General features: G+C 41.8%; 35 protein-coding genes, 7 long non-coding RNA genes and 1 pseudogene across 63 annotated transcripts; 22 read left to right on the top strand and 21 right to left on the bottom strand.

Annotated features, from left to right (window-relative positions):
- Positions 1–12,819: 12,819 nt before the first annotated feature.
- LOC130699422 (uncharacterized) lies at positions 12,820–13,341 on the bottom strand. Of its 2 annotated transcripts, none has more exons than XR_009003440.2 (3): positions 13,196–13,341; positions 13,052–13,139; positions 12,820–12,976 (listed from the first exon to the last, which is right to left on the bottom strand). It is a non-coding gene; the product is annotated as an uncharacterized LOC130699422 (long non-coding RNA). The 2 variants fall into 2 exon arrangements; XR_009003439.2 differs by having other exon boundaries at positions 13,033–13,139.
- A 1,374-nt stretch (positions 13,342–14,715) lies between these two features.
- On the bottom strand, positions 14,716–18,453 carry LOC130699421 (uncharacterized). Its single transcript, XR_009003438.2, has 11 exons — positions 18,317–18,453; positions 17,431–17,557; positions 16,807–17,308; positions 16,694–16,744; positions 16,540–16,625; positions 16,375–16,479; positions 16,203–16,309; positions 15,588–15,864; positions 15,360–15,500; positions 15,247–15,294; positions 14,716–15,181 (listed from the first exon to the last, which is right to left on the bottom strand). It is a non-coding gene; the product is annotated as an uncharacterized LOC130699421 (long non-coding RNA).
- LOC130699419 (aromatic-L-amino-acid decarboxylase-like) lies at positions 17,838–20,405 on the top strand. The gene is made up of 11 exons (XM_057521766.2): positions 17,838–18,010; positions 18,369–18,489; positions 18,592–18,705; positions 18,766–18,885; positions 18,940–19,069; positions 19,142–19,290; positions 19,351–19,465; positions 19,532–19,649; positions 19,705–19,795; positions 19,860–20,060; positions 20,143–20,405. The coding sequence occupies exons 1-11, from the start codon at positions 17,931–17,933 to the stop codon at positions 20,344–20,346; spliced, it is 1,443 nt and encodes a 480-aa protein (XP_057377749.1). The 5' UTR covers positions 17,838–17,930; the 3' UTR covers positions 20,347–20,405.
- A 63-nt stretch (positions 20,406–20,468) lies between these two features.
- On the bottom strand, positions 20,469–22,902 carry LOC130699420 (uncharacterized). 4 transcript variants are annotated; one of them, XR_009421480.1, is made up of 9 exons: positions 22,828–22,902; positions 22,629–22,722; positions 22,241–22,392; positions 21,956–22,040; positions 21,568–21,738; positions 21,114–21,217; positions 21,012–21,056; positions 20,825–20,944; positions 20,469–20,750 (listed from the first exon to the last, which is right to left on the bottom strand). It is a non-coding gene; the product is annotated as an uncharacterized LOC130699420 (long non-coding RNA). The 4 variants fall into 4 exon arrangements; XR_009003437.2 differs by having other exon boundaries at positions 20,825–21,056; XR_009421479.1 differs by having other exon boundaries at positions 21,012–21,217.
- A 194-nt stretch (positions 22,903–23,096) lies between these two features.
- LOC130699412 (ileal sodium/bile acid cotransporter-like) lies at positions 23,097–25,479 on the bottom strand. Of its 2 annotated transcripts, XM_057521759.2 has the most exons (6): positions 25,319–25,478; positions 24,469–25,252; positions 24,270–24,405; positions 24,036–24,207; positions 23,744–23,964; positions 23,097–23,637 (listed from the first exon to the last, which is right to left on the bottom strand). In XM_057521759.2, exons 2-6 carry the CDS (start codon positions 25,020–25,022, stop codon positions 23,203–23,205), a joined length of 1,518 nt encoding a protein of 505 aa, XP_057377742.1. In that variant the 5' UTR covers positions 25,023–25,252; positions 25,319–25,478; the 3' UTR covers positions 23,097–23,202. The 2 variants fall into 2 exon arrangements, with proteins under 2 accessions (XP_057377742.1, XP_059352158.1); XM_059496175.1 differs by having other exon boundaries at positions 24,469–25,479.
- Positions 25,480–26,295: 816 nt separating this feature from the next.
- LOC130699413 (serine/threonine-protein kinase Nek5-like) lies at positions 26,296–28,016 on the top strand. Its single transcript, XM_057521760.2, has 2 exons — positions 26,296–27,802; positions 27,865–28,016. The coding sequence occupies exons 1-2, from the start codon at positions 26,515–26,517 to the stop codon at positions 28,014–28,016; spliced, it is 1,440 nt and encodes a 479-aa protein (XP_057377743.1). The 5' UTR covers positions 26,296–26,514.
- Positions 28,017–28,046: 30 nt separating this feature from the next.
- On the bottom strand, positions 28,047–29,301 carry LOC130699415 (ubiquitin-conjugating enzyme E2 variant 2-like). Its single transcript, XM_057521761.2, has 4 exons — positions 29,223–29,301; positions 28,747–28,895; positions 28,556–28,681; positions 28,047–28,486 (listed from the first exon to the last, which is right to left on the bottom strand). The coding sequence occupies exons 1-4, from the start codon at positions 29,248–29,250 to the stop codon at positions 28,346–28,348; spliced, it is 444 nt and encodes a 147-aa protein (XP_057377744.1). The 5' UTR covers positions 29,251–29,301; the 3' UTR covers positions 28,047–28,345.
- Positions 29,302–29,404: 103 nt separating this feature from the next.
- Positions 29,405–31,997, bottom strand: LOC130699411 (diacylglycerol O-acyltransferase 1-like). Its single transcript, XM_057521757.2, has 11 exons — positions 31,768–31,997; positions 31,547–31,675; positions 31,326–31,423; positions 31,197–31,249; positions 31,026–31,134; positions 30,829–30,966; positions 30,487–30,743; positions 30,376–30,420; positions 30,136–30,314; positions 29,919–30,069; positions 29,405–29,849 (listed from the first exon to the last, which is right to left on the bottom strand). The coding sequence occupies exons 1-11, from the start codon at positions 31,995–31,997 to the stop codon at positions 29,670–29,672; spliced, it is 1,569 nt and encodes a 522-aa protein (XP_057377740.1). The 3' UTR covers positions 29,405–29,669.
- Positions 31,082–32,774, top strand: LOC132088174 (uncharacterized). Of its 2 annotated transcripts, none has more exons than XR_009421471.1 (2): positions 31,082–31,224; positions 31,336–32,774. It is a non-coding gene; the product is annotated as an uncharacterized LOC132088174 (long non-coding RNA). The 2 variants fall into 2 exon arrangements; XR_009421472.1 differs by having other exon boundaries at positions 31,128–31,277.
- Positions 32,712–36,235, bottom strand: LOC130699441 (zinc finger protein OZF-like). 2 transcript variants are annotated; one of them, XM_057521783.1, is made up of 7 exons: positions 35,736–36,235; positions 34,628–34,881; positions 34,391–34,559; positions 34,191–34,325; positions 33,857–34,138; positions 33,622–33,788; positions 32,712–33,564 (listed from the first exon to the last, which is right to left on the bottom strand). In XM_057521783.1, exons 1-7 carry the CDS (start codon positions 35,853–35,855, stop codon positions 33,027–33,029), a joined length of 1,665 nt encoding a protein of 554 aa, XP_057377766.1. In that variant the 5' UTR covers positions 35,856–36,235; the 3' UTR covers positions 32,712–33,026. The 2 variants fall into 2 exon arrangements, with proteins under 2 accessions (XP_057377766.1, XP_059352301.1); XM_059496318.1 differs by having other exon boundaries at positions 34,628–34,977; positions 35,736–35,851.
- Positions 36,236–36,375: 140 nt separating this feature from the next.
- On the bottom strand, positions 36,376–38,822 carry LOC130699410 (threonylcarbamoyladenosine tRNA methylthiotransferase-like). The gene is made up of 9 exons (XM_057521756.1): positions 38,423–38,822; positions 38,294–38,365; positions 38,106–38,234; positions 37,942–38,043; positions 37,491–37,885; positions 37,282–37,427; positions 37,022–37,202; positions 36,813–36,959; positions 36,376–36,738 (listed from the first exon to the last, which is right to left on the bottom strand). Exons 1-9 carry the CDS (start codon positions 38,658–38,660, stop codon positions 36,466–36,468), a joined length of 1,683 nt encoding a protein of 560 aa, XP_057377739.1. The 5' UTR covers positions 38,661–38,822; the 3' UTR covers positions 36,376–36,465.
- Positions 38,823–39,221: 399 nt separating this feature from the next.
- LOC130699440 (uncharacterized) lies at positions 39,222–44,460 on the bottom strand (annotated as a pseudogene).
- A 1,009-nt stretch (positions 44,461–45,469) lies between these two features.
- Positions 45,470–47,542, top strand: LOC130699222 (probable tRNA(His) guanylyltransferase). Of its 4 annotated transcripts, none has more exons than XM_059496150.1 (5): positions 45,470–45,489; positions 46,499–46,605; positions 46,683–46,863; positions 46,925–47,198; positions 47,262–47,542. In XM_059496150.1, the coding sequence occupies exons 1-5, from the start codon at positions 45,485–45,487 to the stop codon at positions 47,505–47,507; spliced, it is 813 nt and encodes a 270-aa protein (XP_059352133.1). In that variant the 5' UTR covers positions 45,470–45,484; the 3' UTR covers positions 47,508–47,542. The 4 variants fall into 4 exon arrangements, with proteins under 4 accessions (XP_059352133.1, XP_057377507.1, XP_057377506.1 ...); XM_057521524.2 differs by lacking the exon at positions 45,470–45,489 and adding an exon at positions 45,910–46,034; XM_057521523.2 differs by lacking the exon at positions 45,470–45,489 and adding an exon at positions 46,213–46,399.
- Positions 47,531–49,272, bottom strand: LOC130699236 (V-type proton ATPase subunit d 1-like). Its single transcript, XM_057521544.2, is given in 7 exon segments — positions 47,531–47,894; positions 47,896–47,913; positions 47,988–48,065; positions 48,129–48,305; positions 48,382–48,718; positions 48,787–48,958; positions 49,024–49,272. Coding segments are annotated over 7 exon segments (1,047 nt in total). The 5' UTR covers positions 49,145–49,272; the 3' UTR covers positions 47,531–47,750.
- Positions 49,273–50,219: 947 nt separating this feature from the next.
- Positions 50,220–52,221, top strand: LOC130699217 (adenosylhomocysteinase-like). Its single transcript, XM_057521518.1, has 8 exons — positions 50,220–50,376; positions 50,440–50,630; positions 50,695–50,847; positions 50,914–51,022; positions 51,088–51,167; positions 51,224–51,637; positions 51,712–51,906; positions 51,966–52,221. The coding sequence occupies exons 1-8, from the start codon at positions 50,352–50,354 to the stop codon at positions 52,095–52,097; spliced, it is 1,299 nt and encodes a 432-aa protein (XP_057377501.1). The 5' UTR covers positions 50,220–50,351; the 3' UTR covers positions 52,098–52,221.
- A 95-nt stretch (positions 52,222–52,316) lies between these two features.
- Positions 52,317–52,991, top strand: LOC130699231 (FK506-binding protein 2-like). Its single transcript, XM_057521538.2, has 3 exons — positions 52,317–52,534; positions 52,592–52,755; positions 52,821–52,991. The coding sequence occupies exons 1-3, from the start codon at positions 52,359–52,361 to the stop codon at positions 52,868–52,870; spliced, it is 390 nt and encodes a 129-aa protein (XP_057377521.1). The 5' UTR covers positions 52,317–52,358; the 3' UTR covers positions 52,871–52,991.
- Positions 52,555–53,227, bottom strand: LOC130699238 (uncharacterized). Its single transcript, XR_009421402.1, has 2 exons — positions 53,017–53,227; positions 52,555–52,958 (listed from the first exon to the last, which is right to left on the bottom strand). It is a non-coding gene; the product is annotated as an uncharacterized LOC130699238 (long non-coding RNA).
- Positions 53,228–53,322: 95 nt separating this feature from the next.
- LOC130699210 (chitooligosaccharidolytic beta-N-acetylglucosaminidase-like) lies at positions 53,323–55,681 on the top strand. The gene is given in 6 exon segments (XM_057521505.2): positions 53,323–53,477; positions 53,546–53,768; positions 53,830–54,146; positions 54,148–55,171; positions 55,230–55,354; positions 55,443–55,681. Coding segments are annotated over 6 exon segments (1,863 nt in total). The 5' UTR covers positions 53,323–53,382; the 3' UTR covers positions 55,522–55,681.
- Positions 55,682–55,786: 105 nt separating this feature from the next.
- Positions 55,787–57,132, bottom strand: LOC130699227 (putative hydroxypyruvate isomerase). Its single transcript, XM_057521528.2, has 6 exons — positions 56,899–57,132; positions 56,770–56,818; positions 56,595–56,706; positions 56,347–56,525; positions 56,151–56,270; positions 55,787–56,075 (listed from the first exon to the last, which is right to left on the bottom strand). The coding sequence occupies exons 1-6, from the start codon at positions 57,046–57,048 to the stop codon at positions 55,888–55,890; spliced, it is 798 nt and encodes a 265-aa protein (XP_057377511.1). The 5' UTR covers positions 57,049–57,132; the 3' UTR covers positions 55,787–55,887.
- Positions 57,133–58,414: 1,282 nt separating this feature from the next.
- Positions 58,415–61,958, top strand: LOC130699207 (transient receptor potential channel pyrexia-like). Its single transcript, XM_057521501.2, has 2 exons — positions 58,415–60,801; positions 60,869–61,958. Exons 1-2 carry the CDS (start codon positions 58,491–58,493, stop codon positions 61,777–61,779), a joined length of 3,222 nt encoding a protein of 1,073 aa, XP_057377484.1. The 5' UTR covers positions 58,415–58,490; the 3' UTR covers positions 61,780–61,958.
- A 593-nt stretch (positions 61,959–62,551) lies between these two features.
- Positions 62,552–64,020, top strand: LOC130699221 (dehydrogenase/reductase SDR family member on chromosome X-like). The gene is given in 7 exon segments (XM_059496149.1): positions 62,552–62,754; positions 62,820–62,927; positions 62,988–63,161; positions 63,224–63,434; positions 63,493–63,694; positions 63,750–63,769; positions 63,771–64,020. Coding segments are annotated over 7 exon segments (1,026 nt in total). The 5' UTR covers positions 62,552–62,612; the 3' UTR covers positions 63,940–64,020.
- A 3-nt stretch (positions 64,021–64,023) lies between these two features.
- Positions 64,024–65,470, bottom strand: LOC130699224 (large ribosomal subunit protein uL18-like). Its single transcript, XM_057521526.2, has 5 exons — positions 65,333–65,470; positions 64,999–65,184; positions 64,797–64,931; positions 64,351–64,731; positions 64,024–64,294 (listed from the first exon to the last, which is right to left on the bottom strand). The coding sequence occupies exons 1-5, from the start codon at positions 65,333–65,335 to the stop codon at positions 64,094–64,096; spliced, it is 906 nt and encodes a 301-aa protein (XP_057377509.1). The 5' UTR covers positions 65,336–65,470; the 3' UTR covers positions 64,024–64,093.
- Positions 65,471–65,767: 297 nt separating this feature from the next.
- LOC130699212 (fatty acid amide hydrolase 1-like) lies at positions 65,768–68,820 on the top strand. The gene is made up of 14 exons (XM_057521507.2): positions 65,768–65,936; positions 65,997–66,197; positions 66,255–66,311; positions 66,380–66,612; positions 66,674–66,792; positions 66,855–66,942; positions 67,015–67,055; positions 67,128–67,258; positions 67,324–67,544; positions 67,620–67,662; positions 67,723–67,810; positions 67,888–68,061; positions 68,133–68,278; positions 68,347–68,820. Exons 1-14 carry the CDS (start codon positions 65,823–65,825, stop codon positions 68,458–68,460), a joined length of 1,770 nt encoding a protein of 589 aa, XP_057377490.1. The 5' UTR covers positions 65,768–65,822; the 3' UTR covers positions 68,461–68,820.
- On the bottom strand, positions 67,025–68,003 carry LOC130699239 (uncharacterized). Its single transcript, XR_009003394.2, has 3 exons — positions 67,869–68,003; positions 67,332–67,802; positions 67,025–67,245 (listed from the first exon to the last, which is right to left on the bottom strand). It is a non-coding gene; the product is annotated as an uncharacterized LOC130699239 (long non-coding RNA).
- Positions 68,821–69,760: 940 nt separating the features above from the next.
- On the top strand, positions 69,761–72,738 carry LOC130699209 (SET and MYND domain-containing protein 4-like). Its single transcript, XM_057521504.2, has 8 exons — positions 69,761–69,938; positions 70,106–70,370; positions 70,431–70,980; positions 71,263–71,360; positions 71,421–71,808; positions 71,868–71,931; positions 71,995–72,038; positions 72,114–72,738. Exons 1-8 carry the CDS (start codon positions 69,846–69,848, stop codon positions 72,676–72,678), a joined length of 2,067 nt encoding a protein of 688 aa, XP_057377487.1. The 5' UTR covers positions 69,761–69,845; the 3' UTR covers positions 72,679–72,738.
- On the bottom strand, positions 72,676–75,573 carry LOC130699439 (formimidoyltransferase-cyclodeaminase-like). The gene is made up of 10 exons (XM_057521782.1): positions 75,379–75,573; positions 75,189–75,275; positions 74,978–75,074; positions 74,477–74,529; positions 74,253–74,420; positions 73,698–74,194; positions 73,498–73,639; positions 73,270–73,431; positions 73,035–73,199; positions 72,676–72,971 (listed from the first exon to the last, which is right to left on the bottom strand). Exons 1-10 carry the CDS (start codon positions 75,571–75,573, stop codon positions 72,783–72,785), a joined length of 1,755 nt encoding a protein of 584 aa, XP_057377765.1. The 3' UTR covers positions 72,676–72,782.
- Positions 75,574–77,087: 1,514 nt separating this feature from the next.
- LOC130699233 (basement membrane-specific heparan sulfate proteoglycan core protein-like) lies at positions 77,088–120,726 on the top strand. Its single transcript, XM_057521540.2, has 60 exons — positions 77,088–77,231; positions 77,640–78,153; positions 87,284–87,725; positions 87,824–87,986; positions 88,076–88,239; positions 88,305–88,454; positions 89,200–89,505; positions 90,121–90,234; positions 92,788–92,901; positions 93,228–93,374; positions 93,667–93,786; positions 94,181–94,291; positions 96,038–96,253; positions 97,752–97,883; positions 98,281–98,388; positions 99,355–99,486; positions 99,645–99,752; positions 100,371–100,478; positions 100,550–100,666; positions 100,877–100,993; positions 101,632–101,691; positions 101,883–102,110; positions 102,243–102,359; positions 102,527–102,664; positions 102,743–102,874; positions 102,934–103,050; positions 103,119–103,357; positions 103,426–104,238; positions 104,301–104,373; positions 104,547–104,672; positions 104,767–104,886; positions 105,031–105,141; positions 105,412–105,531; positions 105,752–105,868; positions 105,952–106,068; positions 106,257–106,370; positions 106,581–106,642; positions 106,969–107,109; positions 107,183–107,323; positions 107,393–107,736; positions 107,812–108,220; positions 108,295–108,615; positions 108,677–109,259; positions 109,703–110,035; positions 110,515–110,835; positions 111,175–111,314; positions 111,380–111,506; positions 111,580–113,046; positions 113,404–113,567; positions 113,645–113,741; positions 114,196–114,468; positions 115,340–115,489; positions 116,836–117,004; positions 117,106–117,203; positions 117,446–117,609; positions 117,684–118,627; positions 118,698–119,404; positions 119,540–119,740; positions 119,837–120,200; positions 120,384–120,726. Exons 2-60 carry the CDS (start codon positions 78,076–78,078, stop codon positions 120,709–120,711), a joined length of 13,737 nt encoding a protein of 4,578 aa, XP_057377523.1. The 5' UTR covers positions 77,088–77,231; positions 77,640–78,075; the 3' UTR covers positions 120,712–120,726.
- A 5,543-nt stretch (positions 120,727–126,269) lies between these two features.
- On the bottom strand, positions 126,270–132,736 carry LOC130699213 (PDF receptor-like). The gene is made up of 10 exons (XM_059496000.1): positions 132,422–132,736; positions 130,282–130,451; positions 130,016–130,138; positions 129,279–129,493; positions 128,851–128,954; positions 128,474–128,663; positions 128,085–128,305; positions 127,852–128,007; positions 127,538–127,721; positions 126,270–127,365 (listed from the first exon to the last, which is right to left on the bottom strand). Exons 2-10 carry the CDS (start codon positions 130,328–130,330, stop codon positions 127,042–127,044), a joined length of 1,566 nt encoding a protein of 521 aa, XP_059351983.1. The 5' UTR covers positions 130,331–130,451; positions 132,422–132,736; the 3' UTR covers positions 126,270–127,041.
- A 10,166-nt stretch (positions 132,737–142,902) lies between these two features.
- Positions 142,903–146,261, top strand: LOC130699237 (plasmolipin-like). Of its 2 annotated transcripts, none has more exons than XM_057521545.2 (5): positions 142,903–143,056; positions 143,984–144,156; positions 144,236–144,409; positions 144,515–144,613; positions 144,730–146,261. In XM_057521545.2, the coding sequence occupies exons 2-5, from the start codon at positions 144,025–144,027 to the stop codon at positions 144,868–144,870; spliced, it is 546 nt and encodes a 181-aa protein (XP_057377528.1). In that variant the 5' UTR covers positions 142,903–143,056; positions 143,984–144,024; the 3' UTR covers positions 144,871–146,261. The 2 variants fall into 2 exon arrangements, with proteins under 2 accessions (XP_057377528.1, XP_059352324.1); XM_059496341.1 differs by having other exon boundaries at positions 142,904–143,056; positions 143,987–144,156.
- Positions 146,262–146,339: 78 nt separating this feature from the next.
- LOC130699438 (protein eyes shut-like) lies at positions 146,340–157,954 on the bottom strand. The gene is made up of 10 exons (XM_059496339.1): positions 157,725–157,954; positions 157,471–157,622; positions 157,134–157,394; positions 156,949–157,062; positions 156,562–156,805; positions 155,415–156,480; positions 154,999–155,342; positions 154,717–154,936; positions 154,318–154,654; positions 146,340–147,082 (listed from the first exon to the last, which is right to left on the bottom strand). The coding sequence occupies exons 1-10, from the start codon at positions 157,952–157,954 to the stop codon at positions 146,340–146,342; spliced, it is 3,711 nt and encodes a 1,236-aa protein (XP_059352322.1).
- On the top strand, positions 148,600–153,207 carry LOC130699229 (uncharacterized). Of its 5 annotated transcripts, none has more exons than XM_057521534.2 (7): positions 148,737–149,055; positions 150,422–150,635; positions 151,176–151,329; positions 151,395–151,565; positions 151,637–151,735; positions 151,894–152,031; positions 152,972–153,206. In XM_057521534.2, exons 3-6 carry the CDS (start codon positions 151,195–151,197, stop codon positions 152,029–152,031), a joined length of 543 nt encoding a protein of 180 aa, XP_057377517.1. In that variant the 5' UTR covers positions 148,737–149,055; positions 150,422–150,635; positions 151,176–151,194; the 3' UTR covers positions 152,972–153,206. The 5 variants fall into 5 exon arrangements, 4 of the variants coding, with proteins under 4 accessions (XP_057377518.1, XP_057377517.1, XP_057377515.1 ...); XR_009003392.2 differs by having other exon boundaries at positions 148,738–149,055; positions 151,894–152,478; positions 152,972–153,207; XM_057521532.2 differs by having other exon boundaries at positions 148,738–149,055; positions 151,894–153,022.
- Positions 157,955–158,873: 919 nt separating the features above from the next.
- LOC132088183 (neugrin-like) lies at positions 158,874–160,452 on the top strand. Its single transcript, XM_059496340.1, has 2 exons — positions 158,874–160,191; positions 160,259–160,452. Exons 1-2 carry the CDS (start codon positions 158,968–158,970, stop codon positions 160,382–160,384), a joined length of 1,350 nt encoding a protein of 449 aa, XP_059352323.1. The 5' UTR covers positions 158,874–158,967; the 3' UTR covers positions 160,385–160,452.
- Positions 160,453–160,472: 20 nt separating this feature from the next.
- LOC130699215 (uncharacterized) lies at positions 160,473–162,278 on the top strand. Of its 2 annotated transcripts, none has more exons than XM_057521516.2 (3): positions 160,473–160,632; positions 161,341–161,421; positions 161,504–162,278. In XM_057521516.2, exons 1-3 carry the CDS (start codon positions 160,546–160,548, stop codon positions 162,149–162,151), a joined length of 816 nt encoding a protein of 271 aa, XP_057377499.1. In that variant the 5' UTR covers positions 160,473–160,545; the 3' UTR covers positions 162,152–162,278. The 2 variants fall into 2 exon arrangements, with proteins under 2 accessions (XP_057377499.1, XP_057377500.1); XM_057521517.2 differs by having other exon boundaries at positions 160,479–160,632; positions 161,344–161,421; positions 161,504–162,277.
- A 406-nt stretch (positions 162,279–162,684) lies between these two features.
- On the top strand, positions 162,685–164,375 carry LOC130699230 (uncharacterized). Of its 2 annotated transcripts, XM_057521537.1 has the most exons (7): positions 162,685–162,781; positions 162,835–162,906; positions 162,965–163,104; positions 163,175–163,358; positions 163,421–163,766; positions 163,838–163,924; positions 163,993–164,375. In XM_057521537.1, exons 1-5 carry the CDS (start codon positions 162,754–162,756, stop codon positions 163,471–163,473), a joined length of 477 nt encoding a protein of 158 aa, XP_057377520.1. In that variant the 5' UTR covers positions 162,685–162,753; the 3' UTR covers positions 163,474–163,766; positions 163,838–163,924; positions 163,993–164,375. The 2 variants fall into 2 exon arrangements, with proteins under 2 accessions (XP_057377520.1, XP_057377519.1); XM_057521536.1 differs by having other exon boundaries at positions 163,838–164,375.
- Positions 164,376–165,826: 1,451 nt separating this feature from the next.
- On the bottom strand, positions 165,827–167,215 carry LOC130699240 (uncharacterized). Its single transcript, XR_009003395.1, has 4 exons — positions 167,076–167,215; positions 166,822–167,005; positions 166,414–166,759; positions 165,827–166,345 (listed from the first exon to the last, which is right to left on the bottom strand). It is a non-coding gene; the product is annotated as an uncharacterized LOC130699240 (long non-coding RNA).
- Positions 167,216–168,403: 1,188 nt separating this feature from the next.
- LOC130699228 (ankyrin repeat domain-containing protein 40-like) lies at positions 168,404–169,825 on the bottom strand. Of its 2 annotated transcripts, XM_057521530.2 has the most exons (5): positions 169,628–169,825; positions 169,260–169,564; positions 168,981–169,189; positions 168,792–168,911; positions 168,404–168,728 (listed from the first exon to the last, which is right to left on the bottom strand). In XM_057521530.2, the coding sequence occupies exons 1-4, from the start codon at positions 169,750–169,752 to the stop codon at positions 168,801–168,803; spliced, it is 750 nt and encodes a 249-aa protein (XP_057377513.1). In that variant the 5' UTR covers positions 169,753–169,825; the 3' UTR covers positions 168,404–168,728; positions 168,792–168,800. The 2 variants fall into 2 exon arrangements, with proteins under 2 accessions (XP_057377513.1, XP_057377512.1); XM_057521529.2 differs by having other exon boundaries at positions 168,404–168,911.
- An 847-nt stretch (positions 169,826–170,672) lies between these two features.
- LOC130699218 (solute carrier family 35 member F6-like) lies at positions 170,673–172,694 on the top strand. Its single transcript, XM_057521519.2, has 6 exons — positions 170,673–171,003; positions 171,078–171,225; positions 171,294–171,450; positions 171,512–171,955; positions 172,020–172,174; positions 172,239–172,694. The coding sequence occupies exons 1-6, from the start codon at positions 170,927–170,929 to the stop codon at positions 172,401–172,403; spliced, it is 1,146 nt and encodes a 381-aa protein (XP_057377502.1). The 5' UTR covers positions 170,673–170,926; the 3' UTR covers positions 172,404–172,694.
- Positions 172,502–192,995, bottom strand: LOC130699206 (DNA-directed RNA polymerase, mitochondrial-like). Its single transcript, XM_057521499.2, has 13 exons — positions 192,982–192,995; positions 177,098–177,180; positions 176,032–177,031; positions 175,239–175,974; positions 174,801–175,173; positions 174,600–174,726; positions 174,293–174,524; positions 173,976–174,224; positions 173,750–173,909; positions 173,446–173,674; positions 173,217–173,388; positions 173,056–173,147; positions 172,502–172,999 (listed from the first exon to the last, which is right to left on the bottom strand). The coding sequence occupies exons 2-13, from the start codon at positions 177,150–177,152 to the stop codon at positions 172,867–172,869; spliced, it is 3,558 nt and encodes a 1,185-aa protein (XP_057377482.1). The 5' UTR covers positions 177,153–177,180; positions 192,982–192,995; the 3' UTR covers positions 172,502–172,866.
- On the bottom strand, positions 177,403–184,092 carry LOC130699235 (uncharacterized). Its single transcript, XM_057521542.2, has 20 exons — positions 182,662–184,092; positions 182,514–182,590; positions 182,291–182,436; positions 182,062–182,227; positions 181,738–181,998; positions 181,455–181,676; positions 181,276–181,370; positions 181,149–181,204; positions 180,923–181,085; positions 180,026–180,186; positions 179,714–179,946; positions 179,492–179,634; positions 179,276–179,429; positions 179,099–179,210; positions 178,821–179,040; positions 178,434–178,759; positions 178,238–178,368; positions 177,952–178,177; positions 177,702–177,892; positions 177,403–177,642 (listed from the first exon to the last, which is right to left on the bottom strand). The coding sequence occupies exons 1-20, from the start codon at positions 183,977–183,979 to the stop codon at positions 177,445–177,447; spliced, it is 4,599 nt and encodes a 1,532-aa protein (XP_057377525.1). The 5' UTR covers positions 183,980–184,092; the 3' UTR covers positions 177,403–177,444.
- Positions 184,408–188,387, top strand: LOC130699211 (fatty acid amide hydrolase 1-like). 2 transcript variants are annotated; one of them, XR_009421376.1, is made up of 15 exons: positions 184,408–184,748; positions 184,814–185,002; positions 185,095–185,151; positions 185,217–185,449; positions 185,523–185,641; positions 185,703–185,790; positions 185,856–185,896; positions 185,964–186,094; positions 186,155–186,375; positions 186,445–186,484; positions 186,555–186,642; positions 186,704–186,877; positions 186,945–187,087; positions 187,154–187,737; positions 188,373–188,387. XR_009421376.1 is itself a non-coding variant. In XM_057521506.2 (14 exons), exons 1-14 carry the CDS (start codon positions 184,566–184,568, stop codon positions 187,277–187,279), a joined length of 1,833 nt encoding a protein of 610 aa, XP_057377489.1. In that variant the 5' UTR covers positions 184,408–184,565; the 3' UTR covers positions 187,280–188,104. The 2 variants fall into 2 exon arrangements, 1 of the variants encoding a protein (XP_057377489.1); XM_057521506.2 differs by lacking the exon at positions 188,373–188,387 and having other exon boundaries at positions 187,154–188,104.
- On the top strand, positions 189,323–208,129 carry LOC130699208 (MAM and LDL-receptor class A domain-containing protein 1-like). Of its 3 annotated transcripts, none has more exons than XM_057521502.2 (10): positions 189,323–189,678; positions 189,748–189,936; positions 190,815–190,982; positions 191,390–191,566; positions 192,641–192,793; positions 203,268–203,404; positions 203,577–203,703; positions 203,999–204,184; positions 205,727–206,392; positions 207,365–208,129. In XM_057521502.2, exons 1-10 carry the CDS (start codon positions 189,591–189,593, stop codon positions 207,751–207,753), a joined length of 2,280 nt encoding a protein of 759 aa, XP_057377485.2. In that variant the 5' UTR covers positions 189,323–189,590; the 3' UTR covers positions 207,754–208,129. The 3 variants fall into 3 exon arrangements, with proteins under 3 accessions (XP_057377485.2, XP_059352030.1, XP_057377486.2); XM_059496047.1 differs by having other exon boundaries at positions 189,330–189,678; positions 204,002–204,184; positions 207,365–208,118; XM_057521503.2 differs by lacking the exon at positions 205,727–206,392 and having other exon boundaries at positions 189,346–189,678; positions 207,365–208,109.
- Positions 208,130–214,795: 6,666 nt separating this feature from the next.
- Positions 214,796–216,565, top strand: LOC130699226 (uncharacterized). Its single transcript, XM_057521527.2, has 7 exons — positions 214,796–215,025; positions 215,161–215,246; positions 215,346–215,384; positions 215,450–215,591; positions 215,654–215,828; positions 215,965–216,180; positions 216,286–216,565. Exons 1-7 carry the CDS (start codon positions 214,932–214,934, stop codon positions 216,386–216,388), a joined length of 855 nt encoding a protein of 284 aa, XP_057377510.1. The 5' UTR covers positions 214,796–214,931; the 3' UTR covers positions 216,389–216,565.
- A 2,465-nt stretch (positions 216,566–219,030) lies between these two features.
- LOC130699234 (uncharacterized) lies at positions 219,031–242,424 on the top strand. Its single transcript, XM_057521541.2, has 13 exons — positions 219,031–220,340; positions 230,805–230,942; positions 231,158–231,325; positions 234,843–235,217; positions 235,350–235,936; positions 236,009–236,372; positions 236,467–236,650; positions 236,885–237,036; positions 238,512–238,745; positions 239,106–239,196; positions 239,314–239,401; positions 239,806–240,210; positions 240,720–242,424. Exons 1-13 carry the CDS (start codon positions 219,972–219,974, stop codon positions 242,221–242,223), a joined length of 4,659 nt encoding a protein of 1,552 aa, XP_057377524.1. The 5' UTR covers positions 219,031–219,971; the 3' UTR covers positions 242,224–242,424.
- The last annotated feature ends 4,066 nt before the right edge of the window (positions 242,425–246,490 follow it).

Consider the following 246,490-nt stretch of genomic DNA (forward strand, 5'->3'; position numbering starts at 1 on the left):
AGAACCTCGGGCATTCACAAAAAAGGAGGGGGAGGAAGAAAAAAGAATCTAGAAGATCAGTAGCTCCTACACCTGCACGCGGTGCACAAGTGTAGATTTTTTTCTTGCAATCCACGTCTAATTATTCTTAGAATTTTCGCACGTGCTTTTAGCTTTCGCAAATTGTAGATTCATCAATTGCGCACTGCATCAGCACATGGTGTAGCATCTGCACTGGTTTTGTTTAGTTGGGTAGTACGTTAAGTCTCGATTAAATAGAGAAACATAGATTAAGTTAAGGATAAGTAGGTCTAAAGCTAATTTAAGGGTTAGGCCAGTGTAAGTTAGGCGTAAGTGTAGTCCACCTCAATTCGTTACTTTAGCACAACATTATCTCAGCCATTTTCTTTCACTGTTTTATGCAATTGTGTACCATGTGTGATTTTTTAAATTAATGGTGTATACCTAGGTGGGCTATATTACTGAAGAGGACTGGTGAACAGTGAGAGTCACTGCCAAGATCCTAGCCCAAAATTGCAAGGTATTTAAAACATTTGAAGTGTCTTACCATGTTCTATGTATTACTCTATGTATAGGAGGGCTAGCAACATCACCAAGGAGGATTACTGGACCTCGAGGATTGCTGGTGAAGTTGCCAAAGATTGTCAAGTATTACCTTAACAATCATATTTATTGCCAAGGTCTGCAAGTTATTAATTTAAAAAATTTCAAGTATTAATTGATGTTTTCGTTTTTATGTATGTAGGTGGTCAACGATATTAACGAAGAAGTAACCCTGGACAACGAGGGTCGACGCCAGTCATCAAGATCATTGCCAAGCATTTGTCAGGTGTTTACCTCAAACTTTTAAATACCTAAACGTATTAGCTTTTTGTCATTTTAGGAGGGTCTTTAGCACCACCAAAGATGGCCGCTGGGCGTACCATTATTTACTGCCAATGTCTTCAAGGTATAAATTTTAAGTTTCAGATATGAATTGATGTTTCCTTGATATACATATTGATGGATCCACGACAGAGGGGAACAGTGAACAACGTGTGTGTGCCACCAAAAGAATCGCCAAGGCCTGAAAAGTAATAATCTTTAAAGTTTTAGTATATAACCGTGTGTTTTTGTGTGTATTTAAGTGGGCTGACAGCACAAATGAGGGAGATTGCTGTATTCCGAGGATCGTTGATGGGTATTTCGGAATTATCGTCAATGATGTCAAGTTATTCATATTCAAAATCTATATATGTTATTTGTGACTGTTGTTTTTTTTTGTTTTTTTTTTCAATTTATATATGGGATATCCATTACACTACCGAAGAGGACCACTGGACAATGAGGGGAATTAAGTGAAGTTTACTTACCAGAATGTTCAGGAGGCACCAGAAATTGTTATCAGGTTTAGTGTATTAACTTTAAAATTTTTAAGTGTTAATTGATTTCATTTATGTATGTGTTTTTTTGTATTGCATATAAGTGGGCTTATGACATAACCGAGGAAAATCAATGGACAATCAGAATTATCGCCAACCATTACAGGGTATTAACCTTAAAATATCTATTGTTTAATCATGTGTTTTTTTGTATGTATTTAATCGGCTACAGCGGAGAGATACCTGGCACTGTAGATGTTCTGCCCAGTACTTCAAGCCCACAAGAAGGGGGGGGGGGAAATAGCAGATAAAATGGGTGAGTATTGCTAAATCATAATACTATTATCATAATACATTTAAAACTATTATTTGTGTGTTCAATCAGGCTCCCTGTCATACCTTTTCCCTACCACTATTTTCCATTGAAGTACTGTGGGGTATGGTTTTAACTTTAATGAGCACGTAAATTCACTACGCCTTTGCACTGTGGTTCTTTTACTGCTTTTGTTAGATATAATGCACTGGTTAGGGTTGTTTGTATTTAATTTACATAGTCCTTCTTTAGTCGGTATCACACTATGGTTATTACCCCACCATGTCACCACCCAACCATATAAACAACCCGCTCAACAAAACCCGACCCGATCGAAGCGGGGCTGTGAAGTTGACAAGTCCTTCTTTGACCAATTCGATGTTTTGCAACGCTGTATCAAATGTCTGCAAAAGTGCATATGAAGTTTAGTCTTCTATGAGCAGACAGTTTGTAAGAAAACCAGAAATACCGATGAATATTTGATAATTTCATATTGGCGAAGTTATATTTGGTATTTAATCAGATTTGATAATTTTAAAATCTTGAGGACGGGTAGCGATAGCGGGGGATTATAGTTCATTATGGCGACGACATCACTCCAACCAGAAAGTCTTCACCACAGAATAGAATTTAAACGAAGTTATAGAAATTCTCCTTGATTTTGAAAAACAGACTAGACCTGTGAGTTGAATTTCTGTATCTTTTTGCATCTTGCTTGATCTTATGCTTCGCTTACAGGTAGAAATTATTTCAGCAAGGTGCATCTCGGAACAATTGCACAGATCAGTTATGAAACTGGCTTGTTGTATACCATGACCAAACCCTACAGCCTTGTGGCGTTCAATGGATGGTTGTCCACCTTGACAATTTAGTTGAGGGAACAGAAGAATTTCATTTCAATTTGGTGTGTAGAAGAACTTACTCTGTAAGAAAATCATTGATTTGATTTTTTAAACCTTTTTTTTTTATATACATATAAATAGGTTGGGTGTTACCTCGATTATGGCTCATCAGTGCCAATTTAAGCAGGTATTGATTTCTAGGTTAAAGAGGATATAGCATTATTTAAAGATATTTATTCGGGTTTATAACTTTCAGGGTTTTAGCCATAGGGTAGCAACCTGATGTTTGTGGTTTAAGTGGCTGAGGAATTGTAGGTATTTATATTATATGGCAGGCTTTATAGTACATTTGTGTTGGTAAATGGTCCTGTTATATTTTTTCTATTTGTTTCAGGTGGCTATGTAGCAATTCTGAATGTAGTTTGAGGATTGTTATATCTGATAACACAAATGAGAGGCATTAATCTTCGTAAACTTGGCTGAACAATGCAAATTAGATTGCATTGAATCTGGAATTCAGCTTCGCGGAAAGGCATAAGTTATAGGATACGTATATTTATTTCTAAAAATATTTGGAAATAGTATGTATTAATGTGATGCTTTTTTTACAGTTTAATCAGAATAACAAAGTTATCCAATGAACTGTGCATTGGAATGTGTAGGAATGAGATATTGTACTATGGATTCAAAGAAATGGTAAGTGAAGAAAAGGAAAACTAAAACCAGTAGCTGAGAAAGATAATAATTCAAGTTGAATTAGAAGATAGACAATGAAGTATGTTTCAAGTATGCAATGGATTTTTTGATGATGCTTGAAAGAGGTAAAAAAGAAAATAATGGAATGAATAAGGGAAATTTATTAACCTATGATATTAGCAGATTGATAAATCTGGTGATGGTTAAGATATTTTACTTGTGATTAGTAAAATGTACAAGCTGACATTAAAAAACTGTATAATTAGTAATAACTTGTATAATTGTATAATATATTAGCCATAAAATTTGCCACGATGATTGTTTACAACAAATGAGCAGGTTGTCAATATAATAGACTTAAAAATCTGTATGTAATTCACCAATTATGTAAATGGTATAAAACCAGTATTTAAAAAAAGGGGTCTAATGTAATCTGGTTGTAAAAGTGACATGAATTTGTGGGAAGTTTGTAGTAAGATTTTTCATTGCATAACTCTAAAAATCATATTTTAATATCAATAAACAAATTAAACTTTTCTTGCAAAAACTATCTGCCATTAAACATTCCTTTGTGAACTTTAACAACTGAATTTCATTCAAAACTTTGTTTTTTTTCGTTTTAGTTTTTCACTTAGTGATATTTCCCTCGTTAAATTTTTAGTATATATTTTACGTGTTACTGATGGCAACGCTGTTCTTACGTTTGAAGAGCGAGGATGTATTTTTTAATGACGATTTTATTGTGATTTAACACCGTGTAGATTAGAAGAACCGATTTATAATTAATTTCTGTATTTTCAGTACTTGAGAAACATTGACACAACCATTTGACATTTACACATTTTATTATAATTCAAACACACATACAATCTACTCACTACACACAACATACATATACACTTTAACACCAATGCAATTTTGAGTAACTATGTGGTATCGAACCCTAACTTTCGGTGTATCCCTAATCTTCGGTGTACCTTTCCGATGCTCAACCGTTGAGCTACAGTCACTTACGATTTCAATGTTTTATACCTTGAGTCAACGCACGAACATATTGTATAGTTAATATTTTAATCTTGCTATACTATTGGTCAGTCTGACCAGCTATTGCTTATGTAACATGGCATATCTGTAGAGGGTCCGGCTACGATGTCGGAAGACAGAGGTTCAAATACAGTGAAGGGTAAAATTATCAAATGATGATTGAAACTGAAAATAAAAATTTTTATAATTCTACTGCCACTCAAATATTTGAAAATGTGTAAAAGATGACGTTTCGCTATACCATTGGTTGGTCTGATCATACAATTCACAAGTGTTATAGCTTGTGTGTAGAGAACCCGGCTACGGTAACAGAAGACTTGGTTTCAAATCTTATGAAATGTTAAAATAATCTGCAACCATGCAATACATATATTTATGTTTATTATATTGTATATATTGAAAATGTGTAATAGGTTGTCTAAAAATCACTTCCAAAAATTGTTGTCGGCAGAATGTAACTCATGGCTCAATGGTAGAGCATCGGCTTCGTAAGTCAAATGATTAGGGATCGATCCCCAAAAGAGTTCAACCATAAAATAAACGATTCAAATGAGCAAATTATACGATAAGCGAGGTTTCTAAAATTACTATTGTTATGCAACAATCGCATAACAAGCCATGATATTAAATGAAATTAATAAAATACATTGCTCAAGATTTCTAACATTCATTAATAATCATCACTCTAGAAAGAAGATAATGGCTACGGTAAAAATCCGTTGTAAATTTCTATCAATAAAGAGAAACATTATATTTACTATACTACGGTTAAAACCCGTTTTAAACTATAAAAATTTCTATGTACTCAATAAAGAGTAACATATCATATTTATTGGAATTTTTTAAATTTTCGAGATTAACTTTTTGTAAAATATCCGTTCGCGTGCTTCGCACGAAGTTACCCAACTCGACTGGCTCCGTGGAATCGTGACACCTGGGAAGGTAGGAGGCCTGTGGAATCGGAAACCTGACCTGGGAATCGAACCAGTAACCTTCGTGTTGGGAAGCGGACGCTTTGCGTTTCCGGCATCTGCCCCCCTATATCCCCCCAGTGGGATCAGGTTTTTTATTGACTTGCACGCACTGTTACGTTATGTAAATGGTAAACACTTAAACTTTCCTGAAGTGTCACAAGTATCTCAATGGTAGAGCATCGACATAGTTATATGGGATTTGAACCCACGCAATTCAGCTATGTTCGCTGTGCAGAAAGGAAAATTTTTAATAGCCTTTGCATTTAGAATGCTGCATATATATCGCAATATTTGATGAAATTCCGAACATCATGATGGTTTCTACATTTGGGATTGTTGCATCTGTTGCATTTTTATAAACCTTTGAATATACTATATTGTATATTTTGTTCATATGAATCATTTATTTTATGATTGAACTCTTTTAGGGATAGATCCCTATTCATTTGACTTACGAAGCCAATGCTCTACCATTGAGCCATGAGTTACATTCCACCGACTATCATTTTTGAAAGTATTCTTTGGACTTCCTATTACACATATTCAATAAATACAACATAATACACATAAAATTATTTAATGCATGTTTGCCGATAGCTTTGTACGATAGCAGTGTGTACGATTCGAAACCCAGTCTTCTGGTACCGTAGTCGGACTTTCTACACACAAGCTATAGCACTTGTGGATTGTATGGTCAGATTAACCAATGGTATAGCGAATCATCATCCTTTACATATTTTTAAAAACTTAAGTGACAGTAAATAAACGAGATAATTTTCGATTCTTATGTTTGATAATTTTACCCATTACCGGATTTGAACCTCTGGCTTCTAACATCGTAGCCGGACCATCTACAGATATGCCATGATATATTTACAAATACTGGTCAGACTGACCAATAGTATATTAAGATTTAAATATTAACTAGACAATATTGTCGTGCGTTGACTCAAGGTATAAAACTTTGAAATCGTAAGTGACTATAGCTCAATAGTTAAGCATCGGCAAGCTACGCCGAAGTTGAGGGTTCGATACCACATAATTGCTGAATTGATTAGTTATAAAAGTATAGGTATGTGTTAAATTGTGTATAATGTCAATTATGTGTGTATGTTTGAGTTATAATAAAATGTGTCAATGTCAAACGATTGTATATCCCAGTTACTGAAAATAAAGAAAATTAAACAAATTAACATAATTCGCTTCTTCTAATCTACACAATGTTAAATCACAAATAATCAAATATAATCGGTATTAAATTAATGCATACAATTCTTTCACTCATCAAACGCGAGCACAAGGTAGACACCAGAACAAATAAACACTAAAAAAAATTAAGCGAAGAAAAAAACAACAAAGCGAAATAATAATTCATCTTTTGCTCAAGACAGTGTGGATGCAAGACAAAGTCTTATTCGTAGCAAGATAAGCTCAATCTGTTTACTGATATTAGACCAATACAGTATGACAGAGTTTTAGGATGTAAAGCCCTACTACAAACGTTGCTATAGATTCACGTCACTTCTACAACCAAGGTTGAATTTGAATGAATGAATTTGTAAAACATATATCATTTATACTTGTTTGCTTAACAGCGGAGTGTTCAAATATGTTAACCAGTGTTCCATTTTTTTATTATCATTTAAATAACTTAAATCTCTTTTTACCTACGACTTTTGAATCAATAACTGTTATTATACCACAACATATGTACAACAGTCACCGATTTTTAATCAAATATCAATATTATCAATACCATCCACCCTAATCATTAGAAGTGCTTTATATTTTACATAGATTATTTATATTATTAGGCGGTATTATTTCTTTTCTGTGGGGTAACGTATTAAATGAAACCCAATCGGAAAGAAATATTTTATAATCTACAATTCTTAATAATCTTTTTCATATATCTTTTTTCGCTACGCCTTAATTTTTAATTTATGACAATAGGGCTGACTTTCCTACATACATATCACCAGTTGATTTAACAAATATGTTATTCTAGTCAGTTTGTAAGAAAAAAACGAACATATCTAGGTTGTATACGAAAACTACATGAACTTGCATATATACATGTTCTCTGAATCACTACACTGACATGTCAAGTGATAATCTACAGTGTAGATTATTCTGCCATATCTTCGGTTCACTTACAGCCTTCAGTATATTCTAAAACAATCAAACGTGAATTAAATGCCAAATAAAGAATCGTTAACATGAAATTTGAAATATGTAACAGTATCCTTGATTTGCTTAACTGTATACACTCCGAAAAAACTGAGGTAAAAACTCGAAGTAAAATGGGAGAAACAATTGATGCTGCAGCACGCATACCCCCGTATGGTAATCCAGATTTACAGCCTGTTTATATTGCTCAATCTTGTCTTCAAGCCTAGCCTGTAAGATAATAGTCGGTAGGATAACACTTGAATTTGTTATTAAATATGTAATATCTGCAAAATGTGACGTGTTTTGACACCATCAAATTTCATCGGCTTATTAAAGCGGGTTGAACCGATCGACCGGGTAAATTATGCCATTCCATTTTCCAGAAATGTCCACATTTTAAACAAAACAGAAAAAATCAAATCATTACATGTACAAAACAAAACATTAGTGTTAATTAAAATACACCGACCCATTATCAACCGTTATACCAATGTTAGCTGTACTACATAATCTAAATACAACCATCCCTACCCGGTGCATACAATCTAACTAAAGCAGTAAAAGAACCACGTGGCAAAGGTGTAGTGAAAGTGCGTGCCGGTGCAAGGTGAAACCATAACCCAATAGCCAGAATATATTAGTTGGGAAAAAGCAATTGCAGGATACCAGACAAAACATACAGATAACAGTTTAAACATGAAATAAATGACAATTTAGCAATACTTAACTGAATCATCGACCAATTTTTTCACACAGCTAGTATACTCCAGTCTCGAATCTCCTCTATAACATTCTAAAACAAACAAACAAAAAATAACATTAAATATTTGAAATTACATGTCTAATACATAAGAATACTTGGCGATCAGCCCAACGGTACACGTCATTGTCCAATGATCCTTTGTGTTGCTATTACCCCTTCTAAAAAAACACAAACAAAACAAAAAAAACACGTCTTACCATGAATTTCTTAGGTTGGTACCTTACATTCCTTCGTCATTTTTCTGGAAACTCTAACGATGAAATAACATTGTAAAAAAAAATTAAACAAATGATGTTTTGGCAATACTTATCCATTTCATCGTCCATTATTCAACCCTCCTAGTGGGCTTCCATCTCGGGACTAGATGATCATCTTCAATGTGCAACATCTCCCCTCTTTTGCTTTCTAGATACATAAGATAGAAACAGCAAACACAGCATTAAATACTTGAAATTTTAAGGTCAATACCGTAAAATGCTTGGTAATAACCCTTATTTCCCAATCACCCTCCTCGGTAGTATCGCAAGATCACCGACATACATTTAAAAAACAATGACAGCCCAACAATGCAAAATTTTAGAATTAATACCCAAGACCAATGTCCATTTTTGGTAACTCCAGATACAATCCTCAATTTCCAACAATCTTCCTCAATGGTGCTATTACCTCTTCTGTATACAAAAAAAAAAAAAGAAAAAAATTCGATTAAAATATGCATAAACCTAAAATTATTAAATTGCATTAAATCTTAAAAGGTTGATACCTTGCAAACCTTAGCAATAATCCTGGTGTAGATTTTAGCAATAAATCTGATGTCACAGCAACGATCCTAGTCACTCACCCGTCTTCAGTGGTATAGTCTCCCTCAATATATAAAAAAAAAAAACGTGTTCACAAAAATTGTTAAGGTAAATACCTTACCTTGCAAATTCTTGGCGCTGTTCTAGTTGTTTCGTTGGCGATCTGCGACGTCCAACATATTCACCCCGCTCCTGAATGAGCGAACAAAACAGAAAAAAATACGCTTAAATAATTTGAATTAACATGCAATAATTACAATCAAATTTAATTACAAGTTCCTGAAAACAAAAAATAGATTCGTTATGTATCAATAGGGAGGATGTTGGGATTTGTGGAGCATTGGCAAGATGTGTGAACAGGTAATAACATGGAATTGCTTGGAAATGTTTCGCGAACGAACACTACAGGTAAATGAAGGAAAATGGCCGAGGTAGTGCTGTGCAACCAGAACGAGTGAGATGCAATACACCTTACTTAAAGTAGCGCTAGTCTTAACTTAATCTTACATTGACTTATCCTTACCATAATCTAGGTATATCTATTGCATCTAAACTTATCGTACTACCCAACTTAACACAATTCATCAACTGAACAAAACCAGTGCAGAGACTAAACCAGATACTGATGCGTTGTTAGTGCGTAATTAATGAATCGACTAGATACGAAACCAAAACAGATTGGGGACGAGAACCAAGTGCACGTGCGAAAGTTCTGTGAATCACTACACCGGGATTGCAGGCAAGAAATCTACACTTGTTCATGGCGTGGTGGTAAACGAAGTACTGAGCCACTTCCTTTTTATTTGTCTTCCTTTTCTTCTTTTTGTGAATTGCCCGAGGTTATTCAACTGTTTTAGGCCCTTGGAAACACATTAGGTCAATCGAGGGGGAATGGCCACAACCTCTTGCTTACCTGGAAATAAAAATATGTCCTTTGACCTGTCGACCTTCAGAATTAGGTTCCTCCACCCTACATTTTTCTTTCGGGAAGGCAATAACGTGGCACGTGTCTGCGAGTATTTAAGGCGGTAGCCAACGCTGAAACTTCACATTCGGACAAGGATCGTCCTATGTAACTGAGCTGCTACAACTACATCATGGTCGGACATCAGGTATATTAATTTCTCTTGAACTTCTTTGTTGTTATAAATAGTTGAAGTATTTTCATTGTATGTTCGTTACCTTGAGTAGAAAACGTGATTCGTAAATTGTGTCATTATACATTATTAGCATAATTTCTTTACACTTATACCGGTAGTGTCTGCGTTCTAAGTTCCACGTAAGTGTAACAGAAGGTACTTCACGTTCTATGGGAGAGCTGATAACATGAAAGAAAATTAATAGTTGAATTTAAATGAATTGTTAATAATTCAATACTTGTTCATGGTATGAGATGAAAATAATGGCAAAGAATAATGCAATAGTGGAATGTGGAAGAATGATATTTCCACACATTTATAATCCTTCTTAATGGCCATCTGCCATGTAGACGAGAAAATGAGGGCAAAGCACCACAATGTCTTGCTCACAACTTGTAATGTTCTGTAAATTCTAGAAGAAAAAATACAAAACCTTTGCATGAAAAGAATGACTTTTTATAATTTCTTCATCACATACCATTCATTTTGTAATTTGAAAGGAGTTTCAGATATTAAATATCCTCAAATTAAAGTTTCTGATGGTGATGAATGTTATCAATATTTTCTTGGCGAAACATTCATTCAAATATTACTGTACCATGGCTGCCTCAAATGTCCAATAGATAAATGTTTAACAAAACATACAATTACCTAGAAATAAGTATCTTTGTCCACGACCAGGCAGATGTTCTGTCACTACAATTCCATTGAAAGACTCCCAATGAGCAATCAAATGTGTTTGTAACTCTGGTGACCAACAATACAAACAATAAATCTAGATAAATAAAATAAATATAAGTTATACAGAAAAATAATTAAAATATAATTACCCAAAAATAATTTTCAGATAAAACTAGACAATAACTGTTTTCACAAACAGGATAGTGTCCAATCAGTTAACAACATTGCAATATTTCCTGCTAAATACTTATTAAAAGTGCAATATTTCCTGTCAACTTCAAGATTTATAATAATAACAATGGAAAGGTCTCCACCTACATTTCGATCAAATCCTGTTGGAAGATTGGGCATCTATAATAACATGAAGAAAACTATAAATCTTGATGTTAATTGTTTCTAGTTAGGAATTTAAAACAGACCTGTGTTTCCGAAATAATGTTATGCTAAGCCAAATTATTCTGAGCACTGAAAAACAATGATAGATGAAAAACTCCTGCAAAAATGTGTTTGTAATTCTGGTCAGCCTGTAATAAAAGATAACAATTTAATTATAATAATACAATTAATTATAGAATTGAATATATATAATATAAATAAAACTAGACATAGCTAGCCAAATGTCCTACCATTACAATTCCAATATTTCATATTCCAGCTACATTAAGCGGGTCAAAAGACAATTTATAATAAAAATGGAAAGGTATTGTATAAAAGAATGACTCTCCTGCTCTGCAACCACCATTCTCTACACATCCGTAGAACTATCTAAAAACAAAAAAAAATATCTCTTGAAAATGACATGGGGAAGTTTTAATATAACACAGAACAAAACAGTTACCTATATAGTTTCTTCACAGTCAACGCTTACTCCAAAAATTGTCTCCACCTCTATATTACGATCAGATCATGTTGAAAGACTGGACATCTATAATGACATGGAGGGAAAAAAAACATTGACTATTGAACGGAAAATTATGTAAGTTAGATACAAATGCTTTGTGTTTACTTACCAGTCCCTTTCTACAAAGATGAATTTAGGCTTTGAAAGGTTATTTCAAACTGCTACTTAAGGAAAACCATCCAACTCTTGATCACCAAATAAATCCAAGTTTCCCTGTGCCCTAGAAAATTTCTCGTGTTTAATTGGAATGAAAATGCAATTCTATATAAATCTCCTACCACATTGGAAATGACTTTTTTCCATCAAGTTGGTGCCAACGTCAGTTCTTTAAATATAGCATATCAAACAAAACCTGGAAACACAGCAGAACTTTTCAATAAGCTATTAATGACGTTTTCTGCCCTACTTGTTTCTGTCATGGACTGTGGGGTCCATCATTACATCAGCAACAATCTTTTCTCAGTGCTCAGAACCTGCAAATGTTGTGGGTGAAAATGTTTTTATTAAAAATAATTTTAAAAATAGTCGAAACACAAAGCATTCCTGAACGATTTTCCTAACTAAGTAAACCGCTGAAATAAGAATGATATTACCACACATTTATAGTCCTTCATAATGGCCATCTGGCATGGAGATGAGAGAATGATGGCAAAGACACCACAATGTCTTGTTCACAACTTGTGATATTCCCTAAAATTTAGCAAGAAACAAACAATGACTCAGCATGAAAAGAATTACTTCTTAATAATGTACCATTCATTTTGTAATTTGAAAAGGAGTTTCAAATATCATAGGTTTTCTCAAATTAAAGTTTCTGGTGGAACAATGTTTTTGTTAGAATTAGAATCAATGACTTTGGTTAACAATGTTTTCTTGACGAAACATTCACTCAAGTATTACTTTACCAATTCTGACTGATGTATCCAATATTTAGCCCGTAAGATGCACACCACATGTTTCACACACGACAATGAACTAGCAAATGGCGATTGATGGCTGTTTACAAAACTCAACCAACGTTGCAACACATTTCAAAATGTACGGCGAATTCAATTTAAGACACAACTTTTTAGTTTTCTTCCGCGCAGGAAGATACTATGCAAAAACCAAATTAAAACAAGGAGATGGCTGGTTGTCTTTCGGGTTTACAGTGGTAAGTTTTGTATTGTTGGGTTACATAGGGAATGTTGCTGTAGTCATAACAAACAATCAAAGTTGTTTGACAGATTGGATGGGAAAATGGAAAAGATGTGTCCCTAGCTTACCCCACCAACCAGTAGTGTCACGTCACTGCAAATACAGAGAAGAAAATTCAAAAGTTATTTAAAATTGAATACACATTTTACCATCGGAATGATATTGCACCACATAGCTCTAGGAGATATTTGTTCTACGAAAAAATTTTCCCACTGTAGAGTAGATCTTGACTTAAACGTAACGCGAATGCCATCACCTAAAATTACAAAACTTAGATTACATGCCAGCATAACAAAAATGCTGTAAGCTTACATGTGGTAAACATTGAATTTATACTGACAGACGACCCACCAAACAGTATAGTCATCTATTGGTAAGAAATCAAGTTTGACTTCACTCAAAAGCTCTCGGTATTCAAGAAGTTAGGCTTAAAAATAAACCCGACAAAATAAGATCGACAAAATAATTCCGGCTTTTCTCAACCTAATGTAGACGCACCAGCACGATGAACAATGAATTTATACTGACAGACGACCCATCAAACAGTATAGCCATCTAGTGGTAAGGTATCCAGTTATATTTCACTCAACGGCTCCCGATGTTCAAGAAGTTAGGGCTTGAAAATAAGCCCGACAAAATAAATAAGCCCGACACCGTGGGGAATGTATTGCTTCTTCTTATGTAAAACACTGAACAAGTGTGAATAATGAAAATAACATTGAATAACTTTGATGTGTCATGCTAGCGCTGTAGCGTACTGGCGCGCCAGTAGTTTTTAAATTCGGTGTATTTCCAAAACGGTTGATGTTATGAAAAAAATAGCAATTTTCTCGGAATCAGCATTCGATTATGAGTATATTCTGTCATTTTCAAGCAATTCCAACGATGGTCAATTTTTGACGGTTTTGGAGACAATTTTCCCACGGTCATTTTCTTCGTTTTTCTCTATTTTGTTAAGTCCAATATCAAAACAAAGCCGATACTCGTGATCAGCGTTAAATTTCGCATCGGAATAATGTATTTTAAACTAAATTAAGCAAGGTTTACGAAAATTGATATCTTTTACGCGTGAACCTTATGGCATTTGAAGTATTAAATACTGAAACCCAATGTAGAAAACTGAATATCGTAGCACTAGGTGGCTATAGTGTTTGGGGGACCGTCAGCGGAAGAAATTCATGATACAAAGTTGTTACTCATATTTTATTCGACGTTTAATACTGTTAAATACTATTATTGGTGCTAACATACAATTTAACGTACAAATGTTGGGGATATGTTTTAGAGCATTTTCCGCTACGCATGCATGTTTCTTAACCGAGTCTAAAATAGTTCAACTGAATGTTGTACCAATAGATGGCGATACTGTTTGCGGCCACTTTCTGATAAAAATTCTTGAATTTTTATTGTTAATTTTTCGCGTAATTAAAATATAACGATATCATTCCAATAGTATATTTATCTTTTGGCTATCATTTTAATTCTAAATAAAATGGTAGTCAGTTTATTGACATGCATTCTTTAAGGTGTTAATACTAAACGAAAATCTGCTGGGTTACAAGGGCAATAATAGCAAATACTGCGTTGATTGAACCTAGGGTAATAAGAAGATTTAGCTATATATATTTATGTGTTAAATAAGTTAACTACCAACTTTTCATATAAATTAATGAAAAACAGGTAACCTCAATATGTTTAACTTACCAACATTTGATTAGTTTACAACACAACTTACATCTATGCTGCTATTACTATAATTTAATTATACTTTTACCTACACATATTGTATGGTTTTTTAATTATACTTTTACCTGCACATATTGTATGGTTTTTTTGATTAAATTTCGCGATACTTACACACATTTACCTATTGCACACAACAAACATGTGGTAGATTCCTCCTTCCCCAACTCACCTTTAGCCTACAAAAGTCAGGAACTTTACTAAGTTGACTCAACTTCCTATTCGAAACTTACCCCCATGCAAGTTAGGATTGATTAGCACAACCTACCCCAATCTATCTAACAAATTAATTTCAAATTTACATCATACTACCCTCCACCACCCCCTCAACACTCATCTCTATGTAATTTTTACTAGAACTTAAATGCTAATAACTCCACACATTTACAAATAAAAGCAAATATGAAAACAGATATGAAGTAACATAAAACAAAATCACTGAGAAACGTGCTCAACCATCTTGTTGCGGGAACACAATCCGGAATTGGAAGCGTAAGAGGTAACCCATTGACCTGCAAATGTATTATCCCACGTCACTGTTTCAGGAATCAGGCCCTGAAATGGAAATGATGCTTAATTCAACTTACTTGATCATCATTGACATTTATCGAAATGTTTACCTGTTAACTCCTCCATACTTTTTAAAAAGTCATGTCGAATTTTATTGCCTATTTAGAACAAGTCAAGAAGAACATTATTGGAATTTTTGTTTCGATGAATTTCAAATTGTTACCCTTTGGATAAGTGGTTCAAATCATCTATGTAAACTAGTTGTTAGAGATTTCATGGCATACAGGTTAGGTGACCTGGACTTGCTACACTGTTCATATCCGTAGGCCTACTGAGGAAACTGTAGCATTCTGCATTTCTTTTCCTATAATAATTTCTTAATGTTAGTTAAAATTTTCTGTACAATTGAAAGATTTCTGAAGCTGGCAAAATAAAGTTTATACAATCTGACCGTTGTATGAGATCAAATACTCAAGGTGAGTGGCTAACAGCCAGTTGAACAGCTCACCAGTTTCCGCTGATTGGCAGTAACAATCATCACACTTTCTTTGCAAAAAAAAAAAAAACTTTATTAATCGTCAACCAAGTAGTTAAAATTAATCATTTTTCCTGTTGACATTAAACCACTTCTCATGTGTTTCCAACAGAAGATAGTGGCATAAAAAATTATGGGGAAAACAATCTTGTCATGGAAGATTTCTTTCCTCGACTGGCAAACGGTCAAGTACCTGTGATATTTGTGATTTTTGTTAGTTTTAATATATGTGCCATATGTTATGATGCTCGCCACTTGCAAGCTCTGCATAAGCAAATGGACCTGTATTGAGAAATTTCTTGTTCCTTCAAAGTGGTCCAACTTTGAAGGAACAAGAAATTTCTCAATACATCCTTGTTTATGAAGAAAACATCTAATCAAACTAAACCAAAGCAAAGAGTTGTTAATAATTAATAGCGAAGCAATTGGGGAAAAGCACCCATAAAAAAAAAAATGAATCACCCCTAAACAAGAGGCAGTGCATCAGAAATTTAAGAGTAATGTGAAAATAACAAAATATGAATTAGTTACAATATGAGTGCAAATCCTCTGATGTTTGGTCCAACTTCTCTCTGGCAGAATGCATCACAATAGAGTTTGGCATAGAACGACTCCACCTTTTCGGTTTCTTCGTTGATCTGGCAACAAACGCAAACGTATTAATGATCGGGAATGTCTTCGAGTTATTTGTCATTCTACTCACGTCTTCCCTCATTCTTCAGTAACAGTTTATTACACGTGTCCGAAACAGGGCGAGGTCGGTCCGAATAGCAAGGAGATAGAAAAGTGATTGTCGGTCTGGTTATCCCTTTAATAGATTTAAAAAAAAATAGAATTACAAACAAGATATATTTCTTTACACTGGTACTTGACAACTTCTTGGCGGCCATCTCATTTCATTGGCGATGATGCTTCACGCGTGAAGTTCCTCTCGTCGTAGTAACAATTGCCCGTCTGAAATGCATATCGAGAAAATGAAATTTTAAAAAAATTAATAACGAACAATTACAAATTAAATTTACCGCTAAAAACAAAAATCAATGACAACAATCCCTACATCAGGACACCATCGCCTACATCAAAATGAAATGTGAATCACACTGAAACAAATGAAATGTAAATTGAAAAAGAATACCTTGGTCCTACCGCCGATTGGCTTTTGATGTCCCGTCTGTGTCAATCTGTTTATCCGAATGAAATTCATAATAATCGTGTCGACTGTCGCAATTGTTTTCCAATTAATAGACCCAAGTGATTTTATCTCTTCGTACATTTTTAGCCGTGCCTATTTTACTCGATTTGTAATTTAAAAAAAAAATCGATGGAACAGAAAATGAGTCAAAGAGAATAATAGTTTCCATACGAAGAGACACGTTCGTCGAAAATCCGCTCTTCGCTCGTTACATCTCTTTTGTATAGGACAATTTGTCTTTTATTGGAATGGTTGCTCACTCAACTGAGATTATTGCGGATGTGCTGGAACGTCGATAGAGCCACTTTCAACCCAGATGATTCGTTTCGCCTCTCACGAATGACGACAGCGAAGAATGAAAAGGAGGAAAGAATAGCAATTAGACGGTTGTCACGCAGGCAACGTAGATCGCGCAGATGCTGCAACTTGTTCTTAAAGATTGCAACTGAAAAAAAAAAAACCAAAACACAAATGAAAAACAAAGAAACTTTTATGTTGAATCATTACGAGATTGCATCTAAGTTTCGGCACTCTTTATAATACGGAAAGGGAATAAAAAAGAAATACCATCGGATATCCTGTTGAATGTCAATTTCGTCAGTGTAATGGATGAGGCTCTTGCCTCTTCTTTGAAATGCCCGATTCTCTATCGCGCTATTTGTTTAGCCATCACGGTGCACTCAAGATCCGATCCCTGAAAATACAAAAAAAACGTTGAATTAATGATCGTTGCCCCCCCCCGGCATTTGAAAGCTTTTTCAGAAAATTGAATCCATCGATCTCGCTTTGATTATTCCATACCGCTCAGCATTCGCTAATGCAATCCATTGAGCTGAACTGTAATTTCATCAATTTTGATTGTATTCTTAACATAACAGTGGCCGTTCCTGCACTACATTTCCCATCGTAATGTACAGGCATGCGCGCAGCCGTCCCTCTCAACTAACGCGTATAAAAGCCCACACTCCTCGTTACTGTTCTTCTCAGTTCTTTTTCTTGGACGACAAGCAACGCGCGCTTCTGTTTGATTTGCATTCTAAATAAGTAGTGTTTTTGTTCATTCAAAGATGAACGCGCAACAATTTCGAGCTGCCGCCCACGAAATGATCGACTTTATCATCGACTATCTGGAAAACATACGTAGCAGGTTTGTAACATTTTCCAGCTAGTCTGGCGCGTTGATATACGCATTTTTCGTTCAAAGTAGAAGAATTCTGATCCTCTTTCGTGAGCTCCACATTTCCCAAGGGAAGCTGTTGCGAGTGTTATCAACTCGAGCCGCAAACCGAGGGAAATGTCAGCTTCTCCCCCATCCCTTTCATCATCTTCTTTGGCCTTTTGCGTAAAGTAATAAGACTGTCTGATTCATCGTCCAATTAAGTTGGGATCTCGTCTTGACTGAATTATTACCAAGCTTATCGTGCAACTAATGAAGTGGAGAAAATAATATTACATTGGGTTTTTCCTCCTCGTCGTATGGCTTATTTCGTTGATGAAAAATGTAGGCGTGTTCTACCAACAGTTCAGCCTGGTTACATACGGGAAATGATTCCTGAAGCTGCTCCGGAACGCGGGGAGCCGTGGCAGGCCATTTTCCAGGACATTGAACGCATCATTATGCCTGGAGTAATTATATTTAAAAATTCATCTGTTTAATCAAAATTGAATTTACACACGTTTCAATGCAAAATGCAGATATTAAAAGCAAAAAACCTTACTTGCCTTTAGGTTACGCATTGGCATTCTCCTCATTTTCACGCTTATTTCCCGACGGGAAACTCTTGGCCGGCTATTCTGGCTGACATGTTGAGCGACGCTATCGGCTGCATTGGTTTTTCATGGGTAATTATGACCATTTGCAAATCTGTTATTTAATGTTATCGACGGTTATAATATATAAAGATTGCGAGTCCTGCTTGCACTGACCTGGAAGTAGTCATGATGGATTGGCTGGGACAATTATTAGGTTTACCCTCTCAGTTCCTTGCTTGTTCCGGGGGTACAGGAGGTGGGGTAATTCAGGTATGCAATTCACTTTTTCTAGCCAAATGCCATTTCACCTCATTATAAATGTAGGGAACAGCAAGTGAAGCTACACTTGTAGCTCTCTTGGCGGCCAAATCCAAAGCCATTAAACGTTTGAAGTTAATGGACTCAAACATCGATGAAAGCCAAATCGTTGGTAATCTGTTGGCCTATTCGTCAGGTAAGTCTTTCAATGCAACAAATTATTTAAAGAAGGTATACTTAGCATGTAACTTTCATTAACATATTCCAGACCAGTCTCATTCGTCGGTAGAAAGGGCTGGTATTCTGGCCGGCGTTCGTGTTCGTCTTCTTCAGACTGACGAATTTTTCAGTCTGCGGGGAGAAACTCTCAAATTGGCCATGGAAGAAGACAGAGCCAAAGGATTCATCCCTTTTTTCGTAAAATACAAGCAGCCTGATTAGCATCATCAAGCCAATAAATAGTTATGCAATATTTAGGTTACCGCAACTTTGGGTACCACTCCTTCCTGCGCTTTCGATGACCTTTCCGAGATTGGATCCGTTTGCCAAGAGTTCCAGAACATTTGGCTCCACGTTGACGCCGCATACGCTGGTAACATTGTGACAACTTCCTAGCACATAGAAAAGAAATAATCATACAAGAACTGATTCAAAATAGGCTCAGCATTCATTTGTGACGAATATCGTCATTATTTAAACGGCCTTGAAATGGCTGACTCTTTCAACTTTAATCCACACAAATGGCTATTAATCAATTTCGACTGTTCCGCCATGTGGTAAGGAGAAGTTAAAAAAATAATAATAAAACTTTAATACATTTTTTGTTGACAGGTTGAAAAATGCCAATGACGTGGTGGATGCTTTCAACGTGGACCCTTTGTACCTGAAACATGATCGACAGGGACAAGCCCCAGATTACAGGGTAGTCATTACATGCACTTTACTAAAGATGACAACAAACTTTACACTTACACGGTATCGAACAGCATTGGCAGATCCCCCTTGGCAGACGATTCCGTTCATTGAAGCTCTGGTTCGTCATGCGCTCTTACGGGGCAGAGGGCCTGCGGGGTCACATCCGCCAGCAGATTCAGCTGGCTAATGAATTCCACCAACTCGTTGCTAAAGATGACCGTTTCGAAATTCCTGTACCACCTGCCATGGGCCTTGTTTGCTTCCGTATGAAGGTATTATAACTCCTCCCCCTTTTTTTTTTTAACGAATGAACCTTATGAAAAATTATATCATAAAAATGTTGAATTTAAAAAGGGAGAAAACAGTCGGAACGAGGCACTACTGAAAAGAATTAACGACTCTGGACGCATACACATGGTACCGGCCAAACTTCGTGGACAATTTGTTCTCCGCTTAGCTGTCTGCTCTCGTTACACTGAATCACGCGATATCGTTTATGCTTGGCAAGAGGTCAGCAGTCAAGCCGACAATCTCATGGGCCAGCCAGAATTGCTGTAACATTCATGACCATTTTTAAATGTTATTTGATGTTTTTTTTTCCTGTTTTGCTTATAATATATGTATACAGCAACCTTCAAAAACAAAATTAAATTAAGTTTTGGACGCCATTTAAACTGCTTTCGAACTGTTCATTAGAAGAAAATTTAGGTCGAATTGAAAATATTAATAAAATAAAATGGAAAAGCACAGCAACGCATACATGAAACAAGTGATTACCTTCAAGCTGTGAAATCACTGCCAGGAAAATTTTTACAGACGTTCGTCATCAACTTCATACCATTTTTCACCACCAAATATTTCTTTCTATCAACCAGCGTTACATGATAATGAACAGTATCTCATCTTTTCAAAATACTTAGGAATTTTCACATCCCTTACAGCTTTGCTATGCTGAGACTTTCCTGGTATACAATCCATTAACTATTTGCATATTATTGAAGTAATCATAAATGTTTCAAGCAATATACTGGGTTACCACTGAAATACTATGGAGGTCTCCACACTCGAGGATTCTTCGTTGACGATGCCCGCATTATGTTAGGTGTGCAAATCTTAGCGAACTATAAAACAGTTTCTTCCCTACTAGTTTTACGATCTTCCTAACCATAACGTAAAAGCCAATCCTCTGGAAATTTTCTCTGTAGCACACTTTTATAACTCACCAAATAGGTGGTATTCTCCAGTGACATTTCTTAACACTTATATTCCTTGAGAAGAAAGTTGAAAAATTACATTTACATTCAGAAATATTGCAAAACATTTACAAATTGCCAGACTAGACTTGATCCTTCCATCTCGTAGAAAATGAGGAAGCAGACAGAATATTTCCACTGTTGCTACTTCTTGGATCTTTGCAGACGGTACGGATCTGCAATTACAACGGATAATTATAATTTCATCAAGATGCACAAAAAAACTAGGCGATTTCACTACTGTTCAAAATAAAAACATAACAATAGATCATAATGGAAAATTTTAATTGCAATGAATTGCAAACCATCCAAATCTGTAAACACTATGACGGAACAGTTTCATATTAAAATTATCTTAATTTAGTCATGTAAGAGTTTCTTGATACACGTAAACCAAATAGCAGTCTACATGCTAACGTGCCCACTCGATATAATTTCACCTCTTATAATTCCCCCATTTCCAATGAGAAATAGCGGATTAGTTAGAGGTTACGAGAAACTAGTACTAAACATTTAGGTATAATACCTCTTTGGTCAAAACCATGAAGGATGTTTTTGAACTCATTTTGATATTTCACTGATCACAGAAGACTGTTCATTCACGAATAGTATTCTGGCCAAGCAATGGAATAGTCTGAGGATCACATAATGCAATCAAAGCCCCATAATGTGATGGACTTTCCAAACAGGACATCACCTAAGGAAGAAACATGACAATGTAGTTAACATCCAACAGATTCTTGAAAACCCTAAGCATAACTGAAAGAGTATCTTGATACACACAGCTGAAATGCCAGTCTATGTGCTAACGTGCCCACTCAATATAATTTCACCTCTAGTACTACCACTATTTCCATAGGGAAATAGCTGATTAGTTAAGAGGTCAAAAGAAAAATTCAATAAAGATTCAATACCTGTTTCATCCAAATCAGCATACACCAAAAAATTCAGAAAACCTCAGTCACAAGAGGTGATGTCCTTCATTAGATAAGATGTCACCTGTAGCAGAACAAAATTTTATTACTTTCCAACAGATTTCAGAGTGCAACACATACAGAAAGCTGAAACACAATTCCATTCATGCTAACTTTAAATTGATTCACTTCTAATAATTTTACTTTGTTTTCCAAGATAAAAGCTGATACATAGAGGTAGAAGAAAACTAACTCTAGACAAATTCAATATTAGAAAAAACTGACCTTTTCAAACTATTGGTTTGAATACAACACCAGACGCAGATTAAATTTACAAGCCACTTATTGGTAGCATTTCAAATTGGGCTGTCGGACTCATTTACTGCTCCCACAAACAGGTTTCTTGCTGCCATATTTGGTGAATTTTCGAGGCATCTCTAAAATGAAATTAGAAAATGAGCTTACTGCTGTCCAACAGATTAAAAAGAAAAAATGTTAATATAACTGGAAGAGTATCTTGATACACATAGCTGAACTGCCAGCTACATGCTAACGTGCCCACTCAATATAATTTCACCTTTCATAACTCCAACATTCCACAAAGAAATGACAGATTAATGCAAGGATGTAAGCAAAAGTAGGAATAAATTTGGGCTATACATAAGTGACGTACTTAGTTTAAGAAAATTTCCATCGTGGTTACAGTCCATTTTCCCGAGTACAGAATGTTTCGTAATAACGGCACCATTTCAATCACTTTGTTTAAGCTGTAATAATGCGAGAACAAATGAATTTTTTTTTATTTTGCAAAAATCTTAATATTGATTATAAAATGCCTTGACCACTTTTCGATCTCGCTACTAATATTTTACCAGAATAATGGCGACTACTGTACCACGTGTGGAAGACGTGGTTGAAGTGGACGAAAAGATACAAATCGAAAGCCATCGACAGCTCTCGTCGATAGCATTGACATCTGGCGGTTAAAAATTTTTTACGGTTAATTTTAGCAAACAGTTAAATTACGAATGTCAATTAATTTTTACATTTTTGTTTAATGTGAAAAAGTAAAGGGGTATTCAAGTGTTGAACACCTATGATTAGTTTTATTTTTGTATTTAATTGAACAAAATAAAATATATATTATAACAATGCGGCATCAGTGTATTGCGTCTTAGAATCACAATGTGACGAACACGTAGAGTACAGGTTTTGGTTATTTTTATTTACAATTCAAAATGGTTAGATTAAAGTGGATTGACGACTGTAGTGTCATGGTCAGCACAATATCCTTTGTTACGATACCCACTGGAACTTATTGTTTCTATTTCCTCCTTTACTTTCTCTTTTTCCGTACAGTTTTTCTGATAGCACTTGTACGAAAAGTTAATACCTAAGAAAATGAACAAAATGGAAGTCGTCATGATGATCTGGGCAATGGCTGGTAGAGCAGCAATATCGCTGTATGGCGTCGGAAGTGTTGTCTTCAGTAGGACGAAAGCGATATTAGCATTTTGCATAGCTGTTTCTAAGGAAACAGCTATAATCTGGGGACGATTGAGGCGCGTAATCCAGGCGAAAATGGCGCCAAATAGGAAACCTGACACTGTTACTGCCAGCCCTGCTGCCAGTAAGATCCAGTCCATAAGAATGAAGATGTGCGACATACTGTAGAAGCCCAACTATGAAGAAAATCGACATAAAAAAAAAAAATGGTTTGTTGATTAACATTCCGATCGTCATCAATCTCACTCTGTTTAGCACGGCTTTACAGTTTTGCAGACTTACCGCGAAGATGAAAATGATAAAGAAAATCGAGAATTTTTTGAGAATTTTGCCAGTAAGAAATTCGGCAAGTGGCAATTTGAAGCGACGAATTAAAATTCCTATTCCTAACGGGAATGTCAACAGAATTAAAGAAATGGCCATGTTGACATAAGGCACTTGAACGGACGAGCCTTCCGGTAAAAAAAATCCAGACAGCAACCACAACCACAATGGCATCATTCCTAATAATTTAAATACATCAAGACAGGTCTCTAATTGAAAAATCCAAATTGAAACCGAAATTTTGACTGACCCATGGCGGCGAGGGATGAAACAAACGTCATGGTGATGCTGAGATTGACATCACCATCTAGAAGCAACGTCCAGAAATTAGAGGCTATGCCACCAGGGCAAACTCCAATCACCAACAGTCCGAAACCCATGAGGGAGTCCGGTATTATCAGCATGGCTACACCAAATGCAACCTTGAGTGAAACAAGAATGACCTGTCAGATGAAGTCATTCCACAAGATGCAGTCAAACTCACCAGTGGCATAAAGGTAAATTGAGAAATGAATCCAACTATTACTCCAACTGGACGGATAATACTTTGCTTCACGATGGCCATGTCAAGTGCGCAACCCATGTTTATCAAGTTGAGCGCCGCCATGATAACCATGATTCTGCGAAATTGAAATGTGTTACCATTGGACAGATGAAACTCATTGAACAAAAATCTTTTTTACATGGTGAAAACGGTATCCAGCGTATCACTGGCTCGTACCACTGTCACTAAATAGCCAGAGAGAACAGGAACAGACTCGAAAGCAATAGTATCATTTCGTTGGAGGGGCTTGGCTGGTAAGATGTCCAGGACAAAGTCGAGGCTGACATAGCCAATGACTTGTCCAGTGATTTCGAGGGTTTTGCTGCTGACATTAGCGTCCACAATGTCGTCCCATTCGAACTCGATTTCCTGTTTCTTACTGAATGCCACTGTCTGACGATTGGACATCAAGACTTTCACGACGAACCGGAAAGCTTGCGGTGATGTAACGTATTTCGGGGATGAATCACCGTGTTCTCCGTTATACGTCAAAGTTAAATTGATAGTATACGGAGACCTTTCGGTGATCCTTTCGAGCTTTGGAGGATCAGCGACCAGTTGCCATGGGCTAGTTTCAATGCTGGACAACGTTTGATTGTTTTGACCATTGACTGTAAACGTAATGAGGGCTAGAATAAGAAAGGAGCAACACGTCGCACTTGAAGAACTCGCAGACCACATTATGCACAACATAACCAGAACACAGTCACTGAACTACTACACGCTGGAAAGAAAAGCAGAAAGCTACCGTCCAAATAACTAACAGTAACAATACGCGTACAGGATGAGGGGAGAATGTGTGGCTAGTTGGCCGACTTTTTTTGTATTATTTATTTTCTCATTGTTATGCTCACGCGAATCCTAAAACTTTTGTACTTGAATTTCGTAAGCGAAAAGAGCGGAACTGCCAAATAAGCGGTATCCTGTTGAAATAACAAAGAACGATATTTTTTGCATTTCCGCAGATTAAAATGAATGGGCCAACTCACCTGCACGACACCTGTATCCTCCAGTTTCTTCTATGTCACTGCCGCATGCAAACCTGAACAATGAACACCGATGCCCCTCAGCTCTTTTGAATTCAACACTTTGCTTAAGGCGTCGAGTTGTTCTTACGTACACGATGTGAAAGTTGCACTGGTGAAAGTCTTGTATACTTTCTCTTTTCTCCCTCTCTCGAAAGACGTTCTTTGGAACTCGTATGATGACTTAAAAAACTGGCTTGGACTTGGGTGATGGCAACAGACACCTTTGTTTTAAAAGAACTAGCGAGCTAAATGCAATAACAACTGTGGATTGGGAACACTTCCGATGGGAAATCCACAACTGATGCATTCAAGCCGAGATTTAAAACTGACAGGTACGAGACAACTGGGATGAATTGCAAGGTGAAATAACCTGCTCTCAAGGCAATAGCCTCTAGCGGATCCCATTGACAAACATGTTTTCATCATTTTGCAACAGATGTTGGTTTCTTGGCTGAAATTATGGCAATTAACCGAACGATGCATTGAACTTGAAATCCAAGAACTTCCGTAAATCAAATGAGGTAAGCCTCTAGTCAATTATTTTCGATTTTTTTGTCTCGGTCGTTCGCATCGCCAACAACAGGACGCGGGAACCCCCAGCGGCAGCGGTCGGGAACCAGTTGCTCTAATGGGAGTCGACATGAACTAAAAAAGAATATACAGAATAGAGAGTTCAACGGTGGATAAACAAACTAGCAAAATGACGTCACTAAAGAAAGCCTTTTAAACAACCCCAAATTTCTCCGCATCAATTTCATGAGCATGAACCTAAAAATCTTGAGTACCACAGCAGCGAGAAATTGTTTGTTCCATTATTGGAATGTCAATATCATCATGTCATTATTTAAAAAAAAAAAGAAAACGATCAACATGTCTTCAAGACTGCCTCTTGTGGCCATTCAAGTTAATGAATCAGCATTAGCGGCAATGGGGCAGTAGACGATGGTCGATCTACATTCTCAAATGCTTGGAGAAAGAGGCTGAGCAATGAAATGAATAGCAAGTATTTTGTTGAACGAAAAAAACTGGGCAAACTAGTGACACCAATATCTTCGAATAAAAAAAAGGAAACTTGCTGGTTGTCTTGGTGACGCACGCGTCTAAAACAAAACAAACGAGAAATCACACAACTAAGAGGAAGCAAGAAGATAACCAAAATGGCGTTGAACTACATTAAGGAAAGAGTGCTAGGACGTGGATCTTTTGGAACTGTTTACTTGATTAAGATGAAGACGACGGACACGCACGGCTTCAGAGTGGATGGCGCCCGTGACTTCAAAACAGAACATGGAGCCGCAAGTTACGTGCTGAAAGAAATCTGCATTCGCGACGAAAAACAACGTGAGGCTGCCCGTCAAGAGGGCAGACTCTTGTCTCAGTTAAATCACGTCAACATCATTCGTTATTTTGACTCTTTCGAATCGCCCATCACGGGCAATTTGTGCCTCGTGATGGAATATTGTCCCGGTGGCGATGTTGCAGCTGTCATTCGCCAACGACGAGGTGTTCCGTTCCCCGAACAACAAATTCTTAGTTGGTTTCAGCAACTCGTTTCAGCTTTAGATTACCTTCACAAGCGAAAAATTCTGCACAGGGACATAAAAACGGGCAACATATTCGTCACGGCCAATCTTTTGGTGCTCAAACTTGGCGATTTTGGTGTGGCCAAAGTGCTAGAACGAACGGGACAAATGGCTCGAACGTGCGTCGGGACGCCCGGATACTTGTCGCCCGAGATTTGCGGCAATCGCCAATACAACAGCAAGAGCGATATCTGGAGTTTGGGATGCGTCCTGTATCAGTTAATGACGTTGCGGCCACCTTTCACGGGACGTAACATGAATCAGCTGTTGATTGCCATAGTACGGGGTCACTTCCCTCCAATGCCGGCTCGTTACAGCTACGAGCTACGTCAAACTGTAGCGACCATGTTGAGAAAGAATCCCGAGGAACGGCCGTCAGCTGAAGCACTTCTCCGGAAACGCCTGTTTTCAAGCAAACAAGCACATCAATCGTCGACAAAACGAAAAGTCAGCTCCTCTCCGTCGAACCGCAAAGGTTTACTTTCTGTCTATGCCAACCCATTACTGTCACGACCTGCCAAATCAACATTTGTCAAGGGCAAGAACCAAACAGTCAAGACCAAAAAGGATCCTCGAAGACGGTGGAATCCTCCAACGCAAACGTTAATCGGGGCCCTCAGTTCACTTACCGTGACAGATGAGGCAACCTTCATCCTAAATGACTCTTCACGATGGTCCCTCGACCATCTATCCGAGAACACTTACGAAGAATCCGATGAGTCACAGCGTTCCGTCGATTCTGATATTGTTGGCAATCAACAGACTACCATAATGAGGGAAACTGACGAAAGTCCATTTCACCGACTGGAACGATGGATCGTCTCTCTGGAAGCAGTGCATGGGGTCGCGTTACTCAAGGATGGTAGGTGTCACTTTGTTCATTGATTTTCACGCTGGGGCGTAACCTTTTCTTCTTCTCTCTAGTTAGTAGCCGCCTGGCAAATGCAGCAGTGACAGCGGTGGAAGACGTCGTACGAGATCGCCTATTTAACAAAGTTTCTTCGTCTTCCGTCAACGAGCTAGTGGATTTCTTCGTTTTCCAGCGCCGACTTTACCTCAACGACCACAGCTTTTAGCGTTAGACGTTTTCTTGAGAACTGCAAAAACAGGAGGGATATTTTTTATTTCATGACCTAACTGACTTGAGTTGACAGACCCAGCACTGGATTTCCCCTCCCATCAAGCAAGAAATCAACAAAAAAATTCAAATAGGAATGAGAGAGGAGAAATACCAAACTGAAAGATTCAAGTTACTGTTTCTGAGTCGATTTCTTTAGCGAATGGACATCAAAGGCCACATCAAACAAAAAAAGACAGGTCTCTGTCCCTTTCCATCAAAGACCCTTTTCTGTATGACTGCTCGTGCTTTCAACAAAAAGGACAAAAAAAGTGGAACGAATTAATCTTAAAAGTTGGTTCCCTCTGGTGGCTGGGGCAGCTTCATGTTCTCTTTCAAAGTCATCATTCGTCTTAATTCCTGCAGTACTGTTTTGATCGTGTAGTTACGCTGCCACTTAATCAAGATGCTGACCATCCTTTTGTCAACCTACCAGAAATGTATAATAAATTGAATTTTTGCCTAATAATGTCACCGTTTGTTTTCATTATTCCATACCATTCCTGTTGTGTTGTGCACACCATTCATATTGATCCGAGTGGTAAATCTGACCAGTGGACATTCTTCAGGGTATTTCATACCACACTCAATTTTCAAGCTGTACATGCGGTTTTCAAATGCAGTCTACAAAAAAAATTACACACTTTTTTTTTTTTAAAGAAAATTAAGCATCAAAAAGAGAAACTTACTCGAGGGGGGCCAATGATCATGCCAGTCCAGTGAGACAGGGTCATATCACTGTCATCTTCCAAACCCCAACTGATAGTTCCATCACCGACTCCTTTCTGACCTTGCTCAAGCTCTTCTAAAAGTCGAAAATTTCGTGGCACCACCACATCTGCGGAAAGATGAAAGAAGTGCCAGTTAGTAAAGGTAAAATGTAAATCAAGCAAAATGAAGAAAAAATAAGTATGCAACTAGCATATAAACAACACTAGCGCATTTCGACACTCTTTTGACAGAACTGACAGTATATGAGACGTAAAGCAAAACAAGTCATCGGCCTCAAAGCCGATACGACTTTTGCCAAATATTGGACACTTTAACTTATTTGCCAATTAACTCAAAAGAAGCAAGCATATTTGTTTCGTTAATTTGGAGTACAATTTTAACTAGTAACCAAACTTAAGCTATTTAAAATGAAATTTATGGCAGTAAAAAATACCCGCTGATCCTACTCCTGTGGTTGCCATCTTGAAATGACAATTTTTAGTCCGCCGAGTTGCCAAATTGCTTTTCCAAAGCCAAACGATGCAAACTAGCAAACTATTTTATGCGACATTTTACGGATATAATTGTAAACACTAATGGTTTATGTTGAAAAAGAAAAATATTTCGTAATAATAATTGCAAGGAAATCCATAGTTCATTTATTGGACAACAAGGTGAAATTAAGAACAAGAACCCCAAGGCGAATCACAAGTATTTGAGTACACTATTTGACATAACAACAACAGAGGGATTTCAAAGTGCGGAATGACAGAGGAAGATTCCTTTCCCAAAACAAAACAAATGGGAGAATGAGTCAGTCAAGAACAATGGTTTTAGACCAGCAAATATAACTAGTAATAAAAAAATCACCATAGCACCATAAATGAAGAATGTTTGCAATTTACCGCATTCGACTGAATTGTTCCATAAGGTCTTTTCCAAAATGAGTAATAACATAGTCGTGGTAATACATCATGATGCAGAGCGGTTGACCGAGAATGAGTGACATCCACACCAAAACATTACCTAGACGCTGACCAGCTTTTTTTTCCACAAACTGAGACAAAGCGGACAGTGGTATCTTTTGTATAAAGAAATAAGAAAAAAGGTGTGTTTATCTCAGTCAGAATAGATTTAAAGACATTAATACCTGCATCATCATTCCGCAAAAAGCCCACAAATTGAACATTCGTAAAGGAACGCTGACCAGATACTCGTGGAAAAACGCGCTGAGGAAGAAGACGGATACTGAACTGAGGGTTTTGCCATAACCTCTTTCAATCAGCGGCATGTACAAATGCCTTAAGTATTATAAAAAATTTAGCTTGTATTCAAAAGTCGATGGCTAACGCACGAAATTGCAATACCTGACAGCCCAACGATGAATTGGCATATTCCACGAGCGCCAAAACACATCAATGTTTGTTGCGTTCCACCAGTCTCCATAAAAATCACGGTCGGCGAACCTGAGAACTTCACCCAACATATTGAAATAGGAATGGAAGCAGAGATAAAACCAGACCAGCCACAGTAGATGATTTGGAATCTGTTGAATAAGAAAATTATTATTAAGATTACGCGTTTACCATTCAAATGGATATCATTACCGCTAATTTCAACAATCTTTCTGTTGCTGGTATGGGCTCCATTTTCTGCACGATAAAAAACGAATGAAAATTAAGGCTACCTAACTAATGCTACAAACTAAAATATCATACCGAAAATGTCTGAAGCGAATTTTTGACGCTGGGAATAATCCATTGCTGAAAAAGACCGAGGACGACTTGCATTCCGAGAAATACTTCAATCGCACGCTTAATCAAGAAGCGTTTGCGAATGCGTGAAGTACGCGGAAAATTGAGTTCGTAACATAACGTCGGGACCACCATGAAAAAGTACAGGTCACGGACGCTCAAATTGTTTGGATAGGACACCATTTCGTCCACGGCTTTCCCATTGTCAATATCAACAGGATCTAAAAATACAGTCAACAATGAACTTGTTTCGAGTGATAACCGGTTTCCCATGATAATAAGTTGGCAAGGGGCCAGGAGACGTACACGGGTGAGCAACGGAAAATGCTCTGCGACGGTGTTGACTTTTGCTTCTGACGAGGCGACACCAATAGTTTACGTGAACGTAAGACCACAGTTTCAGGAATGTGATGGTGTAAACAGTGCAAAGCAGTGTGAGTCCAACTGGAATTAAATTCATTTTTGAATATGACATTATAGCCCAATTAAATATAACTAATTACCAAGGCCAAATTTATCTTTGAGTGTCCAACTGGAAATGACTGGGATCAATATTATCAAAAACAAATTGCAGGCGTGAAGCAGCAAGGCTTGATTCCATACAATTCGTTCCTGGATGGTGGAATAATTTCGAAAACAGTTTCAATTACTTTACCACATAATAATTCAAATACCTTGACCAACAGCTTTTCAACCCACAATGTAAATAATATATGGACATTTATATCTGGAAACAAAGAAAAGATCAGCAATAAGTAGTTGAACATTTAAAATTTTTATAAATAAAAAAAAAAACCACTTGCATATAAAAAGAAAGACTGAGGGATTCTCGATGCTGAATTCGGCAGTACCACCGTTGAGGACAATTAACCACTGGAAAGGATCGATACGGATTCCATACCTATGATGGTGTTCAGTGTTGAGAATAACTTGTTAGTTGTTATTTTGACAAGCAAAGTTGCAACAACAAAAAAATGATAAAAAGTAATCATAATTTTTAAAAATTAATAACATGCTCATTTACTTGAGTAAATTTTCCAATGAGAGTCTGAGTCCCCCCATCAGCAGCAGCAGGAAACCCCAGTTGACAAGTCCTGTAAAGTCACGAAACTCAGAAGACCATGAGAATAATGAATCTCTAGGCCTATGACACCTACATACAACATAAAAAATTTAGCACCAATAGATAAAATAAAGGTGAGTATTCTAATTCGCAACAAAAAAAATTTATTAAATTTCTTTTACGGTTTATCTGGTTGTGATTTCCTGACTTTTTCAGCTTCTTTTGTGATTTCTTCTGCCCTAGCTACAGATTTGGTTCTTCTCAATCTTAAATTTTGCTTTCGGCTATCCTCGAAAAGGTATGTGACAGTCTTTTTGCCATCTACGTCATCTGTTGAAACACTTGTTATTGTTGTTGTTGATGTCGGTTCTGAGGGCAACATTCTGACTTCTCCCTCACTTGGAGGTAGCATTTTGTTTTTGGACCTGTTTGCCAACAGAACACATATTTGGGCATAAATTCAAGTTGAACTGTTGCTAAATATTACAAGGTTAAAAATTTAAAACATGACACTCACTTGTGTGTCTAGAAGAAGAGAATAAAGGTGACGTAATAACGCTGATAATGTGAAAATCGTTCGCCAGCGAAGTGGACGTGTTATTGGAGAATTTCGACGAACAGCAATAAATGCCTTTTAATTTTGAGACGACGTTATAGAATGACTAATCTTTTTTGAGATCAATAAGTTGTTGACTCGTCTCCTCGCCGATCCATGGAACTAGAAAGATAATATCGGTATGTAAATAGTAAACAACGGGTCGTCTTCAGGATAACTTCTCCAGGGTCGACAACTTTATTTCGATAACATTTGCTGATTCTTCAAAACTTGGGATTGGGATAGGAAGAACTGTGTTAATATAGGTTAAATGTTTCAGAATGTGAAAGAATGAATGTGTTAGAATTTTAAAATGTTTTGAACGTACAAGTTTTGACAAACATTGAGTTTCTGTGCTTTAAAAAGGAAGTTAAAAATAACGGTTCAAGTAGTATAACTCGTCATCTTTCTTTTGATAAGATATTATGTTATCCTACCCTGTGTTTTCTTGTTGTTGAAACAAAAATGTGTTTTTGGTTTGCGGTCGTCGATGGCTTTGGTTTATAGCAATCTTCGTCTAAATAGTGATAATGACTCTGCACAATATGACTGTATTTTGAACAACAAAGACAATTAAATCACATAAATACAAGATAGCGAGCAGTTTGGTATTGGCACAGATAACTCCAATAAACACAATGGCACATGTAATGATCTGATATGAGGGTGCACATCCTTTTCTCTCATTCGACATTTGCACGCGTGTTCAATGGAGACGATACGTCATGATAATGGAAATGCCTGCTTTGGACAGACGGCAGATAAAAGAAAATTTAATACGCAACAGAACAGATGATTAAATAACCAATAAAAACAAAGAGTCAAATGGGAGGGATATTGATTTCTTTACGACGTGAGTTCTTCAAGAATTTCTTCAACCGTCTTATTTTCTTTTCGAAAATGATCCATATATTCACGTGGTATGGTCCAATCAAGAAGGATTTCAATGTTTCCCTTAAGCAGAGACCTGGTGTCTAGTTCTGCTGTGTCGACGGGTTTGCGACCGGAACTCTCGATCGATTTCACCAAGACGATGTCGATCAATTTGGATCCGTAGCCGAGACGGCGGAGTCGATTGGGCGTCGAGATGCGTTTGAGGAGAATGGCCAATAGCATGCGCATCCGTTCCAGCGACATGAGCTGCCCGTTTTGAACGTTTTGCAATTCGATTTTCGTGCCGTTCGGTAGTTCGACCAATTGCGTCTTGTTGTTGGCTGGTTGCTCGTCGTTCGACTCGTTGTTGACAGAGATAGCGTCGTCGTTGTCGACTTCCTCCTGATCCTCTTGATCTTCCTGATTTTGTTTGGCATTGTGCGAGGCCGTGTGCAGCGTCAACTCGTTCTTGGTTTGGAAGAATTGATTGCACGGCAGACAGACGTACGGTCTAAAGAAATAATGAAAAATTAAAACCAGTTGGCTGAACATATTTCCAAAGAATTACCGATCTTGCTTGTGGATGCAACGCATGTGTTTTTTGAGGTGCGGCAGCTGGAGGAAAGAGGAAGAGCAGAGTTGACACTGGAAAGGCTTTTCACCCGTGTGCAGTCGAATGTGCAACTTGAGTGCCGTCGAGTGCGAAAATGCTTGTTTGCATATTTTACATTTGTACTGTAATATATTTTAAAAAATGATTGATTACATTTGGAGAAATTCATACGCCATCTATCAAAACTAACCGGCCGCTCTCCGGTGTGCGTCCGCATGTGGACTTTGAGCTGAGAACGCTGAGCGAAACAGTGGCCGCATGTTTCACAGCCGAACGGCTTCTCGTCCGTGTGGGTGCGCAAATGCTGGAGGAAATGGCCTTTGAAAGAGCGCTGGCACACTGGACACTGGAAGGGTTTCATGCCGCCATGGTAACAGCTTAGGTGTTTGCGTAGGCCGTCGGAACGGGCGAATGCTTTACCGCAAACTGGACACGGGTAATTCCTTTCGCCCGTGTGTCGCCTCAAATGCATCTGAATAATACTTGGCTTTAAATGAGTTTTTACTTAATGGAAGTGGACGTACTTTGAGATTGGTAGAGCAGGTGAAACGCTGATCGCACTGGTCGCACTGATACGGCCTTTCGCCGGTGTGAGTCCGTTCGTGTTGCAAAAGTTGACCGCCCCTCGCAAATTTTTTCCCGCAATGACTGCACGCGTACTAAAAAAATGATTGGATACGAATTTTAAAATGTTGAATAGCAATTTATAATAAATAAGAATTACGGGTTTCTCGCCGGAATGGACTCGCAGGTGAACGATGAGTCGCTGTTTGACGGGGAACGCTTTGCCGCAAATTTCGCAGCAAAAAGGCTTGAGTCCAGTGTGACGGGCCAAATGGGCCTTGAAAGTGCCCACCTGAGTGAAGGCCTGTTGGCAAACATCGCACTTGAACCTGTTGGTACCAAATAGAGATTTTTTTAAAAACAAGAACTCTGAAATTGGAATAAAAAAGGGAAATACGGTCGTTCGCCGGTATGGATGCGGATGTGTTTTTGCAGGTCGGATTTGGCACCAAAACTTTTGTGGCACGTGGGGCAAACGTGTTTCTTTTTGCTCATTTTTTTCGTTCCGGCTGTTGATTCGTCGTCCAATTCTTCCTCACTGGACACCACGTCTTCTTCATCTTCGTCTTCCTCGTCCTCCTCATCTTCCTCAACGTCTTCTTCGGGCGAATTTGGCCTTTTCTGTTGTTGCACTGTGCGGTTCCGCAACCGCTTTGTTGATGCCATAATGAAATGGTTAGTCGGCTTTTTTCCCTAGTCTATTTTAGACTTATGGTCCCGGAATCCCGAAAAAAATAGAACCACCGGCTACAACCACCACCAACCACCAGAAGAGGAAGAAAAATATAAAAAACAAAGTTTAGAGAGAATTTAGCTGCCACCGAAAAATTAATTCCGTTTTTCAATGAACCAACAAAAAAAAAAAGAACAACGAAAGGTAAAAGATTGAGTAGAACAGGTTAGAGATGTAATGGATTTAATCAGAATAGGAAATGAGCCAAACGTCTAATTAAGGATGAAGTGAAGAACCGAAACGAGTCAAAGAGATGTCGATGGGAGCCGCAGCCGCCAACCACCAACGAAATGCCCAAAGTGAAAAAAATAAAAAGAACTGAACGAACCGATCGACTTGCAGGACACAAAAGTGGGCGAGTGATGTGAAAAATATGAATCCCCCCCACACCGCCTTTCTGACCAAACGAAACACAGCGAGGAAGGGAAGCGAGTGTTGAATTTCGCTCGTACAGTAAACGACGGTGCCACAACACCACATGTGCGTTCGTTTCCCCTTCCCCACTCATCCACCCGCCCAATAAGATTAGGGAGGTATAGCGGGAGGGGCGAGTTCGTATCTGGAGCACAGTGCTCCTACACACACACACACACCAGAGAAGGAATATTCTGATAACAGCCACAGACAGATGCAGCCAACAAACATGCAGACAAATACACAGAAATCTTTAGTTTGAAATAAAAACATTTCCTTCTTTTAGTTTGAGGAAATGCTTTTGTGCCATGTTTAAACAATCTTCTACGTAAAAACGAAATAATTGTTTCAGACTTACACGGTGAGTGGTCGAATGGGGTGGAGATCCGCGGAGATGTGAACGTGCGGTTGACGAGCGACGGCGATGAACGACGGCGGCCATGAAACCAGCCACGGCGTCTGCGCGTTTACACCGCATTTCCCTCCTACACACACACACACACGCCACCTCCCTCCCCCCTTCTCCAGACCCCACTCGACTCTCTTTGCGAGAGAAAAAAAAAACGGGGGAACAGAATGTGACGCCAAGCGCTTATGCGCATGAGCTTCCTTTCGTTAACATCGTACATTCGGAATTCAAAAAAAAAATGGGGGGAAAAAAGTATTGTTTAAAAATAGGTCTACTAAATATCCGGGGACCATTCACCATTGTTTTTTTTTTTGTAATTTCAACTCTCTTTTTTTTTTAAATTTGGCTAAATATCCTCTAACGGGGGTGGGTGGGGTCTTATCTCAAGTACAGTAATACAATCTATAACGGTAACCGTTGCAACCATGGACCAAGAGGAAGTCCCCGTGTAAAAAAAAAGCGTCTGCGAGATAAGATTAAGCCCCGTTTCTTCTTTTCTTATTTGTTAAAGAAAGAAATTATCAATAGGGCAAAGAACCATTGTGGCAAGGTCAAAAGAGACTTGAACGCCACAGCGCTGTACAAATAATAGTGAGAATGAATTTTGTATGGGATAGCCAAACCAATAAAATTATTATAAGATCCAACAAAGTGAATGCTTTGTCTTTTCTCCGCATATTTACCGACGTCCGTACATAATCCAGGCTAACCTTAGGCCGACAAGGGCTGTGAGTCCCACCAACGGCCACAGTGGGCTAATCAAGTGGCTGGATGGCGAATCACGAGGGCTTTCAGTTGCCAGTCCGGATATTTGACCTTTTTCAAGAGCTTCTGGCACGTCGGGACGTTTGGGACTAGTCAGTGGTTCGCTCATGAGTGAAAATTTGCTTGCTGAAATGATGCGAACATCCACCATTTTGCCCATGTAGTCAGGATTCATTGGTACCAGCACCTTGTCAAGAAGTATTATTAACAAAATTGATTTAATAACATGAAATAAAATTTAAGTCTTCCCGAATTTCGTACCTGGACGTAATCTTTGTTGTGACCGACGTAGTAATTCTTGTCGTGAGATATGTCAGTTACCAAGACCGATTGCCGTTGACCGACTTGACTATCGTACGGCTGATACGATTTGAACAATTCACTCAGTCTTTTGGTTCGATTTTTTACCTGGACAGGGAGAAAAAAACAAGTTCATTTGCCATTAGATTCATTTTTTAAAGAGCACAGACCTGTTTGGTGGGGACACGTTCCATGCGATAGGCGGGCGTGCCTTGCCGTGGAAAGAATTGATTAATGAATAAACTTGGAAAACGATATTTAGAACACAGTTCCATCGTTAAATCAAAATCTTGTTCAGTCTCGGTCGGAAAACCACAAATGATGTCCGTGGCGATCGATATGCCTGGCACGCTGTAAATTTGAATGCGTTCGTTCGTTAAAATCTTATCATCAAAATCAAAAAAAAGAATTAAAAACAAATAACTCGTACCGATCACGAAGAAAATTCACCACTCTCTCAAAGTCCGCTACGCAATATTCTCGTTTCATGTCAGACAAAACTGCATCGCTTCCGGACTGAACAGGTAAATGAAGGAAGGCATAAACTCGAGAGTGATTGAGGATCTCGGCAATCGCCTACGTAGATAGTTACAAAGTCAGCACAACAATGCAATCACGATTTTAACAGAAATCTTTTACCTCGAGATGCTCGAGGATGTAAGGAGGATTGGTCATGCCTAATCGGAGCATGCATCCATCTGGAATGACTTGGACGAGTTGCCTGAGTAATTCGGGTAACGACGTGCCAATATCTCTTCCGTACGCCCCTGTGTCTTCGGATGTCAACCAGATCTCGCAAACGCCTTCTTGGAAGGATTGTACCGCTCGGGCAACAATTTCTTCCGGTGGGTAGCTACCCAGCTCTCCTCGCGCATGTTTCGTCTTGCAGTAAGTGCACTGATTGAGGCAACCCGTATTAATTGGGATGATTTCGATTAAAGGATTCTTGCGAATTTTCGGTAACAGCAACGATGCTCCTCCGGTTTTCTTCTTTTCAGCGTCCTTCTTCGTGCCCAAAAGACGCACAGAATGTCCTGAGAAGTGAACCTTTGCGATTTTTGAATCAAGAACAACATACAAGTGAATTTACCTTTCAGAGTTTCCTCTACAACTTCGACCACCCTGTCTATTTGCTGAACGCCGATGATGCTCAACCCTTGCAAATAATTTGATTTTGGTTGTCCCTGTGGAACTAACATGGAAAATTCATGTTATCCGAAAGATGTAGGGGGACTCTTAATTATTATCACTCACCACATCCAGCTACTACAACTGGTGTGCCTCTAGCTCTCCCATCGTCAATCTCATTTTTGAAATGATCTTCAGCTGGCGTTTTGACAGTACAGGAGTTGAGAAGCCACAAATCTGCTTCATATTTCGCATCTAGTGGTGCAAGCTCTCATGTTAATCCTTCAATGCGTAACGAAGAAAAAGTTGTTTACCTGTCAGCAAATAGCCATAGGCTGCAAGTTGGCCTGCCATATACTCAGAATCAGAACTATTATGTGCACACCCTGGAATGAAATAAAAACATCAAAACATGTTTTATTTTCCTATTCTGTTAACCATACCCCAGGTTTTCATCCAGATTTTTTGGGTTCCAGGAATAATGCTTCCATTTTTCTCGGATGGCTGATTAATCTGGTTTACTTTTGCTGGATCTTTGCAGCTGGGAACTTTCTTGACTCGTTTACCAACTGCATTAGACCTGGCTATAGATCTTTCTAATCCTGTCAAGTCTCCTTCTCCTACAATATCTTCGATATCGTCCAATGAATCATCATCGCAGACCGACATTTTTAAATTCATACGCAATCCCTGCGGTTATGACAACGCGTCGTGATATGGGAAAGAACGTCTGTCGGGCTTACCCTGTTGTACTAAGTAAAACAATTACAGCTCAAGAACTAAATCCTAAAGATCTTGGCGGCAAATAAATCAAGATCGTTTGGAACAAGAACATTCGTGCTTGTTGTTAGTTCTTAAAAAGTGATGTAGCAGACTGCTTTCCACGTGCCTGACAACCACCGAGTTTTTTGCGAAGCCTCTTCTGATCTAAATAGCTCATATGCCACATCAAGGTTTCGGGGCGGGGATTACGGGGTGTTCAATATTTCCCCCGAAGATTCAATGGGATTTCAACCAGGGCCAGGAAAGGACAACAAACGATGGTTGGCGATCAGGTTATGCACCGCAATTAGACAAACCGCTCGGGCAAAAAAAATCAAACAAACCGTAACCCGTCAGTAAAAAACGATCGCATCAACCCGGGGCCGAGCCCCATATTTTAGCCAATAAAAATGCAGACAACAGGGTTAAGATTCTAGGTGCTCTCAGTTCGATGTATTTGCAAATTCTGTTTAATAATTTTTTTTTAATTCTACCTGGAATTCTGATCTGGGTGGGACAGCATTCCAAATCGAATAGTGAGAAAATTGAAATGTGTCCCATTATTTTTTTTCCAGAACTTCAGTTCAATTGCATATAAAAAGGGTAGGGAATATTAAGGTACAATTTTTAAAGTTTGAGTTTCGCCAACCATAGGTAAACTTTGTGGCGGAATGAAGACAAAAAATCATACTGATACAAAGACGACAGTATTAAGATAGAAAAAAGAAATGTTGCAAAAGAAGAAAAAGACAAAAAAACTGAAAAGAAGAACAAAAAGAAAATGACACACAGTTATGAAAAAAAAACGAACAATATTAAACTATTTGTCTAATCAGAATAATTGACTTCTTAATAATTGACACAAAACACATTCCCTGAGATGGAGATCATAGATACACACGTGATTTTCCTTTATTTGTTTTCATGACAAAGTTGAAACTGATTTGAGCACGACTGCACACTAGCACGTTTCTGATTAACACAGCTCTCGTATTGATCAGCTAGTCCCGTTGCCGCTTTGCGGAGTATCCAGCACACCTGTCTCTTGTTTGATCCAATCGCCTTGAAATTCAGACTCTTCAGACGACGCCAAATCGACTTCTTGTATCGTTCGGCGTAGCCTCGAGTCAAACCTGGGATCCATTTTATCGCCATTGGTTGTGGTGGAGGCGACGTGGTGCCAGTTGCGATCTACCGCAGCCAATGGCCGATCGCGTTCGTTGGTCAAACTCAAGAAGGCAGCCTCCTTGGCCAGCCGGTAATCATCGGGGTTCTGGTCGGCGGGTTTCTTCACGACTGACCCTCCTACGCGGTTGTAGTAATGATGATGGTGATGGTGCTGTATCGTGGTGATGGACGGCGTTGATTTGCGCTGCTGTGGCTGTGCGGGTGAGGATTGCAGCGCAAGGACGGAGGGTGACGCCATGAGGAGACGTTGATCGGCCGAGTAAACCGTGGTTCGTATAGGCGGGAACTCGTCGGGCGAAACTGGAAGGAAGCCAGTGGTCGTTTTGAGCGTTTCCGGCGACACGATGGCCGATTTGACCGATGGATCGTGTAGACTCAAATTCAAAGGTTCGTTGGCAACGTGTTGTCGATGTTGCGGTTTTTGTTGTTGCCTCTGATGTTGTTCTGGTTGTTCCTCTGGCTGACGTTGTTGCATTCCCTCTTGTTGCCGAAGTTGCTGTTGCTGAAATCGCAAAGCGGATGAAGTACGGATGCCATCGGTCGGAGATTCGGGCTGAGCTGTGTCGTACGGCTGCAGGCAAGCGTTGCATTGAGTGGCACCGGTGCTGGCATCAATTAATCGGGTACAGTCGAACGACCGATAGCGATAATCCGGAAAAGTGAAATAATTCCGGCTAAGCATTCCCTCTTCCTGTTTTTAAACATAATTAATAATGGATTATAATGATATGCAAATTAGATCTTACCAATGCATCTTTGGGTCTGAAATTTTCAATTTCTTTGATGTAGATGCCACGTCCGTGGCACACGGTGACGCCACCGTTGAGTAAATTGAGAATGGGTTTGACAACCTCCGGATCGATTCCACCGCAGGTGAGCGAGCGGAAAGATCCGCTGCGCATGCAGTGGCCCAGTACTTCGAACCAATAAGACAAATGTTGATTAACGAGTAGCCTCATCAAGTGCGTGCAATAGCCAAACGACGGGACTCGGAAGGTGGCAAACGACGGTGGTTTGATTTCTAGCCAAATGTCGCCACGATCGTCCGCGTATTCCAAACAAGACAAACCGTACGATCGCACCATGGTCAGCAAAACACCGAATAATCCTGTTTTTAATGATGAAGATTGTTTTTAAAAAAATGAGGTGGGAAAAATATGATGAATTTGAATATATTTACCTGGCGGGAGAGGTTCGAGTCCCGGTACGGATGTGCTGGCCAATTCTTTCCTTTTGGTTGGGTTGGATGTTGCAACAACAATAACAGACAACAGTTGTTTGGTATTTTTATTGTGGTTAGTTGGAGATAAACAGAAATGAGCGACAACATCCATAAATGAAAGAGAAAGAAAAAAAAAAAAGAAAAAATGGAAATAAATAAGAGTGAAAATAACACGTCACTCATCAAAGTTCATTATGAATTTATTCATACAGTAATAGAAAATCCTTTTTCAAGTGATTAAAATTGAGATCGCTTTTGACACGATTTCGTAATCGTCGTTAAAGTCAACTAGTGGGGGGAATCCATAAAGGAATAGGTGTATGCACCTATTCATCACCATTGGCCAGAAATTCTTTGGCAAAGATCCAGCAAAAAAAAAAATAAAAAATAAAAAGGGAGGAAAAAGTTCGGGTAAAGAAAAAGGTTTCCCCCCGTCAATGAGTTGACCAGGTCTGTAGACTCATGTACGTGTTTCTGTTCAAGAAAAAAAATGGAACGTGTCAGATCAAGATTGACCGTTGGGCCCATCATCAAGATTGTAATTGGGTTTAGGGATGTCGCCGCTGTTCATCGCAGTTGTCTCGAAACACCATCATCCGGACTGCGTTACAACGACAGGCCAATCAGATGAAAGAAAATAATCGAAAAAAAAAAAACGGAAGGCACATTACTAACAACCCCTATTCTATTTGGGTCCCCTAATCACCTGTTCTTTGGCTATTCCCACTCTCATTTTGCCTTTCGATTTCTTAAAGAAGAAAAAATAGAAGATGGACTCACTCTGCCTTGGTCGGTTGTTGTTGGTTCTCCAAGGCGGCAGCAGCGGCGGCGGCAGCGGCAGCTCGAGTCGAAACCAACACGGAACGTCTTTGCGGTTGTTCCACCACGATGCCTCCTCCTGTTCCTCGTACCGTCCGGCCGTCTTGAATAATCGATCGTGAAGTTTCCAGAGGTTGTTGTTGAAATGCGGTCGTAGTTTGGACGAGCGACACCTGAAACACGCTGCTCGTGGCCTACGAACGTAAAAATCATTTAATTTAAATCCAATTAGGACATTGCATGAAAAGGTACCGGTTGGTGAAAGGTGGGCGAAGTGAGATGAGCGCTACCACCGGCCATTGGGCGGGTGTCTCTTGGAAAGGGATCCATGGCACGGGATCCATTGTTGCCTCGATGATGACTACTGACGGGTGACTGATGATGGTGACTAGGCCGGTGGGTAGGACTGTAGACCTCAGTCGGGGAAAAGGCCAGGCTGTTGCTGCTGCTGGACGAATGATGTTGCATACGCTCGTAAGGATCGGCATAACTGGCACGTTGATGATGATGGAAATCATCCATCGAAGAAGACGAATGCGCTGCGTGGAAGGCTGAAGGGCTTACAGGTGGGTGGTGAGCGGATGCTCCCGCACTTGCGGATGCATCTGCGAAATTGGTCATGAGGGAAAAGCTTTTGCCCAGTTCCGTCTCGGGATGTTGTGGCATCGGCAGATGAGGGCGCTGATGCTGCGGATAAACAATCTAAAAAGAAAATTGTACCAATCAAAATGCATTTAAATTTGAATGATATAGCTAATATACATCTCTCTCATCTTCTTCTTCCTCGTCTTCGGCTTCTTCTTCCTCCTCATCGCGTCGGTAATAGCCGGCGGAATGAACCGGATATCCAAATGGTTCTAGCGGTGGGGGTGGCAGCAATTGTCCGGCGGAAGAAGACTGCGACGGCTCATTTACCGGATGGTGCGAAACGTACGAGGGTCCACCGGAAGATGAAGCGACCGCTGCCGACACGGAGGCATACCCCGCAGGATGAGGCTCTGGGGTTGATGAACCCGCACCAACTGCCGAAGATGATCCACTTTTGCGATCGGACGTCCCTTTTGATTGCGGGCCCTTCACAAAATCATAGAAAAACACGGGGAGAAAATGAAAATTCCTTGCGGCTGGGGTTCGAAAAGAGAAACTTGACAGGTGAACGTGACCATTAAGCTGTTGTTCTCTACGACAGGTAAAAACGAAGATGGGGGAAAAACACATTGGGGTAGGACTTGTTTCCCACACCATTTTAGTAATCAATAGACCATGTGAAAATTGTTCTAATGGGCATAGAGGGGAGGATATTCATGTCTACAATCGAAAGGTTCAGCCGAATACAACCGGCCAAAACAACAATTTCTTATCTCTCGACCTACTTGTCGTTCGTTCCTGACCTGACAATCCAAAAAGCATAGTGGCCTAGGTCCGAAAAAACGATGGGTAGTGCCAGTTTGGTCTCGTTAAAAAAAAAAAATGTACGTGCTGCTGCTCTCTTTATTTTCCTCCAAAAGCGGAAAGGAAAACGCCCCACAGCAACAGGCCATCGATTTACACGGGCCTGTGCCCTACATTCTTATTGGAAAGGTCACATGAGGTCGTACGGGGGGAGAAAGAAAGAGGCCATCTTCACAACTGATCAGCACCACGCACGCAAACACTTGGAAAAGAAAAATACTCACGATGTTGTGAAGTCGCCGGAAACTGTCGAGCCATCCGTTGGAAGCGGCAAAATTAGGAATATTCAAACCACGGGCGATGGATCTGGCTTCCCGCTGGAGCATCGGTCCAGTGACCCTGATGCCGAGATCCCTTTGTCCATTGTACCAGTCCCAAACGAGCCGGTTCGTTTCCTCGTTGCCCGTCCGCCTCGAGCGTCTCTTGCGCGAACTGATGTGCGGATTCGACTCGGCCTGTTTCTCGTCCCACTCGCGCAGGTACGACTCGCGTTGGCCCAAAATGTTGAGGATCTGCGTCTTACCACAGCCGAATTGGACGGCCAATTGGCGCATACTTTTACCGCATGTTCGGGCCTGAATGACCTGAATCCGTTCAGCAAAACTTAATTCTTGGCGTTTATTCCTGGCCGCTGGCGTCGTCGTTCCGGCAGTTGCTCCCGTCGTTGTCGTTCCCGTCGTGGCTGTTGTGGCCGACCCGGACGATCCAGCTCCTTTGGCCGACGACGTCGAGGAAGGCGTCGATGTGGTTGTGGATGCCCCACCAGGTGAGTGCTGCTGTTGCTTTTGCTGAGACGACGTCGAAGGTAATGGAGGCGTCACTGATCCACTCATGATGACATCTTGATGATGATGATGATCGTGATGATGTTTCGGTTGTTGTTGTTGCGAAGACGAAGAAGTGGACGAAGATGTGGGCAATTCTTGTTGAATAATTTGGGTGACGGCGGGTACCACAGGTGGTCCAACTAACGGAGGAGATGCAGCCCCAGACGGACTGCAAGATCCTCCTTGATGTGATGTCATGGCGCAGAGAGTTGAATAACAATTTTATTCACAACCTAAATAAACGATTAGTTGTTTTGTTTGGTTTTCGAGTCAAATGACACGCGAGATGATCAATGCGGCCACTACGAACTGCGACGTGAAAGACACAGGCCAATGAAGAAATAGAGAGAGAGACGTAGTAAGACGTAATAATTCATGTAATTTTTTAAATCAACTAATGCCGACGAAATCCTGATGGGATAGTTGCCCTTATGGTCAGAGAGAGGGCAGGACTGACATGTGAATTCAAAGACGACCGAACAACGACTGGCAAAGAGTTCTATTGGAAATGATGACCTTTATGAAGGAGGGAGAAGGAGAGACAATTGAGGGCGTCCGTAAAAAAGGGAATCGGTGGTCAGTTTTTTCTTGCCAAATATCAAGAGAGGTCAAATGGGGAGAAACAGAGGTCACTAGTTTGGCATACTACGCTACTAAAAGAAGAAGAAAACAACCAAATAACAAGAGCCTCTTCAAAACCGAGATAGAAAAGGCAAAACCTTTGTGAAAGGTCCTGAAAACAATGCTAATAAAATAAATGTGTGCAAAAAGAAAAGCTTTTTCTGAATGTCACTCGAAATTGAAACTTGGAAAGAGGAAAACCAAAATTCGAAATGATTTGATATTACCTGGCAATGCCCCGCGGTGCTGTGAATATTTTTCTGCAACCGAGACCGGTCCAGACGAGTCTGCTACGAGTTTGGCGGTCACATCAATCCGTCGACTGGGACAATGCGACGTGATGACGAGGCATTCAATTGCGCCACCGAACAGACCAACTGAACAAAAATTCCATACGTCATCTGCTGCTGTATGGCACCACATTACACGTACAACTTCCCGGTTTGACGAGATTGACAAAACGTAGCAAACATCGAAAAAAACGAAAAGGCTCACGACGAAAGACACTCGACTTGCATTAATTAAACAACCGTCAATTAGTTCTAGAAGAATCTCTCACTTCCGTCTATGCTGCTGCCGCACACGACTCCTCTATCTAATCTGTGAGACAAACCATGAGGTGATTATTGCCTTTTGAATAAAGACATGCCTTACTGACCCGACCACCCTACTCTGCCCACCTTTTTTTCTTCTTTTTTTTTTTTTTTTGAGACGGGACGAGTACGTCTGGACGCCCTACCTCACTACCGATCTGGCCAGACAGACGGAGACAAATAGAATAAATTCGATACCGCGCGTGCTACCCACTACCACTAGTCACAAAACTGCTTTAAACTGGCTTGCAAAGGGGAATGGGACAGCGACTGTACCACCGGCGGGAAAGGATGGGGAAGGTAGCAGCAGGTAGCGACACTCGAGGCAAAAAAAAAAAAAAAAAAAACCAGACTGGCTAGCTGTTGTGTACTTGTCGTACGATACGGTCTGGAGGCCGGATTTTCCCCAACCCTTTAGCTTTTTTCCTCATCCAATCACCTGCCATTCGCCTCTTTCTTCTTTTACTTACGTAAACCAGACCATTCATAAGGATTATGCAACCGAAAAACGTGAGGTTTTTGTATCGACCGGCCTTCCGTCTCAAGGCCATTCCAGTAAAACAGCCACCAGGTAAGGTGTTACGTCACAACATTGTCGGGATGCCTGTTTCTTCACTGATACCATAGGGGATATGCTTTTGATTCACATGGGGACAAATTATATACACTTAACATAACGTAAAACTTGCTGGAGTTTAACTGTTATGTCACCGCAAAGAAACGTGGCAGCCTTGTCCAAACGTTTGTCAACTAGTTCGTCTGCTTGTAAAAATGGTGTCGATCTTGCATTCTATTATTTCTCTTTAAATCGTTTCTGTTAAATATTAACCACGGCTAATATCCCCCTGACGATTCATTTCTTTCGAACTCAATGTTGATTCGATGCTCGGCCCCAAGGACTTTGACAATTTACCATTCCACAGCTGCTTTCCTTAGGTTGAAAAGTTCCAAGAAGTCATCCTCCCCAATAGTTTCGGGTTTCACGTGCAGTGTCTCCTGTATGACCTCATTAATATTTCATTTTCCATTAATCAGGTCAAATATTTGGAAAAAGGAATTCCACTCTTCAACAGCAATGGCCAAAAGCAAATTCGAGTATGTGAGGCTTTTTGAAGCTGACGATCGCTGTTTACCCAACACATGTGGGTGGTATACATTTTTTATTTCATTTTTCTACAATTTTTTGTAACATACTATGTTACACAAAGTATTTAACCAGGGATTGCTGTCAGAGTTGATGGAAAAGGATTCCACAAGTTTTCTACAGAGCATGACTATGAGAAGCCCAATGACATCAAAGGTCTATCCCTGATGAACAGGGCAGCAACATCGGTAATGGAAGAGTTCAAAGATATATGTTTGGCCTATGGCCAGAGTGATGAATACAGCTTTGTCTTTAGGTATGTTGCCATTATTTCCTTTCCTTATGTAGAATTTGTCATCACTGCTATTGTTTCGTAGGAAGGAGACTCAAGCCTACAGTAGAAGAAGTGCAAAACTCTCGACCAATGTGTGCAGCCTCTTTACTTCGGCTTTTGTATATTACTGGAATGAATATTTTCCTACTAGTAAACCGCGTTATCCACCCGTTTTTGACGGCAGAACCGTACTTTACCCTTCAAACAAAAATATCAGAGATTATCTCAGTTGGAGGCAGGCAGATTGCCACATCAATAATCTCTACAATACAACGTTCTGGGCCTTAATTCTCAAAGGAGGTTTAACACCCACTGAGGTATCTTCGTTGCGTAATATGGATTGATATGTAAAAACATTTAATCTCATTTGATTTTGCAAGGCTGAAAACAAACTCAAAGGAACTCTTTCGGGGGAGAAAAATGAGATTCTGTTTTCTCAATTTGCCATCAACTATAATAGCGAGTCAGAAATGCTACGCAAAGGTACCGTTCTGGTCCGTCGGAAAGTTCTGGTAGCCTTACCGAATGGTGAGACACGGGAAAAATCTCAAATTGTTCAGGAACATGTTGACATTATCGGTGATGAGTTTTGGAATACAAATTCACATTTGCTGACCGTAACATAATGAAAAAATGGCCAATACAAAGAAATTTGAATTAACATTTATTTACACACCGAATAAATCTACAGCCACAGAGACGAATTACCATAATGTTAAAAAGCAACCAATAAAGGGGAGTGTATAGAAAGCTATATAATCTGATTTCAACGACAGGACAATGGTAATATGAGAAGCTATTGAACGTGGAAGAAAAAATCTTAAACAAAAGGTTCATTGGTTTAGATGGCTTGTTGGTGCATTTGTAATTTAGAAGATAGGAATGTAGTTATCGATCTTGGCGCGGTGTTTCTGAGCAACACATTCAGATATCCAAACAATGTTGCGACACTCTTGCTCCTTGAGCTTCAAATAAGAGTAAAATACACCAAAGTGGAACTGCTGCATGAAACCCGTTCATGTTCAATTTAACCTGGAAATTATGGATTAATTGATGAATGACAACTAGAAAAGAAAATTGCGGTAAAAAATGAACCAAAAACTTACTTCATATTCAAAGAACTTATCCTCGAGAGTTTTTTCACCGGGATTATTACCAGAACCATCAAAAAGCTCCTTGTACTCCTGTAATAAAAATTTTTGTCCAAGTTCATATAATATCTTCACAATCCATTTATCTCCAATTACCGCATAGTATTCGGCAATGCCACGAACTTGCTCGAAATCGTCAGCACGCGCTAAAGCAGCAAGACCATCGGGATGAAGCCTACCACAAGTAGGGTACAGCTTAACTCGATCGTCCTTGGAAAGCTCCGTACCAAAAGAGTTGATGGTGATGATCAAAGCGCGGCGATCGGCTTCAAACTGTAAATAACAAAATTAAAGAATTAAGGAAACTGACAGGAATTTTTCATACGATTAAAACCCGGAAAAGACTCACAGCAAGAATTTCACACATGACTTCAGCAGTGGTGCCACCCAGCTTTTGACAATATTGGTAGAATGACTCTAGATAAGCTTTGTACAGAGTGTTGCGGATGATTTCAATGTTCATCTCATCCAAATCCTGCTCACTGATACAATCCACAAAGAATGGAGCCAATGGAGTGTCCACCAGCACAGCATTGTAGAGCTCAGCTGGAGTTGAAGCAACATGGATAGCTTCCATTTGCTCAAAACTGCCCAATGGGTGACATTTGCTGATCAGCTCGGTAATGGGTCGATGATGAAGGGTCCCCGTAATCAAGAGAATGATGTTGTCTATCATATAGCTGTACCTATGTTCTTACACAAAGCAAAAGTAAAATAATGAACCGAGCAATAACTCAACACTTTTGTTTCCTACGTAATGTAATCCAAAAAGGTGGCAAGAGGTTCAACAGCATGATTCCTCATGTGCTGAAACTCAATGACAAGTTTTTCTCTCAAACGATCGTCAATAACAGAAACTGCCAATGGACTAGGTTCATTGGCCAAGAATTGTCCATAATCAGTACTCTGCAAATGTAGCTTCAAATCTTTCAAGGGGACAAAAATAAACTTTTTATGAAAAAAAAACACACATTAAATATTGAAAACATACCATCAAGTGTTTCACATTGCACCAAGTTAAGATAATCAGTCTGTTTCAAGACTCCATTCTTAAAACCCCGGCAAAGTCCCTCCAAGTAACCATTGTCGATGTTAAACTCTTGAAATCTCATTTTCCACTTAAAGATGTTCTGGTGACGTGTATGACTAAGTAAAAGCTAAAGAGAAAATAATCAAAAGAATTAACCCGGATAAGGACTTTTGATCACAAGGGATGGAGACAGACAGACACAATCACATGACACATGAACAGGGTTGTCATCAAAACGCAATTGGTTATAGATATTTATAAAGAACAAATATAGTTGTTTCTTTTTTCCGGGTTGAAATATGGTATTCGAGGAAATGTGTAGTTAATAACATTTGGTGTATTTCTAAATTAAATAAATTGAACACTGCTCAAAATTGTATACATCGCTCAACGTTGCTGAGCTGGTATGTGTCTTCAGTTTTTAGGCGGTACTTTTGAATTTGTGGTACTCGGAATCAGCCCTCGATTCTCTTCACAAAAGCGGGATGAGTATATTTTATGTTATTCTTTTATCAGAGATTTTGTAACTTAAAAAATAGCGTTTATTAAATAGGCAATTTTCCATTTCTGGTGCAGAGTGTCAATAGCCATGCACCCTTCGTTTCAGGTTTATATAAACTACATGGGTGTCATCTTTAGCTTAATAAAAAATAAATAAAAAAACAGAAAAAACAGGATAAATCATGGCTTATTTTTGTTGCTATTTTGTTGAAATGTTATGCAATCAGAACATGGAATCAGTAGCTTAGCTTATTAGGTACACGCAATTGATAGTCGACAACATATTTTCTTCTAAACAATCAACAAGATGTTAATAGTCTTTCCTTAGAGTACTGAAAGTTAAAGTTCAGCATCACTACAGTGATCCCCCGGCTAGTCTAGTATCGTACTCATTCGTATATTTTTTACGTCGTAAGAAATTAAGAAGCAAGTCAGTAAACTAGCAAGCACAGGCTTCCTATCATAGAATTTTCTTAGCAGAAGGTAATAGGGAAAAAAATGGAAATTAGCATATAAGCTTACGATGTATCACTTACCACCATTATTTTCTAATGAATCGTTAAGGTTAACATCAAGTTGATTTTATATAGCAGAGGGGACACGTGTATCACGATCAAAATTGTATTTTTCTCCTTAAAGGGGCGTGTCAATTAATTCGTCGATAGATGGCGTGACGCAGAAAAATACTTATATAAACTGCTGTTGACCACGTTAACGGTCTCTTTCAACTTCCAACCATCGTGCAAGTATTTGTTAGCTAAGTCCCGTGTCCCGAAAAAAGTCGCATCATGAGCAAACCAGCGTACAAAGTTGGCAAGTGAAATGTATATTAATAAAAATACCAAGTTCCTATACTTACAAAGTTTTGGTTAACAGCTGACATCTCTTTGGCCGAGTTTGGTCGCAAAGAAATCATCCTCGCCGAAAATGAAATGCCAGGATTGATGGCCATTCGCAAGAAGTATGGTCCTTCGAAGCCGCTAAAAGATGCGCGTATCGCGGGCTGCCTTCACATGACTGTTCAGACTGCTGTTCTCATGGAAACCCTCATTGAACTTGGTGCTAAGGTATTTTAATCTTTGAAATTCTTGTGGATGGGTGGCAATTGGATAGTATTTGTATGGTTTTCAGGTAACATGGTCAAGCTGCAATATCTTCAGTACACAAGACCATGCAGCTGCTGCAATGGCTGCAGCTGGGATCCCAGTCTATGCCTGGAAAGGTGAGACTGATGAGGAATACATCTGGTGTGTAGAACAGACCATCTTTTTTCCCGATGGACAGGTAATGAAAACAAAGCTTTTAAATTCTTTACCTTGTAGAACATTATTTTACGTAAATATTCAATAGCCATTGAACATGATCCTGGATGATGGTGGTGATCTTACCAACTTGGTGCACGACAAATATCCCCAACTGTTGGATGGCATCAAGGGCATCTCTGAAGAAACCACAACTGGTTTGTCTCATTCTTTTACCCAGTATTACATTCATTTCTCAAATGTTTGTTATTTCTATATGCAGGAGTTCTCAACTTGTACAAGAGGGTCAAGAATGGAACATTGAAAGTGCCAACATTCAATGTCAATGACTCTGTCACAAAGGTAAGATTTGTTAAAGTTGCATAATCAATCAAATTCATACTTAACCATACAAACAGAGCAAATTCGACAACTTGTACGGATGCCGCGAATCTCTTACTGATGGTATCAAGCGAGCCACCGATGTTATGATTGCTGGAAAGACCTGCGTCGTTGCTGGTTATGGTGATGTCGGCAAAGGATCTGCCCAGTCACTGAGGGCTTTCGGTGCTCGCGTTCTGATCACCGAAGTCGATCCCATCAACGCACTCCAAGCGTCGATGGAGGGATACGAAGTGGTTACCATGGATGAAGCTGCCTCCAAAGCGCAAATTTTCGTCACTGCCACAGGTTGCAAGAATATCATCCGCGCTCAGCACTTCACCGCCATGAGAGACGATGCCATCGTCTGCAACATTGGACACTTTGACTGCGAAATCGATGTCAAATGGCTGGAGGCCAACGCTGTGGAGAAGATCACTGTCAAGCCACAGGTTAATCCGTCATGACCCTGAGATATCTCGATATGGTACTAAAATGCATCTTTCTTTGCTCTTGAACATTTTAGGTTGATCGTTACCGTTTAGCCAACGGCAACCACATCATCCTTCTGGCTGAAGGAAGGTTGGTTAACCTTGGCTGTGCCATGGGCCATCCTTCTTTCGTCATGAGCTGCTCGTTCTCGAATCAGACTCTAGCCCAGATTGAACTATGGACTAAGCCTGGCCAGTATCCCGTTGGAGTGCACATCCTCCCCAAGAAGGTAAAATATGTTCATTTAAATTACCGTCATACATTTGTTTGATTTACCTTTGTTTACAGTTGGACGAAGAAGTCGCCGCTCTGCACTTGGAGAAACTTGGCGTCAAACTAACTGTTTTAGAGGAGGACCAGGCCAGTTACTTGGGCATCCACCATGAGGGTCCTTACAAGCCGGATCACTACCGATATTAAAGCAAATTTAAATCGTTGTTTTAATTAAACAAACCCCTTGTTTTTCTGTTAATTTTTTACGGTTCTCAGCTCGATCTGTTCCGTATATTACCGCGCGTCAAATATACAAACCAGTTTCTTTCGATCACTTTGTCTAAGGTAGTGCCGGAGGCGTTTTCCTCTAGTGGTGGCCTTCATGCGCGTAGTTCCTTGTTCGAAAGTTCAGTTCGTTGTCCGCTCTCAAGTGGTTCACTTGTAAAGCTACACTCGTCTTAACATACAATGAAGGTAGTCTTTGTTCTAGTGGCTTGCATTGTCGGGCTAATTGAGGCTCAGAATGGTTTGAAAGTGGACGTTGTTTCTCTGCCAAGCAACTGCCAGCAAAAATCGCAAAATGGCGACTTTCTCTCGATGCACTACACCGGAACTCTTACTGATGGCAAAAAATTCGACTCAAGGTAACATTGAGAAAATCAAATTTCAAGCAGTCTAATTTATTTTTGTACCGTCAACAGCTTCGACAGGAACCAACCATTCCGCTTCCGCCTTGGTGCAGGTCAGGTGATTAAAGGCTGGGATCTGGGTCTAACTGATATGTGTCCAGGTGAAAAACGCAAGTTAACGATCCCGAGTTCGTTAGGTTATGGCCAGAGAGGAGCTGGTAACGTCATCCCTGGAGGTACCTATTTCTACAATGCCATAAAAATAGTTTGCGTTACAATAATACCTTATCTGTTCAAACAGGCGCCACTTTATTGTTTGATGTCGAACTTGTCAGCATCAGCAATTCATAAAATAACTTGGCTACGTGTTCCAGCCGATATGAGAGGCGATAAATTGGGGCAGTTTTGACGATTCTCGCATCTTGCTGTGATCATAAACCTAAAATGAAATAAACACACTTTATCGTGTCAATTATCACGTACATTTACGGTTGTACCTAATTCTATTAAAAGACAAGTCGACATCGCATGGGTATGTGGTATTCCCCTTTCTGATCCACGCCGCTGATTAGAGTGCATAAGTGTTGCAAGGCTCAGTTGAGTAATGTGTCCTGATAAAGGAGTCCAAACGTTTTCTTGTGCTCTACTAAAACGACTGGACATTCAGAGAGTAGGCCAGTTGACAGGAACGACGTGCCAGGTATTGGTTACCTACAAAGGTAAGAAAAGTACATCAAATGAATTGTTACATGTTCTACCTTTAAACAAATTGGTACAAAAGTGTATAGACAATTTTAATGCCAATACGATGAGGATCTGAGGCACCATTTTACAAAAACTATTTACATTTAAAGATTAAAACCATGTCGGATTCATCTCGACGAATCTACAGCCTCTTGCAGTTTCTTTTTGTTTTCAACGCTCTTTGGCTTGTGAGCGCCCAGAGCAGCTTTTTTGAGTACGTTTTCAGCTTTATTTACATATCATAGTAAAATTGATGTAAATGTTGGTATCCTATAACAACAGGATATCATCACCTTGGGTTTGGGTGTGCAAAGAAAGCAAATGTGTACGAACAAGGGCATCAGAAACAACACAAGGCCAATCCAATGCCGTTTGTAAATTGACTTGTTACGAATCGGCAACGTTATGGCCATTGCCGACTGTTAAACCAATTTTGTCGAACGATGTTACACCCTTTTTCGCCAGCAATGTTCGAATCACTAAGCTAGCATCTAATTCATCCAAGGTATTTGATTCCATTTTGATTAATAGTAAAAAAAACTAACATTCTTACCTTAATTTTTAAGACGGACGACATGTTACGAGAAGCTGTTGCCATTTTTACGAATTACATCCAGCAAATGGAAAGCAATGGACTTGGAGATTCAACACGCGATTGTGTGATATCCGCCAACACGTGCAAAACGGCGTCAAACGTCGCAGCTCAACATTTACTGAACGTCGAAGTCATCGTCACGCAAAACACGGTTCAGTTGGCTTTAGACACTGACGAATCATACACGTTGGATGTCAAAACACAGGACAAGGTTACAACAGCTTACATAGTAGCAGAAACTTACTTTGGCGCTCGTCACGCGATGGAAACGTTGAGCCAACTCATCACGAATGCAAAATGCACATGTTGAAGATTCGCCCGTTTTCGCTCATCGCGGTTTCAGCATCGACACAGCACGTAATTATGTTGAAATTTCCTTGCTCAAGCGAATCATTGATGGTCTCTCGTACAACAAACTCAATGTCCTCCATTGGCATATAACTGATTCCAATTCGTTTCCATTCGTCTCCTCTCGAGAGCCATTAATGGCCATTTACGGAGCTCATTCTGCCCGTCAGGTCTATCGACCTGCCGATATCCAAGAATTAGTGCATTACGCTCAAGTGCGTGGAGTCAAAATTATTCCCGAAGTGGATGCACCAAGTCACGTCGGTGCCGGATGGGACTGGGGTCCGCTCTATGGTATGGGTGATTTGCTTTTGTGTTTCGACATTCAGCCGTGGGATGTTTACTGTTATCAGCCGCCGTGCGGTTTCTTCAATCCAATCAACGACAAAGTGTACACCGTCTTGGGAAACATTTACAAAGACATGGCAGATTTGTTCCAGAACGACATGTTTCACATGGGAGGCGACGAAGTCAAAATGAAGTGCTGGAATGAAACGGAAAGCATTACTCAATGGTTGGCTGACAAAGGATGGGATAAAGAACCTGATCCTCTATTGAAGTTATGGAGCTACTATCAAAATCAGTCGCTGGCAAAGCTTGATGAAGCTTACGGAAACACGCAACCCATCATCTTGTGGAACAGCGATTTGACGGCGAAGGGTCACGGAACTTCCTACCTAGACAGAAATCGTTACATTATTCAATTCTGGGACAGATGGAACGATACAACTTTGAGAAATTTATATGAAGATGGTTTTAAATTGATTATAAGCAATTACGACGCACTATATCTGGATTGTGGATTCTCTGGTTGGGTGGGTGAAGCATTGAACAATTGGTGTGCCCCCTATATTGGTTGGAAAAAGATTTACGAAAATAGTCCTAAAACCATGATTGAAAACTTTGGCCTAGAATACAAGAAGGACCAATTTGTGGGGGGGGAAGCAGCTTTATGGGCTGAACAGGTACTACTGTTTTCCTTTTGCAACCACTGAAAGTAATGACCATTATGCATGAAAACAGTCTAAAGGGCTAGCGTTGGAAGGAAAAATATGGCCCCGCTTATCTGCATTAGCTGAACGTCTTTGGACAGACCCAGAAACTGGATGGAGGCTAGCTGAGACCCGTTTGCACATCCAGCGTGAAAGGTGAGCTTCCTATGTTTGGTTATTTAGCACCACAATTAACCTACTCAAATCAAATCTTACATCACACTAACATCTAAAACTAATGCAGAATGGTGGACAGAGGCATTACAGCCGATCCATTGCAACCGGAATGGTGTATGCAAAACGACGATAGTTGCTTTCTCTGATAAGCTCGTGTGCTTGAGAATGAACATTTTCAACTAATTGATTGATCCTATTGTTAGCTTTATCAGAGATAAAACATAGTTACCTCACACGAATCCACACTCGATGTAAAACATTAGTGAACGTACCAACGTTAATACAAACGAGTTGCAAAAATTCAAATATCATTTTCGTCTGCTGACGTTTTTAAATTTCCCAGTGGAGGCAACCCTTCGCCATCTATCCGCAGTCACGAGCAACGAATAAAACATGGAACATGTTACGATATAATTATAAACCTTTCCGTATAATTTTTAATTCTCGAAAAAACATGTAAAAACCCCCTATAAATTCTAAATGGTCATGAATCACGACTCATTGCTGAATTATCACATCGAGTATCCCCACTCACGTATCCATCCAATGCTGTCGGAGCTGGCTTTCGTAGGTTTGTATTCCAGTCCAATGTAGCCATCATAACCAAGATCTTCCAACAATTTCAAAATATAGCGGTAATTGACCTCTCCTTCGCTATCTGGAGAATCACGATGTGGTGCTTGTGCAATTTGAATATGGGCTGCAACAGATTTCAACATCACGAGTCTCAGTTTCATAATTCGATAACTACCATAATAACACAGTTTAAAATTACCAGTGTACGGTAGTAGTTCCTTGATCCGGTTGGTCAAGTTGCCTTCGAGCAATTGTAAGTGAAAAATGTCTAACTGAAGTTTCAGCGAATCGCTGTTGATTTCTCTGACCAATTGGAAAGCTTTAGAAAGAGGACAAATAAATCAGGTTCCTCTTATAAAGAAACTTATGAAGCAACTGTTGAATATGAAACACACCTTTACTGAAGGAATTCATGAAGTAGTTGGGAATAACCGCATCAGAAATTGGTTCAATTAGACCAACCAGACCTCTTTCCTGAAAAGTTCTCGCGGCATACTCTAAATTGTCTCTGTAAACATCGTCCATTGCCGTATCCACAATGCCGGCGAACTTCTTTCCGGCCATAATATGGATTCTAGAATTACCCCAAAATTATTTCCCTAATATTTTTCTGCTGTTAAAACTGAATAGGTTTATAAATTACTTGTTGCAATTTAATGCGGTTGCGTATTCTATGGATTTGTCGAGACTTTCTCTGAACTCGTTCTGCCTTCCAGACATGATGGCAAGCCCCAATTCGCCAAGTTCTGTGTCACCTGCGTACACCAACCATTACTGCGTTAAAACTTTTAATTGTTTTAATGAGTTGTTGATGTTACCGGGATAGGCGTTGATTAGAATCTGGTCCACGTTAGCAGCCGATTTCGCCTTGAAAAGAGGAACAGTACAACGTGAATCACAACAATAACAAGCGAGTGAAAGGATTTAAGTGGCGATTAGTCTGTTACCTTGACTACATCTTCGACGGCATATTGGTATGGGAAAGTGCACTCAACAGCTTTGAAACCGGCTTGCGAAGCTAGTTGATACCTCTCCAGCAAATTGTCTGTCTTTTCTGTAAACATCAACGACAAGTTGGCACAGAATTTCAGAACCATTTCTATGTCTGAACTGTTGGGACAAGGTAAATTGTTTTTTGGTAACTCGTACTGATGGCTAGCAACGACTACGAAATTTAGTCGTTTCAGATGTTATTATCTCCGAGCTCTTCTGGCTATCCTTGACAAGGCCCACTTATATGATCGCTTTTAGACTAAGAGAAGGGCTCTAGCGTTGAATTACGGAAGCATTTTTTTGGCTACAAGTTCAACATTGCAGTATTGAAGCAAAATTGTGAATAATAATAGCGTTGTAGTTTTAAAACTTCATATGGAAACATGCAGGTTCCTTTTTAAAGTAACATAGAGTCAACTTACTTGTAAAACAATAGAGTTTTGAATCCCTTGCTGGACAGATGGCGTACTAAGACAGGTCGAATTTTGAGATTTGACACCAAGTAGAAAACGAATCAAAGTTTCTTAAAACCAAATAAGATTCGTCGTTTTGGCTCCAAAACTTTTCCTGTAAGCCTGCGTAAATGGTTTTTGAAAAACTATGACATTATGACACATGAAAACTTCAACATATAGTCACATTCAAGCTTCAGTGATCTGTGTCAAGAATAACCTGTAACCTACAGTCATGAAAATTTTAGAAAAACATCGCCATCGCAATGAAATAAGAGTTTCAGGTTTATGGGAAGGTCCCCCGTATTGACCTTGAAACAAAGGTCTCGTGAAATTATGCAAATGGATTGTACTCAGGTAAGAAAATCTTATTCTAGAAATGGAACGCCTGCCAAGACTTGGTAGAGAAATGTTTTTGAAGGACAACAAGATGAACGTAGCCGGGAGCCTACGAATACCTTACACGTTTCGTTGTCCATAATAAAAAGTCACATAAAATACGCTTGCCACAGACGGGAAAAAAAAATGAAAATAATACCAACACGCAAGGTAACGCAAAGAGCATGGCCAAGTTTGTGCTAGACAGATGCTGAAATTGTTCACAATGACACATTACCCCACCCTCACTCGTTATCGACGTTGCATTTGAAAACTAGCACACATGTAAACATGGGAAATTCCCGAACATAATTCTCTTTGGTCTTTCACTGCCATCGACAGTGAACCACTTGTTGAAAGTATTTGAAATATAAGGAAAGGGTGAATATCAACAGGGAAAAATGTTGATAGAATGTTTGCAACATATAAATGGCGTTCACGTTTTGCAGTCCACTTTCACTATTGCAGACACGGACAACCCTAAACATTTGGCGTTTAACCAACGAGACTACAGTGCCAAACGTAGAAAGTGAAAGGAAATGAGAGAATCGGGAAAGAGCCTCAAGGCATTCACTAAATTCCGGTTTTCCATACAGGCCAAAAGTTCAGGTGTCTTAACATTCGTGTGCCGACGTTCCAGTCGGTTAGTCGCATGGAAGGCAGTGCAAATGTTTACCTAAGTATTTCCGAATCGCTGTAAACATTCGGTGAAGAAAATGTTATCAATTCGAAAATTGAGCAAAAAAGATCCGGCCGGACAAGTAGAATCTGGTGATTACAGCAACGATGCGTTCATCAAGGATGAGGGACCACCTACTGGCGATAACGAACGTGAAATTGAAAATTATCGACGATCGACTATCAAGAAAACGAGTAGCAACATCTACGGTGCGTTTCAGTTTCGCGAATCTAGCGAAGACGATGATAAGGAGGTCAATCAACGCTCGAGCCTCCGTAAAGGCAAAAATCAACCTTACCACCGTCAGCATTGCGCAAAGCGAAAATTCAAAGATGGCCACCGTCACAAGCATAGAAAGTCATCAAAGACGAAAAAAAAGGCAGAAGATGACGAAATGGAAAATCAGACGGGCCACCGGTTGAAAAGAGCGTTTAGCATTTCTAGTGAATCAAATACGAGTCATACGGAATTGCAAGGCATCGACCACAAGGAGAATTTCACGTCCATGCCTTGGCACAACGGATGTTCCATTTGGTTGCAGCAAATGTTGGCAGCGGCCATTGAAGATATGATCAACACCAAAGAGGCCTCAGTCATTCGTCTTTCAAAAACCTTTTCCGATGATTTAGCCGACGAATCTGTGTGGCACGCAATGCCCGTTGAATGTCGAGACATTGGCATTTTAGTGGCCGCCTTAAAAGGCAATGTCGTCATGTTGAGGTGTTTCCTTGCGCTTGGAGGTGATGCCAATGCGACAGATATGGTGGGACGATCTGCTCTTCATTATGCAGCCAGTTCGTCCAGCGCCGACGCTGCCCTCTGTCTTGAAATCTTAATCGAACACGGTGCCATCGTCGATACATGGGATTTGAACGGTGAAGCGACTCCGTTGATTTGCGCATCTGCTTCTGGGCGTATAGAACTGGTGGAAGTGTTGTTAAAAGCCGGAGCAAACGTCAATGCTGGACTGTCCGACTCGAAAAACTTGGATGGTACCACCCCATTGGTGTGGGCCGTACGGGCCCGCAGTTTGGTTTGTGCCACCCGACTCATTGAGGCCGGTGCTGCTGTTAACAGCATCCAGGTGTACAGTGAATCGCCGATTCACGTGGCTGCTGTTCAGGGTGACGTTAATTGTTTGAAATTGCTGCTGGACAACCACGCAGATGTGCGTGTCCTGTATGGAGCTGAACGGCGAAATCCACTTCATTTGGCAGCTTTCGAAGGCAATGTCGATTGCATACGTATGCTCTTGCACGCCAGTAAAGCGCAAGTGAATGCAAAAGATTCTTTGGGTCGGACACCTTTACATTTGGCAGCGCTTTCCCAATCGGTGGATTCCGTGGAAGAATTGCTGGACAATGGAGCGGAAATTGACATATGCGACGAGATGCAAGAGACGCCGCTTCACAGTGCCGTTGTCAAAACTCGTCAATCCATCGATGTAGTCAAATTGCTCATTTTGAAGGGAGCCGATGTCAATGCCAAAGATCAATTTGGACAAACACCTCTTCATATAGCGGCTTTCAACGAAAATTCAAAATTAGCTACGTTGTTGATCCATTCAGGCGCCGATTTGTCGGCTAAAAATCGCGGGAAAATGTCAGCGTTGGCGTCGGTTGTTCGACGAGTTCCAGATGCGTTGTCGGCCATTCCGCGTACATTTGATTCAGCCATACAAATAGTGGACAATGATCCAGCCGATCCAGATTGCCAACTGCGATTAGACTTGAGGGTCTTGGTGCCTGCTGGCAATCAAAAACAGGTGGGCGAAATGGGTTTACTGACTGCGTTAATTGCGGCCGAACAGCGTCACATACTCCAGCATCCCGTCATCGGGGCTTTCCTTCATTTAAAATGGATGAAAATTCGCAGCATTTTTATCGGCTCGCTTATCTTCCAATTCTTTTACGTTCTCTTTCTGACACTCATCATTCATTCGATTTTCGTGGTAGACGTTAATGCCCCACAGGCCAATTCAACTCACCTTAATGTTTCACTGGCCAATTTAACTGACGTTAATGATAAACTGGCTAAAAATGCAACTGAACAGTTTAAGTCTTGGCCAGAATCGTGGAATGCAGCGCTATGGTGGCTGACGGTCGTTGTTGGTTCGGCAACCGGTTGCAAAGAAATTTTCCAGCTGTACTGCAATCCAAATGAGTACATCAGAGATCCAGAGAACTACGGGCAAATTATATCTGTCGTCGGAATGGTTCTTTCGCTTCTCATGCCTCATCCAGACCACACGCCACAGGGCGATGGAAGTGACTGGCAGCATCACTTGGCCGCCATTGTTGTTGTCGTAGCCTGGATTAATTTGATGATGCACGTCGGGCGATTCCCAGGTAAATTTTTAAAAATTAATTATTAACATTAAAATAATTATTACCGTTCTTTGGTGATGTGTTACAGTGTTCGGTCTGTACGTGCAAATGTTTACCACCGTTGCACAAAACATTGGTAAATTGTTGGTGGCTTACGTGAGTCTCATTGTTGGCTTCGCGATGGGATTCGCCGTATTGTTTCCAAAATCACAACCTTTTTCACATATGCCTTATGCACTCGTTACGGCATTTGTCATGATGGCTGGTGAATCAGATTACAGCAAAATATTTTATGAAGCCGAAGAGGGTATCAAGTACAGTGGTACTACTCACCTTGTTTTCCTGGTTTTTATTCTCTTGATTTCCGTCGTTTTGATGAATTTAATCGTCGGTTTGGCTGTTTCCGACATTCAAGGACTTCAAAAATCTGCACGCTTAGATCGACTTGTCAGGTTAACGAAACAGATTGCACGCATGGAAAGTTTCATTTTCTTCCCATGGCCCATTCATTTCTCCAGCCTGTGGTCTAAATTTCCTAAACGTGAATCCATTCGGCGACATGTGCTGGTTGTGTCACCAAAAACAAAAAGAAATTACAATTTCAGACCAAACGACCCACGTGACCATCACTTTCCAGCCGATATTAAAGAGAGTCTGTTGAAAATTGTTGTTCAGAGAGTTGCCAAAAAGAAAAAAGGCACACTGACGTCCAACGTCCCCATCATGCGAACAGTGACGACACAAAAGATGGATGACATCAACGAAGAACTCTACAACGCGGTGCTAAATCGAGTTGAAGAACTCTTTCACAATTACATGTCACAAATTGTTGTGATGAACACCAACATTGAAGAGCAACTCACCCGAATGGCCACTCGACCCACGTGGTCATCGACTCGATCGTGGCAGCAACGACCGTCTTGTGATTGCTCCATGATTCACGAAGAGTCCTTTATTCGAAAGAGAGCGTATTCAATCACTGCTGAATCACTGGCATAATCGCAGTTCGGTGCCATCAATTATCATTTGCTGCTCAACAAATATTAATTACTTGAAGTGAAAAGGGTTTCATGTGAATAACTTAAAATTCAATTCATAAAATAACGCTTGTATTATAACCATAAACTTGCCTAAGGAACGAAGAATCATGCGTGATCGAATCCACGTAGAATTCAAAAGATGGAGAATTGCAATTTGGGGTAAATGAAATGGAGTCAAAGTGTGAACAACGTGACTTTGCAAAACAAATGCCTTCAGGTCTGCACAGCAAATGATCACACTGACCTCTCTGTTCAAACAAGAAAATTAATCGATGTAAAGTTACAGTGAGGTATCGATTTCTTAGCTCGAATCCACGATTGTTAAATTGGAGGAATTTCGTCTGCAATACAATTTGTTCCAAAGCGTATCTAAATTTTCTGAATTTTCATATTATTATTTATAAATCCAAACATCGATCACAAAATAACATCAAAGTTGTTTCTTACAAACGAATAATCATCCTTACTAACAGCAATCTGATTGTTTAGCAATGATACCTTTTGAAATTTGCGACGCATATTGGTCGTTTTATGGCACTAAACCACTAGCACCGGATCCTGCGGGTAGTCATCTTTTTAAATGTTAGTGCTCGCGGGTCAGACAGAATAAACATCTTTAACACTAGCGCCCTCCTGGTATCAGAGGAGGAATACGTGCGACCGGAAGAAAATACCTTCAGGCTTCGTCCATTGTTTCCCGTTATTGTCAAAAACACCTGTAGGAGCAGAGGCGATGGTTTCTGCCTGTTTGTTTAATGTTGGGTGTCATTCGTTTTCTGTATCATCTCCAATATGTTCGTGCGTCTTCAAAGCCTCGTGATGATGGATACGATTAGATACGTTTGTTTTCAACTTTTTCTAACGATCAAAATGTCTTTCCTCAGTTTTAAGCATTTTTTCGAAGAAGCCTGCAGAACAGTGAAACCAATTAATGGTAAACAATCTAAATTTATGTTTGTTTGTTTTTTAGTATTAGTTTTCTTTCAATTTGGCCAACAGATCCTGTCAAGCGCCAGGGTGAATACGCCGTCATCACAGGAGGAAACCGAGGCATAGGTTTTTACACTCTTCATGGTTTGCTGACTTCAGGCATGAAAGTTATTGCAGGTACCATTCTTTGAGACCTTAAATGTCTAAATTGACAACAACATATGATGAAACATGCAGGCTGTAGAGATGGAAAGAGCAAGCAACAATTGTTTGATCAACTTAAAGAAACTGGCATGCCAACCGATTCAGTGGAATGGATAAATCTCGACTTATCTTCCCTGGATTCTGTCAGGAATTTTGCAAAGATTGTTCTCGACAAAAACATTCCCATCAGTTTACTCATAAATAACGGTATTTACTTTTCTCCATTTCTTCTTAACCACGAATAACAATGGCATTTCCATTTCCAATAGCCGCCATCATGTTCACGCCATATGCCTTGACAAAAGACGGTTTTGAACAGCAGTTTGCTGTGAATTACCTTGCACATTTTCTCTTGACTCATCTTTTGTTACCACGATTAATTGAAGCAGGCGAAAAGAACCAAAAACCTTCACGAATCGTCAATGTCTCGTCAGATTCGTCTTTTCTTGGGTATTTGGCGCTCGACGATCTCCAAGCCAAGTAGGGTTGTCTAACATAAAAATGTCGTCTGCCATCAGCTGATCTCACTTCTCTCTAGATCTTTTTACAACAAATTCTGTGCCTATGCTCAATCTAAACTGGCACAAGTCCTGTTTACTGAAATGCTTGATACTCAGTTGATTCAAAGTAATCATCCTGTAAAAACTTATGCTCTTCATCCTGGTGTTATAAGATCCAACTGGTATAACGATGCCTGGCATTTAAGAATCTCAATCCTACTCGTCGGTTTTTTATTTAAGGTAATTTGGTCTATTATAATTTTGGTGTTTACGTGATTTAATTTCATTTACGTAGACTGAACGTGAAGGGGCACTGAGTCTTGTATACCGCCCTATCGTCTGAATTAGAAAATTCAAGTGGTGTTTTCCTGACAGACTGCAAAATTACAAAACCTCCATCAGCTCTAGTATGTCCTACTATGAGGGTGAAACTGTGGGATGCAACATGCCATCTGCTCAATATCAAACAATTCGGAAAATATTAGTTTAACTTTAATATAATGCTTTTTTTGTTCAACATTGTTTACGCAAACCTCTTTGAAATACTTCAAGTAAAGATATCTAAACGGTTCATGGCTACAATCCATCGGTGTAATAGATCGTAAAGCACAGAGAAACAGTCGAACAAAATCAAAAGTTTTATTCGTCGGCTTCGCCAGAAGCTTCCAGCTTGGCAAGGAATTCCTTCTTCTTGGCGGCGACACGAGCCTTGCGCTCTTCCAATGTGAGCTTCTTGGCGTTCCAGCGCTTCTTCTTGATCTTGGATGGGTCCTTTGATGACTTTTGTCTATCGGGATCGGCGCGGATGGCTTCGTGGCATTTCTTGTACATCGTTTCGACCTATAGAGAATCAGAAGTTTAACTTAGGATGACTGTTCTCAAACTTCAGCACGTACGGTGTCGGGGACGATGCCGTGCTTGATGAACTGAGAGAACTGCTTTTTGTAGGCCTCTTCATCTTCATCCATCAGCTGGCGCATGTAGTCGGCAACGTGCAAGCCCATGATGTGCTTGCGGTGGACTTCGGCGTTGAAATCCTTGGATTCAGCGTCGTAGCCGGGGAAGCGCTTGGTGCTGTGGGGAACATCAATGCCACCATCGACGGCACCCTTCATGGCACCGAAGATGCGAGCGCCGGTGGTAGTGCGGGCCAAACCAACATCGAGGAAAGCGCGGAAGGCGCCTGGTCCATCATCAACATCTTCAACGTTGAAGACTCCTCCTGTAACTTCAGTGCAACCTTGGTAGATGGTATCAAATTTAAATTTTTTCAAAAGCTGAAAAGCAACAATAGACAATAAGATGCAGGTTGCCATTATCTTTTCACTTGAACGTGACTTACTCTCCTGGCAAGCAAAAGTCCAGTACAGTATGCTGCGGCATAGTTAGTCAACCCAACCTTGACGCCAAAGTGGGGAAGCTCATGACTGTAAGCAGCGCAAACAATCACATCTCCCTCAATTCGGGCATACGCTATCTGTGAAAAAATGATGGACACGGTATGTGAAATAACTGTCATTGCCAAACATAAATAAAAATTTTACCTGACAACAGATGTCCTTGTTAGTGAAACGAACAATCATGCGGTACTTGGGAGTGTTGTACTTGTTCTTGTCCTGTACAACGAGACGGCGACGAGCATAGTAGTCGGTCTTTCCCTCACGACGCCTGCGGAACTTAACTTGGAACCGCTTGAAGTAGGCTTTGTTCTTCACAACTTTAATAAATCCCTGCGATTAACGTAAAAACTATTCAATCGGCATTTCAACAAAAACGAATCTAACTTTATCTACGATACACGACAACATCCACCTCAAACCAGCTAATATAGTACATCAGATAAAGAGAATCTACGAAGTTTGAAAATATAAAACTTACCATGTTGGAGATTAATTAAATAGCTTCGGTTTAAGGGCGAAAAATTGCCGAACCTGCAATGGCTTCGACTCGACAGCGAGGCCGGACTGAATGAGAAAGAATTACTCGCCAGATGGCTGAAGTCACATACGACGTCTGACAGTGTTGCCCTTTCGACTGAAAATATATTTATTCCATCTTATTCTGTAGAAATTGTAAAAATTTTTACATCTTGAATTCAAATTGTATAATTAAAACGACAAATTTTTATTCATAAATTGACCTTCGAAAATTAATTTTTTGTCGATTTTAGTAGTTTTTGATCTCTTTATTAGGTTAGCTCGTTGTCCATTACTCAGCTATCAGCTGTTCACTGAAGTTTTTTCTGTCATTGGTGCCAGAAAATTTGAAAGTTGCAAAAAACCATATTGCGCCTAGGCCTAGCATAGTTTTCTTGTTTATTTTGCCGTTTGTTTGGTTTCCATCTCATCGGTTGCCCAAGAAATTATTCATGCAGTTTGATTATAGTGCAAAATGGCTATGGGAATCAAATATGATCTTGATGTTGGTTGGACTAGCTATAATTTACCTAACTTTTACAGTGATGGCATACTCAAAAAAGAGGGTATGTAGGTGACAAAATTACATGTTTTGTATGTAAAGTATATATTTTGTTTTATCACAGCGACTTATGAAGCAAAAAATTAGTTTCAAACTAGCTCAAGTGAAAAAAAATTTAGCCAAATTAGAAGAGAAACTTGACAATGAAAATTCAGTTGTTGCCAAACGCAAACAAATAGTCGAGTTTCCCATAGAAGAATTGCTGAAAAAGCTTCAGGCTGGAGAACTGAATTGTGTTGAAGTGCTGGAAGCATATCAGGCTAAGGTAGTTGTAATACCAACTTTTGTAATTTTGCATACCTAATTATCATTATAATTTTAGGCTCTAGATGTGACAAAAGAATTGAATTGCGTGACAGAGTTCATTGCAGAAGCTGAGGTCTTGTAACTCAATACCACTATGGTACAACAGGGGCTTTTTTTTTAACCTTGTTAATTTTCATGCAGGAATGGGCTAGAGAATTGGATGCCAATGCTACAGCCACAGGAAAAAGAAAACCACTTCATGGTCTTCCATTTAGCGTCAAAGATAACGTCAGCATTGTTGGTTACGACTGCACCGCTGGAATTTCAAAATTTATAAACCAATCTGCCATCGAAGATGCTGCCCTGGTTTCTGCAATCAGAAGCCTCGGTGCAATACCATTCTGCAGAACGAACGTCCCCCAAACTTTGTTGAGGTAGTAACAATAAAGTGATATGTCATTCGTGCCATGTATCTTAAAGAACTTCTTTTGACAGCTTTGGATGCAGCAATCCGATATGGGGTTCCACAAAAAATCCCTGGTGTAAAGATCGGACGCCGGGAGGCTCCTCTGGTGGAGAAGCTACTTTGGTTGCAGCAGGAGGTTCTCTGCTTGGTATGGTTTTCTGCACTTCATCTTGATATCGCTCTTTATCTTAATATAGTAAATATCTGTAGGAATCGGTAGTGATATTGGTGGAAGTGTTCGCATCCCAGCGGCTTTTTGTGGAGTTTTTTCCATCAAGCCTACTAGTTTAAGACTAAGGTATGAATGATATTGCTGTTGTTTACATTGGTATGCAAGAATGAGAATTTACCGTATTCATTTATCATTTAGCTACAAAGGATTCAGGAAATCTGCCGTTGGTTGTATTGGAAGTAAGTGTAATCCATTGTTATTTCATTAGAAATGCATATCGCAATATTGAAAAAATATGTAATTTTGGTCAGTTCCTTCTGTACCTGGAATATTGGCACGAGATTCGAAAACTGTGATTTTACTCTGCAAACTACTGCTTGAGGATGGTTACATCCAAAGACAATTTGATCTCGATCTGCTACCAATACCCTGGAACGAACAAGTAAAAAAGTATTTATTTACTATACATGATGAATAGAAGTCTAATTATGTTTTTAAAAAACATAGATGTTTACTGTTTCGAGTAAGCTGCGAATAGGTTATTACGAAGAATGTGACTACTTCCCCTGCACGCCTGGCGTCCGTCGCGCCATCAGGATAGCTAAGGAAAAATTGGAGGCGTTAGGGCATGAATTGATTCCGTTTATGCCACCGCGAGTTGACTATGTTATAAGTTCAGTCATTAGCATGTTTTACGCTGATCAAGGAAGATACGTTTTGGAAGCACTGTAAGTCCAACATCCACGTGTTGATCAAACTCATTTGATTGTCGTTGGTACTAAACTAATCGTCTTCTTCTTTAGGTCAGTTGATGATATCGATCCGTTACTCGCCTTACAAATTAAAGTAAATCTAATTAATAAGTTATGATTTTCATTTTTTCTGAAATCCGTAGTTTGTTGCCAGATTGCACTGAAGCTACCGCATCCTGTGAAACAAATGATCCGACCGTTACTTTCTTTGATCGCCCCTCGTCTCGAACCCTGCTTCATGGGTACAAGCAATTCTGTTTTAAGTTACAAAAAAAAAAAAATAACAGTATAGAGATATACTTTTGGTAAATGACAATAGCTGCTGCGGGCCACCAATATCGACATTCCTACCAATTGTGGCAGGGTGTTTTGAAGCAAAGCGAGTATAAAGCGAATTTCCTCTCCATTTGGCGAAATTTGAACTTGGATATCTGCATCGGCCCATGCTTTGCTTGTCCAGCTCCATTAGCCAGAGACACGGGCCGGCTTTCACGTAAATAGCTTACCGTAAAATAATATTTACCACTCGAGGAATAATTCAATCGTGTTTTTCTCAACTGTTAGCCGCTTTTGCATATGCTTGTCTTTACAACTTTTTGGATCTTCCTGCTGGCATCGTACCCGTCACAAAAGAAACGGAACAAGACCAAAAGATGCTGTTAAATGGTGGCTACGATTTTAGAGACTTGGTCTGCAAACTGGTGAAAAAGGTGAAACCAGCCAATTGCCTGAGTATCTCTGTAATTGTAAACGTTTGTGTTTTACTTTTGAATATTAGACTACCCAAGGGGCTACCGGTTTGCCAATACCAGTGCAAGTCATTGGACTTCCGTATCAAGAAGAAGTTGTACTTCGTGCAATGAACATTCTCGAGTCCGCCATTCAAAATTAAATTGTCTTCCCAAATTTATTCCGGGCATCAATTGTCGCATTTTACCGTCCACATATTGCACAACAAAACCCATATTCTTTCTTGTTACTCAAAAATATTTGATTTGTTCCAGTTTAGTGAAATGCATTAAAACCAGAGAGACTTGACAGAAATTTTAGCTGGGGAAAAGTAGTTTGCCATCAATGCACTAGATGGCCTTTACGTTATTAAAATCCAAGTTATCTAACCCAACCATAACTATATCGCTCCTTGCTCATAGAAATATTTTGGCCAACCTGTTGTTTTGTTTTTCGTAAGGGATCGTAATTTTAATTACATAGCAACGTCTTATTTAGTACTAAATACATGAAAAACAATGTCTGCGCGTTTGGTTTTGTTTGCATGGCATTGAGCTATGGTCCACAGGTTTTTTTTTAAAGGCAGATTAGATTGTACGAGTGAGTTCAAAAATCAACGGTTTTATTGATTCAAGAAAAAGCAAATCATGTATCACCGTGAATCGGCAGTAGTTTTGCATTTTAACCAACCCAGACGATTTTCTATGTATAAGTTCAATAATGCTATAGGTTGAAAATGAATCAAGTTACCAACAGGAAGGACAAAAAGACAAGAAAAAAGTTACGAAGAACCATCAGGTGTGTCTGGCCGCGCCCGAAAAGAAATAACGAGAACAAAACGACGAGTTGTAACTGGAGCAAATAATCAGGGAACATGTAGCCATTCAGTGACTTTCAAAGAATTTCTTTTTTGTTTAGATAAACGACCGAATAAATACAGCGGCGATATGCATCTTTAAAATACATTTTAGAAAACATGTTTTATTATCCTTTAACGTTTTCGGCATTTGAATTGTTGTCCATGTAAAACCCGTTTTTTTTTTCTTTCCCATCTGCATAATGATGGCGGACCCGGCCTATTTTTAATTGGGTTCAATTTGGTACGAATTTCCCATGTTCTTTATCAGATGAATCGAATCAAAATAAATCGTCTGCTGCCTACGTTGCCGTTTCAGCTCGTCCTTCGTACAGAATGTTAATATGTCTTTGGAATAACATTTAGCCAAACCATATTTTAAAGTCTCTTTGGATGATGTTGTGCCTGAAAAGATATCAGGGCAACTGTCGAGTGTCGCATTTCGTTTTACGTTAAATAAAAATAGAGACGTAGAGAGGACAACACAGGAAGAGAAAAAGGGGGAGAAAGAAAAGGGCAAAATGGAGGTCTCGTGCAGGGTAAACTATTTTTAACTTGTGATGGAGACGACGTGAAGCTGAAGATTACTTTAGCAGTTGGACGAAAGAAAGTTTTGCCAACGACGTGTGCTTTCCACGTCTCCTCTCTTTTTATTCCAATTTACATATTGAATTTGGATCCAAAAGCTCAATATGGATGAAATTGATGGACTTGGTCAGCTCACTGATTTCCGTCGCCTTTGCAGTGATCTCACGTTGCAGACGAAAAAGGAAGGATTCTTTAAGGTAATTGCAATAATCTCGAAATGTGTTTGAAGGATTAGACTTTTTATGAAGGCCGATAAGTTCCAACATGAACTACAAAATCAAATTAAGCACGTGGTTTGACCTGATTCACGTGTGGATCTAATAAAAGTTAATAACGTTGGCAATAAACCACATGGCTTTCACAGGATTACTTGGCGTCCATTGTTGATCAAGTGAGCGAGGAAGAATTTCAAGAATTCAGCAAACAACAAACGGATTATGATCGCATTCGCTATTGCTGGACCCTCCCGGCGTTACACAAAACGATGAAGAGCTTCCGGCCTTCTTATCGTGGCAAATCGGCCGATGAGTCAGCCAAACGACGTGAGCAAGGCAACGAAGCTTTTAGAGAAAAAGATTATCGCAAAGCCTTGGTCATGTACAATCAGAGCATCGCCTACGCCCCATACAGTAAATTCAATTATTTTAAAATTGCAATTTAAAACAACGCTGATTTCATTTAAAATATAGGTTCGCTGTTGGAGAAGACGACATTGGCCTTGGCCTTGGCTAATCGTTCAGCTGTTTTGGTCCATTTGAAAGAATACCAACTGGCTGTTCGCGACATCCAACTGTCCCTGCAATCCAACTACCCCGAAAAGCAGCGTTACAAACTCTACGACCGAATGGGCTTCTGCCATCAACAGATGGGCGAGACGGCCAAAGCTCGTGTGGCTTACACGGTGGCGTTAGATTGTCTTGCAGAGAGCGATTTGGAGTTGCACGCGTTGGAAAATTGGCGTCAGACGATCGAAAAGAGCCGATCAAAATTGCCATCGAGCAGCAATCCGTCAAACAAGGCAACGATGACGAACGAGCTGCCGGAATTGTTGGGTGGGGCCCATCCTACCATTGCGAACGCATCACGGAATTTATCTTTGAAAATGGACGACAACTGCGGCCGTTATTACGTGGCAGCTGACGATATCAAACCGGGTCAGACGTTGGTGTGCGAGAAACCGTACGCTGCGTGTCTCCTTCCTGGAAAATTTACAAGTCATTGTCATCACTGTTTCGTTCGGTAACAAGTGGAACACGAAAGAGGTTAATGGAAATATGATGAATGTAAAGTAATACGATGAAAAAAGCGAGGTCAAGCGTGCCATTGAATATCTTGATAACGTCGATGGGGAGAAACAATGAGGAAACGATGAAGGGAAATTCCAATGATTTATGCCTCTGAATTCACGGGCAGATCTTTTTATTTCCTCTCCGTATAAACCGTTCATCATTGCTTTTTATAGCAATTTCTTTGATTATTATTATTAATTTGGTTTTTGTTTTTTTCTGTTTTTTTTTTCAGATTGATTGCTCCGTTGGGATGCATGACGTGTCGTGGCGTCTTCTATTGCAGCGTCGAATGCAGAGATGAGGCCGGCTCCACTTACCACCAATACGAATGTATATCTTCCAATGTTCATTATCAGATGCGTGATAAATAATTACAATCTCCTTATAAAGGTGGGATCGTGGATATTTTGACAGCGTCTGGCTCTTCCATCCTCTCGTGGATTGCCTTGAGGATTTTGACAAAAGGCAAATTGGAAGACTTCCTCGCAGCGCGTCAGCAACTGGAGAAGGGGAGGCTTGTCCAGCAAGCAGACAATTACAGTTGCATCTATCATCTTGCCACGTTGTCTCATCTGCGTTCAGACAAGGATTTTTTCGATCGTACTTTTATGGCTTTGTTCCTGTTCCAGTGTCTGAGAGCCTCTGGATTTCTACAGACACGCCATCGCTACGAAGAAGACGCACTCAACATCACCGACGATGAAATTTACATAGCTTCTTTGCTTCTGCGTCACTTGCAGCTTTTACAGTTCAACGCGCACGAAATTCATGAATTTGTGTAAGCTGCTTATTTTCTCTCGAATTTCGTTTTCATCTTTTAACCGGTTTTCTACGAAGGCAACTGAACGAGAAGAATATGCGGAGCACCAAGACCGTCTACATCGGCGTGGGCATTTATCCGGTATATGAACATTTTCGTTCTTTTATCAGTTAAACAGGTTTAACGCATTTCATTCGATTATAGACGGTCGCCTTTTTTAATCATAGCTGTCGACCGGATGTGGCAAGGTCTACGTGATTTTTTTTATTTACAAAGAAAAAAAAAACGACCCATGACTTCACATCCTTTATTTCGACATGCAGGTATTTTCTGGGCACGGCTATGGTTATCACTTCATCACGTTCCATTCGTCGTGGTCAAATGGTTGCCGAAAATTACGGGCCCATTTTTACTCACAAACATCTGGCCGATCGACAGCAAAGTCTTTTAGGAAGGTATTGGTTTCAATGCAAATGTCCTGCTTGCGAAAACGATTGGCCCGTCTACGATGGCATGCCCGACATGGAATCTGTCTTGATTTGCTGTCCCTTATGCCGAGGACCTGTTCAATCCGTCAATTCGTCTTACGCTCGTTGCACAAAGTGCAAGAAACAATCGCTGTGGGAAGCCATTCGACGGCCTGTAGACGAAATCTCTTCGCTCTACCAGACGGGCATGCGGATCATGGACTCGGGCCAGGTGGATAAAGCCGTCCAGGTCCTTAGTTTATACATTGAAATGATGGAGACGTTAGTGGATGATTTGCCCATCCGCGAACTGTTTCTAGCGCAAGAAGCCCTTCGTCTGTGTCTCGGCACCTATGGCACGAAGTACGTGGCAACGTCGCATCTCTCGTTCAAAGCAGCTGGGGCCAATCTAAACGTGTAATTCGACAATGATTTTGTATTGCGTGTCGACATGTTGATCCCATACACTAGACAACTTCTACCCCATACTGTTTTGATGAGTTAATACATACAGACATAATACATTTATTGGGTCCTCTCGTCCAAAATGTCCAACACCTGTCGACATTGAGCGCGGGCCGTTTCAGCAATTCGATCGATCGCTTGACGTGTTTCCGTCTTGTACGTTTCGTCCTTTAAATGGGCGTTTGACAAGTTAATGATGACGTTGTCTCTGGCCGATTGGACGGCAGTTTTCAAGCAACGCGCTGCCACCTGGTCAAAATAAAACGCGTTAATCAAATCTTGGCTTATTTATTTTTAAAGCTGGACGCATACCTGTAAATCAGACTTGCAATTGATGTTGCCAACGGCTGCCATTTCAACGAGCGTTTGCCAGACACCGTCGACATGTTTGGCTAAATGAAGAGGAACGTCTATGGCTTGGCGCAATCCAGCTTCCATGGCCGCTTCCCGTCCATCCGTTGACAGTTTCATTGCCATCTGTTGATTTATACCCCAGCGGGCAATTAGAATGAATGATGATTAAAAAGGGCTGTATAGGTAGACAAACCATGTAGTCGTTGAAAGCGTCCGTATCGGCGTCGATCATTGGGATCGAGTTAATCATGGCGTCGTGCAACGTCGGCAATAAACGACGAATGGTTGAATCGACAATTTCAAATTGCCGTTTGCCATAAGTCATTTGGCCCACCATCGTAGACAAGCCGCAACCCTAAACGTCAGATGATGAAAAAAAAAAAAACAGCACGACAAATGATTTTTAAATGGATTTCTTTACTAATGCAGCGAGAAGCGCCGCGACGGAGCCTCCGCCGGGAGCAGAAGTCCTGGCTCCGACGCTCAAAATGAATTTCTCGACAGAGAGACGGGCAAGAGGACCGACATTGGTGACATTCAGACGATATTCGATAATCCTCTCCCTGTTGATATTCGTGATTAACTCACTGAAGAAATGTAATATAAAGCTTTTAATATTACTTTGGGTGGAAGGGATGGAGTGCCCCCAGGCCGAGCCGGTCAATGGCCAATCGAACCTTTTGCTCTTCTTCCAACAGCATCAATTTCTCTTTTCCGATGTAGTAGTCGGCCGCTTGCAAGATGGCCTTGAGGGGTACGAGCCCGACAATCTCCGATCCGGTGATGGCCACGTTCAGCTGCTGGGCGTCCTTGCGTGCCTCCTCGTAGGCCGTGTGGATGGGCGTCACATCGTGATCCGTCAAGTTGAGCGAGATTTGAGCGATCTGAGCCTCGTCCAGCCACCAGCCGATGCCCTGGACGGCCTTGAGTCGGCCCGGCTCATTAGCGCCTCTTCCTTGTTCCCGCAGATTCAAAGCGATCCGATGCGCCTGCTCCTTCGTCCCCAAAACGTTGACGTTGAAGGCGATGAGAAATTTCCGGACGCCCGTGGCCGTGGCGCCCCATCGCGGCACGAATTCAGACGGACCGAAATCCGGCTTCCATTCTTCCTTGTTGATCTGTTTCTCGTTTAAATATTCAACTGATTGTCAAGGCTTTTTAAATGAAAACATTTACCTTGTCTTTGATGGCTTCGTATTCACCGGCCCTGATTTGCGGTAAGGTGATGCGATGGGCCCCCTTTTCCGCAGCCATTCCGTACAGGTAGACGGGCAGTGAGAGTTCATCGGCCAGTCGACGTCCAAATTCTTTGGCGCATTGAATACAATCGTCTACATCGACGCCCTGTCATTCATGGCTCTATTAGTGCATGTGTGTTGCATTTTGTGACATGTTCTTACCTGAACGGGGATGAAAGGACAGACGTCGAGTGCTCCCATACGTGGATGTTCACCTGTTATTTTTTTTTTTTCAAATATTTTAACTACATTTTCATGAGAAAACGTTGCCTTTTTGATGAGTTTGAAACGATCAAAAAGGCTATATTTCTTGGCGAGGAAAGAAACTCATTTCTAAGGTAGCTGCTTTGAAAGAAGAGATGGTGAAAGGTCTCTATATACGGTGGGCATTCGTCACGAGTGACAGGCTCATTTATCAGCCCATTCCATCTTTTTTTTTTTTTTTTTTCCCTTTTTCGACATCCTTCACGTCCTACGTGTCTTTTTCTTTTAATACGTTACAATCTTTATTAGTCTTTATTCTTTCTTTCCCAAAACAAACACGTTGATCGGAAGTCGCTTTTCAAAGAAGAAAAAGCCACAAAATCTACTGTGAAAAACGACTTACAAGAGAGCCCCGAAACGTTTAAACCAAAGGGGGAAAACGTTTAGTTGAGAAAATACCTTTGTGGCGAGCCATGTCGATGAGTTGATAAGCGACACGACTAGCAGCCAAAGCCGCTTCGACCACATCAGATGGCGAACCGACAAACGTATAAACCTGTGTGTGTGTGTGTATCCCATTTCATCAGTTGAAAAATAAATAAATAGGTAATCAATATAAAGAATTTAGAAAAAAAAAAAAAAAAGAATGCATAGAGTCAAATAATATTACGGTGCGGTTTGTTGAAGTGCCCGGATCGACGTCGAGTAGTGTGACGTTGGCTGTGGCTCGAATAGCAGACGATATGGCTTCGATAATCTCCATTAAAGGAAAAAAAAAAAAACAAAAAAACAAACAAAAATAATAAAACTTCAAATATTTTCAAATAGAGAAACAGCAGTGAGATTTGATGCCAACTAACCTGCGGGTCACGACCTTCAGAAAAGTTTGGTACGCATTCGACGATTTTGGACATTTTGACTTGGGTTCCCAGCGAGACACACGAGACACTAGGCGAATCAAAAGATGTCGACAACGAGACTAGGATCGAGTCAGCATCGAAATGCAACCGACTACGACGTAAGCAACAACTGGACTGTCGCCGTTCCGAAAACATTGGTGTTTTTGTTCGCCATTCTTCCTTCGACTTTCTCTCCTTTTCTACTCTGTTTGTATGGCGAAAAAGGGAAGACGAATTCCCACTAAAGACAACTAAATGACCTTCAAGTTTAATGGCCGCCCTAAGGCCTTGTTTTGCACCCAGCCCTGTTGAACTTTTTCACGTGGCATCCTTTCTCTCCCGTTCCTATAGACAATGGTGGCAACATCAAACAATAGAGTTTCTCTTTTTCTACCAAGTAACAAACACGACTTGTTAAAAATCGAACGTAAAATGTTGCAATTTAGGCCGGTCGAACGTCGTCGACCTTTCGTTTTTGATTTCTTTTTTTGTGTTGCCAGATCAAGGCGATAGGTGGCGAAACTGTTTCTGTTTGATTTGTTTGTTTTTCTGTCTTTTTATTTTTCCCTTTTCAAGCCAAAAAACAAGAAAACGGAAGGCAAAGAAAAAGAAACTCAAAAAAAAAAGAAAAAAAGAAAAAAAGAAAAAAGTTTGGGCTATCGATGATAAACTGACGACGATGTGGAAGACGATGTAATTCCATCCGTCAGGTTTTTCCCGATGGTGCGCGCCAATTGCAAAGACTCAACAAATCACACGACCCCTGTCACGATTCCCCCAATCGTCCACAGTTCATTTTTTTTTTCCCGCCCTTCTTCTTCTTCAACAATTTCGAGGAATTTGCACACGTTATTTTATTCGCCTTTTTTTTTTTTTTTCCTCCTCATATCATTTGCCTGTGCGAAAAAAACATGTTGGTTGGGTTACGCAAAATGTCAAACGAAAATGATAATTGAATCAAAGACGTTTTTGAGCTGCTTTGTTTCCCGAATTTGCACAAGGAGGAGAGAGAACAAAAGGACCGGAAGTGACGATAAGAAAAAGTGGGCGCGCGCGTACGTGTGACGATTGCGTTTTTCGAAACCCTGTTTGTTCTCGCGACAAGTTCTTGTACCCGTCCTCCTCCATTTACATGTTGGTCCACCACAACAAACAAAACAAAGAAAGAAAGGCTGACGCGGTGTCCATTTTCGCGCGCAAAAAAGCGTGCCAAAACGGGTTTGGAGAAAGAACGAAAAAAAAAAAAACAGCTCATTTAAATATGAAAGACAAATCAAAGTCGAATCAGATTGGGCGCTCTTCACCCGTCTATTTGCATAGAAATGAAGCGCCCGTTTTTCGATAGCTCCTCCCCCACCCAGCCGACACTTGCATTTCGAACACGAAGGCAGTTGTTGGAGAGAGAGAGAGAGAGAGAGAGAGAGAGAGGAACGTCGTCATCGAAATGTTGCCTCACTGATTATCAGCTGTGGGTTGTTGCGCGGCGGCCAGTCCGGGCGTGTTTTCTCTCTTGCCTTCGTGTGTTGCTGAAGCCATTCGTTTGAAGCCTCCTGTGGGGTTGGCCTCCTCATTCGCCCTTGTTGTATGTGTGTCAGGAGGAGTGGAATAGGGGGGGGGGGGAGAGAGACAGTGTTAGCTCGAGACTTGCCAGTCTGTTGGCCACTTCAGTCGTTCGCCTCACTTGGTTGCGTGAGGATTCGACGATCCACCGGTCGCCATCTTTTCGTTTTTTTTTTCATTGTCCACGACCTTTTTTTGCTCGTTTTAACTTTTTTTGTTCTCTCTTCAGTTCAGGCTGAAAGCGAACACCACCGGTGAGAATCATAATTTCGCTTGTTTTTTTTTTTTTTGTTGCCATTTTTATAACAAATTTTTGGAGGGATGATGATGATGATGAACCGGCTTTGAGAAAGAAAGGGCTAGATAACACGTGCCTCGACCACTTGTTGGTTTTCGACTGTGAACGATCCCGATTCCATTATCCATTTTGAAAAAGAAAAAAAAGAATGTATTTTCTCCATTTATTCCAAACCGGTTGTCATATCTCCAAAAGACGAAAGAAAATGGAGGGAAAATAATGCTCTCCATTTTTTCTTGATTCATTTTTTTTTTTTTTTAGGGGGGTTGTTTTTTGTTTTATTTGTGTTTTGGGTTGTTGGTTTGAAGAGAAAAAAAAAACAAAACAACAACTGATTACATGATTTGTTGCCTTTCCTAAACAGGTTCGTTGTTGAAGCCACCGGACAGGCGCCCATCTCTCGCCTGAGAGATTTTTCTCTTTTTTCCCAAATCGAAACAAGAAAAAAAAAAAAAAAAAGACAATAACAGATCGAGAGAGCCGAGTGTCGTGTGCCCTGTGTGATTTTTCTGTGTTTTGTGTCTCTTGCGTGCCGGTGTCCGTGTGTGTGTGTGTGTGTGTGTGAGTGTCCAAGTGATTGATTGTCGGTGACACCTGAGCTCTCCCTTTTCGAAAAGAAAAGAGGAAAAGAATCTTTTTAACTCTGAGACTAAAAACCTCGTTGACATCGACTGTGCCCCCAAAGTTGTGCGAATTTCGGCAGTGATTGCCGTCGTGGTGCTAATCAAGAAGCAGACGACTCTTGGGCTCGCCATTCCACGTTGTGTCTGTCTCGCACGTGGACCGCAACTCTCTCCGTCATGAAGAAATCTGTTGCTCCCCTCATCGTCCTGGGCCTTTTGCTCGTCATGGCGCTCATCGACGCCTCGCATCCACAGGTAATTTCATCTTTTTTTAAATTTATTTATTTGCTGGCCATTCTCGTGTGTGTGGTCGGTCATTTATTGCGGGTTGTGCATCGCTGATGGATGATTGAGACAACGTCTCATCTCCACTAGCGAAACTGGTTTCCTTTTTTTTTTTTTTTTCTGCTTCGATGACCTCATTGACTTGGTTTGAATTGATTGTGGCACATTGATTCGCGTCAGTCAGACTGGCGTCTCGACTAGCTCTATTGGTTAAGAAACGGTAGCCAGAGGCGAGCAACAAGTCGACAAACTTTTGATAACAAGTCAAAGATAGGTAGGATAGAAGAAAACAAAAAACGAGTAGTTTAAATTGCATTATGCATGTGGACCCCCGCCATATTTGGTCATGTGTCGGGGTTGTTCGACTCTCTCTCTGTTGAGTCTGTGTGTGTGTGTGTGTGTGTGTGTGTGTGTGTGTGTGTGTCTGTGTCTGATGCCATCAACCTTCATCTTTTTCTTTCATTTTCCCAGTTTTTATCCGTTTATTCCACCTACGTCTTTGAATTGACTTGCGGTGTTGCACTGGTGGCTAGAAAGCCGTTGAGTCACACACAGCCTCTGATTTTCAAGGGGTTCCATCGAAAACATCATTTTTTGTTGTTGTTGTTGAAACACTGGGTTTGGCTGTCGATGGCGTGAAGGCAACTGTTCAATCACGTCAAGGGCGGGTTTAAAAAAAAAAAAAAGGGCGATGAAGGAGCAATACTTTCTTATACTTCCTGATGATGTTTTGGAATTGAAGTTGAATGATGATTTGTCGTTGAAGGGATAAAACATGGTTATGTGACGAAGGAAATGATTCACATCGGAAGCCATATTCGTGGCCTCTTTTATTTTCAGATGCCTTATCATTTTTTTTTTTTTTATCAGCTTCATCTTTTTTTTTTTTATTTTTGAAATGTATGTGCAGAGATAGGGGACAAGAATGTCTGCGTGCACGGCACGGCGCTAAAGCTATTTGGTGAGCGTGACTGAACGCCACCAGTTTTCGAGTCGCCGTAATTGCACAACAATTCGGACATGGACGAATTTCAAAAGAATCGTAGGTAAACAAGGGCCGATGGAATGCAGACCAACGACAACAACGTATTATTTATACTCGTGCCGCTCCTCGATGTTGTTGCCTACCAGAATAGATGACAGTCGTTCTGATTGTCGTCGGGACGAGATGGGGCGTGGTCGGGACTCGGCTACATTGCGGATCAGTAGACCAAGCGCCAAGTTTGAATTTTTAATTCTTGGAGGGATTGCAAGTTGAGACTAAATTGTAATAAAAACGAGAGACTGTTAAAAAAGGCCTGTATGAAGGGAACCCTGGAGGCCATGTTTGTTCGTTTTCATTCAAACATGGATAGCCAATGAGGCACCACTGTTGAACGATTGTATGTTTCTACCGTCTCGATAGAATTAAGAAAATTGCAGAAATTATTTCTAATTTCCTTTTTTTATTTTTTTTTACGGCGTTTTTGAAATGCGTTACTCAGACGTGTGGGGTTGTTTTTTTTTGTTTTTTGAAACGGCCATAACTAACAACAATCGGGAACGCCCCTCGGCTCTGTATCCCTTTGAATTTCAAACAAACGAAAAAAAAAAAAAAAAACCGTGCAGACTTTTCCACCGTTGGCTACAGCCGGTGAAACGCCAGTGTCGGATAACATTTGGTTTTTTGTTTTGATTGGGGTGGGTATAAATCAAGACGTCTGACGAAATTCAAAAGAGGCGTCTGAGATGCCGAGGACTGGCCAATGTTTTTTAGCTTTGGGTGTTTTGGTTTGCGATGTTTCAAGTAGCGTGCCGAATGGCAGACAAAGGGGCCGGTTGGCTGTTCCATGTGTTTGCAATAAAAAATGGGGATTATTTGATTTGCACGGAGATAGGACGAGCAGAGAGACTTGCACACAGTCTGTTGGATTCACAGAGGGCGTCTGTTGCCGACCTCTTCTAATTTCGGAAGGGATGACGTCATTTTTCGTTCTTTTGTCTGCGTTTCTTGTGCGATTCTGGCGCGACGGCCAACGATTCGTCATGCGATCAACAGCCAACTGTTTTCTTCTTTTTCGTGAACAATTTTCAGTTTCATTTGCGGCAAAGGCAGACTGAAAACGAAGACATACGGAGGTGAAAATACGAGCCTTCCTGTCACTGTGAGAAGCTGCAGCTGGTCGTCATCTTTGATGGGTTGACAATGTGCAATTGGCATATCGGCTTAGACATTCGACCATGTCGACAGGAAACGGATATTTCTCGTTTTTCACCTTTTCAAATCGTTTCGTGTCCTATACGAAAAGGAAGATAGCATACCTTTGATCGTTTGCTCGTCTATTTAAACGTACTTTGGAACCGTTTACTGATTACGTTCATCGTTTCCAGGTGGTCGCATTTTCAGCCTAACGTGCGTTCAATAATGAGCCAGGCAATTTTCCTGTTTTTTTTCTTTGGCATTCCGTCCAGCAGCTGTTTCACCCAATTCTTTTAAAAGGAAGAAAACAAAAACATTTCTGCCCCTATTTTTGAATTTCACGATGACGTTGTCGTTGTGTTGATTAATAAAAAAAGAGAAATATTTTTGGTTCCTTTTGGAAATAAAATGTGGCGGCCGCGTCTTTGCCCCCTAATCCTGAACGCAGTCAATCTCGTGCGGACGGAATCTATAACGTCGACAGACCAAAGACACAAGGAGGGCATAATCAACAGGAGCGGCGTCGTCTATTTTCAGCCTCGGCTCCTGCTCTCTTTTCTTTTACCAAGAGACCAGTTTGAACTCGATGGCCAAGATTCCTTTTCAATTTTGACAGACGGTCGTCGTTTTCACATTTTTTTTTCCTTTTCCATTCAGATTTTTTTATGTTTTTTTTTTTCAAAAGGATGTGAGTAAATCAGGCCTTGTATGATGTAATCCTGTTAAACATTTCCAAAGCCAATTCGATTGGCGCTGCATTTGAAATAGTACCCCCCCCCCCAAAAAAAAAAAATCAGTTTGATATCAAAGTCTGGGGGAATTTGAGGTCGAAAAAGAACATGGCAGCTGTTTTATTTTTGTTTAAAGAAAAGATCGTTGGTACTGCGGAAGGAGGTTGGCCGTCGCTATTTTCAGACTCCAATGCGCTTTCCACACGTTTCCTCCCGTTTTTTTTTTTTTTCCCTTGAAGACACGGCTAATGTTGAATCCTTATGACTTTATGCTTGTTGAGATTTTGCTTTTAGTACAGTAGAAGTACAGAAGAAACGGTGAAAATGGCTCGAGTTCTTTGCTGAGGTGACGAAAAAAAAAAACAAAAAAAACCAGGGGGCGACCGTAGCTAATTGCGTTCGGTTAGGCGGTTCATCTGTTTTCTTATTTGATGCCTTGCTTCGGCATAACGAGAAACTCGTTTTTCTCCTTTATTTTGGTAGACTGTACGGCACGAACTGGCGCGACGGGAAAAGAAAATATCGAATGTCTTGCCGTGTCAAACGATTGGAATGCAACTCTATTGGAAATTGGATTTGCCAAGACGACATGGTTGTATAGGTTCGAATACAAGTGCAACAATGTAAACGCCATTTCTAGGGATTCGCATTGCGACTTTCGACTTTTTTTTTTTTTTTTTTTTTTTTTTTTTTTGAGGGGGGTGGGAATTTGTTTTCCTTTTCTAAATGGTTTGGGGAAGACGGTTCAAACTAATTTATGAATAGATAAAAGAGCAATTAGCTATGGCCCATGTTTGCTCAGGACAACGCCCATCTGGCGGCACTTGAAAAGACCAGGCCCCTCTTCATCATTTTTTTTTTTAAACTAAAGAATGTTGAAGAAAATCAACTTTGAAGATGTTTCTTCCTATGCAAAATTCGTACTTATTTAAAAGTGGCACATAAAAAAAACAAAAAACAAGTGGGATCCCGAATTTTTTTTAGTGAGGGCGAGCAAAGGCGTGACTTGATTATTCATACAGTCTATCCGGCGCTTTTAAAAGATTCTCCTACAGTCTTTTTTTTTTTTAAATGGGATGACTTGAAAATAGGGGGACGGCACATTGTATTTTTTTTTTTTTTCCTGTTGGTTTGCGCGCGTGCTCACGCTGACATCCGATTCATTTCCATGTGATTTACACAGTCGCCCCGCGAAACGTTCCGGGACTGGGAAATGAGAGGGTAGGGCATTTAAAAGATAAGAAGAAAAGAACAATTTATTTCTTGTTCACCTGTGCCGACCGGGGATGGGCTCACCTTCAAACGAGGCTCGTGATAGTATTCCAACATTCTCCGCCTCAGGGTCACACACGTCCATTTTTTTTTTTTTTTCGTGTGTATTATCAAGAAATAGAGATAAAAATGGACGGAATAATAAAAGGTGTATGAATGCCAGGAGCGGAACACCATCTTTTTTAAATAGTTTCTCGTATGACGCTGTAGATGCAAATGATGTTGTTTTCGTGTATATAAGGAGAGGTAAAAAAAAAAAAAAAAAAAAAATGACGTTGGACCGCCTGGGTCTTACAAAAAGGGAAAAAAAAAATAAAATAAAACACTTAAAGAGAGACGACAAAAAAACATTTTTCTCGTTTTCTCTTTGTGGTAGGAAAGATTGCGAAACGTCGGAGGACAATAGAAAACTTGTTGATTCTGTTTAAACATTTTTCAGAGGCTACCAGGAATCAGTTTTTAGGCAATCCTTGAAACAAGAGAGAGAGAGCTCAAAAAACTTGATTTGCATACTCACATTTTTAAAGAAAGAGGATAAACAAAGTGTTGTTTTTTTTGTGTTCGAGGAACGATCCGTAAAGAGGAAAACAAAAAAAATTCTGCTTTCTCTCGCCATTGCCGCTAAAAACATTTTTACTGTACTTTTCAAAAGCAATTTCGACATTCTATTTACACACGTTGTTGAATGACATTCGTCATGAACGCCATTTTCGAATGCTATTCATTCATTATTCATCACATCGTCATGGACGCATATATACAGTGTACAAATATTTTTCCCCCCCCCTCATGTTCCAAAACTTGTTGCTGGGTGATCCCGTCCGTATATGCATGCCAGATATCGTGCGGGTTTTCGTGACAAATGACGTACACAGCCTCGGGTTTCACGTTGTTGATGTCGTTCATCATCACGGTATTTTCACGTCTTTTTTTTTTTTTCGCTCTCGTCGCATTCGATGCCTTAAAAGGATCGACTCGTTTCCTTCCATCGTCTCTGCACGCCGCTGGTACGCGGCCTAACCGGCGATTGCAAGTGACGCATTAGTAAGGACATCACGTCATTTTGCCCTCATCGTTTCATTTTTCTTTTTTAAGAAGAAGGTCATGTACCGAGATGAGCGTCGCTTTGCATTTTGAATTGACCTGGACGTTGTATATATATTTTTTTTTGAATGATTGTAAATGCCGTATCACAAGTGTCTTCCCACAGCCAGTGACTTTGTGTACGTGTCGTTATCTTTTCTTTTTCGATAGTTTTTGAAACTTTCGTCGTTCCAAGTCGACTTTCTTATCTCGAACCAAAAAAGAAATTTCTGATGGCGGCAGACGACGTCATCATCCAACCATTTTTCTTCCTTGAAACAAATCAAAAGAAAAAGCGCTAATCAAACAATAAAAAGACTTTTGAAAATTAGCACTCCGCAAAAGGCCATCATTTTTGGAGAGAGAGAAAAAAAAAAAAAATGTCGACTCATTTCATAAACGGCTAAACGTGTCCTACGATTGATTGTTAATGGCGTTTTATTCCCTTTCTGATTGTGTTCGTGTCCACCCTTTTTTAATTGCGCCTTTTTTGTTTGTTTTCGTATCAGATTCCCTTTCGACTAAAACACTCAAAAGACAATCCCTTTAAAACAAGAATTTTTAAAAATATTTTTTACTTTATCACAACATCATCGCCACTTATTTCTTGTCCTTAAAAAAAAAGCTGTTTGTAACGACATAAAACGGGCGGGTTCGACCATCTTTTTCAATGGGCAAAACGTTCGTTGAGACCTTACACCACCCAGTTGGCTTTATTTGCCCACCCGACGTTATCGCCCTTCTTATTTAGGGACTGGTCAGTCGGCCTCTTGTCACAGCGTTTTCTATATTTTATTTTATTTTATTTTTTTCAAAAAATACGACAACCCATAGACCAGCATTTTTTTAGTCGGCATAATGGCGCCTTCTTTTCCTAAAAAAAAATAATAATAATAAAAAAAAAGAAAAAAAGCTTCGAGTTTGGACCCCTCCTGTGGCGCTGGCCGGTGTAATAACACACGGCTGGTTAAGGTTTATGTACGTATCGGAGTATCGTATTGATGACGAAGCAATGGCCGGCCAAAAAAGCACACACAGTGCAACACACACACACACAGATCTTTTGCCTGAAAGAAGAGAGAGGCCGACAAATAGGTATAGACTTACGTCATTCCTTTTTTTTTTTTTAAATCCTTCCTCTTCTACAATATTTTTTTTTTTTGTGTGCGGTGGAAAAAAAAATAAAAAACGATGAAACGGCCGTGCTACACGACACGTATCCCGTTAGGTGTATACTGTTTCGTGTTCTATAGGAGCCAACCAACCAGCATCACACAAATCAAACTCTTCTTTTGACCCTCTTCTTTACTTTAACTTATGCGTCATGTCCCTTTTTTTTTTTTTATTTCGATTTTAAAGAATAGGCTAGTAGTATATTAGCTTCAACGTGAATGGGGGGGTTGTGCGGATGACGTCCAGCAATCAAAAGAAACATCTGGTCCGACCTGACCGGATAGTTTCGTTCCACTTGAGCAGGAAGTTGACACAATCTACAAAAGCCATACCTTTTTATATGCAGGAAGGTGATTCTACTCTATTCCTTTGAGTTTATTCAGAAACATCGTGGTTGGGGTGCAGTTTTTGTTATCGGTCTATTCTTTAAAAACGACTGTGGTGGTCCATTGCCCAGTTTCATGTCAGGCGCGGTCGCTAGATGGCGTTGCTCACCGGTCGCCTACATTTTTCAAGACGGCACTTTTTTTTTTTTCGATAAACAAAGTGAATAGCCGTCGACATTTGTTTGTCTGGCGAATGCAATTTGAATGTGCGTGTCAACTGCAAACACACACACACACACACACACACACAGAGTTTTATTGACCAACGTACTCTTCTTTTGCATAGCAGCTCTTACGTCCGACACTTTGCACTGGATGCGAATCATATGTGCGACAAACGTTTCAAGTGCCGTCTTCTTTTCTTTCCTCTTCCCCATCTTATTTGAAAATGGCTTTTTAGTTCTCAGCACTTGGTGAGCAGTTGTACAAGTGGAGGGCACTTGAGTATGTAAACAAAGACTTTTCTTGGCCAGCTTTTTCAATTTCGATTCTTATAGTTTGCACACAGTGGCAACTCGTAATAAAAAATTTTTTTTTTTTTTTTTTTTTATTAAATGCGTTTTGAACGTGATATTAACGACAATTCAATTTCATTGGTCACTTTGGTGTTGCCCGCCCGCATTGAAAACCAAATGTTGTCCGTCTCTCTTTTCTTTTTGGCTTTGTTGACTTGTGTGTTGTTTGTCTCGGTCGTTCCAACTGGCCCGTACAACCAAGTCACAGCGTCAATATTGACCCTTTTCTCTTTTCCCTCTGTCCGGAGGTGCAACGCCTAAGGGCCGCCCCTTTCTTTGTTCAATGACCAGATTTGAAGTAACCCTGAAAAAAGTCGCATCCGATGAGCAAATCTCTTTTTTGGTTTGATTTTTGATCACGTTGTTGGCGCCCAATTTCGAGGTTGGATGGTCTGACATTTAAAACAAAACAAAACAAAAAAAAGTTGGCATCGAGTCCAATAGACTCCACCCTCTTGTTCGTGACGTCGATGAGTGGGCGAGAAAGGAAGTCATGCCCTTTTTTCCTAAAAAAAAAAAAAAATGCTCTATTAAAACAAGAACTTTATCCGGATCTATTAAACAGTTGTAGTGCAAATCTCTAATTTCAATGGAAGCGCTTTATGATTGGACGTCAAGTGCGAACGGAACCTTTTTGCATAGCTGCTTGTAAATTCACGATGCGTGTGAGCTTGAAAATAGGAGCGGAATCATTGAAAAATGCACCGAGAAAATTTGCTATTTTGAATCAATGAATAAAATTCTGTCGAGGAGATAATGCGCTCAACACTCGAAACGCCTCATGTATATTTTTCTTTTTATTGGCTCCTTGTTCGACGCATATTCCCTCATCATTTTGTTTTTATTTTTTCTTGGCCATTGCGCGTCACTTTGATGGATCGGCTCCATTCGTCGCCAACGCTTTTTTTTTTTTTCTCTCTCCACTCGAGTCGTGTAGCGATGCGAAATCTTTTGGAATAAGTCAAGTCAATAAATAGTCGAATGCGCGTTTTTGATGACTGAATTGAAGGAGGGGGGGGGGGAAACGTTTCTGTGTGTGTGTGTTGATCTAATAGGCGCATGTTTGGGCCATTTGTGTTATCGTGGCGAAAAGACTTGGCCTCTCGAGATGCTCTGCCATTGCTAAATAGATACGGCCAGCCGAGAGAGGAGTGGGCGATAAAAGCAGATGCAATGAAGAAAATGGATGAAAAACGAAAAGAAAAGCAAAAGGCAATTGCGTGAAATGTTTCTCAGCTGAGAGTTTGCAGACACGAGTTCCAGCATTTTTTTTGTTTGTTTTTTTTTTTTTTTCTTTCTTCCGCCATCCTTTTTCTAGACTCCCATATAAAGTACAAGTCCTGACGTGGCTCCTTCCTCTTCCTTTGCCTCTTTACGATCGATATCTTGCAACTCTTTTTCTTCATCTCCTCCCGGCGTATCGGTCCATCTTCCACCGAGAACGGAACCTTAAAAAAAAATGGCTGCGTAGTCGAGTTCGTAGAAAAAAGCCAAACACAGACTAGCATAAAAAAAAAAAGAAAAAAAAAAGGGAAGTGAGACGTCGAGGATGGCAAAAAAAAAAAAAAAAAAAGAAAAGAAAGATTGAAGATGTTGGCCCGCGCTCTTGGCCGGCTACCAAAAGCGAGCGGATCAACAATCGAGACATAGTTGACTAGCATGTAAAACAACGTTGTAGTACACGGTCGTTCTCTCTTTTGTTTGGCACACCGACATGTTTTTAATTGACGTGGAACTAATGAAAAGACGTTTCGTTTACAGGACGATAGCGACTTGGTTTTCGATGAAGACATTTTATCAGATGCTGGAACGTCTTCGCTGGTGGCCAACAGGCGCGTGAAACGTGAACCTCCGCCGTCGTTGGAGGAACGAGGACACGGACGACATCGTCAGTCGGGCAATGGCAGCAAATTGGCGGCCAAAGGCCTTTGGACTGGCCATCACAAGACGAAGAAATCGCACCACGAAGAAGACCAGATGAAGAAACATCATGGCGGCCATCACGTCCTGAAGGCTGGCAAAAATAAAATGGAGCGCGCCGAACCGGCCAAGAAGAAGCACACGAAACGAAACAGCAAAGTCAAACCGATGGCTGTGGAAATTCTGGCCGATGACGAAGATATGCTGGCCGATGGATCGGGCTCAGGAAGTGGCCCGGTTGTTCCTCCACCTCAAAGTGGTAGCACAACTCCCGGCACTCGCAGTAAGTTTCATTTTTTTGCTGTTTTTTTTTGGATTCTGAAAACAAAAAACAAAAACAAATCAAATGAATTGATGATTAATGCCATTGCATAAATGCAGAGGTGTATCGATGCTCGTTGCTCATTCAAGAGCCTTACAACGAAGAGTTGGGCGATCGATTCAGCGATGATTTCACTGATGTGTCTGAACGTTTCAATACGGCCATTGAACAAATTTATCAAACCGTGCCCGGTACTCAGACGGCCACCGTTCAAACATTCGAGTAAGTCTTCCTATTTTATTTTATTTTTTTTTTTTTTTTTTTTTTTTTAAATTTAAAATTTAACTAATAAATATTGAACAAATTGAAAGGCGGACGAGCCAATTGTCGCTAACGAAAGTCAACTTTGACGTTGAATCGCAAGATTTCGACGAAGAGAAGATAATCGAAGAGACGCTGCGTTCGGCCATCCGAAACGGCCAAGTTGGTTCATTTTTCGTGGAAAGCGAAGGATTCACGTTCCGGCCCGTCACTGGTAATCCCGACTCTTATTTGTTTTTGTTTTTTTTAATAACCGGCCAATGTTGTTGATTGATCTAGGGCCGTCGATTAGTCCCATAGATCCCGAAGATCCCGAACTTACGGAAGATTGTGACGTTCCATGTAAATCGGGTGGCGAATGCGTTCGTTTAGATCAGCGTTGTGACGGCACCGAAGATTGCCAAGACGGATCGGATGAGGATGGATGCGGTAAGTCATTTTCTTCATCTTTTGTTTTTTTTTCAAATTTTTTTTTTTTTTTTTGTTTGATGTGTTTTTAGATATCGATAAAAAAAAAAAAACGGACAATGGTGGGCGTTGGAATGGCTCTTTTTTTGTTGTTGTTGTTTTTGGAAGAGTAATATCTCTTCATCATTCCTTCATCGTCCTCCTCCCATTCGAACCTTTTCTTGTTGTATCTTTTGAATTTGTTTATTTTTATTTTTTTTTTTTGGGGGGGGGAAGGCTGGTTTGATTGTAATCATCTCGAGTTTCATCACTCAACGATGGTCCGTAGACGTGATCATAAACAACACGTCAGGATGAAAATGGAAAAGGCTGAAGGGATGAACATAAAAGAAATAGGGGGGAATGCAGCCATTTCGTAGAACGCGCATGGTCCCCTCGAAAAAAAGAAAGAAAAAAAAGAAAACGAAAGAAAATTTGGGTTTTATCTCAAGCCTCTCGATAATGTAATGAAAAAGAAAAAAAAAAGATGGACAGGCGATTTGTTAGTGTTGACAGAGAGGAACACCCGTCCCGGCTTGTTTCAATACACTTAACAAGAGCAACACGATCCAGCTGGGCCCACAATGGGCAGGACATCCGCACCTTTTTTCTTTTTCTTTTTTTTTTTGAAATGCCTTTTGAAATGTGTTCATCTTTTCGATGCAATTAGTTAGTGAATGTTGCAACTAATTGGAACACAACGTTGTTTTTTTTTTAATTGAAACAGGGCCGCTATCTCAACCCGGCCAACCTGAGCCAGAAGAATTGGATTGCCGCGGTGACATCAAATCGAAATGCCGAGGATTGAACAATCAATTCTATTGCGAGGAACATCAATGCGATGGAATTGTCAAATGTCCAGAAGGCGACGACGAAGAGAATTGTCCCATTTTAGTGACGAGCACCAGCCCTCCGGCTCCACCTCCCACAGCAGCCCCAACCACTCCCACAACAACAACAACAACAACAACAACAACAACAACGACATTGGCCCCAACAACAACGACAACTACAGAGGCTCCCCTGCCAACTGGTAATTCGAAAATTAAAATTTTTTTTCCATTTCTTTTTTTTTTTTTTTAAGATGAAAGAGAAAGTTATGAATAATTCTGAATGAAATAATACGTTTAAAGAGTTGTCAAATGCAAGTAAGGAAATGGTGTACGTGGGTGTGAAACCGGACGCACCTTTTTTGTTTTCAAAAAGAGAATGGGCCAATGATGCCATCATCTCAACGTGGATAGACGACATTTTTGCGCTCACGAATATTTCCGTTTCCTTTTTGGACTGCACTGTGTGCGCAAATGACTCATAGGTCAAGCAGAGATAAAGAAAAAGAAAGAAAGAAAGAAAGGGTAGTGTGTGTGCTGGACAACAACGACTGGGGACGATGGGGTTGGTCAAATGAATGATCGAGTCCTCGCCGATGGCAGATGGAATTTGTTTACATCAGCCGATTTCCGTTTGAGAGGGTCAACGTAATCATTTGTATGAAACGATGATGGATGACTTTGTTTCGTTATCGTATCATGTCCGGCTCATATTTTTTTTTTTTTTTTGATAGAAACGACTTTTTAATAGCTGATTGATTAGCACGTCCCGTTTCCTCGTGTTTGTAATGTTTTCTCTTTTGCGCATTGACACAAAGGTTGCCCTCAGGACCAGTTCAGCTGCGATGGCCGATGCCTGCCCTTCACCGTCTTTTGTGATGGCCGTGCCGATTGTTTGGATGGAGGGGATGAAAGCGATTGCCCCGTCATTGGTAAGTCTCTCGATTTTCGTTTTTTATTGGTCCTGATTGAAATGTGTGGAAAAAACATTGACGACAAAGCGGCTGCCAAAGTGAGAATGTAACGTCATCTGGCGGTGCGTCTGAGTCGCTCTGTCTCGTCACCTGATGCCCGTCGTTGACGTCAGTCATTTCCATGGAAATTAGACATCCGCTTTTCCCCTTTTTGATTGCCCTTTTGTTTCCTCGGTGCCATAGACGCCGGTCAAAGGTCTTTTCCAATGTTTCCATTTTTGTTTTTTCTTTTGTTTTTTTTTTTTACCTGCCGAAATTAGAAATTTTTTTTTGGGGGGGCTGGCAACAAGTTCACGTTCTAAATGTGGGTCGGTGCCTCATCCCTGAACGAAAAACTTTTGACAAAAGATTCCACGGACGAGCCAAATGTCACGAAGACACGAAATGTGTGGAATGCGCACCGCAATGAGTCGGCGAAATGAAGACGCAAACGCATAAAGGGCGTCTTCCCACCGTTCGTGCGCTCTCACCTCACACACACACACACCGTTGAAAAAAGAAAAGAAAATGGGTTGTGTGTGTACGTACGTAGGGTTTCTCTACACACGTTGTAGGGTCTTTTTTTTTTCTCTAGTGATTCGTAACGTGGTTGATGATGTTGTCCCACTGGCTGCAACTGAGAAATCGTCAGGCAGTTTAACTCTTTTCTCTTATTATTTGCCCAAGGATTTCAAGTCGCTGTTGCCAACGCTCTTTTCTTCTATATTCTTTTTCTTTTTTCCTTTTTTTCTTTTATACGTGTGACGTACAAAGGCTTCGGATGTCATCATCCAGCCGGAAAAGAAAAACGCAAAAGAGTTAGACAGAAAAATAAAGGAACATGAAATAAAGGACAAATATATATAAAAAAAAGAAAAAAGAAAGAAATCTCAGCGTGAAGAAGCTCGTTGTAATGGAGCACAACGGGGACAAGTGTCTAATAAATATTCGATGCAATCGACTATGGATACTGGTCGAAATGAAGTAGCAGTTGATGCATAGGCGATGCGCAGCAGCAAAAGAAGTTGTTGCCTTGCCGAAATCAAAGAAGGAAGAAGAAGAAGAAGAAAAAAAAAGGGCGGGTTGGTGCTCGGCTGCGTTCATCAATCCACTCATCAGTCCGACTCTGACCGTCTCCAGCTCCGGTTTGCTCCCCTCTTCTTCTTCTTCTTCCTCCTCCTCTATCGTGTCGATTCACAATTTCGTTCGGCTCGTACACAAAAGCTAAAGGTGTTAAGGCATCCGATCGTGTCTGACCTCAATCTCAGTCGTGTGTAGTGAATTGTGCCGCCCCTTAAAAACTTATCGCTGTAAAATCAAAATTGTGCACCCCTTTCGCTGTAGACTTTCGTTCGATTGCCGTTGTGCACGGGCAAACGAATAAAAACAAAGGGGATGATGTATTATTGAATGATGATTTCCCTGTTGGTGGTTGAACGCTAGACCGCAAGCAACGGCAAGGATCCCCCTCCTCGGGGCAGAAAAAAAAGGAGGGACGCAAAACGTTCAACAAAAGGAAGCGCATACAACGCTGTTGTTGTTGTTGTTGGTTCGTAATGGGACGCAATTGAGGCCCCCCCAGTGCGTTAGCCAACAACAATTTGGCCCCTAGTTTTCCTTCGTTTCCCTTTTACTCTTGCGCTTATGATTCGTGATTGTTCGTGATCGGCCTTTCGTCAGCCAATCAACTTTTCTTTCTTTGTTTATGCTCGGCACAGAAACATGGGAATCACGCGTGATCCGGCCTAATCTTTGGCGTCAGTTGCGTTTTTTTTTTTTCGTTTTTTTTCAGCGGCTTTTCATCGTTCCATCGGTCGTGGCTTTATCATCCGACTCTCGAGAAAAATTATCACGAATTTTTTGTTTTTGTTTTGTTTCAAAGCGTTGCATTTTGCTGTTGCAGTCAGTTTTGGTAGGGGAGCGGTTGAACTCGTCGTTTTTTTTTTGTTTTTAGCCTCTGCGTTCCGCATCCATTTACATTTCTGATCGGATTCGGTTTGAACGAGACGCGGACGGGCGAGAAATTTAATTCCGCGCTCGCCACTGCTCTTGAACTGCAGCCGTGCGTTTCTTGTTTGTTGTGATCCAATCCAACAAAATTCTCCCCCACCCCATTTGTTTTTTGTTTTTTTGTGGTGGCCCAGTTTTTGTGCACGTCGGCTGACTTGACTGAATTATTATTAAAACGGACGTGCAGTCAGTTGGTCCATTCTCGTGTCGTTTCTTCACATTTCCAAAACGTTCAATTAAACAAAAAGAAGAAAGAGAATTTTTTTGCGTTTGGTGGACACGATGAAAACGGCATTTGGCTCGTTTGCCTTGTGCGTGATTGTGGTGGTGACGTTGTCGTCGGCCGTTCTGGCTCAGAAAGGTCGCAAAAATGGCCGCAATGCCAAGCTAATTGGAGGTAGTATATTTTATTTTTGTTTTGTTTGTACACTCAACTTGTTGTTCGTGTGTGTTTGCAAAGGCGGTATTTTATGGCCCGGCGCTACAGCGTTATCTTATTTTGTTTTGTCTAAATCCCCGTAGAATGCCAAAGTGGCGAGTTCAAGTGTCGAAACAACCAATGCATCTCCAACGATCAGGTGTGCGACAAGTACGCCGACTGTCCCGATAAAGAAGACGAAGAAAACTGTTCATTTGGTAAGTCACCATTTGCATTTGATGCGGACTGCCTGCGGAAACTGACGTTGCTAAGCAAAGACGCTTTATGTCTCTTATCTTATTTCTGGCCATACACACACACACACTCACACACACGCTCGAAAACAAAAACAAAACAATAAAAAAAGAAAAAGGGCGGCCAGAAATAAGAGCGTGTCCGTTGTTTGACTCGTGATGTTGCTTGTTTGTCTACTGTCGTTGGAATTAACACCTTCCTTAAAACAATAAATAAAACCTCCCCTACCCGAAAAAAAAACAAAACAAACAAAACAAATGATGGCATGGCTCCTGCATCCAAAATTCAGAACCGCCACCTACACCGGCGGTTTGCCAAGGCTTTCAATGTGCTGATGGAACGACGTGCCTGAGTGATGCCTCGCTGCTGTGCGATAGCCGGGCCGATTGCCCCGATTTTTCCGACGAGTTGAATTGCCCTCAACCACCAGCTCCAGGTACGTTTCTGTTGTGTGTGTGTGTACATGTTTTTTTGTGTGGCCGCAGCTTTTTAAAAAAAAAAAACGGCTGGAACGGGTGAGTTTATTTTTGCCCGTTTTCGTTTGTAAACTGAATGTGGATGAGCTGCTAAACTCGTCCTTTTTTGGCTGTGCATTCGAGGAAGACAAACAGAAGCTTGTGCATGAATTGCATTGTAATTAAAAACTAAACTAAAATTTCATGGTTTTAATGATGGATTGAATTTGATGTGATGGAGCAGAAATGACGTCAACGTTTGTATTTTTTCAGGACCCGAGCCGTGCCAGGCCGGCGAGTTTCAGTGCAAGAGGGACAAGACTTGCATCGCCATCGCTCTGCGCTGCGATGGAAGAGACGACTGTCGGGATGGTAGCGACGAAATTGGATGTCGTAAGTGACAATTCATTTTCTTGTTTGTTTTTTTTTTAAATTGTTGTTGTTTAAAAAAAAAAAAAAAAAAAATGATGTGCCCTTTCCGCCATGTCTGTCCCGCTACCAACCCACAAAGAAATGGGACATGTGTGTGCAGAGAATCACGATGGTTAACAACATGCCTAGTAGCGTCATCATTTAATCACGTTGCATTTTCCATTGATATTCTTCATTTGACAAATAATAATTGCAAGTTCATGAGAGCGTAGATTAATCACGAAGCAAAATCTCGTGTTTGTCAAATTGCTTGGGCAAATTGCATTTCTGTAAGCGTTAGCGAATGGAACCAGCGGCCATCTTGACGCTAACGCGATTTTCTTTCGATATCTAAAACGTTATTTTGTCGATGCAGTGTGCAACAAGAACCAATGGCAATGCGATTTCGGCTCGTGCATCGACGGTCAACTGCGATGCGATGGCAAAGTGGACTGCCCAACGGACCAGTCGGACGAGGCCAACTGCCGTAAGTCGCACGCCTTTCAAATCTCTTTGCTGGCATGAAAATTGCGTCTCTGATCTTAACGTTGGCATCCAATCTAAAACGGCCTCATTTTTGCTTTTATTATTTTGCATGCTTCCCCCCTTTGAATCCAATGGCTTTTACACTAACGAAAATGGCGATAAACCCTTGACGTGGCCTGTTGAAATGTGCCAGCAGCTTCGCTGTGCCCGAGCAATCAATTCAAATGTTTGTCGTCTGGCCGGCCGGTGCTGGTGGCCGGTGGCTTCACCACCAAAGCCCAATGCATTCCACTGTGGCAAAAATGCGATTCGATCGCCGATTGCGCCGACGGTTCCGACGAATTGGATTGCGGTACATCGCCTCTCTCTTTATCTGATATAACTCTGGTGGCTTTGCCTTCCTTGCAACTTATGAATTTTAATTCTTGCTTGAAAAAAATTGATGGCCTGACTGCTTAACCCAACGGGCTTTCGTCATTGACTACACGCATGACGTTGCTGCAACGCCGACCGACCGTCAAACTCGACAACGAACAAAAACGATGTAGACAGAGACTGCCCCGACAATCTGTTTCATTGCGGTAACGGCCTTTGCTTGCCCGTCTCGGCCCGATGCAATATGGTCATCGAGTGTCCCAACGCGGCAGACGAGTACCTCTGTCAGGGTATTTTTTTTTTCAAGCATCGCTTTTTTTTCATCTTCGTTTGCGTCTGCCTAATGGCGTCGACGACGTCCCTCCGCTTCGACGAACTTGGGGCCATTTTTGCATTTGGTGATGGTTGGCTTAGTTGATGTTTTCAGTTTTTTTTTTAGCTTTGCCGATCGACTTTATCGTGAGTGAACTCATTTATTCCGCCCCGCTATAAAACTATAAAACGGGTAGGGGGATAGAGCTAAAAGGATAGGGTCAGGTAATGATGACGCATTGTGATGGGATTTTGAGCTCGCATAAGACGAAAAAAAAAAAAAAAAAGGGAGGAGTCTGTTCAAGTCTGGGGACGGCAGTGGGGGAGAAAAGTGATGCCGTTCTGGATCCGATTTCGAATGTACACGTAGCGCCCGTTGTTCGTTCTATCGGAAAAATCTTGACCTGAATTTCTTGCCATGCGGGGGGGTTCAGTCACGCTGTAATCGTTTGGGCTTTATATTACAGTTTTCTTTCCCTCCCCCACCCTACGTCATGTAGAAGGCAGGAGAAGGGCCCATCAAAACTATAAAGAAAGCGGATGCATCTGACGGCTTTTTTTGATCGTCTTAATCAATTTGGTCGCGTCCTTTTTTTTTCTTTTTTTCTTTTTTTTTGTTGTTGTTGTTGTTGTTGAGGCCGTTGATGAAGTTCCCTTTCTTCATCAAGTTTCAAATTTCATTTCTGATTATCGATAGAATTTTTTGGTCAAACTCGTTTCTTTTTTAAAAAGGCTCTTTACGACGTAAATTTTGATTTAGCCGAGCAAACGTTTAATCAGGAATTTTTCAAAACAGTCACATCTCATTTCCTATAGGTGATGATTGCATTTAGAAAAAAAAAAATGGGGGGGGGGGGGGGGGGAATGCTTTCTTTCTGTACGGTGGAGGTTGACGATGGTCTCTTGTTTTGAATGGCGCCGGTTTCTTTGGTGTGTGTTGTGTCGTCGACCTAACAGCTTCGTTTGTCTCTCACGTTCGTCTTTTTGTAATTTCTACGTCATGTCTCTTGTGTGTGTGTGTCTGTGTGTTTTGGTTGAAACCAAAAATGCGGGCCGACAGTAGCGACGGAACGGACGACGACGCCTTCGAATGTGACGCCGACCGAAGCGGCTCCACCGTCTGCGCCGACAGTCGATGAATCTACAGGAGCAGGTTCATCGACCGGCGTTTGTCGTTCGGATGAATTCCAGTGCGACGATCGGTCGTGTGTCGGCAAAGATTTCCGTTGCGACGGCTACCCCGATTGCAGCGACGCCAGCGACGAAGATAATTGCAGTACGTTTTTTTTTGTTTTTTTTGTTTTTTCCCCTCTCTCCCCTCCGCTCGTCCTCTTTCACATTTTTTTTTTTTTTTTTTTTGTTCATCCCCAAATATCGGTCTACTTGGCATCGCCGTCGACATCCAAAAGTCTTACCGTTCATTTGGAAACCGTCGAATGACTTGGGTTTTTTCAATGGGCAACTCGAATTTCGCTGATGGACAGACTGCAGGCATTTTGCCTCTCTATGTTTTGCATTGGGAAAATACCCCATGTATCCGTTTTTTTGGGGGGGTAGGGAATCATGTTTGCCCATTCAGCACAGTCGTCCGATTTCCCTACACTCGAATCGCTTAGCTGAGGGAGCGCTGAGCCCATGCATACGAAAAGCACAACTGAATGTAGCAGATGACCGTACACTTAAACGCACAAGGCGTTGTGTTTTGAAAACAAATTGCAGCCGCGTTCTAGCAGCTGCGCATGTATAATAAAGAATAACATACGTTGAAGGAGTAGTAGTAGTGGGGGGGGGGGGGAGGTTGTTTTTGCTAAGTGACTCTTCGCCTACACTCTGGCGCATTGAACTCGAATCAAAAAGCTGCGAAATTCATTAGGTCGTCGTCCACTTGGACGGGCTTTTTCCCATATTGGCTGCGAAGAAAAGTCGAAGATGGTTGGCACTTGGCTAACGTAAAGCCGGATTTTTTTTTTTTATTCCATCCTACTCCATACATGTTATTGTATAAATTTTTCCTTCTTCTTTGAGATGCGCCACGTTCTTTTTTTTTTTTTTTTTTTTTTTTCTCTATTGCGTTCGATGACCTGGAACGAAATAGAGACACTCTCTCGATCGATTTTTTTTTTTTCCTTTTTTTTTTTTTTTGGTGAGGAGAGGAGGGAAGACGAAGGGTGAGGAGGGGCGGGATGTTTCCAAATGAAAGTTATTGCAGACATTGGGGGCTATATGACGTCTGAATTCGGAGCACGGAAAGCTTTTGCCTATCGGTGTGTGTTTTGGAAGAAAGCCAATCGGCGCCGGAACTCTTCATCTTTTGTTTCTTGTTCTTTGTTTGACTCTCGAAAAATCAAATGTTAATTTTGACGTCGATCCAGTGGATGTCGCCATTGACGTAGGACACAATCGGTTTGCCAACATCAAACGAAAATGCGAGCGATCAGGACGATAACGAACGTGTTAGTCTGTCGAAGAAAAGGACCCGAGTTGTATGACTTGCACCACTCGACTCTAGTGTGCACTTGACAGCTGATTTCGTTTTAGAATTGCTTCCTTTTTTTTCTTTTTTTTTTTTTTTCTATTTACGAGGTGGGTCATTTAGCTGCTCGTGTCGTGTCCCTCGTTGTGCCATTTTTGCTTTACGTGTCTGCTCAGTTTCTATTTTTTTGTGTGTCTATGTGTTGCTTTCACGATTTTTTGCTTTTCATGTCATCGCCTGCCTTCGCTTCAATGGTGACAAAAAATATAAAAAAAAAACAAAAAAAAAAAAACAAATGAAGGTGAGACGCCACCATGTCCGTGGACGAACCCGTTCCGCTGCGGCGACGGCTCCTGCATCGACGCCAACAGTCAACGATGCAACGGAGTGGCCGAGTGCGCCGACTCGTCCGACGAACTCGACTGCGCTTTTCGTAAGACATTGCTTTTTTTTTTTTTGATTTCATTATTATTTTCATATGTGTTTTTATTATTTTTTTTATGTGTGTGTGTGTGTGTGTGTGTTTATCTTTGGTATTGACTAGATGTGGGTTTTTGCTTTGGTTGACGTCCGTCCCTTTTTTATTGGTTGAGACGAAATGATTGGTCGTCGATCGATTGGCAAAAATGGACGCATTCCGTTGACGCTGATTCGATTGTTGATCATTGCATTTTGTCTTTCTCTCCATTTGTGTTTTGATCTTTATTCGTCCGACAATCGCCATCCATATGTACTTCTATACTCACTTGTTTTTTTTTTTTATTGATTTCATTTGGATCGAATGATTGTTTGATGGTGACTTTTGGACCGGCCAAAAAAAAAAATAATAGAATGCCCTAGCAATGAGTTCCGCTGCTCGGACGGAACGTGCATCGACATCCGGCGAAAGTGCGATGGCTACCCCGACTGCCGCGACCGAGCGGACGAGGCCAACTGCAGTAAGTGCATCCTTCTCTGCGCTTTTTTTTTTTTTCACTTGCTTTACTTTATCCACTTGGAAAGTAAAAAGGGAAAAAACAAAAAGAAAAAAATGGTGGCATGTCATCGTCTAACGGTTTAGTCCCCGACCAATGCCAAGATGAAGTAGCTCGTCACTCACAAACTCAATGGCAACTATGCGTGGCCAGAGTTCCAGACAGAGACTCGCAAGAAAAGATCTTTTTTTTCTTTTTTTTTTTTTTTTGCCCCTTCTCACACCGTTGGGTTGGGCTGCAGCAGTATACAACAATCTCGTAAATCAATCATATCTTTTTCAACAGAAAATATTCATTTCCTTTATCTTTATTTTTTATTTTTATTTTTTTTGGCGCATCTCGTTGAGTAGAGACGCAGCTTTTACGTTGATTGCGAGGACGGGTGGGGCTTGCACGGCCAGCAATACATTGGCCTTGTTGTCGTCTTTCTTGCCTTTATTATGCGACATTCTTTTCCATTGCAGATGTCTCATCAAAAGCAATCGTTACTACCTTCTCTCTTTTTTTTTCAAGGGGCACATTTTCTTGGCTTTCCGCACACGTACAGTTCATCTTTTTTTTAGATCAAAATGGGGCTTTTCTTTTTTTTTTGTTTGATTGTTTCCGATTCAGAGCCAAATAGGATTAACGTTTCACGCTAGAATTGTTTCAAGAAAGAGGGGCTATCATTCGATCAGCTTCGTACAAGCCGATTTCTATTCAAATCCAATCTAGAAAAAGGAAAGACACTGGGGGAAAGGGGGCAGCGATCGTATAAATTTGATAACGAGTATGAAATCGTTTCATAATCTTGATCATCTCGCGCTGATTTCTATATTTCTTGTGACGCTTGCTTGTTTCGCTTGTGTAAATCTTTTGTTTGTTTTCTCTTCTGTTTTTTTTTTTTTTTTTTTTGCTATTTTTTTTTTTTTTTTTCGTTTGTCCGTGCAGCTTCTTGTATGGCCGATCAGTTCCACTGCTCGTCCAGTGGTTTCTGTATCCCGTCCAATCAAAAATGCGATGGCATCGTCGACTGTCCGGATCGCGAAGATGAAGTCGGTTGTGCCACACCTCCCCCTCCAGGTTTTTTTCTTTTATTTCTTTGGTTGCCTCTTTTTCATTTTCAAGCCCTTTTTTTTTTTGTTTGTTTGTTTGTTTTGCTTTCATTGTTGCATTTGTCGGATGCAAGTGGAACACTTAATTTAATTTCTATTTTTTTTTTTTTTTTTTTCCCGCAACAGTTTGCACCGAGTATCAGTTCAGATGCAGAGACGGGACGTGCTTGGATTCCCGACGGCGTTGCGACGCTCGTTACGATTGCCCGGACGAATCCGATGAAGAAGATTGCGGTAAGTCTCTTGTACTTTTATTACACCACGAGCCCAGCTTTATTAATTTTGAAAAAACAAACTAACATTTGAGGCTTGAATACGGTAATCAGTTGGATCGAGTGACGTGTATTGACATGAAAATTGACTAACGTTGAGGTTCGTGTTTGATGAATGCTGAAATAATACAAAACAGTCTCGTCTTCGTCGTTACTAGAAGGCACGGATGGCAAGCGTTGCCGGCCCAACGAGTTCGCTTGCGATCTGGCCCGCTGCATCGAGCCGGCCATGCGATGCGATAATTTCTACGATTGCATCGATCTCACAGACGAGATGAATTGCACCGGTTCGAAATCTAATCATCGCATCTCAAAAGCAATTCGTTAGACTTGCCTTGTCTAGTTAAGCACCTGCTTGTTGTTGACGATGCCACTCCCGTAAAGACTAGTCCCGCCATCTGGTGGATTCTACGTGTCAAAGTAGATGTTTTTATTTGATTTGATTTTTTATTTGATTTTTTTTTTTGGAATGGTTTTCAGTAGTTAGTAGATCGCCAGCACGTTCCGTTTGGTCCATACTTGAAGAATTCCCTTAGAAAATGAATGATTTTTTTTTTTTTTTTGGTTTGCTTTCAATTAGAATGCCGGACGGATCAGTTCCGTTGCAACAGCGGCCAATGCATCGAAGGTTCCAGACGATGCGATCGGACCGTCGACTGCCCCGACCGGAGCGACGAAAGCGATTGCGGCAAGTATTTCCTATGCTCACCAGTTTCTTTTGACCAGTTCTCAATCATTTTGCGCCTTCAAAAATGTCAGGTGTTCAATGCAAAAACGGCGAATTCAGGTGCGCCAGCGGCAATCAGTGCGTGCCCTACAGTTTGGTGTGCGACGGCAGTCGAGACTGTCAAGACTTTTCCGACGAGGTCGAATGCCGTAAGTTTCATTTTCGCAATCACTTCCATCATCCGTTCATCTCGTTCATGACCTGTACAAAAAGATCTAGTCTGATTTCAATAAGCTTAAAATGAATCAATTAGAAAAGTAAGATGATTTGGCCGGTTAAAAAACAACGTTGTCAAATGAGTTGGTAAGATGTTAAGACTCAAACCCCGTCTTGTAATATGAAACGAAAACAAAATGAAGAATGGACCAAGTGTCCGGAGGGTGAGTTCTCGTGCGAGAACGGTCCGTGCATCCCGATGGAGCGCCGCTGTGACGGCCAAATCGACTGCCCAGAATCCAGCGACGAATTCGACTGTCGTAAGTTTGCTCATCGACGCTATCAACCAACAACAACATTCAAACTAAGCCTCTGAAAACAAAGGAACCATTTTTTTTTTTTTTTTTTTTTTTGGTTTTTGCCTCGTGTGCGTGTTTATGTGTGTGTGTGTGTGTGCAGTCAAGAGAAAAAAGACAAATAACAGCGTCATGCCCATCTCTAGACATAACTCATTCCTCGTGTTTGCTGCTCCCCTTCTCCTTCGTCCTTGTCTTGCCCCGTTGTTCCACTCTGATGTTCTTCTTCTTCTTATTTGTCCACCATTTTGGCTTCATCGATCTCTCGGCATTTCTTTGCCAACTTGTGAAGAAAGACACGCCTCTCTCTCTCTATGTGATGTATCAAAACGCTAGAACTCGTGTACGTAACATCGACTACCATTAAGGATACGCTAGGGCATTTTGGCAATCTCGTGCGGCTGTGATTCCATCCGTGATCGACAACTCTACATGTCTAGAACATTAGTTTCTGCTGTCGCACTAACTTGAATGTTGACTACCATCATCATCAATTCTCCTCACGCATTAAAAAAAAAAAAAAAAAAAAAAACTAAACATAAGAATAATTAGGACGTGCCATTCATTTTTAAATTTTCATTTGATTTCCGTTTCATTGGCAGCATCCAAAAACGACGAGCTGAATTTGAAAACTTACCCGGCCGATCAGACCATTCTGCAAGGTAAGAACTTAAAAATTGAATTGGAAAATGCGATATTTTATTCATTCCATTTACACGCTGCCTAACCATTCAAATGAAGGCATCATTGGTAAGTATGCCCTTCGTGTTTATTTAACCCGCTTTCACGTAGAAATCGATTCAATCCTGTTATGAATGAAACTCACCATGAAATGCGAAACCGTTTGCATTAGGTCGTGAGGTGGTGTTCCAGTGCCGAGATGAAGGGCCAGCACGAGCGCCAGTTCGATGGACCCGCGGAAGCGGTATGGCTCTGCCTCCCTCCACTCGCGACGTCAACGGACGTCTGGAAATGCCCAACATTCAACCCGAGCATACTGGAACGTACATTTGCGAGGCCATCGGCTATCCGGCCACAACTCCCGGAGCCCGCGTCTCCGTCTATCTCAAAGTGGAAGCATGTAAGAACATTTAAAAAAAAATCAGCCCATCTTTTCTCGTGTCGCCCAAACAAAAACAAAAAAAGATACTAACATGAAAAATGCATCACCCATTTTCACGCAATTTCACACACTAATAATTCAAATAAAAAGCTGCTCGTGGATCGGCTCGCAATCGGTCGGGAATTCAAAATTCCCGGCTCGACTTCCCCTTCGTCAACTCAAAGTTCCAGTCGGATGTCGATCGTTTCCTTTTCCCGTCCGATCACGGTAAAACTTGAAACGCACGCCAAAAGTGTGTGTGGCCGCCGACATGCATGATCGGCGTTTGATGTTTTGTTTGTTTGTTTTTTTTGTTCGGTTGTTTTATTCTAAACGCATGCGATAGATCATTTGCTAGAAAAATCTCCTAACTCTCCCTCAATTGAAATGGACAGTTGCCGAACCGACAACACGTCCGCCAACGGCTTGCGGAGTCAACGAGGCCACTTGCACGAATGGTGAATGCATCCCGAAGAATGCCGTTTGCGATGGAGATTTTGACTGTTCCGACCAGTCGGACGAAATGCGATGCAGTAAGCAACTCTATTTATTTTCAATTGCTCTTTTTAAATTCTAATACGCATTTTTTTTTTTTTTTTCGTATTGCAAAGGTTTGTTGGGCTGTCAGCCGAACGAATACCAATGCGCCAACAAGCGATGCGTCTTGAAGAACTGGCGATGCGACGGCGACGATGATTGCGGAGATAATTCAGACGAACTTTATTGCAAACCAAGTCCACCAGGTTCTTTAAAAAGAAGCTATTTTAAAATGATATCCATGTTTAAATGTGATTGAATTCAGGATCCGCGTGCCGTCACGACGAGTTCCAGTGCCAATCGCAGAACCAGTGCATCCCGCGCTCTTTCCACTGCGACATGGAACTCGACTGTCAGGATCGCAGTGACGAAATCGGCTGCTGTAAGTCTCTTTTGCACTTGACATTCGACTTGATTCATCCATCAAATTGATTCATTTCCACGCGGCAGCCAAACCGACGATCCTGATCCCGCCGCCTCCGATGGTCATGATCAATTTGGGCACGACGATCGTTATCAATTGCACGGCCGTCGGTGTTCCCACTCCGGAAGTCGTTTGGCGTCTCAACTGGGGTCACGTCCCCTCCAAGTGCACGATGACGTCAGAATCGGGTTTCGGCGTCCTCACTTGCACCGACGCCCAAATCATCGATCAGGGCGCCTACAGCTGCGAAGCCATCAACGCCAAGGTAACTCATTTCCATTGACTCTTGTTTCATTTCGTTCTGAAAAACGATTGGCTTTACAAATCAAAAAGGGATCGACGTTCGCCGTGCCGGACTGCATCGTCGTCGTCAAACCGGCCGCCGATCTCTGCATCGATGAGGAATTCAACTCGGCCGCCGTTTCGCCGGCCGATTGCGTCCCGTGCTTCTGTTTCGACCACACCAAAGAGTGCAGTTCCAGCTCGCTTTACGTCTCGCAATTGCCTCCGCCGACCGACCAGTTCCAGCTGATCACGCTCCGCACCGACACGATCCGCTCGTCGTCGAGCGCTCGCCTCTTCTCCTCCAGAGACGCTGGCGCTTCCGGCGCTGCCAATCGGGTCTACCTCCGCTCACCCAACGCCAACGACGGCATCCAGGCCTATAGACGCGATTTCAATTCCAGGAGCGAAGTGGCCTATTTCAATCTGCCGCCTTCCCACCGCGGATATCAGCTCCTCTCTTACGGCGGCCAAATCAAATACCGTCTGACCTATCGCGGTTCCGGTTCCGCCGTCCGCTCACCGGATGTCATTTTGCGAGGCAACGGCATCACCCTGTTCCACGAGAGCCGAGTCCGTCTCGAGGCCAACCAGCCGGCCGAAGTGTCTGTTCGCTTCCTGCCGGAAGAGTGGACCAAGGGACCGGATTCGCGCGAGCCGGCCAGACGCGAAGATCTGATGATGGTCCTCCAATCGATTGAATATTTCCTCATCCGCGCTTCGTATGTGGAGAGCAGCGTATTAGACACGACCATCACCAACATCCGCATGGACACGGCCATTGAACAAGACTACAATCAGGGACAGGCCGTCTTGGTGGAAGAATGTCGTTGCCCACGCGGCTACATCGGCCTATCTTGCGACGTAACATCTTTTTTTTTAAACGATAATCGATGGTTGATTGAATTTATTTGTAATTTTTTTAGTCTTGCGCCCCTGGATTTGTACGTGAGGAAACCAGTTCCGGCCGTTATTTGGGCCGCTGTCTTCCGGAAACATGTAAGTTTTCATTTTTTTTTTTATTTTCTAAAATGATTAATGGCATTGTTATTTTCCGGTAATTCAACACACACGGGGACGGGTCAATTTCACACACACAATTATGTTTTGTTTTTTTTTTGCACTCGCATGGCATTTGGCTCTTTGACCTCAACTGCTTTTTTGGCTACTAGTTTGCGATTCGACTTACCAATGGACTTGTCCTAGCGACGGCACCTGCGTCGACGTCAGGCGACGTTGTGACGGTCGTTTGGATTGTAGCGACAGTAGCGATGAAATCAATTGTCCACCACCTCGACGTACTTTTTTTTTTTTTTTCCCTTACGTACCTTCATTTCCTTGCTCAAAATTTGCATGCTAATTAACGACTAATATTGCACGACCGTGTCACAGCATGCGATCCTAATTACGAATGGACGTGTTACGATGGCAGTTGCATCGACGTCAGGCGGCACTGCGACGGCCGTTTCGATTGCCGTGATCGCAGTGACGAATTCGATTGCCCAATGCAAAGTAAGTTTCATTTTCTATTTCAATTTTGGGCATTGTGCATGGCGAAATGAACCTTAACAGCATGGCCAAGTAGTTTTGCTAACCCCTTTTTGATTGACTAACTGCATGCCGCACGTTGGGCTTGGCCTTTTTTGAAAATTCTAGTGTGCGATCCGACAAGCCAATGGCAATGCGACGAGCGATGCATCGATGCGAGCAAACGTTGCAATGGCTACCGCGACTGCTACGATTACACGGACGAGCTCAACTGTCAAGGTTTTTATCCATAGGCCGTAGTAAATGGTTCCTTTTGTGGTTAAAAGTCTCTTGCTTTTCCCGTAGGTATTTGGATTCTGTAGGGGCTAGGGTAGTTGGATCGATCATTTATTTATCTATTCGTCTATGTTTTTGATCCTTTTTCTTTTGGCTGGTGCTAATGTTGGCTTTTGCATGATGTCGTTGGTGATTGCGTCCCTTGGTGACATGGTGGCATAACAAAACAAAAAAACAAAACACACACGAAACTGAACATTGCGATTGACAAAGGCTGCGATGCCAAATGGGAATGGCGTTGCGCCAACAGCCAATGCATCAACAGTACTAGATACTGCGACGGTAACGTCGACTGCCCCGACGGCACCGACGAAGTCTACTGCCCCATCCAAGGTCTCTACCTCGACCCTCTTTACATTTCAGTAGATTTCATTCAGCCTCTGAAGTTCAGCCTCTAAAGTTCAGCCTCTGAAGTTCAGCTTCTGAAGTTCAGCCTCTGAAGTTCAACCTCTGAAGTTCAGCATCGCTTTCTCACCTGCTTTATTTCTTATTTATCCCAATCACTTTTTCTTTTTTTTTCCGATTTGAAAACGCACTGGATCGCATCGTAAAGGATGCGACCTGGCCACCAGGTTCCAATGCGCCAGTGGCGAATTGTGCTTGGACAAATCGCTTCGATGCGATGGCCATTTCGACTGCAAAGACCACAGCGACGAGTGCAATTGTCCAGGTTTGTTCCAGTAGACTCTCCCTCCCCCCGTTTTAATTTTCTTAAATAACGAACACAAGAGACGTTTGCATGGATGATTGAAGGATGCGAATCGGATCGCCACTTCCGTTGTGCCGATGGCACGTGCGTCCATCTATCGGAGCGTTGCGACGGTCGCGTCGATTGCCGAGACGCCACCGACGAAATCGGTTGCACTTATAGTAAGTTTGATTGCACCTGCATGTCCGCACTCTTTTGTTTTCACCTCCTTTTCATTTCACTTTCTTTTGGCCGGTACGGCTTGCATGACTTACTGTCTCTTTCTCTTCTCCTCTACTCACTTTCTTGCTGCTCTTGCCTTCTCCACTTTCAATTCCTTTGCTGCGTGCGCATGATCTAACATGAAAAGCGTGCGATCCTCACACTCACTGGACTTGTGCCGATGGTAGTTGCATAGGCGTACGTCTCTTTAACGACGGTCATAAAGATTGCCTCGATGGCAGTGACGAGTTCAGTTTCAGAGGTAAGTTTTACATTCTTATCGGCTTGTTTTTTGGGGGGTTTTTTTTTGGAAATGGCTCTGGTTTGGTAAAGGGGACACTCACGGCTACACGGCACACTACGCACAACAACACGACACACAACGATATTTTCATTTTTGAAAGAAACACGTGGATCCTAGGAAAAAGAGCGTTTTATTTTTATTAATTCAATTTGATTGCAACCAACGCAGCTCAATGCAACCTGGCCGGAATCGTCAACGGATCGTCTACCACCAGCGGATGCATCTGCAAGGTAATTGTCCAACATCAAAACATTTTTAAATTTAAAAAAAAAAAAAGGATGAAAGTGTCTCGTCTTGCGATGTTGTTTCTATATACGTATCAAATGTCTTATTTCTAATGCTATGCAATCGCTGCGGATGATCAAACAAACTGGTAGGTTTAAGTGTCAACCGTATTTACGTATTTGACGCAGTTTCATTTGATGAAATTGTAAAAACGCAAAGCAAGTAGTTCGAACACATCACACTCGCTAAAATTGTTTCAGTAGATTCGCAATTGATCTTTGAAAAAAAAACAAAAAAAACAACTCACGTTCTAATTTTGGATGTTGCGCAGGATTTGGTCACCGGCCCGCGATGCGACCAATGCAAACCCAACACGTTCACGTTGAACGCCGACAATCAGGACGGATGCATCAACTGTTTCTGTATGGGCATCACCAAAACTTGCTCGGCCTCTAATTGGTACCGTCAACAGGTCATTTGAAATTTCTTAATAACCTGAGCCTGTGTTTCTCGTATTCATTTCAATTTGTTGACGTTATTTTTAGATAAGAACCGTCTTCACGACAGACATCCAAGGGTTCGGTCTGACTGATAAGAGCAGACGTGAAAACATTGTCGAACGTGTCACTGTCAATTCAGTCAGTCGTGAAATCGTTTACCGTGATTTCAACAGGCTGTCCAATGAGGTATACATAATTCAGATAGCCGGACATTTTTCACCATTCATTTAACGATTCATTGGACGACATTCATAGGTGCATTACTGGAAAGTACCGTCCAAGTTCATTGGCGATAAAGTGACATCTTACGGCGGCTTCCTTAACTACACGGTGCGTTACGTCCCGCAACCGGGCGGCCGCAGCTCTCCCAACAACGCTCCAGACGTGGACATGAAAGGAAACAACATTCGATTGTTGCACTACCGCCGAGATCCAGTCGAAGCATCGAGATCTGTCGCCATCTCTGTGCCCATAACTGAACAATATTGGCAACGCGAAGATGGACGTCCAGCCGATCGTGAACATTTGCTGATGGTGCTGGCCGATTTGGATTCCATCCTGATTAAAGCCACCTACACCACCCGCACCTCTGAAGCCTCGTAAGATTTTTATGTTTTAAATCAAACATTTCCATATGATTGGAATCGTTTTTTTTTTTTTTAACATTTCCAAAGGCTCTCTGAAGTGTCGATGGACATTGCCGAAGAAAGAAACACTGGACAGACTCGGGCTTACGCCGTCGAGCAGTGTTCCTGCCCGCGAGGCTACAAGGGTCTCTCGTGCGAGGATTGCGACGCTGGATACACTCGCTCTGTCCAGGGAGTTTATTTGGGTCTTTGCGAGCCGTGCAACTGCAACGGCCACTCTAACGAATGCGATTCAGACACTGGCGTGTGCGTCAACTGTCGCGATCACACGACCGGTGAAGAATGCGAACTTTGCGAAGCCGGGTACACTGGCGATGCCACATTAGGCACTTCGAACGATTGCCGTCCGGATGGAGGTCGTCCACCGACTTGTTCTTGCGATCCGCGCGGTTCGCTCCGCCCCGATTGCGCCGACGGCCGTTCTTGTGCTTGCAAGGTATGAATTCAGCTCTGAAATGAAACCAGTGCACATGCATAAATTTAAAACGATAAAATAATTGAATTGAATAGGCCAATTGCGAAGGACCTCGTTGCGATCGCTGCCGTGAAGGATCGTTTGGTCTGATGGAACAGAATCCGCTAGGATGTTTGAATTGTTTCTGCTCGGGCGTGGCACGCGAATGCAATTCGGCCAAACTTTACCGCTCGCAGGTGACGGTGCAAATAACCGACAATCAGCACGGATTCATCCTGAGCGAGCGCAACGGAGTCTCAGTCCCTAATTTGAGGATCAACATTGATCAAAACGAAATCAGCTACACGTTCTCTTCGACACCGGCCAGATCGCCGAAACTCTACTGGTCTTTGCCAGCAGAATTTACTGGCAACAAGGTACAGCTCTTCGTTCATTGCCTTCCATCAATTAGGAGACTAACGAGAAAATGAATTCCAGGTGACGTCTTACGGCGGTCAAATTTCCATCACGCAACGGTACGACGAGCGTCAAGGCGCTGTGGGTCAGCGTTTCACCGACAGTGACGTCATTTTGACGAGCGGACGAACCTCTTTGGCTTTTATCAACCCGAATCAAATCCGACCCGGCCAGACGGTGACGTACACGGTCCCTCTGAGAGAGACGGGCGGATGGCGGCGACTCGACACGGGATTGGCCGTCACGCGCGAAGACATGATGCGCGTCCTGTCCGATCTTCAGACCATCGAAGTCAGGGCCACGTACAGCTACAGCATGGCTTACGCCAGCATCAGCAACGTTGTCATGGATACGGCCGTGCCGACCAACAACGGCCAAGAGCAGCCGCGCGATGTCGAAGAATGTCGCTGCCCGGAGGGCCACGTTGGAACGTCGTGCGAGCAATGCGCGCCGGGATATTATCGCGACCGATCGTCTGGACTGACGGGCCAATGCCGCCGCTGTCCGTGCAACAGCAACGAGGAGAATTGCGTCCAGCAGTCGGACAATCGTGTCGTTTGTAACTGCCGTCGAGGATTCAGCGGCCGCAATTGCGAAATCCAAGGTAAAGCGAGACACGTTTTCTTTTTTTTCCGTTTCGACTGGCCAGATTTATTTCTTAGTAGTGGACATTTGTCCGTCAAGCATGATGTATAATATTTTTTTTTTTTTTTTTTTTTTCTTCTATGACTATCGGTTATGGGTTTTTCTGACTTTTTTTGCCGCTATCGACAGCAATTTCATTTTCTCATAATGTTTTTTATTGATAAGAATCGAATTCATTTTGGTTGGGTTGTTCCAGTTTTTTGGTACACTTTGTTAGGGATGTTGTTCGGGTAGGGAGGGGAGCGCATGAATTTGCCAGTACGAGTAGGCTAGTGCATGTTTTTGTTGTTTATTTCTCACCCATTCTTGTGTGCCTCCTCTTTCAAATGCGCCCACTTTGCAATGCGGCGAACAAAAACAAAAACGAAAAAAAAAAACAAAAAAAACCCCAAAAAACATCAGGTGGAATACGAATGGAACTGGTTCCAATGAGAGCGCAAGCGACGGCCGGACAAGTGGTCAATTTCGTCTGCGCCTATTTCAGCATGGAACGGCTCGAAATCGATATCCAGCCCATTGGCCACAATCACGTTGATGGCAAAATGCTTCCAGCGTCGGTCAGCAAGGCGTTTATGGTCGGCAAGCCGGTCAGTGACGTGCTCAATCACTTCCCTTGGGGCCACCGACGCTCATTGTCCCTCCTCATCGACGCCAGCCATCGCCAAGTCAAATGCCGCGTCACCAACACCGAAGGCCTAGTCCTCGGCGAACTGACGGCTCTGATCCAGCCAGCAGGTTGCCTGTCCAATCACGAAACAAACCACACGAAAAGAAAACGTGTTTTTTTTTTTTTTTCTTCTTCTATTTTCATTGTCGCAAAAAAAAAAAAAAAAAAAAAAAAACACAAAACAAACAAACAAAAAATCCACAAACGAAACCGTCCGTCGTTCCATTTTCGTCCGTCGCAAACCGACAACGTTGCGCTTGATTTTTTCATCTCCGTCCCATGTTGTCGCTTCTCGTTTCACGAACACACGTACACGCCGATGAAACTTGAATTCTTAACACGTTAACACGGCTTGGCATCAGTGTGCAATGTGCTTGTCCGTTTGTGTCTTTACTGTGTACGTGTCCGTCTTTTGGCTTGATTCGTTTTTTGTTTTTGTTTTTTTTTCAAACTGAATGTTCGTGTCACGTTTGAGAGGAAAACTAGTTGTAACCGTCTAGCGTGAACACGTGCTCATTTTCGTCCTGATTTTCTGACCCGGTTTTAGATGCCGATCAACAACGGCCCGTGGCCCCACCAGCTCCGGCCAGCCCGACCATCGTGCTGACCGTGACCGACCCGAGAATTCAAATCGCCGAAGTCGGATCGACGGTCCGCTTCCGTTGCAGTGGGCAATCGTTAGTCGGCCGGCAAGTGCTTCTTCGCTGGGCCAAGGAAGGCGGTTCGCTTCCGGCCGGTCGCGCTCAAGATGACCGTCGTGGTGTTCTCATCATCACCGACATCCGCCATACCGACTCGGGCACTTATGTCTGCAGCGGCCAGGACGGCATCAGCGTCGTCACCGAGACGGTCGTCCTCAACGTCGGAGGTTGGTTGTTCCGTGACGTTTTCAAATGATGTTCGTCTTCTCCCTTCTCATCTGGGTGTCCTTTTTTCTGTTGCCTTTAAATTCTGATGTTTGATTGATTTACCTTTTTGTGTGTGGCACGACAGCTTTCTTTATGGATGTTGGCACAATGACAGGTACATCCTCCACGTTCCACACGCGCCTCTCTTTTGACGCTCTTTCTTTTTTCCGTGGATTTCGTTTTGAATTCGATGTTTCTTTCATCATTTTTATGTTACTCTTTTGAAAATTGTACGAAAAAAAAGAAAAAAAAAGTCCAGTATTTAATAGTGTTTTGTTTGATTGTTGGTGGAACGTTAGGTCAAAGTCCGAGCCCGCCGCTGGTCTCTGTTGAGCCACGCTACGTCGAGGCGCAGCTTGGACAGAGCATCGACGTGCGCTGCACAGCCCAAGGCTTCCCTGCGCCCAGCATTCAGTGGCTGTCTGCCCGCGAAATTCTCGTACGTTTTCAACGAAACAAGTCGCTATTGCAAATCTGCATCACGTGTCGTTTCGTTCCACGCAGGTCCCGACGACCGACGGAGTGCTCAAAATCGCCTCGGTTCGCAAATCGGACGAAGGAGAGTATACCTGCACTGCTAGCAATCCTTCCGGAACCAGCACCGGACGAGTCAACATTTACGTTCGATCAGGTCCGGTTTTTAGGCATTTAAATTAGCACGAAATTAGAGATAAATGAATAATAATAATTTTTAAAAAATGCAGAACCTGCGCCACAACCGGAAGAGAATCCCGTCCAAGTGGTGATTGCCCCTACGGACACGACAGCCCGTCGCGGCGAAACGATCCGCCTGGTGTGCCGCGCTGAAGTCGTTGGTGATCGGGTCGTCCCCGTCATCCGTTGGACCCGATCGGAGGGTCCCCTACCCGCCAATGCCGGCCAATCGGCTGGCGTCTTGACCATCCCGAGCGCCTCGCCGTCCGATTCCGGCATTTACGTCTGCACCGTCACCACCGTTTCGGGCTACAAGCAGCAATCGCAGGCCCGCGTCACCGTTTTGGCCTACAGAGGTCCGCCCACTGTCCGTATCGAGCCAGACAGACAAACCATCTCCCAGGGCACTTCGGCCGAGCTCAGGTGTCTCGCCGTTGGTGATCCGTCACCCACCGTCCGCTGGACCAAGGTCGGAGAGGGATTTACCAATAACATCCTGGTCACCGGGCCAGTACTCCGCATCGTTAACGCCATGGTCAGCGATCGAGGAATGTATATTTGCACGGCCGAGAATCCCGGCGGAGTTGCCCAGGCGTCCGCCATCGTCGAAGTCGAACGGCGAGAGCCTCCGGCCGTCGAACTCTACCCGCAGACGAAACAGACAGTGGTGCAAGGAGGAAGCGCTCTCTTCCAGTGCAGAGTCACGGCCGGCATCCCGACGCCCCGCGCCAGATGGGCCCGCGTCGACGGCCGACCTCTGCCCAATAACGTCGAAGAGCTGGACGGAGGCGTCATCCGGTTCAACCGCGTCACTGGCAACGAACAGGGCCAGTACGTTTGCACGGCCGAGAACGACGCCGGAAGCATCACGGGAGTGGCCACTTTGACGATCCAGTCGATTCCCGTCGTCACCATCAGTCCCAACGCCAACAACGGACCCATCCGCGTCAAAGAAGGCCAGCGCTTGAGGCTGGAATGCCGCGCTCAGGGAGATCCGGCGCCGTCCGTCTCGTGGAGACGACTCCGCACCGGATTCCTCTTTGACGCCATCGACGCCAAGGAGACGCAGCAGATCGCTGTATACGACATTACCCGCGTCGGACAATCGGACGAGGGCACTTACTCTTGCACGGGCCGCAACGACGCCGGATTGACGGAAGAGCGCATCCAGATCGTCGTCGAAGCCTCGAGCGGACGCGGTGACATCGAAGAGAATGAAATCGAAACGGACGGTAGCAGCAACACGGGTGGCGGCAACATCATCGGCGACGATTTCTTCCGTGTCCCCGTCGGCGGAACGGCCGAAATGCGCTGCGTCCTCACCGGATCGCAGCAAGGAATCTACTTGGATTGGGTGCGCAGCGACGGAGGAATGCTCCCAGCCGACAAGGAGATTCGCGACGGTGTTCTCTACATCCGCAACGTCCAACCGGACGCGGCCGGAGTCTATTCGTGCGTCGGCATCAGCTCGCAAGGCACACAGATTTTTAGCGCCGACAGACGCCTAGAAGTCGTTGGTAAGTTTTGTTTTGTTTTGTTTTGTTTTGTTGTTGTTTTTCAAGAGTAGTGTGATATTTCATGTTGGTTATTTGTGTGTTTTGACGCTTTTCCATTGGTGGACAATAGGAGATCCTTGTGATCTCCTTAATAGAGGTAAAAAAAAAAAAAATCAATTTTGAATTTAGGATTAATTTGTTTTATTGACATTATAATGATGTGCTTTTATGTTTAAATGCCTTGCCATCAGCTCGGAAGTGTGAGTATTATTCCGTCATTTTTGATCGATTATTTATTAGCTTTAATTCATGCATTTTTCTTGTATAATTACATGAATTGTTTTTGTTTTTGTTTTTGTTTTCGTTTTTCAAAATTAGCTCCTCCACGCCTTCGATTGGAACCTCAACGTCAAGTGGTCCGACCGGGTGATCAGGTGGACATCCGCTGCGAAGCTTCCGGCGATCAACCCATTACCATCAACTGGATCAAAATGGATGGCGTTCTCCCGCCAGCCGTCCTCGTCAACAACGGCCAATTACAGGTATTCCTCATTTGTTTTTGTTTTTTTGTTTTTTTTTTTGTTTTTTTTGCACATTTTCATATTTATCATTGGCGTAGTTCCGAGGCATCGCCGTCTCCGATGCGGGTCGTTACGTGTGCGCGGCCCGCAACTCTGTCGGCCAAGCCGAGGCCGTGGCTGAAGTCATCGTCAACGGTAAGCGATACATTCATTTCTTTGAACACGAAGGTCTTATTTAAAAAAAAAAAAAAGAAAATCCGAGTCTGAAGAATTTCAATGCATTGCCTTAAAATCTGAATTTGTTCTCAATTCTGCTAACCGGGAATGGACAGCTACTGCTCCGATTCTGCCGCGTCCTGATTGGATGTGGGAGTTTCGCGAGCAGCCACCTCGCAGAGGTTACACACATTTTCAATTTTGCGTTTTTTTTTTGTTGTTTTTTTCGATGTGGTGGATACAAATCGGCGCATGTCTTCATTTCATTTCTTTCATGTTGCGCTTTCAATGTTAGTTTTACATCGGTTGATTATTATTTATGCATGACGTTTGGCCCTATCTGGAACACCTTGATTGGTTCATTGAAAATGAAAACAAAATGGCGAAAAAAACAAAAACAAAAACAACAACAACAACAAAAAACAAAAAACAGAGGATCGAGTGGTGAGCGGGACGACTGGAGGCCAGCGCCAGACGGACGTCTACATCGGTAGCACGGTGGAGTTGAGCTGCAATTTAGCAGCTGGAACGACTGGCCGCATCCAATGGAGCCGCGATCGAGGCCTCTTGCCTCCGACCGCCTTCAAGACGGCCGAAAACAAACTGGAACTGACGAACGTGCAGCCGAGCGACGCTGGACGTTACCTGTGCGAAGTGACTGGACGACAGGGCACGTCATCCGAATACGTTCTTCTCAATGTCAAAAGTAAGCCACCGTCCAACTGGGCACGTAGGGCGCAGTACCAGGAAGCCGTAGGCCGGCCTGCCGAGGCCCGTAGAGGGCGTCCGTCGCGCAAAATGAAATGATCACTGCCAAAAAAAAAAAAAACAAAACAAAAAAAAAAACATAACCCACGAGAAAACATATGAAAAAATCTAATCTAACTTTCTATTGCCCCCTCCCTATTCATTAATAAGTGCCTAACTGCCCCACCCAACCCCACAGCTCCTTATACCTTTTGACCTTTTTAGATGCCATTGTTTTTAGAATTTAATTTGAGGTTTTACAGAGAGTCGACGACGTCGTGGAACGTGTTTTTTTTTGTTTTTTTTTTTCACCTTTTGATTTCCAGCTTTTATGAAAAAGAAAAAAAAACCCCAATTTTTTCGAACCTTTCTGGCTGTCTCAAAAAAAACAAAAAACAAACAGACAACGCGGTGTCGAGTTGAAAGACGGCCAGACGTATCCCCCCCATTTCCCCACCTTCCTTTGATTGTTGTTTTCATTTTTTGGCTCGCAGACATTTTGTACGATCAGCAAACAATTTGATTCTTTTGCAGCCATTCTCTTCTTCTTCTTTTCTTTTATTCTTTTATTATTTTTTTTTTCTTCTTCAATTAACATATTTCGATTGACCATCGTCTTCTACGCCGTTCCAAAAACAAAACACACCTAACAAAAACAGACTCGAACGGTGAATTACTTTCTCTCTCTTTCTCTCTTTTCCATTTTCTCTATTTCAAAAAAAAAAAAAACCAAAAATAAGAAACCCAAAGTTTTTCGTTGTCTTTGTTGCACGATTGCACATGGAATTCTAAAACAAAAACCGTTTGATCATTGACCTATGTGTGTCTAGCGGACAAAGCGTCGTGCGCCCATAGCGAGTTCCAATGCAAGGACGGCCAGTGCCTCAAGAATTCGACGCGTTGTAACAACGTAATCGATTGCAAAGACAAGTCGGACGAGTTCAACTGTTTTAAAGGATACAGATCTCGCAAGATACGCGGTTCGTTATACGAGTCTCTCTCAAACTCTCCCCCCGTCCCAAATCGCAGCTCACATTCAAATTAATCCAACACGCAGACAAAAAAAAAAAAAAGCTTTCCTTTTGCTGGGACAAAAAACATTTCATAAACAAACTGCAAACAGCAGCCCCATCCCTCAAATTATGTCGCAGTGTTTCGTCCACGTCCTTTCTCTCTACTTTTTTTTTTTTTTTTTTTTTTTTTTTCAAAATCTTTTTCTTATTTCTGGCGGGATTCAACTAGCAATTTCAATTGCCTTTTATTTTTCCCTTCTTCTGCTGCCGCAATCATTATTGGCTCTAGGTGTATTGTGATCGCGTCGTGTCCAGCCGTCCCCCACAACAAACTTTACTTCTGGCCAAATTGCAAAAAAAAACAAAAAAACGAAGGGGATAACGTCTAAATTAATCGTACAGTCTTGACACATACACGCACACCTCACCGTGAACGAGGCTGGTGTGCGCGCAACAGGATGTCGAGCTTTCATTTTTCATATTCACCAACGGGGGAAATGGGACGCTCTGATCCATTGTGTTTGCAGGTGGCAAAAAGTAGATGCTGCGTGTCTACCTGTGTAGACCGATCGGAACTCCCTCCCGTAAAAAAACAAACAAAACAAAAAAAAAAAACAAAGCAAAGGACCCTCCCTGAAGGTTATATTTGCATCCTTTGGAACAGACACAGCGCTAGGCATTTCTTATATCTTTTGACACCAGTTTGCAACCAGCTGATTGGAATGTTTGCCTTTTGGTTTACAAGCAAAATGAGCAAATAGCTTTCTGAGGCTTTGATTGGCTTCGTCTTGTGCTCTCGTGTCCTCGTCGTGTTTTGTCCTACGTTTGATTCTTCCAGTGACGTTGTTTAGTGAACAATGATTTGGGCTTTGTTTGTTTTGTTTTTTTTTTTCCCCCCCCCCCCTTTTTTTTTTTTTTTATGATATACCGTCGTGTCGTCTTTTTGTGTTTGTCTTTTGCTTTTTTTTTTGGAATGGGTCAGTGTTTTGTTTCTAGTGTCTGAGCGGGAGCATGAGCTTCGTGGAATGATCGAAAACGTAATCCATTTGGGAGCTTGATTTGTTGGTTTGGCAGTTGCATCGTATTCGATGTGATTGTGTCGCTTTTTTATTCAATTTATTTGGGGGGATTTTTAAATGTTTATGACAAATTTATTTTCTTCGGTGTCTGATTCATTTTCTTTTTTTTTTTTTTTTTTTTTTTTGTTTTGTCATTTTTTTTTCTCTCTCTCTCTCTTTCTCCATCTCTTTCTCTCGCTTGTCTCTCGATTTTGTGTGCCCGTCTTTCGGTTGGCCGCTTTGGTACATGTGCAGGAGCGCCCACGTTGGCCGTCAGTCTCACGCCCAACAAAGAGTCGGTGCGTCGCGGCGACAACTTAGAAGTGCGCTGCCAAGTGACTGGCGATCCTTCGGCCCTGGTCTCTTGGCGTCGCATCGGTGGCTCCCTCTCGCGCAACGTCCAAGTGCTCGGCAACCTGCTCAGGTAAGTTATAGCATTCACCTCATGCTATACGTGGTGATGCAATAGCCGCTTTTATTTTATTTGATTTATTTATTTAATTTTTTTTTTTTTTCGTTTTGCAGAGTGACGGATGTCAAACCGGAGAATGGCGGCGTGTATCGCTGTCAGGTGCTCAGCACGGCCGGCACGTTCGAGGAGAATTACGTCCTCTCTATAGAAAGTACGTTTTGAACTGTTGAATTGTCTTGTTGTTGAACTCTAATCGTGTCATGTGTCTCTCTTCCTTTAATCGTACCTTGCTTTTCTTAAAAAACAAAAAACAAAACAAAATATGGATGTTTATCACCGCGGTAAGTCCACCGACGGCTATTTTGTCTCTTTAATGGCAAACGAAACTTGAGTGTGTGATTTTACTGATTCTAAACTGAAAATCTGTTGTTTTCTTCTCCCGTTTGAAAATAGCCGATAATGAAATGCCACACAATGACGATGTCGCAGTGGAAACGCGCACCGTGTCCGTCCAGTCGGCCGTCATGATGGAATGCCGCACGGATTTACGCCAACCCGTCAAATACACGTGGTCGCGTCAAGGAGGCATCCTTCCCAAATCCGCCAGAGTCGAAGGCGTAAATAAGATTGATTAATTTTAAAAATGATCTGACCCATTTAAAAAAAAAAATGAAAAATTTTGTATGGAAAGTCGAAGTTATCGATCCCGGAAGTGAGGGCAGAAGATGCCGGAACGTACGTCTGCACGGCCCGCAATACCGAAGAGACGATGGACATCCCCACGGTTCTCGTGGTGACTGGCGTCGTGCCTTACTTTGCCCAGGCGCCGCTCTCCTACATGCAGATGCCGACGCTGCCCAACGCCTACATGGAATTCGACATTGAAATCTCCTTCAAACCCGAGTCGCCCGACGGCCTCATCCTCTACAACGGACAGCAGGCGGGCGGAAGCGGCGACTTTATCTCCTTCGGCCTCAACAACGGATTCCCCGAGTTCCGTTTCGACGTCGGTGCCGGTCCGGCCATCATCAAGTCGGACAAACCGCTGGACATGGGCAAATGGCACACGGTGAAACTGGCCCGCAACCGTAAAAACGGCACCATGACCGTTGACGATGACGGAACATTCCACGGATCGGTCAGCGGCCGCTTCCTCGGACTGGACCTCATCGAGCCGCTCTACATCGGTGGCGTTCCCAACATCCGCTCCATCCACAAACTGGCCGGTTTCTCCCGCGGTTTCGTCGGCTGCATCGGCCGTCTAGTCGTCGGATCCTCTGCCCACGAGCTGGTCCGCGACGCCACCAACAGTCGCGGCATTACCACCTGCGAAACTTGCGCTCTCAATCCGTGCGAGAACGGCGGCGTCTGCCAAGAAGCCTACACCGAGCAGGGCTACTCTTGCATCTGCCCGTCTGGATTCTCCGGATTGAACTGCGACAAAATCGGCGAAACTTGCTACCCAGGTGCGTGCGGTACGGGTCGCTGCGTCAACATGGCCGGCGGATTCGACTGTCTCTGTCCGCTCGGCAGATCGGGCATGAATTGTGAAAAGGAGATTGTCATCTACGAGCCGGCCTTCTCAGAAGGCTCTTTTGTCGCGTATCCGACTCCGCCAAAGAACGCGCTCAGAAAGTATTTCAATTTCATTTGCAAATTTTTAAAATTTGATCAGTTGGCCCTAAAAAATGATTGGTGTTTTTAGAATGCGCATGTCGATGCGGATCAAGCCGAGGCAAATTCGAGACTCGTTGCTGGCCTATTGCGCTCAAACGGAAGAGGGACAGGGCGATTTTTCGTCGCTGGCCATCAAAGACAAGCGAGTCGAGTTTCGATTTGATTCCGGATCGGGCCCGGCCATTTTGAGGAGCGATCGCGAAATACGAGCCGGCGAATGGGTTCAAATTACGGCCGATCGCAGCTTCCGAGACGGCGTCTTGTTCGTCAACGACGGGTCAGAGGTGCGCGGCAAATCGCCCGGCTCGACGCGCGGACTCAACCTCAACACTCGCCTCTTTGTCGGCGGGTGGGATCGCCAACACGTCCGCCTCAGCCCCGGTGTCAACGTGACGAGCTCCTTTGATGGCTGTCTGTCGCAGTTTGAAGTCCAAGGAATGGAACTGGATCTGGTGAATTCCGTCATCGATTCGGCGAACGTCGAGGATTGCGGCGGAGCTAGCGCCTGCGAGCGCAAACCTTGTTTCAATGGCGGCCTGTGCACAGAGACGGGCTCCACCTTGACTGATTACACCTGTCAGTGCGAGGAAGGTTTCAGCGGAAGGAACTGCGAAATTGAGGCCGACTTGTGCCAGGTGATCCGTCCCTGTCAGAATGGCGGCAGCTGCATCGGTACTTACAACGCTTATAAATGCAACTGTCCCATGGGATTCGGCGGAAGCAATTGCGAACGCAGTAAGTTTATAACCCAATCTCTATCCCTATCCATTTTGGTTTGTTTTGTTTTTTGTTTTTTGTTTTTTTTCTTTCAAAATAATAATCAATATCATTTTTGAAAAAAAAAAAAAAAAAAAAAAAAAAAAAAAAAAGACGTGGATGTAGCCGAAGAGGCTTTCTTCCAGGGCGATAGTTACGTCGAGATTGACAAAGCTCTTTTCCCGCACACGTCGTCCAACACGGTCGAAACGATCACGGTCGAGTTCTCGACGTTGGAACCCAATGGCATTCTCATGTGGCACGGACAAAAACCCGAAACGAATAGCCGCGGCCAAGACTTTGTCGCTCTAACAGGTAAAATGTGCCAATTCAAATTCCAAAAAGAGAAAAAAAAAAAAAAAATAAATAAATAACATTGGTTTCATGAATAAAAATCTACCGATGATGTAGTGCTGGATGGCCGATTAGAGTTTAGCTACGAATTGGGATCGGGCCCTGTTCAAATCATCACGCCCGTCCGAGTGGATGACGGTAAACGGCACCGCGTCGTAGCTCGTCGCACGGGTCGTGACGGAACTCTGGAGCTGGACGGAGTCATCCAAGAGAACGGGCGCAGTCCAGAAGGACCTCATCAAGTCCTAAACACCAAAGGCAACATCTACGTCGGAGGTTTACCCAATGCCGAAGCCATGACGACCGGTCGTTACATCCACGGCCTGAAAGGCTGCATCCATCACTTGGAGATCCAAGATTCAGGAGTCATCAATTTCCAACGGGCGGCCCTTTCGGCCATCAACGTCGTCCCTTGCTCAAGGTATTTTCCGCCTTCTTCTTCTTTTTCAGTCTTTTTTTTTTTTTTCCCTCGACGTCGCTGTTGATAAATGCAGTAGCCATTACAATCTGTATCTGCTCTCTTGTTCTTTTTTCGCCCCCAATCACGCTGCTTTTCGGGACACGCACACACTGACGTACGGTAAAATGGTTGGGGTGAGTATAGACGCATGTCGATGATGCCCTCCTCTTTAGTTCTCAGTCGAGGCGGAGCTCATTCGAATTCCACTCTAGTCGAAACGGGCAACGAGCATCATCAAAGTTATTACACGGCCCATTCAGACGAATCGGGCCGACATTCGAAACATTACAAAGCGGGCGTGGGTAGTAAAGGAGGAGGCAAAATTCAAACGGTCAACAACGGCCAACGCGACGTGCTGAGACCGAAATCTCGAACAGCCGCATCGTCGTCTCCTTTGGCAGCCGGACGCTCGTCTTTCTATCGAATAGCTTTGTCCGTTGTTGTTGTTTGCCAGTTTTTCATTTTCGTTTGATTTGGCCATTTTTTTTTTTTTGGGTTGGAAACCTTTCGCAAAGACTTGACTTGGTTTCATGTTCCGCAGCGCGTCATTTATTATTTAAACGATGCGATACAATTCAATGTCTATGTTATTCATGGCCCTGCTTTTTTGCTCCGTCCTTCCACGACGGTTCTATTGATCTTTCCACATCTACACTCGACTGGAGCGCAAAAACAACGGCCAATGCTCTACCTGTTTGATGCGATGCGGCCGGAACTTAAGTAACCGAGTTCACGTAGGTCTCGAGTGCCACATTTTGGCGTCCGGCCGTCATATATTTCAATGGCGTTCGATCGATTGACGAGAACCATCTAGAAACGAAAATTGCATTTCAAATCCTCTTTGGAAAACTGTGCAACTTTTGCTCTGTTGTTTCTAGATTTTGTTTTGTTTTGTTTTTTTCATTTCGATTGGTCGATTGATTTGCTTCGTTTTAAATGATGTGTTTTTACGTTTGTCTCATTTTTTATTTTTCTCCGTTTCTTATTTGAATCGAATGCAGTGAAGAGTTGAAATTGCTGATGGAAGACGACGCTGATGACGACTACGAACCGCCTGCCAATTAGTCCCTCAATTACTCTTCCACACCGATGAAACGAAGAGCTTCTCGTAGTTTTCAAAAAATATAGCATTACATATGGTACAGTTTGCGTGAGAAAAAAAAAAAAAAAGGGACGTATCACTCGATTCCTGTTGGTTTTCATTGTGTTTCCGACATGATAAATTGCATTATTCATGAGCCGAGCATTCAAAGTGGTGTGTCAACAGAATCGAAAAAAAAAAAAAAAAACGAGTACGTCGTCCGTCATCTTTATTGGCAAGCAAAACTGTTGATGTGGGAACCTACGAGACAGAACTTCAAAAGATGGGAAAGGAAGAGGCCGTTGACAGCCCTGTGATAAGAGGCGCAGCGAGGAGATTGCTTTCAAATGTTTTACACAACTAACAAATGAAAAACAAAAAAAAAAAAAAAAAATTTATATATTAAATTTCCCCATCTTCTTTTTTTCCGCTCTGTGGACAATTTCATTTGGTGTAATGCCCACTTCCTTTTTCTCCGTCACTGCCATTTTGTTCGCCCCTTTTTCAATTTCTTTTAACGATTTTTGATTGCTGTTTTTCCTGCATTTTTTTTTTTTTTTTGTTCATTTCCGATGACCCGCGACAAAGACATTCTGACTAGCTCACCGACACTTTCAAAAATTTCAATTGTTTTTTAGATCAATATGTTTCACTTCCTCTCCGCCTTCCTTCTGCGACTTCATTATGCATGCATCTTGTTGTATCAACTTTTACCAAAATGTTTCGTTTATTTTTCATTTTTTCCTCTTCAAAAAATATGGGTGGAAGTTGCGACGCTGCATAGCTTACGTATATTGCTCGCTCTACATAGACTGCTCTATTATTCATAACTACAGGCATTACTAATAATAGTCCCGAGCTACACTACACACACCAGATGTATATGCACAATAGATCAATGCTGCTTATGAGAAACAAAGATATTTAGAAAAAAGAAAAAAAAACAAAGATTCAATAAAAAAAAATAATAATAAATCCAACTCATTAGACACTAGCAGCTGTTTGAGTAAAGTTGTTTTTTTTTTGTTTTTTTTTTTTTTTTTTTTTCATTATTATTCAGTCAGAAAAATGCTGATAACAAGGTAATTGCTCCAAGCGAAAAGAGAAACCTGATTGCGATGTAGCCAGTGCCTTTTTTTTTTTTCAATTTTGTTCGTTTTTGGTCAGCATTGCAAGTCAAATGATTGCGACACAGTGCTGAGCAAAAGAGTCGGATCGTTTGTTGAAAACGTCATCAAGTCTGTTACAAAGCAATCAGATGAACAGAGTTATTTTAGCAACAGGACAATCTATCCCGAGACGGCCGCCCCATCCGTTTGGTGCTACTACCACATTCTTGTAGTGTTATCCATCTCATTGTTCATCACAAGTCGGGCAGGAAATATTTCGGCTTCATAGTTTGTTCTAAATGTTTAAACAAACAAAAAAAAAAACTGCAACTTTGTTGGTCGAGTTCCAGAACACGCGCCTCAACATGCACACACACGTAGACACATCGCCATTGAACTGATACGCGCAGACAGAACCGCTATGTAGTCGCGTCTTTTTAAGTTTTTTTTTGATTATATTCCTCTTTGTATTGTCGTGGGAATTGCTGTTTGTAACCCTAACCCCTATATCTGTCTCTCTTTCCCCATACTTTTCTGTTTTTTTTTTGTTTTTTTTTAGCTCAGTTTTGGTATTCTGTCAATGTCTTTCTCATCTATTAATAACCAAGGCATTGCTAATGGCTGCTATTACCTATGTAGATGACCTATCTCTAATATAATTGTAATGTGGACTGGGTAGCTAACTTGACTTGAGCTTATTATACAATCTATACTTTATATTATGTAACGTGAACCCAGTTTTGTGCCAACCATCCGTTAACAACGTTTTTATCAATACACAATACGCGTTCTTCCTTACAATTGTTGTCAAATTAGTTTTATGTCACCATTTGTTTTCTTATTTGTTTTTTTATTCCTGGAAAAATAACTAGAAAAAAAATAACAAAAATAGAAAATATTTAATTGATAAAAAACAAAAGAAAACAGAATTGGCATCTCAATATAAATTTGGCAATGTTGACTTGTTGCTAGGGAATTTTTCTTTGCAAGTGTTCACAGTTTGAAGAGTTGAAGTGGATTGATTGCTGATTCTCACAATGCCAGGTCGAGTCAGGTGGAAAAGACGTTTGTTTCATATAAAAAATGGATCAGTTGACACGTGGTCAACGGTGTAGTCGTTCTACGTGACTGAGACTAATGCCATATAGCTGGCTTGATTGCATTTGGCCAGACTAGTAAAGAAAAAAAAATGTGTCTTTCATCAAAGTCAATAACTGAGAATGACGTGCTCTTGGCAGTCGCCTGCCTCTCGTGAAACTGATGAACTGGACCACACACGCCACTCGGGACGATTTCAGGTTTCCCATATTTGGATTCATCCATGTATGTCATTCAATTGCAACAGCTTTTTTATGTACTGTTGAAGTTCACAATGCTAATTTACTGTCATTTCTATTTCAAGGGCCAACAGGATGTCAATCTGCCTCAAGAAAGGCACAGCCTTCACACTTCAAGACATCCTCGTTTCAGCACTCACCATTCTTGCCATGGCTGAAGTTCACCAAGTAAGCTCATTCCACCTTGTTTGGCATGCACAAACTGTAACAATGGGTATGCAGAGCACCAACTGGATTTTCTTATTTCACTTGATATGATAAAGGCTTGTCCTCCCCCAAAGGGCACCAACTTGCTCAGCTCTCAGGTGCTCACTTCCACATGTAGATTAGACAGTATAGAGACTAGAGTTTGTTGAATTTTAAGGCTTTTGCTCAGTGCAGTTTATGAATTGTGTGTAGACGTGCACGTGGTTTGCTACACGAAATCAATTTCTCATTTTTTTTTTCTCACTGTTTGCCGAGATCAGCCATTTTTCTACTTTTTTGATGATTGAATACCGTTGGCCAATTGTTTGTTGTCAGGAAAGCACCAAACAAGAGCTCATCTTTATCGTACTCTTTTACCCCACAATGTCCTAAATAAAATTCCAAAAATTGTTGGGGCGCCGAGTTTCTTCCCAACGGGTTTTTGAGCCAATCTAAGCCACTTTTTATGACTCGCACACAACGTGCAGTCCAATGAGAAACGCAAATTGCAACTGGGTGCTAGAATTTTTGTCTTCATTTGATTACGATGGCCTGTTGATTTGTTTTGGTCTTGTTAATTGCAGCCTTGAAGACGTGGCAAATAACTCACGTTCCGAGTGTCGTCGTCGACCTAAAGTTCAGCAATGCGTTCGTCTATCCCGAATTAGTCTTTGGGGCTTTTGGTACCTCGCCAACGTGGCCCAACATTCAGCGGCATTTGTTTTTCGCCCTTCCTTTTTTTTTTTTTTTCTCTTTCGTTTTTTTTGCCATTTGCGTGTAGTCGTTGCGCAATGCAAAGTTGCGATTGTTACAACAGCAAACGTCCTTCTTCACATTTGTTTTTTGGCATGTTGTTAACGATCTGCGACGACTTAGTGAGCAACAGTTCAGTCGATAGCCCATTAAGCTTTTATTTTTCAAGTTTATTTTTATTTTCTTGGCTGTCCTAATGGCAAGGTTTTCACATGTTGTCTTACGGAAATAGTTCATGACACGCCTAGTAACGTTAGCTATTGAAGCGACGCTCCATTTGGCATTGCAACATTTCGACGTTGTTTCGTCTTCCAGGCGGATCATCTCTGTGAATGTTTGGTACCATCATTCGTCCCTCTTAAACGTACAGCTGTTTGGTTTTTGACGCGGGTGAATCATTGGGCGAGCTGTGGCAGCTTCGATTCGAGCGGAACAAATGGGGTTGGATCGATGATTTACATGTTCGTCCTAGTCTCTTTTTTTTTTTTTTTTTTTGCTTTCACCTTTGACATTTAGGCGCTTTTATCAACCCGTGGGCGGCCTCAACATGCCGATGTCTTTGAAGTTGAGAGTATCGGGGCGGCAGCACTCATCTTAAATGAAACAGGTTGCAAAAGTAGACGATGGCGTATTCAGTTTGCCCTTTCATGGTGAACGGGGGGGGGGGGGGGGCCATTTGTGAACTTTTGTCGCAGCCTCTTGTTTCTTTTCGGAAATCTCATTTTGATATTTGCCATTTCTCTCTACTTGAGTTTTAACTCGATTATTGATGTGGCCCGTCATTTACAGTCGAACGCTCACCGACAGATTGACTTGCTACTTTTATCCACTTGTCCTTGTTCATTTTTTTTTTGCCTCGAGGATAAATAATAAGAATAGTAGTAAGTAAAACATTGCCAAATGCATTTTGAAACGTTCACATTTACCTCAAAATATCGGTGCCGCAGACTACTCACCTTTTCATTCCTTTTTTTTTTCTCGCTCTTGATTTATGCATCGATCCTTTTAAAGCTTATTTGACATTTTGGAATTGTTCGGTCGTGCACCGCCCAATTCGCGTGTGATGAATTCAAAACTGATTTTTTAAATTAAGCCCCTATGTTGTTTCTTGTGAATTTTGAGTCGAGAGGACAATGGATCTCGTGCTGCGCCCATCATCCGTTGTCGGCTGACGGACGCAAATTGGTTCTCTGAAACTCGAGATTTTTGGGTTCATTCTAATCGAGTGGGAAGCTTCTTTTTGGCTCTTGTTGCGGGCAAACTCTTTTTCTTGTGAACGAGTTTCCTCTTGATTTCTCTACAATTTCCCCGTTGGGTATCATCACAAGCTTAATATTTATTATTACTATTATTTTTTTTTTTTTTACTTGCTTTTTGTTTGTTTCTCTGATGGAGAAATGAGAAACTTGTTTTTTAGCGCCCGTTTGTTTTTCTTTAGCGTGGAACAAGCGACTCATTTGTTGGCAAGGCACAATGAACTGATGAACCGCTGGGTCATTGCCATGCCATCAAAAAATGGAACTGAGAACATGCGGAGGCGGCACGAAGCGTCAGTGAGGGTGGAACGTATAACGTCTATTTGTCCGATAGATATACATCATAGATATTATATATTCATGCGGCGTCATCATGTAGTACACGTAACATTGTTGATGGGCGGGTAGACACAGAGATGGTGACATCCAATAATTGAAAGACCAACAAAATGAATCATATGGCGACACACATCAAACAGAAAGAGGATTAAATTTTTTTTAAATGTTTTGTAATGTGATGAACGGCTGGTCACATTTTATATTTAACCGTATGGCTGGCGGGCTGGACACGCGTTGTTCACGTCCATGGAACAAGGAGGGGAGGGGGAGAAATGGGGCGCGCGTGCTGCTAGACGGCCATCGGCTGCATTTGCATGAGCCGTGACACATAATAATGATCTCGGGTCATATTATGTCGTTTGACGTTGATCGAATAGGAATTTCGTGGAAGGTTTGGGAAGTGATAGACGGCGGTCTGTTCTTCGTACGATGCGATCGTCCAAACGTGAGCACACACATGCATAAAAGAAAACGGAATTAAATTGATGTGTCAACATTTGCGTATAGAAGCCGGTTCATAAACGTGAATGTTCGAATATTCATAACCAGTTAAAAAACAAGAAAGAAAACTGCGCGTGCCAAAGGTACGTAAACGTGTGTGTGTTTGTTTATTGATGTGGTTTGGCCGTTTAGGTGGGTGGTACGAGAGAGAGAGAGAGAGAGAGAGAGAGAGAGAGAGAGAGAGAGAGAGAGAGAGAGAGAGAGAGAGAGAGAGAGAGAGAGAGAGAGAGAGAGTCTCGTTTAGACTAGCGTAGTGGCCATCATTTTGTTAATGGGCTCTAGACTGTTGTCGTGGTGCTGTTGAGCAGCCAGACAGGACGAAGAAAACGAGGCCCTTAGAAGGTGACGCGGATGTTTTTCAAAAGACGAGGCCGGCTGCAATTGTTGCAGTTGTTGCTGGTCGTCGAGTACGGTGCGCACCTCGCGTTCCACTTCCACTTGAGTGGACGGATTGGCAAATTGACTCATGAGACGCGTCGATCCAGTACCGAAACCCCAAAAGGAAGTGCCTATTTGACGGTCCGTCAGGTAGTTGCGCATTTTCTTCGCTAAAGTGGAGCGCACCTTTGCGTTTCAAGAGAAGAAAAATTTTAAAAAAACTGGCGCACCATTTCGAGTGACGTCAAATCGCATTAGATGAGGCCGACACGCGTCACTTGATGCGCGTCGGCCGCTCTTACGAAAAGTGCCACACGGGGTGATGGAGTTGGCGATAAAGAGGGTGAGAGTGACGTACCTCGCCGTTGAGGAAGCAGTAGAGCAACGCGACAAAGAAACCCTGGAACGAAGAGAGAAAGTGAGAAGTGTAGCACCAGAGAGCGAATTCAGCCGTCGATCGATGCAACGGGGCCTTGATCATCACCAAAGCGTTGGTGATGCCCAGCAGCGGCAACAGCACCATGGCCGCTTTGACGGCTTTCCTAATGTTTTTTTTTTTTTTTTTTTTTTTTTTTTATCAACGTCGAGAACGAAAGACGATAAGAGACGGATGCGCCTTTGCTCCAGTTCATTGCAACTGAATTGCGACAAAAGAAATGGGAGAGACGATACCTTAATTGTTCGGCTTCGCTGCATTGACTGTTGCGAAGTTTAGTGACGAGCACGCGCAGGATATTGAGCAGGTAGAGCAAGTTGATGAAAATGATGGTGAGCCGTGGTCCTTCTAGGATCCAGTAGAGTGGCGTCAGATTGTAGCCCAACCAGCAACTACGTGCATGGAAACATAACACTCTTTTTCTTTTTCTTTTTTGCTTTTTTATTTGAATGTTTTAATTTTAATTTACGCTGAAGTTGTCTGATGAGTGGCGGTGAATGCTGCCCAGATGGCCGTCAAAATAACGGGGATGCCCCAACCAAGTACGAGGTAGAGTTTGTGATACGTGTCCGGCCGGAAAACCATCACCGTGATGAGATTGTGCAGGAATAGGCCCTCGATAAACATCCAGACGAACATGGTGGTGCGGGCGTATTCGAGGACGATGTAAAACCATTCGCACAAGATCGGCTTTTCGTTTTTTTTTTTTTTTTTGTTTTTTTCCGGTTCCAACATTCGAAAATTTGCATATCAAAATTTAAGAAAAAAAAAAAAAAAAAAAAAAAGGGAGGGAGAGGGGAACGTGAATGAATTTTTTTTGTTGTAAATGTTCTAATGGGATGTAGAAAAAATCATTACGGTTTCGTGAATGCCTCCAGCGCCGAGTGCTACTATGCTGGAATCGATGAGCGTTTGACGGCCGCCGCCCACCTGCAGCCCAGAGACGAAGACGGCTTGATCCATGTAAAGAGTCATGCGGATGATGACCTGGATGCCGATGGCGGCAAACAGGTTCTTGTGAATGCGAGTCCGGTGATTTTGTAAACTCCTTAAAAATTTTGTTGAGTTTTGGGTCGTTGTTGTTTGTACGGTTTTTGTTTTGTCCAGCCAGATGGATGATTCGATGGGTCCGTTTGTGCATTGCCAGCACGTCGTAGTAATCAAGGGAAAAGGAGAGCGTGGAATTTGAGAGATAAAGGACTCATTTGTTGATGAAGAAAGAAAAAGAATCTCACCTGAAGTAGGTGAAAATGAAGAGGGAAATCATCAAGGAGATGAGCGATATGGTCAGTCCAGTCAATTCCATAATCCTTGTCATTTGAGCCACCATCAGTTTGTCCTACGTTCGCCACCAGACAGGACGTGACATTTTAATATTCGCACACATAGTTTGCAAGGATAGACGTTCCCATTGATTTGATTTTCATTGTGTCCCGCGTTTCTGGTTGAAATCAGATGCAACGAGAAATCAAATCGATGCGACGTGCACAATTTCGTGACTGTAGACAAACAACAACAGCCTGTTGATTTCTACAGACTTTCTCTTACTCTTTTCCCCTACATTTGAACACACACCGACGTACAATGTCGAGGCCATTGTTTTTTTTTTTTTTTTTTTTTCCCACAATTAAATGCCGCGCTGAACAATGAAAGTATCAATCACCTCTGCGTCTTGTTGGCTGCCGCTGTCCAACGTGTTCATCAGGTCTCGTATTTCAGGTAGAAAACACTGACTGTAGTTGGTCCAACCTTGTTGTTGCTGGTGATTGGTCATGTCGTGATCATCGAGTAGGGCCACGGCCGCCGCCTCGTTGCCATCCGTCGTTGGTGGCGGACCTTCCCAAAGACCCGAATCCAGGCACCGTCTTTCCGCCCATTCTAACGTATTTGTTTTTTATTCAATTTTGATTTTTAAATGATCGCACGAGTTTTACCGCAAGTCACTTAACAGCACGGCTACATCAAAATATATATACATTATTTTTTAAATCCATGTTTTTATTGCGAACGGCTGGCTATAGTGTACACGCTCTATCGTTGCCGTGTATAGCGCCCTAATCAATTTCTTCTGTGTAGCTGATGCGATTGAAGTGCTGCTGCTGCTGTACAACCCGTAAGGGTCTTAGATACCCTTTGGGAAATCTTTGTTGTTTTTTTTTTTTTTTATTTTTACTATCGTTCCACCTCTTTTTGTCCGTCCCTGTATGTAGAAAGCATTTTCCGCCACGTACAAACGGACGACTGCATCATACGTTGATGCACTTTTTTTTTTTTTTTTCCCGCTTTTTAAAGAGGATAGAACTTGTACTCGCACATGCAGCTCAACAAAATAATTGCAGTTGATTCCTCGTTCAAAAGAAAAAAAGGGAAGAGGGAAAGAAAGAAAAAAAAAATACGTACGAGTCGGATCGATGCCTTTGAGCGGCGGGCACGGCAAGTGGACTATGTGGCCGGGTCTGGTAGGTGGCCAGCACAAGAGCTGGTCCCACGTGAAACGGCAGAAAATCTCCAATTGGTTCGTGTCTGCCGTTCGTGTAAAGCCGTTCGGCCAAATGAGAAATGTATTTATTTTTCGAATTTAATTTGAAACGACCTTTTATTTATTTATTTTTTTTTTTGATTCACTTTGCGATTGCGTCATACGCAGGTAGGCAAGAGGGGCTTACCTTCTAAGGTGCGTTGAGCTTCCTGGTATAATTGGCGACATTGTTCCATGATGAAATGATGCGGATGTGGCGCGTTGCTACGGGCAACAACAACGCACGGCAAAAGCGTATTGAAAAAGATGGGCCTAACAAGGGGTGATGAACCGTGTCGAGTTTCAACAGCCGTTGATCTGTGAACAAAGAATTGCACGTAAGAATAAGATGCAAAGTTTTAACACAACGTAATAGGGGGGGGGGAGGCAGGAGGGTGATGGGGTGCGAGCGACGAATGATGATGATGACGTAATGGCAATATAACAAGAGAGAGAACATGTTTGAGAACGGAAGAGATTTGATTTGAAACGTGATGTCGTGCCGCAGGTGTTGCGTGCAGACGCGCTGATGAATCACGAGAAAACAAGCAAAAATGCGAAATGCTATGCGTCTATTGGCCGGTGTTGCATTACCAGACGAGATCTGCCCTTATCATTCACGTCGAAAACGGCCAGTGCTTTTCGGTTTTCTAGAGAGAGCGACACGATGATTGAGATTGTTTGGTTTTTTTTTGGCCGAGGTAAGAAGCGGAAGGGTTTGGCCGCGTGCAACGTTTACTCACAGTTGGCGTCAGCTGATGAGATGCACACCCTATCAAACAAACACGTCAAGACGGCGGACGAAACTGATCTAGCGTTGCGTTATGAGCCTCCCCTTGTCTCTACAGAGAGCAGACCGATCTGAAATGGCCCCCTTTTTTTTTTTAGCTATTCATTTCTAATGTGAAAGCCCTGCAAGCAGACAGCGTGGCCTCATCTGAATTCGAGCTGAACGCTACGAGTAAATCCAGCCTTCATTCTTGCGCATCGCTACTCCTCGTCGTCGTCGTCGTAATCCTTTTATGTTGAACGAGCCGCTTGGCTGCTCGTCTTCTATCGCGGCTCAGCATCAAACAACTCATCACCTTACTGTGCAACAGACACATTTTTTTTTCTTCGTCTTTTATTCCCTGAATAGACGCGCCCTCCCCGTCGAGAAAAAGAAAAAGGCAAACACAAAGTAGAATGCTTCTATGTTTTGCTTCACCTTTTGACGTGGTGTTTGTTTGCTTTGCTTAGACGTGTAGGCCTACATCCGCGATTGTTTGCCGCTCTACCAGACACAGTCTGTCCTCTGTACGTTTTCGCAGTTTGCTCACGTTTGCACAGGAAAAATGAACTTTTCTTTTTGTTTGTTGGTTTTTGTTGGTTTTTTGTCTTTTTTTGCTGCAAAACGCAGAGTGGACTGTTTTACGGCCGTTTGTCAATCAGAGCCAATGTGCGTGGGGGGGGGGGGGGGGGGGAAGCAAGTGCCGTGGTGGCCCAGTCTTTTGCGTCGACATCAAATGGAGTGGACTCGAAACGCTGTCAAAGATGTCGTAAAAATATGAATGTACTACAGTATATAGACGAGGCGGTGGTGTAAGCCACAAGAGGGCAGTTGGACACGACGCAAGAAGAAGGGTGCGCAACGTGTTTTTTCTTTTTTATTTGTTTTCTCGATGGCTGAAGGCGAGTGGCCACGGCCAGTGGCTGCGTCCGTTCTCCTCCTATCGGTTAACTGCAGACGTGTGTGTGTGTGTGTAGTAGCGAGGCCGCTAAATAATTCTAATTCAATGGACCGCATGGCGAGAAAATCCATCATCTCTTCAGGGGCTATATACACGGTGGAAACAACTACTCGTTTCGCCAGCCAAAATCATTTCTTTTTTTTTTTTTGTTTGTTTTCTTTTTTTTTCCTCCTTTTTTTTTTTTTCATTTTCTGGTCTGGCCACAAACAATTGGAACGAAAAAGCTCTGCCGGCTGTGATCACGTAGTACAGTACGTGCCGGTAACCATCTCGCCTACTTGCTATAGCGCGATGCCAGACGGACACCCCCTTGCCCCTGCGCTCTCATTAGAAATAGATGAACTTTGCTAGAAATGTCACGCCCTTCTCCTTTAAAAAAAAAAAAATTATTTATTGATCTATTTGACGTTTTTCGTTTTCTTGAAATACGAGCGGGCATCCGACGCGCACGAAAGAATTTTGCGAAAACGGGACGGCGAGCGTGGTGGCCCTCAATTGCGTTAGCCGTGCGAACAGGTTGCAGGTTCACTCAAAACTGAACAAAAACAAAGCACTCACTTTAGTGTGCGTGAAACAGTCGACGGCGTCTTTAGCCGCTTTTCTTCGATGCTTTTTGAGATGCGGTCGAAAGCGTTTGCGTCATGATTGAGCGCATCGAACGAGCGCAAAACGATAGTTTACAGTGGCAAAATGTGTGGCGTTTGTCTTCTCGTTGTGTCCGCCGACAGAGTGTGAACGTGAAAGGTGTAAGCGTCGTCGGTTGCGATGCACATCACTCGCTTAGCGAAAATGAAGAGGACAGCTGCGAGCAAAGTGGAACGTTCTTCATGTCGGAAGGCGCAAGTGTTGCCAACGTCGAGTCAGTTCGGCACTCTGGCGCGTACTAAAAACGAGATATTGCCGCCGCTTCAAAGCTTCTTTTTCGATTTGGCTCCCTCTCGCCTCTTTCCTTTTCCTGCCGTTGGGCTTCGTCGTCGTCGTCCTCGTCGTCGTCGTCCAGCTCGCCAGCCTCAACAGCTCGACACGCACGCACCGTTTCTCCGAACCCGTTGCTCATTTTTATAGAGGCACGCATTTTTCTTTTTTCATTTTCAAAAATGAAACAAGAAAAGGGAGGAAAAAAGAAAAGAAAAAGCGACAACAAACGTGTACGCGTGGCGCATGCTCTGCTTAAATGTCCGCCCACTCTCTTCCTCTTCCCTACTCTCTCTCTCTCTCTCTCTCTCTCTCTCTCTCTCTCTCTCTCTCTCTCTCTCTCTCTCTCTCTCTCTCTCTCTCTCTCTCTCTCTCTCTCTCTCTCTCTCTCTCTCTCTCTCTCTCTCTCTCTCTCTCTCTCTCTCTCTCTCTCTCTCTCTCTCTCTCTCTCTCTCTCTCTCTCTCTCTCTCTCTTCTCTCTTTTCGTTTAGCATACTCTCAGAAAATTTAAAAAAGAAAGGAAAAACTTGTATCATTTCCATAGTGGCAAGGTCCTTACGCTTGCACCCTCCTCCTCTTTTTTTTTTTTTTTTTTTTTTTTTTTTTTTTGAAACTTACTCGTTACACCTGTTTGAAATCGTCTTTTCATGTCGAGTCGTGAGGTCGTCTTCTTTATGGATGGGCTTTTTCTTTAAAGAAAAAGGAAGCACCGCTATTGAAATTAGAGACGTAATCATACCTACCGACAGTATCTCTTGACTCTCATCTTCTTTTTTCTTTTTTTTTTTCTAAACTTCAAAATTCGGAGGAGCATTTCGGTTTTGACCCGAAAAGGGAATTCGTCTTTGGATAACATATTGGAGATAGCGTTTTCGGCGGCGACTATTGGATTACATTCTAATGACTATACGCGTGTCATTTGTTATTGGAGCTCGTTTTGTCGTTGCTGCTGATCTCGCTGGCCTTGCCTCGCGACCGGATTCGCTTGCGTCACCAATGAGTGACAAGTCCCCTCAACCGGTTTCCATTCCCAATCACGCATTTGATTTGATTAATTTTTTTTTTTTTTTTTTTTTGAAGTAACATTTTTCAAATATTGGCGTGCAGTTTTGCCACGCTTGATCGCTTCGATTGGCAACAAGAAAACAAAAAAAAAAAAAAAGAGTGCGAAAGCGTGTTCTTTTTTTGGCGTGTGTGTTGTCGAGGAATTCGCAGCACGTGACTTGCGGTGCGCCATACACCACGCACCGACCGCTGCTTCAATGTATTTATGTACCGCACGTTACGAGTCAACTCTTCTCGCTGCGTGTTCTTTGAGAAACGAGGCCAATTATACATCCAATAGCGCCCGCTCTCCGTCGCAAAGAAGGCGTCAAAGCAGCAACAAGCAATCGAGTTTTATTGGGTGGAATCGTTGCCATAAGAAGCTCAATCAGTTGTACGAAGAGTTGGCCTGCTTAGCAGTTGTTTTCGGCGAGAACTCGAGTGTTGATTCGCCCTTTGTTAGTACGCCTGTGTGTACAGCACGTCAAACAAGCCGAGACGTGTGGAAATCGGAGAGAAAGGACCTAAAAAATTGGCTCTACTTTTTTTTTTTTTTTTTTTTTTTTTTTTTTTTTTTCCGTGTGTGTGTCTACTAGAGATTTGATTTCGTTTTATTCGATTTGTTTTGTTTGTTTTTTTATTTTGCGAAGAAATTGTTGATTTAGCCCGACGGCTCTGATAGGCAAAAGCGCATCACGCGCGACCGACTTTTGCTGATGAAGAGTCAGGCGCTTTTTTTTATTTTATTTTATTTTATTTTATTTTTTTTTTTTTTTTATTTTTTATTTGGGTTGTACAGTACGTACGGATGTGTAGACAATATGTAGCCTCTACTTACTTGGCTCGTGTAGGCCTTTTTATTGACTGCCAAACGACAGGGAATGTTAAGCAACTGTGAGCTGAATAAACATGACACGTCTCGTCACGTCTCCTAGTGATGTTCATCACAGATTGCCAGGTCCTCTTTCACGCACTCTATGTGTTTACAGCTCTCGCTTAAGCGCTCTGCTTCTTTTGAGCAAGGCAACAGCAGAAGCTTTCTTTTTTGTCTGCCTCCTCTTTCATTCCATCGATCGGTTTTCTCTTCACTTTGTTGTCTATTTCGGGGATGATTGTGTTACTTGAACAGGTCGACATTTTATAATGTAGTCGTTCTGCTTGTCGGGCATCAGCCAGTTAAACAAACCCACTACATATTTTATGTTGTTTGAAATATTCATCGACGTTGATCGTGCTTTGCTCCGTCGGATCAATTGAATGTGCATACATTAAATGACTTTAAGTTGATTGTCATCCAGATTTCTTGTAGAGTCTCTCTAAGAGAGACAAACGTAGATGCTGCGAGTGCCTTGGCCACACCTATCGACGAGGTGCTTTATTACTATTTTTATGGATTGATTGATTATCGCACTTTCAGTCGACTGACGGCGAATGCGACACGCGATACGCAAGGTGTTGCGTCACGATGCCAATGCGGCCAATCACGTTGACGCTTATTTGGCTCGCACTCAAGAAATAGAAGCGAAAAGACAAGGGGGCTTCTCTTACAGTGTTTCTTTTGTTTTTTGTTTTTTTATCGTTGCAACATCGGTTTGATTGAATAAGAGAGATAATCATCACCGTGGCAACTAAATAGACCTCTTGTTTATGTTTTTATGTTCGTATAGCTGGAATGGGCTCGCTCAATTCATAATCAAATAGATGGCCAGCTGTTTGGTAATTCGTATTTACGCCTGGAGGACACACCCAACAAAACACAAGATTCATTTCATCCGCATTCGAGACGCTTCTCTTTTCTTTTTCTTGCACTTTCACTAAAAGAAAAAGGCAAAAGAAGTTGTTTTTCGTCACATTTATTTCCTGTCGCCTTTGAATTTCATACGAAAACGCGCGTCTGTACTTCTAGGCGATCGTCCAACCAGCGGCCGTATTTTTCGTCAACGTCGTTTATACTCGCAGTCTCATATAACATATGAAAATGCCATCGTCGTTCGGGAAGCGACCCAACGTACCTAACTCGCAATCCACCACCCAAAGAAATAATAATAATAATAAAAAAAAAAAAAAAAGAAAAAAAGGGCCATGAATTGAAATGGGCCTGTTCATTGTCTGTATATTGCCAAGTTGTTGAAATGATTCACAAGTTTTCGCTCTGTCGGCTGGAACGGGCCCACGTGTACGCCTGTCGCACTCCCGATGCATTATTCGGTATACGATGTGCATTACTTATCCTACATGGCTCATCCGCTGTCTAAACATATTTGTCTATCCCTACTTCGTTGTACTCGCCTTTATTTTTTATTTATTTATTTTTTTTTTATTTCTCGCATGTGCCTTGCAATTCGAGTGAAAAATGGACCGGGTCTTAAACTGATTACGCCCTTCTCACTTGATGGTCACTCACGAACGAAATCGTGATTTATTCTCGTCAAATAAACGCCGTCGCAGTTGTAACAACGTTGGCCATGATCGTCGTTGCCTTTTGGGCCGATTTTTATTAGAACGAAGAAAACGATGATTTACAGATGCGATTCGTTTTTGGCAGGCGAAATCGTTGAAAAAAAAAAAAAAGTTGCGCACCAATTCCAGCCATCAACACGACGCAGTTTTCGCCCGTCGTATACGAATCTGTCCGCATTAAACAATTGTGCTGTTTATTTGATCTTTTCCTACCAACCTCCGTTTTTTTTTTGAAGCGGATGGCTCAAACTTTTTGGCCAGGACGCCTTCGTTTGTCATTTCTCCGTCGTTGAAAGAAGAAAAAGTTTGCCAAGAAACGGCTGAAATGTAAGCGAGAACGAGTTGGAAATCGAAAGACGTAGCGACGAAAATGAGGACAGAAAAGGCCGGCCAGAACGTGCCCAAAGTCAATTGATGATTTATGGAATGATGAAATAACAAATTGGAATAAGAAATCGACGTAAGGAAGGAGATTTTTTGCTAAATATTTCCTTGGTTTTGGAGTCACTTGCAGCTGATGGCAAAGTTCTTTTTATCTTTTCATGCCGAGCTTTAGGTAAATGCATTATGAGGTGGCTGACTCACTGCATTACGCCATAGGGTTTAACAAGAGACGCTTGACATATGGCTAATGATCTTGTTTCAAGTATTGACGTTGCGAGCTCGCGAACAGGTCGTTGTCTTACCACTTACTTGCATATAACGTAGTTGGCTCCAACCAACCCTCCTTGATACGACACCGGATGCTGCTGCTGGATGGCTCTTCACTCGATAAGCCAATCCGCTCTCATTTCACGGCCAAAGTCTTCCGTCACGTTTCGGTTTTGGCTTTAACGAGCTCACTGTTCCACGTAAGTGTAAGAGAGCCGTCTTTCATTATTTCTTATCCTCTCCGCAAACGTTGCATCCGCTGTCGGAAGTGGATAACGCGCGATGAACGACTCATAAAAAAAAAAAAAAGACGTGATCCCCGCCATGCGCTAAATCGACGTGATGCCAACATCCTTTTTTTTTTTTTTTTTTTCTTTTCCGCACAATTCAAGGCCCACATCTAATGGCTTTGTTCTTTTTTTGTGTGTGTTTTGCTTTGCCAATTTGTTTTTATCGAATTGCTTTTGGCTCGGTCGATCGAATCGCGAGAACGACGATGGTTGTCGGCTAGCCTTGCAATGCGCATCCCGTTTGTCTACCCACTGATTCGTGTGCCGGTGAACTCTCCGCACTGCTCTAGTGTTGTCGAGTGTCGAATGATATCATCAAGAGTGATGAACCCAACTCCCCCCCCCCTCTCCCCCCCCCCCAAATGTTGTCTTTCTTTTTCGATGGCTTTATTTATTTATTTCAATTTTTTTTTTTTTCTTTGTTCATTTATCTTGGATGAAGCGCTAGAACTGAGGCGGGCAAATGCGATAGGCCAAAGAATGGGATCGATATACAGTATTTAACAACGTGATTGGCAATCACCGATTCCTTTTCTTCTTCTTTGTTTTCCGACTAGACCTACTGCAAATGTTGTGTTACGTTGGCGGTTACGAGTGGCCCAGATTTATAGGGGGGTAGGTCGAATAGCAGCTGTCAATCGTCACTAACCAGCGCGTTCCCTATCCCGGCCTGTGTTTGCTTAACCATCCGATAGAAGTTTTGTCTGCGCGTTCACCAGATGTGCACAAGAGACCTGTCTGTGCTGTGCTAGAAATCATCGGACTAAATCTATAAATGGACCATCTTCCAGTTTTTTTCCCTTTTTTTTTTTTCTTTTCGTAAAGTCAGACGGGAGATAAAAAGAAAAATATCGACCCATCGCGCTATAATAGCAACGAGTCTCGAACCACTGGCAATTCACCGACCATCCCGATTGAGATAAGAAAAAAAAAAAAGACAGAAAGAAATGGGTGGAGAATGGTATACATGCCACGAAAGCAAACAGACTCTCCATCGACTGTTCACGTCTGTGTGTAAACGAGGCTAAACGGAACAGAGGCAACAAACTGTGTGGTGCAACATGCCAAACTCTACGGGGCGCAGTTCCTGTCAGCCGCTTCCAAACCGTCGCTTTTCTTTTTTGTTTTTGTTTTCTCAGACTGAATAATTTGACGATGATGGGAAGAGATGTCATTAGAGAATTTCAACAAGTGTCACGTTGGTGGTTTTGAACCTAGTCGTTTCACGCCATTGTCAAGCCGATAATGAGACGCGAACGCGTCAAACAATTATCACCGCCTTTACATTGTTAGTCTGATGGCTAGTACAAAAATCATTGCTTAACGTTTCAAATTGTTTAAACATTCGATACTATTCAAGTGGCAAAATGAAATTAAAGTCGTTAGGGCCGTCATCGAGTGGCTCCTTGTCACTTCTTTCGTTCGCAAATGATTTGTGCAGACGTCTGTTCGTGTTCGCCCTATGGTTGTACATTTGTTATTTTCCCTGTTGGCCCGTGTAGGAAGGCGATGACGTACTTGTTCTGATTTTTTTTTTTTCTTTTTCTTTTTCTTTTTTTGGCTTTTATTTTATTTGGAAATTGACCGTTTTAGCGCCTAGGGCCGCGTCCGCAATGCACCGCATCGCCAGCGAAACAAATCAGCACGGAAACTTGTCACGGCATACCTATGCCATGAACTACGGGACGTGCGCAATTTTGCGAGTCTACGTTTGAGCTTTGCTCACGAAACGAGTGAAAAACATTGAGCACGAAAAACCTGCGATATTAAAAACAGAAAACAAAAACGCGTGAGAAATGACGACAGCTAATTATAGATTCTCAAGATGTACGGCGTGTATACACTCTAAGACTAGTTGTTATGTAAGAAGTGGGGTCGTGCCATTATGAAGAACGACGTCTTGTTCATTTTCGTTCTCTTCAATGAGGTTAGTCATGCCCCGTCTACCGGCCGGGCAAACCCACACATGCGATACGCCGATGTGCCGTTTCGTGGCCGCTGAAACGAGAGCATGTTTTCGGCAACAGCGCTCACCGTAGCAAAAAGGATCCACCAACAAAAAGGCTAAAGTCGTTTACGTATAGAAAGCTCTGTAGGCGTCTTCTGAATATTTAGACGCAGCCCAGACAATTCGCATTTTTCTTTTTTCTTTTTTTTTTTTTTTTTTCCCTCGAAATATCCGGGGCTGGCTCGAGAGTCGAACGTGATGCGCATCCGGCACCGATACGAAGAAAATATTCGTTTTATTTTTTTTTTGTTATTCTGTGATGTTGAGCGGCTCACGTTGTAGCTGAATGCAAAACACAGAACAGCAGCTGAAACGAACGTCTATTGTTATTCTATGGGTTTTTCCTTCCGTTTTTTTTTTTCTGTTCCGTTTTTCATCTTTCTCAACAAACTATCACAAAGCCATCGTCTACAGTACTTGACTTCCACTTTGCTCTTTTATTTTTTATTTTTATTTTTTTTTTTACACGTGCCTATAAATAGCGTTTGTATGAAGTAGGCTGATTGTGTCTACTGTCTTTATACTCTTGTTTTTTTTGTTTTTTTCAAACTCGTCTAGGCGATATATGACGCCGTAGAACGTCTAGCACATCGTTTAGAAATCAAATGAAAGTCTGCGTTTGTTATTTGCGAGTTTCATCTCGACGCGCAACCGGGTATGGAGTTGGTCGTCTAAATCGCACGATGACAATGGCGAAAGATGTAAATAAGCGTCGAGATGTGGTTGTTGTGACATCAGCCATTCTCTCGTCTTGTGATTGTTGCAGCAATAGCTTCTCGTCTCTAGTGTCTCTAGTGTCCTATGTGTGTTTCTTAATAGCAATAGATTGCGTTGTGCGTACCAAGTGGTTGCAGGGCGCAATGGAGGCGCGGCCGGGCCGTCACGCACACGCCCATACATTAGTCCGTTCGTCTCGCTTTTTTTTTTCTTCTTCTTCTTCTTTCACGACTTGCTTTATTGGTTTCGGTATAAGCAGTTAACGTTAATGTTTTTCCTGTTTGCTTTTGTATTCGGACGAAAAGCCGCTGTCTGCAACGTCTAGACGCTCGGACAATAATAACGAAAAGCCCCTATGTCAATAAAGCCTTTTTTACTCTCCTTTTTTTGTCTGTTTTTTTGCTGGCCTGTGCGTAAAAAAGCAAACAAGATAAAAGAGAATCAAGTAGAGAGACGAATATTAAATTCAATCGAGTAACAAAACAAATAAAGAGTGGCAATTCGCTCAAAAGGATCAACATTCATGTGGCTCTTGTCTATATACCCATTTCTCTAGTAGTTCCTTTGATTTCGATGATGGAGTTGCTTGCCCCGCAAACAAAACCCGGAAAAAAACAGTTCACATTTTTTTGGGGGGGGGGTCTTTTCCGCTTTTCTAGATGAATCCATTTATTTTGTTTGTTTTTATTATTATTTTTTTTTTTTATTGGATGATATGAATTCCAGAAGGAGGAAAAAGTATAGTTGATTGTTCGTATATGTGTGTGTGTAGGTCCTTTCATTTCTTTTTTGCCTTTTTACTATGATTGTTGTTTGCAGTATATTTGATGGATCGCATTCGTCGAATTGAAGAACGAAAAATAGATGAAAACGGCTGGTGAATGTTTACTGGATGATGGCGAACCGTATTATTGTTATGTTGATCGTCAAAAATTGAAGAAAAAAAAACTAAACTAAGTAACAATTGGAATAACGAGGCCCGCCAGCGTTAGACGCAAAGCAAACAGATCGATCTTGGTCGTCAGGGTACGCCGCCATCGTCGTCCATTTTCTGCGCAGCGCATTCGCGCCAGATGTTGTAGCGAAACGGATGCCCGAACCAACGAAACGTTTAAAAAGAAAAAAAAAACTTAGAAAATGGCGAAAGACAAAGATAAAAAAAAAAACAAAAAAACTGATTAATAAACAGAAAAGCCAATATTAAAATTTTATAATATCGAACCTAAAAATGACGAATGGGGAACGAAGATGAAACGGCATCAAATGGCGACAGTGTTTTTCCCCCCTTTTGATTTGATTTGATCCTTTTTCTTTGCCAGAATTCGATAAGCTTAATCGTATTGCAGCTGCAAAACATATTAAAATGTTGATCTGTTGCAAGCGGAACAGATCAATAAACAACCTTTATATTCGTTCAAAAATATGGACGAATTCGAAATCTAAAAAAAAAAAAAAAAAAAAAATGATATTCGACTTATGGTGAAGACGTTCAACGAATACGGACGAGTGATCTTTTTTAAGAAACCTTTCTTCATACTGTGCATCGTAAGATCGCACGGGAAGCGTGTCGGGTCCATAAGGAAATTGGGATTATAATCTCGGTTGTCATCACCAAATAGGATCGCCATTTCATTCTGCGGCTTTCATGGCAGGCCGTCATACGGAAACGATGGGCGGGGGAGAAACAAAGTGGTGAACATTAGAACGTGACAGTGCCGCTAACGTGACAACCTTTTTACTCAATACTCGTCGCCACTGCCTGTCCAAGAAAGCAATGATCTACTAGGACCCTCATATCGCACTCGATACGTTAAGGGGGACGTCCAAAAGAAAAATGAAAATCAATAGCTAAAAAAAATGATTGGCGCGCTGATCGTGAGCCTTTGGAAAGTGAACGCGACGCAAACAAAATTCGATCGCCTTGTCTGGTAGCCGTCAAGCGTCATGATGAGATGAACGTAATCGACTTTTGTGACGAACGATTGCCGTCACTAGCGACGGCATATTCAAGTCGATGACACGATCAACAGGTAGCCCATCGAGGCATTCATCCAACCTCACTTCTTTGTTAGCCCTCTCTTTAACTTTAATGTTTTTTTTGCCATTTGATGTGCTTTAGGGGCAAATCTCTCAGAATTCTATGGCTGATGTTGGATCGCCCGAAATGACCCATTTTCGCAAATGCTCGCCTGAAATAGGAAAAAAAAAAAAAGAAAAATGAAGGAACAAGTCGATGGTGAGTTGCTGGAGCAATTCTGGGAAGTCCGATTTCAAACCATGCGGTAGTATTCCGATAGCTAATAATACGAGTGCAAATAGTGGTTCAACTTTGTCGTACGCCAAGTTGCCTCCCCATAGCTCGACTGGGCCAGTATTTGCTTTTCAGTTTGACGGCGGTTTCGACAGTTTGTTTTCCAATCGCTTAGTTGCGCAGCGGTTTGATGTTCGTCGCCGCAATGTACACAGTCGTCAATTTTATACACGCCTTTTTTTTTTTTCCACGGAAATCGCCTTGAGGGACACCTATAGAGAAAACACAGCTGTTGTTTACCATCAAACGTAGTCGGTGCTGTCAATGGCCAAATCAATTGAGACGAACAAATATAGATTTAGTGGTCTAACGAAGTTTTTTGGGATTGATCCGTTCGAACTATCCCATTTACTGTATTTGCTGTTGTGCATTTCTAGTTGGGCGGCGGCTCAAATCCAATGGCGGCAATGTATGTCAACTGATTTATTGGTCGTTAAATTTTTATATGCGTGGCATTCCAACATTCTAACACGGGAAGTTATTGTTCTTGCTTGTCACGCATATTCTGGTTTCCAAATGAACATTTTGAATGTACGATGGGCAATGACTTTTTGAATCAATCGGTAGATGGCGTTCAAATCGTGTCCTGCGCAGTCGACGTTTTTTTGCCGTTCCTCTTCTCATTTACCATCACTCCTGCCTCTGCTCCCCCACACCGAGAAAACAGACTACGTTGACGGTTGCATATTGTTCGGATTACTCTCTCGATAGGCCAAAATATTTGGAGTTGCATTGTAAAACAAAGAAGAAGTTAGTGATTTTGTGTGTTTCGCCAAGTGCCACGTCGAATTGTTAAGGTAATTGTTGGTCGTTTCACGTTTCCATATTCCACATTTCTTGCCAAAATCCTTATGATGCTCGTTGGGCATTTGTTGAACTGATACGGTTGGCTGAAGCTCGTGACATGGCCACGTCGTCCTGGCTGTCTCCGCTTAAGCCCAAACGGTTTTTTTTTTTCAATCGATTGTCGTAGAACGCTTAGATGTAACGGTAATGAACAACTGCAAGTGAAGCCTTGTGACAATTGAAGTAAGACTACTAAATGCCAACATTTTCTCTCTTTCCCTCTTTCTGGCTTTGGTTAGTGTCACTCTGGATGAATAAGTAATGGTGATGGTAATAGCTGCTACTAGCTAGCAAAAAGTCTGTGTACTCAATGATCTGACAATGGCTTGTGATGGACGATTGGGCGTCTCACGACATTTGATTCACCCCTTTCGTTTTCTTGTCGGACAGTGGCGTTTGCCAGAACTTGGCAAAGGACACCCAATCGATAAAAACTTGCTCTGGTTCCATCGTCATCCTTCTATCGTTTATTTCTTTTCGTCTCGGCCGTTCGTTTCCACCATATTTGATGCAAAAAGTGCAGCCGAATCTCCTTCTTTTTCTAATTCACTGAAAAGCGATGACGTACCAAACTCATTTCGTCTGCCCGTTGCCCTCCCCCTTGTCAGACAATGAAATGATGTGGTTGAGCTCATCGTTATTTTCACCTTTCTTTTTTTTTTCAACGTTCCTTTAAGGTTTGGCAATAATTTGACCACAAATGAAAGGAAAGAACATTGGGAGGGGGAAAGACTATTAATAACGAGGTCCGGAAATGGGAATCTCGTGCCACGTGCTTAGTTAAAAGTCTCGCATTTAATTTGAACCTCTTGGATTTCTTTCATGTTCTCGATGGTGATTTTCAATTGGCAACTTGACGGGCCAATGTCACACGACAGCAGCTGAATCTTTGAGAGAGCATTCAGAAAAGGAATTTAAGATGGCTGAAACGGGATTTCCTGGAACCTACTCGACGACGACCGTCACGACGGCCACAACAGTCACTACCAACATCCGTTTCGACCCGTCCTACGTCCGGACCATCCCGGGCATGCTGAAAATCGCCGCCATGGTATTTCTCCTCCGTTTTTTTTTTTTTTTTTTTTTTTTGCTATTTTGCTGAACACGATTAACCGTGATTTGAATTAAAGGTTCTCAACATTTTGGGCTTCATTTGCATTATGGTGTCGGAAGTGAATTACCACTCGCGAGCCAACTGGTTCAACTTTTGCGCCATGGGCGGATTCTGGATAACCGGCATCCTGTTGGCGTTCTATTTGTTTCACGTCATCGAAAAACTTTACTTTATCCCCTGGATCATGGTGGTGAGTAGCTCATCATCTGCGCCTGTATTATTTTTTTTTCTTTCCTTAAATTCTATTTTGATGATGTTTTAATAATCCCCGAAACGTGCAAACTCGGCGTAACAGGAGATGGGTTACTGTGGCCTGTGGTGTTTCTTCATGCTGACTGCTTCGGCTGCTTGCGCTGCCCAAGGCAGCCTCTTTGAAGCTTGGGCTGCTGCTTCCGTGAGTGTTCCACCTTTTCTTTTTTCTTCTTCATTTTTTAAATGAAATTACTCTTAATTTTTTTAATGATTGTATTTCATTCTGAATATTTGTGTCTTGGTTATAATGATGCGCAGTTCTTCGGCTTCATTGCCATGATTATCTACGGAGTGGATGCTTTCTTCAAGTTCAAAGCCTGGCGTGCTGGAGAAATCGCTCAGGGTGAACAAGTCAGGAGCGTGCAAAAGAGCGAAACCATCGGCACTCCTGCCTATTAAGTGTGTTCTTCGTTTTTTTTTTTTTTATTTTGAGCCACACCAACGTCACACAGCGAATTACAGCCCAGCCCGTCAACCCCCTCGCCTCCTTTTTCCTGTTGTATGCAAATTCACTGCTAGCCAAGGATGCAACATAACCTGTTTGTTTTTTCTCTTCTTCCTACGTATCATAGCTGCCACCACATCGTTTTTGGGACATTTTTTTTGTTTTCACCCAAAATGTTTAACAGATTCCGATCCCACCCCTGCCATCGTTCTAGCAGCTTGTTGACCACTCAACATGTGTTCCACTTAGCCACTAGTGCGTATCGAACATATGCCCGATTTTTTTTTTTTAATATTCGTGCGTGTGTTTTCTGGTATATGTGCGTGCGAATGTCTTTTTTTTTTTCACGTGCGTGTGTGTTTTCAAATTTCCTCCCAGCAGCAATTGGCACCACTAATGTACCTCGCCTTTTTACAGAGAAAAAGCTAGTGATCGGAATTTTAGTCTCTCGTGTTTAGGGTATGTTGTTTGCTTTTGCGTTTTTGGGGCGAGTGTGAGTCTAAACGAAAGTCCACCATTTTTCTCTTTCCTCTCAGACTGCGGATTCGTTCATTTCTGTAGTCAAAACATGACTCCCCTTTTTCTCCTTTTAATGTCTGAATATCCAGTAAATATCCTCCATCATTGGAGGAGGTAAAATTAGCTTTAAAGCTTCCACTAACCATCCGAATATTATTTAATGACTTCCTTTTTCATAGTATTCGGATGGCAATTCTGTGAAATGCTTTCATCGTTTCATGGTTTTTTGTTGTTGTTGTTCTTTGAGGAAACTTGTCGAACCTCGTTTTCATTTCCCCCTTTTTTTTCATGATATTCGCTTGTGTTGTATTCCTTCGTTTCTTCACCACTACCATCCAAATCGTATGATCTCATCCAACTCTACCTACCTGTGTGTATCTGTATGTTGTTTTGTAGGCTGGGAGTCTTGCGTGCCTCCATTCGCAGGACTGAGAAGCTAGAAAACGGAAGATTCTCATCATCACCGGTGGTTCATCGCAGCTTTAAAGTAGTTCAATAACATCCCCGGAAATGTTTGAAAAAAACCCGTTCAAGTATTATGTGGGAAAGAAATTCAAAGGGGTTCCCTCTGATAGCAGCCACTACCATTTTCGACGTTTTGGTTTGTCCTTTTTTTCGTTTGTTTTGTTTTTTAAAAATGATTTCCTTTTGATATCCTCTGTGTGTGAGTGTGTGCGTATCTGCGCAATGGTTGTAGAAAGCGTTCTCGGGGTGGACGAGACAACGTGCAAAAAGAACATAGAAAAAATGTAAAACAAAAACGAGACATTGTATTACTACAATCGTCGAATTGGAGGAATACACTCCCCACCCCCCACACCATCAATGTGGTCTCTATCGTTTTGAAAACAGTCTCCAGTCCAAATGTGGCAGCCAAAAATTCTTTTCATGCATTTTTCAGTCATCAACAAACGTCGTCTGCAAAGGTTTCCTCCACATCGTTGCTGCCCAACGACGTGACATTTTCGCCGCTATTCTTGGACATGCGCAATCGACACGACGGAATGGAGCACTGACGGACGCCTCGGCCCGATGGAACAACCGGTAGCCAGTGGTTGATCGTGTTGTGATGATCGAATTCCTGTTCGCGGTCGGCGAATTCACGCGAGCGGAACACCAAGTCGTAGATGCATCCAAGGAAGCCGGAGTGCAACGGTAGGTCGGACGGCAGTCGCGTATGGTTGAACGAAGAGTGGCCGCCCACAAAGGGACTGGGATGGGCGTTGAGGACAGACATGAGTCCGGGCGATCTGCCCGTCACCGTTGGCTGATTGTTCACCTGAAGCCAAGCGACGCGCCCTCGCATTCCGACGTGGACCGAATGGTCGCCCATCGTAGAGACGGAGACTGGACGGGCCGTAAAGATCCGTCTGGCACCCGAACCTAAATCCCAAATCAGCGCCCCGTGTCCGCAAATGAAACTAACGGCCAGAAAGTCCCTTTTGTCTTCGATTCCAGCTAGCGTGACTTGATCTGCATTGATTGGCTGGCCAATGAAGAGGAGAAGGGCAACTTGGCGGGCGTCGTCCGTGACGAAACTGAATTTCAGTTCAAAGTGGTCGCGGATGAAAGGCGGCGGAGTCAGACTCAGGTAAGACGAATGACCCATGAACGTGCCATCGAATTGAGGGCGGGTCACGTTCACCGCTGTTTTCAAAACAATTGAAACCAGCATTTATCTGTTTTATATTTATTTATACATTTCTATTCTAACACGAATATTAAATTTTAAAATGACTAACCAATTTGACGAGGAGGGATGGACGCGCAGAAACAGTGAGTGGATCGGCGGGCAGAGAGTGGGCCGACAGGCAGCGAGTGGGCCAACGGGCAGCGAGTGGGCCAACGGGCAGCAAGTGGGCCGACGGGCAGCGAGTGGGCTGACGGGCAAAGAAAGGATCAAGGGGCTATAACAGCGGGCTTCTTAGCGGACAGAAGCAAAAAGCGGGTGGACGACAACTATATCGGGCATTTTGACAGGCAGAGTGTGGCTTGACGGGCAGAAAGTGGGTTGAAGGGCAGAGAGGGAGTCGACGGGCAACTTCAGCTGGGTTCTTGGCGGTTAAAGATAGTGAGGGTATAGACGGGCAGAAACAGTGAGTGGGTCGGCGGGCAACAACAGTGAGTTTTTTTACGGACAGAGACTTTACGAAGGAAGACGGGCAGAGGCAACAAGTGGGTGAACGGGCAATTATAGCGGGCGTTTTAACGGGCAGAAACTGAACAAAATGACGGGCAAACGCAAAAAAAGGTAGATGTGCCTCTACAGCAGGCGTTTTGGCGGGTAGAGAATGGGTTGACGGGCCGAAAGTGGTTTTACGGACAGAAAGCGGGTTGACGGGCAGAGAGTGGTTTTACGGGTAGAGAATGGGTTGACCGGCACAGAGTAGTTTGACGGGCAGAATGGGAGTCCACGGGCAACTTCAGCTGGGTTCTTGGCGGGCAGAGAAAGTGAGGGGATGGACGGGCAGAAACCGTGAGTGGGTCGGCGGAAAAGAAAGGGGAATTCCTGATTTGTAAAAAACAATTTACTGGGTATAAACTGCGGGTACAAACCGTCAAACCGCGGTTCAATCTGTTTGAAAGAACGGCAAACCGAACCGCACCGGTTTGTCCTTTTAAAAAAAAACCGCGCGGGTCGGCAAAATCGTGCCCGATCGTCGCGGGGCCGAGCCCTACTTGGGATTTTATTTTGTTTACATAGGGACTAGTAACGTTGGGCCCGTCCAGGGCCGGGGTATAGGTGGCGCTAGCGTTTCCTTACGCTATTTCTAAGAAAAACGTTCCACTCCATTTTTTCACCCGTCTACTTTTAATTCTTTTCACAATCAAGAGTTCCCCTTTCGTGCCCGTCGACCCACTCAATGTTTCTGCCCGTCCATCCCGTTACTTTTTCTACCCGTCAAGAAAACAGCTGAAGTTGCCCGTGGACTCCCACTCTGCCCGTCAAACTACTCTGTGCCCGCCAAACCACTTTCTGCCAGCCAACCAACCCACTCCGTGCCAGTCAACCCACACTCTGCCCGTCAACTCACATTCTGCCCGCAAAAATGCCTGCTGTAGGGGCACATCTACCTTTTTTGCATTTGCCCACCTTTTCGTCAAAGTCTCCGCCCGTCAAAACCCCCGCTATAGTTGTCCGTCCACTCACTTTTTGCTTCTGCCCGCTAAGAAGCCCGCTGTTATTGCCCGTCGAGCCTCTCTCTGCCCGTCGACCCTCTCTCTGCCCGTCGGCCGTTAGGGGGTCCATAATCTGACTAACGCAATCTAACGTCCCCAATCTGGCAACCTTCTAGGCCTCGCTTTTTGTCGAACAATGATGTCTTTATCTATAACGGGAAGTGTCGAGTGCGTGTACTGGTTGGTTGTGTGATATTTTTGCAATCGAATGCTTTTGGTCGCATTTTAAAACAGACAAGAAAAAAGTGATTCCGTGTTTTTGCTTAACTATCACTCGAATCATTGCTGGCCGTTTAGTGACTTCCATATTCCACTTTCCTTGCCAACATTGCAAAAGCCGTTATGATGCTCGCCAAGCCATCTTTGAGTGGCAGTGAAACGGCTGGCTGCAGGTCGTCACATAGCCATGCCTTCCTGGTTGCCTTCCCTAAGCTCATATGGTAATCCGTTTTACCCAAACAAAAAAAAAAATTTCGCCGTTTTTTTTTCTTTTTTACACCTACCGCCATATACCGGTCAGATTCTAACTAAGTCTTTAAATACAACTTTACATATTCTAGCCAAGTAAATATATAATTTTTTTAATTAATAACTTTATTTGATTAACATATAACTATACAGTAATTATTTTGTTATATTCTACTTGCCTAACTTAATTATTATTACTATTAACTGTTAACTTTTCATTTTGAACTGCATTTTGCAGCAATGATAATAATAGCAATGATTGCTTGTTTTAGGTATAAATAATATTTTTGAGTAATATAAAGTCGTTATTGTTTGTTGCGGTGTGAAAATAATACACAATAATGACTTTATATTACTTAGACCGTTCTAATAACAATTAGAATGATTGCTTGGGTATAAATAATATATTTGAGTAATGTGAAGTCGTTTTTGGCTGTTGCGGTGTGAAAATAATACACAATAACAAATTTTTATTACTCAAATATATTATGTATACCTAAAACACGCAATCATTCTAATTGTTATTAGAATTACATTCATTATACTTGCTGCAGTACAAAATGAAAAGTAAATAGTTAATAGTAATAAGAATTAAGTTAAGTAAGTAGAATATAACAAAATAATTATTGTGTAGTTATATTTTAATAAAAATATAGTTATTAGTTAAAAAATTATGTTTATATGGCTTGAATGCGTACAGTTGTATTTAGAAAATTAAATAGGAATCTGGCCGCTAGATGATGCTGTAAACAGCAAATCATTGGTATTTTTTGGGGGGATAAAACGGATTGTTATCGTGTGGTCCTGGCACAGTGGCTTTCGCCATTCCTTCGTAGTTAGTTATCTCATGTTCGATTCCCACCAACCCCAATAAACCTTCCCTTCCTTAAAAATATCATCTCAAAAACAAGAAAAACAATAATCACTCGTGCGTAAGGGATTGCTAGGCAACCGGTGAAGCTGGTGCACATCCACCAGTCGCACTTAAAGCTATCAACATCAGACCTGCCGTAATCGCGATTGCGATTTCGATTAAAATTTTAATCGGCGATCAAATTATTTTAAAATATTCGAAATCGGCGATTAAAGTGGAAAAAAATTAATTTTTAATCGCGATTATTTTTCGATTATTTAGCGACATCTATGAACGGTAGATGAGACTATATGAAAGTCTACTCATTTTTGTAGCAGACGCTTTTTTTAAAATTTTCACTTGTTTCAATTTTTCAATTAAAACAATGGCAAGTTATTTTCTTACTGCTAGATGGCGGACAAAAATAATCGAAAAAACAATACAATCGATAAGAAATTTAATCGCCGATCAAATTTTTTCAACAGACGAATGATCGCCGATCATTTTTTTGCGATTATCGACGGCTACCGATAATCGCTCAAGAAATATAATCGGACGGAAAATCTGATCAACATCAACGGATTGCCATAAGAAGACTGTTTTTTTGGAGGGGTAAAACGGATTGCCAGAAGAGGACTGTTTTTTGGTGTGGGTAAAACGGATTGCCATAATTTCCTCAATTGTCATTCCAATTCTTGGGTAAGTGCTGGTCATTTCATGTTTCCATATTCCACTTTTCTTACCAAAATTGAAAACAATTTTATATTCTGGCCAAGCCGTTGTGGAGCAATATTGAAACAGTTGGCTGCAGATCGTCACATAGCCATGCCTTCCTGGTTGCCTTCCCTAAGCCCAAACATTTCTTTTTCTTTTTTTTTTCAATCGATTGTCGTGAAACGCTTAGATGTAGCAATAACGAACAACTGCAAAGTGAGGCTTTTTGGTAAATCAGTAAGACTACTAAGTGCCAACATTCTCTGCCTCCACCTTTCTGGTTTTGGTTAGGGACATTCGGGTGGATGCGTAAACGATGAAGAGTAATAGGCTCCCATTTTAGTTGACCATAGTAATAGCTGCTACCAGCTTACGAAATCCAAGTCTACATTCTCCTAATTCTGTGCCAAGTCAAAACTCCATTTCTTTCTAACCTGTTTGATTTCTTCTTTCATGTTCTCGTTGGTGATTTTCAAATGACAACTTGACGGGTCAATGTTACACAACAACAAATGAAACTTCAAGAGAGCAGCAGAAAAGGAAGATGCCTGAAGTAGAATTGCCTGGAACCAACTTGACGGAAACCGTCCCACAGCCGGCCACAGAAGTCAACCCTAATATCAACATTGATCCACCCTACGTTAACACCTTTCCTGGCCAGCTGAACATAGCCAACATGGTATTTTTACATTTCTCCTCCTTTTGACTCGGCATGGTTAACTATGATTTCAATGTCGATTAAAGGTTTTCAACATTTTGGGATTCGTCTGCATTATGGTATCGGAAGTGAATGGGCAACCAATAGCCTACTGGTTCATTATTTGCGCCATGGGAGGATTCGGGATCACTGCCATCCTGTTGGCGCTTCACTTTTTTAACGTCATCAAGAGGAATTCCATTCCGTGGACCAAGCTGGTTAGTAGCTTAGCATCTTTATTATATTTTGGTGATGTTTTAGTAATCCCACACGTGCAAACTCGTAACAGGAGATGTTTTACTGTGGCCTGTGGTGTTTCTCCATGCTGACTGCTTCGGCTGCCTGCGCTGCCCAAGGCAGCCGCGTTGAAGCTTGGGCTGCTGCTTCCGTGAGTGTTCCACCTTTTCTGTTCTTTTTTTTTTCTTCTTTATTTTATTTATTTTGTTTTTTTTTGTTTCCTAAATGGAATTAATCCAATTTTTTAAATGACTGTATTCAGTCATTTATACGTTTTAAAATTAATTTCTTTATTATAATGATGCGCAGTTCTTTGGCCTCCTTTCCGTGTTTACCTACGGAGTGGATGCTTCCTCCAAGTTCAAAGCTCTGCGTGCTAAAGAAATGGCTCAAGCTGGACAATTCGAGGACGTGCCAGTAATAGTAGTCCATACTACTCGGCAATAGGTGTGTCTTTAATTTGTTTTGTTTTGAACCACACCAACGTCACAGCGGATACAGTTCAGTCCGTCAACCCCCGCGCTTCTCTTTTCTCGTCGTATGCAAAATGACTTTTTTTTTTCTCTTCTTCCCACGTGCCATAGCTGTCAACACATCGTTTTGGGAACTTTTGTCCGCTTTTTTATCATGCAAAATGTTTACCAGATACCTTTTTGATCCCACCCCTGCCATGGTTCTAGCAGCTGGTTGACCACTCAACATGTGTTGCACTTAGCCACCAGTGCGTTTCGAACATTTGCTCAATTTTTTGTTTTTTGTACCGTGCGTGTGTTTTCTGGTATGTGTGCGTGTGTCTTTTCAAACTCCGTCCCAGCAATAAGCCGCACCACTGATGTACCTCTCCTTTTTACAGAGAAAAAGCTTGTGATCTGTATTTTAGTCTCTCATGTTTAGGTATGTTGTTTGCTTTTGCGTTTTTGCCGAGTGTGAACCTAAACGAAAGTCCACCATTTTGTCTCTTTTGTCAAACTTCCGATTTGTTCATTTATGGAGTCAAAACATGGCTCGATCGGCCAAAAACGTTTTGCCCTTTTAATGTGTGAATCTACAGTAAAAATCCTCCATCATTGGAGGAGGTAAAATGAGCTTTAAAGCTTCCACCAACCGTCCGAATATTATTTAATGGCCTCCTTTTTCATAGTATTCGTATTGCAATTTGGTGAAAGGCTTTCATGGTTTTTCATGGTTTCTTTGTTGTTGTTCGTCGAGGAAACTTGTCAAACCCCGTGTTCGTTTTCCCAATTCTGTACCTGATATTCGTTCGTGTTCATTTCCCTCCTTTAAAAAAAATGGATCAAGTTGTATTCTTTCGTTTTTTCACTACTACCATCCAACTCGTATGATCTCATCCAACGCTACCTATGTATATCTCTATGTTGTTTTGTAGGCTGGGAGCCTTGCAGGCCTTCTTTCCCAGGAACAAGAACGTGAATAACGAAGATTCGTCATGGTGGAATCTTCCATCCTCTAATTATTAGAGGATATCCTTTAATTATCCAACTCTTTTCCGAAGCTTTTGTTTTGGTTTTTTTTTTATATTATCACAGCTACCATATCGTTCTAAACATATCTATGTTATTATTTTGGATTCTATCGTGTTTTAAGTTGACTTGTAAGTATGTTAAATGGTCCTAATAACGAAATAACACACTTTCCAGCATATTATGCAAACTCTTTTTTTTTTGCCAGGTGATTCAATCATTTTTTTTTTCCATTGCCTCTTTGTATTTGTTGGTGTGTGCGCACGCTCGCAATTTTTTCTAGGTAGTTTCTCGAGGTGGACACGACAACGAGCTCCCCACGCCCACCAATGTCATCTCCATTGTTTTGAAAACATTTCGAATCCAAATGTTCATTTGGCAGCCAAAAATTCTATTCATGTATTTTTCAGTCATCAACAAACGTCGTCTGCGAAGGTTTCCTCGACATCGTTGCTGCCCAGCGACGTGACATTATCGCCGCTATTCTTGGACATGCGCAATCGACAAGACGGAATGGAGCACTGACGGACGCCTCGGCCCGATTGAACAACCGGTAGCCAGTGGTTGATCGTGTTGTGGTGATCGAATTCCTGATCGCGGTCGGCGAATTCACGCGAGCGGAAGACCAAGTCGTAGATGCATCCACGGAATCCGGAATGCAGCGGCAAATCGGACGGCAGCTGCGAGTGGTTGAAAGACGAATGGCCGCCCACAAAGAGATTGGGATGGGCGTTGAGGACGGATTGGAGACCGGGCGATCGGCCAGTGACTGTTGGCTGATTGTTCACCTGAAGCCAAGCGACACGCCCTCGCATTCCGACGTGGACCGAATGGCCGCCCATCGTAGAGACGGAGACTGGACGGGCCGTGAAGATCCGTCTGGCACCTGAACCTAAATCCCAAGTCAGCGCCACGTGACCGCGAATGAAACTAACGGCCAGAAAGTCCCTTTTCTCTTCGATTCCAGCTAGCGTGACTTGATCTGCATTGATTGGCTGGCCAATGAAGAGGAGAAGGGCAACTTGGCGGGCGTCGTCCGTGACGAAACTGAATTTCAGTTCAAAGTGGTCGCGGATGAAAGGCGGCGGCTCCAGGCTCAGATACGACGAGTGGCCCATGAGCGTGCCGTCGAACTGGGGCCTCGTCACGTTCACGGCTGTTTTCAAAACAATTGAAACCAGCATTATCTGTTTCATATTTATTTTTACATTTCTATTTCTAACGCGAATATTAAATTTAAAAGATGACTAACCAATTTCACATAGGGATCCGATACGGCCGTAGCTGCAAACGCAAATCATTTGGTCGGTTGGACTCATTAAACAGGTGCTGTTGACTTGGCACGGATTGCAAGGGCACTGGCGGATCTCGCACTGATCGCCCACCCAACCCATCGGGCAAATGCAACCGCCACCACTTTCATCGAACTGCTGATCGCCATCGCGTTGCGCATTGCTGTCGAAATTCGCGCGGCATATTCCGCCGTTTAGGCATCGCAATCCGCCACAATTGGCTCGACGATCGGGACACTCGTCCAGGGCTTTGCCTTGAACCGCGTCTGCGATCATATCCAGCCGTTGGCCGTCAACCTGGTACGAGCAGTTATTATCATTTTAAAAAGGAAAATGATTGATTGAATTTTTAAAATTACCTCCAGGCTATAGGCACATCCGACAATGCCGGGCAAGAAGACGAGCTCGGCTGGTGTTGGCACTCCATACGGCCGCCCGCCTATGTGAAGTCTGCCGGGCCAGGTAAAATGCTCATCGTCGGCCAATCTCTGCTCACCGTTCATGGAGTATGAATTATTCAATTTAACAGAGCCCATGCAAAAACTGCTGGACAAATTTCGATCTTCCACTTTGAGAAATCTAAGGTAATACGAAAATAGTTAAGCAATTGGCTTTGGTTATTGACATAAATTGTAAATGACCTCATAAAAATGGCGTGTATATCTCCATCGCTGACGTTATATTTGGTTTCCACCAGTGTCATTTGCTGGCGACCGCAAGATAAACGGAATTTGAGGGCCCCTCTCTCGACGTAAACGGCCAGGTAGACGTGAGCATCGATGCTGTGGATGTAGGCGATCAAACCCAAAGGTGCCATCGTGCTGAACTCGAGCCGTGCTTCCAGTACTTGCTGGTGGTTTTGATCGTCGGCTTGCGTGCGATCTGCTACGGCATAACTTAGGTACGAATTGCCGTGAAATTGCGGTACTTTCAATTTCCTGTCCGTTTCGCAGCGACGGCCTTCGTTCCTCCACGAACAACGGCACTAAAATCCGGAATCTCCTTTAATATAATTCACATTTTTTTATAAATAAAGTTTGTTGTTCTTGCTAGATACCTGCCACCCTTCGGCGGTCATGACGCACGTTCCTCCGTTCATGCAAATATTGCTGTCGCACGAATTGGCTGGGACTTCGCCCGGCAATAAACTCGGATCCATCAGCGGAGGTTCAACAGCCATCGCTTTCACCGTTGTCGTCGTCTGTTTACTGATGTCAACAAGTTCACGGGGGACGGTCGTCAGTGTCAACGATAGATCTATCGGTAAAGACGATTCCGATTCTGGAGTGTTGTCTCCCGCATGTTGGAACGGATGATTATCTAATTCGAGGCTGTCATTTGTTGTGATCTCCGTTTCGTATTCTGTAGCGACGTGATCAGCTTCCGGAGGTCGTCCGTTTGTAGACGGGTGAACCGTTGTTGCGCCACCAGATGTCGCGTCTTCCGTGTGCCTGTCGTTGCCGAGCGTGAATAAAGTATTTGCGGCGATGGTTACTACGGTGCTGGAGGAAATTTCGTGACCAAATCGAGTGGAATGGGAGATGACGGTGGTCGGTACCGTTGCAGAAGAAGGGACGGGAGTAATTGTTGTGCTACTCTTCGATTCACGTTCACCCTCGTTCATCTCCGGCTTTATCGTCGATTCCGGAAGGAACGGAACAAATGTCCCCATAGAAGACTGAACGGTCGTTTTGAACTTGGTGGCCGTTTGATGCGTCATTGTGTCCGTCACTACCGTAGTGGTCTCTAATCCATCGGTCGACATGGTCGTTGACGTTTCATCGGATACTGTTGTCGGCAATGTCAAGTCTTGAACCATTGATCCGTTCATGGACATTGTAGACTCTTCAGACATGCCCATAGTCGTCCAGATGGTGTTTTCAATCTCCCGCGAAAGGTGAGTTGTAGTGGTCCATTCCGGTGTCGTTGGATCACCATCGATTGGATCCGATTCCAGTTCCGGCGTCGACAGTAAACTCGGTAGAGTCGTCGGATCTTGGACGGACGTCATCGTTGTCACCGTCGATCGTTGAGAGGTAACAGCTGTCGAGACAGTCGATATTGTTGTTTCGTGTAGTTCGTTTCCAATTTGATTATTGGACGATTGACAGCGTGGTCCCGTCCTGTGAAATCAATGAACCCGTTATTGCCATTGTGGCGAAGAGGAGAACGACATTAGTGTTGCACGTTATGTGTCAATTTACCAAAGTGGTGGGCAGGAGCACGAATAGCCGTCCACCTGGTCGATACATTGGCCACCGTTGAGACATTTGGTCCCTGGCAGAAGGCACTCGTTATATTGGTTCTCGCAATGCACTCCGTGGAAATCGGGACGGCAGTAGCAGGAAGTTTGGCCGTCATCGCCATCCAGCCAGCAGATGCCCTGGTGGCCGCAAAGGCCGTCGTCGCATCGCTCCAGGGCCGTCTCGCAATTACGACCGGTAAAACCTTTTTGTTTGAGTTTTGATCGACCCGTTAATGCATTGTCAAAAGAACGATCGAAAGTTTGTTTGGTTATTGAAATATTCTAGGGGTTGACACACGCTTGGAACTATACTAGTTAATGTACTGGGCCTATGCGTACGACGTACCGTGCGAGCATGCGCAATCGTAACTTCCAATCAGATCGATGCAACGGCCGCCGTTCTTGCACGGATTGCTGCAGCATTCGTCCACGTCCGTCTCGCAATGTTTCCCCGTCCAACCTAATTTTTGTTTAAATTCATGGATAATATAATTGAGGCTGATGAAGCACTCGTATTGCAATTGTTAGAACCTTCCGGGCAGAGGCAATAATAGGCCAAACCGGGGCCTTCGACGCATCGGCCACCGTGACGGCAAGTGGGTGGTAGGAAGAGGTCGCGACTGCTCGTATTACTGTGGTGATGGCGACAGACGGAGACATCCACTTGACAAAAAGCGCCTTCGTAGCCGGGCAGACAGCGGCAACGGTATCCGTTGTCGCCGTCTTGGCACGTCGCCCCGTTCTGGCACGGATCCGATTGGCATTCGTCGATATTCACTTGGCAGTCGTCGCCTTTGTTTAAAAAAAAAAAAAAAAACATTTTTCTTTTACAGTAATTTTTTTTAAATTAGGGGACTAAAGAACTCACCGGTGTAACCTGGGAGACAAAGGCAATGATATCGTCCAACATCATCGACGCAGGTGCCTCCATTTTTGCACGGACCATTCCAGCATTCATTCCAATCTGTTTGACATTGATAGCCGGTATACCCGTCCTCGCAGAAACACGAATAACTCGAACTGCATTTTTAATTTTGTAAGCGCATCAACAAAAAGAATTCAGCACGAGAGGTACGGTTTTTTTTTTTTTGTTTTTTTTTTTTGAGATTTTGAAAGACTTACTTGTTTATGTGATCAATGCAGAGCCCGTGAAAGCAGGGATCCGACTGGCACGCCAAAACATCATTAAGCAGTGCTGCTGCACCTGACGGAGGCGGATGATGTAGCTCTACTTCTTTCATCAATTCCGCATCGATGATGTTGTTTCCTAAACCATAATTGGCAGCAGACGGTGAGGCCATGAAAAAGGCCATGAATCCGATGGTAACAAAACAGCTGTGAAGTCCGACCATGACAAAGGATGCACGTTTCGTTGCCGACAAACGCAAGCAGTTGCTATTAGACTTTATCTATAGTTCTGCTTGTAATCCCGCAGCTGAACGAGCTTCACGTCGAACGCCGTGTCTTAACTCGTCTTCGTCCGTGTAGAGACAGACAACATGGCTAAGACGACACCTGAACTTTTAGCTTTTCACCCCTCCCTCTCCTTCTCCATATACATAGGCAAGAGGGTTGTGCTTAAGAGGAGGGATGGAAAAAATGGTGGAGGAGAAAGGAACTGGCCACGGTCGACGTCGTCGTGTTATGGAAAAAGACCGCGGGAATCGCCGGACGAAGCTAGGGAAGGAGGGGGCATTCGGCTCATTCTATAAACCTAACTGGTGGTACTCGTGGAGCGTTTCCATGGAGACTCCGGCTGTTGATATACACAAACAGCTAGAATGAAAAAAAAAAATGAAAAGTCGAGTCACGCATGCATAACCTGCACGATGTCGGAGACGACGAATAACATCATATGACAGCTGCTAGTTTTCTCGAATTCCGCCGTCCATTGCGTTCCCAAACGATTTTACAGGAGGGTGTGTCAAATTAGGGAAAAAGAAAACAAAAGTACATGCTGCTATTTCCATTTAATGATAACCATCAGTAAACATAAACGTTACCTTTAGACATGCAGAAACTTATTTATTTTTAGATTTTTTTGTTTGGTTACATTCTTTACAATATGATGCCAGATTGATTTTTTGAGCGTACCGTTACACATTTAAAGCAAAGTTGCTTTCCATAATTTAAAATAGCACGGATACGAAATTTTCTGGCGCCACCTTCGTCACGTAACATTCTCCTTCTTTATTGTATTGATTTGACAACGCTGTTCTATTATTTGGTATGTCAACGCTATTAGATTTTCGTCTGCTATACAGCCGGTAGTAGGTAGTTTGACACGCTCTCTTGTTTGTGCACCTCACGTGTAATATTACAAACGATCGTTTATTTCCCAGTTGCAGAAAATATAAATTACGATATGTGGAAAACCATTACTCGTTTGGCCCAGATTCGGAGCCTATCGACATTTAGTCATAATTTCGCCACTCACAAAGGATTGCCTTATTCAGATGTCGAGTTCGTTCAAAAGAAACAAAGATACAAACAAACTGAGGATTTTGGACGTCCAGAAAAGAGAGATTTTAGAAATAGAAGATCCAGCTATCAAGATCGCAATGGAAATAGTGTGTACTCTGAAAGTAGACACAATAGTTTTGACAACATAGATGATAACAGCTGGGAAGAAGGTGCTGAGAATAACAACAGGTATTCAAACAAACAAGAATCTCACACATCTGTATATAGAAATCAAGAAAAAGGACAATATGGAGAACCTAGAGAAAAGAGAAATGCTAACCTATCCAAAATTGGTGTTCCAGGAAAATGGAAAGTTGGTGCTGGTTTTGTCAAAGAAGCTGACAGGCTGCGTGAAATACAGGATAGATGTAACGGAAACTTCAAGAAGATGGCTAACTTCACAGTCAAGAGAGATCCCGGCATTAGAAGACAGGCCAAGATGCTTGAGGAATTTTCAGACCCAAACATAGTTCTAAGGGAGGAAGAGCTTGATGGTGAAGTAGATGTTGTAAAGTTTGATAAAGTGTATGATAAGTATCAGCAAGACAAACATGACCTAAAAGAACTCAACAAACTAAGGATTGTCAAGCAAAAGTATTTTAAAGATACTCCAGAAGAAAAGACACTTACGTGGTCAGATAAAGAACACATTCGATTCTTACACAACAGCGATCCACAACAGTGGACCATTGAGATGATTGCGGAACACTTTCGTATTGAACCACATGTAGCGAAAGCAGTTGCTAGCGCCAAATGGATTCCGAAGAAATCCAAATTGCAGGAAGAAATTTCATCAAACTCTAATGAAATCTACCCTTCAGTTTATGGGAAAAGGGAGCAGCAAACTACGGAACGTCAATCGTTCGGGGACAAGGAAACAGTGACGTGGCAGGAAGTGGCAAAAGACATGGGGGTAAGAGGTGATGTCGTAAATAGAAACGAATCGAAATCCAAACCAGCCAGTGTTGAATTAGAAGACGCTGGGGTCGACAAAGATTTAGTTCTTCAATATCTTTCCCATGGATCACCTTCTAAATGGGCTTCTCGAAAGCCTAACCAAATGAATGTAAAATTTGACGACGCCGAAGAAGTTAGACAGGTTACTGGAAAACAAATTGCTTCTCAGGTATTTTAATTCTTCTGTAAAATAAAAAAATGAATTATCGTTAATAACATTGTCATTTGAATTCTAGGAACATCAAGAAACCAAACAAAACAGAGAAGATGGTGAAAATATAGGTGATGTCTACCAAAAAGGCGATGGATTCTATACGTCTGAAGGAGAACTGCTTTACCGGGTTCCCAATTTATCCAAATAGCACCAATTTTTGTAATAAAATAAAATAAATTTTTATTTGAAATTCGAAGTAAATAAATCGATTCCTAGGGCATGTTCTTTGTGCAGACATCCAATTCGCAGCATGTAGTCATAGCAGTGCCTGGTAGGTGGCGTTTTTGTTTCATATTTCTCTTTGCAACCATGGCTGAAGATGCACAACGCCGAGTAGAGTCAGCTCTTTCCAGTTTTGTCGATGAAATCGAAAAATCCAACCTCAGAAAAATGCAGGTATATTATATTATCATCTATCCGGTTCTTTGACGCGTCCTGAAATTATCTTTTACCAGCGTACGATGCATCTGTGCGCGGCAGAGTGTTGTTCTGATAGCACGGCCTCCATGAACAGTGTCCATGCTTGTGTCGAACGCTGCACTCGCGATGTAAATGTTGCCCAAAATTTTGTGCAAAATGAGATGGGGCAGTTCCAGGAACGCCTCCAACGTGGCGTGCTTCTATGTCAGGATAAAATCAAGGAAAAAATTGGCCCATCACCAAGTGATGGGGACATGAAACGTTACAGAGCTGAGTTCGAAAGCTGTGCTATTGATTGTGTAAACCACCACATCAACCAACTCCCCAGCTTGATGCAGAAAATCAAGAAAGGGCTTGACCAACCTTGATTCCTTAGCTCATGTCAATCAATAGTTTAACTCAATTGTTAGCGAAATGTAATGCTGCCTCTATTTGTATGACTATCGTCAATTCAGTCTATTTTTCAAGAAGTTTGCAGATAGTTCCTGAAATAAGTTGTCAAATTTCTTGTTACAGGCATGTCAGAATGCCAAAGCATAGAATTCACAGGATTTTAATGATCATCAAAATATTGTGATTCTTGACTAAAGAAATACAGGCCAACACCACACAACACCTCTTTACCTTTGATTTGATCTGTTCTGCCAACGATACATGGAAATTAATGTTTGTAACATTTTATAGCAGAGTTCGTCTTGGAAAACGGGACTTGTTTCTGATTCGTGTCTGAACCAAAAAGAATTTGTGGCGCCTACGGAGAATCAGGTGAATCGACATTACAAATATCAAAGAAATATACTAACGTAAATTCTTGTTTTAATCTATACACTTTTTCTCGTTTTTTAAGGAAAGACGAATTGCACTTGTCGATTTGTCATCCAGTATAGACATCAATCACATTGTTGAAGAAGATGGTGTGAAAAGGTTAGCCTACTTTTATGTCTACGCCACAAAACTGCAGTCTTTGGCTTCTGCTGGCAGGAATAGCATGGGATTGGCTTCAGGTTTTCTCGATCTGAAACCTCTAATGCATTGGAGTGTTGTCGTAAAATTCGAGTCGCCTGAATCCATTTACACGTTGGACGCTGACACATCGGGTGGTCTAACAGGTGCAAAATATGTCGTTAAGGTAAAACGCCAATATCCTGAAAAAGTGCAACGCATAATAGAAGTTGGATCAATAATAATCTCCCCGCAAGAATTAATTCAACGCGCCCGGATATTATACCTTAATGAGGGCATGTACGACTTCATTTTTGCCAATTGTCAATCTTGGGCACACAAATTCTGTTGTGAGATTTCGCCGGATTTTGCTGCCAATCTGCCTGTTACAATTGGTGACTGCACGACGATAGCCGCAACTATTGGCGTGGGTGTTCTTTCCTTGGGTGCCGCCGGTATAGGTATTGGATGGGCCCTTTGTAAAATGCTCCAGGATCGTCAATCGAAACTGCCTTCATCGATGAACGAAGAAGAAGAAAATGATGACATTTAAACAATTTGCTTTTAAGTAGCCGACTTGTGCGCAGTCGATGTTACTTTAAACATACTTTACCCTGTCGAAAAAGTATTATCCCTTCCTCAAGAACGCTTCGTCCAATTATTCGTATTAGATTAAATAATTTATCTATCTTTGTCTTCGTTTAAAAAGTCAGATATGAAGTATGAACAAAACTTATGTATTTTTATTTGGCTCTATTAGTTAAACCATAATAAATAAAATTTGGGAACTAACAATACTTATTTTCCTTTTTTCAAAAAAATGACTGGTTTAACATGAAAACCAATACCGGAATCGAAATCGGCGGTCAATTTTGATAATATCGTGTGATTTTTGTCAAAATCCAAGAGATAGCGTTTTCGGCCGATTTTGACAAAAGTGAGAAGTATGGCAATCCGTTTTACATAAAAAAAAAAAAAAAAAATAGCGGAAAAAAAATAAAAAATCGCACTTTTTTCTTTTTTTCCGACACGTAGCCATCTAACGCTCAGACTCATTACTACTGGCGTAGGCAATTTCAGTCCATTGGATGCCATTCGCAGTTAGTTCAGTAGCGTGGATGGAGAATAACGCGTGGCTGGAGGAACAATTGAAAAATGGATAAGATAATACAACAAAAGGATGGTAAGTATCAACATTATTATATTGGTTTTCAATTATTAATTATTGTTTATTAGATCAAATTATGGACCTGCAGGCTCAATTATTGCAACAGCACAAAATATTAGATAACAGCAAAGCTAAGGATGGTAAGGCCTAATACATAATGATTCTATTTATTTGCTTTTATTCATTTGTGTTTTGTAGCTCAAAGTTTGAGTCTACAAGCTCAGCTAGGGAAAAAGAACAAATTGGAACGGAACAGTTTCCAAACAGTGAAGGAGGTTTTTCCAAACTCAAACCTAACTGAACATGAGGATGAATTGGCATTAGGCAAACACAGTCAGGTACCTAAATTTTTCAAATAAGAATTCAAAATAAGTATAGAATTATAACAAACAATTATTTATTGTTTAGTTATTCAGTCTACCACCTGACAGTGTGTTAAATTTAAATTCTGTTAGTGCTGCACAAAAAGAATCGTTAGTAATAATCCCATGCAGTGAAGGAAGTGAACAATTGTGGGACCGTATTTGGGCCGAAAATGGGTGTGGTACGGAAACCAAGATATGGCACAAGTTCAACATGAAACATGGATTAGGTACTTTTCGGTTTTATGTCTATTGAAAAAGTATTTTTAATGCTATTATTTTGCATTCACAGAATTTAATGGGGGATCAAATCAAGTCTGGAAGTGTTACAGGATGGAAGAGTGAGCCTACAGATGAAAAAATACTGAGAGTGCATTACCATTAAGGTATGAGGTAAAGTAATAGAGTATGCACATTGTCTAATGAGAAGTACCATCTTGTGTTAATAAATCCAGTACAACAGCAATCCTTTATAGTTCTGTCACAGCTAGAAACCTCAAATAATTCTGCTTCTCTGTCTAAAGAACAACTTGTCCTTTACGTTCAGAGTGTTGGGGAAACTGGGTACTTAAATGGCCCTAAAGATGTTTTAATTTTGCTGCCATTGCAGAGATGAACATCATACATGGACTCTTTAGGTATGAAAGGATTTTTCTTCAAATAATTTTGAATTTAAGACGAAGAATTTCTCCTTCTTTTTGCCAACCAGGTCTAATCTACCAAAAAAAATTTTATCCAATAGGAAAGGATTTTCATGTACTGGGAACACAACTATCAACAATGCAACATTGTACAGGTGCTAGTTTATCATTCAAGAGCCTTATACAATGATGTTAATCTGCAATTTGTATGTCCTTCCCCAAGCTTCCACCAGAAGTTGAATCTATGAGTCATGTAAGTTACATGATCAACAGTTGATATGTTTAACGGTGTTGTTTTTCTTTTCTCAATATAGGTTAATAGTAACATTGGATCTGAAAAAATTCTTGGTTGGGGCAAGACACTGAATAAATTGTATTGATTGGATGGATGACATGACATTTCTATACTTAATTCGGATTCCCCAGACGGTATTTGATATTAAAAAAATTGAAGTGCATATCTGGGCTCCCTTCTTTTCTGAAGCCCCGTTTCCCCTTGACTCGTAATAAGCCCGTAGGGGGTCATGCCCCTACTGTACGGTATATATAAAAACAACATATACCGAGGTTTGGAGGGCTCTGGCCGGAAAGGGGACGTGGGGTGCCGCTTAGTCCGATGATGTGTTCACGGAGGGCGATGTGGCTACCCACAAATCCGAACTAAAGGTTAATCGCTCCTGTAAAAATGTTCCAAATCTTCAGCTCTTCTTCCGGCTTCTCTTAGCCAATCACCGGGTAATCTCCCCGGTGGGTCAACAAGGCAGTGTCTCCCCCTGCCTGGGTTGACGGCAACTTTTGAAAGGGCTATTGTGCCTTTTTAAAGTTGCAAAAATAATTGTAATGTGCAGAGAATTGTCAATAAATTTTTTTTTATAAAATTATTTTGCAAATTGTTTCTTTCACTGTCTGTTTTCACACATTATATTTATCATCTTGTTTTTATTTAGCTTTCTCAATTCTCGTTTATTGTTTATGCCACGTTGAATGGTATTGTTTCGTTTATAGTTTATCTGTAAGCATTCAATTATTATCCAGGGATCGAACCCTAGATGTTCGGCATTCCGCGCCGATGCTTTACCAATGAGCCATGAATCATGTGATGTCAAGTTTTGAATTCATGAACTTAGACAAGGAACAACGTGTAATACCTTGATATTATCTGAAGTAATTTTGTATTTGTATATTGTTTTCCTGGCATGGGAATCGATCCTCAGACATTCAGTGTGCAACGCCGATGCTCTAACATTGAGCCACGAGATATATCTAAATTTTTTATTATCGCCTATCATGTGTTATCGTCTAGGATGTTTATGCAGTCTTTCACAACTATATGTTTATCTTTGTATTTATTTTATGATGTCCATAGCTCTGTGGTAGAGCATTCAGCTGCGATAACTGCTACCCAGGGTTCAAACCTTACTAGATGTATAAAAATCTACATCTAAATGGAGAAAATAAAATTGCAGTATTGCATTTCAGTTTTATTCAAAGTGTAAATGCAAGTCCGCAAGTGACTAGAAAAAAGCCAACTTGACATCACATGATTCATGGCTCATTGGTAAAGCATCGGCGCGGAATGCCGAACATCTAGGGTTCGATCCCTGGATAATAATTGAATGCTTACAGATAAACTATGCTTACAGGAAACAATGCTTACCATTCAACGTGGCATAAACAATAAACGAGAATTGAGAAAGCTAAATAAAAACAAGATGATAAATATAATGTGTGAAAACAGACAGTGAAAGAAACAATTTGCAAAATAATTTTATAAAAAAAAATTTATTGACAATTCTCTGCACATTACAATTATTTTTGCAACTTTAAAAAGGCACAATAGCCCTTTCAAAAGTTGCCGTCAACCCAGGCAGGGGGAGACACTGCCTTGTTGACCCACCGGGGAGATTACCCGGTGATTGGCTAAGAGAAGCCGGAAGAAGAGCTGAAGATTTGGAACATTTTTACAGGAGCGATTAACCTTTAGTTCGGATTTGTGGGTAGCCACATCGCCCTCCGTGAACACATCATCGGACTAAGCGGCACCCCACGTCCCCTTTCCGGCCAGAGCCCTCCAAACCTCGGTATATGTTGTTTTTATATATACCGTACAGTAGGGGCATGACCCCCTACGGGCTTATTACGAGTCAAGGGGAAACGGGGCTTCAGAAAAGAAGGGAGCCCAGATATGCACTTCAATTTTTTTAATATCAAATACCGTCTGGGGAATCCGAATTAAGTATAGAAATGTCATGTCATCCATCCAATCAATACAATTTATTCAGTGTCTTGCCCCAACCAAGAATTTTTTCAGATCCAATGTTACTATTAACCTATATTGAGAAAAGAAAAACAACACCGTTAAACATATCAACTGTTGATCATGTAACTTACATGACTCATAGATTCAACTTCTGGTGGAAGCTTGGGGAAGGACATACAAATTGCAGATTAACATCATTGTATAAGGCTCTTGAATGATAAACTAGCACCTGTACAATGTTGCATTGTTGATAGTTGTGTTCCCAGTACATGAAAATCCTTTCCTATTGGATAAAATTTTTTTTGGTAGATTAGACCTGGTTGGCAAAAAGGAGAAATTCTTCGTCATAAATTCAAAATTATTTGAAGAAAAATCCTTTCATACCTATAGAGTCCATGTATGATGTTCATCTCTGCAATGGCAGCAAAATTAAAACATCTTTAGGGCCATTTAAGTACCCAGTTTCCCCAACACTCTGAACGTAAAGGACAAGTTGTTCTTTAGACAGAGAAGCAGAATTATTTGAGGTTTCTAGCTGTGACAGAACTATAAAGGATTGCTGTTGTACTGGATTTATTAACACAAGATGGTACTTCTCATTAGACAATGTGCATACTCTATTACTTTACCTCATACCTTAATGGCAATGCACTCTCAGTATTTTTTCATCTGTAGGCTCACTCTTCCATTCTGTAACACTTCCAGACTTGATTTGATCCCCCATTAAATTCTGTGAATGCAAAATAATAGCATTAAAAATACTTTTTCAATAAACATAAAACCGAAAAGTACCTAATCCATGTTTCATGTTGAACTTGTGCCATATCTTGGTTTCCGTACCACACCCATTTTCGGCCCAAATACGGTCCCACAATTGTTCACTTCCTTCACTGCATGGGATTATTACTAACGATTCTTTTTGTGCAGCACTAACAGAATTTAAATTTAACACACTGTCAGGTGGTAGACTGAATAACTAAACAATAAATAATTGTTTGTTAAAATTCCATACTTATTTTGAATTCTTATTTGAAAAATTTAGGTACCTGACTGTGTTTGCCTAATGCCAATTCATCCTCATGTTCAGTTAGGTTTGAGTTTGGAAAAACCTCCTTCACTGTTTGGAAACTGTTCCGTTCCAATTTGTTCTTTTTCCCTAGCTGAGCTTGTAGACTCAAACTTTGAGCTACAAAACACAAATGAATAAAAGCAAATAAATAGAATCATTATGTATTAGGCCTTACCATCCTTAGCTTTGCTGTTATCTAATATTTTGTGCTGTTGCAATAATTGAGCCTGCAGCCATAATTTGATCTAATAAACAATAATTAATAATTCAAAACAAATATAATAATGTTTATACTTACCATCCTTTTGTTGTATTATCTTATCCATTTTTCAATTGTTCCTCCAGCCACGCGTTATTCTCCATCCACGCTACTGAACTAACTGCGAATGGCATCCAATGGACTGAAATTGCCTACGCCAGTAATAACGAGTCTGAGCGGTAGATGGCTACGTGTCGGAAAAAAAGAAAAAAGTGTGATTTTTTTTTTTTTTTGAAATTTTTTTTTTTTTTGTATGTAAAACGGATTGCCATAGGCTATCCACTTTATCATTTTTGGCTAAATTCTAGATTTCGCGAAAAATACATGATTTCGATGCATAATTGAACGGGAATCACGAATATGTGGGTGGTTTTTTTTCGTTGGGCTAACAGTTTTGGAATTAACCGTGAAAAACGGTGAAGTATGGTCTAAAAAATAAGCCCGACAAAATCTATAAGCCCGAATTTAAAGATAAATTACAATTTTATTAAAAAACGGTTAACTTAACAAGAAAACAAATGATTTTTCCTAATCAGCGTTAAATTCTGGTTATACTGTGTGATTTTCATCGCATTCTGAGAGATTTCGATTTTTTCAGATTTTGACAAAAGTGAGAAGCCCTTCCCATTTTTTCAATTTTAGCCAAATGTAAAATTTTGCTTAAAAATGTTAAAATACATGATTTCGATTCAGAATTGAATGCTAATCATGGAAATCAATTTTATTTTTCAATGGGCCTTATTATTTTTTAAAATAAACGAAAAAAAACAAATAAAATTTAGGCTTTTATATCCCTTTTTGTTTTTTTGAAAACGTCTGATTTCATGAGGAAAGCAATCAAGGAATCGAAATAAGCGTTGTTTGTGCAGTGAACAGATGTGATTTAGATTCGAAATGGCCAATTATAGCTCTGAGGCACCGCCCTGCATAGATTTTTGAATTCTAAACTTGGATTTACAACATTTTTTATTCCAGGATTTTTTAGTAATTCAATTAGCAATACAAAATACCTAATACAACATAAATTTTTACATGTGAAGTATTAAAATTTAGCCAACATGCATTATTTCGTAGCAGAAACCAATATTAGGTGTACACTGGTTTTTTTGTTAACTCTTCATCTCTGGCTCTTGCAAATTAGAAAGTATTCAACATGGTCGTCTAAAATATTATTTAAATAAAAAATCAAGCGTGCGAGGACATTACCATACCACCTTACAACATAATGAATTGTACGAAACGTTGCGGGAAGTTGATTACGAATACGTGCAAGGAATCAGAATCATCGTAAATTAGTATAATTTAGGAATGAATCATAATTGGGATAGAACGAGTGAGATTTTGGTCAAACATTATCTGCCCACAGAAGTTCTATATCAAAATAAGAAGTAAAATTCTAATTAACAACTAACTGCTTTTAGAACAATATGGTACCTTCTAGAATTAGTAAAGGATAGTTTGATTTTGATTCTTCAAAGCTGGTCCAACAATATTTGGGGAGTCAGATTCAATGGTAAACTTTGGCTTACTACCAACCAGAACAACTTCAATTTCCTAAAATAGACAACACAAATATTTAAATATTTCATTAACATATTTGCGAATGAATTAAATTATTGTTACCTCAAAATCTTTTAACCTCTGTATATCCCTATCTTTTCTTAGTCTTGTATTTGGCAATTTACGCAGCCTTTCAACATATTTTGAATTCAGGCCAAGTTCAGAACAACAAACAATCAAGAACTGTTGATAATTTAATTCAGATCTCTCAATTTCCACTTCAATGAAGTCTGTATCAGTTGAGTAAGCTATGCGAAGCTTAAACACTAATTCTATTTCAATTATACAAAGACAATCTAACAATTTATTTACATAAACAAAACTACATAGTTACTATTATACCTTTTTGTTTGCCTACATCACTCCCATTTGGCAAAGTCATAGATAACTTTGTTTGTTCGTGGGTATCTACTTTGTAACCAGTGTTTGATTGTGCTAGGTAATGAGGAGTTATGGTATTCTGTTCTGCTTCTTCTGTCTTGGTCTTCATCAGTGGAGAACCAAGGAGATTTAAAATAGCTGGACTTGTGGATAAATCTGCTGGGGTTTCCTTTGCAAAACTCTCTAAATTTTTCTCAGCTCCATTTGTTAGTAAGCAATGAGCAACATCAAGCTGATTTCTCTTCGCAGCCCAGTGCAATGCTGTCCTGAATTTTGTATTGAAGAATTAGATTAAACCTATAAATGATAAAAAGAAAAAAATTTCATACCAGCCATTGATGCTATGCTGAGAGTTAATATTTACACCTTTTTTAAGTAATGTTTTTACAGCTTCTAGATCTCCATAACAGGCGGCTTCACGTAATTTTTCTTCATCCAGTTTTGCTGATTCCATAATTTGTTGTTTTTTTTTTGAAAAGGCAGAAAAAAACAAGACAAATTTCCCAATAGGATTCTTCGGAAGTGTCGATTATCGATATAAGTATCGAAAACACGACTCAAACCAATGCGATATATCACATCGAAATATCCACATGTTACCGATATTTCGCAACGCCATCTACCAGTAAAAAGGAACAATGTTTTTCTATCGCCGATCCCATCGGCGATCAATCTCAAATGATCGGATTGGCAATAAATATTTTATTGTAATCGGGATCGTAATCAATTTTCGATTGCAGTCGCAGCAAGTCTGTGTATAGTTTTCCCAGCCCAACAGTTTGACGGAAAATGTTAACAACTTGGTATTCTACAAGAAATTACACGTTATGCTCAAAATTAAACGCTGATTTCAGGAAAATATATTTTTTTTTTCGTGAAAGCAGTTGTTTTTTAAATATATTGAATATTGGCCAATAGCATAATTGCGCTGTACCTGGTGCGCCAACTCTCATTACCGTTTTTTCCGTTTTTTAGAAAGCGACACACACCTACCCATCTGTCACTGGATATATCGATCATCTAGACAAAATCCCTATAAGGAAAATTAGGATACATCTGAGAATAGGCTGGAATTGTTTTGAGGAGTTTTTGGAACACTCACCGTTCTAATACATATCAACCTTTCGCGTGTATGCCATCCAGCTTCTTGTTTAGAAACGCAAGTGGCACTACCCAAGGTCCACAACACCGTCTTCCGGGACACTTGCACAGTACACGGTGCTACACAGTTTTTATTCTGAAACCTTTTGGCTATCAAGAACCTTGTGAATAGTCTAGTTATTCATTAGTTATTCACTCTGCAGAAACGTTCCGTTGATTTTTTGTTTTTTTCTTAACTTCTTACATCCACCATTGGCCATGAAAATTGTGTTCGACTATACGTAGATGGCAATAGTGTTTGTAAATGGGCGTTTTGTTTGGCACATGACAGCATCGACTGAAAATAAATCTACATAGTGGTTTTCGAGGTTAGTGGTTACTGGAGTATCCGTGGTGAAGGACGTAAAGGAAGTGGAAAACAATACTTCAGTCGCATTGACACAGTGAGAAATTTGCTTACGGAAGCGTTATAATTCACCGGTGAGTGCGCATTGTTGAAGCATAAATATCCGTTTTGCAGAAAAAACATGGCATGGACAACGTACCAACTTTCGTTGGCTGTCTTAATGGTTGTCACTGGCTCCATCAACACCCTCTCAACAAAGTAAGATGAGACAATTCTGAGTCATTCTCCAGTTTTTATGCTAACACCATCCATCCTATCAAATGCCATTCTAGATGGGCTGATAAACTTGAGTCAGAAAACAGTGCTGGCGAGGTACAACCATTCAACCATCCCTTTTTGCAGGCATGCACTATGTTTATTGGAGAATCACTCTGTCTGTTAGTGTTTACCATATCACATTTTGCAAAAAAGAGGAAGCAGGTATTTTATGTCTATAGTTCTATTTTGGAATTTTTGATGATTAATTCTATTTCTATTTTTTCTTTAAGTCTCGGTCAAATGAACTGGCTGCTGTTGTGGACAATCCTGTCTGCAGTTTCAATCCTCTTATTTTCTTTCCTCCTGCTATGCTTGATATGCTTGCAACATCTACCATGTATGTTGGTCTCAATTTGACATATGCATCATCATTCCAAATGCTGAGAGGTATTGAAATTTGGTTCTCGTAATGTAAATAAATCCTTCAAGAATTATTTTATTAATTTAGGAGCTGTGATTATTTTCACGGGACTGCTTTCCACAGCTTTCTTAGGTCGTCTTTTGAAGGGACGCGAATGGCTTGGTATGCTAACTGTCATCATGGGACTGAGTGTGGTGGGCGCGTCCGACTTTATCTTTGGATCCGGTGGTAGTAACAACTCTCTTAACAGCATCATCACAGGGGATTTGCTGATCGTCATGGCGCAGATTGTTACTGCCAGCCAAATGGTCTGGGAAGAGAAATTTGTTACCAAACACAATGTACCAGCCTTGCAAGCCGTCGGATGGGAGGGTATTTTCGGTTTCGTCACTTTGAGCCTCTTGCTGATACCAATGTACTTCCTCCGTGTCGGACCTCCGTTTAGTTCTAATCCTCGAATGGTACTTGAAGATGCTTTGGATGGATTTACTCAGATGAGAAATAATCCCATGATTATTCTCGCCATGTCAGGTATTAAGGATATTGTTCAGCCAACGGATTTTTCTAACATTGATTTTTGTTTGTATGCAATCAGGCACTGTTATAAGCATCGCATTTTTTAACTTCGCTGGTGTCAGCGTCACGAAGGAGTTATCAGCAACCACTCGTATGGTCTTGGATTCGGTACGGACACTTGTCATCTGGAGTGTGAGTTTACTGCTACAATGGCAACAGTTTTATTGGCCACAGGTATGAGAATTCATTTAGGTAATGCGATAAGAAAAATCTCATTTCTGTGCTTTGGTTTTGCTAGATTATCGGTTTCGCTTTACTGGTAACGGGTATGGGCGTGTACAACAACATTATCAACGCCTCGGTGTGCAAGTGCCGCCGCGAGTCAGATTCGGAGCCACTTTTAGGGGTAAATGAAGATCAATCCATCAACGATGAAGAAGGAAGACCAAGTGTTATCCACTAGCCTCACCACATTTCTTCACCATATGATGTTTTTCTTATCATTTTCTCAATTGATAGCGTTCTACCTTCTCAATATTTTTTTATGACGGAAAACTAGCAATCGTTTCGTTAATTAGTGCAGTCTCGGTCAGCAAAATTTATTCCGTATTTTAAAAATGATTTCAAGCAATGTTAGCTTGTGTTTCTGTTGACTCATTGATGTCTTGAAACGATCAGATTCTCTTTCGTCAGTCTTTCATTGAAAGGGTGGGTCTTCCTTGATGAAAATCAACAATAGATTAACTTGTATAGACGGTCCATTATCTTATTAACATTCTACTGTGTAAAATGAAATATTTACCAATTAGCACGTAGGGTTTATTGTAGGAAAGACTAGAGATTACTAACTATGCACATCGTACAACCTTTCCAACTCATGAAAGGCACATACCAACTCATGTTGCGATGTTTAAGTTCTCTCTATTTTATGAGAAAAAGTAAACTGATTCCAAAACGAGTCGCAAATCAAACACACCGCGTCGAGGCACTTCACTCAAGATTTGATTTAGTCTGTGTCGGGCAAGACCTTTAGGCGATTCTTCTTCAGCGATATCGTTACTATAATAGTATGAATTTTGGTTAATTAACAAAGGTTTAATAAAAACAAACAATACCTTGCTCTACTGGCAAACTGTGAGACCATAAATTTTGATAAATCTTCCAAGATGGGTTGAGAGTGAAGTGAGACGAACTGTTGTCGACAAATCTGAAAGACAAATGGGCGAAACATTAAAACTGATATTTGATGCAAAGAAATATTTAATTAAGTAATTACCTTGTTCATTTCGTTCACCGTACAAGGGTGGGTCCAGAAGCAATCGTGAATGGAAGCAAAAGTGATACCTTTCCTTTGACAGTGTAAAGCTGTCAGCATCATGTGGCTCGAATCCAACGAGTGAATAAAGTTCGGAGGAAAAGCGTTACGTTGTTTCATCACATTAGGCCGGCTATTGGGAAAATGTTTTAGATACCAAATTCTTAAAAATTCTAACAACCAGAATTACCTAGTTTCATCATAAGGATTTTTGTTGTAAGGTTGCACGACGGGCAATCCAACTGGTGTAATCCATTCAACGTTTTCTCCAGCGACGGTTGAAATTAATTTTGCACTTTCCGTGAACCAATCTTGAATTTCTTTTGCGGACGTGAACATCTCCTGCAGACTCTGAAAAGTTTTATCAGCCAAATAAGAAGCTCCAACATTGACCTGTTCTGGTGATAATCCTGGAAGTTCTGCTTAGCAAAATCATTAAAAAAATTTCAAGATTACTAGATATTTCCAAAGTTACTAAACAATACAAATCTAACCTTTCAATTGTTTAGCTATCTGTAATCGGGCACCGTAACGTGTAACACCATACACCGTCGTCATAACGGTTTGTTTTATGACCTTCCTACTGATTTGGCCGGCAAGAAGCTGAGCAATTTCGACATTATTGGTAGCATCTTTCGCACGCTCTCGCTCTACCTACATTGAAGAAAATTAAAAAGAGATTTAGTCTTCTAACAATCAGAAGGGATGTGGATTCAGTACCAAAGTGGCTACGTTGCTATAAACATCCTGCGGTCTTTCAGCAGGGGCTAAGTTGACACTTTCGGCCCCAACTTGATCTCGCCCTAAGGCCGCATAGTGTTGTAGTCCATTACACGAACCATCCTGATGAATGGGTAAATGGCAAACATACGCAGCTGGTCCTTCTGTGCATCGTAGTGCAGCAGCCACTTCCATGCAAGCTGCTAAGGTTTGCCATGGCTCGTCGGACTGAACCCACCATTTTCTTCCCTGAACAAGTATTTATCGTTATCAAACACATAAGATAATAAGGACGCGTGATTTTATATTTCCATTACCGTCAAAGGATTGTCAGCTGAATCGAGAATTTCTGGCAATATTTCTTCGGCATAGCGAAGACGTTCACTGACCGGCTCCCTTTTCTTTGTCCCAGTCAAATTTATCACGTGCAACTTTAACCAGTTAAAGCCCTCAGCCCCCAAAGGTTTGCCATGAGCAAAGTAGAGCAGCGAGCGCGCCATGTCATGAGAGAGATGCGTCAGATGAGGAGAACATGGGTACACGCGACCTCTGAAATGTATTATTAATAAAATAGCTTTAGCTCTTTGAATCAATCTAAAATTATGAACTGGTAGTTGATACAACCTGAAATCCATGTTATGAGGTAGCCAAAAAATCTTATCACGGAAGTGATTGGCAAGCGACAACCGATACAAAGTATCACACCACAAACTGTACATTTCCGCTTTTCTACGTTTGTAAGCATTTCGCTCTGCGAATGACAATATCAACAGTTTAGTGAAATGCTTGGTGGATGACACAATTTTCATCGCGATCCAGACTAACCTTTGAACGCTTTAGCTTTGAGAGACCCATTCTCAGTAACGGGCGTTGGTGGAGGTAGGGCGGACGGTGGCTGTGGTATGTCAAGTTCTTTGCTACCATTTGAATTGAAAATCTTGATAGCCAAATCGAGAATGGCACCGTTTATTTGCCATGGAATGGTCCCGAGGGCGTTAAGAGCATCCAGAGCTGGATACAATTGCTGAGCAGGGGTGTTCTCCAATCTAAGTCTCTGCTGCGAGGCATATGGTGGTAAACGCACTAATGAAACATCGGTCACCAAATAGCCTCCTTGTCGATGCGTATGCCAAGGCAAAGGTGGTGAAACCATAGGCAACAGCGATGCGTCAAAGCTTAACTTTTTCTTGCGTATCTCCTATAAAAGAAAACAAAGATTGATCACTTTGAGGTTGAAATGGTACGAAATAAAGTGATGATTACATCATAGAATTTAACAAGTTGCGGATGCGGTTTGATTTCTCTAATGGCTCTCACGCCTTTGGTGCGGAAGACAATGTAGAATGCGGGTGACAACTTGGCCCCTTCGCTTGTGTGGTCGGCAATTTTCAAATTACTGAGGATGATGTTGTAGAGAAATTGACCAACAGCCTGAACAACAGAATGCGGCCAAGAGATTTCATCGGCATCCAAATCTGAACCTTCAGTTTGAAATTGTACCAGAAGTTGTTGCCACATTTGTCTAGGATTGAACAGCTTTCCATTTCTTGTTGGATGCAGATACCATTGACAATATCTGTCATAAATGTTTCGGAATTTCTCCAATTGGCCGTTTTCTTTCTTGCGTTGAATCCGAGCTTCTCTCATTACTCTGAAACCCAAATTGCGGCAGAAAATGTGCATGCTGGGACTGAAGAGGTCTGAGGTACCAGACAGCATTTGCACTTCTTGTGTTAGCAATCGAACGTAATCATTAGTCGACAAAATGGCCAAGAAAGGATAAATGTGTAACGTTTTTCGACGCGTAGATTCAAACTGAGCTTTGCACATGGACAAGTCGCGAACAATCGCTTCGCGTATCACTTCAAGCCATTCGAGTTCCAGTTTTTCCATGTCACTTATAGCCTGATTATCCACCGAGCTGGAATTTGTGATCGATTTGATAAACACGACACCACTCATTTCCGATTTGAGCTGTTCGGCAGCTAACTGTGTTAAACTGTGGAAAAAAAAACTAATTAGAATGAGAAAAACCAATGTATGCATATACTAGTACTTTTCTTCGTTCAGCAGTCCTTCTATATTGGAAGTAATCTCTGATTCAACAGTCATGTCATTTAAAGCAGTCAACAAAGGTGTAGTATACGTTAACGGAACATAAGGAAATTCTGGTTGAAAATTGGGCATTGCCAATCTTATTCCTTTCGTCGCCAATTCCCTATGATTACCCGTAAACTTGCAGTTTTTGAAAATATCTTCCACATTTAGACCACAAACATCCATTTTATCCAGAAGGTTTTCTGCAAGAGCGTCCAAGCCGATCTCTTTTTCGGACCTTCGACCCAAGCAAACGAAGCAAGCAGAAAACGATTCTAAGCTGAAGGGGATTTCACCTTCTTCCATCATTATAACAATTTCCTTAATCAATTTCCAGCTGCATCTTGATGAAGCTTCTCTTAACACAGCATCATAAACTTCACTGCTCTTAAAATGTTTTTCTTCTGAATGGTAATTACGTAACAACATCATAGCCTTGTAAACCATGTTCTGTTGCATACACATGGTCAGGTAACTTTTGAGACTATACCGGTAACTAATTTCTTTTTTCTTTTCCAATTCCACAGCTGCAGCTTGTGATTCTTCATTAGAATTTTCATTATACATTTTCTTTTCAGTGGTTTTGGCTTTGCGTTTTGACGTTTTGATTTCACTGTCAATTTTTGACACATTTTGCCGTTGCTTTTTCATTTTTTCTTTTGATGTTTCAACAATTGTGGGGACACCTTCTAGTACAGTCTCTGTTTCTTCACTTGCTTCACTAGGGAAATTTGGCAAATAGACACCATGAATTTCTTCTGTTTCCTCTTCATGTAATTCCCCTTCTTCTTCACATATTTTTCCTGTGATGTTGTTTTGGTCTCGACTCTTAATGGATGTAGCACGATAATTGGGATTCGACGACGAGAAATTCTTATAGCCAGAACCATTTCCGTTAACGTGTATGGTTTTGAAACCATTGGCTGGTATTACGGCAACAGGACTAGGCAGCTTGAAGACTAAGATTGATAAATAATACTACGGCTATTTGACATTTGAAAATATATACTTCAAACTGATTTTACCTTTGAGCCGTTGCAGAATGGCTAGCGTAGCCAAACACTTTCGGCACGATATCATGATTCATGACCAAATATACAACAATTTTCTATCAATCTCAATAGCACGTGTTGACATCATTGAAGCAGACGAAAAACTAAGGGGCTGGAAAATAGAGTGACTACAACCAATGCCGATTACTCTGTCAGCCACGTGACAATCGCATAGACCAATGATGGAGCTATTTTTATTAAATCTTTTTTTGTTTTCTCGATTCACAGATCACAACTTCAACGTAATACAATACCAATAGTAGTAAAAAAAAACTTCAACGTAACCTTTTGTATATTATATTTTAAGCATTTGCAGCCCGCTAAATAAAAGATTGATCAGAAACCGGGGATTTAATTGTTGTAGTTATTTTCTGGCTATCATTAGCTAGCCACTCGAATTCAGAGCGTAATTTCGCAAACGAAGGACACGGATAGAGCCGAACCTCTGAGACGCGACGTTGAGCTAATGCAAGGACGGTATGCAGTAAAAACGATGCATTTCTGCTAATGAATTTTGCCTGGAAAAGTCAGAAAGGTTTAGTAAATAGTATGATTTAATGGTTTGTGTGCTGAGTACCTCCCCCTTGTACTTTCCAGAGCGAAAAGAATTTTCTACATGTTTTAACTGGGCTTGGAAAATATCGAGCAAGACCTCGTCTACAAAGATGTTACTGTCTGCTGAAGGCATTTTCAGCGCGTCATCCAGGAAGGTCATATACGCTTTTGAAAAATTGATTGTGTTGCTCGTCAGAGCCACCCAGCATTCATCTAAAGAAAATGTGTTAGTAAACAGATACGTTTGTATCGCAATTTAAAGTCTGCCAAACCGTAAACCCAAGAATGTATAGAAGCAATTCCTACTTCATTCATGTCATCAGCGAACCGAGCGATTCCATTCTTATTGACAAGATTCACCGGACGCCATTTATCTTCTAAAGCACGTAATTTAATAGATTCCATTAGCTTCTCACGAGCATCACGCAAGCATCGTTCCACTTGACCACGAAGCTCATTTTCCAAGTAGAAAGTCAAGTCCAATCCAATTTCAGTCAGCTAAAACACAATCCCGTGCGTGGAAAATAAGGTACAATTAATCGTTTTTGTTACAAATACCTCTTCAGAGTGGCTTCTGACAAGTGCGACACATTCAGCAACCGTTGTCAGTGTCGAACCTGAGGTGAAAACATGTTTCCTGAAATTATTTCCGAATTTTCCAACTTCATTTCGCGACCAAACCACGAACGCTAGGAAATTCAATCGTTTGTCAACAACGTTATAGAAAAAAAATAATAAATTCTTTTTAATTTACCAGATGCACAAACTTTGTTTTTAGGAAATACGCGTGATATTTCACGACCAGTATCCGCAACGAATGGAAAGAAAAGGCTAGTTATCCTCTTGATGTAGAGAGTGGTAGCCCCTTCGGTCTTCAGTTGACGAAGATTGTGTTTTAGTAGGGCGGAGCGGTGTTTGAGGAAGAGATCGCAGGCTTGGGATGCCTGGCCTAATCTGGAGAGTAGAAGCACAGCACGCGAGGCAGCTCTTGGTCCACCCTGCAAAGATTTGTCTGGGGAGACGCGCAGCTCGTTCATTAAAACTTCACTTAGCTGGCGAATTCGGCTATCGATTTTCAATCTAAATTGGCAAAAATTCGAATATGGGAAACTGAAAATAGCTGGTATACTATAACGCATACTTTAGATCACGATGGAGGTTGACCAAGCTAGGTGACGCGCCATCCCAAAAATCTCGTGTTTTTTCCGCTAATGAAACAGCTTCTTCAAAGTCTCGCTGTGCTACATAGACGTCCATATCATCGGCAACTTCCGCCACCCAATCAGGGATAGATTCAGCAACTTCTTGACTGTTTTCCGTTCCATTTGGAAAACCGGTAAGGCTCTCGTCTTCTGCAAACGCTGTAATGTCATTGTGTAAAGAAAGTATCTTCATCGTAACGTAACTATTAAGGTTTACGGTTAAATGCCTCGTCATAGCTATTATCTTTCGTTTCTGCCGACGGTGTTGGACTGATTTCTTTTTTTATCTTCAAGTGTTTGGCTAAATCAAAAGCTTCGAGCCATTCTTTCTGTAGGAGAAAACATAAATAAAACATGCATTCACGTTACAGAAAAATAATAAGCAAGACTATACTTTGTCATTTGAGTTTGCGCACTGAAGGACTCGTGTATCTGGAAACATCATTAACTTGAATGCGTATTTGACGGGGCCTAGATCCCGAATGTTGATAACTGCTAGGCCTTCGAGCTCGTACAATGCCTGATACTGATATCTCATGTTGCCTCTCCTTTGTTCATAAACATAAATATGATAACACTAAATTCAAAAATTTTTAATTAATACACTAACTTGTTAGGAAGCCATGAAGCAATCATGAAACTATCGTTGAGTAAAAAACCGCGCACTCTCCCGATAGCACAGTTGTCAGAAGGGTCCAATTCCACCATATCTCCCTCATGTATCAAAGTCCTAGTCAGTGATTCTACAACATTCTACAAAGAAGAATGAAAAAAAAAGAAAGAAATAATCATAATTGCTGAACGAAGATTATGCACAACACGTGAAACTTACAGCACAACCTTCAACCTTTTCCAACAAAGCAGTAAGGCGTTTTCTGCCTTCCTGATTGTTTACATTCAAATTAACTGCAACTTCAGTATTGAATTTTGCTCTTGTTTCTGGTTTCTCAACACCCCTAAGTCCAGGGGCTTTGTCACCAAGTAAAGAATTTTCCAATAGTGTAACTAATAGGGAACGTTGCTCTGTCAATAAATGTGATAGTTGGTACATTTCACTTTCCAGATCTATGTAACAGCAGTAGGAATTATCAACATAAATCTAATTTGAGTTTAATACTCTACTGGACTGACTGGATGGACTTACACGAAATCTCCTTTGCAGTTTCAATGAACTGCATGTAATTTTGGTATACATTCTTTTTTAGATACTGATTTGTCTCCTCTGAAAGAGCTTGTATTTTTTGTCTGTGTTGTTGTAGATCGTGACCGCCCACCGTACTCTGAGTAAGTTCTTTAACGTCTACAAGAAAAACGATTAAGTACACATAAATGCTGAACGTTAATATCCAGACAATTTATCATTAAAGTCACATGCAAATTTTAAATATTACTCACATATTTCTGCTGAAAACCCTGGAGCTCCCAATTTTCTGGACAACAGATCTGACATTTTGTTTTGACTTTTGACAGTTTCCTTTAAAAAAATGTGTTAGAGCAGCTGTACATTTGGAACTATAGCACACTCTCTCGCAAATTCTTAACCGAGTAAGCCACGTGCGTTTCTATCTCTCTCGTTTTCCAAGCTTTTGGCAATCGTTTCTTCATCATGTATCTGATGTATTATTTGAACGAAAATGGCGATAGAGTGTACACTCTAAAGGTACAGATGCATATCTATCCACCGAAAAATTGATTCTAATTTTATATTTTTTTTCTTAGCGTGTGGATCCACAGGGCAAACCGACAATTTCTGCTCATCCAGGTACGTTTTAATGCAATGAAAATCGTTAGAACTGCTTCATTAAATTTGGATTTTCCTTGCAGCTCGTTTCTCACCAGAGGATAAATATTCCCAGCAAAGAATTATCATAAAGAAGAGGTTTGGCTTGCTCCCAATTCAGAAAGCCTCACCGATTTACTAAAACCTTAAGCACTCAACATGTTTTTCAAAAGAAATAAAACCTTTTTTTATTCGATATATGTCATGTTCAAAAATCTAATAATCTTCATTTAAATTGCATTCTGGAGCTCATTGTTTCCAGCCAAAACCAATATGTTCACGAATTCCATATTGCTGTCGACAAACTGAAGATTGGCTTCATGATGCTGTGGACTCTCCTGATTTGTAATTGACTGATCCAATTTAGCTTGCTTATGGATTCTCTTGTGTGACATAACTAAAATTTTGTTCCTAAACATTTTCCCTAAATTTGAATGTCCATTAATTGTAATCTCATAATTTTTAGACTGAAATTTTACTACATTACCACAAATGGGGCAAGGCACAGGCTCCTCTGTGCTCTTGTGTGTGTAAGCATGTGCCCTGGTTATTTAAAAGAGTCAAAGAATTGAGAACATTAGAAGGCCTTAGTGCATGTATGCATCACGATTTACCTCAAGTGTTGAGGCTGTCTGAAAGCTTTGCCACACTGACCACACTTAAAGGGTCTTTCTTCAGAATGCATCCGTAGATGTTGTCGAAAATTATACTAGTAAATAATTTTAAATAGAGTTAAACAGATTTAAAAAATTGAAATTACGTTAACTTTGATTTGAATTGTTAATGCCATTACTTTTGATGTGAAGCTTTTCGAGCAAGTAGGACATTCAAACGGGCGTTCGCCCGTATGAGTTCTTTCGTGTACCGTTCTTGCTGCCGACGTAGTAAATCGCGAATTGCAATGTTGGCAGGGAAAATTGGGTTTCGGAACCAATTCTTCCGTATGCGAAGCCTGATGTCGCTGCATGGCCGTCTTTTTAAAAAAAGATTTATCACACTGAGGACACTGATGTACCTATTGTTCAAAAGTAATCATTATACAAACATTAGTTCGGCATGCAAGATTGGTTTCTAACTGTGCCGGGGTGTTGAGTTTTTTTATGATCCTTCAGTTCCTTTATATTAGGGAACTGTTGTTGGCAAATTGTGCAGGGTAACGTAGTTGGTTCGCCAGTGTGAGTTGCCCGATGCGCATTGAAATGTCTGATGCGATGGAACGTCATCGGGCAAAAATCACAAGGGAAAACGGCTTCCGGTTTGCGAACACGTGAATTAAAGTTTTGGCCTTTATCTAATAGTTGTTGGTGCGTTCGCATATGCAATCGCAAATTGGTTGACTAGATCGAACAACCCAATAGAATGAATATCAATTTAAGAGAAAATGTTTTTATCAAGCGTACCTGTGCGAACGATTTATCACAAATGCCACACTTGTGCGGCTTTTCGCCAGTATGTACAAACGAATGCTTCCTCAGATTGCCATTCGTATGGAATCTTTTCCCACAACCAGGTGCTGAACAAAGATAAGGCCTTGTGTCGCTATGAATTCTCATATGAATTTCAAGTCTAGTGGGAAAGTTTTGATTAACTAGAATGGATGTGGGAGACAACACAAGTATGAATTCAAACCTTGACTTTTTCGTGAAAGATTTGCCGCAAATGCTGCACTCGATCATATCTAATTGGTTGTTATGTTGATAGTGGACGTGCGATTTTAACAGATTGGCTGACGCGAAAGAACGCCCGCAATGTTCGCATAAATAGTTTTTCTCTCCCTACGTTTACAGTAGGGACATTATTTTTCGTTAAATCAAGAGGCATAAAATGTAGATAATCTCATGACTGCTTGTACCTGATGATTGGCGAAGTGAACGCGAATCCATGAGGCGGAAATAACTTTTCCGCATATTTCACAGATTACCATATTTTCTGTTGAAAAGGTGTAAGCCACTTAAAAATTAACTAAACAAATAGACAACAAAACGAACTCAAAAACATACGGGCCGATTTCTTTGGTGTTTGCGTAGGTTCCTTTTCATCAACTTCATTTTTGGCGGATGAAACTTTTAAAATATTATGTGCAACTTTTTTGGCACGAGAATGATCTTTTCTTAGTCGACTGAGCGTGCTAAGCAGCATACGCTTACGGCGTGATTCGTTCTCCACTTCTAGCTGTGCGGAGCCTTCGTCCTCCTGTTGGGATTCTATTTGTTGGCTTTGCTGGTTCTGATCCACCAATGGATAATCAATTGCTTTTATGAACGGGTCCATCGGAATAGGTTCTCCGTCCAATATAATGTGTGCCTTGCCGTTAACACGACACATTGTTTTGACAGGTAATCGGCTTCTAAAGAAACTCTTTCGTTTGCGAAGAACTTGTTGGATGTGTCTTTTCCCGGCTGGTGGATACACTATATTTGATTTCTTTACTGTTGTTAACTCGCAATCTGAATCGCTTTCAGACTCGTCATCGTCAATGTGGAGAAAGATTCGGATGGGTGGTAACGACCGTACTATCGATCGGTAATAGCCGAAAAGTTGTGGATCAAAATAAATGCCCACACGGTTTGCTATCCTTGGATAGTCAATCAAGTTTCCAGCAATAGTTTCCGCCTCCGTCAAGAGATTAAATTTCGTCGCAGATTTTTCTAGCATTGAAGCAGTTCGTGCCATATCAGGATTTAACATATCTAGTTGATTTAATAATGGATCCTGAAGAGTTATTTCATTTTTTGGTAGTTGCAAAGGTCTTGTTGGATAAACTGGAATCTTTTTAAAATGCTTTCCATAGTCAGATTTTTTTTTCTTTAAGTTTTCCAGATTGGTTTTCTTAGCTTGATTTGAAGCAAAATCAACATTCATTTGCTTTGATGTAGGTTGACCTAAGTCTTCATTACTCAGCACATGGGATGCAGAAAGTTTGTTTTTTGGTAAAATCTTGGTGAAGTCACCAACATGCAAATGATTTAATAGATCTCTGAACACTTGTTCACCTTGGCAATTCACATATGCCTGCCCGGTATATACATACTGCAGCAAATTTAAGATATCTTGATATTGATAGCCATCAAACACTAAGACTATTTCATCATCTTCTGTCCTTTCTTTTAAAAGTTGGGCTAAAACAGGGCTAGCGGCCGCTAAAACTGCACTACTGGCTCGTAGAAACCGGGGATGATTATTGCCATCCAATGAGGTAGATTTAAACACGCCGATTCGTACATCGGTGTACGTTTCTTCCTCTAAGGATGCCTGTAAAGTTCGCGATAAACAAAGATGATGTCCTTTCCCATGAATTCTGATTTGGGATACCGCCATCCCCACTGTTCGAAAATTTCAAGGCTAAATGATTTTCAAAACTCAAAATCTTGAATTGTTTACAAAAACGACTCGTATGCGAAAGTAACAAAGTAATGGCCGCCGCCTGGTGGCAGGGGATAGGCTAATATGGGAGTACTGTACATTCAATATTATACGTCTATGTTTATAATAATTCATAAGAAATGAAATCCATAACTGACTAAAGAATGTAAATTTTTAAATTTATTTTCGGCGTAGAACATTATGATGCTAATTAATAATTTACCAAAAAAATAGTTTCCATTTCATTTGGCATTCCAGCATTTGTGTGCAGCAAAAAACAAGTTAAAAATAAAGCCATATGCTTAGCGTTGCAGACGGCAGGAACTATGATAGCGGAATTTGGACATTTTAAAACAGATAAAAAATCCAGTTTTTATCTGAAAAATAGATTATTGAAACATAGTTTATGAACATATTTTATGAAGCTTCGTCTTCATGAACGAGTTGGCTGAAAAGTGTGGTGAATTTAACTGATATCGTGGGATTCGCACTAACTTTTCGAATTTAAGAAATTATTTTTTAATACCCTCAGTGGAGGAAAATGTTGTTGGAATACATGTTAAATGTTGTATATAATGGCATTAAATATGTCATTTATAACAACCCGTGCGTGAGGATTATCCGCTGGTGTTTTCACCCAATGACAGTATCTGTTTTTGCAATTTCTACAGGATTTGTTGTCATCTACATCCCATTCCGAGCCTTAAATAACAGAAGACATAAAGTATTTAACATTTTAGCTATGTCAAATTTTAAATGTTTTCTCAACCACGTTCTTTTAACAAATAGAGACTATTGAGAAAAAAGATCAAGGAAAAATTAAATCAAGTTTGTAAAAACAAGAAGAAATTAGAACAAGATCTTATTTCAGCCAACCAAAATAATCTCTGTGTACAACTTTATGTCTCTGAACTTCTGCAAAAACTGCAAGATGGAAGTTTCACTTGCTTGGAAGTTCTCAGGGCTTACCAAGCCAAAGTGAGTTTTAAACAAATGTTCAATTTCAACCTTTTTGTGTACTTGATTAAGGCAACATTAACATTCCTATGAAACATGTGCTGTGAATTTAGGCTTTGGAAATTACCAATGAGTACAACTGTATCACAGAGTTCATCTTAGAAGCTGAGGTGTGCATACATTGTATAAATTAAGTTTACATCTATGTTTTTAATTCTATTCGTTATGTTTATAGGAGTGGGCCAAAGAGCTAGACGTCGAAGCTGCACGTAGCGGGAAGAAAGGTCCACTTCATGGATTACCATTCAGCGTGAAAGACAACGTTGGCTTAATCGGCTATGATAGTACAGTTGGTATTTCCCAGTTTATCAATCAGCCTGCCATCGAAGACGCTGCAATGGTCATTGCGTTAAAAAAGCTCGGAGCTATTCCGTTTTGCAAAACGAATATTCCACAAACCAACATGAGGTGAACCTATATGTTTTATAATTTTTCTCGAAAGTGATTCATGCAATTTTTTGTGTGCGTAATTGTTATGCAGCTTTGGATGCAGCAATCCTATTTGGGGATTGACCAAGAATCCGTGGGACAAAGAGCGCACACCAGGTGGTTCAACAGGAGGCGAAGCATGTCTTATTGCTGCGGGGGGATCACCATTAGGTATTTTATTCATGACGATTTAATAATGCATAGACGTTTTACGTCTTTATCTTTTTATTAGGAATCGGGACTGACATTGGAGGAAGTGTCCGGCTACCAGCCGCCTTTTGTGGAATATATTCTATTAAACCGACGACTTTTAGATTCAGGTATTATTCGTCCTTCACTGGAAAAGTGTAAAGTTTACTTACCATGATATTATCTGTTCATTCAGCGCAAAAGGAGTAAAGAAAGTTACTATACCAAATGTCGGAAGTAATTTCTTAAAACGTTTACATATTCTTAACTTACCACTCACTCAACCGTTGCCTCATTCATACAGTCACACCCGTTCCAGGGATTATGGCACGTGATTCCCATACTGTGACTACAGTTACAAAACTTCTTCTCGAAAACAATCACCTTCAAACGTGTGGTGATCCTGACCTCTTGCCCATTCCATGGAATGAATTAGTATGACGATATAGGTTGAATTGAGGCGAAGTGCGGATTTGTTATATTTTACATATCCAGGCATTCATAGGAAAGAAGAAGCTTCGAATCGGCTACTATGAAGATGATGGATTTTTCCCTACTACTCCTGGAATCCGTCGGGCCATTCAAATTGCGAAAAATAGGCTAGAGGCATCAGGACACGAGCTTGTACCGTTCGTCCCTCCGCGGGTCGACTATGTTTTAAATTCTTTCATCAGCATTTTGACAGCTGATCAAAGTAGATACTTACTGCAAGCACTGTAATATTGTTTTCGTTCTATAGTTGGTGTCTGTCATCATTGAATATTATTTTTGTACTTTCTACGCAGGTCTAACGATGACATTGATCCAGTTTTAAAACCGACATTGGTAAGAATATCCGCAATGACAATATTTGGTTCCTTGTTCATTATAATAAAGCAGAAGCAAACTCTTTTAGTTTCTTTTGAGTATACCAAGTGCCATGAAGCGACTTCTGCAGCCGTTGTTGTCATCGTTCTCTACCCGATTGATTCCTACCTACTTAGGTATCACTGATGGGTTTAATTTTCATTAATGCTGATAATGAAAACCTTATTTAAAACCAAGGTCTTGGAGGAAACAGAATCCGACAAAGCCACCAGCTTTGGAAAGAAATTAGCAAGAAGAATTTGTACAAAGAAGAATTTTTGTCATATTGGAGAACACTAGAACTAGATTTGTGTATCGGACCGTGTTTTGCGTGCCCGGCGCCTCGTTCAAAGGATGTTGCCAAGCTTTCCCGTGAGCTATTATCAGAAATCAGTTTTGTTAATTCATTTTTTAAATCTATTTTTTTTTTGCCATACAGCTGCTCTCTCGTACACAAGCCTGTACAATTTTCTTGATTTCCCTGTGGGAATCGTACCGATTGACAAAGAAACAATGGAAGATCAGTCAAAGTTAAACATCGACTACAATCACTTTGACTTGGTTTGTAACCTTGTTAAAGCGGTTAGTACTTATATGTTGTTCCATTCATGAGATATCTTGTTCATTTTTCTATTTTTTTGCCATTAGACTACTAAAGGGGCAACTGGAATGCCACTAGCAATCCAAGTCATTGGCCTGCCGTACCAAGAAGAGATGGTTCTTCGTGGAATGCAAGTTCTTGATACCACAATTCATCAACAGTTAAGGCCGTAGAAGTGCAAAGTTTTTGAAACTGTAGGTGAGCTCCCACGAAATTTCGTGAGAAAGCAATTTAAGTAGTATTATATTTTAAAATGCAATTATCTTGACTTATTTTGCGTAATAGCTTGGACGCTAAGTATTTCATGTGTAGTAATGCTGTTAAGGATTGATTTTCAAAGCGTACGTTTTCCGCAAAGGGTTGTTAACGTTTCGTGTGAAAATGAGTCAATACCTTTTATTGATTTATTTCCAGATGAAACTGAAAACACTAATAATTGAAATACCATTTTTTTCCCGCAAAAGTAGTCTGCAAAATGTTACGATTTGGCAACGCTGTAATTTACCTATATAGCACCAGAAGTAGGAACCACAGTAAGAATGCGGGATTATGAAATGAAAAGTGTCTTGAAGCAAATTCGGATGTGCTTTAATTTAGTATGTATCATTCCCCATCTGCTGTTAGGATTACGGTAAGCTCAAATTGTTTATATACTTTGCTTACGCTGTCGGTGTAGTGTTAGCAAAAAGCGTTGGAATCAATTAAGCTGATATTCTGTGATTCATTCCTACGCCTGTTAATTGATAGTGGTTGTCTTCTAATGGTGTTAGATTTATTTCAACTGCTAGGTATGCCTTGTCAAATTGGAAATATGATTGACATTTATTAGCTATGCATTATTCAGGTATCGCTGTTGGAAAGATTATGTGAACGAACAGCACAAAGAGTCAAAGATTTGTCTTGCTTGTTGCCAATTACATGTGGCTTATCAGTATTCCTGCTAATCTTGAGACATTTAAATCCAAGGTAATAATAAAAGACTTATGATAAGCATTAAAGATTGATGTGTCACTAGAAAATGTTCGTGAGGAGGCTCAGATTAATTCATAGTACGAATGTCAAAAAAGCAAGATCATGCTCAGTGGCAATTGCTTGGGCAGAGGGAACACATTGTGGTTTGAGATATTTTTATTTTTCGATACCTCCTTCTGTTGGAATATCTGTTAACTAAACTTTATAAAGTCTTGTCAGCATACAAACACTGATGTAAATTTGTGTATGTGAATAATTTTGATAATAGCTCTGTCAAATGTTGGTTACCTGCAGTTCCCTTCAGCCCAAGGACCTGCCATTGGCCGTGAATTTAAGACAATTGCCATGTTAAACATGAACGGGATACCCCATCTTTGTGAAGATCTTTTCCGACCGAACATTTTGCATGCAAGAAGGTATTTTTCTTCCACCTAGCGTGACAGGTCCAAACAATAGTTTTTAGTTTCGTTCATTTATCTGCCAGTCAGTCAAAAGGAAACGTTTGTCATGGTAACGCTCCACCATCCAAAGTTTAGTGAACCATCAGTTGAACCTTCTTAGTAAAGGTATAGATGTGGTTGTGTTTTCTACCCCATCAACTACGACGTAGCTGATGATAGTTTCACCTCTTCAACATCTTGAATGTGAACATTTTTCCTTCCTTTTTTTCTTTCTAGGTTTTCCTGATGACGCAAGCAAGCTACCAAAGGTTCCAATTCCCATCAGACCGCAAGCTAGATATCAAAGTTCAAACTTGTTCGTCATGTTCCAGGGAAAGACCATTATCAAGATGAAACAGATTTGTGACGAGCAGCAGAACACAGCGACAAGATCCAAGGCCGATTGAATGTCATTAAAAACCAGAAAAGTATACAATTCTTGATAAGTGTTTATTCAATTAGAATGCCTAATCTTGAGCAAGTTATGGCGTTTGTGTGACTGTCAATGGCGAACGAAATGTGAAAGAAACGTCGCTCATTCGCTGATTTCTTTGTCGCTCTCCCATTTTTTTTGGCCCATCATCTTTATCAGCTAATCAGCCAGTTTGAGGAGCGAAAGCGGCGAAGGAAAAAAAAATGCTGAAGGGCGTTGCATCCGGCTGATATACATACGCTCTTTCATCCTTTCATTTCCCCTCCCCTTTTTTCTCTAACCAGATTGTGGGTCCTACATGACCATAAATACCAGTTTCCGCTCTTAAGGGCCGGACTAACAAAGATGCTAAAGAATAACTCTGATAAGAGAAACAAATGAGTCGCCCTTGATGTGCAATAGCAACTGGTCATTTCTATTTTGTAATTTTTCTGTCTCTTTCGGGGTGGACTTGGGCGTTAGTGTGCAAGTCCGAGTGATATGAGTCGAATCAGTGGCTTGGAAATCATCGTCCAAAGTGTCCCTCATTGTCCTCACCAAAAGCTGTTTATTTGTGCATCGTTGTTTGATTTGTTTGTTTTGTTTCTTTACATGCGCCATTTGCTGTTTGTTTGATTCTTGACAACAAACGACGAGAAGATGGTGACTAGAAGAAATAGGATGTATCCAACCTTCATGCTAATCATCGTCATCATCGCGGTCAGCGGAGCCTATTCCCAGCAATTCGGTAATTACATTTGTGGTTGCATTTTCAAATTCCGACATTGTTTTACCCGATCTTTGCTAATTCATCCAGGTGGCAACAACAGCAAGAGAAACGACCGAGAGCCTTGTTCGAAAGTCGTGCTAAAAAATGGCAAAACCAAGTTGCGTTCCAGTGGCCGCGTCGTCAAATTCAACTGCAATCGGGATTACGTGCTGGTCGGTGAAAGTACGTCGACATGCCTGCTTGGCGAGTGGACATCGGAAGCTCCTGTCTGTGCTAGTAAGTAGTAGCTTCGTTCTCCACATATCGCATGTACTACAGCCGAATTGCTATATGAAGTTGCTTTTGATAAAGTGTACAACCATCAAGGCCAGTATGTCTTTCCCGTTGTATGTTGGCACACACAGTAATCCAGGTCGAATCATTGACTTTTTACGATTCTATTTCAAAGGCGACGGTCATCGTAAATCTGGGTTCCTGAAGAGTTTTTTTTTTTTTTTTTTTTTTTTTTTGTTTGTGCGTGTGTGTGTATGATTCGAGGGGTTTAAAGTTGGCCAACAAAAATGTACCAGTACGCCAGCGGATGATCATTTGTCTCTATGTAGTAAGGCAGCCCTCTTTTTCTTTTGTCCAACGTTCGCATCAGTTCCAACAACCGAGCAAAAGTAACAACCGCCTTCGTGAAAAAAAAAAAAGTGGAAAGAAAAGAAAGTAGCTCTGAAAAAAAAACAAAATTAAAGCTTTATGTGCATGGAGTGAGTGAACAGTTGGGACTACCGTTTTCCCCTTTTGTTTATTTTATCGATTGAAATGAAAAATACGGTAGACCTAGCAAAGTACACGAAGATGAAATACGACCGGCTGGAAATTGGATGCCTACCGTACATTTTTAAAGATGAAAAGAAGTCGCTGGATCGGTCCGTTGGGCTAATATCTCACGTAGACGGTCTGGTCGTTATAGGATTATTAGCTGTGCTCGTGATTTATCCAAAGTTAACGCAGATCACGTCTTTACCCTTTTATGTTGATCTTTTTTTTATTATACAAATTTTATTATTACTATTTTATATTAGATTTTAAAGTGAAATCTCTTGTTCGTTTATATCCACGCAATTGATTTACTTATTATTTTCAAAATTGTTTTTTTTTTTGTGTAGCTAAAGGTTGCCCGAGTATTCCACCACCTCCATCAGGTCGTTTCATCGCCAGCAACGGCGGTGCTGTCATGAGGCTGGAATGCAATCCTGGGTACAGACCATCCCATTCGCCCATGATCTACTGCGTCGATAGATTCGATTGGAATGGAACAGCTCCTACTTGCGAAGGTCAGTCGTCTGCTTCCTTTTGTTTTGTTTCTTTTGTTTGTTTTTTTTGATCGAGCTCATTAGTTGTTGTACGCAACACGAGATGGCAGGCACAACACGGCAAAATCGTGACATGGCCACGAAGAATCGATCTTGAATTCTCAATGTCTTCCGTTCTTATCTGGATCTTAGTTTTCCTTTTAACTTATTCTAATTCTACCAAGCGTAGCCGAATCCCTGCCTCTAGGTGTGTATGTGGGGGTTAGGTAAGGCGTGCGCCATCTATAAAGCAATCACATCGATAAGATGGCCGATGGGATAGGGCAAGGGCAGGAGCAATTTGCGTGGCGGATGAGTGACTTTGTGATTCGGTTTCCGAGTCGACTTGACAGTACAATTTTCTGACGTGCTTTTTCTTATTTATGTAGCGAGCGGAGTGCACGAGTCGGCGACGCGCTGCGACTTTGAGAACGACGACCTCTGCGGATGGGTCCAGGACACGACGACCGACGAGTTCGATTGGACGTGGCAAAACTATGGAACGCCGTCCAGTCACCTGAGCACCGGCCCGTCTTTCGATCACACCCTCGGCCAAGGCAAAGGCGGTCAGTATCATCTTCTAACGCAACCGTTTGCCAAGTTGCGTTTTTTTTTTCTTCGATGATTTATCGTTTGACTCTTTGAGCGACAAAGCATTCGAAATCGGAGAAGGCGGTTAAGATATATAAGGTCCACCGCGTTGGCAGCCAAGGACTGAAAAGTGCTGATGCTTCCTTACAGCCCATTAAGAGCAAACGATGGCCAGGAAAGAAACGGGGAAAAAGAAATTCCGAGGATTTCCCCCTGTTCTTTCATCATTTCTTTCATCAAAAGAAATGAAGTTTGTATCGATAAGGTTATTATAGAACGATGTTATGCATTTCATCGCTGTATTGGTACAATGCCTTTCCCCCCTGGAATTCGAATCCTGAATTAAGCCCGTCTGCGTTATGCAAATAACGCAGACGGGATGTATGGGGCTGAAGCTGCTAGAGAAGGCGATGTCTATTAAAAGTTGCATCCCACTCTAAGAAAGGCAACACACGCGCCACCATTGTATAATATAAACCCAGGACTGTAGTGCTATTTTGCATTGAAAGGGGAGCGCGAATCAAGTGGAAGAAGGACCAAAAAGGAAAAAAAAAGAAGAGAGATTTGCGTTGTAAGTTAGAAAAAATAGCATTTCTCGTTGTATTTTATTGGTACCTTTGAAGAGGAAAAAGGCAAAGAGTAGACAGTTTCAATGGAAACACGTCGTTTCTCTTTTCTATCCTTCTAATGTATGGTGTACGTTTCTAAAAAATACTGCTAAAATGTTAGGGAGATTAAAAGTTCTATGTTGGAACTAACATGCAGCCCGATCAATAAGGATTGTTTTCGAAAAAGAGGGCGAAAAAAAAAGCATATAAATAAGAAAGAACTCTGGGGCCGTTTACGCATTGGAACTTGTGCGTAGCATCATCAGGAGGGACTAGTTTATCAGCCAATAGGAGAGGACACGTGCATCCAAAAGCGATACATTTAATGCCTACAATAAATGTTCACCGTAGATCTATAGACCTGCGTGTTGCCTCCCCCCCCCCCGCCATCAATGCATCATGTTCTGATTTTTTTTTTTTTATTATTATTTTCTTGCTCAGGTCATTATCTATTCATCGAGTCTTCCAGTCCGCGTATATTGAATGACACGGCTCGTCTATTCTCGCCCGTTTACGGACCCCCAGAATCGTCAACCGTCGCCGCCGAAGGAGTTTGTTTCGCCTTCTGGTTCCACATGTACGGCAGCACCATCGGTAAGTGTTCATTCATCCCAATTAATCTCTTACGTTATAAGTCTGTCTCTCTTTCGGCAATTTCCGTATATTTTTTTCTCCCCTTTCTTTCGCTAAACGGCACGCCATATATAGGTATTTATGACGCTAGAATGGCTAAATCAGATTAATGATGTTGAGCGAATGTAGGGATCAGAATCACGAAAGACTCGCAATTCTTTTTTCATCGGTTGTGCGCGCGTTACCGATAGCATACTTTGTATTTTTTTTTTTTTCTTATCAACTCGACTGCAACGAGATAGTTGGCGAAAAGAGGCAATGTTGATACAAGGCGTAGCCTGTATAAATAGTACGGCTATACTGTCCGTCTACAATAAAATATGGCGGATATTGCGACTCGGGGTTTTCATTTTTTTTTTTTTTTCTTTTCATTCTTTTGTCTGGTGCATCACCGTCTCCTCTTTTTTTTTCTTATTATTTATTTGACGGTGACGTCCTTCTTATTTTCGATGGCAAGCACTTGAGGATTCAACACTCCGGATGGGTCGGGCAAAGTCCGGCTTATTGACACATCGGGTGCTGCTGACTGGAAAGAGAGTGGAAAACAGCGTGAGGGAATATAAAAATAGAAAAAGAAAAAACCGGTCAGTCTAGAGTTTTCATCTTATTCCAGTCGAATGGCCGCCGTCGTGTTATCGAAAGTGTTTTTTCTTCTTTTTCGTGATTATTTGTTGACTGACTGGTTTGATCGATCGACGATGCGGTGACGCGACGTGCGTCTATGCAGCAGAGAATCGACGTCAAAGACACTGTCGGCTGTTGGTGTAAGCTCAGAGGATGGTCACTACTCCATCTTTCTATCCGTCTCCTTGTTTCTTGAATGTGTACGCCCTGCCGAATGAATGCAAAGCATTTGGCTCGTTGGCTTTCATTTTTGCTATTTACGCTTCGTTTGGAAAATGCGATTTTTTTTTTGGATGGGGAAATGGCAAAGCGATGGCCAATACAACGGCCATTATTTTGTTCGTTATGTTGTACATGCTTTCCTTTTTGCCTGGGAAGCTATCGAGGTTTGACTATTTGTCTTGCTCAGTGCAGTCATAATTGAATTTTCTTATAACACTGGCTCTCATCAGACCGCGTTCCAGTCCGCATTCTTATTGCTCTTTTTTTTTAAGCTCCTTCATCGTTTGTTCCCCCTCTCCCCCTGTTATATTACAAAAAAAAATCATCTTGAAAGAGGAAACAAGCGATTGTTTTCTTTTCGCTGGTGCGTCATCATGTGCTTTCGTGTTCTTGTTCTTTCCTTCGCCGATCATTCCCATCGAAATTCTTTTTTTTTAGGTGATCTTTTTCTTATTTCCTGCGACGTGTTTTTTTTCTATTTCGTATTTTCTTGATTCGATTTCACCTTGTTTGGTTCTTCCCGTCGCATCGTACGTGTTTCTCTTTCCGTTGTTTGTATTTTGTCTCATCCGCCGGAAGGATAATTTTTTTATTTCCCGCCGTCGTACCGTACAACCCCTGCGAGCAATGTTTTTGTTTTCTGTTGAATCAGCGACGTCTTCAATTGGGAAAATGTCGATTGTTTGAATTAATCCAATCGAATTTTGATTTGTCCTCCTTTTTTCCCCCCTCTTCTTCAATGTCTTTTTTTTTTTTGAATGAATCCTTTGCAATTTAGGGCAGGACGATTTTGTATTTCACCTTCATGTTTACCCGTCAATGAGAGAGCCCATTTTTCTATCGCATATTTTTTTTTAGAGACACACGTAGGTGTAGGACAGGAAAGAGGCAACCGAGATGAGCTTTCATGCCACGATGACGTGTTTTGAAAAAAGAGTAAAACTTGCGGATCAGGCGCATTCGTCTTTTGGGATCAGCATTTGAAACTGCTCGTTATTATTTTTGATTGTTATTCTAAACGGCTCGAAAATGACACAATGCCAAGAAGAAGAATTTTTTTTTTTTAAATTAAATGATTTGATGTCGTTGGTTTCGTGTGTCTGTGATATGAAAAAGAAATGAACAGTGAGGCAGCAGCTGTTTCGCTTCTATCGGCTTCTTGCATAATTCATTTTTGATTGGTTCGATAACTCTGCACGTCAACTTCTAATACCATCCAGCAGCAGCTGCGGGATGCGCCCGTTCGACGTCTACATACGGCCACGCCAAACATTTGCCAGTTGTAAAGATGAGGTTGCAACTACACGTGTCAAGGGTGGCGAATGGCATGTGCATCACATTCATCTGTTTATGAGTTTGTTTAGCCGACCAAGCGCTCAGTCATTCCGCATTTTTAATGCGCTCGCTATTGGAACAGTCCGTCTTTTACTTGATGAATGCGCCGACTAGTAATGACGCCATCGCCGCAATTTTATCGTTGACCGACTCGACATTTCAAGTTTCAAGCTTTGTCGTTCATCTTTCAAAGCGTTCCAGTGTGAAGGCACTAACCATTGGGTGATGAGCGACATAGAAATGTCTAGCGATTGATTTGTTTTTGTTTTTTATTGAATATTGCGCGCAAACGTGCTGCAATGGCTCGCGCGTTAAGTGTCAAACAGCGACTGTCCAGCCGTTGTCAAATCGCTATTCGCCTATTCTCGTTGCGATTGATTTTTTTTTTTTTTTTTCAAGTTCGATCGTTGTCTAGCATCTGTCTATTTTCAATCTGAAAAGCGATTCAAATCCTTTTTTTTTTCAACGCGTGAATCGATGTTTGTCGTTTGCCTTCGTTTTTCCGCTGTACAGCTGACCTTTTATTGGACTTGTCTGCTCTTTTGTCTTGTGTGTTTTCGTTAGATGCTGCTAGCCAACACGGGCGAACAAATCTCGGGCCACTTCTTGACCTCTCCGCTTTAAATCCATCTACGTACGGCCAAAATGGGGCGCCAATGTCGTAGCTGATCGCTTCGCCCCAACGCCGATTGGCAATCCATAACTCTCGCAGGAGGTCGTATTTATAATAGTGGTGCTGTTTGTGTTACGTGCAGCAATAACTCAATCGTCAGTAGCTCGTCTTCCATCGTCGAAAGCGAAAGACAGACGTCAGGATGGATGAGGGAATGGCGGCTGCCGGATGATGTCCATCGTAGTACATTTGTAGCTGCTATATACGCGAGCCCTTAGTTTATAGCGTCTTGAACGTTGGAACACGAACGCGTACAACGTCCATAAAAAAACATTGGGTACTCATTATTTACGTCTCGTTCGTTTCTTTCAACATTAAAAATTGTTTTTTTTTGCGGGGGGGGGGGGGGGGGGGGGGGAGAAGTTTCCTACCGTTCAATCAATCGCAAAGTTTGCCATTTGTTTCGGTTTCGATCCATGTGTAAAAGAGCCTTTGGTACGCGTAAGACAGGATCGCCGTCGCCATAAACTATAAGCTCTCGTTTTTTTTTCCTTGCTCTTTTCGCTTTGCCGAGCGGAATAAAAAGAATCTTGTCCGTTACGACCTTTATCGGTTGCGATTACAGAGAGACCCACTTGCCTTCGTTATTAAGGTGTTCGCTAATAACAATAAGCCATTGCCTGCGCGTATCTTTTTGCGGATGATTTCTTGTTATCATTATCTCGAGCTTTTGTTTTGCCGACTTATTTTGCTTTTTACATGTCCTCATTTCTTCACGATTTTCGTATCGATCCGATCCTACGTATAATTAGCTTGCCGCGATAAATGGGACAAGACTAACCAAGTCATGACAAAGCCGCACATAATAATCCTAATGGTGCAAATGAAGATGTCTTTCATTTCGTAATCAACATCTTTGGGGCCCTGCCAATATTGTTTGCATTGCACCCGAGCTTCGTTAACATATCGAAATGCGGGGGGGGGGGGGAGGAGGATTTATCGTGAGCGTGAAAAGTTTCGAATTTCAACCCTAAAAGAAAAAAAAACCGCGAAATCATCGTCGCTTAAATGTTTGCTTAACGGTTGCGGGGTGCATTTCACTTGTTAGATCAAAAGAAAAAAAAATTCGGCTTTGATCAGCGACGGATTTCGAACAAAGCTGATAGTCTCTTAAAAACAATGACGCTATCGATCTTTGCGTGCGCGTTAGACTACGTTTCTTCTTTTGATTGGTGTGACTATGTCTCTTTTTTATCTTTGACGTAGTGCCTTGAGGCTCTGTCGCTAGGTATCCATTATTTTTTTTTGTTTTCTGTTTCTCTGAAAACCTAAACTGTGATGGTGAAAAAAAGACGCTTTTATAGCAAACGTTTGTTGCATCGTTTGCACCGACTTCAAACGAAAATGCCAATCGCTTTGTATCTTTTTCATTTTTGTTTTCACAATTTGCGCCACTAGAGAGAAAATAAGGAGAAATAGCGAAAAACAAAAACAATTGACGTTTTGATGTTCCCTCGACATTGGTGTGTTTCCTTCGTTTATTATTCGCTCGTTTTTTGTTGTTTTTTTTTTCGAATTCCCCCACTTTTGTTGTGCGTGTGTGCGGATCGGCTTGGAAGACAATCAGCGCAGGCAAAAAATGAAACCTATTTACTTAAGGGGATGATGCGTAAGACACACATAAAAGAAGAGAAGGAAAGCGTAGTCCAACATACGTGCGCTTTATTTTCTACGTGTTTGCGTGTTTTTTTCTCTCGCATTTATTGGATGGCAACAGACAGACGCGCTGGGTATTGGCGACAAGGAGAGGGAACTTTTGATAGATATAGTGAGCGTTCGCTGTCACTTTGATTTCTCCTCTTATCCCCCCTCCCCCCCAGGTTCGGCCGACCCAGTGTTTGGTAAACGGCCCACGCTTCGACGCCTCTTTCCATTTTTTTTTTTTTTTTTTTTTTTGAACGCGAAGAAGAAGAAAAAAAAAAGCAGACAAGGCAATAAGAAATGGGGTAAGAGAGTGCGAGAGAGAGAGGAATGATTGCACGCGTCGCGTATATTGCGCGATGGCATAGTCGGTCGTCTTTGGGTCGTCCTAGTAGATTTAGTATAGATATATGTAGCCGTAAATAGCATCGAGTTGCACCCGTCGTAAATCAGAGGCTCGCCTTGTCGTTGCAGCTTTTTTTCTTGTTCCATTTTCTTTGCTGATCTTCGTCCCTTTCAGCCGATAGGAAGCGAAAAGATGGACCATAGATGGATGCCCAATGGCCTACGAAATAGACGCCGCCATCTTGTGGGTCTTCTTCTTCTTCTACTTCTTCTCGTCCCTCTTCGGTTGTTCCAAGGCCTATACGTCATTGCGCTCCGTCCGCTGTCGGTCGCCTGTATTTTTCACGATTATCACCGCAGCCACGACCATTGGACAATTCTGCCCCTACACTCGAATGCGCTTACGTTTTCGTTCGGGAGAACTGGCAAAAAGAAAGCGTTTAGCGGTCATACAATTCACGCGGGGAGCTGTGGCCACACGCGGCCGGGGCAAAATAAAAATTAGCAAAGTGGCGGCAATGATTATGTAGGCTGTTGACACGCACCGAATGCGCACGACGATGATGGCGTCAGTCAGATTGCAACAATTGACGATGGACATGATTGACTTACCTCGAGGGACGTAGCCTCCTCCTTGATCTAATTAGCAACAGTGTCTTGAAAATGTCATTTTTGTTATTCTATTATTATTTATTTTTTTTAAGCCAACCCATGTGCGCTGTCTGTTTTACCAAATGATTTGTGGCCAACTTGTCTCCGTGTGTCCGTTGCGTGAACACGGAATGCCAGTCCATCGCGTGAATAGTTAACGGAGTGGAATAATGTTCGTTTGTCGCTGCTCTTCCATCACGCAAAACCCGTGGCGTAAATGTTTTCCATTTGACCTTTAACCTCTACATTTGCCATCGTATCCGTCAAATTGTTTTGATTCCAATCGATTGATGAACACGGATAACGTACTTTTGCTTTTCTTTTTGTTTTTCTTCTTAAATTGAACAACAATAAGAAAATAGAAAGGGATTTTTTTTTTTTGGAGCTTGTTAGGCAACTTGTCTTTAGTTTGAGGTTTTTCCTTTTTTTTTCCAGTTGGGTAACGTCTGGGTACGTCTTTTATTTTTATAAATGTTATTTGTCCTGTTTGTTTTTTTGTGCTTTCTTCCTTTCTCTTTGCCGAAATTGCAACATTTCAGACGCAGTTGTTCGCCTCCTTCCCTTTTTTTTTCCCGCTTCTATATCCAACCATTAATGGAAACGGCCATACTGTCATACTTTATCCTTGAAATAACTCGCATTTTCTTTTTTTTGTTGTTCTTTCCGTTGAAGACGACAAAAAAAAATGCGACGCCTATAGACTTTTTTTGTTTCGTGATACATGTTCCAGCTCAGCGATCGAGACGGCCAACGTTGAGCAATAGAGGTGCCAGCCAGCCAAAAAAAAAAAAAAAACAAAAAGCGTCGATGATATACAGCGAAAAGACAAAGCTCAGTGCAATCGTTGAAGAGCGCAGATTTTTTTTGTTTTTTGAGGCGGTACTATTGATTGTGTGACTTTCTCCTTTTTTCAAAGGGCGGCTCCGTGTGTCAGCCGTGGTATATCAAAGTCGTTTGGAGTGAGACGAAACGAGTGCTGATGTTTATAATTGACGTATCAGGTATCCCTCCGCACATCTTTGTCAGTCGCCTCTCAAACGCTTCCGTTATACTTTTTGTTCGTTTCTTAACTCTCATTATCGTCTTCTGCTTTGGCTTGAAATTCTTTCTTTTGAGAAAGACGTCTCTACCAGCTAATGCAATAGATCTCCCCCCTTTTTTTTTTTTTTTATTTCCAGCGAGGCTTTACTAATTGGCCCGCGTGACGATCAAAGAACGTCTAAGAAAAATGACTGTTAAAACGACGGACAGATAACAAGGGATGCCAACGTTGCAACTGATTCGGCAAAAAAAGAGTTTGAAAGAAGACCGGAAACCGGAATTTAAGACTGTACGGACAACTAATTAAAGTGACGTTGGTTGCCAATTCTCAAGGCTAACTTTTCATTTTCTTAACTTCACAATTGAGCTCACCGTTGAGTCCCTTTCGAAAGCGTCAGTTGATGAAAGGTTTAGAAACCAATTTTCTAAATCTCTTTTAAATTGGGGGGGAAAATGAAAATGTTAAGTCAAGTTAAGTTCTTTTCAAATGTTTCTTTTTAATTTTCTTTGGCCCAATCCGCCTACATCTTTGGTCTCAATAAGCGGACGACTGTTGCCCAAGAAATACCCTCAAGTGCAGTCAACACGTGCTTAAATTTCGAGTCCAATTGTGGCCCACCTTTTTTTTTTCGTTTCTATCTTTTCTATACATTGGCGTCCTTCTCCTAATTCGGAAGAACGAGAGGGACTATGGAAGCGCGTGACAACTTGCTCGTTGGCTACTTTGCACCCCACCCTTCTATGGGGAACGAATTTATTATTTTTCGCTTGTTGAAGGGGCGGCATGTTGTGTGGTCTCTGGTCTTTTGATTCTGTCCCGACTTAACTCGATCGATCCGCTTCTCTGGACGGTGTGAACCTTCTCAAGTTTTTCGGGATTTCACGCAGACCCAACCGCACGCTTTAGAAAACTGTACCCGGTAGACGCATTATTTTTTTTTTTTGGGGGGGGGGGATGTCCGTCAAGCAGGGCGTATGCAAATTGCGCGCAGCAAGGGCTTTATCGCTTTCATGGGTCAGTTGCGGGTCTGATTGCGTTCATTCGCCACTCGGGTTCAACTCTGTTGGCTGTTTTTGAAACAAACTTGCGACAGTTTGGCAGTTGGCCACGTACACTGGATAATAAGAGAACAGGGACTATTCGTTTGGCCAGCTTTGCATTTGTTTGGATGACGCCCAGCGCATTAACAAGAAATTTCACTTGCAAAAGTGAACGAATTTCTTTTTTGCCTATGAACAACGAGGCTGAAACACGAAGAGCCTAAACACACAATTTCTTCGAGTAAAAAAACGAAGGATTCCCATCATCTTAACGAACTTTTGCACGCACGTTCGCCCTAGCCGAATAAATAAGGGCGACGTGCCACCGCCCACTTCGGCCGTCACAATCGCACCGAACATCAACACACGGCCATTTTATTTTCAGTGTACGAACGTCGTCAACAAGACAACGCAAGCCCTTTCTATTTTTTGTCGTTGATATGCGCATTTAGATTTTTGCATAGGAGCCGCCGTTCAACTCGCTATGACTTTGACGATAAATAGGGGCGTGGCATCTTTGTTGTTTGATTTGTTTTTTCTTGTGTGCATGTCGACAGTTAATAACGTCGTATAGCATAGACGATATTGTCCATCTTGCTCAAAAGGTAGATGACCGCACGTACAGGTCCGTGACACGCAACGACGCCCTTAAAAGGCGAACGCGATGAAAATGGACTCATTTTTTTATGTGTAACTGGTTGTGCATGTCTTTGCCGTATTATTATGTTTGTGCCGCTATGAAAGAGGCATCCAATCATACGTAGATGTGGCCTTTTTTTTTTTTTTCTTTAACGCGTATCAAAGGGAAAAGGTCGTTATATTCATTGTAGCTTATTGCCAACATTAGCACGCGCACCAGTAAACAATTCAAAAGTCAAAGAACGGCAATGAAAAAAGAAAACAAGGATTTCTGCTGATTGAGATGATAAGAACATCAAAGTGCTTAATTATCGTCGCCTTTTTTTGTGGTGGCGGGGGGGGTTAGTTGAGCGTTTGACGCCATCGATGGCAGGTGGTGGCAAAGAAGGCCGTGTTGCCATCGCAGCATCATCTCTTTTCGTCCGGATGTCATTAAAAAGGAATCGGGCAGAGAGAGATGAGAGAAAGGCTAAAAAAAAAGAAGAAGAAGAAGTTGTACGAATGGTTGGCCGAGTTGATTTTGGCAACGAGTCGGCAAGAACAACGAACCAATTTATTGGGATCCCGTTAGAATATAATCACATCTTCTTCTTCTTTTTTTTTTTTTTTTTATTCTCCATCTCCCCATTGGTGTCATTTTTGTGGTGGTCGAGCCAAGCCACTCTCGGTTCCTTTCATCTTTTCCTTTATTACTTCCTTTCCTTTATTTTTTCTTTAAAAACAAGAATTTTTTTTTTTTTTTGTTTCCGCTTTTGTTATTCTTTTTTTTTTTTTTTTTTTGCTTTTTCACGAATTGTTTCAACTGGGACTCTCCGCGTGTTCTGTATGTAATCGATGAAGACCCAGCAACGGGACTATCGGGATAGACCCAATCAAAGCTCTGCTTCAATGTGTTTCTTACCTTATGCTCTTTCTGCTATCATTTCATTTGAGTTTTTCTAGCATCAATCGCTATCCAATTATCTTGGTAGATGTTTAAGATGCAACTACGGGATTCTCGGCACCGAGCCAGATCCCCCTCCGCACGTTCGTTGTGCGTGGGCGTGTATGCGTTATTTAGGAACATCCCTCGTGTAACACGGATCGCAAACACAATGAAGATAAAAAAAAGAAAAAAAGAAGTAGAAACAAAAGATTTTCCAAAGAGCTTGTGCGAGTTGTATTGGCTGTTGTTCTATTACCCAACGTGATCATCAATTGTGTGTGTGTGTTGCGTGTCGGTTACGAATCCGAATAATAGATTTTTATAGGGCCTTTGACTCCTTAAGTCGGATGATGGATAACCCCTTAGGTTATCTTTCGTTCTCTACGGCTCTTTGCGTGGCCGCTGGAAAAAAAAAAGATGGAACATAGAGCAGCATATCCCCCGCACTCTTTTGTCGATGCACAGTTGAATAAAGGCAATCATCTAGATCTAATATTCAAAACCGCAATGCAGAGTTCCGGTGCGGGCTTGATGAATGGATACAGCCGCAAACTAACATTGTTTTTTTTTTTCCCCCGTTGGCAATTCATCCGCAGTGGATGTAAATTAGACGGCCAAACTGGGATCGTGAAGTAAAGGATCGACAAAAAATATTAACGCAAATACAAAAGGCAATTGAATTGGGCCACGGGCACTCAGTGCATTTGTCCGTATCAGTTGGGCGTCTTATTGCACATCTTATGTGTTTGCATCATGGCTTATGTTTACGTCGTTGTGCGTGTGCCTCTACATTCCGTTGGACTCTTCTCTATCCTCAAGTACTGCGTCTTCATTTGATTAAGCTCTTTCCGCAGACTAAACATGTAAAAGCTTTGATCTGCAAAGCGATCAGCGTTACATCGTCCGATAACGTGGGGTGATGTAACGAGCTGCGGCACACGAACGCTACGTGATGTAGGGGAGGGTGTTTGTTACAAACTGTCCAGCAGGAGGTGGTGCGCATCATTGTATCACGAATATTGAGTTGGAAAGGTACATTTTGTGTAGCTTTAGCCTCCCTCGCGTTGGGGCTTTAGTTCTCATCTCGTTTTGTTTGAGCCGTTATGCCATTGGCTGGTACGAGCACTGATGAAAATGCGCTAGTGTTGAGGCGCGTTGTTCAATCGAGGGAATTACTAAAGGTGATGGATCCGATTTCTTTCGTTATGCGATGATGATAGAAATGCATGTTGTTGCACTAGTATACATTCAAACAATAAAAAAATACGTGACGTACTCTGTGTATTTTGTTTTGATAGGTCAGCTGAATGTGTACGTTAAACCGGAGAGTAAGAAAATGACGGAACTGAGGCCAGCCTTTGTCCGGTCTGGAGATCAAGGTGATAAATGGAAACAAGGATACATTTCACTGGACAGAGTCACGGAAAACTTTCAGGTATAACTGTGTGTGTCTAATAGCTATGGGGGCCATGCCTCGTTGTTTGATGCATGGCAGCCGACGTTCCCTATTACCTTGCGTCGCACAACAATCAAATATTTCCCTTTTATTATTCATTTCTATATGTTTTTGTTTGGTATGTGTGTGTGCGTGTGTGTGTGTGTGCCAGGTGGTCATTGAAGGAGTCCGTGGCAATGGCTACGTCGGCGATTCGGCCATTGATGACGTCCAGTTGGCCAAAGGTGAAGAATGCTTGGCCGCCCTTAAGCGCATGATGACCGACACTGTCGTACCAGGTAAACCCGACACACTTACGTATAAACAATTCAGTATTCTCTTTTGGACGACACGCGTGCTGTTTGGCCAACTGACAAATCACGTCGCTCGTCATAACTCAACAAGTTATAGCTGCAGCACAAAGATAGAAAACGATGTGGGCCTCTGTCCAAGGCAGAATAGCCTTGGACGATGAGGGCCATATTCATTTGTTAATCAAATCACAGGCAGACTTGAAAGCAAATTCTATTGACAAAACTGCGTTCGTGTCACGTTTGTAGCCAAATTTTCATGTGACATTTCTTTATTGGCCAGGAGGAGGATCGACCGTTCAACCGTCCAGTACGGCACCACCGAACGCTTCGTGCGCTTCTCGATGTTCCACGACGGCGGATCAACAGCCGGAAAATACCAATACAACGTCGTGGATGTGCGGCTGCAGCGACGATTGCCTTTTAAAAAATTCGTGCTGCTCCGACTACGCCGCCTTTTGTTTGACAGGTACTGGCCACATCAGTTTCTTTTATTAGGACAACAACAACAACAACAAGGAGAAAGGGCCACCTTTTTGTGTTGTTGATGATGTTCCTCTCTTTTGTGTGTATTGGCTGGGGTGGTCCACGTTGTCCTCCCGCCCGCGTGATCTACGGCTGTTAAGCGGCGGCCAGAGCCAACCAGGGGCCACCATCGTTTGGTCGATAATGTTGGCTTTCGCGCTGTTTCTACGGACAGCTCTCTCTAATAGATATAGGGTCACTCGTTCACGTAATGATGCGAATTCTTTACCGCCCCGCCCCCCCCCCCTCCCACACTGCGGATGAAAATTTCATTTTTTTTTTTTTTTCTTTTTTTTTCTTTTTTTTTTGCTTTTTCCCCGATATGCCGTAAGGGAAAAGGAACTGAATTTATTGGATTCGTTTCGGACCCATTGCCGTCGGCAGTTTGGCGCGTCCCAATGGCGTCTGGTTTTTTTTTTTTTTTTCTTCTTCTTCTTCTTCCTCCTCCGCCGTCCTCATGTGATGCTCAAGTGTTTTCTTTTCGTCTCTTATTTCCGGATCGACTTTTTTTTTTTTTTTTTTTTTTTTTTTCCGTCCACTGCTTTCCGTATCGTCTTCTCTCCCCAAACTCGGCCGGTAATAGCCTTGAAAAAAAAAAAAAAAAAAAAAAAAAACGGAAAGAAAAATAGGCAAGATGACCAACGTACGATTGCAGTAGAACTCTGTGCAATCTTCTTTCTGCTTGACTAGTCTCTTGCTGTTTGTCACTATTGCGTCTCACTCAGCGCCATTTTTATTTGGTCCTCTTTCTATTTGTGTTTTTCGTTTACGTGTTTGTTTTTGCCGCAAGAGGCAGTTTATCTTCTTCTTTTTTATTCGGCCCCAATATGGGGTTGAATCACTCTGGCCACTTGTCCTAGTTTCTAAAAGGAAAAAGAAAAAGTAGGGGGGGTGATTTGTGAACAAACGACTGGCCAGCAAAAGAGCGGTGCGGACAGAGTGCCTGGACCAGCTGTTGTATATAAACGACACAGCAGCACGCCATGTATTTATGTGTGAATTAGTTTGATGCATGCGTCCTTTTTTCACTCACTTTCTGCACACTCGCCATTTTGAAGCGTTGTACCTACAAGCGGGACCATACTGGACATAAATGGCTGCCGACATTTCCCTACCCCTTCTCTTTTTTTTGGTTATGTGTGACGTACAGTTGTTTAGGCTTTTAATAGGTTGAGCTACGTTATGTGGCCGTCTCATATTTCTATTAGGAACTAAAAGAAGGAGGGCTAAGACGGCCCGTGCGTTTTGATGACATTCATCAAACGGTGTGTGTTTTAAAGGCCACAGCCACATTCAGGTGTGTTTCCCCACGCAAACATTGGTCATCAAAGAGGCGACGTTGAAATTTTCTAGGCAGTTGCAATCGGCCGTAGCCTTTTGTCTCAATTGATTTTTGATTCCGTCTATTTTCGTCCGTTTTTTTTGCCTCCCTTTCTCGTCTGACAACTGACGCAAACGATCGATGCTCTTCTTTAAAAACAAAAAGGAACGTCTGTTACGTCGACAGCCAAGGCAACGACCGACGAACGCGAATCAGCTGTCACCACAACGGCCGGTCTATTGCAGACGACGACTTTAGCCACGACGACTTTAGCAACGACGACTTTAGCAACAACTTTAGCCACAACGACGACGACGCAACCGCCCATTGCGTCATCGGCCACTTGGACGACAGCGGCTGCAACGACGCTGGCCGTCTCTACGACCCCGTTCCTCACGCCAACTTCAACAGCGTCGACGACGACGGCGTTCAGCACAAGCGCGTTTAGCACGGCGGAGTCATCCAGCGTGACGACGAGCACGAGTTTAGAGGCGAGTTCGACAACAATAACGAGGCCGACGACAAGGTTCTCTACGACATTGACGTCGACTATTCCCACGGTAACAACAACAACAACATCGACAGCAGCGCCGTCCACCACGACGGCCATCAAACAGACGACTCGTAATCCCACGACGACGACGACCCTCTCGGCCGACACTTTGCGGCCGACGCTTGTCCCCACCACGACGACAGGGAGGACAACAAGCGCGACGACCACGTCCACTACAACAAGACCAACGACCGTGTCCACTTGGACAGTTACGCCGTCGTCTAGGCCGACGTCGACGACGACGACAAGTCTATTAGTCCCTGATGATCCTTCCCAAGGTAATAATGTCTCCTCGCTCAAACGGTCAATTATCGATCAACCTGCCCTTACTTTCTTCGTTGTTTAGAAACTCTTTTATATAAAAACAAAAACGAGGGCGGCATCATGTCATCTGCATATAATGGAATTTATCAACGATCCACGTCCTCTAATTAGGCAGTAGACTGGAGATGATGCGATTCCCTTCTTTCTTAAGTTCATGATTATTATTATTTTGCCATCGTTCGTGTATCACTAATGGTGATCTTGTTATATAACGAGAGGGAAAAAGGACCGAATTATTCGCCTCATCGTAACCTCCTAATGCTTTCATCATCGGCCAAGGGAATAGCTTGTACTCTTTTCGTTTAATGTTTATGTTTTGTTTTTTTTTGGAGGCAGTGGATCTTTTAAAAAATTTAATGCCCTCGGCTTTCGAATATTTTAGGGCTGAATGGGCTAGTTGAAGACTTTGAAATGTTGGGGAGGTGGGCAAAGTGGCCAAGTACAACACAAAGACCAAGTTTAGATGAACGCCGCATCAACTCATCTGATAAATAATTGTACGCAAAAAAAAACAAAAAAAAAAAACAAAAAAGATGGGATTTTGAGTCTCTTCAAAGGATTGGCTGAGCTTCTTTAGCTGCGTCGTATGAAGGCCAATGAATTGCTAATTGAAATTCCGCGAGAACTATGGTGATGAGACGAGACTGTGAGAGAGGCAAATATATCAAAGCCTCTCTCCTTCATTATTTGTCTTTGGAACAAGATTATAGGCTACTACTTTTTTCCCTTTTGGCTCGTGTTTTTTGACGCCAACATTTGCCGCGTTTATGAACGGCCAACTTGTTGCCGCACGTTGTTTTTATCGATCGGCTGCGCACAGCCCCGCGCTGACACACACACACAATCATAAGCTGCTCCCTCATCATTCTAACTGCAATCTGATTGCCGAGCCGATGATATCTAACTGTGTGATGAACTTCTCTTAGACGGACTGCAGGGCGACGACGTCCAATCGGGCATGGCAGCAGATGATCCGTCGCCCAGCACCATCAACCAAACATCTTCGCCGACGTGGTTCACTGGCGCTGTCGTAGCCGCAGCCGTTGGCATGGCCGTGCTCTTGATGTTGGCTGTCGCTGGCGCCGTGATGCGGTCGCGCCGCGCCGTCGAGACGGGCGGCGGCGGCCTCAATGGACGACGTCCTCGACGTCCGAAAATGCGTTCGAGTCATCATCAGGATCAGTTGGCCGAAGATTCGGACGTGCGTTACTTGCGGGACGAGGACGACGTCCAACTCGACCTGACGGAAGCTACGCCTTCGTCCAAATCGGCCGCTTCATCGCAGCGCCAGTTTGCCGACTTTGAACGACTCTAAATCAATACGACACTCTCCCTCTCATTTCTTTGTTGTCTTTTTCTATACGATATTCTATTGACGAGGTCTACCAGCTCTCTATAGGTCGCACCATATTCCCCCACTTTTATTCAGATAGAAAAAATGCCTTTTGATCTTGTTTTTTTTTCCATCTCTTTTATTTAGCCGTCATCACGTTTTAATTAGAGAGAAGGCCCTCTCTTTTGTAATATGCCTATAACGTCAAAGTGATGATTTGCCGCCTTTGCATTGGATATTATTACGCGTGCTAATTCTTTTTTTTTATAATACTAAACTATTGTAATAATATTGTGAAGGATCAGTCCTCACACACTCTCACACCCAATTCAATATGAAACTTAAAAAATTTCTTTCTTTATACACACAAAATGCCAGTTCATATTTTTTGCTTTTCATAAGCCAGGGATGAAAATGATTCGTTTTTTTTTTTTCATTTTTATTCGGAAGCGACGTCGCCTACCATAACATCCGGTAGGTATTTTTGAGTTGCGAATGTTGATCGTTACAAAAATTATTTTTTAGATACTAAAAAAAAACAACTTTGATCCGCGCATGTGTCGCTATAAATCCGACACCCAACTCTGTTGCTGTTGGCGATCCGTTTCTCTCTCTTTGGCTCTTTGATTCCCGTTTTTTTCTTGGCTTTGTGATGCGCGTCACATATTAAATATTCAAACGCAATGTGTGTGTTGTCGCACGCGTAACGTGCAAACCTAAAACAAATGTATGACAAGGATGAGACCTCTTGCCCGTCTCTGCTGGAATAGGCAAGACACACAAAAACGAACATGAACCGTCGGAAACGTTTGCGTTTGTTCTTTTCCTTTTGCAAGTCTCTTTATGCAACTCCTTTCTCCGTTATTGGCTTCGAACTTTGATGTGTTTCGTGCCGGCTCAACGTCTGCAATCTTGCAAAGTGCCCTTCCCATTTCCTACTCTAAACAGAACGAAGCATCACCTGCTTGCCGCGTCTACAGTATTCATTAACTAAATAGTGTCTTAGATGATTCGACGCTTCCGGCCGATCAGCTGGCGGGTCCGTTTTTTTTTTTTTTTTCGGCACCTCATTTGAAGGATAATGTCAACGTTAAAGGTCTGAACAGAGATTGTCACTGCTCGTGGAAAAGCTGAACTCAGTTTGCATCCGGATGAAAACTGACGTTGATAATGAAGTTTTGATGATCACACATTTGCGTGCGGGAGTGCGTTCCTGGGAACTGTTGCGTACGAACTCGTTTTATGATGAAGGTCTCGGATTCTTGAACTATTAGACAAGTACGCGTTTTTCCTCCCCAAACGATGGATGAAGGCGCCATAGTTCCAGTACTACGTCATTTCTTTCAATCCAAGTGAATATTATTCCCATCTTCTTCCTACTTCATTTTGCACGTTGGAAACCTAAACTTGTGGCCTACCTGTACAATCGATTAATTGCCCCCTCCCAAACCCCAAGAATGTAATTGGTATAGAAAATGAAGTTATTTGGAAAGAAAACGATGCGAAAAACATTTTTCTTCAAGACTTTTCTTTTTTTAAATTTAAAGGGCCGATCATCGGAAAACTTTTCTCTCGGCCCAAATTTTCTATTACAGACACTTTTATTATAGCTCGTAAAACAAGACAGATCCGAAAAGAAAAAAAAAACATCAGTGATAAGTGTAGGAAGCCATTAGATATAGTCAATCGATAATATTGGCAAATGCTACAACAGCCATCGTGCGTTTAAATGTCAGCCATAAATCGAGCGCTTTAGTTGAGTTAAAGGCCCATCTAGATTCCCCCGTGGGCTGAATCAAAAAGCCAGTCTATATTAAATGTGAAACGAACACGAGAAGCTCAGCCAGTCCGACTTGATGTTTTGCAAATAATGACCTTATCAACGGAGAATAAAACACGGGGGCCCCATCGAGATACTTTCCAGCGCCATCATCCACCCAGAGCCAAAACAAACGACGATCAACTCTGGTGAACGCTTTTTTATTTGACATGTCTGATTTGAGTTTCGTCATAATAACATTTTTCGCTTCAGTTGTCGTGCCAAAGTCCTTCAACGGTTTCATTATGCACAACAATCCCGGTTAACCTGCAGTCCTCAACGTACTCGTGTAACCGAAACTTTTTCTTGCAAGTAAGGGATCCAACTTTAATCCGCTAATATTTTATCGGTTCGCAACACAAAATTACGGATACGATACGTCTAAATAAGAGAGAACTTTAGTTCAACTTTTCTACATTGCAGGTACGAAAAAATAGACGAACTAAACTGTTGGGAGAACGAAAAGTTGTGTACGAACCTGATGGACTCTAACAAAGTATTGACAATATTTTGTGAAGGTAAGCAACCCCATTTTGTTGTTTTCACTTAGTATACCCGTCTCCCTCAATTAAGACAAAAGATTCCGCAGAAAAAAAAAAAAAAAAAAGAAACAACACTAAAAGTTACACTGACTTTAAGTGTTGTTACTCGCTGAACACCCTGTGTTAGCTATTAGCCATCTATTATAGAAATAATGATTGCGTAACAATAACGGAGGATTAGGGCCTATTAGGATCTCCCCTCCCCAAAAAAAACGATGAAGGCCTACATATTTGTAATGGTGGACATATGTCGTTGTTATCTGTTTGATGTTGATAAAACTATGCCTGACAAGAATATAGATGGGATCTGTAATAAGTACGTAGTATACACACATTGAAAGTAAAAAAAAAAAAAAAGAAGGTACAAGGGATGTTGTTTTGGCCTTTAATGATCGTGGTTTTTGTTTTGCATTCATCCCTTGTCTCTTTGTGTATGTAATAAAACGTTAGGGATTTGCGCCATCGACTTCTTGTCGCTAGACGTTTAGCCGCTTTTTGCGGACTACCGAGTCATTGGGTGTACTGACCGTCTTTATATATATATATATATATAGATAGCTATAAAAAGAGAGGTGGAATCACCTGTCCAATTTGCGCGTGGACAATTTAGCGGCCGAGACGACCAGCATCGACCTCTGGCGGATTATTAAGCCCTCCCAATGCAGTTGGCTATTGCAAATAAAATACGATTTTCTTATATACAAGTCCACGTGTACGTAGAAACGATTTTATTATTATTTTTGTTTAATTATAAGAAATGCCCGTTCTTAAGTCGACCGACGTACACGATTGGTGTGCGAGGATCAGCCCGTTTCTCCGCCCACACATATTGAATATTCCATACCTGTGTCGTTCTAAATGGAGCCGTAACATTTAATTTGGAGGGGGATGTTCTTTCTTTCTTCGTCGGAGGGGAAGGAAGGCTTTTTTTTATTGGCAATTTAGTTCTGTGGGGCTCTCGGTATATTGGTGGCTACACCTTCATTTATCGGGGAGCGTGGATTGAACGCTGGACCATTTGAAAATGGGGGGTGGATTTTTTTTTTTCCTGTTTTTGGGCCATCCGCAATTCGTGTTTGCTACACGGCGTGTGTCCACCGCACAGCTCGAACGATCGGTCTAACTATATATCGTGTTATTATTTTATATCCCTTTGCGTTTATTGATCGCAATACATCCGCTTCTGTCTAGCGCAGCGTGTAAATACAGGGACGAAGCTATCGCGGCCCGAGCGATGCAAGGTTGGCAGTAGTTTATGTGGCCGGTGCCGCGCGCTTTATAGTCTAAACTATGGGCCCCACATAGAGCTCAGAGGGGGAAACTGTCACATCACGGGGGCGCGCAACATTCGTGCCGGCAATAGTCACTCGAGATCTACTTAATCCTCGAACGTAAATAATATAATATCGGCATACTTATTGTCAACAACCTTGAACTGCGGCGAAACATGGCGGCTGTACAATACGAGAGCGGATCATTCCACATATGTGGCATATCAAACCGTGTGTTTGTATAGCCATCGCGTCTAACGTGCTTTATTCGCCTCACGCTTTGCCAGCAAGAAGTACGACCCTCCAATGTAAGGAAAGCAAAAGACAGGAAAAAAAAGGAAAAAAAGGAGCAGCAGCTGACACGCATCGGGTTGATGCCACACGACCATCGATCGATCCGTGCGCTGCCGATGCGCTTGGAGGAACACAAGATCCCTTGCCTCTATATATATATATGTATGTGTGTGTGTGTGTGTGTGTGTGTGTGTACGACGTCCCGATTCGAGTCCCGCAGGCTCGGGCTCTATCCTTGCGTGTTTGTTTGTTTGTATAATGCACTGCAAAGATACTAAGGCCACACGACGGCGGACCCAGGCGACGACTGTTTGGGGAATAAGACGTTAATGAGGTACGTGCTGTTGGCTCTTGAAGAGCAACCCAGATTACTCGGGCTTATATTTTGGTTGTCGACTTTTTATATTGTGCGTATATTTATACGCCCTTACGTCTTGCAACTGTCGATGAAAACGACGCACACTTTCCTACAGCCCGTCGTATGCGAAGGGGGGGGGGGGGAGGTTCAAATGAATATTGCCTAGTAATGGCCTATTGAAGGGTGTTTTCGTGTATCCCGCATCGCGAGTCTGAAAGATGTTTAGAAAAGGCCTCGCTGAGATTGAGACAGCTATTCTGATTAATATTTCCCCGAAGAGTACGACCAAAGAGGGCTTCCCTTAGACGGTGTATGCGGCTCGCGTAAAGCACGTCATACTCTGCGAGACCCTTTTCGTTTTGTTTAGCATCAGGATTGCGTGGCATGTGCAAAAGCGAACAAGTAGTTTTTATAATGGTATTATGGATGAGCTTGTCAAACGACTGAATTCTCTTTGATGTTCCATTATTTCTTGAGATTTCTCTTTTTTCTACTTTTACATTTAATAAGCTTGGCCTTTCGCGAGGCTATGTTGGTGCCTATTAATATCAAATAATGGGACGTAAGCAGACGATAAAGATCTTTGGTTGCCCAGCAACGGCGATAGTTTAAGAGAGAGAGAGAGAGAAAAAAGGAAGCACTCGGACGCGAGTCGTCTGCTAAGATCAAGATCATTATCGTAACAATCAGCTGAAAGATCAAGGGAGATGCATTCGTCAGTGCGTAGCAGTTCATTAATGCAAAGCATTGTGATAACCGTGGCGTATGTGTGTGTAGTGCATTTCCTCGTCACCTTGTTACTTAATTGAATAATAAATCAAATATATTCTGTTCCGGGACAGCCTGAAGTGGGGAAACTCACAAATCTCTGTTGCACAGCGTAGAGCTAGATGTTTTTGTTAGTTCAATAACAACGAAATTGGAACTTCTTTATACTACAAGATGATGCTACGTCGTGTGACACATAATTCTCTGGTTGACGGACACGTCAATCTGTTCGGCAAATAAGACATTCTTAGCCCTTGTTCAAACAAAAGGACTAAAACTAAATTCTTGAAAATACGATGCAGCAACTGTCCCTTTGGCCCGTCATTCTATTACGTCTTCTATACGCTCTATTGTTCAATCGAATTTTAGTCGTAAAACAAGAAGCAAAAAAAGATATCTTCTTAGAACGAGAAATTTAAATTCTGGCAATAAAACGGAAGACGGTGCTATCGGGTGTGCGACATTCTGTTTTGAATATCGGAGAAACCTAATATAAAAAAGAAAATGCGTTTTTTTTTTACTGTCTTTTGTGGTTTAGTGTTTCTTAGCTTTGACGCTAAAAGACTCTCTCCCTTCTTCTTGTTCAATCAATCGGATTGCAACTGTCTCGCGTGCTTCTTTCGAGCCCTTCTTCTGTTCATTTTGCACGCCGAACGCGTCTGCCTTTCGCTTCTTTTCTTTTCTGCTAGATTTATTATTTACCGGGCATGGCCACCTCCGCGTTTGTTGTGATCATCAAAGGGAAAATGCTAGGACCCACCGTCATTTCAAATTCTGCCTCTCCATTTTTCTCTCACTCTCTCTCCCGTTTTACTCTTAAAAACACAAAAAAAAGAAACAGAACAAAACAAAAATGTATAAATCGTAAGGGTTCAACTGATTGCTTTTTGTGCGGAAAACATTAGAAGATCAAGAAGGAAATATTAAATAACAGTGAAAAAAAAAAAGGCAGCCGCCACCTGGTGAATAAAAAGGTTTTAGCCGTTACTTCGATAAAAACCAGTCAAACGAGAAACACGATTATCTTGTTTTCAGTCTACGGCCTGATTCTATGACTCACTATCGATTTCATCAAAAACTAAACTCGTAAGGTTTTTTCGTACTTTTTGCGGAACAATTCAGACAAAATCCAAACCACTCTCTGCTGATCATTATGTGATGGTGTGGAAATTGACGTACTTGATCGATGACATTCTGTGCATCACAAGCAGACGAAACAATGAGATGGGAAACTTGCTGATGTGAAAACCTTACAACAAAATAAAGTCACCGTGCAGCAAAAATAAAGTTTAGATAAACACATTTGATTATTCGTGAAGAAAATTTCTTATTCAAAGAATATACAAGTTCGTTGTTTTCACGTAAAAACGTAAACTAATGCGCCTAGAGCAAACGCTAAACCTATTGCATTGGCCCTTTCCTTTAACCGGTTAAAATTGTTTCTATGTTGAACTTTATCGAGTCGTTTCTTAAGTCTCCTATTATTCCGACGATCCGGCAGCATGAAAAGAGGCTCAAAACAGAAGTGCATTTTCTCACAGGCCATGTCAACGTTAAGTGGGGCAGTCGGGCTCCTCCTCCCATGGTAAGGCTAGAAATATAGTGTCTTTTTATTGAACTCTTGATGGACTACTAAGAACCTGTCACAGGCGTTCGTTGGAATACATTGTTTTTGCTTAAAAATCTTGACGTCTCTCTCTTCAATAATCGCCAGCTTCATCAGCTGTTTCTCTTTCTCCAATCAAATTAGTTGCCATTTTTTAAAAAGTATGTGGAATTTCAAATTTTTTTATTTCAGATGTTCCTTATTGCAAAAAATTGAATTATTTCATTAAATTTACCAAAAACAATTTATATTTGTTTAGTAAATTTTATTTCCAATTTTCTGGCAAAGAAGAAAAAACAAATTGGCAAATCGGCTGATTTGCATTTAAGCTCGATCGATTTTTAGTGACTCACTAAAGTTTTAAACACTTTGCTGAGTGCCTGAGACGCAGTTCTAGTGCTGCGTTCAATACGTTGATAACGTAAAAAACCAACCCATCTTCTGTGGTATCACCATAAACTCTGACGAATAGGTTCTAGTTGGACAGAAGAAAAAAGACAGCATGGCCACCATAATCAGTCAGTGTCTACGTGTTGCTATTTGCGTCGTTCTCTTTTCAAATTCATCGTGGGCGAGAAGCGAGAACGATGTACCAGGTTGGTTTTTCATAATCTTTGTAGCTATCTCTGCTTTTTTTGTGACATGCGGTCGTGTCGTCCAAAATGGAGGCCATTTTCAAAAAAAACCAAGATATAAGAACTAAGTTTTCACATTTTTCTTTACATATGCAGTGTTGTGCCCAGCTGTAGCTCCTGGTATTTTTGGTGATTTGACCCAGCATTATGGCTGTTATCTACCAGGTGTAGATGTGTTTGAGGTAAATAATTTTCTTGATCTTCAACTGGAGGGCTGTCCACTTTCCTTTAGTCTACGTCACTCCAGCCAAAGAGATTTTAAACTTTTATATTCTGTGTAGGACAAAATGAAACCAATTAAACCATCAGACATGTCCAGGGTAATGTCCTTATCAAGCACAGCTTATGATAGCTCACAAAGAATGATTTTCTTTTCTGTTTCCAGCTTAAGCCAGGAGTCCTACCTCGAACAGAATCATTGCCACCCATGTGGTTGAAAGAAATTTCAAGCCATTTGTTGAATTCTACTCGTCTGATTAACAACCTCCACCAAGAAGGAAGTCCAAAACTTGATGATGGCGACACAGGTATTCCCCCCATTATATTACAGGTGTATGAGCTGCAGTATTTCATAAAGATATTTAATTAGAATGTGATGGAAGTTGTCCTTCGTCACCCTCGTGGGTACCTCAGTGCTGCCGAGCTGAAACTCGATTGGTGTACCCACTGTATGGTCGCTCGCTCACCACCGATCGATTGGTGCCTATCGCCCAGGAGTTGAACCCCAATGGGATCCAGCAGCCGGTCGTCTACCGCCACTGCCTGTAAGTCACTATAACTCTATTCGCCCTTTCCATGTCTGATTCAATTGAGTGGTTTTGAAAACATGAAATCGAGCACTTGGCTTTTCACTATTTGCTCTCCCGGTTTTCCCCTTTTGTGAAACGGTGGCAAAAAAAGGTCGGAGGCAACAGAATTGGTGCACGGTCGCTGCCACCAGAGCACTTTGCCTCGTCTTTTTTTTATACCCACGTCCGGAGGTTATCCGTACCGACAGGATTTGATTCTCGTTCCCAACAACTGCGAATGCCTTGTCACTTTAGGCCGAAAAATTGAGAACAATTTGGACGAATCGGACAAGCAAGACGCTCCCGATAGCACCACGCCTGCCACTTTGTGAGTCTATCACTTTTGTTTGTGTCTTTGATTTTTTTGCTCAAAGTCACACTCCCCCCTTCTGCTTTTGTTTTTCGCTCATTTTCCAAAACGTCTGGAGCGTAGGTTGCCTTTAAACGAAGGTTCTGGCATGGGTGGTGTCGAGAGCAGTCCAGACTTGGCCATGGTTCGGGATGAGCAACTGATCCTGCATCATCGGAATTTTTGATCGCATCGTCAGTGTCGGGTACCTACTTTTATAAACGACACCATCGACAAGCGCTCTGACTTGCCGTCACTACTCACATTGTTGTTCAGTTTCTTCTCTCCCCAATCCTTTTGTTGTTCGTCCTCACGTCCCTGTCTTGCTCTCAATAGATCGTTACATACAAACAGGCTAATGCGATGCGTCAACTTGCGATACACTTGCTGGCCTTTTCGTGAAGGTTAACCCTGAAGGGCAATCCTCTTCTCTTTTCAAGTTGATTTCTCTCTTTTTTTTCCGTTTAATTTCGACTTTTTTTTTTCATTGACTCGCTGTTGACAATTCTCTGCATCTATTTTGTAAGTTGAGGGAAATGTAAAGAGGGAAACAAGTTGACATTGGTGCACTCGGCGATGAGGAAAGACACTGTCTAATGAGAAAGAGAGAAAGCCAACTTTGACTGGGTATGGGAAAGAAAGTTTTGTCGTGGAATGATGACACGAACTGGTAAAGGTCTCGTTAGTTCTAAATCTTTCTTCTTTTTCGATACTTGTTCGACTGTCCATTCCACTTTTCGATTGCCTTACTTGGACAGGCCGCAAGCTCTCGTTTTCAGTACGGCCATCGTTAGTGATGCCATAATGTTTGTCTCTTGTTTTGTGTGTTGTCTGTGGACGACGTTAATGGATCGGGGAAATTATTGTTTTGTTTTTTTTCGTGTATTTACACGTCCTCTTTATTTTTTTTTTAGAAAGTAAAACGATTACTTTTCATTTATCCTTTTTTTTTTCTTCTTTGGCTCCCTGTTCGTTTGTTGTCGCGCAAGAGGATTAACCTTACTTATTGGATTTGTACTTCTCGTTTTTTCTTTTGTCCTTTTAGAGACATCGCCTTTTTTATCCGTCCTTCTCATTAAAGCCCGATTACCACAGTGACTTTGTAATTCCAATTCTAATGCTAAAAGGGGAAAGGGAAGTAGAGAATTGCGTTTGCGAGGGACGGGGGGTTCAATCAACTGGCGCTGGCAAATAATTAAATCCATCGAAGCGGCGCACAGACTTGCAGCTAATGTTTTACATTGTATACTTCTATATGAACGATCGGGCTGTGTTCTAACCCACAACACACATTCTGTTTAGGTAAACTGTATGAAGTGCTTTAGTAGGGACGACCTCTGTTATTAACATCCCCTTGTCATTTGATTCCAATAGGAGGTTTGAATTGTACATTTTCGGCGGCTCATAAATTGCGAAGGATTATCATTTGAGGGGGAATTGTCGTTTAAAAAGCTTTTGATGATTTTATGGCCCACTCTTTCAGTCCGTGATGGTTTTATGCGCTCGTAATATTGCTCAAACACAGCGAAGGTTGTGTCACGCAACATTGTCTTTTTTCATTTTCACTGCAGATGTTTTTATCTGACAACATTGAACATGATCCCTAGTCCGGCTATCGTTCCTCTTTTCTTGCTTGTTATCTCGTTTACAAAAATAAAGGGAGTGGAGGGGGGGGGTGTGTTGTCGACCACTTTTCCCAATCGCCAATAGATTTGGTGTGTGTCATTGATTCTTCTTGCTTTCCGGCCGCGTTCCATTGTAGATCACGAAGTCGCATTCATTCTAGCGAGGTTAGTTTTCCCTCCTTATTTTTTCTCGAATCAACGAGCGAAGAGAATAATATTTATTCGTGTCTTTGTACACAAAAAAAAAACAGCAGCTATTGTTGTTTATTTTTACTTGAGAACGAAACGAAAGTAAATGATGGTTGTAGAGGGGGGGGGGGCATGCTTGTTGTCGCAGTAGCGGCAGCATTGTCACTACTCGTCACAGTCAGACTCGCTTTCTTTCTCGATATATAAAATCTATAAAACTGCATGGCTCACGAGTTTTTGTCGCACCGTTTCTTTGACGTGCGCGTTTCTGTTGTATGTCGAGCCATTTTGAAACCAAAGGAAATGTATGTGGAAAACAAAATGAAGGGCAGACTAGGAGCAATGCGCCATGAAAAAACCATTCTTTTTTTTTTTTCTGGGTTCCCCGGGAGGTTTGGATGACGACGACGACAACGTCTGAATACTTGATGAAAGCATCTTGCAAAACTAGGTTCACTCTGCACAGCCAAACAAAGTATACAGACACATAATTCCGAGTGCAATTTAGTTGTAGACAACAACAACAAACATTATCTAGCACCATTAAGCGAAAAACTGCAAAGATGGCCTCGCTGTGTATGTATGATGTTCTCAATTTGGTCCCCCCACCCCCTTTTTTTTTGTATGTGTGTTTGCACGATTATGCTTCATCATGATTGCCGGGATGACCATTTAGAAAGACCAAAGAAAGACACACACACATATTCATTTAGAAGTTTATATCGCACTAGATGAGAAGATTGTGCGGCTCGACTTGCGCAGTCCCGCTGACTACGGTTTTTTTTTCTTGCGGGACCCATACACTTGCAGCGGTACGTTTCGTTTCCCCCTCTTGGTGCGTGCGTGTAAAGTTGAGACTGCCGAGTTTGGCCTCGATGCGATTCACTCTGGCGCGGACGGTGGAGCGGACAGGTAGTCACAGAGTTGCTGTGGACAAGCTCTGTGCATACGCCGTGTGTGTATTACGTCCATTTTTTTTTATGTTTGTGTGTGTGCGTGTGTCAGTGTGCGGAAGAGCCGACCGGATGTCCAATTTTCCCATTCTCATTTCCATCGGATTTGATTGTTTTTATTTTTTTTTTCGCGTCTCTTGGTTCGTTTCCGTTTGCGCATTTCTCGCAGTTTTTTTTTTTTTCTTTAACGGACTTCGACGCTCGGTTTTTCGAAAAAAGAGGAATCCGTTCCTCACTCCACCGGCCGAAATGGTTTTTGAAGCGATTTTCGATTGTAGAATGAAGAAAGACAATTGAAACACACACGTAGATGTTCGCCATAGTAGGGAAAGAACAAAGTTAATACCACATTGCAGAAATTATTGTTTTTCTTTTGAAAACCCATATCGCCAGAGTGTCTCTGTAAATATTTGATAGGCAAGAAAAAGCTATTCGTTTTTTTTTTGTTTTTTTTTTGTTTTTGCGTCTTCGTTCTTTCCGTGTTTAAATGTGGCCGAGTGTGTAAGTGTGCGTGAGTGTTGCGTGTGAAATCGAGTGAAGTATCGCGGCAATGTTGTTTTTTGTTGTTCACTTGCCGTTTACGGCGGGTTAGTTGAAGGAAAATAAATCATTTGGAAGAACAAACAACATTAAAAAACACACACACACACACACACACAAAGAAAAGGCCGGCCGATGCCGTGGAACAGCTGTGGATTGGTCAGAGCCACGAGCAGGTCTGCTCACATCTCGTCTCGCTCTCAAGTTTTGGCTGCTGCTGGATCTGTCGAGCCCCACATCCGGCAGCAACCACCATTGGAGCGACGACGACCTTAAGGATCCCATCCGGTGCCATACGCACATCATCCCAAGCAGAACCAACTACAGTAAAAACGAGGAACATCTGCGTTTTGTTCCTTTATTTCATCTCCGTTGGTCGTCTTCCCCTTTTTCTTTTCGTGTGTGTGTGTGTGTCTGTGTCTGTGTGTGTGTGTGTGTGTTTTACTGACAGTCACGGCGGGTCATGACGTCGGTATTACAAGTCCTCACAACTGTGACGATGATCGGCTTTTTGATATGGAATTGTGTGGTGGTGGCGGCGGCAGCGTCGGCAGCTGCGGGAACGGGATCGTATCGAATCCGGTCTCGGCCGCCTGCCGGAACGACGCACCAATCGCGGTCGTCATCAACGGGCATGAGCCGCAGCAGCGGCGCAGGCAACAGCAATTGGCAAGACGTTTATATCGCTGGTTTTTTGGCGCTGAGCGACCACGAAATCGAGGCGCCGCTGGGCCAGGGGGTCATGCCGGCCATCACGCTGGCCCTCCGCCATTTGGCCAACAGCACCTTCCTCCACGACTACCGACTGCGTCTCCTCTACAACGACACGCAGGTACTGCCCCAACAGCGTTCATCCATCTTCTACTCAATGATCCATTTTTGCTCTTCTTTTTCTCGCGTCATTTGATGATGATGACGCTGATGGAAAGCGATACCTTTGCCCTCCCAGAGGGTGCTCCATCACGCAAAACTTGTTATATATATATATATATATATAAAGAAGAACATGAAGCTCGCAACAATAACGAGAGAAAAAAAAAAAAACACATCTCGAATGAGAAGAAGGGGGTAGATTTCGTTCAACTAGCGCCGTGATACCGAACGCAGAGATCTGATTTCTTTAGGGAGTCGTCAGTCAATTTTAACCAGCTCTTTTTGTTTTTTGTTTTTTTTACTGGGCCATCCAGGGGGAGAGAGATAGAGTCTATTACCCATTTGCTTTTTCATCAGCTCAAGTCATCTCATCTTCATCCCATCTTGTCTACGACTTACCTTCCAAATAGAGCACCTTTTGCCTTTTGTTTTCTTTCTTTTTTTTTTTTTTTTTTTTTTTTTTTTGTTGGATAGAATTGCAATAAAGAAAACAAAGCGTTAGTGGCTGCCATTCGAAACTTGTTTGGCTAGAAAGAAAAATAAAAGGGGCCGTTTTTTTTATTTGATCGTCTCGTCTTCGTAGTCGGGACCCAAGTGTATCAACATTTTTTTTTGAGGCAGTCCATTTTCAAAATGAATGAATTCCGGCAACAAGTTGGCCATTGCCACAACTTATGGAGCGAATCGGGGCTTCTTGTTTGGACGGACGGCGAGAAAAAATGATAGACGGCCATGCACACACGTAAAAAAGAGATGCAATTCAAAGAGACACAACAACCATTGGCATCCGGATGTTATAGAAAAGCAACGTTTCGTTTCATTCTTCAATAAGTTGTGTTTTGGGAGTCTGAAAGACGCACATGTTGTGCGATGTTTTATTGTTTGCATCAAAATTGAATGGCTGTGGCTCTTGTTTATTGTGCACATCGTGATTAGAATTTGCAAATCAATTTTTTATGGAACATAGCGAACCCGGGCGAATCCATTTGAAACAGCCGAGCCCATCCTTGATTTTGTTGCGAATCGATCGGACATTTTTTTTTTTTTGTTGTATTCGTCCATCATTTGAATTCCGTTCACACCCCAACGGCTCTTTGCCCTATCCATTCACTTTATTGTTGATTATTCAAATGGTGTGAGATGAAACTCCCGTTTTTCCAATAGCACTCGATTGAAACGTGAATTCTTTTGAATGTCTGGGTCAGTTATTTTTTTTTGTCTCCCAAAAACGACCTCTTCATATGCAAATTCAGGGCACCTCGATGTTACGACCAGCACCGCTCCAGTGCTTCTACCATTGCCTTTCCCTCTCTTTTTTTAACGTTTGGTGTTTGATTTTTGATGTAGAGATAATGCTATCCGACGTTTAGTTTCGATCCCTCCTCTTCACTTGTTTGAAAAGGACCAATCCAAAGAGTTTTTCAAGACAAGAAAAAAGAAACTTTACGAAAGGGATTTTGTTGTTTAGTGTGTGTGTGTGTGTGTGTGGGAGGGAGAGAGAGAGACTCGCTTCGTTCCCTCGTTGCTACGCCCTCTGAATTGATCCGCTGCTTTCCATTTTCAGTGAGTGTGTGTATGCATGTGAAAAGAGTGGAGGAGGACCAGCGCCTCCCACCCGTATCGACTGATTAAAAAAAAAAAGCAGGTTTTTTTTTTTCAGGCGTTTCACTATGCAAACGAGTGCAGGTGAATAAAGATAAGCTCACGCTCTCTTGTCATGCAGATTCTCTTTTCATTTTTTTGTATAATCACCTCTTCTAATTGGCCAATTGTTAAGACAATTTGGTGGGAAAATCGCGTTAAAAAAAAAAAAAAAACGGAAAAATGAAATGGATTTGATCGGGAAAAATGAGAGGAAAAAGGGAGTACGTGAAATTGAATCGGTGGCAGTGGACGTGACGATGGATGACATGGCTGGGTTGGTGTGTGTGTATGTATGAATTGGATTATGATCAAAGCGTCCAGCAAACATGACCGCGCCTCTTTGCGGATGGATCAGCTTTCTCTGCCAAGTCCGGATGTCTTGAGAAAATATTTATTCGACGAGCGTGAGCCAACCGACACGACACTAATCGATCGTCACGAGTTGGGACACGGACACGCGGAGAGCGATGGATCTGTGAGCTTGCACGGATCCCCCCTCTGTTTCTAGTCGTGACCTATTGCTCCTCTTGTACGTGTGTGTATTTTCTCTCGTCGTGACCCCCTGCCCAACTGTACCCGACAATGAATAAGCGAAGCTATCGAAAGTCAAATGTCAGGGTAAAGCAGCGCCAAAGTCCATCAGCCAATGGACAATGAAACCCGAACTGGCTGTTTGGATTGATAACGTGGCATATGCCGTACCCCACCCCCCCCCCCCCCCCTCCCATCCTATTGATGCGGGCCCAACTCTGAATTGACTTGGCGTCGCCATTTACAGCACAACTGTGCACAATAGTTTGTTTCTTCTTTGTTTTATTTTTTATTTTTTGCAAGTTTTCACATCGTGCGGGGTAGTGGGAGTTGTGCAACGCCCCTCGTCTCTCACCATTTTTTTTTCGAGGTCGGGGAGGGTTTCTTCTTGCGTTTTGCTCCATCGATCGAGCATTTTCTCCGCATGTTGATTCAGCTCTGTGGCGGCTGCTGCAGCCCGTCTTCTTACCTTGCGCAGGAGACGAGCATTTGCATTGACGATGGGACTACCTGTATGCTCCTAGACAATAAGATGCGCAATATCTGAAGGAAGGCCAAACTTGGCATAATAACTTATTGCGAGTTTGGGGGCCGTTTTGCGTCATGCCAAAGTCTCGTAAACTTTGTGATTATGATCAGAATAACTTGGCAGGCTCCTTCTACACACGTTTGTAACGTTTGGTCGTCATAGTTGGCCAGCGTCTCTTTGACCAAAAGGGCCGACCCCCTTTGTCGTCTTTCCCCTCTCCATCTCATTATCATGGCCATGAGTCTTATAGACCGAAAGGACGGGCTGCCCAGTAGAATAAGGGGGGAACGTTTGTTGTTTTTTTTTTTTTTTGTTTGTTTTTTTTTTCTTATTTTTATACGAAACGTCTTTTGGAACAAAAAAAACAAACAAAAAAACAAAGAAAGAATAAATTTGAGGGTGTCATGGTGCCGAGTTTGATTGGCCCATCAGCCACAGCCGCCGGCACTTGACGCAACTAAAATATCTTGGACCGAAGGGCTGATGCCAAATCAATAGTCGACTTTATCCTGCGGGCTATACCCGAAAGTGTTCTCGAATTCAGGCCGGGCCAAAGAAGAGATGATCCATCAAGAAGCAGCCACAGTAGCGCACACACACACACACACACACACACACGTACACGTTTGCACAAACATCATGTCAATTTCTTTCTTTTATTTTGTTCATTCGCGTGGTCGATGATGATCCATCTCTTTTTCGCTCTCTTCACCCAATGCTCTTCACTCATTCCTTCCGGCTTCTCTTATATCAGGTTATGGCACCGCCCCTCCCTTTTTTTTTCTCTCTCTCTCTCTCTCGCATGGCGGAAATCCGAAAGCGGAATAAGATGGATGCAATGTACTTTTGCAGCCAAAAAAAAAAGAATGACGTTAATGCGCATTCTTCCGCTTTGATTGTTAGCCATTGAAGATATTGTATAAGCAAAGTTTTACATGTCATTTTGGGCCCATCCCCTCTCGCGTGCCATCTCCTCGTTGTCGCTTCGGCGGATGGCCTTTCTAGGAAAACGGTGACGTCAAACTTGGCCCAAAAGGTAGAACTGACCGCGACGAATATTATTCAATCTAGACGCTGGAATAAGAGAGGAGCTCAGCTAAACATTCGAGACGCATAAAAAGCTACCTGTGATTTCTCTTTTTCTCTTGGCCGGTCTTTTCTTTTCTTTTTTTTTTTTTTTCTACGTAAATTTAAAAAGGAATTGAAGAAATGAATAAATAGAAAAAGAAAGACGAGGGGGTGAGCATGGAACTAGGTTAGGTTAAGCTCTCTATGATCCCCCCCCCCCCTCCCCCACCGTACACTACCGCAACAGCTTTTGGCATTGCATTTCAGATTAGAAGACGGCCAGCAGATCCTTTTTTTTTTTTTTTTTTGTATTTTTATGTTGTTGTCTGTCGAGTCGGTCACTGGCTAAAAAATCTGTCGCATTGGCCGTCCAAGACAAAAGGACGGGAAACTGTGTCAGCGCAGCGGAACGGCTAATAAACGTGAAGGACGTGAAAGAGACAATAGAACAAGGATCCTCCTCCTCTCTCTCTCCCATTGCCTTGTTGTGTGTGTGTGTGTGTGTGTGTTCGATCTTGTTTCGTTGCATCGGACTGGAGGTGGTCCATTTTGCGACTTTTATTTTTGATGAAAAACAGTTAGTTGCATTGCAAAACGTTTCAGCTTAAGTTGATCCGGATTGGGATTGACTTTATGCGTTTCGAGACGATAACAAAAAAAAAAAAAAAGGAGATGCAAGTCGGCTTTCTTTTGGCCATATACGCCGGCCATCAATACATCATTTTCTGATGGTTATGCTATCGCCTATCGTGGCAAGGGGGAGGAATGGGCGGATGGAGGTGGGTCGCTTCTACTCCATCAAGAATGTAACATAGGGCGGACACGGACAAGCAAGGAAGCCAAACACGGCCAATAGCACCAGGTTCTCCAAGTGGCAAAAATGAGTGCCGAAAAAAAAGAAAAAAAAATAACATAGGCGGCTACATGCTGGGGGTGTTAGGTGATGAAGCGGAAACCGGAAGAAACGTATTTTTGGTTTTGGTTTTGGTTTTTTTTCTTCCTCCGAAGTAATGAATCACAGTTGTGCCACAATCTTCTGGCAATCGAGTTGGCGACCTTTTCCCTAAAAAAAGAAAACACATCAATAAATAAGTAAATAGCAACTAAATTGATGAACATTGGAAGCCAAATATGTTTTTGGTGTGTATCGTTTCTCTGTCCTCTTGTTCAATTCCATTGATTCTCTGCCCATCTTTTTTTTTTTTTTTTTTTTTGGCATGGCTTGGCAGAGTCTGGCCAACATCCACGAAGCTTTCACGTCGACTGTCTTACACTAGTTCTTTTAAAGAACGCCGTATTCATTGGCTCTCACCAATCCCTCGCTTTCGTGACCACCTTCCGTTACACTTTTTGATTTGATTCAAAAAAAAAAAAAAAATAAGTTTGTCGATCGATGTTTGTTTTTTTTTTTTTTTATGCCGCGGTTTTGGCGATGTTTGTGGGAAGAATTGAAACATTTTCATAGGATGGCATAGCAGCTAGATGACTACGACAGGTATCTGAAGTAGAGGGAGAGGGGGAGGATGAAAGCGATTGCGACCTAGTGGGGAAAGCCAGAAAAAAAAAAAATTCATTTTCAAACGTGAATCGATTGGAAGATTGGAATGGAATTGGAACGAAATTGAAACGTTTCGCAAAAAAAGAAAGAAGGAAATTGGGATAGCAAGAAGCTTCAATCTGTTTCTCCTCTGCGAAGAATTCGTTTGATTAATGCACACACTTGACAAAGTAGACAGTTCTACGGCCTATTCTAAAGTTGTTCAAATTGCGCGCGCTACCCGGCCCGAAGAAGCAGCAAAACAAGAAACGCTAGTTGTGACAGGCCCGACTTGATTAAAGCACTCCGACTTGCACAAGATTTTACCTCATTTCTCCCCCCCCCCCCCCCCTGGAGCAATAATATTTACATGAAACTTTTCCCTCTTTTGGATTATGCTGTGCTGCATAGTTGAGTCTCTCGTCTCTTTGCAGTTTTCATTTATAGAGAGACGAGGGCAAAGCCGCTTATCAAGCGATTCCGCCATCATTCCGTCTATTTTCTCGTACGGCCAAGACGAACATCCAAGTTCCTTTTCATATGACGCACGTCGCAAATAAAGTTTTCACTTGTATCTTACGGGCGCGCTAACAAAATTCGTGGGCCGCTCGTTTTCGTGTACGTGCCCGTCCCGTTCACCTCCCCTTTTTGATCAGAGAAAAAGAAAAAAACAAAACAAACAATGTAAGAGAATACAGCATATCATTATCATCGGATGATGGATTTGCGCCCATCCATTCTTTTTTCGAGCATCTGTTCAAGTACGATTGAGTCGCTTGCCGAACCAACTACTTAACCTAAAAATATTGTCTGCGATGTTGCAGAATAAGAGGCCATAGAACACGGGGGAGGGTGGGTGCTGTGTAGCTACCCCGGCCCATGTGTGTTTCTCATTGCGAGATGAGCAGGGAATGCGGGTTGGGGCATGTCGAATCAAAGATGAAAAGAGCGTCCAAGTCCAGCAGGGTCGTCGTCGCTACACTGTCTACGTAATACATTTGACGGCGTTATGGAACGAGAGCGAGAGAGAGATGAGGGCGAGTGATACACCTTATCCAACGTCCAGTCCCCATTCCGGCGCTGCCTTTTAGTGCACGCCTATAAACTAAGATATGAATGTTGTCGGCTGTGTGTGTGTACGTGATGATGTGAGAGAAGAAGAAGAAGAAGAAAAAAAAAAAAAAAAAAAAATCTAATATAAGGTGGCAATAGCGTATCGCGTAGCTCCTCTATCTGTTTATTACATTGGGAGGACGAGCAGAGGAAATCCCTCCTTGCTAGATTCACTTGTGATCCTTTCGTCTGCAAAAGAAGAGAAAGCATCGAACAAGGAGGAGCCAATGTGCTGAAAAGCGTTTGGAAAAAAATAGATAGACTGGTTACATATCAAAAGGATGTCGAGCGCTACGTGTCTGTGTGTGTGTGTGTGTCTGATGCAGAGGCGTCGTTTCCTTTTCATTCATTTCACTCTGCTGGATCGAATTCAAGTTGCCGCTCCTATATATCTGAGCCCCGTATGTACGCATGGCCAATAACAACGGCATCGTAAGGCGACATAAGCACATTTCACGTGCGTCCCCCCCTTTCTTTCATTTTTTTTTTTTTTAAGCTAAAATATGTTGGAAGCTCTGCAGATGTTTGTCGGCATATTCAAAAAAAAAAAAAAAAAAAAATGGCACGACACGTTTCTTTTTCAAGTTTCGACTCCCCAAAGTGTCGGCTTTCTTTAGACGTTCTATTGTCATCGGCTTCTTTCTCCCTTGAACTTGATCTATTTTTTTTGTTGTTGTTTTGTTTTCTATATATTCACGTTTTGCTGCAAGAATGAAAGGGGCAGATCCGAAAGCTTTTCGGCCTTTCAATCAGCGGTGGCAATGGGCCTATTCGGCTATAGACTTGTGCTTGAGCGAAATAGTTTGTTGTCATACGTGCCAATCGGCGATATGAATTGACGATCTAACCTGCTTGTCTGTTTTTCTTCCTTTTCTTTGGCGAGACACAACTCAGTTATGCGCACTGTGAAACGATAGCCATGACGTTAGGCTGTGTATAGAGAAGCAAAAGAATGAAGCAATCGATTTTTGCCAAACTGCAGTGGCATTGAAGAAAAGTTTTTGGCTTTAGAAACGAAAGTTTGGAGCTGGAAAAGAGGCGGCACTGGTGGTGCGGAACACCCTCTTTTCATTTTATTTTTTTTTTTTTTACAGTATATATATATATATCTCTCTTTTCTGGATTCTGAATAAAATGCTCATTTCATTCCGGCTAAATTGGCCAGCTGCGTAGAGAGAGAGGCTTCGTGTGCAGAATAGCAAAGAGGGGATCTCACAGCAGGCAATGATAGTCGCATTTTTTTTTTTTTTTCAAAAAACAAAAAACAAAACAAACTATTTCCTTAATAAAAAACAAACAAAGAAAACACATTTTATTTCTCTTGTTCTTACGTCGATCGTCTGTTCTATTATGCACAATGGGCCGGCATTAGCTAGAGTTATTTCCTTTTTTTTTTTTTTTTTTTTTTTTTAAACTCTACATCGATATCGATATAGGCGTGTCTTGAATTGGATTTTTTTTTTTACCCCCTCAGTTTCTCGCGACGCCGCTCCTACTTTCAACATTTGAAATTTGCATACAAAAAAAAAAAAAAATAAAATAAAGAGCCCCCGAAAAAAAAACAAAAAAAACATGCAGGGATCCACTCTCGCATATCAAAGTTGTAGATCTAAACACAACATTGAGAAAAGAATATTAGACGATGCCACGCGCCTTTCGCTATGGCATCCCATCATAACATAGTAGTATATGTACTGCCACTGCTAGTGCCACACTACCATAACAACTATAGTGGTGGTGGTGGTGGTAGTATCCCGCGACGGATTTATTAGATCAATTCTTTCTTCTTTTTTTTTTTTTTTTTTTCAGTCACATGCTCCTCTTTTGAACTTAAATGACGTGCATCCCTCCCCCCACCGAAAGTCTTCATTTCTGTTCGGATCTCATCTGTCCGCGATTTTTGTTTCCTATTTGTTTTGTTTGGATTTGCCAAGGTTTAATCGTACCTTTTGTTTTGTTTTGTTTTGATTAGCTTTGCACGGGCTTGACATAGATTTGGACCGTCTTGTATTCCAGTGAGATTTTCCCTTGGACTCGGGGATTGTTCGTGATCAGATTCCGTCCTTTTCTCGTTTGTTTCTTTGGCATTTTTTCGCATCGCCGCGGGTTTCCTACACAAGGAGAAAGATCCCCCCCCCGTCCTTATGGCGGCAGCGACATCTGTCCGTCTCCAAATCTCTCCCTCAGCCCGATTCGCTTTCTGAAGCAACACGCACGATTGGTTTTTTTTTTTTTTTTTCTTCTTCTTTTTTTCTGCCCAAAAATAAGAAGGGAATCCTTATTATTATTATTATTTTTTTTTTTTTCATCGTTTAGCTTTTATTTGTGTAAAAAAAAAGTTTATTTCAAAAGAGAGAGAGAGCAAAAGAGCACCAGCAGTGCCACACAGTCTCTGGAGGCTCTTACGCAGTATAGCGTTAGCCCTACAGGCCGAAGCTCTGCGGCCGGGACTTTTCTTTTTTTTTTTTTTTTTTTTTTTTTTTTCTTCTTCTTTTTTCTCGATGCTGATTTCGCGGCCGCTCAGGTCGTTCTATGGATGGATATTAAAATATCGATCCGTTATTTTTCGCCCTTTATGGATGAGGCACACCATCAGTGCACGTGCCATTTGCGCGTCCATAACCGCCGTCCTGTTTTTTTGTTTTTTTTTTTCTTAAATTCTTGTTCACTCCAAAAAAATGGAATCGCCGTCCAACAGACACGAAAGAAAAAAAGTTTCACGTATTGCCTTCGTTTTTTGTTTTTTTTTGAGAAAACCACAAACCGTTTGCGCTGCTCATTTGACAGTCCCCTCCTTTTTGGTGCGCTCGAACGCGTCCGTGCTAGCCGATGGTGGGGAAACGGGTTGATAGGGTTGGCAATGTCGCATGGGCCTGGCAAGGTTCTCTGCCTAATCTCTCCGAAAAGTACGACAGAAAAGAAACGAAAAAATTGATGGCCAAAAGTAGAAATGAAGTGTGTTGCTTTGTTTTTGTTTTTATGTCTCGTCGTTGAGTATAGGAAGACGACCGGGCGGCCGTAAAAGCATGTGTGCCCGTTTGGACTCGGATGAGGCAGCAAATCATACACCGACGAGCTCTCTCGGCCTCTAATGGATGTCTGCGAGGTTATTACGAAGACCCCCCGTGAAAACAACAAAAAAAAAACGAAAATAAACGTTAACGGCCGTGTGTGTGTGTGTGTGTGTGTGTGTGGCAAAGCGTCGCTGAAATTGAATGGCCAAATATGTTTTTCTTTTTTGTTTACTCGTTGGGATCGAACGAAAAAAAGAAAATGGCCGTTTGAATTGCTCGTCGCCTTTACAAGATCAGTACGTTAAGAGTTTCCCCTTTTTTATTTTGGCGACTGGTTGAATGGCGCCTTTTGTCGAGTGTGAAAAGCACTCGACGCTTTTAAGTCGATTGATCAGAAAAACCAATTTTATTTTTATTTTTTTTTTCCCCTCCTTTCGCGTTCTTTCAATTTAGATCAGACTGTCATCAATTCAATAGAAAAAAAAAAAAAAAAAAAAAAAAAGGCAGCCCGAGTTTTCTATTGACCGTTTCTTTCAACGCCAACTGGTGTCTTCTTATCACGTACACTCGGCTTCTTTCTTGAAAGACTTGCATGTGACGTTGCGCATTTTTGATTTCAGGATTATTTTTTTCTAGTTTTTTTTTTTTTTTTTTTTTTTTTTTTTTAGTTTGGCAGGATTTGGGATTTTCCCATCGTGCTCCAGCACTTGCCCGTTCTAAGGGGAAGGGGGGACGTAGAAGGTGTCAGTCAGCGTAACATTTGACGTGTTGATAGGATTCGCTGCTCGTGGCAGATCCTCTTTTGCTCTCGTGAAAATCTCTTTTCTGCCCGATGAACCTCTCGACTTTTTCTTTCTTTCTTGTTTTTTTCTGTGAAGGGTTTTTGCGTACATTAATGTAAAAAAAAAGACGCCATCGTTGCCATGGCAACCGACCTATAGATTTTTTTAATGGCCTTACCTGAAATGCCTTGTTTTGTTTTTGCAGTGCAGCGCCTCTGTGGGGATGAAGGCCTTCTTCGACATGATGGACAAGGATCCGCGCAAAGTCATGATCCTCGGCGGCTCCTGCACTTCCGTCACCGACTCGATCGCCAAGACGTCCAAACACTGGCGCATCCCCGTGGTAATTGAATTCATTCAATTTCTACGTTTCTCTTTTTTCTGACGTGGCAACCGCGAGGCCATTGGACGACCCGCGTTGCCTTGGCCACCCTTTCTTGCCACTCTGATGAATCCATTTTGTTTTTTTTTTGTTTTTTTTTTTTTTTTTTTTTTTTTTTTCATTTTCCGTCTATTAAACGTAAAATGTTGGACGAATGGGATTGCTGACGTCATCAGCTGTCGTACGCCGACACGCACCCGATGTTTACGCGAAAGAGCTACCCGAATTTCTTCCGGATCGTGCCCAGCGAGAACGCCTTCAACGCGCCACGCGTCAAACTCCTCCAGGCCTTCAACTGGACCCGCGTCGGCACCCTCTACCAGAACGAGCCGAGATTCGCCCTGGTAAGTCTTCACTTTCTGCATTTTTTTTATATATTTTTTTTTTTTTTTTTGACGATTAAAACTCATTAAAGCCGATCAACGCTGTCCAACCTATTCATCATTCTCTGTGCCAAACGCCAACCCCCCTTCTTTCTTTTTACATGTGTATTCTCACCGAGACTGTGTGTGTTTAACAAGCCGTGTATAAGGCCATTAGCAAGGAAAAGCCAAAAGAAAGAGAAAAGGAGATAAAAAAAACAAAAACAAAACAAAACAAATTGTTGGCTTCAGTCCCGTGTCTTGTCCCGCGTGATGTCGCACGATCGTGATGGATAGCCAGTTCATATCTCGTTCTAGTCCATGCAGTCGCTTTACTATTGCCAGTTGATGGATGAGAAATCATTTTCTTTTTCCTTGCCTTTCTTCCGTTCTGGTTATGACGATGCCGACGGCTATAAGTTAGCCAACGTTATCAATAGATCGATTCAATCGACAACCCGCTCGAACGATTATGACTATTTGGCTTTGCTCGCCCGAAATGCTTTTTCCTCGTCAAAGAGATCATATTTTTTTTGTTTTTTTTTTTTATATATATATTCTCGTTTGTTTTTGGGAGCTCTCCGAGGCGGTTAGGGGAGGAGGGGGGGGGGGGGAGGAGAGGTTAATCGTTGACTGATCCTGTCCGTTCGGTTTGACATTTCCGTAAACACAAAACGTACGTCTTTTGTCTTTATGGCGCGACGTCGAAATGGCCATGCCCAACTGACCGTTCGACCTCTGCCTTGCCCCTATGTGTTTCGCCTTTACTCTCTCTCTCTCTGCTGTGTGTTATGAGCACACGAATAACTGCGGATGGCTGGACAACTGCAGAACTCGTGTCGCAGTCGTCGATATTGTTTTCGCTTCAAAAGAGCTTTTGGGCGTGCTGTGCCTGTGCTACATCGATTAGATGGACGGTCTACGTACTAGGACGGAGCAACATTTTTCCTCGCAAATCATTTGTTTTTCCATTGGCGAAAATGATGGAGAGAAAACGTTATGAATGGGGGGGGGGGGACGCAAAATAAAAAAAAAAGAAAGGAAGGTCGTCTTTTGCAATAACTTGGCCGCCTTACTGTCGCCATTGCCGCCCGCCTTACTGTCGCCATTGCCGCCCGCCTATTGCCAGTATAGATCAATGGCAACGAATATATATATAAAAAAAAAAAATAAAATATATATATATAAGAAAGAAGATGATAGCAAAGACTCTTGCTATTCGGGATGCGAGTGCGTGTGAGGTACGTTCCGTGACGCAGGGCAATAATCAATTCGAGAAGAGAAAACAAAATAGATGTTGTTGTTGTTGCCAGATTTCGTTCGAAGCGACAACCCAAACTAACGGCATCAAATCGCAATAGAACAACAAAACAAACCAAAAAGCAAAAAATCTATTTGAAATTTCATAAAGGACGATGCAAGAAAAAAAAAAAAAAAGAAGGGATGAAAGGTGACATTAGTATTGAAGCAGCCAACGATGCCGACAGCGTATGATGATATCATCATTTGGCATCTCAACGTGACGTCAGTGCCTTCTTTTCTTTTGGCCATTTTACATAGGCGCACGGGCTGCCCTAACCGCACTGCTCTTCGGTAACGTGAGCGGATTATGCGGCCGCGTTCGCCCACCTGCCGGCCGTCATTTTTTTTTTAAAGATCTTTCTTCGCTCACCACTCGACGGTGGGAAGCAAAAAACTCTCCTCTTAATTGCAGCTATCGTAATCTATATGTAGGTTTCAAGATGAAGCGATCCTAGCGCCACGTCATTCTCCCTGCCACTTGATTGTTTTTGTTTCTTTCCGGAGAGGAGGGGGGGGGGGAGGGGTAGTACAACCTACGACCGTGTTCATTACCTTGGCATTGTCTATGCCGCCTGATTTGATTGTCTATCTCTCCCTGTACAGTCCGTCGCTGGATATTAGGAGCGGGGGGGGGGGCATCTCTCACGACTCTAATCATATCCCTCCTCCTGTTGCTAACGAACTACGCCGGCCCGTGGAGGCGGGTTGGCTTTTGCTCATCATTTTTTTTTTTTTTTTTTTTTTGTTTTGTTTTCGTTTCGGTGGTTGTTATTGTATCTGTTTTCTCATCTCATCTTTCACGTAGAGCGTATAATGTGATAGAGGTTAGTTTGCGACGGCCCAAATAAAGCGACACATTCACTTGATTGCTTCTCTTTCATTCGGGCCGACTCTCCTTCCTCTCGCCGTTCGACGTTCGCAAATGTCAAACCCCCCCCAAAAAAAACTCTGCGCCATTTTTATTTTTATCTACGTCCATTAAGTAACGAGAAGATGACCAAAAGAAACGCTTGATGTGATTCCGCTCGGTCTTACGGTCGTACCCTGACTTTGATATATCCTCTTCATTTTGGCCAGCCGCACGGTTCGCACACACAAAACGGGACGTGAAGCGAAGACTGAACGCCGTTCTTTATCATAAAGATGATGCACCTCGTGCTCCTTTTTTCTTTCTTTCTCTCACACGCGTCCTCTTGTTGAATAGAAAAAGAAATAGCATTGCTTTGTTATTGGCAGTGAAGATTCGATTTGCAAAGGCCAAGCTTGGCAAGTCTGGGGAAGGGGGGAGGTTATCTTGCGGGCAACTCGCCCTTATTTTATATACCTGGACATTTTTGTTTTTCTATCTCCCTTTACTTTGTTTTGATTTGATATGATTTGATTTGATTTGATTTTTTTTTTTTTTTTGGGGGGGGGGGGGTTGACATTGATCGCAAAAAAAATGCACGATGCAAAGAGAAAGTTAAACGGCCAATACTGCGGCTGGTTTTTACCCTGTTGAAAACGGATCGTTTGGATCGAGTGCCAGACACAGACGGATGGCAGGCGGGCGGGAGGGAATATGGGATTGCGAGCCGGATCGATGACTGGGGCGAACGGTAGTAATACGACCATAAGATAAAAAAAAAAAAAAAAAAAAAAGTATAAGCTTGGATATACAGGGAGGCAAAGTATGTAATGCCGCTATGCGTTTGCGTCTAAGTAGAAGACATTTCTGGCTTTCTGATGGCCATGTTGTTGTTGTTGTTGTTTATTTCGCCAGCGTTTTCTCTCGCCCTTCCTTTTTCCTCTGTCGCCCTTTTCTCATTTCCCTCCTGAGATGAGATCGCAATGATGCACTAGTCACGATCTTATTGAGTTTGGTCGTCACGTCGCGCGACGGCCGTCAATCCAGTTACGCCCGCCTTTGGACGTGTGTGTCTGTGTGTGTTGTTGTTGCAGTCGCATTTTGTTCATCGTCTTTTCACCTACTCCGACTACACACACACACACACACGAAAACGACATTGCCGTTGCTCGGCGTGATTCAATTGTCTTACGTTTTCTGGTGCATTGACTTTCCTTACGGCCGTACTGTCGAGTGCCATTTTCGTTTCGAATGAAGCGCTTCATTAACGTTGACGACGATAACAAAACATGTTGAACGTAACACGTAACACATTTGGATTTTTTTTTTTTTTTTTTCTTTGAAATGTAGGCGCATAACGGACTGGTGTCGCTGCTGGACAGCGCCGGGATCGAGCTGACCGAGTCGCAGGGCTTCGTCAACGACCTGACGCAGCCGCTGGCCAAATTGATGGAGAAGGACGTGCGCATCATCCTGGCCAGTTTCAACGCCACCTGGGCCCGCCGCGTCTTTTGCGCCGTCTCGCGCATCAACCTCTACGGCGGCCGCTACCAGTGGATCCTGGCCGGCCCGCGCCAGGAGCGATGGTGGATGTCGCAAGCCGAGGACCAACAGGATCCCGCCGTCAATTGCACATCGTACGAGATCCTGGCCGCGCTCGAAGGAGCTTTCGTCGTCGACGTCTTACCTCTGACCAGCTCCAAACAAGTCACCATTTCCGGATTGGTTAGTCCGCCATTTTGCATCTCGTCCCAATTTTTTTTTTTTTTTTTTTTTTTTTTTTTTTTCTCAATTGAATGGATGAGACGCTGGGATAGAAATGAATGACGTGTTGACGTGATTTGATCAAACCGACAGACGGCCGAGGAGTACGAGAAACAGTACAACAAGGAGCGAGGCGATTCGTATTCGCAATTCCACGGCTACGCTTACGACGCCGTGTGGACGGCGGCGCAGACGGTCAAGACGGTCATTCACAAGTTGCACGAGAGGAACAGGATGGCCAAAGCTGCAGCGTCGTCGTCCAGTTCGAGGCAACGGCAGCAGTTGCGCCACTGGAGCCTGCGCAATTTCACTTACAGAGATCCGGGATGGGAGAAGCTGTTGCTGGACGCGTTGCGGAGCGTCGACTTCAACGGTGTGACGGGCCGGATCAAATTCGAGGAGAACGAACGGAGCGGGCGGCTGACGGTGAAGCAGATCGTCGGTGCCCACGAGGTGCCCGTGGCCGAGTACGAGAACGCCAGCGACACGCTCTTCCTCAACGAGTCGGCCATCTCGTGGATGTCGGAGAGCAAACAGCCGCCGCGCGACCGGACCATCCAAACGATCGAGCCGTCGCGCATCAGCATCCCCGTCTTTGCCACGTTGACCATCGTCGCCGCCATCGGCATCGTCCTCGCCTCCTCTTTCCTCGCCGTCAACATCCGATTCAGGAATCAGAGGTAGCGTCACATGGAGTTTACGTTTTTGGGCCCGTTTTTCACTTGCGTGTTTAAACGTCCCGCCTGTTCCAGGTACATCAAAATGTCGAGCCCTTACCTCAACAACATGATCATCATCGGCTGCCTCCTGACGTACACGAGCGTCATCCTCCTGGGACTGGACTCGCACCTGACGAGCGAGTCGGCCCTGCCCGTCATCTGCACGGCCCGCATCTGGACGCTCATGGCCGGCTTCACCCTGGCCTTCGGCTCCATGTTCTCCAAAACGTGGCGCGTCCACTCGATCTTCACCGACGTCAAACTCAACAAGAAGGCCATCAAGGACTACCAGCTCTTTATGGTCGTCGGCGTCCTCCTCACCATCGACATCGCCATCCTCACCACCTGGCAGATCATTGACCCGTTTTACCGCGAGACCAAGCTCCTCGAGCCCTACGTAAGTTTCTCTCATTTCGACTCTTTGTCCGCCTTTCGCATCAAATTTCACAAAATTGTATCGCCTTTCTTTCTTTTTCCGAACATTTCAACAGCCGCATCCCAGTCAGGACAACGCGGAAATCCGGCCGGAGAACGAGTACTGCCAGAGTAATCACATGACCATTTTCGTCTCATCCATCTACGCCTACAAAGGACTCTTGATGGCGTTCGGTTGCTTCTTGGCGTGGGAGACGCGTAATGTCAACATACCTGCTTTGAACGACTCGAAATACATTGGTTAGTGATTGAACGAAAAGAGAGAGAGAGAGAGAGCCCGGCGTGTGGCCTTTTTACGTTCAAAAATGCCATGCATTTTTCAACGTTTTGATTGTTGTTTGGGATTTGTCACGGCCGTTGCCACGACAACCACTATCCAACCTGTATGCGTTTTAAGCTTATTGTAAACGTTCTCATTGTTTTCCTCTTTCTTTTTTTTTTTTTTTTTTTTTTCTTGCTTGCAAATCGTTACAGGTATGAGCGTGTACAACGTGGTCATCATGTGCGTGATTGGCGGTGCCGTTTCCTTCATCCTGGAGGACGAGCAGGACGTTTCCTACGTCATCATATCGATCTTTATCGTTTTCTGCACGACGGGCACCCTCTGTCTCGTCTTCGTTCCCAAGGTAACCCCAACCGTTCACTACAAGTTCTTTTTCCCTCCCTTGTTTCTCTTCGTTCCACATGTCGTGCGGAAACTCGGCTCATCATTCCGCGGCGCAGTCACTCCATTTAAGTTTTTATCCGTTCGCCCACTATCGTTTTTGTTTTTCTTCTTTTCTTCTTCCGTCGCATCTCCAGGGGGTTGCCCGTCAAGAGGAATGGTTGAGGAACGAATGGGGCATGTACATACATACACAGTATAAATACCGATAGCGATACTCAGTACACAATGTACTAGGAAGTAGAGGGACGGGAGGAAACAGGAAGTGTGTGTGGCGGCTATCGAGCACGCTATACATCTAGTGCTCCAACTATTACCCATGCATATTGAATGCGACATGCAAACGCACTCTTGCCGACTCTCCTTGTCAGCCCACCCCCCCCCCCCCCCCCATTCTTTAACCCAACAACACTGCCTAGTTATTGTTACGGTAGAAAGCACCCGAGTTTCATTTCTTCCGCCTCTCGGCATGTACATGTTGTATCATATCATTTTTTTTTCTTTCCTCGTGGTTCAATTACCCTTCATGTGCCCATTGGCTTCATTCGGGAGGTCTTGCATTAGACTGCGTTGGCAATCAAATGGGAGAATCGCTGTTGTAAATCATTGAGTATGGTTGATATTTATAGAAAGAAAGAAAGAAAAAAAAAATAGTTTGACTATTAATAGAAAATACCCGCGTAGTTTTATTCTTCCATTGCGTGCAGCTAAAGCTTTTTTTCTTTTTTTCTTTTTTTTTTTTTTTCATTCGTGTGAGGCTAAGAAGAGCAGCTGCGGATGGGAAAGCCCCGGGTTGCGGAATGTGCTGTTCTTTGGGTTGCTATTCTGTTAAAAAAAAAAAAAATAAGAACCTACTCAGAGAGGCGGAGAAGGGGGGCGACATCATTACCATTGAATTGAATTACGGCTGGTGCCTCCTTTTCTAACACGCTCCTTTGCTTCTCCCCTTTCCTCCCGTCTCTCTTTTCTCTCTTACTCTCTTTGAATAATGGAGCGTCGACGACGTGGATGTAGCCTCGCGCGTCGGATGCAACGACCAAGCGTCCGACGAGGCAAACAGCGGAAAAAATGAAATTTCTCTTTTTTTTTTTTTTCTTCCTCTGTTGCCAAACTTTTTTTTTTCTTCCACTTTCTTTTTTCCTTGAGAGTATCTCTGTGCTGCGTACACGTTTGGTTGCATTAGCGTTGTCACGCACACAAAGAGACACCCTCTTCAAAAACTGGGGGGGGGGGATGTTGTCCTCGTTTTCAATCAGACTGGCATCATGGGCGACGTGCGTGTCTCGGGATCCGTTCGATGGCCATTTTTTTTTTTTTTTTTTTTTTTTTTTTTTGTATTCGATGCGCGTCGTGTTTTTTTATTTTTTTTTTTTTTTTCCCCTGCGTCGACCGAGTGACATTGTCGCTGATTGGCATCGCTTCCTTCTTTTTGCGCAGCTGATCGAGTTGCGGAGGAATCCGCAGGGGACGATCGAGAAACGCGGCGTCCGATCGACGGTGAAACCGCAGCTGCCGGGCGGCAAATACGGCGCAGGAGGAGGCGGAAGTGGCGTCGCTAGGCAGAACAAGAGCGCTGCTAATCAAAATCGCGAGACGAGCCTGCAGTACAAGAGCAAGACGCGCAACGCCAAACTGCGCAAGGAGTTGCGCAACCTCGACGACCAAATTCAAGTAAATCATTTTCCTATTTTTGTTTCGTCTTGTATTCATCGACATTTTGATGGGCTACCGTTTGCCATCCTTACCCTCGTTTCATTTTACAGTCGAGTCTTTTTATTTCATTCATCCAGGCAAGGTAAATTGTATGCAGGATTAAACGAGATGATCCGATTGATTTATTTAAACAAAACAAAACAAAAAAACAAGAAATACTGTGCAACATCTCGAGTAGTTTGGTCGGGAATGACGAGGAGCAAATGCTTTCCTCGATCTCTCCACTTGCTAGCATCGAAAACTTTCATGACATGCAACTTAATTCCGGCTCTTCTTCTTCGTTGCTTCTCGTTTTTTTTGTTTTTTTTTTCTTGACAGAAACTTTTGGAACAACTTGGAGAAGATAACGATTCGCTGGCAAAGGATGGACCTTCGTTCACCTATTCAAAAATCGATTCAGACTGCAGGGGTACAGTGCTACGTAATTCATATTGATTATTGACATTTTGTGTTTCACGTTTGTCTCTTGTTTGATTGCTTTGATTTCCATGAATGCGACGCAAACATTTGGCCATGAATCGTGCAGTACCGTCTGTCAGCGGAGCTGATACCATGTCGCTCAGTTCGCTAATATCTTCGCCCGAGCCGACATCCACCTCACCGCATCACGCAAAGTAATTCCAGGAAACAAGAGGGGCAAAACGCAGTTCGTTTTTGTCTTCTCTTTCTCCTACTTCTCTCGTCCCTCCTTTGTACTGTTTACGCTCGGCGGGGCGTCACCGTCACAGTTTCTTGGTCTTCTTCTTTTCTTGATGACTAGCATGGAAAATTGTAATGATCTATCATGACATTGTGTCTCGCTACACGCTCGATAGCACCAGAGCGCCGAGTGTAAAAACGAACTTGGCTGTTAGCGTTGGCTCGTGCTGTGCCCCTCTACTTGTCCAAATGCTGGACTTTGGTCTCGGCAGCACGTTCATTTGATTAAGATCATTAACGAGACAGACTTTAATGGCTTCTATGTTCTCTTGTGTTCGTATGGTTCCCTGCCGCTCTTTTTTCGTGCGTGCGTGCGTAGGGAGAACGGAGGCAAGGGAGTTCGCAGTGGACATCATCAGGAGCTGCAGCAACAACAGTCGGTGGCCCAGTCGACGTCCAGTGGCTCTGGCAGCGGATCGACCGCGCCAGCGACGACGAGCGTGGCCATGTGGACGGCCATCAGCAACCCGCTCCTGCTCATCAGTCACGTCCTCAAGCGCTCGATGGATCTGCAGCCAACCGGCGCTGCCACCAATAATGAATCGATGATGGTCCAATGCGATGAGACGTCATCGGCACAGCAGGCGGCCGACGACAACCCGTCCAGAGGAGTCAACGCCTGCTGCGAGTGCGTCAGCGTCGAGCGACACGCTGAACCGGCCAATGTGGACTGGCAGAATCAAACAATAGATCAGGCCGCCCCATTTATTTCCAGCAACAGCAGGTATGATGCACGCAAATGCACACTCTGGAACCCCCCCCCCCTTACTTTACTTTGTTGTGATGTCTGTCTATGTATGTTGTGTCTCTCTCTCTCTCTCTCTCTCTCAATAATGCAGTTTGATGCAGAGAGGAATAAGGAAGGAGAACGAGTGAAACTGTCATCTATTGTATTCTCGGCTCGATTCCATATATTATTAGCCACTGCCATTGTAGAGAGTATATACACGTACACGTACGACGTGTTTCACGAAACATCGATTGCCACATGTAGCCTTTACAGTGCTAACTTAACATATTGGGATTGATGTGCTGGGGATCTGTCCAAGAAGCCCAAAAGGGCCTACGACCCATTTGTTTTCATGACTAATCCCTTAGCTCTCGCTTTTATTTTTTTTTTTTTTTTTTTTTTTTTTTTCATTTTGTTTTTTGTTTTTGTTTTGCAATTTGATGGATTTCCCTTTTTTTTGTTTTTTTTTTTCGCTTTTCTTGGTCGACGCTGGCGCCATCAAGGGACGCAATGGAATTGGACGAACTAGACGGCAATGGCACCTCTCTGTTAATGGTGAAGAAAGACGCCAAAGACGGAAGAGAAGAAGAAATAGATAAAGACGAGGAAGAGAGTGGAAACATTTTGAGGCTGATGGCTAAACCGACAACGCCGCACCAATCTCCGGCCGGATCCTTCATTTCCAACCTGTCAGGCGACCGTTCCGGCATTGGCGGCGGCGGCGGAATGCAGTCGGATTCGCCATTCGATGAATGGGCCGCTGGTCCACAAGTCCACAAGAGCTCGGGCTCGGTCTCGCGTTGCGCTTGCCATCATTCATCCGGCTCGGGATTGGGGGTCAGCGGGGCGGCCAGAAGACGACGTTGCCAAATGATGGAGAGCTTGAGTCTGACTGAAATCCGGTCGTCGCCCATTACGGGCAATGGCACGTCTTTGTCATCCGAATTCGAGCCCATCCATAACCGAAGTCTTTCGGTTCAAGGCACGATGGCAACGCGATCTCGTCTCTCTCCTTATTCGGTCGATTGCAAAACTGGAGCACCTTACGGCCACCAGCAGGAACACAGCCGGAGCGATTCTTCGTTCAATTACGAATCGAACATGTCCGAAGTGGATCCGGCCAACAAGCTCGTCAACTACTTCGAGTACCGCTCCTTGGAGAGCATCACCTCGCCGACCATCAGCGACACGACCATCAGCCAGCAGGACGACGACGCCAATGATGACGAAGTAGATGAGGAAGAAGAAGAAGAAGAAGCCAATTCCACTCGCGTCAATTTTGACGAAGGTTCCACCTTCACCTCGCCCAGAGAGGAAGACCTGGTCGTTATCGAAGACGGTCTCTACTCGTTGCCAATGGCCATCACGGACATGAACAGTTCGCAAACGGTGATGGTCGTCAACGGAGTTGATAAAAGCTCGTCTTCGCCCGAAGAAACGAGACTTACACCTTCGCCGGCCACGACACCTGTCAAGACCAGTTGCACTGGCAGCTCCCCCAGTCTTCCCAGTCCGAATGTGACGAGCGCAACAACAACAACGACGACGACGACGGCGTGTAACGTTACGTTCACCAGCACACCGTGTCGCTCATCATCGACGTCCAGCAAAGGGTCCAGAGGATCAACCAGTGGCAAAAGCAAGTCGCAATCGACGCGTGATCGACGGAGAAGAGCACAAGGCAACAACAAATTGAACAGCAATGAGGACGTCAGCGGCCGTTCGAGTAAGCCAACTCAGCAGGGAAGTGAGCAGCGTACGCAGCAGCCCGCAATCGAACACTCTGATTGGAGTATTCTTCCCATTTTCAAGCAACTCATCGTTCAGAAGCAACTGGAAAGTGGCGGTGGTTGCCATTCGCAGCCGATCAGCGGCGTCAGCGACGATGAGAGGATAACGACGAAGACGACGACGAAATCAGCTATCGAAGATATTGACGAAGATCACCGCCAAATGTCCTCGTGTCCTAATCTTTCTATCAAGTGTGATGTTGTCGAGTATTTTTAGTTGATTGAGAACCTTTACCAAAACAATGTCGCCCTTGTAACTGTCGTTTTTCAAACGCTATCAAAACAGCAACTAAAACATGCTAATTATATCCCAAATCTCTACTTGACTGTTGATCTCTCCTCGCACACACATTCCATCTCCGATTGTGTATATCATCGTGTGTCAAATACCCAAATATATATATCTATGAATTATGAAGCGATCGACTGTTTGTTCTATTCGTTTTTCGCAACACCCTATCCGGCTATCGAGTTTTAGTTGAACACTCCCCCAAACCAAACACGAAGCTGATTTTTGCGATCCTCGTTGAATTTTGAATCGAAATAATAAATGTTGAACTATTTCTAGAATTTCTCAAAAAACGATAAAGTTCAAAGCGTACGAGAAAACCAATTACTGAACTGAAATCAGCGTTCAATTTTATTCATACCGTGTGATTTTTGTCGAATTTCAAGAGATGTCCATTTTGACCGATTTTGACAAAAGTGAGAAGGCTATAGCCTTCCCACTTTTTCATTTTTGGCTAAATTCTAGATTTCGTTAAAAATACATGATTTCCATGCATAATTGAACGGGAATCACGAATATGGGGGTGGTTTTCTTGTTGGGCTAATAGTTTTTGAATAAAACATCAAAAACGATGAAGTTGGGTTTCAAAAATACTGTAAGCCCGACTTTTTCGGTTTCAAGATAAATTACGATTATTTAAAAAAACGGCTAACATGGCAAGAAAACCAATGGCTTTTTCTGAATCACCATTAAATTTGGGTTATACTCTGTGATTTTCATCGCATTCCAAGAGATTTCGATTTTTTCAGATTTTGACAAAAATGAGTAGGCTATAGCCTTCTCACTTTTTCAATTTTCGTCAAATTCTAGATTAGGTTAAAAATACAATATTCCGATTCGAATTTGATCGCTGATCACGAAAATCGGGTTTATTTTGGCATTGGGTTTCATAAAGTGAAAAAAACAAAGAAAGTTATCGCGCTATCACCTACTGGCGCGCTAGATTCTCAGATTTTATAGCGCAAATACTTTCAATTTCAGATTAGTCAAAAACCATAAAAATTACGTAAAAACAAAGTTCATCTTGGGGGTCCTTGTTAAATTATGCATTTAAATCATATATAGTTTACGAAATTTATTGAGATTTTTTTTGTCGGGCTTATTTTGTCGTTCGGCCGAGAAAAAAAATAAGCCCGACTTGTTTGTTTTTTATTTTTAATTCAAAAGCAACACGGCCAATTGAAAAATAAACTGGATACTCGGGATTGGCATTCAATTTTGCATCGAATTCATGTGTTTTTAGCGAAATCTAGAATTTAGCCAAAATTGAAAAAGTGGGAAGGCTATAGCCTTCTCACTTTCGTCAAAATCGGCCAAAATGGACATCTCTTGGAATTCGATAAAAACGACAGAGCATAGTCAAAAATGAACGCTGAGTTCGATTATGTTAGTGGTTTTCTCGTTAAACCAGCCGTATTCAAAATAAATTTTAAAAATGCACTAAGTCGCTCGTCGTCTATACTTTTTGTTTTTTATTTTTAATTCAAAAACTACATGGCCAATTGATAAATTAACTAGATATTCGTGGTTGGCATTCAATTCTGCATCGAATTCATGTGTTTTAAGCCAAATTTAAAATTTGGCCAAAAATGAAAAAGTGGGAAGGCTATAGCCTTCTCACTTTTGTCAAAATTTGAAAAAATCGAAATCTCTTGGAATGCGACGAAAATCACAGAGTATAACCCAAACTTAATGCTGATTCAGAAAAAGCCATTGGTTTTCTTGCCAAATTAGCCGTTTTTGAAATAATCGTAATTTATCTTTAAACCGAAAGAGTCGGGCTTGTTTTTGAAACCCAACTTCACCGTTTTTTATGTTTTATTCAAAAACTTTTAGCCAAACGGGAAAACCACAAGCATATTCGTGGTTTCCGTTCAATTATGCATCGAAATCATGTATTTTTAGCGAAATCTAGAATTTTGCCAAAATCGAAAAAGTGGGAAGGCTATAGCCTTCTCACTTTTGTCAAAATCGGCCAAAATGGACATCTCTTGGAATTCGATAAAAACCGCACGGAATAGTCAAAGTTGAATGCTGAATTCGATTATGTTAGTGGTTTTCACGATGAACTAGTCGTTTTTAAAATAAACTAAAAAAATGCGAAAAATCGGGCTTATTTGTCAATCGGCCGACATTGTTTTTTATTTTTAATTCAAAAACTACAAGGTCAATAGAAAAATTAACTAGATATTCAGGATTAGCATTCAATTCTTCATCGAATTCATGTGTTTTAAGCCAAATCTAAAATTTGGCCAAAAATGAAAAAGTGGGAAGGCTATAGTCTTACCATTTTTGCCAAAATCGGCCGAAATGGTCATCTCTTGGAATTCGATAAAAACCCCACAGCATACTCAAAATTGAACGCTGAGTTCGAATATGTCGGTGGTTTTCTCGCTAAACCAGCCATTTTCAAAATAAACTAAAAAAAAAGCGCTAAGTCGGGCTTATTTTTGCCGCTCGGCCAAACCAATTTTTTTTTGTTTTTTATGTTTAATTCAAAAGCTACAACGCCAATTGAAAAATAAACTCGATATTCGTGATTAGCATTCAATTCTGCATCGAACTCATGTGTTTTTAGCGAAATCTAGAATTTAGCCAAAAATCGAAAAAGTGGGAAGGCTATAGCCTTCTCACTTTTGTCAAAATCGGCCAAAATGGACATCTCTTGGAATTCGATAAAAACCACATGACATAGTAAAAATTAAACTCTGAATTCGATTATGTTAGTGGTTTTCACGATGAACTAGTCGTTTTTAAAATAAACTAAAAAAATGCGAAAAGTCGGGCTTATTTGTCAATCGGCCGACATCGTTTTTTATTTTTAATTCAAAAACTGCAAGGCCAATTGAAAAATAAACTAGATATTCGTGGTTGACATTCAATTCTGCATCGAATTCATGTGTTTTAAGCCAAATTTGAAATTTGGCCAAAAATGAAAAAGTGGGAAGGCTATAGCCAAAATCCGAAAAAATCGATACCTCTTTGAATGCAATGAAAATCACACAGTATAACCCAAATTTAACACTGATTCAGAAAAAGCCTTTTGTTTTTTTCCAAGTTAGCCGTTTTTGAAACAATCGTAATTTATCTTTAAACCGAAAAAGTCGGGTTCATTTTTTAAACCCAACTTCACCTTTTTTTACGTTTTATTCAAAAACTATTAGCCCAGCGAGAAAACTACCCGGATATTTGAGATTCCCGTTCAATTCTGCATCGAAATAATGTATCTTTAGCGAAATCTAGAATTTAGCCAAAATTGAAAAAGTGGGAAGGCTATAGCCTTCTCACTTTTGCCAAAATCGGCCAAAATGGACATCTCTTGGAATTCGATGAAAACCACACGGCATAGTCAAAATTAAACGCTGAGTTCGATTATGTTGGTGGTTTTTACGCTAAACCAGCCGTTTTCAAAATAAACTAAACAAATGAGAAAAATCGGGATTATTTTGTCGCTCGGGCCGAAAATAAAATAAGCCCGGCTTTTTTGTTTTTCGTCTGAAAAAAATATAAATACTTGTATCTAAAAAAATTTTATAACAGTGATTCTTTCCTACCAAGTACCAACAAAAGGGCAAAGGAAAATCAAAGTGTATTCACGTTTTGTTTTTTTAAATTTAGATGTTGCGTATAAATCAAAAGTAACCATTACAATCGCCACTGCCTAATAGACAAGCCTCTTTTGATGTGTCTGGTTTCCGGCAAAACTGGTCTTCTGTGCCAGGACACTGAACTGTTCGGCCACCACAACTCCAGGCACCTTTATATGAGCAGTAACAGGCGTGATTTGGAGGCGCCATCTTCGTGATAGCACAACCACCACCAATAAACCGGTAATAATAGCTGCAATCACATTCCCAGAAGCTAAGTTCAGAAATCAATCTGTTCCAGGGTTTCGCCGCAAGCGCTGATCCGGGTAAAGGAACATTATCAAGGCCGATTAATTCAACAGCACGTTTCGGTCTGTTGGTCAAAATGAAATCGACCCCAGCTTTCAGGTAACTTCTCATTGATGATTCTTGATCAATGGTCCAAATGCCAACGGCAGCATAAGCTTTTGTTTGGAGGCTGTACTGAATTGCGTCGTAGAATGTACCGGGCAGGCACGCAGTGATACCCGTTGAATACACAATATTGTTAGTTCCTAACTGCAGCGAATCGTCCCACACTTTGTAGGCGTTATCACCTTCGTTGTCGA

This window comes from Daphnia carinata, chromosome 7 (assembly GCF_022539665.2).
Source record: "Daphnia carinata strain CSIRO-1 chromosome 7, CSIRO_AGI_Dcar_HiC_V3, whole genome shotgun sequence".
Lineage (NCBI taxonomy): Eukaryota > Metazoa > Arthropoda > Branchiopoda > Diplostraca > Daphniidae > Daphnia > Daphnia carinata.

Coding starts and splice junctions, on each gene's coding strand:
- LOC130699419 (XM_057521766.2), top strand. CDS start 17,931: ATGAACGCGCAACAATTTCGAGCTGCCGCCCACGAAATGATCGACTTT. Junction 18,490..18,591: donor AACGCATCATTATGCCTGGA/GTAATTATATTT, acceptor ACTTGCCTTTAG/GTTACGCATTGGCATTCTCC. Junction 20,061..20,142: donor TTGTTTGCTTCCGTATGAAG/GTATTATAACTC, acceptor GAATTTAAAAAG/GGAGAAAACAGTCGGAACGA.
- LOC130699412 (XM_059496175.1), bottom strand. CDS start 25,022: ATGTTGTGCATAATGTGGTCTGCGAGTTCTTCAAGTGCGACGTGTTGC. Junction 24,406..24,468: donor CTGGATACCGTTTTCACCAT/GTAAAAAAGATT, acceptor TCAATTTCGCAG/AATCATGGTTATCATGGCGG. Junction 23,965..24,035: donor TTCATCCCTCGCCGCCATGG/GTCAGTCAAAAT, acceptor TTAAATTATTAG/GAATGATGCCATTGTGGTTG.
- LOC130699413 (XM_057521760.2), top strand. CDS start 26,515: ATGGCGTTGAACTACATTAAGGAAAGAGTGCTAGGACGTGGATCTTTT. Junction 27,803..27,864: donor GGTCGCGTTACTCAAGGATG/GTAGGTGTCACT, acceptor TCTTCTCTCTAG/TTAGTAGCCGCCTGGCAAAT.
- LOC130699415 (XM_057521761.2), bottom strand. CDS start 29,250: ATGGCAACCACAGGAGTAGGATCAGCGG. Junction 28,682..28,746: donor TGATCATTGGCCCCCCTCGA/GTAAGTTTCTCT, acceptor TTTTTTTTGTAG/ACTGCATTTGAAAACCGCAT. Junction 28,487..28,555: donor TGCACAACACAACAGGAATG/GTATGGAATAAT, acceptor CATTTCTGGTAG/GTTGACAAAAGGATGGTCAG.
- LOC130699411 (XM_057521757.2), bottom strand. CDS start 31,997: ATGCTACCTCCAAGTGAGGGAGAAGTCAGAATGTTGCCCTCAGAACCG. Junction 31,250..31,325: donor CTCAGTCTTTCTTTTTATAT/GCAAGTGGTTTT, acceptor CTTTGTTTCCAG/ATATAAATGTCCATATATTA. Junction 29,850..29,918: donor TTTGCGGAATGATGATGCAG/GTATTAATGTCT, acceptor TTTATACAAAAG/ATACCACTGTCCGCTTTGTC.
- LOC130699441 (XM_057521783.1), bottom strand. CDS start 35,855: ATGCGGTGTAAACGCGCAGACGCCGTGGCTGGTTTCATGGCCGCCGTC. Junction 34,560..34,627: donor ATCCATACCGGCGAACGACC/GTATTTCCCTTT, acceptor TGGTACCAACAG/GTTCAAGTGCGATGTTTGCC. Junction 34,326..34,390: donor TCCATTCCGGCGAGAAACCC/GTAATTCTTATT, acceptor TCATTTTTTTAG/TACGCGTGCAGTCATTGCGG.
- LOC130699410 (XM_057521756.1), bottom strand. CDS start 38,660: ATGAATTTAAAAATGTCGGTCTGCGATGATGATTCATTGGACGATATC. Junction 38,044..38,105: donor AGTTGTAGTAGCTGGATGTG/GTGAGTGATAAT, acceptor TTTCCATGTTAG/TTCCACAGGGACAACCAAAA. Junction 36,960..37,021: donor AACGTGTCCCCACCAAACAG/GTCTGTGCTCTT, acceptor CTCCCTGTCCAG/GTAAAAAATCGAACCAAAAG.
- LOC130699222 (XM_057521522.2), top strand. CDS start 46,335: ATGTTGATTCGATGCTCGGCCCCAAGGACTTTGACAATTTACCATTCC. Junction 46,606..46,682: donor TCGCTGTTTACCCAACACAT/GTGGGTGGTATA, acceptor GTATTTAACCAG/GGATTGCTGTCAGAGTTGAT. Junction 47,199..47,261: donor GAGGTTTAACACCCACTGAG/GTATCTTCGTTG, acceptor TGATTTTGCAAG/GCTGAAAACAAACTCAAAGG.
- LOC130699217 (XM_057521518.1), top strand. CDS start 50,352: ATGAGCAAACCAGCGTACAAAGTTG. Junction 50,848..50,913: donor TCTTTTTTCCCGATGGACAG/GTAATGAAAACA, acceptor AATATTCAATAG/CCATTGAACATGATCCTGGA. Junction 51,023..51,087: donor CTCTGAAGAAACCACAACTG/GTTTGTCTCATT, acceptor TTCTATATGCAG/GAGTTCTCAACTTGTACAAG.
- LOC130699231 (XM_057521538.2), top strand. CDS start 52,359: ATGAAGGTAGTCTTTGTTCTAGTGGCTTGCATTGTCGGGCTAATTGAG. Junction 52,535..52,591: donor GGCAAAAAATTCGACTCAAG/GTAACATTGAGA, acceptor TACCGTCAACAG/CTTCGACAGGAACCAACCAT. Junction 52,756..52,820: donor TGGTAACGTCATCCCTGGAG/GTACCTATTTCT, acceptor CTGTTCAAACAG/GCGCCACTTTATTGTTTGAT.
- LOC130699227 (XM_057521528.2), bottom strand. CDS start 57,048: ATGGTTCTGAAATTCTGTGCCAACTTGTCGTTGATGTTTACAGAAAAG. Junction 56,707..56,769: donor TCTAATCAACGCCTATCCCG/GTAACATCAACA, acceptor TGGTGTACGCAG/GTGACACAGAACTTGGCGAA. Junction 56,076..56,150: donor GGAACTACTACCGTACACTG/GTAATTTTAAAC, acceptor AATCTGTTGCAG/CCCATATTCAAATTGCACAA.
- LOC130699207 (XM_057521501.2), top strand. CDS start 58,491: ATGTTATCAATTCGAAAATTGAGCAAAAAAGATCCGGCCGGACAAGTA. Junction 60,802..60,868: donor GCACGTCGGGCGATTCCCAG/GTAAATTTTTAA, acceptor GATGTGTTACAG/TGTTCGGTCTGTACGTGCAA.
- LOC130699224 (XM_057521526.2), bottom strand. Junction 64,932..64,998: donor ACAAGGACATCTGTTGTCAG/GTAAAATTTTTA, acceptor ATTTTTTCACAG/ATAGCGTATGCCCGAATTGA. Junction 64,732..64,796: donor GACTTTTGCTTGCCAGGAGA/GTAAGTCACGTT, acceptor GTTGCTTTTCAG/CTTTTGAAAAAATTTAAATT.
- LOC130699212 (XM_057521507.2), top strand. CDS start 65,823: ATGCAGTTTGATTATAGTGCAAAATGGCTATGGGAATCAAATATGATC. Junction 65,937..65,996: donor TGGCATACTCAAAAAAGAGG/GTATGTAGGTGA, acceptor GTTTTATCACAG/CGACTTATGAAGCAAAAAAT. Junction 67,663..67,722: donor TACTCGCCTTACAAATTAAA/GTAAATCTAATT, acceptor GTTTGTTGCCAG/ATTGCACTGAAGCTACCGCA.
- LOC130699209 (XM_057521504.2), top strand. CDS start 69,846: ATGGATGAAATTGATGGACTTGGTCAGCTCACTGATTTCCGTCGCCTT. Junction 71,361..71,420: donor CACTTACCACCAATACGAAT/GTATATCTTCCA, acceptor CTCCTTATAAAG/GTGGGATCGTGGATATTTTG. Junction 71,932..71,994: donor TCGGCGTGGGCATTTATCCG/GTATATGAACAT, acceptor ATTCGATTATAG/ACGGTCGCCTTTTTTAATCA.
- LOC130699439 (XM_057521782.1), bottom strand. CDS start 75,573: ATGTTTTCGGAACGGCGACAGTCCAGTTGTTGCTTACGTCGTAGTCGG. Junction 73,432..73,497: donor CGGCGCTTCTCGCTGCATTA/GTAAAGAAATCC, acceptor TCTGACGTTTAG/GGTTGCGGCTTGTCTACGAT. Junction 73,200..73,269: donor ACGCTTTCAACGACTACATG/GTTTGTCTACCT, acceptor ATAAATCAACAG/ATGGCAATGAAACTGTCAAC.
- LOC130699233 (XM_057521540.2), top strand. CDS start 78,076: ATGAAGAAATCTGTTGCTCCCCTCATCGTCCTGGGCCTTTTGCTCGTC. Junction 88,455..89,199: donor ATCGGATGAGGATGGATGCG/GTAAGTCATTTT, acceptor TAATTGAAACAG/GGCCGCTATCTCAACCCGGC. Junction 111,315..111,379: donor TGTCTGCCCGCGAAATTCTC/GTACGTTTTCAA, acceptor CGTTCCACGCAG/GTCCCGACGACCGACGGAGT.
- LOC130699213 (XM_059496000.1), bottom strand. CDS start 130,330: ATGGAACAATGTCGCCAATTATACCAGGAAGCTCAACGCACCTTAGAA. Junction 128,955..129,278: donor GCAGCCAACAAGACGCAGAG/GTGATTGATACT, acceptor TGGCGAACGTAG/GACAAACTGATGGTGGCTCA. Junction 127,366..127,537: donor ACTGCTTCCTCAACGGCGAG/GTACGTCACTCT, acceptor TGAAACGCAAAG/GTGCGCTCCACTTTAGCGAA.
- LOC130699237 (XM_057521545.2), top strand. CDS start 144,025: ATGGCTGAAACGGGATTTCCTGGAACCTACTCGACGACGACCGTCACG. Junction 144,157..144,235: donor TGCTGAAAATCGCCGCCATG/GTATTTCTCCTC, acceptor TTTGAATTAAAG/GTTCTCAACATTTTGGGCTT. Junction 144,614..144,729: donor AAGCTTGGGCTGCTGCTTCC/GTGAGTGTTCCA, acceptor AATGATGCGCAG/TTCTTCGGCTTCATTGCCAT.
- LOC130699229 (XM_057521535.2), top strand. CDS start 151,195: ATGCCTGAAGTAGAATTGCCTGGAACCAACTTGACGGAAACCGTCCCA. Junction 151,566..151,636: donor CCATTCCGTGGACCAAGCTG/GTTAGTAGCTTA, acceptor AACTCGTAACAG/GAGATGTTTTACTGTGGCCT. Junction 151,736..151,893: donor AAGCTTGGGCTGCTGCTTCC/GTGAGTGTTCCA, acceptor AATGATGCGCAG/TTCTTTGGCCTCCTTTCCGT.
- LOC130699438 (XM_059496339.1), bottom strand. CDS start 157,954: ATGGTCGGACTTCACAGCTGTTTTGTTACCATCGGATTCATGGCCTTT. Junction 156,806..156,948: donor CGATTGCGCATGCTCGCACG/GTACGTCGTACG, acceptor TCAAACAAAAAG/GTTTTACCGGTCGTAATTGC. Junction 154,655..154,716: donor GATGTGCCTATAGCCTGGAG/GTAATTTTAAAA, acceptor TGCTCGTACCAG/GTTGACGGCCAACGGCTGGA.
- LOC132088183 (XM_059496340.1), top strand. CDS start 158,968: ATGTGGAAAACCATTACTCGTTTGGCCCAGATTCGGAGCCTATCGACA. Junction 160,192..160,258: donor GAAAACAAATTGCTTCTCAG/GTATTTTAATTC, acceptor TTTGAATTCTAG/GAACATCAAGAAACCAAACA.
- LOC130699215 (XM_057521516.2), top strand. CDS start 160,546: ATGGCTGAAGATGCACAACGCCGAGTAGAGTCAGCTCTTTCCAGTTTT. Junction 160,633..161,340: donor CCAACCTCAGAAAAATGCAG/GTATATTATATT, acceptor AACATTTTATAG/CAGAGTTCGTCTTGGAAAAC. Junction 161,422..161,503: donor TGGCGCCTACGGAGAATCAG/GTGAATCGACAT, acceptor TCGTTTTTTAAG/GAAAGACGAATTGCACTTGT.
- LOC130699230 (XM_057521536.1), top strand. CDS start 162,754: ATGGATAAGATAATACAACAAAAGGATG. Junction 162,782..162,834: donor GATAATACAACAAAAGGATG/GTAAGTATCAAC, acceptor ATTGTTTATTAG/ATCAAATTATGGACCTGCAG. Junction 163,359..163,420: donor CAACATGAAACATGGATTAG/GTACTTTTCGGT, acceptor TTGCATTCACAG/AATTTAATGGGGGATCAAAT.
- LOC130699228 (XM_057521530.2), bottom strand. CDS start 169,752: ATGGAATCAGCAAAACTGGATGAAGAAAAATTACGTGAAGCCGCCTGT. Junction 169,190..169,259: donor TGATGTAGGCAAACAAAAAG/GTATAATAGTAA, acceptor TAATTGAAATAG/AATTAGTGTTTAAGCTTCGC. Junction 168,912..168,980: donor AGAGGTTAAAAGATTTTGAG/GTAACAATAATT, acceptor TGTCTATTTTAG/GAAATTGAAGTTGTTCTGGT.
- LOC130699218 (XM_057521519.2), top strand. CDS start 170,927: ATGGCATGGACAACGTACCAACTTTCGTTGGCTGTCTTAATGGTTGTC. Junction 171,004..171,077: donor ATCAACACCCTCTCAACAAA/GTAAGATGAGAC, acceptor ATGCCATTCTAG/ATGGGCTGATAAACTTGAGT. Junction 171,956..172,019: donor GATTATTCTCGCCATGTCAG/GTATTAAGGATA, acceptor GTATGCAATCAG/GCACTGTTATAAGCATCGCA.
- LOC130699206 (XM_057521499.2), bottom strand. CDS start 177,152: ATGATATCGTGCCGAAAGTGTTTGGCTACGCTAGCCATTCTGCAACGG. Junction 175,975..176,031: donor GGACTGCTGAACGAAGAAAA/GTACTAGTATAT, acceptor TTTTTTCCACAG/TTTAACACAGTTAGCTGCCG. Junction 175,174..175,238: donor AACTTGTTAAATTCTATGAT/GTAATCATCACT, acceptor TTTCTTTTATAG/GAGATACGCAAGAAAAAGTT.
- LOC130699235 (XM_057521542.2), bottom strand. CDS start 183,979: ATGGCGGTATCCCAAATCAGAATTCATGGGAAAGGACATCATCTTTGT. Junction 182,228..182,290: donor TCTTTCACGAAAAAGTCAAG/GTTTGAATTCAT, acceptor CTTTCCCACTAG/ACTTGAAATTCATATGAGAA. Junction 181,999..182,061: donor GTGATAAATCGTTCGCACAG/GTACGCTTGATA, acceptor TGTTCGATCTAG/TCAACCAATTTGCGATTGCA.
- LOC130699211 (XM_057521506.2), top strand. CDS start 184,566: ATGTTGTTGGAATACATGTTAAATGTTGTATATAATGGCATTAAATAT. Junction 185,791..185,855: donor CCGACGACTTTTAGATTCAG/GTATTATTCGTC, acceptor CTGTTCATTCAG/CGCAAAAGGAGTAAAGAAAG. Junction 186,095..186,154: donor CCATTCCATGGAATGAATTA/GTATGACGATAT, acceptor TTACATATCCAG/GCATTCATAGGAAAGAAGAA.
- LOC130699208 (XM_057521502.2), top strand. CDS start 189,591: ATGGTGACTAGAAGAAATAGGATGTATCCAACCTTCATGCTAATCATC. Junction 189,679..189,747: donor AGCCTATTCCCAGCAATTCG/GTAATTACATTT, acceptor TAATTCATCCAG/GTGGCAACAACAGCAAGAGA. Junction 192,794..203,267: donor CATGTACGGCAGCACCATCG/GTAAGTGTTCAT, acceptor TTGTTTTGATAG/GTCAGCTGAATGTGTACGTT.
- LOC130699226 (XM_057521527.2), top strand. CDS start 214,932: ATGGCCACCATAATCAGTCAGTGTCTACGTGTTGCTATTTGCGTCGTT. Junction 215,026..215,160: donor AAGCGAGAACGATGTACCAG/GTTGGTTTTTCA, acceptor TTACATATGCAG/TGTTGTGCCCAGCTGTAGCT. Junction 215,385..215,449: donor AACCATCAGACATGTCCAGG/GTAATGTCCTTA, acceptor TTCTGTTTCCAG/CTTAAGCCAGGAGTCCTACC.
- LOC130699234 (XM_057521541.2), top strand. CDS start 219,972: ATGACGTCGGTATTACAAGTCCTCACAACTGTGACGATGATCGGCTTT. Junction 235,218..235,349: donor AAGTCACCATTTCCGGATTG/GTTAGTCCGCCA, acceptor TCAAACCGACAG/ACGGCCGAGGAGTACGAGAA. Junction 239,197..239,313: donor AATCGATTCAGACTGCAGGG/GTACAGTGCTAC, acceptor TGAATCGTGCAG/TACCGTCTGTCAGCGGAGCT.